The sequence below is a fragment of the Bubalus kerabau genome, chromosome 1 (genome assembly GCF_029407905.1).
Source record: "Bubalus kerabau isolate K-KA32 ecotype Philippines breed swamp buffalo chromosome 1, PCC_UOA_SB_1v2, whole genome shotgun sequence".
Lineage (NCBI taxonomy): Eukaryota > Metazoa > Chordata > Mammalia > Artiodactyla > Bovidae > Bubalus > Bubalus kerabau.
The window spans coordinates 19,080,352-19,311,315 of record NC_073624.1 but is presented as its reverse complement, the minus strand read 5'-3'; the positions used below and the strand labels follow the sequence as shown (position 1 = coordinate 19,311,315).

At 41.6% G+C, this 230,964-nt stretch overlaps 2 protein-coding genes and 1 pseudogene across 2 annotated transcripts; all 3 read left to right on the top strand.

Moving 5' to 3' along the window:
• Positions 1-19,065: 19,065 nt before the first annotated feature.
• LOC129644109 (antigen WC1.1-like) lies at positions 19,066-73,736 on the top strand. Its single transcript, XM_055569525.1, has 21 exons — positions 19,066-19,138; positions 27,327-27,656; positions 38,789-39,097; positions 39,188-39,505; positions 47,235-47,327; positions 47,424-47,738; positions 48,800-49,114; positions 56,476-56,790; positions 60,151-60,459; positions 60,545-60,862; positions 65,239-65,331; positions 65,409-65,723; positions 66,940-67,254; positions 67,601-67,642; positions 67,730-68,044; positions 68,297-68,329; positions 68,876-69,013; positions 69,401-69,494; positions 69,807-69,853; positions 70,359-70,496; positions 73,449-73,736. The coding sequence occupies exons 1-21, from the start codon at positions 19,066-19,068 to the stop codon at positions 73,592-73,594; spliced, it is 4,371 nt and encodes a 1,456-aa protein (XP_055425500.1). The 3' UTR covers positions 73,595-73,736.
• Positions 73,737-93,277: 19,541 nt separating this feature from the next.
• LOC129644229 (antigen WC1.1-like) lies at positions 93,278-147,783 on the top strand. Its single transcript, XM_055569750.1, has 20 exons — positions 93,278-93,350; positions 97,232-97,552; positions 106,536-106,844; positions 106,938-107,255; positions 111,984-112,076; positions 112,154-112,468; positions 113,585-113,899; positions 118,840-119,154; positions 122,941-123,249; positions 123,343-123,651; positions 130,639-130,734; positions 130,811-131,125; positions 132,245-132,559; positions 141,818-141,859; positions 141,947-142,261; positions 142,512-142,544; positions 143,092-143,229; positions 143,616-143,705; positions 144,562-144,696; positions 147,650-147,783. The coding sequence occupies exons 1-20, from the start codon at positions 93,278-93,280 to the stop codon at positions 147,781-147,783; spliced, it is 4,290 nt and encodes a 1,429-aa protein (XP_055425725.1).
• A 13,261-nt stretch (positions 147,784-161,044) lies between these two features.
• On the top strand, positions 161,045-230,492 carry LOC129621255 (antigen WC1.1-like; annotated as a pseudogene).
• Positions 230,493-230,964: the final 472 nt, after the last annotated feature.

Here is a 230,964-nt window from a genome sequence, read left to right as displayed (position 1 = left end):
ATGGACTGCAGCTTACCAGGCTCTTCTGTCCATGGAATTTTCCAGGCAAGAGTACTGGAGTGGGGTGCCATTGCCTTCTCCGAGGTTGTTTCTAGTTATTGTAATTTACTGCATTCATTGCAGAAAGGTGTTGAAGTGAACCATATATAGCTCATACCATTTAACAGTAAAACAAATGATGCAGCTTGCATTGTGCTGTTACATCCTCACAAGTTAAATTATTTCTCAAAAGATTTCTTTTTGATTGAAATGATTTGTGTAAAATATCAGGCTGACATTCATTCATTCAGGTACACAAAAGACATCATTTAGGATTTTTAATTAGCCAGGCATTGGGGATATGAAGGGGAATTAGATGCAAAATGTTTTGCCAAGTACATTCGAGTTTATAAAGTAAAATGATTAAGTAAACGACTTAATTCACAAAAGCTCTCCAATGGTAAGATTGAGGTTCTTGACCAGTTGCATTGGACAAAGAGAGAAGGGGTGATGTGTAGAAGACTCACAACTCTGATTGTCACCAATCACCATCACAGCCTATATTTCCTGAGAGAATTCCAAGAGTCACAGCCAAGGCTCCAGGTAACAGAATTGAATTCCTGTTCTAGAGTCCTGGGATTCCTGCGATGAGATGGTGGGAGATGCCCTAACTCTGCTTCTTTACTACTACTGTGTGTGTGTGTGTGTGTGTGTGTGTGTGTGTGTGTTAGTCATTCAGTAATGACTAACTCTTTGCGACTCCATGGATGGTAGCCCTTCCAGGCTCCTCTGCCCATGGGTTTTCCCAGGCAAGAATATTGAAGTGGGTTGCCATTTCCTTCTCCAGAGGATCTTCCTGACCCAGGGATTGAACTCAGATCTTCTGCATTGCAGGCAGATTCTTTACCATCTTTGTCATCAGGAAGGCAAGATAACAGTAGTACATAATACTACTACTATGTACTACTGTTATTGTCTGGAAAATTCCATGGACAGAGGAACCTGGTGGGCTACAGTCCATGGGGTCGCAGAGTCGGCCATGACTGAGCACATCAGCATCAGCGCATGTACTGTTGTGAACTAGTGTTGTAATATCACGTGCTCATGCCAACTCGCTTAATTCTCACCAAAACAGTAATCTAGGCATGATCACAACCCTCCTTTAACTAATCAGAGAGTGTAAGAACCCTGTTCAAGGTCCACACATGGCATGCAGCTAAACTGTGAGTCAAGACCAGGCAGTCTGGCTCCCGAGTTGGTTCTCCTGACCCCTGCCTTCCACTCTCTCAAGTTCACTGTGGACACAGCTGGGTTAGTGTCCTCTCTAAAATTTTCCTTCTCAAATCTTGAATGAGATTGGACACTGAGATTTTCTTATGTGTCAGAGAAGAAGTAACTTCTTCCAAGGGTGAGTTGGTCCATGTTGACCCTGCACCCCCAGCTCTGGGGTAGAGGGTGCTGCCTGGGGACAGCCTGCCAGCCCTGAGTTAGCCTCTCCTTTCCAGCCCCTCCTTCCCTACAACAGAGTCTGGAACCCTCAACATTGTCTTACCTGTGAGATCTAAATCCCAAGGTGAGTGAGACCGTGTGTACCCTTTCATTAAATGCATCCGTGTGTCATCCCGTGGGAGGGATACTGGACCCCCGAAAGCACATCCTGTGTTCTAGGTGTCTGTCCTGTGGTTTCTGGTGATGCTGTGGAGTCCATAACTGGGTAAGGAATGATGACTTTGGGCCCAGAGGGAGTAGAGCATCAATTCTAAGTAACTGAGCAGATCTTGGTCCTTCTCCAGCCCCTGACTTTAAATTTTGGTCTTGATATTTATAATCAGTTTTTATCATTAATGTGTTAAAGGTCCAGATATAGGAGATGGGGCTCAGGTACAGTCACTGGGCTTGAGAGTGAGAGGACCAGATGACAAGGAAGTGAATCTTGTATAAATAATGGGTAAATATTAACATATTTAGAGCGAGGAAAGCTTGTGTTTAATTATCTTTTCTCCTGAGTCTCAAGAAGGAAGGATGGGTATTACAGGACAGAGAAGCTGTGTCTGTGGACCAGGATGAGGGTCCTTCTGGTGTGGGATGTGGCAGGGCTGTTAAATGGCCAGCAGCTGCCCTGGGTGTTGGCCAGGCTGAGACATTAAGGTGGGCATGTGTGTGTGGCTCACGAAGCTGTCTCTGAGCTCTGGTGGGGACCCTGGGGCCTGTGTGTCACAGATGCTTCCTTCCAAGTCTGTGCTGAAAAGAAAGAGTCAGGATGAGGGGGCCTCAGTCTGGGCTTGTTTGGACCACAGGGCTGCATCATGGGAATCTTGAACCTAAGGGGACATGAGGAATGGGGGCAGCACATTAGTGACCTTCAGTCTTGATGGGGGACCTCTCTCTTGCATCCCTTATGGTCCTTCTCTGTTCTCTACTCATCCCAGGATTACTTTCTGGGAAGCATCTGAGAGCTTTTCTGATCAGTGGAAACCGAACAAGGCATCAGTGGCTATACTGGACATCAGTCCTTTCTGCTTGTATCTGTCCCATCAACCCACCTGGGATTCCATTCTTGCCACCTTTATTGTTAAATGCAAAACTGAGGAGGTGGGCTCAACTGATGGTTCCAGGAAGCATGAACCCCTTCTATTCTCTGCTTCACTTGCCCCTTCTTTCCCCATCACATGCAGTTATCATGTAGAAGAAGACTTTCTATTTCCCCTTCTGTCTGGAGCTGTGGCCTTAAATTACATTTTGCATCGTCTTTAGTTATGGTTTATAATACAAATGTATTCTGAATCTTATCAAACCATACTCTCAGCTTATGAGGAGGATAAATGTGAAGTTTAGAAAACTTTAGTCTTTCTAAACTATAATTTTCTTGTTGTTTAGTTCCTTAGTTGTGTCTGACTCTTTTCAAAGCGATGGACTGTGTTGGACATGAAAGGACCACCAGGCCCTTCTGTCCACAGAATTCTCCAGGCAAGAACACTGGAGTGGGTTGCCATTTCCTTATCCAGGGGATCTTCCTGAGCCAGGGATCAAACCCACATCTCCTGCTTTGGGGGCGGATTCTTTACTGCTGAGCCATCAGGGAAGCTCCGTGCTTTCTTCTAGAGATCCCTGCTACAATTTTGGAAGACTAGAGTTCAATGATGATTCCTCCTCTCTTTGTTTCCTTTAATAGCAATCTCTTTCTCTCCATAAACATTTTTTGGTGAATAGCTGAAAGAGATACTTCACATAAAATGAAATGCAATAAAGGGACAGGGATTTAACATGTCTGAATGTCCCTATAGGGAACCCGCCTGCCAATGCAGGAGACACAGGTGACATGGTTTTGATCTTTGAGTCAGAAAGATCCCTTTAGAAGGAAATAGCCACCAACTCCAGTACTCTTGCCTGGGAAATCCGTTGGACAGAGGAGGCTGGCGAGCTACAGTGCAGGGGTTGCAAAGAGTCAGACACGACTGAGCACGCAGGCACGTGCTACAGGACCCAATCTCCAGATCATTCTGAGAAGGGGGAAAAGACCTGCAATCTCATCCCCCCAACTTGATGGGTCTCACTTCATGCCTCCACAGTCACCTGTGAATTCATATACTCCTGGCCCTCATTTTCTGCTGACCTGATAAATATTATTGTATTTCAAGACTTCTTGTAGGTCTCTGCTTCCACCCTGAGCTCAGTGCTGGGGAAAATCATTACTTGATTGTACAAAAGATATTCTCCACGGGTCAACAGATCCCACACCCAGACCCTGTGAGATCTCACAGTCTGCAGATGTTGACCAGCGTGATTAGGAAAGAGAAAGGCACTCATGGTTTTTGATGTACCTTTTCTATCCCAGTACTGGTCATGGGACCCGGCTCTCAGGACCACGGAAGCAGGAGGTCAAAGGACCGTGTTGCTCATATAAAGAGATGTTGAAGATTCAGAAGCTCATTGGTGTTCAGAAAGGGGCAGATGCAGCCGCCGATAGCACCTGAAATGGTGAAAGCTGTTTCTATTGGCTCTCAGGAGGGAGGGTGTAAGGGGTGGTCTATATAGACCCAGTCGGCACCCTGATGCTCCTCACAGGCTGATCCTGCAGCTGGGACTGTGACCTTGAGGACGTGGGGTCAGGATGGCTCTGGGCACACACCTCTCCCTGCAGGGACTCTGTGTCCTCCTCCTCGGCACCGTGGTGGGTGGTCAAGGTAAGGGCTTCCCCTTTGTCCTGGGTCCACAGCAGGGAGTGGACACTGTGGTGAAAGGAAAGGTGTCTGGACCTGTGGAGCCACGGTCTTAGTATTTTTGACCAAAAAGGAGCCACGCTGACTGTGAACACTGGTCCGTCTCCTGTGGGGGGGGTCCACTGGTCGTAGCGGCAGATTTTACAGAGCTGTGAGGTTTGGTCTAGACTGAGCTGGGTCAGCCTGAGTCCCTCCACTGTCTCCCTTGTTCTCAGGGAGCTTCAAGGAGTCCCAGTGGCTCCTGGTGTGTGGAAGGTCCAGTGACTGAGCTCAGCTGGGACTCTGGGCTGTTCCCACACACTCCATGTGCCTGGTGTGTGAGCATTGCCGCTGGGTCCCCGTGTTTCCTATGTCTGTGCTCCTGTAGGCTCTGTACCTTTGTGTGTGTGTGTGAAGGTAAGGAGCATTGTGAGGGTGTGTGTTTGAAAGGGTATGAGGAGTATGTCTGTGAGTATGTGAGGAATGTGTGAGGGTGTGTGTATGTGAAGCTGTGTGTGTGTGTGTGAATAGAATGTGTGAGTGAGGGTGTGAAGAGTGTGTGTGTTTGTGGAGTATGGGAGGAGTGTTTGACGGTGTGTGATGTGTGTGTGTGCATGTGTGTGTAAGGGGCGGTATAGCCTGTCTGTGTGACAGGAATGGGGCTGATTAGCAGGGACTGAGTCCGTTGGTCTGTGAAGCACACAGGGTGTCCACAGGGCTGGGTGTCATGCCGCTGCATGTGACCAGATCAGAGATAATCGTGCACCTGCTTGCCTTTCTGGCTCCTCTCCCCCATCCCCTGGGCTCCCCTCTGCTTGTTGCCCTGTCTGCCCAGCACTGGGCTCTGTGAGACGCTCTGCTTGCTGGCCTCACCTGTTCCCACCAGGTGTTCATTGTGGAGCAGAGGAGCCTGCAGCCAGGAGAGGGGACCTTTTGTCTGTAGAGATCAGATGAAGCACAGCCTCAGGTGTATAAGTTCCCAAGTCCCTGCCCCAGTGCCTGTGATGTTTCCTGATGTTCCGGGGGCCTGGGATGGTCCTTTCCCCTCCCAGGATCTGCTGTGACTCTATAGGGAGCACTTTCTTTCGTGCCCTCTCCTGTCCCTCCCTGGAGCTGCTTTCCACTGAGTGAGGGTGGAGTGTGTTAATCTTTCTTCATGGTCTGCAGGGTATCCTTGGACAAATCCGCTGATCTCCTTATGGGAGTCCTCTTGGGTGACAGAATTTTTTCTTCTCTTTAGACCTTTAGAATTCTTTGTCTTTGCATTTGGACAGTTAACTCTGTGAGTCTTAGAAAAGGTTGCTTTGGATTGAAATTTTGGGGTGACTTATTAGCTTCTTGAACTTAGGTGTCCAGATCTTTCCCTAGGTTTGGGAAATTCTCAGCCTGTGTTTTCTCTTTTCTGTTTTAATTATTTATTGTTGGCTGTGCTAGGTCTCCTTCCTTGCACACAGGATTTCTCTAGCTGTGGTAAGCAGGGGCTACTCTTCGCTGCAGTGCACAGACTTCTCATTGCAGTGGCTTCTCTTGCTGGAGACCACAGGCTCTAGGTGCACAGGTTTCAGTAGCTGTGGCACACTGGCTTAGTTGCTCTGCGGCATGTGGAATCTTCCTGGACCAGGGATTGAACTGATGTCCCCTGCACTGGCAGGTGGACTCTTATCCACTGCACCACCAGGAAGTCCTCAGCCCTTAATTCTTTTCTCCCTCACTTCTTCTGCCCTGACTCCATTGCATACGTTGCTCCTCTTTATGGTGTCCATAATTCCCACTGGCTTTCTATATTCCTTTCATTCTCTTTTTGCTTCTTTATGTGCATACTTTCAACTGATCTTTCTTCTAACTCATTGATTCTTTTTTCTTTTCCTTGGTCAAGTCTGTTGTTGAATCTCTGTATTGAACTTTTCAGATTAATCATTATGTGTGGATGCTAAGTCGCCTCAGTCATGTCTGACTCTTTGTGACCCTATGGACTGTAGACTCTTCTGTCCATGGGATTCTTCAGGCAAGAACACTGGAGTGGGTTGCCATGCCCTCCTCCAGGGGATCTTCTGGACCCAGGGATTGAACCCGAGTCTCTTACATCTCTTGCATTTTCAGGCGGCTTCTTTACCACTAGTGCCAACTGGGACGCCCATTCATTTATTATTCAGTTTCAAAATATCTGGTTAGTTCTTTTAAAAAAAATATTTTATATATCTTTATTGTTCTTCTTATTTTATTTGCATTGTTTTATTGGTATCATTAAATATTTGAGTTATCTTGTAACACTCTGATCATCTTTTGAAGTATTATTTTCAATTCTTCATCAGGCAATTCCTGGATCTCCATTACTTTGAGCAGGTTATGGGAGGTTTTTTTTTGTTTTGTTTTGTTTAATAGTTCTGTTATTTTTTTTCTTTTTATTTTATTTTTTAACTTTACAATATTGTATTGGTTTTGCCATATATCAACATGAATCCACCACAGGTATACACGTGTTCCCCATCCTGAACCCTCCTCCCTCCTCCCTCCCTGTACCATCCCTCTGAGTCGTCCCAGTGCACCAGCCTCAAGCATCCAGTATCGTTCATCGAACCTGGACTGGCAACTGGTTTCATATATGATATTATTCATGTTTCAATGCCATTCTCCCAAATCATCCCATCCTCTCCCTCTCCCTCTCCCACAGAGTCCACAAGACTGTTCTATACATCAGTGTCTCTTTTGCTGTCTCGTATACAAGGTTATTGTTACCATCTTTCTAAATTCCATATATATGCGTTAGTATACTGTATTGGTGTTTTTCTTTCTGGCTTACTTCACTCTGTATAATAGGCTCCAGTTTCATCCACCTCATTAGAACTGATTCAAATGTATTCTTTTTAATGGCTGAGTAATACTCCATTGTGTATATGTACCACAGCTTTCTTATCCATTCATCTGCTGATGGACATCTAGGTTGCTTCCATGTCCTGGCTATTATAAACAGTGCTGTGATGAACACTGGAGTACATGTGTCTCTTTCAATTCTGGTTTCCTCAGTGTGTATGCCCAGCAGTGGGATTGCTGGATCATAAGGCAGTTCTATTTTCAGTTTTTTAAGGAATCTCCACACTGTTATCCTCTTCACTTTCTGCCATAAGGGTGGTGTCATCTGCGTATCTGAGGTTATTGATATTTCTCCCGGCAATCTTGATTCCAGCTTGTGTTTCTTCCAGTCCAGCGTTTCTCATGATGTACTCTGCATATAAGTTAAATAAACAGGGTGACAATATACAGCCTTGACAAACTCCTTTTCCTATTTGGAACCGGTGTGTTGTTCCATGTCCAGTTCTAACTGTTGCTTCCTGACCTGCATACAAATTTCTCAAGAGGCAGATCAGGTGGTCTGGTATTCCCATTTCTTGAAGAATTTTCCACAGTTTTTTTGTGATCCACACAGTCAAAGGCTTTGGCATAGTCAATAAAGCAGAACAGATGTTTTTCTGGAACTCTCTTGCTTTTTCTATGATCCAGCGGATCTGATCTGATCTGACACTGTTCTCCATAGTGGCTGTGCTAGTTTGCATTCCCACCAACAGTAAGAGGGTTCCCTTTTCTCCACACCCTCTCCAGCATTTATTGCTTGTAGTCTTTTGGATTGCAGCCATTCTGACTGGCGTGAAATGGTACCTCATAGTGGTTTTGATTTGCATTTCTCTGATAATGAGTGATGTTGAGCATCTTTTCATGCGTTTCTTAGCCATCTGTATGTCTTCTTTGGAGAAATGTCTATATAGTTCTTTGGCCAATTTTTTTGATTGGGTCATTTATTTTCCTGAAATTGAGCTGTAGGAGTTGCTTGTATATTTTGGAGATTAGTTGTTTGTCAGTTGCTTCATTTGCTATTATTTTCTCCCATTCTGAAGGCTGTCTTTTCACCTTGCTTATAGTTTCCTTTGTTGTGCAGAAGCCTTTAAGTTTAATTAGGTCCCATTTGTTTATTTTTGCTTTTATTTCCAATATTCTGGGAGGTGGGTCATAGAGAATCCTGCTGTGATGTATGTCAGAGAGAGTTTTGCCTATGTTCTCCTCTAGGAGTTTTATAGTTTCTGGTCTTACGTTTAGATCTTTAATCCATTTTGAGTTTATTTTTGTGTATGGTGTTAGAAAGTGTTCTAGTTTCATTCTTTTACAAGTGGTTGACCAGTTTTCCCAGCACCACTTGTTAAAGAGATTGTCTTTAATCCATTGTATATTCTTGCCGCCTTTGTCAAAGATAAGGTGTCCATAGGTGCATGGATTTATCTCTGGGCTTTCTATTTTGTTCCATTGACCTATATTTCTGTCTTTGTGCCAGTACCATAGTGTCTTGATGACTGTGGCTTTGTAGTAGTGCCTGAAGTCAGGCAGATTGATTCCTCCAGTTCCATTCTTATTTCTCAAGATAGCTTTGGCTATTCGAGGTTTTTTGTATTTCCATACAAATTGTGAAATTATTTGTACTAATTCTGTGAAGAATTCCGTTGGTAACTTGATAGGGATTGCATTGAATCTATAGATTGCTTTGGGTAGTATACTCATTTTCACTGTATTGATTCTTCCAATCCATGAACATGGTATATTTCTCCATCTATTAGCGTCCTCTTTGATTTCTTTCACCAGTGTTTTATAGTTTTCTATATATAGGTCTTTAGTTTCTTTAGGTAGGTATATTCCTAAGTATTTTATTCTTTTCGTTGCAATGGTGAATGGAATTGTTTCCTTAATTTCTCTTTCTTTTTTTTTTAATTTCTCTTTCTATTTTGTCATTATTAGTGTATAGGAATGCAAGGGATTTCTGTGTGTTGATTTTATATCCTGCAACTTCACTATATTCATTGATTAGTTCTAGTAATTTTCTGGTGGAGTCCTTAGGATTTTCTATGTAGAGGATCATGTCATTTGCAAACAGTGAGAGTTTTACTTCTTCTTTTCCAATTTGGATTCCTTTTATTTCTTTTTCTGCTCTGATTGCTTTGGCCAAAACTTCCAAAACTATGTTGAATAGTAGTGGTGAGAGTGGGCACCCTTGTCTTGTTCCTGGCTTTAGGGGAAATGCTTTCAATTTTTCACCATTGAGGATGTTTGCTGTGGGTTTGTCATATATAGCTTTTATTATGTTGAGGTATGTTCCTTCTATTCCTGCTTTCTGGAGAGTTTTTATCATAAATGGATGTTGAATTTTGTCAAAGGCTTTCTCTGCATCTATTGAGTTAATCATATGTTTTTTATTTGTCAATTTGTTAATGTGGTGTATTACATTGATTGATTTGTGGATATTGAAGAATCCTTGCATCCCTGGGATAAAGCCCACTTGGTCATGGTGTATGATCTTTTTATGTGTTGTTGGATTCTGATTGCTAGAATTTTGTTAAGGATTTTTGCATCTATGTTCATCAGTGATATTGGCCTGTAGTTTTCTTTTTTTGTGGCATCTTTGTCAGATTTTGGGATTAGGGTGATGGTGGCCTCATAGAATGAGTTTGGAAGTTTACCATCCTCTGCAATTTTCTGAAAGAGTTTGAGTAGGATAGGTGTTAGCTCTTCTCTAAATTTTTGGTAGAATTAAGCTGTGAAGCCGTCTGGACCTGGGCTTTTATTTGCTGTAAGATTTCTGATCACAGTTTCAATTTCCGTGCTTGTGATGGGTCTGTTAAGATTTTCTATTTCTTCCTGGTCCAGTTTTGGAAAGTTGTACTTTTCTAAAAATTTGTCCATTTCTTCCACGTTGTCCATCTTATTGGCATATAATTGCTGATAGTAGTCTCTTATGATCCTTTATATTTCTGTGTTGTCTGTTGTGATCTCTCCATTTTCCTTTCTAATTTTATTAATTTGATTTTTCTCCCTTTGTTTCTTGATGAGTCTGGCTAATGGTTTGTCAATTTTATTTATCCTTTCAAAGAACCAGCTTTTGGCTTTGTTGATTTTTGCTATGGTCTCTTTTGTTTCTTTTGCATTTATTTCTGCCCTAATTTTTAAGATTTCTTTCTTTCTACTAACCCTGGGGTTCTTCATTTCTTCCTTTTCTAGTTGCTTTAGGTGTAGAGTTAGGTTATTTACTTGACTTTTTTCTTGTTTCTTGATGTATGCCTGTATTGCTATGAACTTTCCCCTTAGGACTGCTTTTACAGTGTCCCACAGGTTTTGGGTTGTTGTGTTTTCATTTTCATTCGTTTCTATGCAAATTTTGATTTCTTTTTTTATTTCTTCTGCGATTTGTTGGTTATTCAGCAGCGTGTTGTTCAGCCTCCATATGTTGGAATTTTTAATAGTTTTTCTCCTGTAATTGAGATCTAATCTTACTGCATTGTGGTCAGAAAAGATGCTTGGAATGATTTCAATTTTTTTTGAATTTACCAAGGCTAGATTTATGGCCCAGGATGTGATCTACCCTGGAGAAGGTTCCATGTGCTCTTGAGAAAAAAGTGAAATTCATTGTTTTGGGGTGAAATGTCCTATAGATATCAATTAGGTCTAACTGATCTATTGTATCATTTAAAGTTTGTGTTTCCTTGTTAATTTTATGTTTAGTTGATCTATCCATAGGTGTGAGTGGGGTATTAAAGTCTCCCACTATTATTATGTTATTGTTAATTTCCCCTTTCACACTTGTTAGTATTTGTCTTACATATTGCAGTGCTCCTATGTTGGGCACGTATATATTTATAATTGTTATATCTTCTTCTGGGATTGATCCTTTGATCATTATGTAGTGACCTTCTTTGTCTCTTTTCACAGCCTTTGTTTTAAAGTCTATTTTATCTGATATGAGTATTGCTACTCCTGCTTTCTTTTGGTCTCTATTTGCATGGAAAATCTTTTTCCAGCCCTTCACTTTCAGTCTGTATGTGTTCCCTTTTTTGAGGTGGGTCTCTTGTAGACAACAAATATAGGGGTCTTGTTTTTGTATCCATTCAACCAGTCTTTGTCTTTTGGTTGGGCATTCAACCCATTTACATTTAAGGTAATTATTGATAAGTATGATCCTGTTGCCATTTACTTTATTGTTTTGGGTTCGAGTTTACCCACCGTTTTTGTGTTTCCTGTCTAGAGAATATCCTTTAGTATTTGTTGGAGAGCTGGTTTGGTGGTGCTGAATTCTCTCAGCTTTTGCTTGTCTGTAAAGCTGTTGATTTCTCCTTCATATTTGAATGAGATCCTTGCTGGGTACAGTAATCTGGGCTGTAGGTTATTTTCTTTCATCTCTTTAAGTATGTCTTGCCATTCCCTCCTGGCTTGAAGAGTTTCTATTGAAAGATCAGCTGTTATCCTTATGGGAATTCCCTTGTGTGTTATTTGTTGTTTTTCCCTTGCTGCTTTTCATATTTGATCTTTGTGTTTGATCTTTGTTAACTTGATTCATATGTGTATTGGGGTGTTTCGCCTTGGGTTTATCCTGTTTGGGACTCTCTGGGTTTCTTGGACTTGGGTGATAATTTCCTTCCCCATTTTAGGGAAGTTTTCAACTATTATCTCCTCAAGTATTTTCTCATGGTCTTTCTTTTTGTCTTCTTCCTCTGGGACCCCTATGATTCGAATGTTGTAGCATTTAATATTGTCCTGGAGGTCTCTGAGATTGTCCTCATTTCTTTTAATTCGTTTTTCTTTTTTCCTCTCTGATTCATTTATTTCTACCATTCCATCTTCTAAGTCACTAATTCTATCTTCTGCCTCTGTTATTCTACTATTTGTTTCCTCTAGAGTGTTTTTGATCTAATTTATTGCATTATTCATTATATATTGACTCTTTTTTTTTTTTTTTATTTCTTCTAGGTCCTTGTTAAACCTTTCTTGCATCTTCTCAATCCTTGTCTCCAGGCTATTTATCTGTGATTCCATTTTGCTTTTGAGATTTTGCAGCATTTTCACTATCATTATTTGGAATTCTTTATCAGGTAGATTCCCTATCTCTTCCTCTTTTGTTTGGTTTAGTGGGCATTTATCCTGTTCTTTTACCTGCTGGGTATTCCTCTGTCTCTTCATCTTGTTTATATTGCTGAGTTTGGGGTGTCCTTTCTGTATTCGGTCAGTTTGTGGAGTTCTGTTTATTGTGGAGTTTCCTCGCTGTGTGTGGGTTTGTGCAGGTGGCTTGTCAAGGTTTCTTGGTTAGGGAAGCTTGTGTCGGTGTTCTGGTGGATGGAGCTGGATTTCTTCTCTCTGGAGTGCAATCAAGTGTCTAGTAATGAGTTATGAGATGTCTATGGATTTGTAGTAACTTTGGGCAGCCTGTATATTGGAGCTCAGTGCTGTGTTTTTGTGTTGCTGGAGAATTTGCGTGGTATGTCTTGCTCTGGAGCTTGTTGGCCCTTTGTGTGGTGCTTGGTTTCAGTGTAGGTATGGAGGCGTTTGATGAGCTCCCTTCAATTAATGTTCCCTGGAGTCAGGGTTTGGACTTAAGCTTCCTGCTTCCGGTTTTCAGTCTTTTTTCCAGTAGTCTCAAAACTTCTCCTTGTATACAACGCCATTGATAAAACATCTAGGTTAAAGATGAAAAGTTTCTCCACATTGAGGGACACCCAGAGAGGTTCACAGAGTTACATGGAGAAGAGAAGAGGGAGGAGGGAGTTAGAGGTGACCCAAATGAGATGAGGTGGAATCAATAGAGGAGAGAGCAGGCTAGCCAGTAATCACTTCCTTATGTGCACTCCACAACTGGACCACTCAGAGATGTTCACGGAGTTATACAGAGAAGAGAAGAGGGAGAAAGGAGACAGAGGTGTCCAGGAGGATAAAAGGGGGGAATGAAAAGGAGAGAGACAGATCCAGCCAGTAATCAGTTCCCTAAGTGTTCTCCATCTTCTGGAACACACAGAAATTCACAGAGTTGGGTAGAGCAGAGAGGGGTTGGGGAAGAAACACAGGCGACCTGGTGGAGAAAAAGGAGAGTCCAAAGGGGAGAGAGCAGTCAAGCCAGTAATCTTGCTCCCAAGTAAAAATGGGTACTGAAGATTGGGTTCTTAAAAGTACAAAATTGATAAAAAATACCAAAAAGCAAAATTTAAAAATCTAGAGTAGAGTTTGGAATTTCAAAAATACAATGTTAAAGAAAAGAAGAAGAAAAAGAAAGAGAAAAAAAACCAAAGTCACAAAAATTATTAAAAAAAATATAGGTACAAAATTGATAACAAATACCAAAAAGCAAAAATTCAAAATCTCCTTTCGAAGACAATGGGCTGCTTTTCTGGATATCTGATGTCCTCTGCCAGCATTCAGAAGTTGTTTTGTGGAATCTACTTGGTGTTTAAATGTTCTTTTGATGAATTTGTGGGGGAGAAAATGGTCTCCCCGTCCTATTCCTCCGCATCCCAGAACAAGTTTCCCAGGAGGTTTACTGTATTCCTTTGGTGGGATTTTGCTTCTCCAATTCTTCTTGATGTCTTATGCTCTTGTAGATGTCTGCACATTTAAAAAAGCAGTCGTCTGTACCAGAATCTATATTTTGATTTCAGTAGGGGAAGCCTTTCGCCTCTGGGTAGGGGAACACTGGAATGTTCAGCAGGGTGCCATAAGCAGAAGCATAAGGTAGCATTGGGCCTGGGAGGACATGGGATCCATTTGGCTCAGACTGCTGATGTCGACAGCATTGACAACGGTGTGGTGTTTTGCAAGTGTTGCAGGGGGCTTGCCGTCACTGGAATGGTTGTTGGTATCCTCAACAGTGCCTCTGGCTCCAAAGCCTAGAAATCATGACCAGCAGTGGTGGTGGCCAGAGCCAATGGTGTGCACACATTAGGCTTTAGGGGCCTGTTGCAGGTGCCTCTGTGGGGGGAGATGATGGTTGCAGGTGCTCAGGTTGTGGGAAGGCCTAGGAAGGCAGCAAAGACTGAGACCAACAATGGTTCATTGCTCAAACTCATGTCCATTGAGTTGGTGATGCTATCTGACCATCTGATCCTGTGCTGCTCTTCTTGTCCTTCAGTCTTTCCCAGCATCATGGTCTTTTCCAATGAGTCAGCTCTTTGCACCAGGTGGCTGAAGAATTGGACCTTCAGCCTCAGCATCCGTCTTTCAATCAATATTCAGGGTTGATACCCTTTAGGATTGACTGGTTTGATCTCCTTGCTGTCCAAAGAACTCTCAAGAGTCTTCTCTAGCACCACAGTTCGAAAGCATCCATTCTTCAGTGCTCAGCCTTATTTATGGTCCAACTCTCATATCCATACATGACTGACTACTCGAAACAATCATCTGTGCTGTTATTAATTTTTTCAGGGGTAAAATCTGCTGCATCTGTCTGCAGAGAAGGTCACTGTGAACTGTGATTTCTCCTGCCATGTGGTTTCTATTGGTCCTTTGCTCTTCTTTCTTATGCCTAGCCATCTCTATAAGACTGGCTCAGCTTTGCAGGTCTGCGTGAAGTGAACCTGAAGCAGGACTTTCATATGGTGCCCCCCAAAGCCTAGGGACATTGGTTACTTAGCCTGCTCTTACTCTCCTGGTGAGAGAAACTCTGAGTGATGCTGGATGAAGGATGGAATGATGCCACCAAAATGAGTGTGTCTTGGCATAGTCAAGCTTCTTAGAGTACTCCAGATATTTCTGGAGCTGTTTTTATTACTGATCACTTTCTACCTTTTGGTCTTTTTTTTAAGAGGATGGAGGCTGCTGTCTCCTACATCAGCATTTTGTTAATGGCACGTTTGAATCTTTATTCCTTGAGAGACTGGTTTTGAGTGAAGAATTTTAGATTGACAATTTTTTTTTCCTTTCAATAAATTAAAAGTTTCAATCTACTCTACCGTGGCATCTCTTTTTGTTCTTGGGGATTTAGATGTTAGTATAGGTGTTTCTCAATTTTATATACCGAACGCAGTGGCACCCCACTCCAGTACTCTTGCCTGGAAAATCCCATGGATGGAGGAGCCTGGTAGGCTGCAGTCCATGGGGTCGCTAAGAGTCGGACACAACTGAGGGAGTTCACTTTCACTCTTAACTTGCATGCATTGGAGAAGGAAATGGCAACCCACTCCAGTGTTCTTGCCTGGAGAATCCCAGGGATGGGGGAGCCTGGTGGGCTGCGGTCTATGGGGTCGCACAGAGTCGGACACGACTGAAGCGACTTAGCAGCAGCAGCAGCAAAGAGATTACTGAACCTCTGAAACCTCCATATTTTCATGGTGATTTGGGAATAATAATGCTACATATTGTATTGCTTTACAGTCCATAAGACTGAATAAACAGTCTAAGTTAAAGAACAGGATTCTTCCTGCTCTTTACTTCTGCACTTCTAATTCAATACAGAAGCTGTTAAACTAAAAATTTTTATAACAAAATTTCTTCCTGCTACAGTTATGTGTGGTTTGAACTGAAAATATGCCAAATGATAAATATATAAACATCCGGACCACATGGCCATATCTGATTAAGACCAGAACAGGAGGCTTCATTGTGTTCACCTGTCAGTGTGCTGAGGTTTGTCTTCTTTATCTTCAGATACACAAAGACACAGTGTTTATACATGTTTAGAACTGGCTCTCTCAGCACTGCTCTTGGAATGGGGCTAGCCTTGTTTCTGGTATTTCAATTTATTGCATTCATTGCAGAAAAGTGTAGAAGTTAACCAATACATAGCTTATACCATTTAATCATATTGAAATATCATTACAACAAGTGACACAACTTGCATTGTGCTGTTAAGTCCTCACATCAAGTTAAATTATATCTCAAAAGATTTCTTTTGATTGAAATGATTTGTGTAAAATACCTGGCTGACATTCATTCATTCAGGTATACAATAGACATCATTTAGGATTTTTAATTAACAGGCATCGGGGATAAGGAGGTGAATTAGACCCAGAACTTTACCAAGTCCATTTATAAAGTAAAATTAGCAAGTAAACAACTTAATTCATGAGGTTCACAGTTGATAAGGTCGAGGTTCGTGAGCAGTAGAACCTCTCTCTGGGGTACAGAGAGAAGGGGTGATGTGTGGAAGACTCACAACTCTGGCCCCAATCACGATCACAGCATGTGGTTCCTGGGAGAGTTCTGACAGCTCCAGTCAAGGCTCCAGGTAACAGAATTGTATTCCTGTTCTGGAGTCCTGGGGTTCCTGGGATGGGATGGACAGAGGGGCCCTAATATTGCTTCTCCACCAAGATGATGTACTATTGTTGAATAGTTATATCTCTTACTAATGCCAACTCATTTAATTCTAACCAAAACTCTGTCATCTATACACAAGTATAACTCTTCTTTTACAGACAAAGCCACTATACAGAGAGTGTAAGGATCCTGTTCAAGGTCACACACATGATATGTGGCTGAGCTCTGAGTCAGGCCAGGCAGACTAGTTCCTGAGCCTGTTCTCCTGACCCCTGAAGTTCACATGGATGCAGCTAGGTTAGTGTCCTCCCTAAAGCTTCCCTCCTTGAAATCTTGGATGAGATGGGACACTGAAATTTCCTTATGTGTCAGAGAAGATAAACCTTCATCAGAGGGTGAGTTGGTCCATGTTGACCTGCATCCCCAGCTCTGGGGTACAGGGTGCTGCCTAGACACAGCCTGCCAGCCCTGGGTTAACCCCTCCTTCCAGCCCACTCCATCCTTATAACAGGGTATGGAGTCCATAACAGTATTTCTCTTGTGAGATCTCAATCCCGAGGTGAGACCATGTGTACCTGGTTCACTAAACACATCCCTGTGTCATCCTGTGGGAGGAATGACTGGACTCTAGGAAGCACGTCCTGTGTTCTAGGTGTTTGTCTGGTGGTTTCTGGTGATGGTGCAGAGACCGTAACTGGGTAAGGAATTGTGACTCTGGGACCCAGGGGGAGTACAGCATCGACTCTAGTGACTGAGCAGATCCTGTTCCTACTCCAGTCCCTGAGTTTGTATTCTGGTTTTGATATTTATAATCAGTTATTATCACTACTGTTTTAAGCATCCAGAGGAGATGGGGTTCATGTACAGATGGAGGCTTGGAAGTCAGAGGAACACAGGGCAAATAAGTGACTATTGTAAAATAATGGATTAATATTAGCATATTTAAAGGGAGAAAAGCATATGTTCAATTGACCTTTCTCCCTTTTCATTTACCTGAGTCTCAAGGACAGAGAAGCTGTGTCTGCTGACCAGGATGAGGTGTTCTCCCAGTGGGGATGTGACAGGGCTGTGGACTGGTCCACAGCTGCCCTCAGGTGTGGGAGGGGGAGGGTGTGAAGCCGTTTCTGAGCTCTGGTGGGGACTCTGGGGCATGTGTGTCACAGGTGGATCCTTCTCACATTTGTGCTGAAATGATGAGAGTCAGGGTGACGGGTCCTCAGGGTGGGTTTGTGTGGACCACAGAGGGGCATCATGGGGATCTTGAGCCTGAGGGAGTATGAGGAATGAAGGCAGTATGTTAGTGACCTTGAATTTCAATGGGGGAGCTCTATCTTGCATCACTTATGGCCCTACTCTGTCTCTATATTCATCCCTGGGCTACTTTCTGGAGAGCATCTGGGAGCTTCTCTGATCAGTGGAAACAGAACAAGGCAGCAATGGCCACACTGGACATCAGACCCTTCTGCTTGGCTCTGTGCACCCAATCTACCTGGGCTTCCAATCTTGCTGCCACCTTTCCTCTTAGACTAGAATGAATGAACCCTCTTCTGTTTTCTGCTTCACTTGCCTCTTCTTTGCCCCTTGCATGCAGCCACTGTGCAGCAGAATACTTTCTATTTATCCTTCTGTCTGGGGGCAGTTGTTTTAAACTATATTTTACATCTTCTTTAGTTATGGCTTATAATACAAGGGTGTTCTGAATCCTATAAAACCAAACTCTCAATATGCAAAGAGGGACAATGTGAAGTTTTTGTCTTTCTAAGTTATCTTTCTAAGTTATATATTTTCTTCTCTTAGATCCCCAAATCCTATTTTGGCAGGCTAGAGTTGAATGATAACTCCTACTTTCTCTTTGTTTCCTGTAACAGCAATCTCTTTCTCTCTTGAAGCATCATTTGTTGACTAGCTGAGAGGGATATTTCACATAAAATTAATGCAATAAAGGGAAAGGGACTTAGCATGTCTGAAAATCCCTTATAGGGCTTCCCAGGTGGCTCAGCAATAAAGAACCTGCCTGCTAATGCAGGAGACGCAGGAGACGTGGGTTCGATGCCTGGGTTGAGACAATCTGCTCAAGAAGGAAATGGCAACCCACTCCAATATTCTTGCCTAGGAAATCCTGTGGACAGAGGAGCCTTGCGGGTTACAGTCCAGGGGTCGCAAAAAGTAGGACACAACTGAGCATATATGCACCTTCTTTGGGACACAGTCTCCAGATCATTCTGCGAGGAGAAGACCTGCAATCTCATGCACTCAACTTAATGGTTCCCTCCCCACCTTCTCCACGGTCACCTGTGAATTCCTGAAATCCTTGTCCTCATTGTCTGCTGGCCTGAGAAATGTTCTTGTGCTTGAAGCTTTCTTGTAGTACTCTGCTTGATCCTGAGCTCAGTGCTGGGGAAGATCAATGCTTGATACCACCAGTTATTCTCCGTGTTCCAGTGAATTCCACAACCCAACCCTGCAAGATCTTACAGTTCTTGGGGATTGGCCAAGGTAATCAGAGGAAAGAATGGTGCACATAGTTTTTGATGTGACTTTTCTACTCCAGCCCTGGTGAGGGGGCCCTGCTCTCAGGACCACGGAAGCAGGAGGTCAAAGGACCGTGTTGCTCATATAAGGAGATGTTGAAGATTCAGAAGCTCATTGGTGTCTGAGCTGCAGAAAGTGGCAGATGCAGCCTCCAATAGTGCCTGAAATGGTGAGAGGTGTCGCTATTGGCTCCCAGGAGGGAGGGTGTAAGGGGTGGTCTATATATACCCCGGTCGGCACCCTGACGCCTCCTCACAGGCTGATCCTGAAGCTGGGACTGTGACCTTGAGGACGTGGGGTCAGGATGGCTCTGGGCAGACACGTCGCCCTGCAGGGACTCTGTGTCCTCCTCCTCGGCACCGTGGTGGGTGGTCAAGGTAAGAGCTGCCCCTCTGCCCTGTGTCCATACCAGGCAGTGCACGCCTTGGTGAAGGGAAAGGTGTCTGTAGCTGTGGAGCTGAGCCTCAGTGTTTTTGACCAAAAAGGAGCCACGCTGACTGTGAATACTTGTCCGTCTCCTGTGGGGGGTCCACTGCTAGTTGTGGCAGATTTTAGAGAGCAGTGAGGTTTGCTGTGGACCGAGCTGGGTCAGCCTGAGTCCCCTCCACTCCCTCAGGGAGCTTCTAGGGCCCAGTGGATCCCAGTGTGTGGAAGCTCCAGCGACTGACCTCAGCTGGAACTCTGAGCTGTTCCCACACTCTCCACGTGCCTGGTGTGTGAGCACTGCCCCTGGGTCCCCATGTTTCCTGTGTGTATGCTCCTGTAGGCTCTGTGTTTGTGTTTGTGTGTGTGTGTGTGATGGTGAGGAGTGTGTGTGTGAGTGGGTGAGTGAGGAGTGTGTGAGGTTGTGTGTGTGTGGAGTGTGTGTGTGTGTGATTGTGAGGCATGTGTGAGGGTGTGTGAGGAGTGTGTGAGGGTATGTGTGTGTGGAGTGTGTGTGAGAGTATGTGTGTGTGAGGAGTGAGTGAGGAATTTGTGTGTGTGTGGAGTCGGAGTGTATGAGGAGTTTGTGTGTATGTGTGTGTGTGTGAGGAGTGTGTGGATCCTGTCTCTGTGAAAGGAACGGAGCTGATGAGCAGGGACTGAGTCCATTGGTCTGTGAAGCACACAGGGTCCCACAGGGCTGGGTGTCCTGGCCACTGCATGTAACCAGATCAGAGATAATGGTGCACCTGCCTGCCTCTCTCTGGCTCCTCTCTCCCCATCCCCCAGGCTCCCCTCTGCTTGTTGCCCTGTCTGCCCAGCACTGGGCTCTGTGAGAGGCTCTGCCTGCTTACCTCACCTGTCCCCACCAGGTGTCCATTACAGAGCAGAAGCCCACAGCCAGGAGAGGGGACCTCTTGTCTGTAGAGATCAGTTGATGTGCAGCCGCAGGTGTCTAAGTTCCCTAGTCTCTGCCCCGGTCCCTGTGACATTTCCTGATGTGCTGGGGCCCTGGGATGGTCCTTTCCCCTCCCAGGATCTGCTGTGACTCTGTAGGGAGCACTTTCTGCCTTGAGCCCTCTCCTGTTCCTCCCTGGAGCTGGTTTCCCCTGAGTGAGAGGACAGTAGGCGCCAGGGCTGGGGCTGTGGAGAATCTGGTCTCCAGCCTGGAGAAGGCAGCTTTCTCAAAACATTTTATGTTTTGATCTGGCTGAGACTCCATGCAGCCCTATCTCGTCTCAGAGCTCACTGTCATCCCCTAGACCTCAGCCTTGAGTCCACAGCTCTCCTTGGGAAGTCCCCTCCCTCCCCATCTCTGCTCCTTGAGTGCTGGGCAGGTGCTGGTGAAACGTCTCCTTCTGAGGGCTCTGGAGGTCAGAGGTGGGTTTTGGTCGCACAAGGGGGAGATGATGGATGTTTTGATGCATGGCCCCCTCCTCTTACAAGAAAAATTGTAGGAAATTTCATCAGTTGTTTTTTAAGAAGCAAGAATAGTTCACCAAAGCAAGCACTATTTTCATTTTCTTTGAAACAACACCATTCAGAGTTGTCCTATAACATTTTATTCTCCTACTTCATAGTTACAGTAGACTTGCTCCTTGTAGAATAATAGTCTTGGCCTTTCAGAGCACCTGATGATTTCTCACATGTTACAGGAATCTCCACCTTGAAATTCATGATGGGCATTGGCATAAATCTCTCAAATGCAATTGATGCCATTAGACACAAAAACGTGGATCCTCAGGATTAGATAATCTGGCATATATTGTTTTGTATACTGTTTTTACAATCCAGAATATATTTTGGGCATTTTTCTATATCATTAACTATTCTTTTACACACTAAAGCATTTTATTGTAGAATTAAAAAATACAGGCTATCACAGGGATAGTACTGAATTTTTTAACTGCCTCCAGCTATTTCACTATATGTAGAAATGCAATATGCTCACCTGACCGTCTGTATTGAACATTTAGTTGTTTTCAACATTTTTTTGATATTATGAAAATGTTACTCTGAACTTCCCTGTGTTTAAATGTAGGGCCATCCATGACTGCTTCTCTTAATCATAACTAAGACTCCATGCTCCTAGTGCAGGGTCCCAGATTTGATCCCTGGTCAGGGAACTAGATTCCACATGTGGCAACTGAGAGTTCGCATGCTGCAGCTAAATATCCTGCATATGGCAACTAAGACCTAGGTGGTCAAATAAATAGATAAATAAACAAATATTTAAATGTTGGGAAAAAAAGTGGAGTTGCTGCTTTATAGGCTGAGTACCTCTAGGGTTTTAAGGCTTTGTACCTATACCTTTACGGTTTTTGGTACATAGAGATTAATGCTTGCCAGAAATAGCTGCACTAAACTTTAGTTCTACAAATGGTGAATGAGAATGTTAGTTTCCACATAGCTTCACCAACTTTGTCTTCTTACGAGGTTCTAAAATCTTAGCCAGTTTGGTAGGCAAATACTGGCATATATTAGCTAATTTAATCCTTCCTTTGTGAATTACTTTGCTGATTGCATTTGTCCTTTTTACCTGGTGATGGCTATCATTTTTGTCATGATTTGTATTGAAGCTCTTTATACTACTACTATCATCTACTGCAACAACCTACAGTGCACTTACTTATATGAACTCGTTTGAGCACACAAGAGTCCAATAAGCAGAATATATTTTTTATCCACCGAACGGATCACTGAGGCAAAGCAAAGTCACTTGCCCAAGATGAGTCAGTTGTAAGAAACAGAGGTAAGACTTGAAACCAAGCAGTTGGGGTGCAAGTCCCTGTCCTTTGAATTACATTATGTATAGACTGAAGACGCTTCCTTCAGTTTACTGTTTGATTTTTTTGGCTGTACCAAACCAGACCAGGAATCAAGCCTGTGTTACCTTCACTGGAAGTGCAGAGTCCTAATTGTTGGACCATCAGGGAAGTCCCTCACAGAAGTTTCTAATAACATTAATTTCCTGTTAAAATTTCCAGTTTTTGTTTCCACTTTCAGAGCCTTGTCAAGCATGTTCTTCCCCACTTCAAATTTAAATAAATTATTTTTATCTGTAATAATTTTATGAATATATTTAAATGTGTAAATACTAAATAATTGTGTAAGTTATTTTATATATGATATGATATTCTACCTAATTTTATTTTTCCCAATGTCATTCCTGAATTATTTCTTTTTCTTTTCTTACTGATTTGAATGCCATAAATGTGCTAAGTTATATCACTTCCATACCTTCTTTTCAGAATTTATTTAGACTTTCATTCCACAAATGTTTATTGATTTAAAGATCGGTTTGTGGGGCATTCAATCCATACCCTTTGCAATTCACCAGATGCTGAGGCCCTAATGATGGTGAATAAAGCTCCCTAGTCCATATTAACTGATAGTCTAGTGAAGCTGGACACTAAAACTAGAAATTATAATAAACTCAGATAAGTGTCATCAGCGGGGACACCAGCAGGGTGTTTTTTTTTTTTTTTCCCAATGAGTTGGCTCTTCTCATCAAGTGGCCAAAGTACTGGAGCTTCAACTTCAGTATCAGTCCTTCCAATGAATATTTAGGGTTCATTTCTTTTAGGATTGACTGGTTCGATTTCCTGACAGTCCAAGGCACTCTCAAAACAAATGGGACCTAATTAACCTTAAAAGCTTCTGCACATCAAAGGAAACTATTAGCAAGGTGAAAAGACAGCCTTCAGAATGGGAGAAGATAATAGCAAATGAAGCAACTGACAAAAAACTAATCTCCAAAATATACAAGCAACTCCTACAGCTCAACTCCAGAAAAATAAATGACCCAATCAAAAAATGGGCCAAAGAACTAAATAGACATTTCTCCAAAGAAGACATACAGATGGCTAACAAACACATGAAAAGATGCTCAACATCACTCATTATCAGAGAAATGCCAATCAAAACCACTATGAGGTACCATTTCACACCAGTCAGAATGGCTGCGATCCAAAAGTCTACAAGTAATAAATGCTGGAGAGGGTGTGGAGAAAAGGGAACCCTCTTACACTGTTGGTGGGAATGCAAACTAGTACAGCCACTATGGAGAACAGTGTGGAGATTCCTTAAAAAACTGGAAATAGAACTGCCTTATGATCCAGCAATCCCACTGCTGGGCATACACACTGAGGAAACCAGAAGGGAAAGAGACATGTGTACCCCAATGTTCATCGCAGCACTGTTTATAATAGCCAGGACATGGAAGCAACCTAGATGTCCATCAGCAGATGAATGGATAAGAAAGCAGTGGTACATATACACAATGGAGTATTACTCAGCCATTAAAAAGAATACATTTGTATCAGTTCTAATGAGGTGGATGAAACTGGAGCCTATTATACAGAGTGAAGTAAGCCAGAAAGAAAAACACCAATACAGTATACTAATGCATATATATGGAATTTAGAAAGATGGTAGCAATAACCCTGTGTACAAGACAGCAAAAGAGACACTGATGTATAGAACAGTCTTATGGACTCTGAGAGAGAGGGAGAGGGTGGGAAGATTTGGGAGAATGGCATTGAAACATGTAAAATATCATGTATGAAATGAGTTGCCAGTCCAGGTTCGATGAACGATCCTGGATGCTTGGGGCTGGTGCACTGGGACGACCCAGAGGGATGGAATGGGGAGGGAGGAGGGAGGAGGGTTCAGGATGGGGAACACATGTATACCTGTGGCGGATTCATTTGGATATTTGGCAAAACTAATACAATTATGTAAAGTTTAAAAATAAAATAAAATTAAAAAAAAAAAAAGAATCTTCTCCAACACCACAGTTCAAAAGCATCAATTCTTCGGTGCTGCTTCCCGGGTGGTGCTAGTGGTAAAGGACCCGCCTGCCAATGCAGGAGACATAAGAGATGCAGTTTCGATCCCTGGCTTGGGAAGATCCCCTGAAGATGGAAATGACAATCCACTCCAGTATTCTTGCCTGGGGAATCCCATGGATAGAGAAACCTGGCAGGCTGTGGTCCAAAGGGTCACAAAGAGTTGGACACTACTGAAACGACTTAGCATGCATGCACGCAGCTTTCTTTATAGTTCAACTCTCACATCCATACTTGACCACAGGAAAAAACACAGCTTTGACTATATGGACTTTTGTTGGCAAAGTGATGTCTCTGTTTTTTAATATGCTGACTAGGTTTGTTATGACTTTTCTTCCAAAGAGCAAGTGTCTTTTAATTTCGTGGCTGCAGTCATTGTCCACAGGGATTTTGGAACCCAAGAAAATAAAATCTGTCACTACTTCCAATTTTTCCCCATTGGATTTAGTTCAGATGACCATTTCAAGTATTAAAAGCTGAGAAATATATTTCAAGCTCCCATTATTATTATTCCTATCTTTTTTTCCCTTGCATTGGCAAAAGTTTTTTTTTCTCTATATATAGTTTTCTTATCTATTGTTTCCAGCTTTATTGGAAGGTGATCACCAAATAATAGGATATAAGTGAAAGGTGTACAGTATGATGACTTGAAAAATACATATGTATATATTCTCCAATGAAGACATACAGGTGTCCAAAAAACACATGAAAAGATGCTGAACATCACTAATTAACAGAGAAATGCAAATCAAAAGTACAATGAGGCATCACCTCACAACAGTCAGAATTGGCTATCATCAAAAATTCTACAAACGATAAATGCTGGGGATGGTGTGGAAAAAAAGGGACTCAACCAAGAGCAGACTCATTGGAGATGCTGGGAAACATTGAAGACAAGAGGAGAAGGAGGTGGCAGAGGAGGAGATGGTTAGATAGCATCACCAACTCGATAAACATGAATTTGAGCAAGCTTCAGGACATAGTAGAGGACAGGTGAGCCTGGAGTGTGTCAGTCCATGAATTCACAAAGAGTTAGACATGACTTAGCAACTGAACAACAACAAATAACTGATTCACTTTGCCGTACAGAGGAAATACGACATTGTAAGGCAACTATACTCCAATAAAAATTAATTTTAAAAGGATACAAATGAACTTATTTACAAAACAGAAGCAGACTTACAGATATCCAAAACAACTTATGGTTACACAAGAGGAAATGTTGGGAGTTGGGGAGAGGGATGAATCAGGAATTTGAAATTAACACCTTACTATATATATGATAAATAATCAACGTGGACCTACTGTATAGCACAGGGAAGTCTAATCAGTATTCTGTGATAAACTATAAGAGAAAAGAATCTAAAAAAGAAAGTTTACATGTATTAAAATATATAACCAAGTCACTTTACTGTACACCTGAAACTAACACAACATTGTAAATCAACTATACTCCAAAAATTAAAGTATTAAAAAAGAAATACATATATATTTTGAAACTATTAGCATAATTAAGTTAGTTAATACATTTATCACATCACATAGTTGCTGTGTGTATGTTATGAGACCTTTTAAGATTGACTTTATTCAGTTCAGTTCAGTTCAGTTCAGTCCAGTCACTCAGTCATGTCCGACTCTTTGCAACCCCATGAATCGCAGCACGCCAGGCCTCCCTGTCCATCACCAACTCCCAGAGTTCACCCAGACTCACGTCCATCGAGTCAGTGATGCCATCCAGCCATCTCGTCCTGTCGTCCCCTTCCTCTCATGCCCCAAATCCTTCCCAGTGTTAGGGTCTTTTCCGATGAGTCAACTCTTTGCATGAGGTGGTCAAAGTATTGGAGTTTCAGCTTCAACATTAGTCCTTCCAATGAACACCCAGGACTGATCTCCTTTAGGATGGACTGGTTGGATCTTCTTGCAGTCCAAGGGACTCTCAAGAGTCTTCTCCAGCACAACAGTTCAAAAGCATCAGGTCTATAGATTACTTTGAGCAGTATAGACATTTTAGCACTATTAATTCTAAATTAATTAGACCTTTGTAGGCAAAGTAATGTCTCTGCTTTTAAATATACTATCTAGGTTGGTCATAACTTTCTTTCCAAGGAGTAGGTGTCTTTTAATTTCATGGCTTCAATCACCATCTGCAGTGGTTTTAGAGCCCCCCAAAATAAAGTCTGACACTCTTTCCACTGTTTCCCCATCTATTTGCCATGAAGTGATGGGACCAGATGCCATGACCTTAGTTTTGTGAATGTTCTGAATGTTGAGCTTTAAGTCAACTTTTTCACTGTCCTCTTTCACTTTCATCAAGAGGCTTTTTAGTTCCTCTTCACTTTCTGCCATAAGGGTGGTATTGTCTGCTATTGATACTTCTCCCGGCAAATTTGATTCCACCTCGTGCTTCTTCCAGCCCAGTGTTTCTCATGATGTACTCTGCATATAAGTTAAATAAGCAGGGTGACAATATACAGCCTTGACATACTCCTTTTCCTATTTGGAACCAGTCTGTTGTTCCATGTCCAGTTCTAACTGTTGCTTCCTGACCTGCATATATGTTTCTCAAGAGACAGGTCAGATGGTCTGGTGTTCCCATCTCTTTAAGAATTTTCCACAGTTTATTGTGAGCCACACGGTCAAAGGCTTTGGCATAGTCAATAAAGCAGAAATAAAACAGAGAGAGATAGGTCACCAAAGGGAAACCAGAGTCATCTTGAAACCTAATCACTTAAGTGACATCTTATCACTTTTGCCAAATTCCATTTGTTATGTGCATGTTACTAGATACATTCAAGTGTGGGGATTACACAAGGATGTGAACACCAGGTGACAGGAACGATCAGGACACTGTAGAGCCTGTTGCCTGAGCCCTCTGTTCCTGAGCTGGAAGAGATGCTCCCTATGGACAGGGAAGGAGAGGGAGGATTCCTCCCTGGATCCTGGGCCATGAGCTGTAACTGAGACAGGGAAGCTGGGCCCTAGGCACCTTGGGCACATCTACAGGGAGGGCAGCATCCAGAGTCTCTGGAGGCCTGTCCTCGGTGGTGTCCCTGGAGCTGGTTCTACAGGCTCCTGAGAAACACCTGGTGCCTGCCTTCCTGCTCCAGGTTCAGTGATGGAACATTGGGGGCTTAGAGTTGACCATGTGGGAATATTTATACCATAAAAGTCATCAAATGCAGGGATGTTTTTTTCCCCTCAGAGAGATTTTTTTTTTTTTTAATACTTACCAGCACGCCACTGCAATTTCTCTTAAAATCTCTCCTCTGGTCTGTGTCTGTCTCTCTTGCAGTTTTGGAGCTGAGGCTGAAGGACGGAGCCCACCGCTGTGAAGGGAGAGTGGAAATGAAGTACAAAGGAGAATGGGGCACAGTGTATATTGAGTACTGGCTCATAGAAACTGTAGAAGAGGTGTGCAGACAACTGGAATGTGGAGTTGCCATTGATGCTCCCAGAGGGTCTTATTTTGGACCAAGACTTGGCCCCATTTGGTTTTTATATGTTTCTTGTGAGAGTAGAGAGGTTGAATCAACTTTGAGTCTCTCTGAGTGTGTTCATATTGATTTTAAAAACTATAATGACACCTTCTCTCATGACCAGGATATTGGAGCAGTCTGCTCAGGTAAGGCCTGTCTGATCTGGGAGGGGTTCCCAGTAGGAAACACCTCTGTCTCATTCACAGAATGATCATGGGGAAACCAGATCACATGCTTTAGAGCACCCTTCGGGGAAGACTCTGGTCACACTTGATTCTTAGAGCATTAGGTTCTCAAAGGGATTAAGGGTTTGCTTGGCCCTGGACAGTAAAAACTTCAGACTTGTGGACAGCTGGACTCTTCAGATCTCTGTGATGTGTCATAAGAGGCGGGGAGGTGAGGTCAAATGTTACAAACAGGTACAACTGCTGGGTTATACTTTTATAAAATGATGTGACAGATTAGTTTCATCATGATTGTTTTTTATTCTATTGAGATGGCCAGTCAGGTTTGGCCACTAGAGAAGGCATAAGAGAGGGCAAGCATAGTTTATTACACTCTCTGGTCTTAAAGAAACAGAGTCACCAGAGGTATGAAGGGATCATATCAGGGAGGCTGCAAGGAGGTTGACTCAACAAAGCATGAGAAGCCAAAAGAGAGAGTGAAGACACATGGAGAAGTGACAACACCTGGAGTCAGGGTCAACACAAGGAAAAGGCATGAGAGGATTTCAGTGGTGCATTTGAAGGTCCCAGGTCACAGTCAGGGCAAGAAGGAGTTTTTGTGGCAGGAGCTAGTCTCATCACCTGGCCACCTCGGTGGGGAGCTCACATTCTGTTTGTGGGGTTGTTGAAGGAGAACCAAAATATGAAGCTTGGAAATTAACAGCACAGTAGCTGACGCACATCAAGTGTAACAGTCAGTGAGGCTAATAGGACCTGAAGTGACTCATGAGAAGTGCTCAGTGCTAAGCACATTGGATTGTGCCAAGGTGGAGACAGTAAAGATAGCAGTGAGACTAGGGTATGAGTAGGTGGTCAGTTTCCAGTGGTTATTTCAATGGTGGAAGATCTAGATGCTTTACACATTAATCCCATCAGACCAGGTGGACTAGAGGAAAAGTCAGATATCATAGTGAGTTCCTAATGTAGGTAGTTGAGTCTTTAAAAATGGTCAGCCATCTGGTGGGTGAGACAGGGGGAGCCCTGAGAATATTTGCAGTACATTTCTAGCAGCTCATGGCTAATCAGCTCTTTTGGGGAAGATCACCGGAAAAGTGACTTTTCCAGTCTCACCCTCAGAAGATCTTTGATGATACTAGTTGAGATCCCTAAGAAAAGAATTACTTTCATTTTAAGCTACTTTATTGAGGTATGACTGACATACAAAAAGCTGTATATATTTAATGAATACAACTTAGAACTTTGGGAGGTAAGTATACATCTGTGAAATCATTACCATGATTGATGCAAAAACATATTTATCACTGCAAATGTTTTCTTCTGTTATTATTATTAAAAATAATTAGTTTCAAGGGGCATTTGAGTTTCAGATAGGAATTTTTTGTTTTAAGAAAATTTGTTTTCTGGCATTTCAAGTAACATTTCTATTGTCATGATGCCCGAATCATGGTTTCAACTGCAGATAAACTTGTGGAAACACTACATGGGTTTCCACCTTATTCTGATAAATCAGCATCTGAGTAAAAATGCAGTGTGTGGTGCTGTAAGTTTATGTGATGTTGGAGCTCCTAATGTTACTGTTTTGAGAAAATCAATTTTTCAATATTAATTTCAGTTAGGATACACTTAAAAATTAACAGGGTGATATGGCATTTTAAACTTGATTATGGTTTTTACTCCCTAACGCTGCTCTAATTTAGACTTTCACATGTTTATGAACTGTTCCAGTTTTTTTGTGCTAATCTCTTTGTCAGTTTCTTCCCTCTGGTCAATCCCTTCTATATTTTCAGAAACATGTTTTAGTGAAGGCAGGTCAAAGTGGTGACACAGGAGAAGTAAGAAGAGAATAGCATGTCTATTCCAATTCTCTAATTGAAACTGAAGTCTTGGAGTTTTTTCTCAGTTTTAGGAAAGTGGTGTGAAAGAGAATTTCACCCTCTTTATCAGATTGTTGAAAGTGAAGTACTGTTTTTAGGATAAATCCAGAGTAGAAATCATTTCTGAGCTCTGTGGAAGAGCTGACATTGGAGGACTGCAATTTTCTTAATGGGAAGTTTTTAAGAAACTTCAGTTTTTTTCAGATTTTCCATTTTTTGTGCTTTCAGATATTGGTAGTTGTATTTTCAAGGAAAGACATGGCAAGGACCTAACAGACATGCTGCTGCTGCTGCTGCTAAGTTGCTTCAGTCGTGTCCAATTCTGTGCGACCCCATAGATGGCAGCCCCCCAGGCTCCCCCATCCCTGGGATTCTCCAGGCAAGAACACTGGAGTGGGTTGCCATTTCCTTCTCCAATGCATGAAAGTGAAAAGTGAAAGTGAAGTCGCTCAGTCGTGTCTGACTCTTAGCGACCCCATGGACTGCAGCCTACTAGGCTCCTCCGTCCATGGGATTTGCCAGGCAAGAATATTGGAGTGGGGTGCCATTGCTTTCTCCGAAGTGGGCCTTAGGAAGCATTAAGATGAAAAAAGCTAGTGAAGGTGATGGAATTCCAGCTGAGCTAGTTCAAATCCTAAAAGATGACGCTGTTAGAGTGCTGCACTCAATATGCCAGCAAATTTGGAAAACTCAGCAATGGAGTTTCACAGGACTGGAAAAGATCAGGTTGTTTTCATTTCATTCCCAAAGATGGACAATTCCAAGAAAGTTTAAAGTTCCATACAACTGCACTCATTTCATATGCTAGCAAGGTAATACTCAAAATCCTTCAAGCTAGGCTTCAACTGTACACGAACTGAGAACTTCCAGATGTACATGCTGGATTTAGAAAAGGAAGAGGAACCAGAGATCAGATTTCCAACATCTGTTGGATCATAGAAAAAGCAATTTAATTCCAGAAAAAAAATCTACTTCTGCTTTATTGACTATGATAAATCTTTTGATGTTGTGTGCATCACAACAAACTGTAGAAAATTCTTAAAAAGGTGGGAATATCAGACTACCTTACCTGTCAAGAAGTAGCAGTTAGAACCAAACATGGAACAATGGACTGGTTCAACACAGGAAAAGGAGTATGACAAGGCTGTATGTTGTCACCCGCTTATTTAATTTATATGCAGAGTACATCATGTGAGATGCTGGACTGGATGAAGCACAAGCTGGAATCAAGATATTCAGGAGAAATATCAACAACCTCAGATATGCAGATGTTATTGCTCTAGTGATAGAAAGTGAAGAGGAACTAAAGAACCCCTTGATGAAGGTGAAAGGAGGGTGAGAAAGCTGACTTAAAACACAACATTCAAAAACTAAGATCAGTTTATGGTCACATCACCCTGAACATGCCCGATATTGTTAAAAAACTAAGATCATGGCATCCAGTCCCATCACTTCATGGCAAATGTGCAGTGCTAAGTCGCTTCAGTTGTGTCCAACTCTGTGCAAACGTATGGACTGTAGCCTGCCAGGCTCCTCTGTTCATGGGATTTTCCAGGCAAGAATACTGAAGTGGGTTTCCATTTCCTCCTCCAGGGAATCTTCCCAGGATGGAAGGTAATCAAACCCACATCTCTTATGTCTACCTGCATTGGTAGGAAGGTTCTTTACCACTGGCATCACTTGGAAAGCAAATATATGGGGGAGAAATGGAAACAGTGGCAGATTTTATTTTCTTGGGCTCCAAAAGCACTGCAGACGGTGACTTCAACCATGAAATTAAAAGATGCTTGCTCCTTGGAAGAAAAGCTATGATAAACCTAGACAGCATATTAAAAAGCAGAAACATCACTTTGCTGACAAAGGTCAAAGCTATGTTTTTTTTCCAGTAGTCCAGTATGGATGTGAGAGTTGGACCATAAAGAAGACTGAGCACCAAAGAATTAATGTTTTTGAACTGTGGTGCTGGAGAAGACTTTTGAGAATCCCTTGGACAACAAGGAGATCAAACCAGTCAATCCTAAAGGAAATCAACCTTGAATATTCATTGAAAGGACTGATGCTGAAGCTGAAGTTGCAATACTTTGACCACCTGATGTGAAGAGCCAACTCATTGGACTAGACCCTGATGCTTGGAAAGACTGAGAGCAGGAGGAGAAGGGGGGCTACAGAGGATGAGATGGTTGGATGGCATCACTGACTCAATGGATATAAATCTGAGCAAACTCCAGAAGATAGTGAACGACAGGGAAGCCATGGGTGCTGCAGTCCACAGGGTCGCAGGTCCCAGAATGGATATGACTTAGCGACTGAACAACAATGTATCTTTTAAATATTGGTAAGATCTAAAGTGATAACCTCCCTTTCATTCTTTGCCGGGGTCCAGCCCCGGTGGATCCAGGGAATTCGAAGGGGAGACGGCATCGGCGAGGATCAGGAAACAATTGCTTAATTAAAAGTTAATTAAGGATATAAAGAGTGGTTAAATAAGGATAGCTCAGTGAGGAAATTCAGTGGAAAAAAGAGGCTGAAATAAGGATAGCTCAGTGAGGAAATTCAGTGGAGAAAAGAGGCTGAAATAAGGATAGCTCAGTGAGGAAATTCAGTGGAGAAAAGAGGCTGAAATAAGGATAGCTCAGTGAGGAAATTCAGTGGAGAAAAGAGGCTGAATAATTCAGCCAGAAGGTGAGAGAAAGAACAACATGGGGAGACCAAGCTTCAGTGAACAAGGCCCGCACTTTATTTTCCAAAGTAGTTTTTATACCTTAAGTTATGGATAGAGGATAATGGGGGAAGGGGTAGAGTCATGCAGTAAGCCAGGCTTTCTTCCTGCAAACTTATCATATGCAAAAGTTTAGGTGATTTGCATCATCTTCTGGCCCCGAGGCCTGTTAACATTTTAAGACCCTTTCTTCAGAAAACTTATTTTTCTCTAAAGGTGATTAGTCAGGCGCCACCCTCCAAAAGCATTAAAGTTGCATTCCTATAGGGCAAAGGTGTGGTGGACTATAACAAGAAAAAGAATTAACTCAAGGGCCCAAGGTTACAAACATTAAAGCTACTACTTACACCAATTATATTAATCAATACACTGCCAGGAACACGGCAGGTAAGGGACATGGAGACGTAGCAGCAAACATTGGCCCAAGAAGTGAAAAACCCTTCACCAATACAATTTCTAATCAATCTTTTACCTGCTCAAAGGACTCTGTATTTAGACAGTTTAGAACATCTCATGCCTCTCACAGTTGGGAGGCTCTGAGCAATCACATGTGGCCGGAAAAACCTTTTCAGGCAGGCTAGAGGACTTCCAAAGGAGTTTGTAGGTTGAAACACTATCACACCCAGGAACTTTATTAACTGGAGCTGTAAGTTAACTCTTTTTTTCAGAGAAAGGTAGTGGGGGACAGCCCCCAGTAAAGTCAGAGGTGTAGGTGAGAGCACAAAGCAGAAAGTAGGCAGACTCTGGTTTTGGCGGTAGATGCTCAAGAATTTCCAGGGGGACTTCTGAGGCTCGATCCCGCCTTTGCGTATGCCAAGCCTCCTTCCTCATGACCTTTGCCACGGGTGGAGCTCCTGCTCCCAGCAATTCTTGGTGTCGTTAAATTTGTGTTCTCTTAGTTTTTCTTGATTGAATTTTCTGCTAGAGGACTATCAGTTTCATTAGCCTTTCAAAAAGAATTACCAGGTGAATTTGTTGATTTTCTTTATTGTGTATGTTTCCTATTTCATTGATTTCTATTAGTTTTTGTTCTTCTCGTTTGGTTTTGATTTGCTGTATTTTTATAGATTCTTGAGGTGGAATCTTAGATCATTTGCTCTCAGTTTTCTTTTCTTTTCTAATGTGAGCCTCAAGGAAGCATTAGTGCTGTAAATTTTCCTCTAAACACCATTTCAGTTGCTTCTCACTGATTTTGAAACTACATAATTTCTTTTGTATTTTATCATCACGAAATGTTCTTTTCTCTCTGAATATATTCTTTATCCTATAGGCTTACTTTGTATAATATTAATATATATAATACAGCTTTCTCTAATCAGTGTTTGCATGGTATATCTTTGTGACCCTATGTTTCTGTGTTTATGCAGTGTTTGATTTTGTCTTACTTAACAATTATTTATATACTTGTGTTTAAGTTTACTAGCTTGCTGTTTGTTTTATGCTTTTTTGTTCCTATTTTAATCTTTAATTGAGCATTTTAATACTCTATTTTATGTACTCTGTTGGTTTATTGGTTACATCTCTTTTTGCAGAGCTTATCATAATGTTGAAAATATTACTCTTTAATCATGTTTTTATTTAGATATCATGTTACTTAATAGATAATGTAAGACCTTATTATAGTATACTTCTATTTCCCTATTCTTGTTATTTATGTTACTATTGTCATATATTCTACTAATAAATATATTATGAATTTTGTAATACAAAATTGTTATTTTTGTCTTAAATATTGTAGTATTTTTAAAATGAGAATAAGTTTTTAAAATATTTACTTGCAGAATTATCATTTAACACAGTTCTTATAGCTTTGGGTAGATCCAAGCTTTCGTTTATTATCACTTTCCTTTAACTTTTAGACCTTTAGATAACATTTTTGTGTAGTGTATGTCTGATAGCCTCACATTCTATCATCTGTTAGTCATCTGAAAACACTTTAATTTTCTTTCAGGTTTGAATGTTATTTTCGAAAGTGTCTGAATTCTATGTTAATATTTGCCCCCCACCGAGTACTCTAAAGATGTTTTTTGCATTATTATCTGGCTTGCCTTACTTCAAACAAGAAGTCAGTAATACTTAGCATTGTTCCCCTATATATAGTGTATCAAAATTTCCTGGATGCTCTTAAGAGTTATTTTTGTTTATGAATGGATTTCAGCAATATATTATCAAGTGCCCTAGGTGGTTTTATTTAGTTTATCTTGTTTGAGGTTTGTTTAGCCTCTTGGATCAGTGGGTTTATAGCTTCATTAAATTTGGAAAAATTCCATCTATCATTTTAAAATATTTTTTTCTACTCATCCCTTATTCTGAATCTCCAAATAACATATTTTACATGGTTTGATATTATCCTTAATGATACTAATTTCCACTCATATTTTTCTCTACTTCTATTTGGATAGTCAATTGCTATGTGTTGAATTTCCAATTGTTTTATTCTGCAATGTCTACTCTCTTGTTAAGTTAATCCAGACAATTTTTCATTCAAGATATTGTATTTTAGTTTTAGAAGCTCCATTTGCTTATTTTTTCTCTACTTTGTTTGTATGCCTCAGTAGGTACATTTACATTAGAGGTTTAAAGACCTTATCAGCCAATTAAATCACCTCTGTAATTTCTGAATTTGCTTTTAATGATTGCTTATTTAAAAAAATTTTTATGGGTTATATTTTTCTTCTTTGGAAGTCTAGTTTTTTGACTGGATTCAGGCATTACTAGGTAGTCTTTTACCAGGAAGAACTCTAGTGATAAATAATCAGAATATACTCAGAAACAAGGGAATTTTAAAAATTAAGCAATTGATTCCCATTTATTCTTTTCAAAATATGTTCCTTGGATGACCAATGATACATTGTTATTTTGGTTTCCCTCCTTAGCTTCAAAACTTTTTATAATCTCACCTTACTTGCCACAAACCCCACCTGTATACCTACCCTTCACTTCTATAGCAGTTGCTTCCCTTTTCAACAAACCCATCTTTAAATCAATAAACATTTGTATGTTTAAGATCATGTTTACTTGTGTGAAGTGGGAGAAATGACAAAATCCAGGGTTAGGTGATAGATAGGAGGAGCAGAGGGTGATGAAATATGCTAAAAACTGATTCAACTAATATTTTCCCCCAATACTTATGTGCCTTATCAGTATTGAGGCTTATGCAACTTCAGTTCAGTCTCTCAGTAATGTCTGACTTGGCAACCCCATGGACTGTAGCATGCCAGACTTTCCTGTCCATCATCTACTCCCAGAGCTTACTCAAACTCATAGCCACTGAGTCAGTGATGACATCCAACCATCTCATCCTATGTCATCCCCTTCTCCTCTAACCTTCAATTTTTCCCAGCATCATGGTCTTTTCCAATGAGTCAGTTCTTTACAACATGTGGCCAAAGTATTGGAGTTTCAGCTTCAGCATCAGTCCTTCCAATAAATATTCAAGACTGATTTCCTATAGGATGGACTGGTTGGATCTCCTTGTGGTCCAAGGGACTCTCAAGAGTCTTCTCCAGCACCACAGTTCAAAAGCATCAATTCTTCGATGCTCAGCTTTCTTTTTAGTCCAACTCTCACATCCATACATGACTATTGGATAAACCATAGCTTTGACTAGATGGAACTTTGTTAGCAAAGTAATGTTTCTGCTTTTTAATATGCTGTCTAGATTGGTCATAGCTTTTCTCCCAAGGAGCAAACATCTTTTAGTTTCATGGCTGCAGTCATCATCTGTAGTGATTTTGGATCCCCCCCAAAATAAGGTCTGTCACTGTTTCCATTGTTTTCCCATTTATTTGCCATGAAGTGATGGGAACGGATGCCATGATCTTAGTTTTCTCCAACTGGGAGCTCTCCAAATAATGGGTTGATTGCTTTCTATTTTCATCTTCTACCTTTTTAAAAAAATGTCAATTTCTTTTAAAATTATAAAATGTTTAATACATTAAACCTGCATGAAGGAAAATTAAAAAAATACTAATAACTGGAAAATCATTCTTTTAATAGATTGAAAGAATTGATATTGCTAAAATGTCTATACTGCTCAAATCTATAATATTTTTTTTTTACATAAAAATTTACATTTTACATTTACATTTACATTTTACATAAAAAATGTAATCTATAGACTTGATGCAATCCCTATCAAAATCTCAATAGCATTCTTTATATAAATAGAGAAAAGCCTCAAAATATGCATGTGTCATTTCATTTTCATGTATTTATGAATTTTTCCTGTTTTCTTTCATTCTTGATTTCTAGCTACCATTGTGGTCAGCAAAGAGACTTGGATGTGTGTTTTGATAATTTGATATTCTTAAATTTTCTGAGACTTGTTTGTGATCTAGAATGTCCTGGAGAATATTTCATGTGTGACTGAGAATAATGTGTATTTTTCTGTACATTGGGTAAAAATGTGCTCTATGGGTCAGTGTATTGGGTGAATGGGCACTATGTGTCTGGTAATGCCATTTAGCCTATAGTGTTGCTCAGTTCTGTTGTTTTCTTATCGATTTTCTGTCTGAATGGTCCATCCATTATAAACAGTGGGATATTTTTGTATTGCTTCTGTTTCTCCTTAAGATCTGTCAATGTTGGCTTTGTTTATTTACATTTTTTGATGTTGGGGGCATATATTGAATATATATGTAATTACATGGTTTATCGATTCTTATTGAACTGACTTATCATTATGTCTCCTCTGATGGTTTTGGCTTAACTTCTCTTTTGCCTGACTTTGCTTTCTTTTGATTACTGTTTGCATGGAATCTCTGTCTCTATCTCTTCACTTTCATCCTATATGTGTCATGAAATCTAGAGTATGTAGCTGGGTCTTGTTTTTTAATCTACTCAGGCAACTCACCATTTTTCAACTGGAAGGTTTAATATGTTTACATTTAAAGTCATTATTGAAAGGTCAGGACTTACTGTTATTACTTTGTTCATTGTTTTCTGTCTGTTTTGTAGTTCTCTTGTTCTTCTCTTCCGTTGCTTTCTTTGTGAAGTGATTTTTCATAGTGGTATACTCTGCCTCTTTTCTCCTTATCTTGTTATCCACTATACTTTTAAGGTTACCTGGGAACTTGCATCAAGCAATTGATAGCTATAATAGTCTATAACTGAAGTTAAGTACAATTAAGGTAACGAATTAAATTTACTAGCAAATTGAAACTCTATATTTTACTATCTCTGCAATACTTTATATCATTGATGTCAGATTTTATTTCTTTACATATTCTTTTTCCACCAGCAAATTTCTGTGGTTGTAGTTATTCTTGCTGTGTTTGACTTTTGATTTACAAAACATGGTTAAAATCACGTGCTGAAATTACAATATATTAGTATTCTGTACTTCTCTTCATATTTATCTTTACTAATGAGAGGCAAGACAACATTAGTGGTGATGAAACCCCTCAGTTTTTGCTTTTTAAAATTAAAAAAATCTCTCTTCATTTTTAAAGGACAGTTTGCTAGATGAAGAGTTGATTGTTGGCAGATTTTTTTCACTAAGTGCTTTGTATACGTTACCCTGCTCTCTCTGGTCAGAAAGGTTTCTGCTGAGAAATCTGCTTTATAACAGAAACTCCCTTATATGTAACAAGTCACTTTTCTTTTAATGCTTTCAAAATTATCTTTGTGTTTGAATTTTGATAATTTAATTATAGAAAGTCTTGCTTCTACCTACCTATGAACTTTTGGGCTTTATAAATCAAGTTGTCCTTTTTCTCTCTGAGCTTACTTAACAGAACAGACTCATCTTTTTCCCCATTTAGGTCATCTAAGAAATTCTTGGAATATTGTGTCATAAAAAATTATCAGAAAAATAAAATTTGTTACTTTAAAAGTGCATTAGTTATTATGTAAGTATTTCTTCTCTTGAGCCATTATCTGTCTACAGGTTGGCATGCACTAATGGATCCAGCCTATACAATTTTCTGAATGCCAAGCCACTTGAGGAGTGGCTCATGGGGGAAAAAATCTGATCAGACTAGTAGCAGAAAGTCTCAGAAAAGCTTTCTAACTTTGTCTAAAGGAGAGATCTCTACACTCTCATAGCCATTTTGCTCTGGTTTGGTTCTGCTCTTCATGTCTCTATACTCAACGTTTGAGTGCCACATATTACGCATTATTTTCTTGGGCTCTGTAGATCCCAGGCTCCTAAATGAGAAACTTCTCCAACCAAAATAAAATATATGTTCCTGGTATTCAGCCATTACAGATTATCTGTCTTGGTCCCTGTAGTTTCCTTGACCTTAGATAAGGAATTCACATTTCTAACCAACCTCAAAGTATACCTTGCTGGGATCCAGTCATTCCAAATTGACCCTGCTTCTGGGTTTCTCTTTAGAAACTTGATCATGAAAATGCAACTCTGACACTAGCTGTTAAATTCTCAGTTTGTGCTCAACTCCTGGAAAGTTTTCACACCATTGCCTGTGGCATAGTGTTTTCAATTTGCAAGCAAGGAAAATGAATGCTCACTGTATTTGTCATTATTTTTATCTTAGGATCTGTGCGTCTGTTTGGAGGGGATAGACCCTGCTCAGGGCGTGTAGAAGTACATTCTGGAAAAGCCTGGATCCCAGTGTCTGATGGGAATTTCACACTCCCCACTGCCCAGGTCATCTGTGCAGAGCTGGGATGCGGCAAGGCCGTGTCTGTCCTGAAACACATGCCCTTCAGAGAGTCTGATGGCCAGGTCTGGGCTGAGGAGTTCAGGTGTGAGGGGGAGGAGCCTGAGCTCCGGGTCTGCCCCAGAGTGCCCTGTCCAGGGGGCACGTGTCACCACAGTGGAGCTGCTCAGGTTGCCTGTTCAGGTGAGATGTGGATCAGGACTAACCTCCCTGCACTCTTGTTGGGGTAAGAAAATCATGAGATTTTGCTGAAATCCTGTCTTCTTCTACCAGCTTACTCGGAAGTCCGGCTCATGACAAATGGCTCCTCTCAGTGTGAGGGGCAGGTGGAGATGAACATTTCTGGACGATGGAGAGCGCTCTGTGCCTCCCACTGGAGTCTGGCCAATGCCAATGTTGTCTGTCGTCAGCTCGGCTGTGGAGTCGCCATCTCCACCCCTGGAGGACCACACTTGGTGGGCAGAGATGACCAGATCTCAACAGTCCGATTTCACTGTTTGGGGGCTGAGTCTTTCCTGTGGAGTTGCCCTGTGACTGCCCTGGGTGGTTCCGACTGTTCTCATGGCAACACGGCCTCTGTGATCTGCTCAGGTAAGAGAGATGGAAGGGCTATTGATACTCAGGAGGCTCTTGGAGTGATATGTCTCCAAGAGCAGAGAGGGAGGGAAAATTGACTTCAAAAGTTAGATATTTCATGATAAAATATGGGTTTTGTTATTATTCATTCATGTTTCAGATCAGGGCAAGAAGCATAAAGGAGAATACATATTTTAAGTAAACATAGCTATTTAAGTATAATCATAGTGAACAATGTATAAGCAAAAATGGTATACCTCAGTCAGGGATTTTCCCCCACTGAACCATGTGAGAATTTCTATACCCATCAGATTCCTTTACCTGATAACCTCAGTATGTATTTCTTAAGACATTCATTCAAATTCAGGAAATTTCAATTTCACACAACATTATTAACTATTTTGAAATACACCTGAACTTGAAATTGTTTTGTTTTGAAGTTATAGTAGAAAGGTTTAACTAAAAATTCAGTATTTTTAATAAATCAGAATTATTCAGATTTTCTATTCATCCTTGTGTTATTTCAAATGGAACTATTCAAAGAATTTCTCTACTCAGCTAATTGTGTAAAAGTTTTGGCAAAGAGGGAGTGATGTCAGCATCATGGTGGTTTGCTTCCTTCCTATTTGCTTCTCTTCTTAACAACTAATTAACCATACGTCCATGATTAAAAGTGCCTCTGTGAAAGTTGTTGGATCCCATAACTTATATCAAAGAACCAGGAAGATGGTCACTCACCTGGGCATCCAGTAATAGGCAGGTAGACATTGGTACAGACTGGAGCCAGCAGTAGTGAAGCTGTCCCAGCCCCCTGGGCCATGGTCAGGGAAAACATGGAGAAATGTGGTGAGTGCTCATTTGGTCAAATACTTATAGAAATTGTTAGAAGTCCAGGATTCCTGAAGGGAGATTTCATTACTCTGTTGGAGGCAAAAAAAAGTAAGTTTGAATTATTGGGGAGGATTAAAGGATTTTGCCAGTGCTGCTCCTTACCCCAAGGTGACACAGCATAAATTTGAACTAGCCAGTGGGCCCTCTCTTATGGGTGAAAAGGAAAGCAGTGAGCTAGTGCCCACTTGATATTGCTGGGGAAACCAATTTCTCTCCAGCAGCACCCAGAGTTCTGGGGCTGAACCTCCATGACTGAGGCGAGAGAGGAAAAATGAAAGATCATTAAGAAGGTCAAAAAGTGCAAAAGGGATGCAATTCCTGTGACTACACTCAGGGCTTCAGCAGGAAGCCCATCCATAAGCCTCTGGGAGAATGTCACCCGAAGATCTCTCTCCCTGGGCCTGTAGGTACTCCAAGTCCCTGAGGGTACTAAATCTTTAGTAAATCATCTTTACTGCCACCTTTCTGACAGCTGCTTTTATGTGTTTCCAAGTATGGAGATGAAAGCAAACTCGAGTAAATGGAGTGATCTCCAAAAACAGACTAGGGTCTGTGGGCAGGGAGGTAACCACAGGCTTCAGCTGTAGTACACCATTCTGCAAAACAGAAGAGAGGTTTTCAGCAACCTGCTGAGTTTTAAGGACCAAAGAAGACATAAAAACTTAAGGTATTTTCTATAAGAGGAAGCAAGAAATGTAGAGCAAGAAATGTAGAGTGGCTCTATACAAGGTCAGAGAACAGTATATACCACCTGAAGGTAATCAGTAAAGATTTAATGTGGTGTCTGCTACATCTAAAGCAAAAGCAGCAATGCAAAATTTCAAGAAACTTGAAGAATTAAAGAAAGTAGTCATCACCAAAGAGTAACAGTACCTTTTCAAAACTGACAAAGACACATGTCAATGACATGGATCTTTGTAATCTAGCTTATAAAGAACCCAACACAGCTGTTTTGAGGAAACTGAATGAACTGTAAGAAAAGACAGAAAGGCAATTCAATGAAATCAGGGAAACAATAGATGAAAAAATGAGAAGTTTAACAAAGAGAAGTCCTAAAAAGAACCAAACAGAAATTCTGGTGCTGAAGAGTTTAATAAATGAAATGGGGAAAATTGCAACTGAGAGCATCTACAACAGAGTAGATCAAATTAAAGATAGAATCAGTGGTTAAAAATGAGTAAAAAAGGAAGAATATATCCTATGTGATTTATGCATCTACACTAACATAAAAATATCTAGGAGAAGAGAGGGAGAGGGTGGGAAAAGGTGTATTTAAATGAATAATTTCTAACTTGGGGAGGGGCTTGAAAATTCAAGCTGATAAAACTAATAGGTCACCTTATAACCCTAATGTAAAAGACCTTTTCTCAGAAACATTATAGTTAAACTGTAAAAAATCAATAAAAGTAGGAGAAAAAATATTGAATAAAGTGGAATAACTAAATGATTATTTAGTGTGCTGTTTAAAATTTGAAACTGCTGGTCAGATGCAGGACCAGCATTTTCACATTGCTTAGGGTTGCAGATTGATGACTTACATATAGTTCATCCATGTGGACAGACTGTCTTCACTAGTGACCAGTGAAGCATAAATATAAGTGGTACTTCTTTATACTAGAAAAATATAGGGGAAAATCCCATTTATTATAGTATGAAAACTATTAAATATGTAGGAAGAAACTTAAAATATCTAAAGGGCTTGCATTGAAAGTCACAGAGCATCTAAAAAAATAAAGACATATACTATGTTCATGGATTAGAAAACTTAATAGGCTGTCAACTCTCTTCCCTTAACATACAAACTAAATCTAATCCTAATAAAAAGCCAAGCAATATTTTTGTAGAAATTTACAAGCAAATTCTAAACATTTATTTAAATGTGAAAGAAGTGGAATGGACAAAACAATTTTGAAAAAGAAGGCCCCAAGAGAAGTAAGCTAACTTCAAGTTTCCTACTACATATCCACAGCAACATGGCCATTGAATAAGAATAGCTAAACAGATCAACAGAGCACAATAAAGTTTAGTAACAGACCCAAACCCATGTATGTGTTGAAATTCTACAAAAGCATAGAGATATTTCAAAGGGGAAAACACATTCTCTTCAAAAAATGATCTGCTAATTGAATATCTGCATGGGGGGCAAAATAAACTGTTATCCTTATTTCACATCATAAGCGCCATTACCCCATCCTCACCCTGAAGGAAAACCCCAGTTCATCAGGGTAGCTCAAATAAATGGTTATTCCCATATAAAATTTAATTATAAAACTGGTAGAAGAAAATGTAAGAAAAATTATTGATTGGTGGACTGGGCAAACATTTCCTAAGATATGTCTTATCTAACTTAGGAAATGTTTGCCCAGTCCACAATCATAATAATTTTTCTTACATTTTCTTCTACCAGTTTTATAATTAAATTTTATATGGGAATAACCATTTATTTGAGCTACCCCAATGGACTGGCCCCACCTCAGCAACCATGACCTGAAACCTCAGTGTGAATTTGGGGGATTTTTCAGTGGATTCCCCCTTGCCCAGTGGCCACCAGCCCCGGCCAGTTTTCTGCCAATTTGATTATTTTTAAAAAAGGAAAAAAAAAAAAATAGAAAGTCAGGGGTGGTGGGGATAAAGCAGGGAAAATTAAAGTCCTGGAAACCTCAGGAAGTGCTGTCCATTAATATCTGTGAGTTCTGAGGATGCTGGTGATGAGGACAGCCAGGGAGGGCCCTGTGTTCCTCCAAAAGGAGCCTTTTCCTCTCCCAGGAGGGGCGACTGCCTCCCTGAAGACACAGGGCACTAACAGAAGAAACTGGTGCCAACCTGTTTTTGTTGTTGTCTGTGATACTCACAAATACAAGGATAAAAATTAAGGAGCACTTAGGTTCCAGTGGCTGTTGGGGGGTTCCAATATTAAAAAACCTGTTTTCATCTCAAAAAAAATAATGAGATGTGATTTTCATTAAAATTAATACTTTTTTCTTTTTGGAAAAAAAATAAGAAAATGAAAAGGCATTCAACTGATAGGGGGAAATTAATTGCAATACATATATCTAATAAAGGATTTGTAACAAGAATAAGTGAAAAATTTATAACAGAAAAATAAGAAAAGAACTATCCAGTTTAAGCATGGGCAAAATATTAAGAAAGACACTTTCCCAAAGATGATATACAAATGGCCAATAAGTAAATGAAAAGATACCAAATATCATTAGTTATTAAAGAAATTCAAATTAAAATATGAGATATAAATTCACAAATTAGACTGGCTACAATTAAGGAGACTGACAATTCCAAGTTTGGGGAAGGTTATTGATCCACAAGAACCTTTATACATTGCTGATGATAACATAATAGAAAACAATTCTTAGCAACTCTATGTCACCCAAAATTTCTGTTACCCAAGAGGGATGAAAAGATATCCACAAAAAATTTAGGCAGAAAAATCAGACATGTTTATTTAAAAGAGTAAAAAAGTATAAGCCACTCTAATTTTCTTTAATGAAAGAAAGGAAAACTTTCTTTGGCATATTCATACAATGTAAGACTTTAACAATAGAAAGAAAAAGCTACTCATAAATCCAACTACACAGAAAATCTCAAAGTATGCTAAGTGAAAGAAACCATCTAAAAGGGATTACATACTCTGTGATTTTATTAAATTCTTAAAAAACACAACTAATCTATTTATGATAAAAGACAGATCAGTATTTGCCTGGTTCTGGCAGGCAAGAGCCCCTGGTTGTGGGGCTTTTATTGGTTGCAAGAGGCATATAGGAACTTTGTGAATAATGCTATATATTCTGAATTTTAACTGTGGTAACGGTTATGCTGGCACATGCAACTGTCAAAACTTACGAAAACATACTCAAAATATGTGTATTTTAATGCATGAAAATTATACCTCACTACAGAAGGTTTTTGGAGACGGAAATGGCAACCCACTCCAGTATTCTTGCCTGGGAAATCCCATGGATAGAGGAGACTGATGAGCTACAGCCCTGGAGGCTGTAAAAGAGTCAGACATGACTTAGCTACTAAACAAACAACGGAAGATTTTACTATTTGTCTTTTGTTTTTAGCTTAAGTCTACTTTAATAAAAAAACATATTTTTAATTATTTTACCCTTTGAAAATTTTTTGGATCTCACTTTTTGTATAATATATGATCAGCCTTGGAAAATGACCTGTAAGTGCTTGGAATAAGGTGTATTCTCTAGTTTTGAGAGGTATGTTTGTTAAATCACCCCACTCAAATGTTCTAAATATTTAGTGACTGGCTTTGCTTGTTTTGGTCTATAGTTACTGAGACTGAAGAAAGGTGTTTCTGGTTACTGTTGCCTGGTAACAAAGTACTTCAAAATCTAGTCACTTATGGCAACCATTTTATTTTGCATAAATATCACCATATATTTTTCCTTCAGCCCCAATTGTATTTCTTCACTTCCTTTCAATCCTCATTGACAGCATTGCCCAAGCCCATCAGGCTTCTGCTAATAACCTCCTCCACTCCTTCTAGCTTCTGCCTGTTACTTTGTTCTAAAAGCAATGTCACATGTTTTAGGTGGTATCCCAAATTTGGGCCATTATGGATAAAGATGCTATGCATATGCATATACAAATTTATATGATTTGTATAGTGGCCTCATTTGTATGTGGCCATTTGTATTTGTATGTGGCCTCATTCCTTGGTATATATGCATATACAAATTTGCATATACAAATATATGCATATAAAATGCATATACTTTTCTTCTGAAAACAAATACTTCATTTGTCTTCAGTAAATAGTTAGTAGTATGGTAATTATAAGTGTTTGGTTACTATGGCTGCATAACCAAATTTCCCACAAAACTTAGCATCTTAAAACCCCTTTTTACTTTTGCTCATGATTTCCTGGAGTTTGGGAAGGAATTTGGAAAGTGTTCTGATTTGTATTGTCTTGGAGTCTTATCAGGTTGCAGCCCAGTATCAGCTGGGGCTGACATCATCTGAGGACACAACTGGGCTGGGGATCCAGGATGGTTCATGAGGACAAGCCTGGCAACTGGAAGGTCAGCTGGGTTGAACTGAGTGACCAGAGACCTGCATATGACAGTCTCCGCAGGACAAGAGTCTCAACAGGACAGACTTACCCTAAAGCAAAAGTCCTCAGTGATTTCATAGGAGGTTGCAAAAGTTTTCAGACCTAGTGCTGAGAGTCAAGCAAATTTACGTTCAGTTCCGTTCAGTTCAGTCGCTCAGTCATGTCTGACTCTTTGCGACCTCATGAATCACAGCACGCCAGGCCTCCCTGTCCATCACCAACACCTGGAGTTCACTCAGACTCATGTCCATCGAGTCAGTGATGCCATCCAGCCATCTCATCCTCTGTCGTCCCCTTCTCATCCTGCCCCCAATCCTTCCCAGCATCAGAGTCTTTTCCAATGAGTCAACTCCTCACATGAGGTGGCCAAAGTACTGGAGTTTCAGCTTTAGCATTATTCCTTCCAAAGAAATCCCAGGGCTGATCTCCTTCAGAATGGACTGGTTGGGTCTCCTTGCAGTCCAAGGGACTCTCAAGAGTTTTCTCCAACACCACAGTTCAAAAGTATCAATTCTTTGGCACTCAGCTTTCTTCACAGTCCAACTCCACATCCATACATGACCACTGGAAAAACCATAGCCTTGACTAGATGGACCTTTGTTGGCAAAGTAATGTCTCTGCTTTTCAATATGCTGTCTAGGTTGGTCATAACTTTCCTTCCAAGGAGTAAGCGTCTTTTAATTTCATGGCTGAAATCACCATCTGCAGTGATTTTGGAGCCCCCCAAAATAAAGTCTGACACTGTTTCCAGTATTTCCCCATCTATTTCCCATGAAGTGATGGGACCGGATGCCATGATATTTGTTTTCTGAATGTTGAGCTTTAAGCCAACTTTTTCACTCTCGTCTTTCACTTTCATCAAGAGGCTTTTTAGTTCCTTTTCACTCTCTGCCATAAGGGTGGTGTCATCTGCATATCTGAGGTTATTGATATTTCTCCCAGCAATCTTGATTTCAACTTGTGCTTCTTCCAGCCCAGCGTTTCTTGTGATGTACTCTGAATACAAGTTAAATAAGCAGGGTGACAATATACAACCTTGACGTACTCCTTTTCCTATTTGGAACCCGTCTGTTGTTCCATGTCCAGTTCTAACTGTTGCTTCCTGACCTGCATATTGGTTTCTCAAGAGGCAGGTCAGGTGGTCTGGTATTCCCATCTCTTTCAGAATTTTCCACAGTTTATTGTGATCCACACAGTCAAAGGCTTTGGCATAGTCAATAAAACAGAAATAGATGTTTTTTTGGAACTCTCTTGCTTTTTCGATGACCCAGAGGATGTTGGCAATTTGATCTGTGGTTCCTCTGCCTTTTCTAAAAGCAGCTTGAACATCAGGAACTTCACGGTTCACGTATTGCTGAAGCCTAGCTTGGAGAACTCCTTTCTATTACTACAGAGTCAGACACGACTGAAGCGACTTAGCAGCAGCAGCATTACTTACTAGAAATTCACGAAGGTCAGCAGAACTTTAAGGGAAGGAGGCACAGACCTCACTTCTCAGTGACATGTAACAGCAAAGATTATGTGCTGCTGTTCAGTCGCTCTGCTGCTGCTGCTGCTAAGTCGCTTCAGTCGTGTCTGACTCTGTGTGAACCCATAGACGGCAGCCCACCAGGCTCCCCCGTCCCTGGGATTCTCCAGGCAAGAACACTCAGTCGTGTCTAATTCTTTTCGATCCCCTGGAGTGCAGCACGCCAGGCTTCTCTATCCTTCACTATCTCCCGGAGTTTGCTTTAACTCATGTCCCTTTGATCATTGCTATTTCTGCAGGAAACCAGACCCAGGTGCTACCCCAGTGCAGCGACTCCCTCTCTGAACCAACAGGCTCTGCAGCCTCAGAGAACAGCGCCCCCTACTGCTCAGGTGAGGGTCCTACACGACAGAAGGCGCTTGTCTGCCGCCCGCCACCCTGTCCACCCGCCGGGTCACCACCCCATTGTCCCATTTCTCTCTCCTCAGACAGCAGACAGCTCCGCCTGGTAGACGGGGGCGGTCACTGTGCCGGGAGAGTGGAGATCCTTGACCAGGGCTCCTGGGGCACCATCTGTGATGATGGCTGGGACCTGGATGATGCTCACGTGGTGTGCAGGCAGCTGGGCTGTGGAGAAGCCCTCAATGCCACGAGGTCTGCTCACTTCGGGGCAGGATCAGGACCCATCTGGCTGGATGACCTGAACTGCAGAGGAAAGGAGTCCCATGTGTGGAGGTGCCCTTCCCGGGGCTGGGGGCAGCACGACTGCAGACACAAGCAGGATGCGGGGGTCATCTGCTCAGGTCTGGGCTGCACACTGTCCACAGTTTGGGGGAGGGGTGGGGCACTGGAAGATGGGGGTCTGAGCCCTGAGAGAGAGATGCGGAAAGGACCAGAGAAGAAGGCTTCCTCCCATGGAGCCTGTGTTTCCAGCAGACGTGAGGACTAAGTGCTTTCACTTCCTTCTGCAGCAGCTGAGAGTCTGGTCCTTTGTTCTCAGCAATGTTTCCTGGTAGAGCCATTTCTTACAGTTTCCACATGAAAGCAGGGCTCTCCTTCAGTTCCCTGTGGTAGTACAGTCTGGTGATCCTGTTGACGTTGGAATGAAAGCACAGATTTACTCTGTTCAGTTCTGTACACTAGGAGTCTGACAAGGGATCTGACCAGACCAACACCCCAGTGTCCACAGGGCTGCGTTCTTCCTGGAGGCCCTGGGGAGAACTCCTTTGCCAGTCTTTTCTGCTTCCTATGTGGCCTCATTCCTTGGATTGGAGCCCATCTTCTTCTTCAGACAACATTCCCTCCCCTGGCCATTCTTCAGTGTCTCATCTTCCTCTAACCACACCCAGGAAGAGTATTCCAATTTTAGGGATAATTAGATTGGGTTTATATGGTTAATTCATAATGTTGCAGGTTAGTTTCACCATCCCAAGCTCTTAAGTTTCTTGTCTTAATAATGTCTGTAAAATCCCTTTTGAAATATAAGGCAACATTCACAGGATTGAAAGACTGGAACATAGACATTTGTGGGTTCACTGTTCTGCCTGTTTCTCCACTACCCACATCCTTTTCACATGGTCTTTTACAGGTGTTATCAGGAAACAAGGCTCAGGGCCCTTCCCTGCAGGTGCCTATGTTGGTCTTTCTTTCTGTTCGTATTCACTACATCATTGTGGTAGAAATAGAAAGACAGACATTAATGGACAAAGTCAAGTAAAAGGGAGACAGATTTCAGTCTTGTCACCTAGTGGGTATCTCCTCAGCTGGGTCAGGGGTGAGTGTTCACGATTTCTGGGAAAGAGCAAACCCCAGAGCACTGAGAGGAATGCTCACTGTGTCCTGTCTCCTCCCCTTTCAATCTTAGAGTTCCTGGCCCTCAGGATGGTGAGCGAGGACCAGCAGTGTGCTGGGTGGCTGGAAGTTTTCTACAATGGGACCTGGGGCAGTGTCTGCCGCAGCCCCATGGAAGACATCACTGTGTCCGTGATCTGCAGACAGCTTGGCTGTGGGGAGAGTGGAACCCTCAACTCTTCTGTTGGTCTCAGGGAAGGTTCTAGACCCCAGTGGGTGGATGGAATCCGGTGTCAGAAAACTGACACCTCTCTCTGGCAGTGTCCTTCTGACCCTTGGAATTACACTTCCTGCTCTCCCAAGGAGGAAGCCTATATCTCATGTGCAGGTGACTTGATGTATGTTTCTGTGTGTCTTTCCCAATCCTGTAGGATGTCAGTAGTGAGATTTTATATTTTAAAATGTCTAAGTGATGAGTTTAAGTTGGGTCCACAAAATGATGTTAGGATGGAGCTAATTTAATCCACATTTCAACCTTGTTATTTAGACTTTTAATTTGGCTATAATTCACATAATACTGTATTAGTTTCAGGTGTTAAATGTAAAGCTTATATATTTCTGTATGTTGGTAAATGATCACCACAGTAAGTCTAGTAATATCCATCACCATGTATCATTACAATTTTTTGATTGTGAGGAGAATTTTTCTTACCAACTTTCAAGTATATAATACAGATTCATTGTAGTCACCATGCTGGACATTACATCTTCATGGAATTCACTTTAGAACGGCAAGTTTGTACCTTTTGACTACCTCCACTTGTTTTGCCCACATCAATCCACCTTTTGCCACCACCGAACTGTTCTCTGCATCTCTGAACCCCCTCTTTTTTTGGTATTTGATTTAATATTCCACATATAAATTAGATGATATGGTATTTATTTCACTTAGCATAATGCCCTCAAGGTTCATCCATGTTGCTACACATGGCAGGATTTTCTTCTTTTTGTTGGCTGGACATACGTACATATCACCATTTATCCATCAGAGAAGACTTACGTTGTTTGGCTATTGTAAATAATGCTGCAATGAACATTTGGTTGCACAGTTTTTTCAAGTTGGTATTTTGTTTCCTTCAGATAAATACCCAGAAGTGAAATTGATGAGCCATATGACGGTTTTATTTTTAATTTTTGGAGAACCTCAATACTGTTCTCCATAGGGGTTGCATCAACTCACATTCCCCCCTCCCCGCCCCGCCCAGCTGGGCATAAGGTTTGCCTTCTCTCCGCGTTTTCACCAGCTCCTGTTATTTCTTGTCTTTTGGATAAAAGCCATTCTAACAGATGTGAGATGTTACCCCATTATAGTTTGATTTGCATTTTTCTGATGACATAACCTTGTGCGCCTTTTCATGTACCTGTTGGCCCTCTTTATGTCTTCTTTGAAAAAAAAAATGTCTATTCAGGTCTTCTGCCCGTTTTTTAATGATTGTTTGTTGGTTTGCTTTTGCTATTGAGATGTATGAATTCGTTAAGTATTTTGGATATTAACCCTTGTCAGAAATGTAATTTGCAAATATTTTCTCCAACTCCATAAATTACCTTTTAATTTTGTTGACCTTTTTCCTTTGTTGTGCAGAAGTTTTTTAGTTTTCTGTAGTTTCAATGCTTATTTTTGCTCTTGTTGCTTTTGCTTTTGGCATCAAACCCAAAATATCCTCATGATGATTGATGTCAGGACCTTTTCATCCTAATTTTTATTCTAGGATTTTTAAAATAATTTTTAAAATTTATTTATTTTTGGCTGTGCTGGGTCTTTGTTGCTGCATGGGCTTTTCTCTAATTGCAGTGAGCAGGGGCTACTCTTCATTGCATTGCACAGTCTTCTTATTGCAGGGGCTTGTTTTGTTGAGGAGAACAGGCTGGAGGGCACCGAGCTTCAGTAGTTGTGGCACGTGGGCTCGACAGTTGCCATTCCTGGGCTCTAAAGCACAGGCTCAACAGTTCTGGCGAATGGGCTGAGTTGCTCCGTGGCATCTGGGATCTTCCTGGATCAAGGATCACACTTGAATCTCTTGCATTGGTGGGTGGATTCTTTACCACAGCCACAAGGGAAGCCCCTCTTCTAGGATTTTTATGGCTTCAGGACTTATGATCAAGTCTTTAATCCATTTTGAGTTAATTTTTGTGAATGGTGTAAGAGTTTTTCAGTTTCATTCTTTTGCATGTAACCATCCAGCTTTCACAACACCATTTTTGAAGAGACAGTCCTTTCCTGATGCTATAATCTCTACTTTTTTGTCATAAATTAATTGACCACATATATTTGGGTTTATTTCTGGGATCTCTATTCTTCTCCAGTGATTTTTGTGTCCATTTTTATCGCAATACCATACTGCTGATTAATACAGCTTTGTAATATAGTTTGAAATCAAGAAGCACGATCCTTCTGTCATTCTTTCTCAAGATTTCTTTGGCTATTCACTCTCTTTTGTGGTTCCACACAAATTTCAGAACTCTTTGTTCCATATTTGTGAAAATTTTCATTGAAAAATTTGGATAAGGATTGTAGTGAATCTGTAGGTTGCTTTATGTAGTGTGATCATTTTAACAATATTAGGTCTTCCAATCCATGAGCACAGAATATCTTTCAATTTATTTGTGCCTTCTTTAATATCTTTCACAATGTCTTAAAGTTTTCAATAGTGTCTCAGTTTTGACTCTTCCTTTCAGATTTGGGTGTTCTTATTTCCTTTTCCTTGCTTGATGATTCTGACTAGAACTACCAAAACTATGTTGAATAAAAGTGATGAGAGTAGGCATTTTTGCCTTGTGTTTGATCTCAGAAGAAAAGCTTTCAGCTTTTTACAGTTGAGTAGGATGTTTGCTGAGGGTTTGTCATGATATTTATTTTGTTGAGGTATAATCCCTTTATATCTACTTTGTAAAGATCTTTTGTATCATAAACGGCTGTTGAACTTTGTCACATATCTGTTCTTCATCTGTTGAAAGGGTATGATTTTTGCCTTTATCTTATTTGGTGTATCACATTGATTAACTTGTGAATATTGAACCATCCTTGAATCCTTGGAACAAATCTCTGTTGATCTTGGTGTTGTTATTATTGTTGTTGGTTAGTCACTAAGTTATGCCTGATACTTTGTGGTCCAATGGACTATAGCTCTCTAGGCTCCTCTGTCTTAGATTTCCCAGGCAAGAATACTGGAGTGGGTTGTCCAGTATTCTCTTCATGCATTGTTGAATTTGGTTTTCTAATATTTTGTTGAAGATTTTGCATCTATATTTATTTGGGATATTAGCCAGTATTTTCTTTTCTTGTGGTGTCCTTGTCTGGTTTTGGTATCAGGATAATCTCAGCCTCATAAAATGGCTTTGGAAGTGTTCCTTTCATCCTTTTTGGAGGAGTTTGAGAAGGCTCCACCGCTTCATACCATTACACTGGAAATTGGAATTAAAAAAAATGTTGGTGGGGTGACAAATAGTCAAACCGTAGCACCTTACTTCCTTCAACATTTCTCTCTCTCTTATCCCCCACCTTCCACACACACCCCATTCAGGTGTTGGGCATTGCCTGAAATCTACAAATGAGAGAATAAGATAGATTAAAGTAAATGAGATAGATATTTCAAAAGCAGAGATTTGTCCCTTTCCTTGCCTCTGTTTCTTAATTTCTTTGTCTTTTCATTCAAAGGCCAAAGTAGTGTTAAACTATTGGACTTTTATTTATTATACTTTTTTGACAATAAAGCACCATAAAATGGGTTGTGGTGATGTCTCTGACCCTGAAAGTGAGCAATCACACACAGAGGCCCTGCCATCATTTTTTCAGAGGTTCTCTGCTTGAAGTGGGTAGAAAGTTTGGTAGGATGATGTGGAGAGAGTACACAAGTTCTCATATTTTATGACAAGAACCATTTACACTTCCATTTTCTTGTGTTTTTTGAACTTATGTGTATTTCTTTCACTTACAATTCTTTTGTATCTTTTTTTGGTTAATTTTGCTTCCTTTAAATACAAATCTTTCTTAGAAAATTTATTTGCGTCTACTGCACACATTTCTGCCTTACTAGGTAGCTATTTGTGTTTTTTTTTCTGACTTTTTCTATATATTCCCTTTTTAAAGAGTTTTCTCTCTTTACAGCAATCTTTGCTTGACCAATGTCATACTGAATAACACATAACAGTAGCTTAGAATTCATTTAATAATTGTCCATTGAAAATTGCATAAGTGGGCCTTCCCTGGTGGTCCAGTGGTTAAAAATCCACCTGTCAATGCAGAGGACATGAATCTGATCTCCCATCTAAGAAGTAGTAAAGAACCTGCCTGCCAGTGCAGAAGATATAAGAGATGCAGGTTTGATCCCTGGGTCTGGAAGATTCTCTGGAGGAGGGCATGGGAACTCACTCCAGTATTCATGCCTGGAGAATCCCATGAACAGGTGAGCCTGGCAGGCTACAGTCCACTGGGTCACAAGAGTTGGACATGACTGAAGAAACAGCACACACATGCGCACACACCAGGAAGATTTCATATGCCATGGGAAAACTAAGCCTGTGCACCACAACTAGAGAAAGCCCATGTGCAGCACCAAGACCCAGTACAGCCAAAAATAAATTTAAGAAAAACTTAAAAAAAATCACATAAGTGGAAATTTGAATATCAATTAATTCTGTGCTTATGCACTAATCATTTTTTATATGCACCATTTATTAGCAGAAAACTTTACCATTCATTTATATTTGCTTTACTATTTTGCTGATTACCACGAATTTAAAGAAATTCTATTTCACTGAATTTTATTCATCTACATATTCATTCAATAAATATTTATCAAGCCCCATCATGGTATTTAGAAAAGCTTCTCCATGCATTCTTGTTGAACGGTGAATGTGCAATCACCATCCTAATAGCAGAAACACAGGGTTAATAAGATATGCAAGTTCCTTCCTCTAGTGGAACCTTCATTCAGGGGTATATATGTGTGTGTATTTGTCGTGGAATGTGGACATGATAAACAAGTAAATACTCAAAGATATTTCAGATATCTTTACGATATCTTCCATCATCGTTTATATTTTTTCTCTATAATGTTTAAAATTTCATTTATTTATAGGAACTCTCTACAAATTAACACCACTTACTGCTTTTCTTAAATACTACTGAAAGTATTTACCCCATTTTTTGCATATGTCTTTAGGGTTGTGTATGTGGTGTGGTTATATGATCAAATATACTATGTTTTACTTTTATGAATTCCGCCTTTAATGCAGTGTTTCAGATGCCATTCTTCATCTCAAAATAGCTTTTAATCATTTCATTTTCTTCAAATAACTTTATAATTTGAGTAAAGAATATTTATAACCTTACTGAATCTGAATTTATTTTACTGTGTGTGATATTGTAATATCATCAACGGATACAAATTACATTTTAGATACCTAATAATTTATTTCCTCACCAAATAAATATACATTATTTCATGATTTCATGGATATGACACCAAAAGAACAGGCAAAAATAGACAATTTGCAAAATATATAAGGAAATCCTACAACTCAAGGGCAAAACAAGAAAAAAACCATAATAACCCAATTAAAAAATTAACAGAGACTTGAATGGACATTTCTCCAAAGAAGATATAGAAATAGCCGATAGGTACAGGAAAATATGCTCAATATTATTAGTCATCAGAGAAATGTAAATCAAAACCATAAAAGATATCATCTCACACCTCTCAAAATGGCTATGATTAAAAAAAAAAATAAGTGTTGGCAAGGTTGTGGAGAAATTGAAAATCTTCTGAGTATTCATCCACATTAGATATGTAAATTTAATCTCAATAAAACTATGACCAAAAAATTTGTATGATTTATAGTGATGTTTCTTCATTCTTGGTATTGTTAAGTTCATTTTCTCTTTGTTCTTGTTTAGTATTGCTCAGTGGTTATCAATTTTCAAGTAGCCATGTTTGAAAGGTTTTCCTCTGTTTTCTCTATCATGCTTACCTTGGGCTTCCCTGGTGGCTCAGCAGTAAAGAATCCACTTGCAATGCAGGAGACCACCTACAGTGCAGGAGAAGCAGGTTGAATCTCTGGGTTAAGAAGATCCCGTGGAGAAGGAAACAGCAACCCACTCCAATATTCTTGCCTAAAATCCCATGGACAGAGGAGCCTGGTGGCCACAGTCCATGGAGTCGCAGGAGCAGGACTTGACTTAGGGGCTAAACCACCGTCACTACCACCATGCTTACCTTCTTTTTTAAAATTAATTTTTGTTCTTTTCTTTGTTAATCCCAATTTCCATATCCTTTAGGCTTTATTTTCTCTTCTCCTGGTTTCTTAAATAGAAGCTTACACGTTTTTTCATTTTCAGCCTTTCTTCTTTTCTAAATCTAAGGTATAAATTTCCCTTAAGCACTACTTTAGTTGCATTAGAAGAATTTAGTTATATTATATCTTTGCTATCACTATTTCACAATATTTTCTAAGGTTTAAATTTATTCCCAGGCCCGGGTACTGTTTCGGAAGGATGTTGCTTAATTTCTCCAAATAAGGATGGCTAACTGTATTTTCTTATTAATTCTTAATTTAATTACACTGTGGTCAGAGTAAATACTCTGTATAAATTCAATTATCTGAAGGTTTTTGTCCTACCATACGGTCATTTTAGATAAATGTTCCTAGTGCATTTACAATAATGTGAATTCTTTCATTATTGGGTGCATTGCTCTTTATATGTTATTTAGCTAAATGTGTTGATTGTGGTGTTTTACATCTACTATAGTCTTCCTTCTTTTTTGTATGCCTGGTCTGCATGGTATTGAAAAAGGTTTGTTAAAGTTCCCCCAGGTTGATTGTTATTTTGTCTATTTCTTCTTTTCATTCTGTCAAGTATTATTCTGTATTTCAAAGCCATGTTTTGATATCTTCTCTGGATTCTGATATCTGTAATATCTTTATTAAGGGCGTACCACTGTATAATCATGAAAATATCCTCTTTAAATTAGCACATCTTCCCTTAAAATCTCCTTTCTGTGACCTTGCTATAGCTACTGCAGCTTTCTTATAGTTAGTATTCACATGTGTGTGGGCTTGCTAAGTCAAAACTCTTTGCTAAGGACTGTAGCCAGCCAGTCTCCTCTGTCCATGGGATTCTCCAGGCAAGAATACTGGAGTCCATTTTGTTTTTCAATTCTGCATGACTGTACCAAGGAGAATGATTCTAACGATAGAGGATTCATGGCTGCTACCTGAGGCTTCTGATGAGGCCGGTTCCTGACTCCATTTCCTTTCATCTAATCCCTTTAACTCTAAGGTCAAGGGCACCAACACGTGTGTGGTTTATAAGGAATCCATCCAGCAGCCAGCCCATTCCTGTGACTCTAAACTCATTCAACTGCTCCGGGTAGAGAGACTAACATTTCTGGTAAATCTTTCTCAGATGCTGTGCAGAACTCTACCAATCAGAGGTTAACACTTCTGTCTCACCCTACTCAGTAGTGTAATATTTCCTGTTTTTGCCCATTTTCAATGTTATTATTCTCTTATCACTGCTGTAAGAAACCAGACTCAGGTGCTGCCCCAGTGCAACGACTCCCTGTCAGAACCAGGGGACTCTGAAGCCTCAGAGGAGAGCGCCGTCTACTGCTCAGGTGAAGGTCCCACAGGACAGAAGACCCTTATCCCCCTTGTCAATGCCCGGTTGTCCCATTTCTCTCTCCTCAGACAGCAGACAGCTCCGCCTGGTGGACGGAAGAGGTCCCTGCGCCGGGAGAGTGGAGATCCTTGACCAGGGCTCCTGGGGCACCATCTGTGATAACGGCTGGGACTTGGACGATGCCCGCGTGGTGTGCAGGCAGCTGGGCTGTGGAGATGCCCTCAATGCCATGGGGTCTGCTCATTTTGGGGCAGGATCAGGGCGCATCTTGCTGAACACATTGGACTGCAGAGGAAAGGAATCCCACGTGTGGAAGTGCCCTTCCCAGGGCTGGGGAGTGCACAACTGCAGTCATGAGAACGATGCAGGAGTCGTCTGCTCAGGTATGGTCAATGTATTGCCCTGTGATGGCAGAATGAAAAGTGCCATGGAAGCTGGTGTCTGATCACTGGGGCAATAGGATATAGATGGGCTAGAAAGGACTGAGACAGACACATCCTCCCTGAATGCACAAAGCTTCTGTGGGTGATGTGCTCCATATACTTTTCTGCTGTAAGTCTCTGCTATTTCTTCTCCAGTGATCTTACCTGACATAGTAGATTAAACTATTCCAATGAATATTGATCTTCATAATGAAGATGAAGATCAATCACATGAGACATTTTCAAATCACCACACAAATCCCTTTGCACAGTTAGCCTATGGGAAGGGAGGGCTAGAATGAGGACACAGCTTCGTGGATGGAGTTGTTTCTGTATGTACAGGGTGAGACATTATTTTACACTAGGTTAGTAGGAGTGGAGGCACAGAGGATGTCACGAAACAGATCAGACAGGAATTGATGGATTTGTGCCAAATTGCAAGTCTATTTTGAAATTTTAGATGTAAATATTCATAGGCCTTTGCAGGTAAGACCAGAGGACTTTGGATGAAGTGCTCTGAGTCATAGGTTCTCCTTTGATTGTTACTATCAGAGATTGTCTGCCCATTTTTTCTTTTAAGACATCTGTATAGGACAAAACTTTGGAAGAACACTTAGCCATACACTGACAAGTCAAAAGTGGAAGCAATACAATTTCTGTGTTTTATGGTAAGAAATTATATAGTTTATACCTGATGACTTCAATGATTTAAGAAAATAGAATTTGGGGGTTTATTTGATATGAATAGGAGTAATGGGACAGATGTAATTTTTGAAGAAGGTAGAAGAGAGTTATGGCAGCTGGGAGGGAGAGGGACTGTAATAGGAACTGAAAAAGGCACATGTGGGGTGTTCTGAGCAGCACTGATGGTCCAGGAGTGGTGGGAGGATGCTGTGTGTGCCTAAGGATGCAGGACGTCTGTACAGCAAGAGACCAGAGAAGGATATATTTTTATTATATTTAGTATCCTTATCCACTGACATCAGCCTTCTATCCCACAAACTTTCTCACAGTTTTCACACACATAGTCTTCCACATAAATTTTAAAATCAAATAAAAACAAAAAAGAAGTCATAATTTGTCTCAGAAGAGTCTATCCTTATGTGTATAAGACTTTATTGATTATTCGGTGTATATTCGAGCATTTAACATGTATCAGGGTACATAAAACAGCATATAACAAATATTTCTTTCGTGTTCTGCCTAATCTGTAATCTTATGGGGTTAATATAGCAACTAAAAAGTGTTGACTGAAAATGCTTTAATTAGAATGTGTTGCCTATGAGTGAACTCCCAACCAGACCAGAGTAGGAGTTCTAACCTGTGTCTCTCTGGGGAAATGAAAGTGATAAATAAATAAAAGGCAAGCAGACCATCTTCTCTCTCACCATTCACTCTTGTATAAGTGGTCAAGCTGATCCTTCAAGTCTTTAATTTCTTTTAGGTCTTTTCTGTTTTCTGCAGTAGATTTTTATTTTGTTAGAATATTCTTTCTGAACCATCAAAGTTCACATATTTATATAATCAGAATCCTTTACCGGATAGAATTTCACCATGTACATAAATTATCATGAGCATACTTCAAAACCAGACAAGTGTGTTAAATAAAGTGTTTTATGTTGTGGGTTTCTTTATTATTTGGATTACCTTCCTCTGCCCAAAATATGGTCCCTGAAGCTCAAACCATGATCATGAGTTTTTTCCTTTGGCCTCTCCCTCAGTTTCATACCCCATCCACTCCCCATTTAACCTACCACACACCCTACCTCACTCCGCTCCTACAGAAGTTCTTCCCATTCAGAATTTCCTTTCTACCCATTTGTGGTTCTTAAGATAGTTTTCTCTTGTCTGCAGTGGGAGAAATGGGAAAGGTGGCAGGGTGAAGTGGTTGATGGGAGGAGCACAGGGGATAAAATGTGTCAAAAACTTGTTGGACAAATATTTACCCCATATATTCTATCTTTCATCCATATTGAGACTTTTGCAATTTGAAAATTTCTAAATTATGTATGGCGTATTCACTCTCTGAGCTTCCCTCATAGCTCAGTTGGCAAAAAATCCACCTCCAGGGCAGGAGACCCTAATTAGACCCCTGGATTGGGAAGATCCACTGGAGAAGGGATAGGCTATCCATTCCAGTATTCTTGGGCTTCCCTTGTAGCTCAGCTGGTAAAGAATCTGCCTGCAATGTGGAAGACCTGGGTTCGATCCCTGGATTGGGAAGATCCCCTGGAAAAGGGAAAGGCTACCCACTCCAGTATTCTGGCCTGGAGAATTCCATGGACTGTATAGTCCATGGGGTCGCAGAGAGTCAGACATGACTGTGTGACTTTCACTTCATTTCACTATTTGCCCTCTGCTCTCTTCCTCTTACTCTCTTTCTTTACAGCACAGTAGCTATTTCGCAAGAACCCAAATAGGAAAGGAACAAAGAGCATATAGACAGGGTTAAAATACTTTAACTCATCTTCACTCTTTAGCATTTCCTAAAGTTCACATGTCTAGTATGAAGTAATTAAAAACCTCAGCTGTTTTGCATGCTCCCACTGAGAACTCACTCTCTCCCAGGTTCTTTGATAAATTCTAAGCTTTCAAGAAAGATGGCTATGACCAGCCCCTTCTCCTATGACTCTGAGCTTTCTTCCTATCCAAACTGATCTCTGGACGACTTTCCAAAATCAGGTCACCTAAGAAATTCTTGGAATTTTTCACCGTGAAGAATTGTAAGAAGCATGTGTGAAATCTTGTTATGATGTCTAGCTTTCCTCCTGTTAAGCCAGAAGTCTGTCTACTGTCAGCGAGCACTCACAGATCCAGCCTGCATGATTTTCCTTATCTTCAGAGACTTAAGTGTTGGTTCCTGAGAGAAAACTGGCCAGTATTCTGGCCCCAGAAATCTCAGGATGGCCCTCTAACCTTGTGTGGCTCTTAGTCTTCTAACCTCTTGAGGCCCATGGAGCTACTTCACTCTGGGTTAGTACAGCTCTGAACCTGAGCCTGGTGCCCACTACAGAGCAGTATCCTTGAGCTCTGTAGTTTCCAGGCCTCTAGATGAGGAATTCACATTCCTAATTAACCTCAAAATCCATGTTTTTGGAAATCAGCCATTTGAAACTGACCCTGAAAATCCTTCAGGGTTTCTTTTCAGAAACTTGGTCTTGAAAATACTTGCTCATGAAATTCTGAGAATAACTGTCCAATTCTCTTTCCAGGCACCACTCCTGGAAAAGAAAAAATTTCACATTATTGCCTGTGACATTGTTTCCAATTGCAAACCAGGACTATGGGCACTCACTTGATTTCTTGTTGTTGTTTTCTTAGGATTTGTGCGTCTGGTTGGAGACGACGGACCCTGCTCAGGACGAGTAGAAGTACGTCCTGGAGAAGACTGGACCCCAGTGTCTGATGGAAACTTCACACTCCCCACTGCCCAGGTCATCTGTGCAGAGCTGGGGTGCGGCGAGGCTGTGTCTGTTCTGGGACACGAGCTCTTCAGAGAGTCTGATGGCCAGGTCTGGGCTGAAGAGTTCAGGTGTGAGGGGGAGGAACGTAAGCTCTGGTGGTGCCCCAGAGTGCCTTGTCCAGGGGGCACTTGTCACCACAGTGGAGCTGCTCATGTTGTTTGTTCAGGTGAGATGCAGGTCAGGACTAACCTCCCTGCACACTCTGTTCAGGTGAGAAATCATGAGATTTTTCCGAATTTCTCTTCTACCAGCATACTCAAAAGTCCGACTCATGACAAATGGCTCCTCTCAATGTGAGGGGCAGGTGGAGATGAAGATTTCTGGACGATGGAGAGCGCTCTGTGCCTCCCACTGGAGTCTGGCCAATGCCAATGTTGTCTGTCGTCAGCTCGGCTGTGGAATCGCCATCTCCACTCCCAGAGGACCACACTTGGTGGAGAGAGGTGACCAGATCTCAACAGTCCGATTTCACTGCTCGGGGGCAGAGTCCTTCCTGTGGAGTTGCCCTGTGACTGCCTTGGGTGGTTCTGACTGTTCCCATGGCAACATGGCCTCTGTGACCTGCTCAGGTAAGAGACAGGGAAGGGCTATTGGTACTTAGGATGCTCCTGGAGTGAAATGTCCCCAAGAGCAGAGAGTGAGGGAAAACTGGCTTTGGAAGATATTTCATGATGAAATATGGTGCTCCTCATTGTTCACTCATTTTTCAGGTTAGGGCAAGAAGTGTGAAGGGGAATAATATAATTTAAAGCAACATTGTTATTGACATATGATCATAGAAGACAGTGTATAAGCAATACATGTAGACTTCAGTCATGTACCCAGGGCAGCAAAGAGAACATTCCCAGCCCCAAGAGTCACTGTTGCCTCCAATAACTGGCCTCCCTTCTCTCCAGGGAAAACTGCTTATCTAACTTCTACTACCATAGAGGGTTTTATCAGTTTTTGAACTTTATATAAAATCATGCAGTGTGTTTTCTTTTGTGTGTGACTTCTTCGACTCAGCATTATGTTTAGGATTCACTCATGATGTTGTTTATAGCAGTACTTTATTCATTTTTATTTCTGTAGAATATTGCTTTCATTGATAACATGGCCATTGATCCATTCAACTGATGTTAGAGATTTGAGTTGTTTCCTGCTCTTGACTATTATAAATATGATGCTAGAATGTAGCATGACAATGACTTGGGGTGCAAATATATGTTACTTATTTTGTGTGTTTAACATTTGGTCTTTTCTTTTTCTAAATGGTACAGGATCCTTTGATAAAGCAAGTTTTTAATTTGAAGGAAATATTAATATAACTTGCCAACTTTTCCCTGTATATTTAATACTTCTTATATCCCTTTAAAAAGAACTTTCCCTTCTCCAAGATCATGAAAATATTCTCTTAGAGTATCTCACAAAAGTTTCTTTTTCTTTTGCATATAATTGTACATTCCTTCTGGGATTGATATCTGTGTAAGATGAGTCATGTTTCACATGGACATCCAATTCACTCAGAATCTTTTTCTGGAGAGACTTTTTTCCCCACTGCAGTGCTACCTTTATCTTAAGCAGAAGAGCACATATGTCTGAGTCCTTTTAAAGACTCTGTATTCTGTTCCACTGTATCATTTGTCTATCTTTGCACCAATACTGCATTTTCTTAATTACTATAACTTTATAATAAGTCTGGATAATTTTAATTTACAGGGGTTACTTTATATTAATTCCTTTAACTTTGTTCCTTTTCTTACTGACTGTGTTGGTCATTCTTGGTATTTTGTATTTTGTCTAAATTTTGGGATCTGCTTGTTATTTTTCACACTCCCTAAAAAATTAGCATAAGGGTATTTTGATTAAAATTAGATTTAATCTACACAAAAATTTGAGAATGACTGACTTTGACAATTTTGGATCTCTCAATTCATTGACATAATTTTTATTGTTGTTTAGTCACAAAGTTGCATCCAACTGTTTTGTGACCCATGGACTGCAGTCTGCCCAGGCTCCATTGTTCATGGGATCCCCAGGCAAGAATACTGGAGTGGGTTGCCATGCTCTCCTCCAGGGCTTCTTCCTGACCCAGATATTGAACCCACTTCTGCAGTGGCAGGCAGATTCTTTACTACTGAGCCATCTGGGAAGCCATTGACATAATATATCCCTCCATTCAGCTAGGTCTTGAATTTCTCTCAGAAGTTTTGTCCACCTTCTTCTACATTTTTCCTAAGCATTTTATTTATTTTTTATGTTATTAGTATTTCTTTTATGGACGATGTCCTAGGAATGAATTATCTCTGACTTGTTTTCACCTTTTAACATTTTTTTTTTAAATTTTGATGTAATTTGAGACTTACTGCAAAGTTAGAAGAATAATATAAACATTTCCAGATGACCTTTAACTGGAATCCCTCAATGCTAGTTTTTGGTTCATTCTGTCTCATTTCTCTCTGAACATATAAAATCTTTCTGCATTAGGTTGCTGTCATGATGTCCCTTTACCACTAAAATATTATGAGGAATTTCCTTATGTAACCACAGGCTCAGTCCAGTTCTCAGCTGATTGCAGCCCCAGATGATACCTAAGTGCAAGCACTGAAAGACCCCAAGACAGAACTGTTGAGTCTTTCCCAAATTGCTGACTCAGGAAGTCTTAAGCAAAATGAAGTATATATTTTTTCCTCCAGTGGCTAAATTTTGGGGGGAAATTTGTTACATAGCAATATAACCAGAACACTTACCATGTGACCTGTAGTTAGGTTGGTGCAAAAGTAATTGCCGTTTTGCATTATTGAAATTTGCCATTTGATATTGGAATGTATTCTTAAATAAATGTGGTTATGTTACACATCATTTAATGTGTATTTCTTGCTTTTTATTTTGCTATGGTTTATTACTTGCTGCTTATTTCATATGTATTTTAGATTATAGACATGATGTTAGACACAAAGCAATTTCAAGTGATTTTCTTATTCGAGTTCAAAATGGGTCGTAAAGCAGCAGAGACAACTTGCAACATCAACAATGCATTTGGTCCAGGAACTGCTAATGAACATATAGTGCAGTGGTTGTTCAGGAAGATTTGCAGGGCTTCCCTGGTGGCTCTGTGGTAAAGAATCCGCCTGCCAATGCGGGAGACATGGGTTAAATCCCTAGTCCAGGAAGACGCCACATGCTGCAGAGCAGTTAAGCCTGTGCACCACAACTATTGAGCCTGTGCTCTAGAGCCTGGGAACCACAACTACTGAAGCCCAGAAGCCCTAGAGCTTGTTCTCCGTAACATGAGAACCACCACAGTGAGAAGCCTGCGCACTGTAACAAAGACTAGTCCCCACTCGCCACAACTAGAGAAAAGCCTGAGGAGCAGCAAAGACCCTGCAAAGCCAAAAATAAATAAATAATAAATAATTTTTTTTAAAAATGAAGTTTTGCAAAGGAGATGAGAACCTTGAAGATGAGGAGTGCAATGGCCTGCCATTGAAAGTTGACAACAACCAATTAGAGCAATCATCAAAGCTGATCCTCTTGCAATTACATGAGAAGTTGCCTAAGAACTGAATGTTGACCTTTCTACAGTCGTTTGGCATTTGAAGCAAATGCCGAAAGGTGAAAAAACTTGATAAGTGGGTGCCTCATGAGCTGACCACAAATCAAAAAACTGGTCATTTTGAAACATCTTCTCTTATTTTACACAACAACAATGAACCATTTCTCAATTGAATTGTGACCTGTGATGAAAAGTGGATTTTATATGACAACTGGCGATGACCAGCTCAGTGGTGGGACTGAGAAGAAGCTGCAAAGCACTTCCCAAGGCCAAACTTGCTGCCAGTCTGATCCACTACAGCTTTCTGAATCCCAACAAAACCATTACATCTGGGAAGTTTGCTCAGCAAATCACTGAGATGCACTAAAAACTGCAACACGTGCAGTCGGCATTGGCCAACAGAAAGGTGCCAATTCTTCTCCATGGCAATGCCTGGCCACACATCACACAACCAAAGCTTCAGAAGTTTAACGAGTTGGGCTACGAAGTTTTGCCTCATCTGCCATATTCACCTGACCTCCCGTCAACTGAATATCACTTCTTCAAGCATCTCGACAACTTTTTGCAGAGAAAATGCTTCCACAACCAACAGGAGGCAGAAAATGCTTTCCAAGAGTTCATCAAATCCCAAAGCACAGCTTTACACTACAGGAAAAAACAAACTAGTTTCTCATTGGCAAAAATGTGTTGATTGTAATGGTTCCTATTTTGATTAATAAAGATATGTCTGAGCCTAATTATAATGATTTAAAATTCATGGTCTGAAACCGCAGTGATGTTTGCACCAACCTAATAGAATATTTGTCCTCTGATCTTCTGTATTAGTAACTGCTTTATGCTGATCTAAAGTGCTTATATATTCATTCTTTAGTTCTTAAATTCAAATATTCTTAGCTCTAGAACTTTTATTTCTTTTTTGTTAAAATTTCTCTGCCAAGAAAAACATCTTGTCAATTAATCTTAAGAGCACTTTAATCAGGGCTATTTAAATTCTCTGTCAGATAACTCTAATAGTTGAGTATTTGGGTAATTTTTGGCAATGTCTTCTTTTTCCTTTTGGTTTTCCATTTGATGTCTTTTATATGAGTTTTTTCCCTTCTGTTAGCGACAGACAAGGAAGACAAAAACTTTTAGAAATCTTTCAGAAAAGATTTTGTTTTGTTTCTTCTATTTAGATATAGATTTAGGTATAGAACCCACTATTTAACTCGTTCTCAGTGTAAAGCTTGGCTTAAACAAAAATTGTGGCAGTGTCAGAAGCAGACCTCTGCTTGGAGAAACTGAGCTCTATACTAACTTCACTGCTGTTACAGCTTTCATCTCAAACTCCATCACTAGGTTATTATTTAGTTTAATTCAGTTTCCTGTTCTTCAACCCAACCAGACCCCTGATCATTGCTGTTTCTGCAGGAAACCAGACCTGGGTGCTGCCCCAGTGCAACGACTCCGTGTCTGAACCAGCAGGCTCTGCGGCCTCAGAGGAGAGCGCCCCCTACTGCTTAGGTGAGAGTCCCACAGGACAGAAGATGCTACTCAACCCCTGAGGTCACCACCCCATCGTCCCATTTCTTTCTCCTCAGACAGCAGGCAGCTCCGCCTGGTGGACGGGGGTGGTCCCTGCGCTGGGAGAGTGGAGATCCTTGACCAGGGCTCCTGGGGCACCATCTGTGATGACGGCTGGGACCTGGACGATGCCCGCGTGGTGTGCAGGCAGCTGGGCTGTGGAGAAGCCCTCAATGCCACGAGGTCAGCTCACTTTGGGGAAGGGCCGGGGCCCATCTGGCTGGACGACCTGAACTGCACAGGAAAGGAGTCCCACGTGTGGAGGTGCCCTTCCCGGGGCTGGGGGCGGCACGACTGCAGACACAAGGAGGATGCAGGGGTCATCTGCTCAGGTCTGTGCTGCACGCTGTCCACAGGCAGGGGGAGGAGTGGGGCCCTGGAGGACAGGGGTCTGAGCCCTGATGGAGAGATGCTGAAAGGACCAGAGAAGGAGGCTTCCTCCCATGGAGCCTGTCTTTCCAACAGACGTGAAGACGGGGTGCTTTCACTTCCTCCTGAGGCAGCTGAGATTCTGGTCCTTTATTCTCAGTAATGTTTCCTGACAGAGCTGTTTCTTACAGTTAACATTTGAAAGCAGGGCTCACTCTGCAGTTATCTGTGGAAGTAACACCTGGAAATCCTAGGCTTCCCAGGTTGTGCTAGTGGTCAAGAACCTGCCTGCCATTGCAGGAGATGTAAAAGATGTGGGTTCAGTCCTTGGGTTAGGAAGATCCCCTGGAGGAGGGCATGGCAACCATTCCAGTATTCTTGCCTGAGAATCCCATGGACAGCGGAGCCTGACATAGTGAAAACTCATACTTTTCCTTACAGTTCTGTTTGCTAGGAGTCTGAAGAGAGTCTCCATGGGCCAACATCCCAGTGTCCACAGGGCTGTGTTCTTCTGGAGTCTCTGGGCAGAACTCTTCTCCCAGCTTTTTCTGGTTTCCCATGTGGCCTCATTTCTTGGCTCAGAGCCCTCTTTATTCTTCTTCTTCAGAAAACAGTGCCTTTCCAAGCGTTCTCCCTCACTCACATTTCCCTCTGACTGGAGCTGGGAAAGATGATACATTTCTCAGAATAGCGGGTTTAAAGATGTGTAAGGCTGGGCTCACATGGTTAATCCACAATATTTGAGTTTTATGTCTCCATCCCAAGGTCCTTATTAATCACGTCTGTAAAATCTCTTTTGAAATGTAAGGTAACTGTCACATGTTCGGGGATTAGGCTGTGGACATCTCTGGGGGTCCATTATTTGTCAACCACCTCTCTGTCCACATCATTTTCTGTTCTTTTAGAAGTTTTGTCAGGAATCAGGATTCAGCTCCCATCACTGCAGCTGCCCAGTTTGGTCTTCCCTTCTGTTCATATCTACATTGTTGTGGTAGAAATAGGCATACAGACATTAATGGACAAAATCAGGTGAAAGGGAGGTAAAAGTCAGTCTTGTCACCCAGTGGGCATCTCCTCCCCTGGGTCAGGGGTGTATGGTCACTATTTCTGGGGGAGAGGAAAACCCAGAGCTCTGAGGGGGGTGCTCATTGTGTCCTGTCTCCTCCCTTTTGATCTTAGAGTTCCTGGCCCTCAGGATGGTCAGTGGGGACCAGCAGTGTGCTGGGTGGCTGGAAATTTTCTACAACGGGACCTGGGGCAGTGTCTGCCGCAGCCCCATGGATGATGTCACCGTGTCCATCATCTGCAGTCAGCTTGGCTGTGGGGACAGCGGAAGTCTCAACACCTCTGTTGGTCTCAGGGAAGGTTCTAGACCCCACTGGGTAGATGGAATCCAGTGCCAGAGAACTGACCCCTCTCTCTGGCAGTGTCCTTCTGACCCTTGGAATTACAACTCATGCTCTCCAAAGGAGGAAGCCTACATCTCGTGTGCAGGTGACTTACTGTCTGTTTCTGTGTCACTCCCAACCATGTAGGATGTCATCAGTATGATTTCATATTTCCAAATCTAACTGATTTGGTTGAGTCTACAAAATGTAGGTGTATGTTTGTATTTGTCTCTGTGTCTGTTTGTTTGCTGTTGTTATGGTAAACAACTAATTAGATAAAGTAAATTCAGCTGCTGATAACATGCAGTGAACCTCTCAGCCAAGTAGATGATGAAGCTTCTGTGGTCTCTTGTCATTTGACTGTGACAAAAAAAACCTTAGATACTCATGTTTGGGGACAAGACCTCCCCCAGCTGTCCCTGAACTATAGCTTCCCATTGTTGCTTCTGCAGGAAAAAGACCCAAGAGCTGTCCAACTGCTGCCCCCTGCACAGGTACGTCAGCCTGCCCCCTCCCCTTTGGCTCCCAGGGCTTCCTTCCTCCCACCAGGGCAGTCACAGGAGGGGCTGCTGCCTTTTCAGACAGGGAGAAGCTCCGGCTCAGAGGAGGAGACAACGAGTGCTCAGGGCGGGTGGAGGTCTGGCACAGCGGCTCCTGGGGCACCGTGTGTGATGACTCCTGGAGCCTGGCAGAGGCCGAGGTGGTGTGTCAGCAGCTGGGCTGTGGCCAGGCCCTGGAAGCCGTGCGGGCCGCGACATTCGGCCCTGGAAATGGGAGCATCTGGCTGGACGATGTGCGGTGTGGGGGCCGGGAGTCCTCCCTGTGGGACTGTGCTGCGGAGCCCTGGGGGCAGAGCAACTGCAAGCACGAGGAGGATGCTGGTGTGAGGTGCTCTGGTGAGTGAGGGGCTCAGGGTCCACCATGGGTGAGCTGGGGCAGCACAGGGGCACTGTGCTGGACTGGGCGTGGTGGGGAGTTTGTATTCAGACAGTGTCCATGTCCTGGGGATCTGATCTAAGATGAGGGAGCTGGGAGGATTGAACACTGATGTTGTGGAAACTGAGGGGTGATTTCAGGCTCAGGAGGGAAAAGATTTGCCCTGTGTTCTGGCCAATTCTTCTTCCCCACACTACTGTTTTTCTCTTTAGGTGTAAGGACAACATTGCCCACGACTACAGCAGGTACTGTGATCCATCCACGGGCAAGGGAGAATACTGAGTACTGGGGACCTGTTCTGTGGGCTCTCTGACAGCTCCGAATAAGAAAGAGTTGGAGGAGCTGTGGCTGTTGGGGAGCAGCCAGGGCATTACACTGGGGAAATCCCCTGCCTTGATGTCCAGGGTCAAATATTCTCACGCCTGGGGTCCAAGGAAGTTTGGTTTCCATGTTGTAGAATCTAAGGATCTCCCACCTGACCTTGAGTGTTGCTCCTCATCAGAGAGGTGCAAGTCCCTGCACTGTTTGATTCCTGTTTCCTGAAGCCCAAGGAGAAGGGATGACCTGGGTCCTCAGAGGCTGTCTCAGCAGGGCAGCTCCCTGACAATCCCCACCTCTGCCTCGAGGCCACACTGGCCAGGGTGGAGTTGACTTGTCTCAGGACGAGACCCAGGTGAGCCCTGACACTGTCTGAGGCTGAGACGCCATTGTCCGGAGCTCCTGAAAATGCTGACACAGGAGATTTCTCTGTGCCCAAGACTATCTCCAGCCCTTTTTCCTGTTCTCCTTAGGGACCAGAACAACCTCAAATCCTCTCCCTGGCATCTTCTCCCTGCCTGGGATCCTCTGCCTCATCCTGGGGGCCCTTCTCTTCCTGGTCCTCATCATCTTGGTGACTCAGCTACTCAGAAGGAGAGCAGAGCGCAGAGGTGGGCTGCAGGGGGAACTGGGGACGAGGGAGAGTGTGTGGAGGCGGGAGATGGGGCAGGTGTGAGGAGGAGAACCTGGGCCAGCTACTGTTCTGAGTTGCAGACTCCATGTGCTCCGTGCTGAGCTCTAAGGGCTGAGTAGACAGAGGTTCTTAGGACTGGGGTGTGAACTCTCATAAGTCATGGCCTCTCCTGTGAGACCAGACAGAGTTGGCGCTGAGCTGTAATCAGGGTCAGACGAGGGGAGAAGGTGCTGACATGGTGCATGGGGTAGGAGATGATGCTGAGGTCCTGGCAGCCCCCATGTGAGCACCAGGGAGATGAAGGTGGGCTGGCTGGATCGGGGTATCTGGGGAAGCTTCTCTGACCTGCTGGGGGATCTCTCAGCCTTATCTAGCTATGGAGATACTCTTGCTGAAGCTGTGTATGAGGAGCTCGATTACCTTCTGACCCAGAAGGAAGGTCTGGGCAGCCCAGGTGAGTGTCTCTGTCTGCCCTCCTGGGATCTCTGGTTGTCACCACCCACTGGCTGTGCACATCTTCTCAGCATCTGCAGACCCCATGTGTGCCAAGGCTCACAGAGACGGCTCCTCCAAAAAGGCAGGATGGCCTCTCAGAGCCCCGTGACCTCCCAGCCTCTGACTACACTGCAGAAGCCAGGCTTGTCACTTCTCAGCCTTAACACAGGTCCCGTGGGTGTGGGGAGGAAAAATTCTGAGTGTTGTGTGATGTTTGTCTCCATATGAGGCTTCCCGTCAGAGTTCTCACTGACTAAACTGCCGTATTACACCAGGGATGGTGAGGACAACAGTGACTACAGATCCGCTCCAGGAAATAGAGGTGGACCTGCCTCGGCTGGGCTCTGGGGAGGAGAGTTTCCCTCATAGAGAGGAGATTTAAGGGGAATGGTTTTCCTTTGATGGACGAGAGGCATCCCTTGTGTCCAGATGGGGTTCGTCCTTCTTCTCTGGCTGTTCTGTGATGTCTCATGTCAGGGCTGGTCTCTCTGTGTCCAGAATCACCACAGGCACACAATGTTTTAAAAAATAACATCTGTAAAGCACAATTTGTCAAAATACTTTAGCAATGCTCAATGGTGAAAGAGTTGCTTTGAGATATGTAGTTTCCACCAGAAAATATTAAGATATGTAAAATTGTGTTTTGGCTTATGGACACATCAAAATGAAACATGGTCTTAGAGAAAAAAGTTTTTGAAACAAAGAGTGATTGGTGCCTCTATTCAGAAACTCAGAAACTCTGGGTCAGAAGGTATCTTAGGTATTCCCCAGTCCAACCCACTTACTGTGGTTTCCTCCACTCCCTTGTCTGCTCTTGGAACCCCCAGATCAGAGGACTGATGTCCTTGATGAAAATTATGATGATGCTGAAGAAGTACCAGTGCCTGGAACTCCTTCTGCGTCTCAGGGGAGCGAGGAGGAAGTGCCCCCAGAGAAGGAGAATGGGGTGAGGTCCTCTCAGACAGGTGAGTGGGGTCAGTTGATCTCCTGCAATCTTTCTATCTGAAAAGAGTGAATTTGTGCTCCTCAATGCCCAGCCTCCCTAGAGAGTCAAAATATAGGTAATCTCATATATTTGGTAGCATCATCTTGACCATATGCCATATTTAATGCTGTCAGACTCCTCTCAAGGAGTGAGGAATCACTCTGCTTTTGGCATTTATGTCTCCATAATGTGACATAAACTTATCACTTTATATGTGATATACTTGCATGAACATTTATAGATTATGGAATTTCCTGGTGGTCCAGAGGTTAGGATTCTGCATTTTCACTGCTAGGGCCTAGGTTCAACCCTGGTCAAGGAACTAAGATCCCACAAACATTGTGTCATGGCCAAAAGAGAAACTTACCAATTCAACATGTTTAAAAGAAAGCTAAGCACTGAAGAATTGATGCTTTTGAACTGTAGTGTTGGAGAAGATTCTTCACAGACCCTTGGATGGCAAGGAGATCAACCCAGTCAATTTATAGGAAATCAATCTCGAATATTAATTGGTAGGACTGAGCTGAAGTAGAAGCATCGATACCTTGGCCACCTTATGCGAAGAACTGACTCCTTAGAAAAGACCCTGATGCTGGGAAAGATTGAAGGCAGGAGGAGAAGGAGATGACACAGGATGAGATGATTTGATGGCATCACCAACTCGATGGATATGAGTTTGAGCAAGCTCTGGGAGTTGGTGATAGACAGGGAAGCCTGGTGTGCTGCAGTCCATGGGGTCACAGAGTCAGGCATGACTGACTGACTGAACTGAACTGAACCAAATTCAAAGGTAGAACAAATATTTTAATAATATCTTTGCACTGTCACATACATGAAGGCAAACCATTCAATATCACAGTAATCCAGGTCTATGCCGAATCAGTAATGCTGAAGAAGCTGAAGTTGCTGTTCTGTGAAGACCTACATGAGCTCTTAGAACAATCACCTAAAAACGATGTCCTTTTGATTATAAGGGACTGGAATGCAAAAGTAGGAAGGAAGTCAAGAGATGCCTGGAGTAACAGGCAAATTTGGCCTGGAGTACAAAAATGAGGCAAGGCAAAGGCTAATAGAGTTTTGCCAAGAGAACACACTGGTCATAACAAACACCCTTTTCCAACAACACAAGAGAGGACTCTACACATGGACATCATCAGATGGTCAGTACCGCAATCAGATTAATTATATTCTTTGCAACCAAAGATGGAGACACTCTATACTGTCAGCAAATACAAGACCAGGACCTGACTGTGGCTCAGATCAAGAACTCCTTATTGCCAAATTCAGACTTAAATTGAAGAAAGTAGAGAAACCCACTAGACCATTCAGGTATGACCTAAATCAAATTCCTTATGATTATACAGTAGAAGTGACAAATAGATTCAGGGGATTACGTCTGATAGGCAGAATGCCTGATGAATTATGGACGGAGGTTCATGACATTGTACAGGAGGCAGGGATCAAGACCATCCCCAAGAAAAAGAAATGTAAAAAGGCAAAATGGTTGTCTGAGGAGGCCTTACAAATAGCTGAGAAAATACAAGAAGTGAAAGCAAAGGAGAAAAGGAAAGAGATATCCATTTGAATACAGAGTTCCAAAGAATAGCACGGAGAGATAAGAAAGCCTTCCTCACTGATCAATGCAAAGAAACAGAGGAAAACAATGGAATGGGAAAGAGTAGAGATCTGGTTAAGACAATTACAGATACCAAGGCAATATTTCATGCAAAGATGGGTACAATAAAGGACAGAAATGTTATGGACCTAACAGAAACAGAAGATATTAAGAAGAGGTGGCAAGAACACACAGAAGAACTATACAAGAAAATCTTCATGACCGAGATAATCACGATGGTGTGATCACTCACCTAGAGCCGGATATCCTGGAATGTGAAGTCAAGTGGGCCTTAGGAAGCATCACTCTGAACAAAGCTAGTGGAGGTGATGGAATACCAGTTGAGTTCTTTCAAATCCTAAAAGATAATGTGAAAGTGCTGCACTCAATATGCCAGCAAATTTGGAAAACTTAGCAGTGGCCACAGGACTGGAAAAGGTCAGTTTTCATTTCAATTCCAAAGAAAGGCAATGCCAAAGAGTGTTCAAACCACCACACAATTGCACTCATCTCACATGGTAGCAAAGTAATGCTCAAAATTCTCCAAGCCAGGCTTCAGCAGGACATGAACCATGAAATTCTAGATGTTCAAGCTGCACTTAGAAAAGGCAGAGGAACCAGAGATTAAATTGCCAAAATTCGCTGGATCATCGAAAAAGCAAGAGAGTTCCAGAGAAACATCTATTTCTGCTTTATTAAGTATGCCAAAGCCTTTGACTGTGTGGATCACAATAAACTGATATTTCAGTAGCTGCAAGAAGACACTCATTCTCTAGAAAAGAGTATTTCTCCATCTGAGGGCCTGTGTAGTTTCTGGGGAGGAGATATCTGTGGGTGCACCTGTGATACTATTTGTGGACATTTGGGAACAGGAGTCAAGTCAACTAAGAGCAGACTTGGGTTGTGAGTGAGGAATTCTGATTTTTCCTGTTTCCAGTCTCCCTCTTATTGTAAATTTGCATCTATCACCTGTGAAAGGAGAACATTTAAATTCCTTTTTATGATTCTTACCGTTGCTGGGCATCTCCTTGGTATTGTGTTGCCTGGAAGCAGGTCTCCCAGAGCTCCTGAGCACAGGTCTCCTGTGATGTAGGATTTCTCCATGCACTGAGGCCCAGGAGACCACATGAACTGGATCTGAGAGGAGAGCTGGGATCCATCCTCACTGGAACTCATGTGAAATAGCCTGAGCCTCCCTCCCCACACCTGGGTCCCAGGGATGTTTTGTCATAAGCACTTGCCTGACTCCCTTCCACCAGAGGGTTCTGTCCCATCCTCGTGTCTCAGTTCTAATCAAACTTCTCTTTTCTACTTCAGGCTCTTGTCTGAACTTCTCCAGAGAGGCAGCTGATCCTGGGGAAGGAGAAGAGAGCTTCTGGCTTCTCCAGGGGAAGAAAGAGGATGCTGGGTACGATGATGTTGAACTCAGTGCCCTGGGAACATCCCCAGTGACTTTCTCGTGATGCTGTATTAACTAGGAGGTGAAGCCTCAGATATTCTAATTGCCTGTATTTCAATAGAGTAGTGCTGACCTGTAATTGTGGCATATGAAAATTGCCCAAAATGAAATATTCTGAATAAATTAACTTTTTGCTGTGCTGTTAATTTAGCAAGCTCCATGTCAAATGCTTTTAGAGGATTAGTCCTCAAATGCCATCTTTCTCAAAGGAAATGCAAGATTAGTTGGCTGACCTGCTTTCTCACTTGTCTTAGAAGCTAATGAGGGCATTCTCACAAGTGCTCCAGGTCACTCTTATTTCGAAAAGGATATAAACTTGGTCTACATTCTCACACTTCTTCCTAACAAGATGAACTCATGAAAAAACAAAACAAAACAGTTCTAAACACCTCTGAGATGTCACATCACCAGTTTGTAACTTGTTCTTGGACACCAGCCTGGTATGAGTTTCAAAGTGGAAGGTTGGCTCGTGGGAGAGAATGGATACAGCTTTCCTTATCCTGCCTCAATATTCACAGGGCAATTAATAATCTAACTGCACAGAACTACCTCTTCCTTTTTCATCTCTCTTTTATTTCTTTAGTGGATACAGACACCTCTTTGCTCATCTCCCATGTCTATTTGATTATCCAATTTTTATAAATCCATTCTTTCTTCTCTATATCTTCCTACTATTTCTTTAGGATGCTGCTATTTCTTGTCTCTCCAAGGATCTCTCCTTCTAAGTGAATTATATCAGTTCATATATATCTTCAAGTTGATGGAAGGCAAATTGGTGCTCACCCACACCCTATATTCAGATGGGACAAGAAGGCAAGAAAGTGGAGACTTAGGCAGGGGGGATCCAAAAGAATGAATGTAGATAGAAAGATCAGGAACATTTGGCTATTTATGTTTCAGCGATATGGATGGAGGCATCTGACATGACTGATCTCTTAGAGGAAGAATTTCAGACCAAGAGGCTTCTTTGAAAACATCTATTTTTCAGATGTTTCAAGATTGTTTCAAGATTGCTTAAACAGTGTCATTCTTTATTTTTTTTGGCTCCAAAATCACTGCAGATGGTGACTGCAGCCATGAAATTAAAAGACGCTTACTCCTTGGAAGGAAAGTTATGACCAACCTAGATAGCATATTCAAAAGCAGAGATATTACTTTGCCAACAAGGGTCCATCCAGTCAAGGCTATGGTTTTTACAGTGGTTGTGTATGGATGTGAGAGTTGGACTGTGAAGAAAGCAGAGTGCTGAAGAATTGATGCTTTTGAACTGTAGTGTTGGAAAAGACTCTTGAGAGTCCCTTGGACTTCAAGGAGATCCAACCAGTCCATCCTAAAGGAGATCAGTCCAGTGTTCATTGGAGAGACTGATGCTGAAGCTGAAACTCCAATATTTTGGCCACCTCATGCAAAGAGTTTACTCATTGGAAAAGACCCTGATGCTGGGAGGGATTGGGGGCCGGAGGAGAAGGGGACGACAGAGGATGAGATGGCTGGATGACATCACTGACTCAATGGACATGAGTTTGGGTGAACTCTGGGAGTTGGTGATGGACAGGGAGGCCTGGCGTGCTGTGATTCATGGGGTCACAAAGAGTGGGACAGGATTCAGTGACTGAACTGAACTGAAAAAGTAATTGTGATCGTGCTGTGACTCCTCAGTGCAGAGAGAGCTGTCATGAAGAAGTGACAAAGTAAAGATTGCGTTTACACAGCACTACCCCAGCAACTCCCCCTGCCCCCCACCCCTATCCCCACCCCTGGCCAATTCCATTGTGGACATGTGGAGAAGCTGCTGAACTAATATAAAACCTGAGAGTGCTGGCCTGGTTGTGAGCTGGACCCACCCATAACTGGATGGTTTCTAGAGCTCCAACCTACACTCACGCTTGCAGTCTTCATAGTTCTAGGCTGTGCTGGGGATGGGAAGATGCCCAGGGCTTCTTCCAGGTCAGCTCACATGGCTATTCACTTGGGACATGATGAAATAGATGACATATGATGAAATAAGGCACACACACGAAGAAGTTCAGTGAACTCCAAGAAAACACAGATAAACAATTAAATTCAGGAAGACAATATATGAAGAAAATAAGATTTTAAAAAATTTCTCATCATCATTATTATTGTTTTTAATTTTTGGTTGCATGAGTCTTTGTTGCTGCACATGGGCTTTCTCTAAATGCAGCAAGCGGGCACTACTCTTCTTTGTGGGCAGCAGGTTTCTCTATGCGCGGGCTTCTCTTATTGTGAACAGGTTCTAGGCACCCAGGCTTCAGGGGTTGCAACATTGCCTCCTATTTGTGATTTGTGGGTCCTAGAGCTCAGGCTCAGTAATTATTGAGCTAGGGCTCAGTAATTTTTGAGCTAGGGTGTTACTTCACAGAATAAATTCAGAGTTTTTTTAAAAACGGAGATAGAAAGCATAAAAAAGGAAATAAACAGGGAGTTTGCTGATGGTTTAGTGGTTAGGATTTGATGCATTTGCTGCTGTTGTTTGCATTTAATCCCAGTAGGGGAACTGAGATCCCTTAAGCTTTGCAGTGAGGCAAAGAGAATAACAGGAGAAACAAAACAGAAAAATGAACCAAACAGAGATTCCGTTGCTTAAGATTCAGTTCAATTCAGTGGTTCAGTCGTGTCCGACTCTTTGCAACCCCATGGACTGCAGCACACCAGGCTTCCCTGTCCATCACCGACTCTTAGAGCTTGCCCAAACTCATGTCCATTCAGTCACTGATGCCATCATCCAACCGTTTCATCCCCTGTCGTTCCCTTCTCCTCCTGCCCTCAATCTTTTGCAGCATTAGGGTCTTTCCTAATGCATTAGATCTTCACATCAGGTTGTCAAAATATTGGAGTTTCAGCTTCAGCATAAGTCCTTCCAATGAAAATTCAGGACTGAATTCCTTTAGGATGGACTAGTTAGATCAGTTGCTTAAGACTACAATGAATGAAATGCAACAAAATGAAAAATGCTACCCAAAGCATCAACAACAGCAGAAGACTCTGTAACTTAGAAGGCAGGACCATTGAGATTACGCAGCCAGGGGACAAAGAAAAAGAGGAATGAAAAAGAGTGAAAGAACCTGTGTGAACTCTGGGGTAACATTCACAGAAACAACCTGTACATTATTGGAGTCCCGGAAGGACAAGAGAGGGGGAAAGGGACACAGATTGTACTTAAAGAAATAATGCCAGATAAGTCCCAAATCTGATGAGATTTAGACATCCAAGTTCATGTAGCTAATAGGTCACTCCTCAGAGTTCATTCAAAATGATCATCCCTAAGACACATTGCTTGTAATCAAGAAAAAGAATTTTACAAGCAGCAAGAGAAAAGTGCTGCTGCTGCTAAGTCGCTTCAGTCGTGTCCGACTCTGTGCGACCCCATAGATGGCAGCCCACCAGGCTCCCCCATCCCTGGGATTTTCCAGGCAAGAACACTGGAGTGGGTTGCCATTTCCTTCTCCAAGAGAAAAGTAAATGCTCAAAAAAAGAAATTCCCTTAAAAATATCAGTGGACTTTTTAGTAGAAACCTGACTGTCCAGGAGAGAAAGGATGATATATTCAAACTTATGGGGAAAAAAAAAAAAAACAAAACCCTACTACCCAAGAATACTTTTCTCAGGAAGGTTGTTTTTCATAAATGAAGATGATATAAAGACTTTCCCAAACAAACAACAGTTGAGGGAATTCACCACACTAGGCTTGTCTTACAAGATTGCTGAGGGGAGTTCCTCAAACTAAATGAAGGATGCTAATTTTTATATGAAAGAAGTGAAAATGTGCAACAGACTTGTAAATATAAATACTGAATCCAATTCAGCATCCTCTGACACTGTAATATGGTAGTGTGCTAATCAGGTAGCTGTAGTCTTAAGAAAGTATTAAAATGGCTAAAGAGAGAAAATATTTTGTTAGTAGATATACAATATAGAGAGAGGTAAATTGTGACATCTAAAACAAAATGCGTAGAAGGGGATAAAAAGGTAGAGCTTTTGCATGTCATTGGAATTCATTTGTTATCAGTGTAGTATTTACTGTTGTCCCTCTAAGATGTTTTATGTGAGCCATGTGGCAACAAAAATGTAAAAACCTACAGTAGATTCACAAAAAGTAACAAGAAGGGACTCAAAGAGCAACAGTATCCAAATTTATCAGTTCACAGTTCTAACTGTTGTGCAGAACAGTTGAGTTGTCCTGGTCTCCACATCATCTTTCAAGATCAGCCGAAGAGGACTCTCCTTCGAAAAGTGAAACACCAATTAAGCTGTGTGTTATTTTAAGCCAAAGAAATCTTTGGGCACCTCATCTGCTTCCTTATGTCATATCAATGGTGCAGCTGTACTTTTTTAATCACAAATTTTCTTCATGTGATATTGCTGTGTGGTTTTAATGAAAAAACTGCCAATGATAAATCATATGAATATCCTGTCTCCTCAGTTGTGTTGGATTAAGACTTATTAAGAAGCCACATGTAGGTACTTTGTGGTTTGTCTTGTGTATCCTTAGAGATAGAGATTTGCAGTGTTCGTTGTGGCATATTTGTTGGTGATAGCTGCTTGTTTTTGAAAATCAAATTTTGCCTTGCTAATTGCCAGAAACATTTGCCTTTAACACAAAAATATTAGCTAAATGATGTTCTCAGAAAGATTTCTTTATATTTAAGACAATTTATCTTCAATATTTAGTACAGTGCCATTCAGCCATTCAATAAATATTAGCTGAGCATCTGTGAAGTTACAGAGAGGGGAAATATAGAGCTTATAAACAGGCACAGGCCTCACTCCAATCCTGGGCCCTGGTAAGGCCTCAGACAATGCCTGCAGACTGCAGGTGCCTTGGTTAGCATGCCCAGATTGGGAAGCATTCGATGACAAGGAAAAGAGATCTGTTCACAGAGTCTTTGATGTTAAAGGAGGAACACATTGTTGTATTTTCCAGTGTTCTGAGGCTGGTCAGTGGGCAGGACTCAGCTGCACCAAAGCTCCATGTGCAATAGAGCCTCTGTTTATAGACTTTGAATCTGAGCAATCACTCAGGCTTTGAACTCTGAGTGCTACCCCAGAGGTACTAACCTTAGGTTGCAGTGGTTTAAGAATCACCACCCACAAGAACTCAATAGCTCTGCAGTTAGTAATTACATCAGCTCTGAGCAGAGGTGGGTTAATCATGAAGTTAATGAAGCGTGTTCTTCAGAGCCTCTCCTTGCACCAGCCCATTCCAAGTCCCGAGGGGGGCCCTAGCGCTGTGGTTGAAGAAGAGAGGACTCTATGATCCTTGCCCCCTCACCGTGTCTTCTGCCTGCCTTTTGCCTGTGGAAAACTTTAGTCAAAGAATATGTTGAATTGGAGAAGCGAGAAATGTGGAAACAAAGGAAAACAGTCAGAGGAGACTAAATAATAATAATGTAGTCATTAAGCACAGTCAAGGACCTTTAGTTCTTTCTCAAGGGTTATAGATGATATTCTGAGCCGTGTCCTGTGAGCTGTCATATAGACACAAAACACCAGGCGGAGCAGTGAACTACATGGTGACCACACTGTACCCAGGACTTGAGCGTCCACAATTCTGAGAACTGACCACAAAGACATGGGAACAAGTACACCCAGGCATTAAAGATCAACTGTACCTAAAACAACCACTGGATGCTTTGGATGGCATCACCAACTTGATGGACTTGAGTATGAGCGAGCTCTGGGAGTTGGTGATGGACAGGAAAGCCTGGTGTGCGGCTGCCCATGGGGTCGCAAAGAGTTGGACTCGACTGAGTGACTGAAATGAACTGAAGACAACCAAGATGAAGCTAATCAGACCACTGATGACCAATTTGAAGATGACTGTTAGAGATGACTGTGCTGTTTCTGCATATAACCTCCCCCAACCCCAGCTCTGCTATAGAAGCTCTCACCCTCTCACGGGGTGGGCGGAGTTGGCCCTTGTACAGATGTCCACCACCCTCCCCACCAGTTGCTGGCATCTGAAATAAAACAAACTTTCCTTTCCACCAACCTGGCCTGTATACTGGCTTTTGAGCGGTTAGCAGCCGGACCCCTCACACATAACTTTCGGTTACATGGTCTCAAGGAGATAGGTTTTGAATGTGCCATTTGCTTCAGTTGAGGAAAGAAAAAATTCAGCAAAATTATTTCTTACCCAAAGGTGAAGAATTTAATGAACTACATGGAGAACTAAATCCAGGAATCAGATTTGTTCCAGAAATCAAGAAGAAACAGAAGAGGTTTGGAAAGTACATGCTGTTTTTTCATTAGTACAGGATTGGTGGAATGTAAAAATAAGATCTAAGATGATGAACTGACTAACTCAGAGCAAAGGAGAGCTGTTTAAGGATGAAGGTCAAGATGCTTAGAGACAAAAATGGGGAAATGGAAGCACAACAGTCAGCGCAGACTGATGTAAAGGGAGGAGGAGCTGCACCAGGTGTGGATGCTCTTACGCAGAAGTTTGGATCTAGTTGTTGGTCAATCAGTGATGGTGACTAGGAATCAACAAAGCCCCAGAGAGGAATCAAGTTGAGACCTGAGGGAGCAGCTTGGGATGAAGACACAGAAGGAAGAGGAGATCCAGAAAAGTACCTGCTTCATGTGACAGATTTTGTCTTCCTTTCAAGTCTTCAGAATAGGCTCTGTTCTGATGCTGGAACAACTGACTCCCAAATCTCAGAAGGCACACACACATGCATACACACATTCATTACCAACCTGAAAACGTACTGTGGTCAGTGAGGCTCCATTAGCTTACACGTGTACCATGTGGAACACGCAGCTTCTGGGGCAGGAAAGAGAGAAACCAGATTCACATGGGGTTTTCTTTTTTTTTTTTTTTTAATTATGTTTTTAAATTTTATTTTATTTTTAAACTTTACAATATTGTATTAGCAAGACAGTATGGTACTGGCACAAAGACAGAAATATAGATCAATGGAACAAAATAGAAAGCCCAGAGATAAATCCACGCACATATGGACACCTTATCTTTGACAAAGGAGGCAAGAATATACAATGGATTAAAGACAATCTCTTTAACAAGTGGTGCTGGGAAATCTGGTCAACCACTTGTAAAAGAATGAAACTAGAACACTTTCTAACACCATACACAAAAATAAACTCAAAATGGATTAAAGATCTAAATGTAAGACCAGAAACTATAAAACTCCTAGAGGAGAACATAGGCAAAACACTCTCTGACATACATCACAGCAGGATCCTCTATGACCCACCTCCCAGAATATTGGAAATAAAAGCAAAAATAAACAAATGGGACCTAATTAAACTTAAAAGCTTCTGCACATCAAAGGAAACTATTGGCAAGGTGAAAAGACAGCCTTCAGAATGGGAGAAGATAATAGCAAATGAAGCAACTGACAAACAACTAATCTCGAGAATATACAAGCAACTCCCACAGGTCAACTCCAGAAAAATAAATGACCCAATCAAAAAATGGGCCAAAGAACTAAATAGATATTTCTCCAAAGAAGACATACAGATGGCTAACAAACACATGAAAAGATGCTCAACATCACTCATTATCAGAGAAATGCCAATCAAAACCCCTATGAGGTACCATTTCACACCAGTCAGAATGGCTGCGATCCAAAAGTCTACAAGTAATAAATGCTGGAGAGGGTGTGGAGAAAAGGGAACCCTCTTACACTGTTGGGCTGCGATCCAAAAGTCTACAAGTAATAAATGCTGGAGAGGGTGTGGAGAAAAGGGAACCCTCTTACACTGTTGGTGGGAATGCAAACTAGTACAGCCACTATAGAGAACAGTGTGAAGATTCCTTAAAAAACTGGAAATAGAACTGCCTTATGATCCAGCAATCCCACTGCTGGCCATACACACTGAGGAAACCAGAAGGGAAAGAGACACGTGTACCCCAATGTTCATCGCAGCACTGTTTATAATAGCCAGGACATGGAAGCAACCTAGATGTCCATCAGCAGATGAATGGATAAGAAAGCAGTGGTACATATACACAATGGAGTATTACTCAGCCATTAAAAAGAATACATTTGAATCAGTTCTAATGAGGTGGATGAAACTGGAGCTTATTATACAGAGTGAAGTAAGCCAGAAAGAAAAACACCAATACAGTATACTAACGCATATATATGGAATTTAGAAAGATGGTAACAATAACCCTGTGTACGAGACAGCAAAAGAGACACTGATGTATAGAACAGTCTTATGGACTCTTGTGGGAGAGGGAGAGGGTGGGAAGATTTGGGAGAATGGCATTGAAACATGTAAAATATCATGTATGAAATGAGTTGCTGGTCCAGGTTCGATGCACGATACTGGATACTTGGGGCTGGTGCACTGGGACGACCCAGAGGGATGGTATGGGGAGGGAGTGGGGAGGAGGGTTCAGGATGGGGAACACATGTATGCCTGTGGCAGATTCATTTTGATGTTTGGCAAAACTAATACAATTATGTAAAATTTAAAAATAAAATAAAAAAAAAAATAAAGTGTCCCATAGGTTTTGGGTTTTTGTGTTTTCATTTTCATTAGTTTCTATGCAAGTTTTGATTTCTTTTTTGATTTCTTCTGTGATTTGTTGGTTATTCAGCAGCGTGTTGTTCAGCCTCCATATGTTGGAATTTTTAATAGTTTTTCTCCTGTAATTGAGATCTAATCTTACTGCATTGTGGTCAGAAAAGATGCTTGGAATGATTTCTATGTTATTGAATTTACCAAGGCTAGATTTATGGCCCAGGATGTGATCTATCCTGGAGAAGGTTACATGTGCACTTGAGAAAAAGGTGCAATTCATTGTTTTGGGATGAAATGTCCTAAAAATATCAATTAGGCCTAAATGGTCTACTGTATCATTTAAAGTTTGTGTTTCCTTGTTAATTTTCTGTTTAGTTGATCTATCCATAGGTGTGAGTGGGGTATTAAAGTCTCCCACTATTATTGTGTTATTGTTAATTTCTCCTTTCATACTTGTTAGCATTTGTCTTACATATTGTGGTGCTCCCGTGTTGGGTGCATATATATTTATAATTGTTATATCTTCTTCTTGGATTGATCCTTTGATCATTATGTAGTGACCTTCTTTGTCTCTTTTCACAGCCTTTGTTTTAAAGTCTATTTTATCTGATATGAGTATTGCTACTCCTGCTTTCTTTTGGTCCCTATTTGCATGGAAAATCTTTTTCCAGCCCTTCATTTTCAGTCTGTATGAATCCCCTGTTTTGAGGTGGATCTCTTGTAGACAACATATGTAGGGGTCTTGTTTTTGTATCCATTCAGCCAGTCTTTGTCTTTTGGTTGGGGCATTCAACCCATTTACGTTTAAGGTAATTAATGATAAGTATGATCCTGTTGCCATTTACTTAATTGTTTTGGGTTAGATTTTATACACAGTTTTTGTGTTTCCTGTCTAGAGAATATCCTTTAGTATTTGTTGGAGAGCTGGTTTGGTGGTGCTGAATTCTCTCAGCTTTTGCTTGTCTGAAAAGCTTTTGATTTCTCCTTCATATTTGAATGAGATCCTTGCTGGGTACAATAATCTGGGCTGTAGGTTATTTTCTTTCATCATTTTAAGTATGTCTTGCCATTCCCTCCTGGCTTGAAGACGTTCTATTGAAAGATCAGCTGTTATCCTTATGGGAATTCCCTTGTGTGTTATTTGTTGTTTTTCCCTTGCTGCTTTTAATATTTGTTCTTTGTGTTTGATCTTTGTTAATTTGATTAATATGTGTCTTGGGGTGTTTCACCTTGGGTTTATCCTGTTTGGGACTCTCTGGGTTTCTTGGACTTGGGTGATAATTTCCTTCCCCATTTTAGGGAAGTTTTCAACTATTATCTCCTCAAGTATTTTCTCGTGGTCTTTCTTTTTGTCTTCTTCTTCTGGGACCCCTGTGATTCGAATGTTGTAGCGTTTAATATTGTCCTGGAGGTCTCTGAGATTGTCCTCATTTCTTTTAATTCGTTTTTCTTTTATCCTCTCTGATTCATTTATTTCTACCATTCTATCTTCTAATTCACTAATCCTATCTTCTGCCTCTGTTATTCTACTATTTGTTGCCTCCAGAGTGTTTTTAATTTCATTTATTGCATTATTCATTATATATTGACTCTTTTTTATTTCTTCTAGGTCCTTGTTAAACCTTTCTTGCATCTTCTCAATCCTTGTCTCCAGGCTATTTATCTGTGATTCCATTTTAATTTCAAGATTTTGGATCAATTTCAATATCATTATTCGGAATTGTTTATCAGGTAGATTCCCTATCTCTTCCTCTTTTGTTTGGTTTGGTGGGGTTTTATCCTGTTCCTTTATCTGCTGGGTATTCCTCTGTCTCTTCATCTTGTTTAAATTGCTGAGTTTGGGGTGTTCTTTCTGTATTCTGGCAGTTTGTGGAGTTGTCTTTATTGTGGCATTTCCTCGCTCTGTGTGGGTTTGTACAGGTGGCTTGTCAAGGTTTCTTGGTTAGGGAAGCTTGTGTCAGTGTTCTGGTGGGTGGAGCTGTATTTCTTCTCTCTGGAGTGCAATGAAATGTCCAGTAATGAGTTATGGGATGTCTATAGTTTTGGGGTGACTTTGGGCTGCCTGTATCTTGGAGCTCAGGGCTGTGTTCCTTGTTGCTGGAGAATTTGCTTGGTATGTCTTGCCCTGAAACTTGTTGGTCCTTGTGTGGTGCTTGGTTTCAGTGCAGGTATGGAGGCATTTGATGAGCTCCTGTCAATTAATGTTCCTTGGAGTCAGGAGCTCCCTGGAGTCATGGTTTGGACTTAAGCCCCCTGCTTCCAGTTATCAGTCTTATTTTTACAGTAGTTTCAAAGCTTCTCCTTCTATACAGCACCATTGATAAAACATCTATGTTAAAGATGAAAAGTTTCTCTACCATGAGGGTCACCCAAAGAGGCTCACAGTGTTACATGGAGAAGAGAAGAGTGAGGACGGAATTAGAGGTGACCCGAATGAGATGAGGTGGGGTCAATAGAGGAGAGAGTGGGCTATTCAGTAATCTCTTCCTTATGTGCACTCCACAACTGGACCGCTCAGAGTTGTTCACAGAGTTATACAGAGAAGAGAAGAAGGAGGAAGGTGGCAGAGGTGGCCAGGAGGATAAATGGGGGGAATGAAAAGGAGGGAGACAGATCCAGCCAGTAATCAGTTCCCCAAGTGTTCTCCACTGTCTGGAACACACAGAAATTCACAGAGTTGGGTAGAGTAGAGAGGGGTTAGGGAGGCAACACAGGCGACCTGGTGGAGAAAAAGGAGAGTCCACAGGGAGAGAGAGCAGTCAAGCCAGTAATCTTGCTCCCTATTGAAAAATGGGTACTGAAGATTGGGTTCTTAAAGGTACAAAATTGGTAACAAATACATAAAAGCAAAAATTAAAAATCTAGAGTAGAGTTTTGAATTTCAAAAATACGATGTTAAAGAAAAGAAGAAGGAAAAGAAAGAGAGAAAAAACGAACAAACAAAAACAAACAAGGTCGTGAAAATTATAAAGAAAATATAGGTACAAAATTGATAACTAATACCAAAAAGCAAAAGTTAAAAATCTAGAGTAGAGCTTGGAATTTCAAAAATACAATGTTAAAAAAAGAAGAAGAAAAAGAAAGAGAGAGAAACAAACTAACAAACAAGAACAAACAAAGTCATATAAATTATAAAGAAAATACAGGTACAAAATTGATAACAAATACCAAAAAGCATAAATTAAAAATCTACAGTAGAGTTTGGAATTTCAGATATACAATGTTATTTAAAAGAAGAAGAGAAAGAAACAGAGAAAAAGAAAAATTAAAAAAGGGTCACAGAAATTATAAAAAAAACTATAGGTACAAAATTGATAACAAATACCAAAAAGCTAAAATTAAAAATCTAGAGTAGAGTTTGGAATTTCAAAAATACAATGTTAAACAAAAGAAGGGGAAAAAAAAGAAAAAAAAAACCAAGGTCAAAAAAATTATAAAAAATATATATATGAAGTTTGCTTTAAACAAGAATAGGGTCTTCTCTTTTTTTTTTTTTTTCCAAAGTAATCGGTTATAAAAGTGAAAATTAAAGGAATAAAAGAGGACTTAAAATTTTTTTTTGAAATTAAAAAAAATAAAAATGAAAAAAAGAAAGAAAGAATGATCATAAAAATAGGAAAAATGTATCTAGGACTTTCTCCGGTTTTGTTGTGAGTATTGTGGGTTCAGTTCATTTTTGGCTAGTTCCTTGGTCCGACTTATATTTCTCAAGATTCATAGGCCCCTTCCTTCGTAGTTGGCAGTAACCACAGGGTTTTAATCTATTGCCTGTAGCTTCCAAGGCGGTTCCCTCTGTTATAGCTTCTTCTGTTTGCTGGTCTCTTCAGTGTCTGGTTTCCTCCCTGACACAAAGGGCACGGTGGAGGACACTTTTTTTTTTTTTTTTTTTTTTTTTTAGGCTCACTTGTTCAGTCGCGCTGTGGGGAGGTAGGGAGGGATGCTGCAAACTAATAATACTGGTGTATGCTCGCAGTGCCTCAGCCACACTGGGTCTGCCCTCCGTTCACAGCGCGTGTAGCCTCCCTGCCCACGCTGCTCAGGCTCTAGGTTGCTCCGCCGGGAACCATCCGAGGCCGGCCCTGGGCTTCCTGCACTTCCCAGGTCCAAGCCGCTCAGGTTCAGGCACTCGGGTAGTCCTCAGAGGCGCAGACTCTCGGTTGGGCCTGCGTTTTGTGCCCTTCCCAGATCCGAGCAGCTCAGGTGATGAGGTGTTTGGCACACGTGATTGCTGCGACTTATCGCCTCCCCGCCGCTCGGTTATCTAGGTATGCAACCGGCGCACCTTCTCAGGCAGATGTTGACCATCCAGACCCCCAAGAAGTTTTAGTTAGCAAAGAAGCCTGCTTACAGTTTTACAGATAATGCCTCTCTGGGGCTGCGATTGTCCTCTTCCAGCTCTGGCTGCCTGTCACCGGAGGGGGATGGTCTGCCGCCGGCTATCTCTGTTCAGTCCTTTGTTCCATGCGCGGGCCTGGTGGTGTCTTAGGTTAGGGCTGGCTTTTCGTGTGGTAGATATCCCACAGTCTGGTTTGCTAGCCCAAATTATTTCCCTCAGATAGCGCTTGGGGTATTCAGGCCAAATCCTTGCAATGCAGCCCGCGCCGCGCCTCCCTGCCCAACCCCTGCTTGCTAATGGCGGATGCAGGCGTCTGCGCTGCTTCTCCGCTGGGTGAGTTACTGTAGGGATCGCAATGTGCGGGTTTTAATTGTTTATTTATTTTTCCTCCCTGTTATGTTGCCCTCTGTGCTTCCAAGGCTCGGCACAGATTCGGCAGTGAGAAGGTTTCCTGGTGTTTGGAAACTTCTCTCTTTTTAAGACTCCCTTCCCGGGACAGAACTCCGTCCCTCCCTCTTTTGTCCCTTTTTTTGTCTTTTATATTTTTTTCCTACCTCCTTTCGAAGACTTGGGTTGCTTTTCTGGGTGCCTGATGTCCTCTGCCGGCATTCAGAAGTTGTTTTCTGGAATTTACTCTGCATTTAAATGTTCTTTTGATGAATTTGTGGGGGAGAAAGTGTTCCCCGCGTCCTACTCCTCCACCATTTAGCTCCTCCCCTCTCGCATGGGGTTTTCATGCCTCTACTCAGAAGTGACACAGGTGACAACACCCACGTTTCATTGGCCAGAATGAGTCACTGGGAGATAGAAAAACAGCTATTTGATGAATATTACTATTGATGCCACATCCTTGGTAGCAATGCTGTCAGTTGTTTTTTTTCTTTTTTTTCTTGCCTTGGTGAAGTTTCTGAGGTACAATTTTGTGCAGAAATTAAATGTCATTAGACCGTCCCCAGAATGGGATTTGAAGAAGGCCTTCTGTATCTGGTTCCTTCGTCTGGTGTGTCTCTGGCTCCTTACTGCACTTCTGTCTGTGCTGAGTGGGAGTAGTCAGATTCGTGTCTCCCCTGCCCCCACCACCCTCCCCACTCAGTATCACTAACTGAAGGGTGGTTTTCAGCATTTGTTTATGCATTCATTTCTTTATTTATCCACTATTTGTTAAGCTTTCTCTATGTGTCTTTACTTGACTTTAAAGAGATATAGAAGAGTAAGACACAATACTTCCTCTCAAGAAGCCCCCACTTTAGAGACAGTGGGAAAGGTTTTACAGATTAAATAAACACAGCAGTAATTTTGAGCTGGAGGAATTAGAAAGAGTTCATAGATGTGACAACCCTGTGCTTTTAAAAACAAGAGAAGATTTATGAATTTTCTTTCTGTAATGGGCTTAAAAATGTGTCCCTAGGCAATGGCACCCCACTCCAGTACTCTTGCCTGGAAAATCCATGGACAGAGGAGCCTGGTGGGCTGCAGTCCATGGGGTCGCTAAGAGTCGGACACGACTGAGCGACTGCACTTTCACTTTTTACTTTCATGCATTGGAGAAGGAAATGGCAACCCCCTCCAGTGTTCTTGCCTGAAGAATCCCAGGGACGGGGGAGCCTGGTGGGCTGCCATCTATGGGGTCGCACAGAGTCGGACACGACTGAAGTGACTTAGCCTTAGCCTAGCCTAGAATTGAAATATACATAAATGTAATATTCTTTATTTTTATCACGGATTTCATCTTGTGCACTAGCAAGGGATGTTTGTGTGGATTGAAAGTTCCATAAAGTTAACACAGACTTTCCCATTTAAAATTTATCCCTCAACTTAGCTTGGGTTCATGGTAATAACTGTCTTGTCATTTCTAGTTCAAGCTCCCTGCTGAGACTGGTTCTCCTCTATTTCAGGAGGCATCTTCTTGTCTCTCCTCCCACAGGTGGTGCCTGGGGTGGGAGGGCTTCTTCCTTTCCAACAGCAGTAGGGAAGGACCCTTTGTCTGCTTGCTCTCCACTTAGAATCTGCTTTGATTTCTTAGCTTTGATCTGCTCTTGTCTCTGGGTATTTGATGTTGCACTATGGAGGAGTGAATGAGGCCAATTCAGTGCCACACTCTGTTCGATGTTTCTGGTTATAGACTGTAGAGGGCTGAACAGAGATGATGGGCTGGACCTAAGCCAGCTCATGACTTTGCTCTTTCCTTCATTCTCTTGTGATGAAGTGGTCTTTGGTAAAGGAGTCTTTACTAACCTTGGTCCCATCCATGCAAGGAACACAGATGGTGAAGGGGGTCTCCAACGCTTTGGTGTAACAACTCAGTTAATCATTTTCCTTTAGAGTTATACACCTCTTTTTTAATTTAAAAATATTTTGTATTTTAGTCTGTCTGATTGGTCCTGAGGAAATTTTCCTCAAGCAAGCAGGTTTAATTATTAACTTGCCTGGCAAAGAGATTACTGAACCTCTGACCACCATTTTCTCATGGTGATTTGGGAATAATAATGCTACATGTTGTATTGCTTCACAATCCATAAGGACAAATATTTACCCTAAGTAAAAGAACAAGATTCTGCTCTTTACTTCTGTACTTCTAATTCAACGTGGAAGATGTTTAAATTTTTTTATAACTAAATGTCTTCCTGTTACAGTTGTGTGTGGTTTGAATTGAAAATATGCCAAATGACAAATACATAAACATCCTGAGCTCTTGGCCATATCTGATTAAGACCAGAACAGGAGGCTTCATGGTCTTCACCTGTCAGTGTTCTGTGGTTTGTCTTCTTTATCTTCAGATATGCAAAGAAATTTGCAGCGTTTATACATGTTTAGAACTGGCTGTCTCAGCACTGCTCTTGTACTGGGGCTAGGTTGTTTCTAGTTATTGAAATTTACTGCATTCATTGCAGAAAGGCATTGAAGTGAACCATATATAGCTCATACCATTTAACAGTATTGAAATATCATTAAAACAAATGATGCAGCTTGCATTGTGCTGTTACATCCTCACAACACGCTAAATTATTTCTCAAAAGATTTCTTTTTGATTGAAATGATTTGTGCAAAATACCAGGCTGACATTCATTCATTCAGGTATACAAGAGACATCATTACGATTTTTAGTTAGCCAAGCACTGGGGATATGGAGGTGAATTAGACACAAAATGTTTTACCAAGTACATTCGAGTTTATAAAGTAAAATGATTAAGTAAACAACTTAATTCACAAAAGCTCACCAGTGGTAAGGTCAAGGTTCTTGAGCAGTTACATGGGGCACAGAGAGACGGAGTGATGTGTGGAAGACTCACAACTCTGATTGGCACCAACGACCATCACAATATTTGGTGTCCTGGGAGAGTTCTGACAGCCTCAGTCAAGGCTCCAGGTCACAGAATTGAATTCCTGCTCTAGAGTCCTGGGATTCCTGGGATGAGATGGTGGGAGATGCCCTAACACTGCTTCTCTACTACTACTACGTGTGTAAGTATGTGTGTGTGTTAGTCACTCAGCTGTGACCAACTCATTGTGACTCCATGGACTGTAGCCCCTCCAGGCTCCTCTGTCCATGGGATTTCCCAGGAAAGAATACTGAAGTGGGTTGTCATTTCCTTCTCCAGAGAATCTTCCTGTGTATCGAACTCAGATCTCCTGCATTGCAGGCAGATTCTTTATCATCTGAGCCATCAGGAAAGCAAGTTAACAGTAGTACATAATACTACGAATATGTACTACTGCTGTTGCCTGGAAAGTTCCATGGACAGAGGAACCTGGCATGGGTTCACAAGGCGTTGGCCACGACTGAGCACATCAGCATCAGCACGTGTACTACTGTTAACTAGTGTTGTAATATCACATGCTAATGCCAACTCACCTAATCCTCACCAAAATCAGTCATCTTGGTGGGATCATCACCCTCCTTTTACTAATCAGAGACTGTAAGAACCCTGTTCAAGGCCCACACTTGGCGTGTGGCTAAACTGTGAGTCAAGACCAGACAGTCTGGCTCCCGAGCCTGTTTTCCTGACCCTGTACTGCATATTCTCATGTTCATTGTGGACACAGCTGGGTTAGTGTCCTCCTTAAAACTTTCCTCCTTCAAATCTTTGATGAGATTGGATACTGAGATTTCTTTATGTGTCAGAAAGATGTAGCTTCTTCCAAGGGTGAGTTGGTCCATGTTGACCCTGCACCCCCAGCTCTGGGGTAGAGGGTGCTGTGGGGACAGGCTGCCAGCCCTGAGTTTGCCGCTCCTTATAGCCCATCCCTTTCTATAAAGGGTCTGGAGCTGCTAACAGCATCTTACCTGTGAGATCTCCATCCCAAGTTGAGACCATGTGTACCTGGTTCACTAAACGCATCCCTGTGTCACCCTGTGGGAGGGATGACTGGACCTCAGGAAGCATGTCCTGTGTTCTTTGTGTCTGGCTGGTGGTTTCTGGTGATGGTGTGGACTCCACAACTGGGTAAGGAATGATGACTCTGGGCCCAGAGGGAGTAGAGCATCAATTCTAAGTGACTGAGCAAATCCTGGTCTTCCTTCAGCAACTGAGTGTAAATTTTGGTTTTGATATTTATAATAAGTTTTTATCATTAATGTGTTAAAGTCCAGATATAGAAGGAGACGGGGTCAGGTACAGTCACGGGGCTTGAGAGTGAGAGGACCAGATGACAAGGAAGTGATTCTTGCATAAATAATGGATAAATATTAGCATATTTAGAGGAAGAGAAGCATGTGTTCAACTGTCTTTTCTCCCGTCTCAAGTATGAAGGACAGGCATGGCGGGACAGAGAAGCTGTGTCTGCTGACTGGGATGAGGGGTTCCTCTGGTGGGGGATGTGGCAGGGCTGTGGACTAACCTGCAGCTGCCCTCAGTGTTGGCCCTACTGAGACCTTAATGTGGGCCGTGGGTGGCTCTTGAAGCTGTCTCTGAGCTCCGGTGGGGACCCTGGGGCTTGTGTGTCACAGATGCTTCCTTCCACATCTGTGCTGAAAAGACGGAATCAGGGTGAGGGGGCCTCGGGGTGGGCTTGTGTGGACCACAGGGCTTCATCATGGAAATCTTGAGCCTGAGGGGGCATGAGGGGGCAGCACATTAGTGACCTTGGATTTCGATGGGGGAGCTCTATCTTGCATCACTTATGGCCCTTCTCAGTCTCTCTATTCATCCCTGGGGTACCTTCTGGGGGAGCATCTGGGAGCTTCTCTGATGAGTGGAAACAGAACAAGGCAGCAATGGCTACATTGGACATCATCCCTTCTGCTTGGATCTGTCCCCTCAACCCACCTGGGATTCCATTCTTGCCATCACATTTCCTCTTAAATGCAGAACAGAGGAGGTGGGTTCATTGGTGGTTTCAGGCAGCATGAACCCCTTTCTCTTCTCTGCTTCACTCACCCCTTCTTTGCCCCCTGCCTGCAGCTATCATGTAGCAGACTTTCTATTTCCCCATCTCTCTGGAGCTGTTCCCTTACATTATATTTTGCATCTTCTTTAGTTATGGTTTTATAATACAAATGTATTCTGAATCTTATCAAACCATACTCTCAGCATATAAAGGGAGTACATGTGAAGTTTAGAAAACTTTAGTCTTTCTAAAGTATAATTTTCTTCTTGTTTTCATTGTTTAGTCACTTAGTCGTGTCCAACTCATTTTGACACGGTGGACTTAGCTGCCCAGGCCATTCTGTCCACGGAATTCTCCAGGCAAGAATACTGGAGTGGGTTGCCATTTCCTTCTCCAGGGGATCTTCCTGACCCAAGAATCGAATCCACGTCTCTTGCTTTGTGGGTGGATTCTTTACTGCTGAGCCATCAGTGAAGCCCCATGTTTTCTTCTAGAGATCCCTGCTCCTAAGTTGGTGCGCTAGAAATGAATGACGATTCCTACTTTCTCTTTGTTTCCTGTAATAGCAATCTCTTTCTCTCTGTCAGCATCATTTAGTGACTAGCTGAAAGAGATACTTCACATAAAATGAAATGCAATAAAGGGAAAGGGATTTAACACGTCTGAATGTCCCTATAGGGAACCCGCCTGCCAATGCAGGAGAAGCAGATTTGATCCTTGAGTCAGAAAGATCCCTTTAGAGGGAAATGGGAACCCCCTCCAGTATTCTTGCCTGGGAAATCCACTGAACAGAGGAGGCTGGCGAGCTACAGTCCATGGGTTGCAAAGAGTTAGACACGACTGAGCATCTAGGCATGTGCTCCAGGACCCAGTCTCCAGATCATTCTGAGAAGGGGGAAAACCCTGCAATCTCATCCGCCCAACTTGATGGTCTCACTTCATGCCTTAACAGTCACCTGTGAATTCCTGTACTCCTGGTCCTCATTTTCTGCTGACCTGATAAATACTCTTGTATTTCAAGACTTCTTGTAGTTCTCTGCTTCCACCCTGAGCTCAGTGCCGGGGAAGATCAATACTTGATTCTACAAAAGTTATTCTCCACGGGTCAACAGATCCCACACCCAGATCCTGTGAGATCTCACAGTCTGAAGATATTGACCAGGGCAATCAGGGGAGAGAAAGGCACTCATGATTTTTGATGAACCGTTTCTACCCCAGTCCCAGTGGTGGGACCCGGCTGTCAGGACTACGGAAGCAGGAGCTCAAAGGACCATGTTGCTCATATAAGGAGATGTTGAAGATTCAGAAGCTCATTGGTGTCTGAGCTGCAGAAAGTGGCAGATGCTGCCTCTGATAGTGCCTGAAATGGTGAAAGGTGTCGCTATTGGCTCTCAGGAGGGAGGGTGTAATGGGTGGTCTATATAGACCCCAGTCGGCACCCTGATGCCTCCTCACAGGCTGATCCTGCAGCTGGGACTGTGACCTTGAGGACGCGGGGTCAGGATGGCTCTGGGCAGACACCTCTCCCTGTGGGGCCTCTGTGTCCTCCTCCTCGGCACCGTGGTGGGTGGTCAAGGTAAGAGCTGCCCCTCTCTCCTGGTTCACAGCAGGGGAGTGGATGCCTTGATGAAGGGAAAGGTGTCTGGACTTGTGGAACCTGGCCTCAGTGTTTCTGACCAAAAAAGAACCATATTGATGTGAATACTGGTTCCTTTCCTATGGGGGGGGGGGGATCCATTGGTCACAGAGGCAGATTTTACAGAGCCGTGAGGTTTTGTCTGGACTGAGCTGAGTCAGCCTAAGTCCCCTCCACAGTCTCCCTTGTTTTCAGGGAGCTTCTAGGAGTCCCAGTGGCTCCCAGTGTGAGGAAGGTCCAGTGACTGAGCTCAGCTGGGACTCTGGGCTGTTCCCACATGCTCCACGTGTCTGGTGCATGAGCACTGCCCCTGGGTCCCTGTGTTTCCTATGTCTTCGCTCCTGTAGGCTTTGTGATTGTGTGTGTATGTGTGTGTATGTGTGCAAGTGAGGAATGCGTGAGGGTGTGTGTGTGTGAGGGTATGAAAAATGTGTGTGTGTGAGTGTGTGAGGGTGTGTATGTGTGAGGGTGTATGTGGGTGTGAAGAGTGTATGTGTTTGTGGAGTGTGTGAGGAGTGTGCAAGTATTAAGGTGTGTGAGGAGTATGTGTGGGTGAGTGTGGGTGAGTGAGGGTGAGTGAGGAGTGTGTGAGTTGTGTGTGAGGCTGTGTGAGGCTGTGTGTGTGTGGGGAGTGTGTGAGCCTGTGTGTATATCTGTGTGTGTGTGTGTGTGTGTGTGTGTGTATGAGGGGAGGTGGAGCCTGTCTGTGTGAGAGGAACAGAGTTGCTGAGCAGGGAGTGAGTCCGTTGCTCTGTGAAGCACACGGGGTGTCCACAGGGCTGGGTGTCATGGCTGCTGCATGTAACTGGATCAGAGATAATCATACACCTGCCTCCCTCTCTCTGGCTCCTCTCCCTCATCTCTCGGGATCCCCTCTGCTTGTTGCCATGTCTGCCTAGCACTGGGCTCTGTGAGAGGCTCTGCCTGCTGGCCTCACCTGTTCCCACCAGGGTCCATTAGGGAGCAGAGAAGCCTGCATCCAGGAGAGGGGACCTCTTGTCTGTTCAGTTCAGTTCAGTTCAGTTCTGTTGCTCACTGGTGTTTGACTCTGTGATCCCATGGACCGCAGCACGCCAGGCCTTCCTGTCCATCACCAACTCCCAGAGTCTACCCAAACTCATGTCCATTGAGTCGGTGATGCCATGCAACCATCTCATCCTCTGTCATCCCCTTCTCCTCCCACCTTCTCTCTTTCCCAGCTTCAGGGTCTTTACAGATATGTCAGCTCTTCCAATCAGGTGGCCAAAGTATTGGAGTTTCAGCTTCCACATCAGTCCTTCCAATGAATGACTTGTCCCTCTGTTTGTAAAGATCAGTTGATGTGCAGCCTCACATGTATAAGTTCCCAAGTCCCTGCCCCGGTCCCTGTGACTCATTTCCTGATGTGCTGGGGGCCTGGGATGGTCTTTCCCCTCCCAGGATCTGCTGTGACTCTGTAGGGAGCACTTTCTCTCGTGCCCTCTCTTGTCCCTCCCTGGGGACTGCTTTCCCCTGAGTGAGGGTGGAGTATGTTACCAATCCTTCTGTCGTGGTCTGCAAGGTTTCTTTGGACAAATCCGCTGATCTCCTTATGGGAGTTCTCTTGGGTGACAGCATTTTTTTCTTCTCTTTAGACTTTCAGAATTCTCTCTATCTCTTTGCATTTGGACAGTTTACTCTGTGAGTCTTGGAGAAGGTTGTTTGGATTGAAATTTTAGCTGATTCATGTTGATGTATTGCAAAAACCAATACAACATTGTAAAGCAATTATCCTTCAATTAAAAATAACTTTTTAAAATAAAAAAAAAAAGAAAATTTGGGGTGACTTATTAGCTTCTTGAACTTAGGTGCCCAGATCTTTCCCCAGGTTTGGAAATTCGCAGCCTGTCTTTCTTTCTTTTTTATAATTATTTATTTTTGGCTGTGCTAGGTCTCCTTGCTGCATGTGGGCTTTCTCTAGCTGTGGCAAGCAGGGGCTACTCTTCGCTGCAGTGCACAGGCTTCTCACTGCAGTGGCCTCTCTTGCTGGAGACCCCAGGCTCTAGGTGCACACGTTCCAGCAGCTGTGGCACACTGGCTTAGTTGCTCTGTGGCATGTGGAATCTTCCTGGACCAGGGATTGAACCCATGTCCCCTACACTGGCAGGTGGATTCTTAACCACTACACCACCAGGAAGTCCTCAGACCTTAATTTTTTTCTCCTTCACTTCTGTTATGACTCCAGTCCATACATTGTTTCTCTTTATGGTGTCCACTGGCTTTCTATATTCCTTTCATTCTCTTTTGGCTCCTCTATTTGGATGCTTTCAATTAATCTTTCTTCTAAAACATTGATTCTTGTTTCTTTTTCTTTCCCTTGGTCAAGTCTGTTGTTGAATCTCTGTGTTGAATTCTTCAGTTTATGCATTGTATTGTGCATATTAAGTCACCTCAGTCATGTTTGACTCTTTGTGACCCTATGGACTGTAGCCCACCAGGATGCTCTGTCCATAGGATTCTCCAGGCAAGAATACTGAAGTGGGTTGCCATGCACTCCTCCAGGGGATCTTCCAGACCCAGGGATCAAACCCGAGTCTTACATTTCTTGCACTTGCAGACAGGTTCTTTACCACTAGCATCACCTGGGAAGACCATTCATTTGTTATTCAGCTTCAAAATATCTGGTTGAAGAATTGAAGAAGTGAAAGTCACTCAGTCATGTTTGACTCTTTGTACACAGTCCATGGAATTCTCCAGGCCTTAGTGGAGTGGGTAGTCTTTCCCTTCTCCAGGGGGTGTTCCCAACCCAAGGATCAAACCCAGGTCTCCTCCATTGCAGTCTGATTCTTTACCAGCTGAGCCACAAGAGAAGACTGGAGTGGGTAGCCTATTCCTTCTCCAGCAGATATTCCTGATGCAGGATTTGAACCGGGATCTCCTGCATTGCAGGTGGATTCTTTACCAACTGAGCTATCAGAGAATCACAACATATCTGGTTAGTTCTTTTTTTTTTAAATAGAGTCTTCTGATGCTGAGAAAGATTGAAGGTGGGAGGAGAAGGGGATGACAGAGGATGAGATGCTTGCATGGCATCACTGACTGAATGGATATGAATCTGAGTAAACTCCATGAGTTGGTGATGGACAGGGAGGCCTGGCGTACTGTACTCCATGAGGTCTCAAAGAATCAGACACGACTGAGTGACTGAACTGAACTGAACTGAACCCTGGGAATGTCTCCATCTATGATGTTCCTACTAATGAACTCCTTTTTATATGCAGAAACCAGAGTCATCTTATGACTTAATCACTAAAGTGACATCTGATCACTTTCCTCAAATTCCATTTGTTAGACGCATGTTAAGAGGTACATTGGAGTGTGGAATTACCCAAAGACATGAACACCAGATGGCAGGAATAACCAGGACATTTTAGAGCCTGTTACCCCAGCCCTCTGTTCCTGAGCTGGATGAGATGCTTCCTATGGACAGGAAAGGAGAGGGAGGATTCCTCCCTGGATCCCGGGCCATGAGCTGCAACTGAGATGGAGAAGCTGGGCCCTAGTAGCCTTGGGAACATCTACAGGGAGGGCAGCATCCAGAGTCTCTGAAGGCCTGTCCTCAGTGGTGTCCCTGGAGCTGGTTCTACAGGCTCCTGAGAAATACTTGGTGGCTCCCTTCCTGCTCTGTGTTCAGTGATGGCACACTGGGGGCTTAGAGTTGGCCACGCTGGGAATGTTTATACCACAGAGGTCAGGAAATACTATATCCCATGCACTGTTTTGTTCCTCAGAGAGCTAATGTTTTAAATATTATGCCACTCTAAGTCTCCTAAAATCTTTCCTGTTGCGGGTCTCTCTTGCAGCTCTGGAGCTGAGGCTGAAGGATGGAGTGCACCGCTGTGAGGGGAGAGTGGAAGTGAAGCACCAAGGAGAATGGGGCACAGTGGATGATATGGAATGGACCTTGAAGGATGCATCTGTAGTGTGCAGACAGCTGGGGTGTGGAGCTGCCATTGGTTTTCCTGGAGGGGCTTATTTTGGACCAGGACTTGGCCCCATTTGGCTTTTGTATGTTTCATGTGAAGGGGTGGAGTCAACTGTCAGTGACTGTAGGCATTCTGATATTAAAGACTATCGTAATGATAGCCTTTCACATGATTGCGATGCTGGAGTAGTCTGCTCAGGTAAGTCCTGTCTGGTCTGTGTAGGGATCTCTAGCAGGAAAAGCCTCTGCCTTATTACCAGAATGACTTGAGATTACGGATACAGCCTTTAGGACATACTTGGGTGAAGGGTCTTTGTGACGTGTCACAGGAGGCAGAGGTGAGGTCAAAAGTTTCATACAGATTAGCTTCTGGATTCGACCTCTGTGGCACAGTCTCAGCATGGTAATTGTTCTGTATTCTTTGACATAATGGTCAGTAGGGTGTGGCTACATTGATGGTGGGGGGGGGTGGTGTCATAGGAGAGTTGTAGGCAACAAGGTGTATTATCCTCATTGGTCCTAAAAGTCAGGGTCACCACACTCCATCAGGTTGGTATGTGGGTGATGTGCCAATAGAACAGGCTCAACCAAGCAATGGTGACCCCACAAGGGCATGTGAAGACCCATGGACAGGTGACCATACCCGAAGTCATGGTGCAGTTACTCAAGGAAAAGGTGTGAGAGAAATTCAGTGGTGCATTTAAATGTCCCTAGGTCACAGTCAGAGGAGTCCAGAAGCGGGACTTGTGGCGGGGAAAATCTCATCACACTGGTGTACCTGATGAATCAAGTGGGGAGCTCACACCACATTTGCAGGGATGTTGAGGGAGCAGGGAAATGAAGTCTTGAAGTTTACAACACAGTAGCTGAAGCGCATCACATATAAGAGGCAGTGAAGCTAAGAGTTCATGGGGTTCTCAAGGCAAGAATACTGAAGTGGTTTGCCTTTCCTTCTCCAGTGGACCATGTCTTGTCAGAACTGTCCACTAAGACCTGTCTGTCTTGGGTGGCCCTACATGGCATGGCTCATTGTTTCATTGAGTTAGACAAGGCTGTGGTCCATGAACTGTGAACTTCCAGATGTTCAAGCTGGATTTAGAAAAGACAGAGGAACCAAAGGTCAAATTGCCAACATCTGTTTGATCACTGAAAATGCAAGAGAGTTCCAGAAAAACATCTACTTCTACTTTATTGACTATGCCAAAGCCTTTAACTGTGTGGATCACAACAAACTGGAAAATTCTTCAAGAGATGGGAATACCAGACCATCTGACCTGCATCCTGAGAAATCTGTATGTAGGTCAAGAAGCAACAGTTAGAACTGGACATGGGACAAAAGACTGGTTCCAAATCGGGGAAGGAGTACGTTAAGGCTGTATATTGTCACCCTGCTTATTTAACTTATATGCAGAGTACATCATGAGAAATGTTGGACTGGATGAAGCACAAGTTGGAATCAAGATTGTCAGGAGAAATATCAATAACCTTAGATGCAGATTACATCACACTTATGGCTAAAAGCAAAGAACTAAAGAACCTCTTGATGATAATGAAAGAGGAGGTGAAAAAGTTGGCTTAAAACTCAACATTCAGAAACTAAGATCATAGCATCTGGTCCCATCACTTCCTGGCAAATAGATGGGGAAACAGTGGAAACAGTGACAGACTTTTTTTTTTTGGCTCCAAAATTACTGCAGGTGGTGACTGCAGCCATGAAATTAAAAGACACTTGCTCCTTGGAAGAAAAGCTATGACCAACCTAGACAGCATATTAAAAAGCAGAGACATTTCTTTGCCAAAAAAGACCGGTCTAGTCAAAGCTATGGTTTTTCCAGTAGTCCTGTATGGATGTGAGAGTTGGACTATAAAGAAAGCTGAGCACCGAAGAATTGATGCTTTTGAACTGTGGTGTTGGAGAAGACTCTTGAGAGTCCCTTGGACTGCAAGGAGATCCAACCAGTCACTCCTAAAGGAAATCAGTCCTGGGTGTTCACTGGAAGGACTGATGCTGAAGCTGAACCTCCAGTACTTTGGCTACCTCATGTGAAGAACCAACTCACTGGAAAAGGCCCTGATTCTGGGAAAGACTGAAGGTGGGAGGAGAAAGGGATGGCAGAGGATGAGGTGGTTGGATGGCATCACCAACTGAATGGACATGAGATAGAGTAAATCCCAGGAGTTGGTGATGGACAGGGAGGCCTGGCATGCTGCAGTCCTTGGTGTTGCAAAGAATCAGACATGGCTGAGGAACTGAACTGAACTGAATTGAAGCTAAGAGGACCTGATATGACTCTTAAGAAGTACTCAGTGTTATCTAAGTGTGTTTGACTTATGCCAAGGTGGATGCAGGAAAGAAGTGAAACCAGGGTGTGAATGGGTGCTCACAGTATTTGGCAGAGATGCTTCTAGTTGTTATCACAATTTCAGATTGGATGTCCAGGTTATTAATCACATCAGAACAACTGGACTGGAGGAAGATATTGTCAGTTATCACAGTGAATTCCCTAAGGTAGAAGCCTGTTCTTAGGATAGTACCACCCCATCTAATGGGATGGTGGGACACGGGAGCCCTGAAGACATCTGCAGTAGGTCCTTAACAGCCACAGCCAATCAGCTCTTGGGTGTTTATGTACAGGAAGATCATTGAAAAAGTGATCTTTTCTAATCTCACCTTCAGCAGATCTTTCATTATTCTAGTTGATGCCCTTAAGGAAAGAATTCTTTTCCTTTTTAAAAAGTACTTTATTGAGGTATGTCTGATATACAAAACTGCTTGATAAGTATGCATTTGTGAAACCACTACAGCACTTATGTCATAAATCTATTCATCTCTTCAAAATGTTTCCTTCCATTCTCTTTATCATTCTTATTAAAAATAATTATTTTCAAGGTGAATTTGAATTTTAGTTAGAAACTTTTGTTTTAAACAAACCTGTTTTCTGGCATCTCAAGTAACCTCCCTCATTGTCACAATGTCATAATCATGGTTCCAACTGAAGATAAATTTGTGGAAATACTACAGGTGTCTCAACCATATTTTGATAAATCAGCATCTGAGTTTGTGATGTTTAAACTTTATGTGAAATTAGAACTCCCAATGTTATCCTAAGAATACTGATGTCTTGTTATTAATTCCAGTTAAGATATACTTAGAAGTATAGAATTGGAAGTGCTCTGATATTTAACAAAGGTCTGTCTAGTCAAGGCTGTGGTTTTCCAGTGGTCATGTATGGATGTGAGAGTTAGACTGTGAAGAAAGCAGAGGGCTGAAGAATTGATGCTTTTTAACTGTGGTGTTGGAGAAGACTCTTGAGAGTCGCTTGGACTGCAAGGAGATCCAACCAGTCCATTCTAAAGGAGATCAGTCCTGGGTGTTTATTGGAAAGACTGATGCTAAAGCTGAAACTCCAATACTTTGGCCACCTCATGCAAAGAGTTGACTCATTGGAAAAGACTCTGATGCTGAGAAGGATTGGGGGCAGGAGGAGAAGGGGACGACAGAGGATGAGATGGCTGGATGGCATCACTGACTCGATGGCCATGAGTTTGAGTGAGCTCCGGGAGTTTGTGATGGACAGGGAGGCCTGGCATGCTGCGATTCATGGGGTCACAAAGAGTCGGACATGACTGAGTGACTGAACTGAACTGAACTAATATTTAAACCCTGGTTGTGGTTTGTACACCCTGACTACCATTGCTCTAACTTAGACTCTCACATTTTTATGAACGGTTCCAGGTTCCTTCTATTTCTCTTTTTGTCACTAGTTTCCTCCTCCTGGTCTGTTTTTTCTGTATTTTCAGGCATATTTTAATGATGTGAGGATAAGTCAAAGTGGTGGTGATATACCAGAAATAAGATTAGAATACCATGTATTTTCATTACTTTAATCAAAACTCTTGGGTTTTCTTCTGCTCAACCTTAGGAGTCAGGTAAGGAAGAGAAATTTCAGCCTCAGTAGTGGATTGCTGAAAGTGAAGTACCTTGTTTAGGATAAATCTAGAGTGGAAACAATGACCAGAGGAGAACGTAGAGAAGCTTGTTTGAAATAATGAGGAGATTTCATGGAGTTCAAGTGGAAGATCTGGGAGGGAACACACAAATTGTGAAGGACTGTGGTGCAAGCATTCCAAGTTCCTTCAGTCCTGTCCTACTCTTTGTGACCCCATGGACCATAGGATTCTCCAGGCATGAATACTGGAGTGGGTTGCCATTTCTTTCTCTAGGGGATCTTCCTCACCCAGGGATCAAACCTGGGTCTCCCGCATTGCAGGCAGAGTCTTGATTATCTTCTGAGCCACCAGGGACTACAGTACTGAAGTGCAAAATGGTGACAGGATAAAGATGCAAGGATTGCAGGAGGGGAGGGTTGGAAAGATGCAGGTCAACTCGTACATTCACCACAGCCTCTGTGTTACACTTCCTTCCTGCCCTCATTCCTTCCCTCCCTCTCTTCCTTTATCCTGTTGTGGGAGTCATTTCTCAGCTCTGTGGAAGTGCTAGCATTTGTAGCTGGCAGTTTTCTAGTGGAAAATTTTTATAATATGGATTCTGTTTATTTAACAAATAAGTTTACTCATATTTTTCTCTTTTTTTGTATCAGATTTTGGTGAATTGTGTTTCACAAGTAATGTGTTTTTAAGGACTTGGCCCATTTTACAAAAAATTTTCAAAGTAGTAACACTGGTTCATATCTCATATCTTTACATGTTGCGAAGATCTACAATGATATTCCTCCTTTTGTTACTGGTGCTGTCAATGTGTTCCCTCTTTTTTCTTAATTGGTTTGCTAGAAGATTATCAGTGTTAATGTTCTTTTTAAGAGAATCACTAATGGACTGTATTGATTTTCTTGTGTATTTGCTTTCTTCTTAATTGATTTCTATGTTCAGTTTTCGTTCCTCTTTTTCAGTTATGATTGTGATTGCTGTTGTAGATTCTTGAGGTGGAGTCTTGCATCATTTCCTTGTGTTTCTATTTTTATTCTAATGTAATCATCAAGGAAGCCTCAAGGTTCTAAATTTTCTTCTAAGCATCACTTTATTTTTAACCCACCAGTTTCAATACTATATAATTTCTTTTGTATTTTATTATCATAAAATGTTTCTTTTTCTCTGAATGAATTCTTTGTCTTATAGTCTGACTTTGTATGATATTAATTTAGATATTATATAGAGTTTTCTCTGATTTGTGTTTGCATGGTATGTAATTTTTACCTCTTTAATATGTTTCTGTGTTTATATTTAAACACATATAAGTTTGTAGACAGTATAGTGTTTTGTCTTATTTTATCTGCTCTGATTATCTTGTTTTTTATTTGGAGTACTTAAATTATTTACAGTTAATGTTATTATTGATATAACTGGGTTTAAGTGTACTTGCCTGCTATTTGTCCGAGAAGGCAATGGCACCCCACTCCAGTACTCTTGCCTGGAAAGTCCCATGGACGGAGGAGCCTGGTAGGCTGCAGTCCATGGGGTCGCTAAGAATTGGACACGACTGAGCAAATTCACTTTCACTTTTCACTTTTATACATTGGAGAAAGAAATGGCAACCCACTCCAGTGTTCTTGCCTTGAGAAATCCAGGGACCGGGGAGCCTGGTGGGCTGCCATCTATGGAGTCGCACAGAGTCGGACACGACTGAACTGACTTAGCAGCAGTAGCAGCAGCAGCTGCTATATGTTATATCTTTGTTCTTATTTTAATCTTCGAGTATATTTTATTATTTTAATTTAAATACTGTATTGATTTATTAATTGTATCAGATTTTTAGGTGATTATAATGTTTAATTAAAAAATTTTAAGTAATTTTTATTTTTTGCTGGCTGGGTCTTCATTGCTGCATGGGCCTTTCTCTAGTTGTGGAGATCAGAGGCTGCTCTCTGGTTGCAGGCATGAGTTTCTCACTGCGGTGGCCTCTCTTGCTGTAGTGCACAGGCTCTATGGTGCACAAGCTTCAGTAGTCGTGGCCCCTGGGCTCTAGAGTGCAGGCTCACTAGTTTTGGTGCACAGGCTTAGTGGCTCTGTGGTATGTGGGCTTTTCCTAGACCACGGATTGAACCCACGTCTCCTGCATTGTCAGGTGGAGTCTTCACCACTGAACCACCGGGAAAGCCCAATGTTGAATTATTAATCCTCAATTACATTTTACCTTGAAATGATATAATGTCACAACACGCAATGTCAGTCACTATACTTTTCTTCCACTTTCCTGTCCCTGTCATTGGTGCTATCATTGTCATACATTCTATTTATAAATTTATTATGAATCTTATAGTTTGTTGCCCATATTTTTGCTTAAATCTTCTAATAGAGGATCAACATTTAGCACAGTCTCTATAGTTTTGAGAGGATCCATGTTTTCATCTGCTGTCATCTCCCTTTAGCTTGAAGAACTTTCTGAGGCAGTTTTGTGTAGTGTGTGTCTGGTGGCCTCCAATTCTATCATCTCTCATTTACCTGAAATCATTTTAATTTTCATTCAGTTTTGAAAAGTATTTTCTTGGGTGATTCCATTCTAGGTTAACAAATGTCTAATCTCAATACTTGACATATGTTTTTACATTGTCATCTGACTTTCATTGCCTCCAACAAAAAGTCAGCAAGTAATATTTATTCTTTTGTTCCCTGTATATAATGTGTCAAACTTCCCTGGCTGCTCTTAACGTATTTTTGTTTGTTTATTTACCAATGAACATCAGTAATTACATTGTCAAGTTTTCTGAGAATGGTTTCACTATCTTGTCTGGGGTTTGTTTAGCTTTTTGGATAAGTGGGTTTACAGTTTTCAAAAACTTTGGGAAAATGTCATTTATCTTTTCTTAATATTTTTCTGCACATCCCTTATTCTGAATCTCCAAATACACATATTTTATATTATCCTACATGCCATTGAATTTCCGTTCATATTTTCTGCCTTTTTACTCTCTTTGGTTCAATTTAGATAGTTTCTACTGCTGTGTTTTACTTCCCAGTTCTTTTATTCTGCAATGTCTAGTCTCTTGTGTAATTAATCCAAATGTTCATTCCAATAATATATTTTTCAGTTTCAGAAGTCTCATTTGTTTATTTTTCCTAGTTTTTCTCCCTGTTTATTTTTATGCTTCATTAAGCATATTGATATTAGGGGTTTAAGGAGCTCTTCAGCCAATTCAATCATTTCTGTAATTTCTGAACCTGCTTTAAATGATTGTTTTTTAAAAAATGTGCTATGTGTTACATTTCTCTCTTTTTGAAATTCTAATAATTTTTTGGTTGGATGTTGGGCATCACTAAGCAGTCCTTCACCAGGAAGAACTTCAGAAGCAAATAATCAGAACATACCCAGAAATCAGGGAATTGTACTTGATGAATTAAATAAAGTTTTTTCATTGGGTTATCTTCATTCAGTTCCAAATGTGTTCCTTTGATGACCAAATGATGAACTTTTATTTTGGTTTTCCTCCTTTAGTTTCAAAACTTCCTTGATCCCACCTTGCATGCCATATACCCCAGCTACATCCTACTTCTTCAGCAGTAGCTACCTTTTCTGATTTTCTTTTCCATCCATCTGTATCTTTTAAAATGGTGTTTGCTTGTCTGAAGTGGGTGAAATGAGAAAGGATAACAGTTTAGGTGGTAGATGGGAGGAGCAGGGGGTGATGTAGTATGCTAACAACCTATTCAACAAATGTTTCCCACAAATATTTGCATATTTATCCATATTGAGGCTTTTTCAACTTGGAACTCTCCAAATTATGGCTTGTTTGCTCATTTCCTCCTCCTTCTCCTTCTTCCTCCCTCTTTTTGGCAAAATGCCATCTTCTTTTAGAATTGTAAAACATTCATGAAAGAAATTAAAGACAATATGATCAATGGAAAGTCATTCTGTGTTTCTGGCCTGAAAGAATTAGTATTGTTAAAATGCCTGTGGTTCTTAAAGTGATCTATAGATTTAATGCAATTCCTATCTAAATAGCATTCTTTATAGAAATAGGAAAACAATGTTAAAATATAAGTGTGTGGTTTAATTTTTATAGATTCATGAATTCCTGTTTTCTGATCATTATTGAATTTTAGTTCCATTCCATTATGGTCATGTAAGATACTTGGAATTATTTTAATATTTTTGAATGTGTTAAGGCTTATTTATAACCTAGCCTGGAGACTATTCCATGTGTGCTTGAGAAGAATGCATATTTTTCTGTGGTTAGAGTTAGTACAATGATAGTATTAAAATCAATTATTATCAGCCCTTAGCATTTTCTATGAGTCCTGTTTGAGAAGAAAAACCTTTAATAGGAGATGATGTGGAAACTCAGCTATCTGGTAAACTCCCACTGAGACCACACTCTCCCCCAGATTCTTTGACAAATCCTAGGATTTCAAGAGAGATGGCTGGGACTGTCTCTCTATGACTCTCTGAGTTTTCTTAACTCATTTTCCTTCCCACTGAGGTCATTGAAGGAATTCATGGAATTTTTTGGCATCAAAAAGTATCAGAAAGACAAGATATGATGCCATAAACTTGAATTAGTGATAGTGTCCATATTTCTTCTCTGGAGCCGTCACCCATCTACAGGTTGGCATGCCTTCATCGATTCAGCCTCAGGACTTTCCTTAACCTAAGTCACTTGAGGACTAGCTTCTGGGAGAGAAAACTGGTCAGAATATTAGCCCCACAAGTCCCATGAAAGCTTCTAAGCTTGTCTGGATGCTAGGTCTCTAATCTTATAGCCCACATTCCCCTCAGTGGCTTCTGGTCTGCATATCTCTATGTTCAAGTTTAAGTGCCTGAATATTATACAGTGTCCTTGGATCTGTATATAGGTCCTAGGCTGCTAAATGAGAAATCAACTTCTCCAACCAATGCTAAAAGATGTGTTTCCAGTATTCAGCCATTCCAATGATCTGAATTGGGCTCTGTAGTTTCCAGGCTCCTAGACCAAGGAATTCACATTTCTAACCAGTTTCAAAGTGTATGTTCTTGGGATTCAACCATTCCAAACTGACCTTGTAATCCTCCTGGATTTCTCTTTAGAAACCTGCTCATGAAAATTCAATGATGACACTAACTGTCAAAGACTCTCTACATGCTCCACTCCTAAAACGAAAACTTTCACTCCACTGCCTGTGATGTGTGGTTTCTAGTTGCCAAGTCAGTACCATGAACACTCACTGGTTTTGTTGTTGTTTCCTCTTAGGATTTGTGCGTCTGGCTGGAGGGGATGGACCCTGCTCAGGGCGAGTAGAAGTGTATCCTGGAGAAGCCTGGATCCCAGTGTCTGATGGGAACTTCACACTCCCCACTGCCCAGGTCATCTGTGCAGAGCTGGGTTGTGGCAAGGCTGTGTCTGTCCAGGGACATGAGCTCTTCAGAGAGTCCAGTGCCCAGGTCTGGGCTGAAGAGTTCAGGTGTGAGGGGGAGGAGCCTGCGCTCTCAGTCTGCCCTAGAGTGCCCTGTCCAGGGGGCACTTGTCACCACAGTGGAGCTGTTCAGCTTGTCTGTTCAGGTGAGATGCAGGTCAGGCCTTTCATCTCTGTGAACACCCTGCTCAGGTGAGAAACTCATGTTACTTTGCTGAAACTCTGTCTTCTTCTACCAGCATACTCAGAAGTCCGGCTCATGACAAACAGCTCCTCTCAGTGTGAGGGGCAGGTGGAGATGAAGATTTCTGGACGATGGAGAGCGCTCTGTGCCTCCCACTGGAGTCTGGCCAATGCCAATGTTGTCTGTCGTCAGCTTGGCTGTGGAGTTGCCATCTCCACCCCTGGAGGACCACACTTGGTGGAAGGAGGAGATCAGATCCTAACAGCCCGATTTCACTGCTCAGGGGCTGAGTCCTTCCTGTGGAGTTGTCCTGTGACTGCCCTGGGAGGTCCTGACTGTTCCCATGGCAACATGGCCTCTGTGATCTGCTCAGGTAAGAGAGAGGGAAGGGCTACTGGTACTCAGGATGCTCCTGGAGCGAAATGTCTCCAAGAGTAGAGAGTGAGGTTAAACAGGCTTCAAAGCCAGAGATTTTGTGGTGAAATATGGATCTTCTCATTGTTCATTCATTTTTCAGGTCAGGGCAAGAAGTGTGAAGGGGAATAATATATTTTTAAGCAACACTGTTGCTTACATAAAATCATAGAAAACAATGTAGGAGCAGTAAGTATAGGCCTCAGTATGAACCCCAACCCAGAGCAACACAGAGAATGTCCCAGCCCCACAGTCACTGCCATCCCCTCTCGACGGGGAAAAGCGCTTACCCAACTTCTACTAACATAGGGAGTTTTATCAGTGTTTGAACTTTATATAAAATGATGCCATATGTTTCATCTTTTGTATCTAATTTCATAGACTCAAAATTATGTTTGGGATTCACACATGATGTTGTATATTGTAGCACTTTATTTTTTTTACTAGTGTAGAGTATGCTTTGAATGATCACATGGCCATGTACTCATCCATTCTACTGACAGTATATATCTGAGTTATTTCCAGTTCTTGACTATTACAAATATGATATTATAACTTACCATGACAATGTCTTTGGATGCAAATATGTGTTACTTATTTTCCATGTTTAACCCTTGGTCTTTTATTTTTATTTTCTTAATCAAATGGTGTCCTTCGATGAACTCATTTCTTAATCTTATGTAAATATAACTTACCAACATTTTTCTGTACATTTAATGTTTCTTATATCCTTTAAAAATTTTTTTGCCTACTGGAAGATCTTAAAAACATTCTCTAAGAGTATCTTATGGAAATTTTCTATATTTCTCTTGCATATTATTGTGCATTCCTAGGATGGTATCTGTGTAAGATAAGGGTCAGGTTCCATATGGACATCCAGTTGACTCAGAATCTTCTTCTGGAAAGACTCTTCCCCACTGCAGTGCTGCCTTCGTCATAAGCAGAAGGGCAATTATGTCTGTCTTATTTGAGACTCTCTATTCTGTTCCATGTTATCATTTGTCTATCCTTGCACCAATACTGCATTTTCTTATTTATCATAACTTCGGAGTTGTTGTTGTTCAATCGCTAAGTCATGTCTGACTCTTTGTGACCCCATGGACTACAGCACACCAGGCTTCCCTGTCCTTCACTATCTCCCTGAATTTCAAACTTTGTGGTTAGTCTGAATAATTATAATTTACAAGAGTTACTTTATATTAACTCCTCTAATATCGTTGCTTTTCTTACCAACTGTGCTGTTCATTCTTGGTTGCTTGTATTTTGTATGAATTTAGAAGTCAGCTTGTCATTTTAACCAAAAGAAAAGCTTAAGGGTATCATTGAGATTAGATTTAAAAATTTGAGAGTAGACATAGAAATTTGAGGATGATTGACATTGACAATGTTGAGTTTTCCAAATCATTGACATAATACATCCCTCCATTCAGTTAGATCCTGAATGTCAGAGGTTTTGCCCATCTTCTTGGAGAAGGCAATGGCACCCCACTCCAGTACTCTTGCCTGGAAAATCCCATGGACGGAGGAGCCCGGTAGGCTGCAGTCCATGGGGTCACTCAGAGTCGAACAGGACTGAGCGACTTCACTTTCACTTTTCAACTTCATGCATTGGAAAAGGAAATGGCAACCCACTCCGGTATTCTTGCTTGGAGAATCCCAGAGATGGGGGAGCCTAGTGGGCTGCCATCTATGGGGTCGCACAGAGTTGGACATGACTGAAGTGACTTAGCAGCAGCAGCAGCCCATCTTCTACTAAGATTTCTCCTAGGAATTTTATTTTTGATGTTATGAGTATTTTTGTGAAAGTGTCCTGGCAATGAATTATCTTTGACTTGTTTTCATCTTTTAATTCTTTCAATTTTGATGTATGTTGAGACATAAAAATGTTGGGAAAACAATATAAAAATTCCTTTATGAACTTTATGTGGGTTTCTAAATGTTAATATCAATATTTTGCTTTAATCTGTGTGTGTCCTTCCTTCTCTGTTCCCCTTCTGCCCCATTTCTTCCTGAATATGTAAATTCTTTCTGAATTCAGTTGAAGACATGATGCTCCTTTATCCTTAGAACATTTCTGGGAATTTCATTACAGAACCAGAGTTCAGGCAAGTCTTTAAATGACTTCAGCTCCAGGTGACATCTAATTGCAGCACTGAAAGACCCCACTGAAAGACTGCCAAACTGAGTTTTTTCTGATTAATGACCCAAAGTCATAAGCAAAATTAAGTACATATTTTTTTTTCTTCAGCTACTAAGTTTTACCTTTTCATATTGATGAAATTGCCAACATCCGTTGGATCACAGAAAAAGCAAAAGAGTTCCAGAAAAACCTCTACTTCTGCTTTATTGACTATGCCAAAGCCTTTGACTTTGTGGATCACAACAATATGTGGAGAATTCTTAAAGAAATGGGAATACTAGACCACCTATCTGCCTCCTGATAAATCTGTGTGCAGGTCAAGAAGCAACAGTTAGAATTGGACATGGAACAACAGACTGTTTCCAAAGTGGGAAAGGAGTACGTCAAGACTGTGTATAGTCACCCTGATTATTTAACTTATATGCAGAGTACATCAAGTGAAATGCTGGACTGGATGAAGCACAATCTGAAATCAAGATTGTCAGGAGAAATATCAATAGCCCTAGCCCTAGCCCTAGCCCTAGTCACAATAGTCTCAGATATGCTTATGACACCACCTTTATGGCAGAAAGCAAACAGGAACTGAAGAGCCTCTTGATGAAAGTGAAAGAGGAGAGTGAAAATGCTGGCTTAAAACTCAACATTCAAAAAACAAAGATCATGGTATCTGGTCCTATCATTTCATGGCAAATAGATGGGGAAACAATGGAAACAGTGACAGACTATTTTCTTGGGCTCCAAAATCACTGCAGATGGTGACTGCAGCCATGAAATTAAATGATGCTTGCTCCTTGGAAGAAAAGCTATGACCAACCTAGACAGCGTATTAAAAAGCAGAGACATTACTTTGCTGACAAAGGTCCATCTATTCAAATCTGTGATTTTTCCAGTAGTTATGTACGGATGTGAGATTTGGACCATAAAGAAAGTTGAGCACCGAAGAACTGATGCTTTTGAACTGTGGTGTTGGAGAAGACTCTTGAGAGTCCCCTGGACTGCAAAGAGATCAAACCGGTGGATCCTAATGGAAATTAGTCCTGAATATTCATTGGAAGGACTGATACTGAAGCTGAATCTTCAATACTTTGGCCACCTGATGAGAAGAGCTGACTCTTTGGAAAACACCCGGATGCTGGGAAAGATTGAGGGCAGGAGGAAAAGGGGATGACAGAGGATGAGATGGTTGGGTGGCATCACCGACTTGATGGACATGAGTTTGAGCAAGCTCCAGAAGTTGGAGATGAACAGGGAAGCCTGGCAAGCTGCAGTTAATTGGGTCACAAAGTGTTGGACATGACTGAAGGACTGAACTGAAGTGAACCAAGTTTTTTGGAAAAACTGCCATACAACAATATGACCAGAACTCTTGCTACGTGACCTGAATTAATTGAAGTATATCCTCTGATTTTGCATTTTGATGTTTCTAGTTTACGTTGAGCTAATGTGTGGCTACACTTATTCTTTAGTTCTTAATTTCAGCTAACAAGTTTTTCAGAAGTATTTGGTTTTTGTTATCATTTCTCTGCAAAGATACACATTTTGTCAATTAATTCCATAAGCACTTTAACCGTGGCTATATATATTCTCATCAGGTAACTCTAGCAGCTGAAAACCCTGGGAAATTCTTTCTAATGTCTCCTTTTTCCTTTCCATTTTTCATGAGATCTATTTTATATAAGTGTTTGTTTTAAAGATACACATTAAAGGTTAGGTTCGATGCACGATACTGGATGCTTGGGGCTGGTGCACTGGGACGACCCAGAGGGATGGTATGGGGAGGGAGGAGGGAGGAGGGTTCAGGATGGGGAACACATGTATACCTGTGGTGGATTCATTTTGATATTTGGCAAAACTAATACAATTATGTAAAGTTTAAAAATAAAATAAAATTTAAGGAGGGAGGAGGGTTCAGGATGGGGAACACATGTATACCTGTGGTGGATTCATTTTGATATTTGGCAAAACTAATACAATTATGTAAAATTTAAAAATAAAATAAAATTTAAAAAAATAAAAATAAATAAAATTAAAAAAAATTAAGATACACATTAAAGAACTTGTAGAAATCCTTCAGAAAGAATTTTGTTTTGCTTTTACTTAGGGATAGATTTGGGCTTCCCTGGTGGCTCAGATGGTAAAAAAATCCGCCTGCAGTGCGGGAGACCTGGCTTTGATCCCTGGGTTGGGAAGATCCCATGGAGGAGGGCTTGGAAACCCACTCGAATATTCTTGCCTGAAAAATCTGGCGGGCTACAGTCCAAGGGGTTACAAAGAGTCGGCCATGACTGAGCAACTAAGCCCAGCACAGGGATAAATTTAGGGATACAATTTACTTAACTCATTCTTACAGCAACACTGGGTTAAAACAGAAATTGTGGTACTGTCTGAAGCAGAACTCTCCAGGGAGAAGGTGAACACTAAGAGTATGATAATTTACTGCAGGGTCACAGCCTTCATCTTAGGCTCCATCAGTAGGTCATTATTTTCCTTAATTCAGTTTCTTGTTCTTCAACCCTTCCAGACTTCTGATCATTGTTGTTTCTTCAGGAAACCAGACCCAGGTGCTGCCCCAGTGCAACGACTCTATGGCAGAACCAGCAGGCTCTGCAGCCTCAGTGGAGGGCGCCCCCTACTGCTCAGGTAAGGGTCCCACAGGACAGAAGACCCTTCTCAACCCTTGGGGTCACTGCCGCATTGTTCCCTTTCTCTCTCCTCAGACAGCAGACAGCTCCGCCTGGTGGGCGGAGCCAGTCCCTGCGCCGGGAGAGTGGAGATCCTTGACCAGGGCTCCTGGGGCACCATCTGTGATGACGGCTGGGACCTGGACGATGCCCACGTGGTGTGCAGGCAGCTGGGCTGTGGAGAAGCCCTCAATGCCACGGGGTCTGCTCACTTCGGGGCAGGATCAGGGCCCATCTGGCTGGACGACCTGAACTGCACAGGAAAGGAGTCCCACGTGTGGAGGTGCCCTTCCCGGGGCTGGGGGCGGCACGACTGCAGACACAAGCAGGACGCGGGGGTCATCTGCTCAGGTCTGCGCTGCACACTGTCCACAGGCTGGGGGAGGGGTGGGGCCCTGGAGGACGGGGGTCTCAGCGCTGAGGGAGAGATGCTGAAAGGACCAGAGAAGGTGGCTTCCTCCCATGAAGCCTGTCTTTGCAGCAGATGTGAAGACGAGGTGCTTTCACTTCCTTCTGCATCAGCTGAGGTTCTGGTCCTTTCTTCTCAGCAGTGTTTCCTGGCAGAGGCGTTTCTTACAGTTTTTCTTGAAAGCAGGGCTCTCTCTCCAGTTACATACAAAAAATTTGAACCCATGGTACTAGTTTCTGTTTGCTTCCCTAATAATTTACCAATTAGTGGTATAAAACAGCATATATTTATTTCATTACTCTTCTCTAGCTTAGATGCCCAGCAGGGATCTCACTGGACTGGGATCAAGGCTTCAGCATGGCCACATCATTTTTGTGGCTCTAGGGGAGAATCTGTTTCTTGCCTTTTCAAACTTCTTGAAACCACCTACATTCCTTCCTTCACAGCACCCTTCATCCATTAACAGACCAGCAATGCTGCAGGCCCTCAACCATTATCCAGAATCCCATCTCTCTTTCTAGCCGGAGCTAAGAAAAGTATTCCATGTTTAAGGATAGTGGGTCTAAGGATGTGATTAGACTGGGCTCAAATTGTTAATACATCATCTCACCAACCCATGGTCCTTATCTTAATCACATCTGTAAATCCCTCTTGTCAGGTATGGTAACATATTCACAGGTTGCAAAGATTGGGATGTGGACATTTACATTTTTGGGTTAATTATTATCCCTATCTCCCTAATATCCACATCACATCCCTTTGACGTATTCTTTAAATATATCGTCAGGAAGCAGGATTCAGCTGCCCCTCTCTGACTAGCATCCATGAAGTTTGGTCTTCCTCTCAGTTCATATCCACTACACCATTGTGGTAGAAATAGAAAGAGAGACACAAATGGACAAAGGCAGTTAAAAGGGAGGAGATGTCAGTCTTGTCATCTAGTCAGTATCGCTTGAACAAGATCAGAGATGAATGTTCACCATTTCTAGAAGAAAGGAAAACCTAGAACATCCAGCAAAATTTTCACTCTGTCCTGTCTCCTCCCCTTTCAACCTTAGAGTTCCTGGCCCTCAGGATGGTGAATGAGGACCAGCAGTGTGCTGGGTGGCTGGAAGTTTTCTACAATGGGACCTGGGGCAGTGTCTGCCGCAGCCCCATGGAAGACATCACTGTGTCCGTGATCTGCAGACAGCTTGGCTGTGGGGACAGTGGAACCCTCAACTCTTCTGTTGGTCTCAGGGAAGGTTCTAGACCCCAGTGGGTGGATGGAATCCGCTGTCAGAAAACTGACACCTCTCTCTGGCAGTGTCCTTCTGACCCTTGGAATTACACTTCATGCTCTCCAAAGGAGGAAGCCTATATCTCGTGTGCAGGTGACTTACTATTTCTGTGTGTCTTTCCCAACCCTATAGAATGCAGTGAGATTTGATATTTTAAAATCTAAGTGATGAGTTTAATTTGGGTCCACAAAATGATATAAAGTGAAAATGTTAGTTGCTCAGTTGTGTTCTTTGCGACCACGTGGACTGTAGTCCGCCAGGCTCCTCTGTCCATGGGATTCTCCAGGCAAGAATGCTGGAATGGGTTACCATTCCCTTCTTCAGGGGATCATCCTGACCCAGGTATGAAAATCGGGTCACCTACACTGCAGTCAGATTCTTTACTGTCTGAGCCATCAGAGAAGCTGAAATGAGGAAAGAATGAAACTAATTTAATGCACATATTCCAACCTTGTTTGTTAAAATTTTTAATTGAGACGTAATTCTCATAACATTATATTAGTTCTAAGTGTAAAACATAGTGTTTATATATTTGTACATATTGGTAAATCACCACACATACAGTAATATCCATCACCACATGCAGTTACAATTTTTTTCTCATATGATCCCACAAGTAAGAATTTGCATGCTGCAACTAAGACCCAGCACAACCTAATAAATACTTAATTTTAAAAGAGAGTATTGTTTTCTTCATAGCATCATGGTTTTTTATCCACATAAGGGCTTCCCTGGTAGGTCAACTGGTAAAGAATCTGCCTGCTATGCAGGAGACCCTGGTTTGATTCCTGAGTCTGGAAAATCTGCTGGAGAAGGATAGGCTACTCACTACAGTATTCTTGGGCTTCCCTTGTGACTCAGCTGGTAAAGAATCTGCCTGCAATGTGGCAGACCTGGGTTTGATCCCTGGGTTGGGAAGACCCCCTGGAGAAGGGAATGGGTACCCACTCCAGTATTCTCGCCTAGAGAATTCCATGGACTGTATACTTCATGGGGTCTCAAAGAGTTGGACATGACTAAGTGACTTTCACGAACACTATATACAAAAATATTTTCTTCTTTGCTATATTACTGTCTTAAGATATCTTTCATGACAATATTTTTTCTCTAGAATGTTTTAAAATTTCTTATTTATTCATAGGAAATCTTTATAAACAAACATCACTTACTGTTTCTCTTAAATATTTTTGTAAGATTTTCCCCATATTTTACATATATTTTTAAGATTGTATATGTGTATGGGTGGGTTATGTGATCACATCTGTAATGTTTTACTTTTTTGACTTCTGCCTTTAGTGCAATGTTTCAAATGCCATTCTTCATCTCAAAATAACATTGAATCAAGTTTTATTTTCTGCAAACAATTTAATAGTTCCACTATTAAAAACCTAATTTAAAATTTATGTATTTATCTGAATTTATTTTACTATGTGTGATGGTGAAACATCATCACCAGATAGAAATTACATTTTAGATATGTGATATCTTAGCTCCATCACAAAATAAAAGCACATGTCTCATGAGTTCATGGAAAGGACATCAAAAGTACAGGCAACAAAGCAAAAATAGACAAGTGCAGATACAGCAAACTAAAAAGCTTCTGCAAACCAAATGAAAGATCAACAGAGTGAAAAAGCAAGCTAGCACAAATTATATAAGGTATTACTTTCCAAAAATAATAAGGAAGTCCTATAACTTAAGAGAAAAAAAACCCAACAAACTTAAAACCTAATAACTAAATTAAAAAATTGGCCATGGGCTTGAATAGACATTTCTCTGAAGAAGACATACAAATGGAAATAGGTATATAAAAAAATGCTTGACATTGTCAATCATCAGGGAAATGTAAATTAAAACCACAAAGAGATATCATCTCACACATGTCAGAATGACTGTTGTTTTTTTTTTTTAAAGACACTTAGTGTTGGCAAGGCTGTGGAGAAATTGACACTTTATGTGTACTTATCCACATTAAATGTATAAATTGTACTAATAAAGCTATGTAATCCAGGGGTTAAATCTCTGGGCTTTCACTGTCATGGGTCCAGGTTCAATCCCTAACCTGGAAACTATGATCCCATGAGCAACAGCACAGCCAAAACACAAACAAACACCAGCACAAAAACTATGACCAAAATATCTGTATGATTTATACTGATGTCCCTTTTCATTCTTGGTATTGTCAACTTCCTTTTCTCTCTGCTCTGCATTAGTATTGCTCAGTGTTCATCAATTTTCAATGAGCCACATTTAAAGGGTTTTCTTCTATATTTTATACCTTATGCTTACCTTCTTTTCCATTAATTTTTGTTCCTTTTTAAATTAACCCCAACATTCTACATTGTTGACTTTCTCATCTAGTTTCTTAATTGGAAGCTTACTTTTTTTTCACTTTCAGTCTTTCCTCTTCTCTAAATCTAGGGAATAAATTTCCCTTAGGCACTACTTGAGTTTCATTAGAAGAATTTATCATACCATTATTTTGTGTTTATTATCATTATTTCACAGTATTTTGTAAGTTTTAAATTTATTCCCAGACTCATGTGGCTTTTGGAAGGATCTTGCTGAATTTCCCCAAATAGAAATATATAAATATTTTCTTATTAGTTCTTAATTTTATTCCACTGTGTCCAGAGTAAATATTCTGTATGAATTCAAAGAGTGAAAGATTTTGTCCTATTATATGGTCATTTTGATAAAAGTTCCTAGTGCATTTACAGTAATGTGAACTCTTGCATTGTTGGGTGCATTGCTCTCTGTGTTACTTAGTTAGATGTACTGATTATGTTGTTGTACATCTACTGTATTCTTTGTTTTTTGTATGTTTGGTGTGCATGCTACTGGAAAAGATATGGTAATAATCCCCCATTTTGATTGTGATTTTGTCTATTTCTTCTTTTCACTCTGTCAAGTATGTTTCAAAGTTATGTTCTGTTACCATTCTTGAATTTTCTTGTCTAAAATATCTTTATTAAAGGTGCATCTCATTATAATCATGAAAATTCCCTCTTTAATTCAATTAGTGCATCTTGGCTTAAAATCTGCTTTCTGGGACACTGATAAAGCTACTCCAGTTTTGTTACAGTTAGTACATTTTTTCCATCATTTCACTTTCAACCATTCTTTGCTTTCATAATATAAGGTGGGCATTTTGCAAGTAACATTTGTATCAATTTTGTTTTATCTTAATCCATTTACTATAAATGCAATTACTGATATTGATATGTTGGTATCTGCCATTTGTTTTTAATTGATCCACCTGCTTTATGTCCCCCTTTGTCTCCTTATTTTTCCTCCTTTTGTATTAAATAGATCTGTTATTATTCCAGATTTTCCTTTTTCCGTTTGATTTTAAGCAGCTTTACTAAGAGTGGGGGTTTTCATACTCCTTCATTTATTTTTTTAAAAAGTTCTCTATTGTTATATCATCAGATATTACTTCTGCAGTTCTGTCTCTCTGTCTGTGTATCTCTTCTACCTCTCCTCCTCCTCTTTCTTCTCTTTCTCATCTCTCATCTTTAGAACTCCTCTAAATCACTATATTCTAAGTTCTATATAAAATTCTTTTAACTTATTCATTCACTTTTTAAACCTAGATATTTTATTTTAGGTTGGCAATAGTTCCTTAGATATTTTTATTTATTTATGATTATTTGTTATTTTTTCATCTTTTTACCTGTTTATTCTCTTGTTCTCTCTTTTCCCCTAAATACACTGATTGTAGTTAAAATCCTTATCTGCTAAGTCCAGCATTTCTATCATAGGTGTCTCTGCATTCTCTTATCTTTTTTTCACTTTGGTCATTTGTCATGTTATCCTAGCTTGTCAAATGTCATGTCACTTTTTATTGAATGCTATAAATTATATATGAAAAAGTAAGATACTCCTGATACATTTTCTAATACCTGAAAGGATTTACCCTTTGTTTTCCTAGGCAGGTAGGGGGAGGGGGTGTGTCTCACTCAAACATCTAAATATAACCTAAAACTGAACTGCAACAGTATGGGTTGCAGTTTTGGTAGCATTCAGTCCACCTCTGATTCCTCTGTCCCTATGACATAAGCCTTCAGAGATTTCAGTTCAGAGCCTATATTCTTTGGTAGCTAAGTACCCAAAATAATGAAAAAGACTCTGCTTTCCAAGTCTTTTTATATAGTTCTCTAGCTTCCTGCCCTTCACAGCTTATATACTGGGCAAATATTGGAGGAGAAAAGCTGCTGTGTGAGAGAGGCTCTCAAGACTCTAGTTTTGTCTCCAGCACCAGGTAGCCCCCAGATTATGCTGCTTCCTGTCACAACAGTAGTCCTCTGCTTGTCCGAGCCCAGATTCTGAATCATTAAATTATGCAATGAATTGGCAAATTCCCACAGAGAAAAAGAAGCTATAGATCCTGGACTAACATTGAAATAATCTCCACTCTTTAGAATTTTAGCATATTTAGTCCATGTTGTGTTAACAAATGTCGAATACATTTACTGTTTCTTAAAAAATAGTTTCCAGCTTTTAAAGTTGTATCCAGAAAGACCCAGCAAGACACATTGGCCTGCTGTGAACTCCATTCTCCCTGGAAGTGGAAAATTTTAGGTTTAATTCTCTATTTCTTTATTTACTTAAAGTGCAGCACTGATAGACATTATTTAACCTTTCTTTACCTACTTTTTTTTTTTTAACCTTTCCTCCTACTTTTCAACCTTATTAATTCTCTTGCCACTGCTATAAGAAACCAGACCCAGCTGCTGCCCCAGTGCAATGCTGCTGTTGCTGCTGCCAAGTCGCTTCAGTCGTGTCCGACTCTTAGCGACCCCATGGACTGCAGCCTACCAGGCTCCTCTGTCCATGGGATTGTCCAGGCAAGAGTACTGGAGTGGGTTGCCATTGCCTTCTGCACGAGTGCAAAGACTCTATAGCAGAACCAGCAGGGTCTGCAGCCTCAGAGGAGAGCGCCTCCTACTGCTCAGGTGAGGGTCCCACAGGACAGAAGACCCTTCTCATTCTCCAGGTCAACGCCCCATGTCCTATTTCTCTCTCCTCAGACAGCAGACAGCTCCGCCTGGTGGACGGGGGCGGTCACTGCGCCGGGAGAGTGGAGATCCTTAACCAGGGCTCCTGGGGCACCATCTGTGATTACAGCTGGGACCTGGACGATGCCCGCGTGGTGTGCAGACAGATGGGCTGTGGAAAAGCCCTCGATGCCACTGTCTCTTCTTCGTTTGGGGCGGGATCAGGGCCCATTTGGCTGGACAACGTGAGGTGCACAGGAAAGGAGTCCCACGTGTGGAGGTGCCCTTCCCGGGGCTGGGGGAAGCACCACTGCGATCATAGCCGGGATGCAGGAGTCATCTGCTCAGGTATGGTCAGTTCATTGCCCACCAGCTGAGAGAATGGAAAGTTCCAATAAAGCTGATGTCTGATCAGAGGGACAATAGGGGATGGGTGGGCTAGAGAGGGCTGAGACAACTACCCATCCTCCGTGAGTGCCCTGTAGCTGTGAGCAATGAGCTTCATATACTTTCTTCTTACAAGTCTCTGCTATTCTTTCCTTCTCCAGTGGTCTTACCTGACACTAAAATAGCTTTATTTACTCTCCCAGTTAAAATAAATCCTCATATTTTTTTCATAATTCACTTTTTGTAAAAGTGAAACATTTGCTAACAGCCACATACACACTCCCTTTGCACTGGAAGGCTATGAGAGGGAGGGACAAAAAATGAGGATGTACTTTCCTGGGTGGAGTTGTTTCTATACAAACAGTGTGAGACATTATTTTGCACTAGGTTAGTATGAGTGGAGGCTACTCCTACTATAGGAGGATATCATTTACATGTATAGAGGGTATCCCTACAAGGGTTATCATTTAACAGATCAGAGATTCTTATGGATTTGTGCCAGATTTCAAGTTTCCTTTGCAAATTTAGGCATAAATGTTTATAGTTCTTTGATGGTAGAGAATTGTTGATGAAATGCTCTGAGTCATATATTCTTCCATTGTTACTAGAAAAGTCTCTCTCTCCAATTTTTCCTGTAAAACATCTGTATAAAGGCAAACTTTGGAGGAACACTTAGCCATGCACTGACAAGTCAAAGGCGGAGGTAATAAAACTTGAATTTCTGTGTTTTATGTTAAGAGATTATAAAGTTTATATCTGATGGCTTCAAAAATATAAGAGAATTGCATTTGGGGGCTTATTTGGGGTAAGTGGACAAATTTAATTTTTGAAAAAGGTGGAAAAGGTTTTATAGTAGCTGGGAGGAAGGCGAATGGCAATGGGAGCTGATGAAGGTAACTGTGAGGTTCTCTGAGCAGCACTGAGGGGCCAGGTGTGGTGTGAAAGATGCTACGTGTGTCTAAGGACACAGGATGTGTACACAGCAAGAGGCCAGACAAGGATATGTCTTTACTATTACTCACATTGGCCTTCTATTTAATAATTTTTTTGGAATTATCACGCACTTATTCTTCCATGTAAATTTTAAAATCAAATAGAAAATAAAAAAGATATACTATATCTCAGACGTCTCTATCCTGATATGTATAAGACTTTATTGAGTATTCAGCATATATTTGAATATTTCCCATGTATCAGGGTATATAAAACAGAATACAAGAAATACTTTTTTCTTGTTCTTTCTAAATTTTTAATCTCATAGAATTAATATAACAATATCAATAACCTCATATATGCAGATGACACCACCCTAATAGCAGAAAGTAAAGAGGAATAGAGGAGAGCCGCTTGATGAAAGTGGAAGAGAAGAGTGAAAAAGCTGGCTTGAAACTCCGCATTCAAAAAACTAATATCATGGCATCCAGTCCCAGCACTTCATGGCCAAGAGATGAGGAAAAAATGGAAACAGCAACAGACTTATTTTCTTGGGCTCCAAAATCACTGCAGAGTGTGACTGCAGCCATGAAATTAAAAGACGCTTGCTCCTTGGAAGAAAAGCTATGACAAACCTGGACAGCAGATTAAAAAGCAGAGACATTACTTTGTGACAAATGTCCATATAGTCAAAGCTATGTTTTTTTTTTTTTTTTTTTTTTTTTTTTTTCTGGTAGTTATATATGGATGTGAGAGTAGGATCATAAAGAAGGCTGAGCGGTGAAGAATTGATGCTTTTGAACTGTGGTGCTGGAGAAGACTCTGGAGAGTCCCTTGGACAGCAAGGAGATCAAATCAGTCAATCCTAAAGGAAATCAACCCTGAATAATTCATTGAAAGGATGTAAGCTGAAGCTGAAGCTCCAATACTTTGGCCACATGATAAGAAGAAATGACTCATTGGAAAAGACCCTGAGGCTGGGAAAGACTGAAGACCAGAGAAGAAGGGGACAACAGAGAATGAGATGATTGGATGGCATCACTGACTCAATGAACATGAGTTTGAGTAAACTCAGGGAGATAGTGAAGACAGGGAAGACTGGAGTGCTGCAGTCCATGGGGTCACAAAGAGTTGGACATGACTGAGTGACTAAGCAACAAAACAACCAGTTAAATAAAAATGCTTTAATTAGAATGTGTAGCCTGTGACCCAAACTCCCAGCCAGAGGAGCCTAGGGGTCCTCACCTGGGCCTCTCTGGGGAGATGGAAGTGGGTAAATAATAAAAAGCAAGCAGACCATCCTCTCCCTCATCATTCATTCTTATATCAGTGGTCAAGCTAATCCTTCAATTCTTTAATTTCTGTGGTGTCTTTTCTGTCCTCTCCTGCTCTCTATAGTAGATTTTTATTCTGTTACATCATTCTTTTTGAGACTTCAAAGTTCACATACTTATGCAATCAGAGTCCTTTACCAGGACAAATTCCACCATTACGTACATAACCATGAGCACACTCAGAAATCAGGAAAATTATTTTAAAAATTGTTCTTTATGATTTGCAGGTTTTTTTCCCATTGGACTACCTTTTCTCTGTCCAAATATGGTCCCTGAAGGATGAAATCATGATCATGTGTCTTTTCTTTGGTCTCTCTCTCATACTCCATCCACTCCCCATTTAACCTACCACTCACCCCACCTCACTCCCTACAGAAGTTCTTCCCTTTTGGAGTATCCTTTCCATCTATTTGTAGCTCTTAAGATCATTTCTTCTTTTCTGCATTGGGGAAATTTGGAAAGGGTAGGAGTGTTAAGTGGCAAATGGGAGCAGCCCAGGGGATAAAAGGTGTTAAAATCTTGTTGAACAAATATTTGGTTTCCAAATCTATGTTTCATCACTACTGAGGCTTTTGCAATTTAGAAATCTCTAAAATATATATGGCTCGCTTACTCTCTGCTATCTTCCTCTCACTCTCCTTTTTCGTAGCTTGCTGGCTTCTTATCTCAGAAATCCAAACAGGAAAGGAATATGCAGTAGGCATATAGATAGGGTTAGAATACATTAAATTCTCATCACTCCTTCACATTTGCTAAGAATCTCATGTCTAGGATGAAGTAATCAACTAACTCAGTTGTCTTGCATAATCCCACTGAGACTTCACTTTCTCTCAGGTGTGTTCATAAATCCTAGGTTTTTAAGAAAGATGGATAGCATCATTCCCTTCCTCTCCTATGACTCTCTGAGCTTTCATCACTTCCAAACTTATCTGTGAACAACTTCTTTCACAATTAGGTTACCTAATTGTGACCTAATGCCTGCACTCAGATCCAGCCCGCATGATGTTCCCATCCCCAGTGACTTGAATACTGGCTCAGAGAAAACTGCCCAAAATTCTAGCCCCAGAAATTTCAGGATGACCTAAACTTCTCTGACTCTTAGGCCTCTAACCTCTTGAATCCCATGATCTTCTTTCACTCTCAGTTAGATCAGCTATGCACTCAAGTTTGAATGTCTACCACTGTGCAGTTTCTTTGGGCCTTTGTAGTTTCTAGCCCCCCACATAAGAATTAACATTCCTAACCAATATATATTCTCAGGATTCAGCCATTCCAAACTGACCCTGCAATCCTACTGGATATCTCTTCAAAAACTTGCTCATGAAAATGCAATTTGACAACGACAGTCAAATTCTCTCTTCTTATCCCCTCTTATTCCACTGCTGGAAAAAGCTTTCCCACCATTGCCTGTGAGGTGTTGTTTCCAATTGTCAAGCCAGTTTCATGAACAGTCACTGGGTTTGTTCTTTGTTTCTCTTAGGATTTTTGCGTCTGGCTGGAGGGGATGGACCCTGCTCAGGGCGAGTTGAAGTGCATTCTGGAGAAGCCTGGACCCCAGTGTCTGATGGAAACTTCACACTCCCCACTGCCCAGGTCATCTGTGCAGAGCTGGGGTGTGGCAAGGCTGTGTCTATCCTGGGACATGTGCCCTTCAGAGAGTCCAATGCCCGGGTCTGGGCTGAAGAGTTCAGGTGTGAGGGGGAGGAGCCTGAGCTCCAGTTCTGTCCCAGAGTGCCCTGTCCAGGGGGCACTTGCCACCACAGTGGAGCTGTTCAGGTTGTCTGTTCAGGTGAGATGCACATCAGGATTTAGCCTCTGTGTACACTCACTTCAAGCTAAAAAAGAAATATGATTTTTCTGAAATCCTGTCTGTTTCTATCAGTGTACACAGATGTCCGGCTCATGACAAACGGCTCCTCTCAGTGTGAGGGTCAGGTGGAGATGAACGTTTTTGGACAATGGAGAGCGCTCTGTGCCTCCCACTGGAGTCTGGCCAATGCCAATGTTGTCTGTCATCAGCTCGGCTGTGGAGTCGCCATCTCCACCCCAAATGGAGCAGAAGGAAGTGATCAACTCTGGAAAGCCCGATTTCACTGCTCAGGGACTGAGTCCTTCCTGTGGAAATGCCCTGTGACTGCCCTGGGTGTTCCTGACTGTTCCCATGGTGACACGGCCTCTGTGATCTGCTCAGGTAAGACAGGGAAGGGCTACTATACTTAGGATGTTCCTGGAGTGAAATGTCCCCAGAGCAGAAAGTAAGGGAAAACAGGCTTAAAAAGAAAGATATTCTGTAGTGAAATGTTTAATCTTGTTACTGAACTCGAGTTTCAACTGCTCATTACTCAAGAATCCAACAGTGAGAGACAAGTGTGGGGTAAAATTAAAGACAGCTTTATTGAGGAAACCAGCAGTTCTGGGGAGATAGAGGACTAATGCACCAAAGAACCAGCTCCTTGCTAATCAGGAGTACACAGGTGAAAGTAGGGGACAGGTTACCTGCAGAGTAGCACAGCTAGCTCCGACAATCATCTTGAAATAGATCTGGTCAGTGTCACCTTTATTGTTTGAATTACAGTTAATCATCAGTTCTAGTGCTGGTTTGTTCCCATTTCCTTGAGGCCAATCTTGGAATTGTGTAAGATGAAGATTATGAACTTCCCTGTTGGCTCAGATGGTAAAGAACCTGCCTGCAATGCAAGAGTCTTGGGTTTGATCCCTGGGTTGGGACGATCCCCTGGAGAAGGAACTGGCTCCCCACTAGTCTGGTCATCATGTAATTTATTGCTACCACCTGTTTGGGATTTCAGTATCTGCAAAATAGCTCAAAAGATATGGCTCAGAATGTTATCTATAGCCCATAAGAAGGAACTAAAGGTCCTTGACTTTGTTTAGGGCTAAACTATTATTATTTTGTACTATTTGACTGTTTTCCTTTGTTTCTGATTGTTTTTCATTTCTGTGATCAAATTTATTCTTTAGCTAGGTTTTTCTACAAACAGAGGCAGGTGAGGACATGAGGGTGGTCTGTCCTGAGAAGGCTCTGTAAGGTCCTGCTCCATAGCATTCTCATTGTTCACTCTTTTTTTTTTTTTCAGGGGAAAGAAGTGCTAAGAAATGCTAAGAAGTGCTATGTCAGGGAAAGAAACACCTAGATGAATATTTTTTATGAAACAATATTATTTAAGGATAATAATAGAGAACAAAGTACAAACAATAAGTGTATACCTAGGTCATGTTCTCCAACCCAGATCTACAAAGAGAACATGCACAGCACCACAGAATCACTATCGCCTCCCAATAGCTGTGTCCTCCTCCTCTCCAGGGAAGACTGCTTACCTAAGACTTGTACTGCTGTAGAATATTTTCTCAGTTTTTGAACTTTATGTAAATTCATACACTATGTTTTCTTTTGTGTCTAATTTCTTTGAGTCCAAACTGTGTTTGAGATTCACTCATGATGTTGTTTATGGCAACATTTCATTCACTTTTATTATTATAGAGTATTCCTTTGAATGATCACATGACCCTGCGTTGAACCATTCAACTAATGGCAGAGATTTGAGTTTATTTCCAGTTCTTGACTATTACAAATACAATGGTGCAAATTACCATGATGATGACTTTTGGCAAAAGTATTTATTATGATTTTTGTGTGTTTAATTCTTGGTCTTATATTTTTGTTTTCTTAATGGTATGCTGTACTTCAATGAGCCAAGTTACTCATCTTAGGTTTAATTTATCAACTTTTTTTCTGTACAAGTAGTGCTCTTTCAGTCAGTCAGTTCAGTTCAATCACTCAGTCATGTCTGACTCTTTGCAACCCCATGGACTGCAGCATGCCAAGCTTTCCTGTCCTTCATCATCTCCTGGAGCTTGCTCAAGCTCGTATCCATTGAGTCGGTGAAACCATCCAGTCATCTGATTCTCTGTCGTCCCCTTCTCTTCCTGTCTTCAATCTTTCTCAGCTTCAGGGTCTTTTCCAATGAGTCAGTTCTTCCCATCATGTGGCCAAAGTATTGGAGCTTCAGCTTCAGTGTCAGTTTTTCCAATGAATATTCAGGACTGATTTCCTTTAGGATAGACTGATTGGACCTCCTTGCCATCCAACGGACTGTCAAGAGTCTTCTCCAACACCACAGTTCAAAAGCATCAATTATTCAGCATTCAGCTTTCTTTATGGTCCAACTCTCACAGCCATACATGATTACTGGAAAAATCATAGCTTTAACTAGATGGGCCTTTGTCAGTAATGTCTCTGCTTTTTAATATGTTGACTAGGTTGGTCATAGCTTTTCTTCCAAGCAGCAAGCATCTTTTAATTTCATGGCTGTAGACATAATCTGCAGTGATTTTGGAGCCCAAGGAAATAAAGTCTGTCCCTGTTTCCCCATCTTTTTGCCATAAAATGATGGGACCAGATGCCATGATATTAGTTTCTTGAATGTTGAGTTTTAAGCCAACATTTTCACTCTCCTCTTTCAGTTTCATGATGTATGGCAAAACCAATATAATATTTTAAAGTAAAAAAAAAAGAAAAAATTAAAAAATAAATTTAAAAAAGAGTCTCTTTAATTTCTCCTCACCTTCTGCCATAAAGGTGGTGTCATCTGCATATCTGAGGTTATTGATATTTCCACCAGAAATCTTGACTCCAGTTTGTGCTTAATCCCACCCAGCATTTTGCATGATGTACTCTGCATATAAATTAAATAAGCAGAGTGACTATATACAGCCTTGACGTACTTCTGTCTCAGTTTTGAGCTAGTCCATTGATCCAGTCCCTAGAACTCCTTATATTCTTCTTAAATGAACTTTGTCTACTCCAAAATTACAAAAAATGTTCTCTGAGAGTATCTCACAGAACTGTAATTACTTTTTTTTTTTTTGAATATAATTGTACATTGCTTCTAGGATTGACATCTGTGTAGGATAAGGGTCAAGTATTCTATTTTCATATGGGTATCCAGTTGACTCAAAATCTTTTTCTGAAAAGACTATTCCCCACTGCAGTGACACCTTTGTGATAAGTGAAAGGGCACATATGTCTGAATACATTTTTTATACTCTCTATTCTGTTCCACTGTATCCTTTGTCTCTCCTTGCACCTGTACCACATTTTCTTAATTATTGTAATTTTATAGTAAGTCTTGAACCTTCCCTGGTGTCTCAGAGAGTAAAGAATCTGCCTGCAAGGCAGGAGACCTGGATTTGATCGCTGGGTTGGGAAGATCTCCTGGAGAAGGGCATGAGAATCCACTCCATTATTCTTGCCTGGAGAATCCCTGTGGACAGAGGAGCCTGGCGGGCTATAGTCTATTGGGTCACAAAGAGTTGGACATGATTGATTGACTAAGCACACATAGTAAGTCTGGGTAACTTAAATTTAAAGAAGTTATGTTGTTGCTTTTCTTGCCAACTGCTTTGGTCAGTCTTGGTTTTTGTATTTTGTATACATTTTGAGCTCCAATACTTTGGCCACCTGATGCGAAGAGCTGACTCACTAGAAAAGACCCTGATGCTAGGAAAGACTGAAGGCAAGAGGAGAAGGGGATGACAGAGGATGAGATGGTTGGATGGCATCACTGACTCAGAGGCCATGAGTTTGAGCAAGCTCCAGGAGTTGGTGATGGACAGGGAGGACTGGTGTGCTGCAGTCCTTGGGGTCACAAAGAGTCAGACATGACTAAGTGACTGAACAACAGCAACATAAATTTGGAATCAACTTGTCATGTTTCAGGCAAACAAAAGCACAAGGGAATTTGATTGAGGTTAGATTTAATCTGTATATAAATTTGAGAATGACTGACTTTGACAACACTGAGTTTCCCAATTCACTGACAAAATATATCCTTTCATTCAGTTAGGTCTTGAATTTCTCTCCGATGTTTTGCACATCTTTAACTAGGTTTTCTCCTAGGCATTTTATGGGTTTGATGTTATTAGTATTTCTTTTAGTGAAGGTTTTCTAGGAATGAATTCTCTCTGAACTTTACCTAGATTCCCCAAATGTTAGATTAGTATTTTGCTTTAATCCTTCTTTCTTTCTTTTCTCTCTCTCCCTTGCTCTAGCTTTCCCTTTCTCTCCTTATTTGTTCCCCTCCTGCCCTGTTTTTCCCGGAGTATGTAAAATCTTTCTGGATTAGGTTGCAGACACGATGCTCCTTTATCCCTCCCTCCCAACAACAACAAAAATACTTCTGGGAATTTCCTTACATAACCACAGTTCAGTCAAACCTTTAGAGATGTCAGTCCCAGATGACATCTAAATGCAACCACATGAGAAACCCCAAAGATAGAACTGCCAAGTTGAGTCTTTCCCAAATTACTGACCTGGGAAATCATGAGCAAAATTAAAAAAAAAACATATTCCTTCAACGACTAAGTTTGTGGGGAAATTTTGTTATATAGCATTATTAACCCAGCACTTACCATAGGACCAGCATTTCTGAATAGAGGAATATTTATCCTCTGATTTTCCATTTTACTCTTTCTACTTTATGTTGATCTAATGTGCTGATACACTCATTCTCTAGTTCTTAATTTCAGTTGTTAACTTTTTCAGCTGTAGAATTTTCATTTGTTTTTGTTATCGTTTCTCTGCCAAGATACACATCGTGTTAATTAATTCTTTGTGCACTTTAATCATGGCTATTTAAATTCTCTGTCAGACTATAAAACTCTTAGAGGAAAACATAGGCAGAACATTCTTTGACATAAGTTGCAACAAGATCTTTTTTGATCAACCTCCTAAAGAAAATAAAAACAAAAATAAAAAAACTAGGACCTAAGTAAACTTAAAAGCTTTTACATATCAAAGGAAACCATAAACAGAACAAAAAGACAACTCTCAGAATGGGAGAAAATATTTGCAAATGAAGTAATTAACAAGGGATTAATCTTCAAAATACACAAACAACTCAATATCAACAAACCAAACAATCCAATGAAAAGATGGGAAAAAGGCCTACATAGACATTTTTTCCAGACATACAGATGGCTAACAAATACAACATCACTATTAGAGAGATGCAAGTCAAAACTACAGGCAGGTAATACTTCACTCCAGTTAGAATGTCTATCATTAAAAAAATCCACAAATAAATGCTGGAGAGGATGTGCAGAAAAGGGAATTCTCTTACATATGGGTATGTAAATTGGTACAACTACTGTGGGTTGCCATGCCCTCCTGCAGGGGACATTCCAAACCAAGGATCAAAGCCAGGTCTCCCACATTGCAGGCGGATTCTTTACTGTCTGAGCCACCAGACTCAGAAGCCCTACACTATTGATACTAAGTACAAAATAGATATTGCTTGGAGAATCCCATAGACATGGAGCCTGATGGGCTACAATCCAGAGTCAGACACTACTGACAGAGTCAGACACTACCGAAGTGTCTTAGCATGCATGCACATATACATAGATAAATAATAACTTTTTTATAGTACAGGGGACTCTACTCAGTGTTCTGTGGTGACCTAAATAGGAAGTAAATCCGAGAAAGAGGGGATATGTGTGTATATATATATATATGTGCATATAAATAGATAGATAGATAGATATAAATAGATAGATAGATATAAATAGATAGATAGATAGAGTTGTTGTTGTTTAGTCACTGAGTTGTGTCTGACTCTTTTGTGACCTCATGGACTGCCATGCTCCTTTGCCCATAGGATTTCTCAGGCAAGAATACTGGAGTGGATTGCCATTTTTTTCTCCAAAGGCTCTTCCCAACCCAGGGATGGAACCCCAGTCTCCTGTTCAGCAGGCAGATTCTTTACCACTGAGTCACCTGGGAGGCCCATATGTATATGTATAACTTACTAAATTTTCTGTACAGCAGAAGCTACCACAACATTGTAAAGCAATTATACTCAAAAATTAATAAATTAAATAAAATAAATTCTTTGTCAGGTAACTTTAAGAGCCAAATACCCTGGGAAATTTTTTAATGTTTCTTTTTGCTCTGGTTTTCCATGAGATCTCTTTTATATAAGTATTTTTAAAATCACAAACATTGTAGATAAATAATTGTACAACTCCTTCAGAAAGGTTTTTGTTTTGCTTCTTCTATTTAGGGGTAGATTAAGCTCAACATTCAGAAAACGAAGATCATGGCATCTGGTCCCATCACTTCATGGGAAATAGATGTGGAAACAGTGGAAACAGTGTCAGAGTTTATTTTTGGGGGCTCCAAAAAATAAATCACCAAGGCAGATGGTGATTGCAGCCATGAAATTAAAAGACACTTACTCCTTGGAAGGAGGGTTATGACCAACCTAGATAGCATATTCAAAAGCAGAGACATTACTTTGCCAACAAAGGTTCATCTAGTCAAGGCTATGGTTTTTCCAGTAGTCATGTATGGGTGTGAGAGTTGAACTGTGAAGAAAGCTGAGCACCAAAGAATTGATGCTTTTGAACTGTGGTGTTGGAGAAGACTCTTGAGAGTCCCTTGGACTGCAAGGAGATCCAACCAGTCCATTCTACAGGAGATCAGTTCTGGGTGTTCTTTGGAAGGAATGATGCTAAAGCTGAAACTCCAGTACTTTGGCCACCTCATGGGAAGAGTTGACTCATTGGAAAAGACTCTGATGCTGGGATGGATTGGGGGCAGGAGGAGAAGGGGATGACAGAGGATGAGATCGCTGGATGGCATTACAGACTCGATGGACGTGAGTTTGAGTGAACTCCGGGAGTTTGTGCTGGACAGGGAGGCCTGGCTGCAATTCATGGGGTCGCAAAGAGTCGGACACGACTGAGCGACTGAACTGAACTGAACTGGACTGAACTGAAGGACAGAACAACTTGTTTAACTCATTCTTAGGGCAAAGCTTGGCTTAAAACAGGAATCGTGCCATTGTCAGGACCAGGGCTCTTCATGGAGAAAGGGAACATGAAGATTATGGTAACTTTACCAGTATGTTCCAGCTTTCATCTCAGCTCCATCACTAGGTCATTATTGTTTTTTTTCTTTTGAATTTTTTACTTTGTATTGGTGTATAGCCGATTAACAAAGTTGTTATAGTTTCAGGTGAACAGCCAGGGACTCGGCCATACACATACATGTATCCATTTTCCCCCAAACTTCCCTCCCCTCCTAAAAATTATTTAGTTTAATTGACTTTCCTGTTCTTTAACCCTCCCAACCCTCTAATCATTGCTGTTTCTTCAGGAAACCAGACCCAGGTGCTGCTGCCCCACTGCGACCACTTTGTGTCTGAACCAGCAGGATCTGCGGCCTCAGAGGAGAGCGCCCCCTACTGCTCAGGTGAGTGTCCCACAGGACAGAAGACCCTTCTCATTCCCCAGGTCAACGCTGCATTGTTCCATTTCTCTCTCCTCAGACAGCAGACAGCTCCGCCTGGTGGATGGGGGCGGTCCCTGCGCCGGGAGAGTGGAGATCCTTGACCAGGGCTCCTGGGGCACCATCTGTGATGATGGCTGGGACCTGGATGATGCTCACGTGGTGTGCAGGCAGCTGGGCTGTGGAGAAGCCCTTAATGCCACGGGTTCTGCCCACTTTGGGGCGGGATCAGGGCCCATCTGGCTGGACGACCTGAACTGCGCTGGAAATGAGTCCCAGGTGTGGAGGTGCCCTTCCCGGGGCTGGGGGCGGCACGACTGCAGACACAAGGAGGACGCCGGGGTCATCTGCTCAGGTCTGTGCTGCACACTGTCCACAGTTTGGGGCAGGGGTGGGGCCCAGGAGGACGGGGGTCTTAGCCCTGAGGGAGAGATGCTGAAAGGACCAGAGAAGGAGGCTTCCTCCCATGAAGCCCGTGTTTCCAACAGAGGTGAAGATGAGGTGCTTTCACTGCTTCCTGCAGCAGCTGAGATTCTGGTCCTTTCTTCTCAGTAGTGTTTCCCGGCAGAGCCTTTTCTTACAGTTTTTCTTGAAATCAGGGCTCACCCTCCTGGTACATATAGTAGAGAAGTCTTAAAGCCACTGTGCTAGTTTTTGTTTGTTCTATAACAAACTGCTACATTGTTGATAGTTTAAAACAACATGTTTATTTCCTTGCACTTCTGTAGCTTAGTTGTCCAGCAGGGATCTCACTGGATTGTGATAAAAGTTTCAGCAGGGCCACATCACTTCTGAGCCTCTGGGAAAGAATCTGTTTCCTGTCTTTTCAAGCTTCTAGAAACCGCCTGCCCTCCTTCACTCATAATCCCATTCTGTTCATCATCAGACTATCAACGCTCTGCCTCTCTAACTATTATCCACATTCACATCTCCCTCTAACCAGAACGAGGAAAAGGATTCCACTTTAAAGCATAGTGAGTCTAAGAATGTGATTAGACCATGCTCAGGTGGTTAATCTGCCATATTTCAGGTTACTCTTAGCATCCCAAGGACCATACCGTAATCACATATGTAAAGTCCTTTTTGCCAGATAAGGAAACATAGACACGGGTTCCATGTAGACATCTGTGGGTCCATTATTCCATCTGCCTCCACACTGTCCACATCACATCCCTTTCATACACTCTTTTAAATGTTTTGTCAGGAAGCAGGAGTCAGCTCCCTCTCCCTGCAGGTGTCCAGGTTGGTCTTTTCTCAGTTCATATCCACTACATCATTGTGGTAGAAATATTTAGAAAGACAGACACAAATGGACAAAGTCAGGTGAAAAGGAGACAAGTTTCACTCCGGTCATCTAATGGATTTGCTTCCCCAGCTGGGTCACAGATGAATGTTCAGAATTTTGGGGAGAGAGGAAAACCCAGAACACTGAGTGGGGTGTCACTGTGTCCTGTCTCCTCTCTTTTGATCTTAGAGTTCCTGGCCCTCAGGATGGTCAGCGAGGACCAGCAGTGTGCTGGGTGGCTGGAAGTTTTCTACAACGGGACCTGGGGCAGTGTCTGCCGCAGCCCCATGGATGATGTCACCGTGTCCATCATCTGCAGACAGCTTGGCTGTGGGGACAGTGGAAGTCTCAACACCTCTATTGGTCTCAGGGAAGGTTCTAGACCCCGGTGGGTAAATTTAATTCGGTGTCGGAAAATGGATACCTCTCTCTGGCAGTGTCCTTCTGGCCCATGGAAATACAGTTCATGCTCTCCAAAGGAGGAAGCCTACATCTCATGTGAAGGTGACTTATGTCTGTTTCTGTGTCTTTCCCAACCCTGTAGGATGTTGTTAGTGAGATTTGATATATTAAAATCTAAGTGATGGGTTTAAATTGAGTTTATAAAATGAAGTTTGCATGGAGCTAATTTAATCTATATGTTCTAAACTTGCTTTATTAAAATTTTTTAATTGATATAATTGATACAACATTATATTTTTGCTGTGTACAACACAATGTTTATATATTTGTGTGTATTGATAAATGATCACTACATTAAGTCTAGTTATATCTCTATATATATAGCTCCATATATATAGATCCATGCAGATACTGCTAAGTCACTTCAGTCGTGTCCGACTCTGTGCGACCCCATAGACGGCAGCCCACCAGGCTCCCCCGTCCCTGGGGTTCTCCAGGCAAGAACACTGGAGTGGGTTGCCATTTCCTTCTCCAATGCGTGAAAGTGAAAAGTGAAAGTGAAGTTGCTCAGTCATGTCTGACCCTCAGGGACCCCATGGACTGCAGCTTAGCAGGCTCCTCCATCCATGGGATTTTCCAGGCAAGAGTACTGGAGTGGGTTGCCATTGCCTTTTCCATATAGATCCATATATATAGTTAAAATTTTTTCTTACATGATGAGAATGTTTAAGATGTATTTTCTTGCCCTCTTTCAAATAGACAATACAGTATTCACCATGCTGTATGTTATATCTCTTCACCTATTAATTTTATAATTCAAATTTATACCTTTTGATTACCTTTGCCCACACCAAATCCCCCACCTCTGGCAACCACCAAATACTCAGCATCTCTTAACTTGCTTTTTTTTTAATATGACACATATAAATGAGATTATATGGTATTTTTCTTTCTCTGTCTGATTTGTTTCACTTAACATAATGCCCTCGAGGTCCATCCATGTTGTTGAAACTGGCAAGATTTTCTTCTTTTTTATGGGTGGGTATAAGTCTATACTACATTTTCTTTATCCATTCATCAGTGAAGTCTTACATTGTTTGACTAATATATATTGTTATAAAATACTAAAAGGTAATACTGTTAAAGTGCTGGAGTCAATACGTCAGCAAATTTGGAAAATTCATCAGTGGGCACAAGACTGGAGAAGGTCAGTTTTCATTTCAATCTCAAAGAAGGCCAATGCCAATGAATGGTCAACTACCTCACAATTGTGCTCATTTCACATGCTAGTAAGGTTATGCTCAAAGTCTTTCAAGCTAGGCTTCAGCAGTAAGTGAACTGAGAACTTCCGAGATGTACAAGCTGGGTTTAGAAAAGGCAGAGAAACCAGAGATCAAATTGCCAACATTTGTTGGATCATGGAGTAAGCCAGAGAATTCCAGAAAAACATCTGCTTCATTGACTATATAAAGCCTTTGACCATGTGGATCACAATGAACTGTGGAAAATTCTTAAAGAGATGAGAATACCAGGGCACCTTACCTGCCTCCTGAGAAACCTGTATGCAGATCAAAAAGCAGCAGTTGGAACCAGACATGAAACAATCGACTGGTTCCAAATTGGGAAAAGAGTTCATCAAGGCTGTATATTGTCACCCTGTTTATTTAACTTATATGCAGAGAACATCATAGGAAATGCCAGGCTGGATGAATCACAAGCTGGAATCAAGATTGCTGTGAGAAATATCAACAACCTCAGATACACAGATGATACCACTCTAATGGCAGAAAGCAAAGAGGAATTAAAGAGCCTCTCATTGAGAGTGAAAGAAGAGAGTGAAAAAGCTGGCTTACAGCTCAACATTCTAAAACCTAAGATCATCAGCACTTCATGGCAATTAAAAGGGGAGAAAGTGGAAACAGTGACAGACTCCCAAATCACTGCTGATGGTGACTGCAGCCATGAGATTAAAAGAGGCTTGCTCCTCTGTGACAAACCTAGACAGAGTATTAAAAAGCAGAGACATCGCTTTGCTGACAAAGGTCCATATTGTCAAAGCTATATTTTTTTCCAGTAGTCAAGTCTGGACATGAGAGCCGGGCTATAGAAGAAGCTAAAAAGAGTTGATTCTTTTGAATTGTGGTACTTGGATGCCGCAATTGAATTGAGAGTCCTTTGGGCAGCAAGGAGATAAAACCAATCAATCCTAAAGGAAATCAACCCTGAATAGTCATTGGAAGGACTGATGCTGAAGCTGAAGCTCCAATACTTTGGTCACGTGATGAGAAGAGCTGACTCGTTGGAAAAGACCCTGATGCTGGGAAAGACTGAAGGCAAAAGAAGAAGGGGGCCACAGAGGATGAGGTAGTTAGATAGCATCACCAGTTCAGTGGACATGAATTTAAGCAAACTTTGGGAGTTAGTGAAGGACAGAGGAGCCTGGCATGCTGCAGTCCATGGGGTTGCAAAGAGTCAGACACAACCTAGCAACTGAACATATGTTGCTGCAATGAACATTGGGTTTTCAAGTTAGTGTTTTTGTTTCCTTCAGATAAATACCCCAAAGTGAAATTCCTAAATCATATGGCAGTTCTATTTTTAATTTTTGATGCACCTCAATACTGTTTCCATAGGGGCTGCATCAACTTACATTCCCTCTAACTGTGCAAAAGCTTTCCTGTCTCTTCACATTCTCCTCAACTCCTGTTATTTCTTCTTTTTGATAAAAGCCTTTCTAGAGGATATGAGGTCATACCTCATTGTGGTTTTGATTTGTATTTTCTGATGATTAATAGTGTTGAGCACGTTTTCATGTACCTATTGGCAAGTTGTATGTATTCTTTAAAAAATATCTATTCAGGTTCTCTGCCCATTAAAAAAAATCAGACTGTTTGTTTTTTGCTACTGAGTTGTATGAGTTCCTTGTGTATTTTGGATAATAATCCTTACCTGAAATATAATATGCAAATATTTTCTCCAATTCCATAGGTTGCTTTTTCACTTTGTTGATGGTTTCCTTAATTTGGAAGAAGCTTTTTAGCCTTATGTCATCACAACTGCTTGTTTTTACTCTTGTTCCCTTTGCTTTTGGTGTCAGATCCAAAAAATCGTCACAAAAACTGGAGTTGAGGATTTTATTTTCTGTTTTTTCTTGTAGGAATTTTATGGCTTCAGGACTTGTGATCAAGTCTTTAATCTATTTTGAGATAATTTTTGTGAATGGTGTAAGATAGTGGTCCAGTTTCATTTTTTTCATGTGGCTGTCCAGTGTTCCCAATGCCATTTCCTGAAAAAACTGTCCTTTTCCCACTGTATATTCTTGGCTTCTTTGTAAAAAATTAATTGATCATAGAAATGTGGGTTTATTTATGGACTCTCTGTTCTGTTCCATTGATCTCTGTGTTCATTTTTATACCAACGACATACTGTTTTGATTAATATAGCTTTGTAATATAGTTTGAAATCAGGAAGCAGGACACCTCTAGCTTTGTTATTCTTTCTCAGGATTGCTTTGGTATTGAGTGACTTTTGTGGTTCCATGCAAATTTTAGGATTGTTTCTTCTGTATCTGTGAAAATTTCCATTGGAATTTTGATAAGGATTGTGGTGAATCTGTAGATGCTTTCGGTAGTATGGCCATATTAATAGTATTAGATCTTCCAATCCATGAGCACAGAATATCTTTCCATTTATTTGAGTCATCTTCAGTATCTTTCATCAATGTGTTTATAGTTTTCAGTGTACAGGTCTTTCACCTCCTTGGTTAAATTTATTCCTAGATATTTTATTCATTTTCATGCAAATAAGTAGAATTATTTTCTCAGTTTCTCTTATAGCAATTTGTTGTTAGTGTAAAGAAATGCATATGATTTTTGTATACAGATTTTTCTTCTACAACTTTACTGAGTATATTAATTCTCATATTTTTGCTGAAGTCTTTAGTGTTTTCTACATATAATATCATGTAAGGGGGGTTCTTGCCTCATGACTCTGATGGTAAAGAATCTGTCTGCAATGCAAGAGACCCGAGTTCACTCCCTGGGTCAGGAAGACCCCCTGGAGGAGGGAATGGCAACCCACTCCAGTATTCTTGCCTGGAGAATCCCAATGGACAGAGGAGCCTGGCAGGCTGCAGTCCTTGGGGTTGTGAAGAGTCAGACACGACTGAGTGACTAACACTTTCACTTTTCCATCTTCAAATAGTGTCAGTTTTGCCTCTTCCTTCCAGATTTGGATGTCTTGATTTTCTTTTTATTGCCTGATGGATCTGGATAGGACTACCAAAACTAAGTTGAATAAAAGTGGTGAGAGTAGACATTTTTGTCTTGTGTCTGATTTCAGAGGAAAAGCTTTTGGTTTTTTACAGTCAAGTATGATGTTAGCTGTGTACTTTTCATATGGCCTTAATTATGTTGAGATGCAATCCTTTTCTATATATACTTTGTAAAAGAGTTTTTACTGTAAGTGGATGTTGAATTTGTCAAACACTTTTCCTGCATCCTTTGAGGATATGATTTTTACCTTCATTTTGTTTATTTGGTGTATCACATTTATTAATTTGTGAATGTTGAACTATCCTTGTATCCTTGGAACAAATATCACTTGATCATGGTGTATGATTCTTGTAGTGTATTGTCAAATTCTGTTTTCTAATATTTTGTTGACGATTTATTCACCTGTACTTATCAGAGTATTAGCCCATAATTTTCTTTTCTCATGGTGTCCTTATCTGGCTTTAGTATCAGACTGATGTTGGCTTCATAACATGAATTTGGAAGTGATCTTTTCTTCTGTTTTTGGAAGAGTTGGAGAAGGCTCCACCACTAAATACTGTTACACTGGGAACTGAGATTTCAACAGTAAATTTTGAATGAAATAAATAAATGTTTGTGAAGGTGACAAATAGTTAAACCATAGCAACTTATTCCCTCAACATTTCTCTCTCTGTTTCTCTTTCTCCTTCCCTCCTCCTTCACATACACAAACACACACACCCCATTCAGGTACACCTTGAATGGTATGCTGGATGTTGCCTGAAACCCATAGCTAAGAGAATGTGGGATCAGATATTTCAAAATCAGAGGCTCACTCCATTCCTTGCCTCTCTTTGCTCATCTCTTTGTCTTTTTCATTTGAAGGCCAGATCAGATAAGATGAGATCAGTTGCTCAGTCGTGTCTGACTCTTTGCGACCCCATGAATTGCAGCACGCCAGGCCTCCCTGTCCATCACCAACTCCCGGAGTTCACTGAGACTCACGTCCATCGAGTCAGTGATGTCATCCAGCCATCTCATCCTCTGTCATCCCCTTCTCATCCTGCCCCCAATCCCTCCCAGCATCAGAGTCTTCTCCAATGAGTCAACTCTTTGCATGAGGTGGCCAAAGTACTGGAGTTTCAGCTTCAATATCATTCCCTCCAAAGAAATCCCAGGGCTGATCTTCAGAATGGACTGGTTGGATCTCTTTGCAGTCCTAGGGACTCTCAAGAGTCTTCTCCAACACCACAGTTCAAAAGCATCAATTCTTCGGCGCTCAGCCTTCTTCACAATCCAACTCTCACATCCATACATGACCACAGGAAAAACCATAGCCTTGACTAGATGAACCTTTGTTGGCAAAGTAATGTCTTGGCTTTTGAATATGCTATCTAGGTTGGTCATAACTTTCCTTCCAAGGAGTAAGCGTCTTTTAATTTCATGGCTGCAGTCACCATCTGTAGTGATTTTGGAGCCCAGAAAAATAAAGTCTGACACTGTTTCCACTGTTTCCCCATCTATTTCCCATGAAGTAGTGGGACCAGATGCCATGATCTTTGTTTTCTGAATGTTGAACTTTAAGCCAACTTTTTCACTCTCCACTTTCACTTCCATCAAGAGGCTTTTTAGTTCCTCTTCACTTTGTGCCATAAGGGTGGTGTCATCTGCATATCTGAGGTTATTGATATTTTTCCCGGCAATCCTGATTCCAGCTTGTGTTTCTTCCAGTCCAGCGTTTCTCATGATGTACTCTGCATATAAGTTAAATAAACAGGGTGACAATATACAGCCTTGATGAATTCCTTTTCCTATTTGGAACTAGTCTGTTGTTCCATGTCCAGTTCTAACTGTTGCTTCCTGACCTGCATAGAGGTTTCTCAAGAGGCAGATCAGGTGGTCTGGTATTCCCATCTCTCAGAGTTTCCCACAGTTTATTGTGATCCACACAGTTAAAGGCTTTGGCATAGTCAATAAAGAGGAAATAGATGTTTTTCTGGAACTCTCTTGTTTTTTCCATGATCCAGCGGATGTTGGCAATTTGATCTCTGGTTCCTCTGCCTTTTCTAAAACCAGCTTGAACATCTGGAAGTTCACATTCACATATTGCTGAAGCCTGGCTTGGAGAATTTTGAGCATTACTTTACTAGCGTGTGAGATGAGTGCAGTTGTGCGGTAGTTTGAGCATTCTTTGGTATGGCCTTTCTTTGGGATTGGAATGAAAACTGACCTTTTCCAGTCCTGTGGCCACTGCTGAGTTTTCCAAATTTGCTGGCATATTAAGTTCAGCACTTTCACAGCATCATCTTTCAGGATTTGAAATAGCTCAACTGGAATTCCATCACCTCCACTAGCTTTGTTCGTAGTGATGCTTTCTAAGGCCCACTTGACTTCACATTCCAGAATGTCTGGCTCTAGGTCAGTGATCACACCATCATGATTATCTGGATCATGAAGATCTTTTTTGTACAGTTCTTCTGTGTGTTCTTGCCATCTCTTCTTAATATCTTCTGCTTCTGTTAGGTCCATAGCATTTCTGTCCTTTATCGAGCTCATCTTTGCATGAAATGTTCCTTTGATATCTCTGATTTTCTTGAAGAGATCTCTAGTCTTTCCCATTCTGTTGTTTTCCTTTATTTCTTTGCATTGATCGCTGAAGAAGGCTTTCTTATCTCTACTTGCTATTCTTTGGAACTCTGCATTCAGATGTTTATATCTTTCCTTTTCTCCTTTGCTTTTTTCTTCTCTTCTTTTCACAGCTATTTGTAAGGCCTCCCCAGACAGCCATTTTGCTTTTTTGCATTTCTTTTTCTTGGGGATGGTCTTGATCCCTGTCTCCTGTACAATGTCATGAACCTCATTCCATAGCTCATCAGGCACTCTATGTATCAGATCTAGGCCCTTAAATCTATTTCTCACTTCCACTGTATAATCATAAGGGATTTGATTTAGGTCATACCTGAATGGTCTAGTGGTTTTCCCTACTTTCTTCAATTTAAGTCTGAAGTTCGCAATAAGGAGTTCATGGTCTGAGCCACAGTCAGCTCCTGGTCTTGTTTTTCCTGACTGTATAGAGCTTCTCCATCTTTAGCTGCAAAGAATATAATCAATCTGATTTCGGTGTTGACCATCTGGTCATGTCCATGTATAGAGTCTTCTCTTGTGTTGTTGGAAGAGGGTGTTTGCTATGACCAGTGCATTTTCTTGGCAAAACTCTATTAGTCTTTGCCCTGCTTCATTCCGTATTCCAAGGCCAAATTTGCCTGTTACTCCAGGTGTTTCTTGACTTTCTACTTTTGCATTCCAGTCCCCTATTATGAAAAGGACATCTTTTTTGGGTGTTGGTTCTAAAAGGTCTTGTAGGTCTTCATAGCACCTTTCAACTTCAGCTTCTTCAGCGTTACTGGTTGGGGCATAGACTTGGATTACTGTGATATTGAATGGTTTGCCTTGGAAACGAACAGAGATCATTCTGTCATTTTTGAGATTGCATCCAAGTACTGTATTTCAGACTCTTTTGTTGACCATGATGGCCACTCCATTTCTTCTGAGGGATTCCTGCCTGCAGTAGTAGATATAATGGTCATCTGAGTTAAATTCACCCATTCCAGTTCATTTCAGTTCGCTGATTCCTAGAATGTTGACATTCACTCTTGCCATCTCTTGTTTGACCACTTCCAATTTGCCTTGCCAAAGAGGCATTAAACTGTGAGACCTTTTATTGATGGTATTTTTCCTATAATTAAACCCTGTGAATTGAGAGGTGGTAAAGTCTTTGACCATGAAAATGAGCAACCCGCTCATAGAGGTCCTGCCATTGTTTTCTCAGAGGTTCTCTGCATAGAGTGGGTAGTAGTTTTGATAGGAAGATCTGGAAAGAATATATAAATATTGATACTTTATGACAGGTACTATTTACCCTTCTGGTTTTTTTGAATTTATATTTCTCTCAGCTTCAATTCTTTTATATATATTTTCAGTCTTTTGTTTATTATTTCTGCATCTTCTCAATACAAATTGTTCTCAGTAGGCATTTTTTAACTATTGCAAAAATTTCTGGCTTACTCAGTGTGTACATATATGTGTCCATATATCTTCTCAGAATTCTACTAAGTCTTTCCTGTATACTTTCTTTTTAAGACATTCCTAAACACTACGAGCTTTTCTGGTGGCTCAGACAGCAAAGAAACTGCCTGCAGTGTGGGAGACCTGGGTTTGATCCCTGGGTAGGGAGGATCCAGTGGAGAAGTGAATAGCAATCCACTCCAGTATGTTTGGAAAATCCTATGGACAGAGGAGCCTGGTAGGCTGCAGTCCAAAAGGTCACAAAGAGTTGGACATGACTGAGTGACTAACACACACACACACACATAACCAACACTACATTGTGGAGCAATTATCTTCCAATTCAAAATAAATTTAGAAAAGAGTTTCCTTTTACAACAGTAGTCTTCACTTGCCCACTTGTCACACTGAATAATAGGTAAGAGTAGTTTATAATCTATCTAATAATTTTCCATTAAAATTATGTACATTAGATTTTGAATATAAATTGACTCTGTGCTTCTGCACTGATTATTTTTAATATGAACTATTATCATAGACTGTTACCATTCATTTATATTTGGTTTACTATTTCACTGATTAGTATGAATTTTAAAAAAGAAATTTTATTTCACTGAATTTTGTCTATTCATTCATTTAATAAATATTTATCAAGCCCCTATCTAGGTATTTCAAAATGGTTTTCCATAGATATTTGTTGAATGAGTGCATACAATGTGCAGGCATTCTCATAATAGCAGAAACATGGCACATATAAGATATACAAGGTCCTTCTTCTAATGGAACTTTCATTCAGAGGAGTGTGTGTACATTCGTAGATGTCTGTGTTTATATTTGCTGTGGGGTGTGAAGACTGATAAACAAGTAAATATTTAAAGTAATTTCAGCTGGTGATCAGATGCAGTGAATGTTTCAGCCCAGGAGATAATGAGCCTGTGTTTTCACATGTCATTTGCACTGAGCCATGGACCTTAGATAATCTTATGTGGGGTCAGGAACACCCTCAGCTATTCCTGACCCACTGTTTCCCCGTTGTGTGCAGGAAGAAGACCCAAGAGCTGCCCAACTGCTGCCCCCTGCACAGGTACATCAGCACGCCCCCTCCCCTGTGGCTCCCAGGGGCTCCTTCCTCCCACCAGGGCAGTCACAGGAGGGGCTGCTGCCTTTTCAGACAGAGAGAAGCTGAGACTCAGGGGAGGAGACACCGAGTGCTCAGGGCGGGTGGAGGTCTGGCACAGTGGAACCTGGGGCACCGTGTGCGATGACTCCTGGAGCCTGGCAGAGGCCGAGGTGGTGTGTCAGCAGCTGGACTGTGGCCAGGCCCTAGAAGCTGTGCGGTCTGCAGCATTTGGCCCTGGAAATGGGAGCATCTGGCTGGATGAGGTGCGGTGTGGGGGCCAGGAGTCCTCCCTGTGGGACTGTGTTGCGGAGCCCTGGGGGCAGAGCGACTGCAAGCACGAGGAGGATGCTGGTGTGAGGTGCTCTGGTGAGTGAGGGGCTTGGGGTCCACCCTGGGTGAGTCGGGGCAGCACAGGGGCACTGGGGTGGGCCGGGCATAGTGAGGAGTTTGTGTTCAGACATCCCGGGTGCTGGGGCTCTGATCTAGGATGAGGGAGCTGGGAGGACTGGACACTGATGTTGTGCAGACTGAGGTCTGATTTCAGGCTCAGGACAGAAAAGGTTTGCCCTGTGTTCTGACCAATTCTTCTTCCCCACACTACTGTTTTTCTCTTTAGGTGTAAGGACAACATTGCCCACAACTACAGCAGGTACTGTGATCCATCCACGGGCAGGAGAGGATACTCAAATACTGGGGACCTGTTCTGTGGGCTCTCTGACAACTCAGAAGAGGAAAGAGTCTGAGGAGCTGTGGATGTTGGGGAGGAGCCAGGGCATTATACTGGGGAAATCCCCTGCCTTGATGTCCAGGGTCAAATGTTCTCATGCCCGGGGTCCAAGAAAGTCTGGTTTCCATGTTGTAGAATCTAAGGATCTCCCACCTGCCCTTGAGTGTTGCTCCTCATCAGAGAGGTGCAAGTCCCTGCACTGTTTGATGCTCTGTCTCCTGAAGCCCAAGGAGAAGGGATGCGCTGGGTCCTCAGAGGCTGTCTCGGCAGGGCAGCTCCCTGACAATCCCCATGTCTGCCTCAGGGCCACACTGGCCAGGGTGGAGTTGACTTGTCTCAGGAGGAGACCCAGATGAGCCCTGACACTGTCTGAGGCTGAGACACCATTGTCCGGAACTCCTGAAAATGCTGACACAGAGATTTCTCTGTGCCAAAGACTATCTCCAGCCCTTTTCCCTGTTCTCCTTAGGGACCAGAACAACCTCAAATTCTCTCCCTGGCATCTTCTCCCTGCCGGGGATCCTCTGCCTCATCCTGGGGGCCCTTCTCTTCCTGGTCCTCGTCATCCTGGTGACTCAGCTGCTCAGATGGAGAGCAGAGAACAGAGGTGGGCTTCAGGGGGAACTGGGAACCAGGGAGAGTGTGTGGAGGCAGGAGATGGGGCAGGTGTGAGGAGGGGAACCTGGGCCAGGTACTGTTCTGAGTTGCAGACTCCATGTGCTCCGTGCTGAGCTCTAAGGGCTGAGTAGACAGAGGTTCTTAGGACTGGGGTGTGAATTCTCATAAGCCATGGCCTCTCCTGTGAGACCAGACACAGTTGGCACTAAGCTGTAATCAGGGTCAGATGAGGGAGAAGGTGATGACATGGTTCATGGGGTAGGAGACGATGCTGAGGTCCTGGCAGCCCCCATATGAGCACCAGGGAGATGAAGGTGGGCTGGCTGGATTGGGGTATCTGTGGAAGCTTCTCTGACCTGCTGGAGGATCTCTCAGCCTTATCCAGCTATGAAGATGCTCTTGCTGAAGCTGTGTATGAGGAGCTCGATTACCTTCTGACCCAGAAGGAAGGTCTGGGCAGCCCAGGTGAGTGTCTCTGTCTGCCCTCCTGGGATCTCTGGTTGTCACTACCCACTGGCTATGCACATCTCAGCATCTGCAAACCCCCTGTGTGCCCCGGCTCCTCCAAAGAGGCAGGTTGACGTCTCAGAGCCCTGTGACCTCTCAGCCTCTGTCTACACTGCAGAAGCCAGGCCTGTCCCTTCTCAGCCTTAACACAGGTCCCGTGGGTGTGGGGAGGGTCATGCTGTGTGTTGTGTGATGTTTGTCTCCACATGAGGCTTTCCGTCAGATTTCTCACTGACTAAACTGCTGTATTACACCAGGGATGGTGAGGACAACAGTGACTACAGATCCGCTCCAGGAAATAGAGGTGGACCTGCCTCGGCTGGGCTCTGGGGAGGAGAGTTTCCCTCATTGAGAGGAGATTTAAGGGGAATGGTTTTCCTTTGATGGACCAGAGGCATCCCTTGTGTCCAGATGGGGTTCGTCCTTCTCCTTCTCTGGCTGTTCTGTGATGTGTCACGTTGGGACTGGTCTCTCTGTGTCCAGAATCACAACAGGCACACAATGATTTAAAAAAATAACATCTGTAAAGCACAATTTATCAAAATACTTTAGCAATGCTCAATGGTGGAAGAGTTGCTTTGAGATATGTACTTTTCACCAGAAAATATTGAGATAAGTAAAATTGTGTTTTGGCTTATGGACACGTCAAAATGAAATATGGTCTTAGAGAAAAAAGTCTTTTGAAACAAGGAGTGACTGGTGCCTCTATTCAGAAACTCAGAAACCCTGGGTCAGAAGGTATCTTAGGTATTCCCCAGACCAACCCACTTACTGCAGTTTCATCCACTCCCTTGTCTGCTCTTAGAACCCCCAGATCAGAGGACTGATGTCCCTGCTGAAAATTACGATGATGCTGAAGAAGTACCAGTGCCTGGAACTCCTTCTGCCTCTCAGGGGAGCGAGGAGGAAGTGTCCCCAGAGGAGAATAGGGTGAGGTCCTCTCAGACAGGTGAGTGGGGTCAGTTGATCTCCTGCAATCTTTCTATCTGAAAAGAGTGAATTTGTGCTCCTCAATGCCCAGCCTCCCTAGAGAGTCAAAATACAGGTAATCTCATATATTTGGTAGCATCATCTTGACCATATGCCATATTTAATGCTGTCAGACCCTTTGCAAGGAGTGAGGAATCACTCTGCTTTTGGCATTTATGTCTCCATAATGTGACATAAACTTATCACTCTGTATGTGATATACTTGCATGAAGATTTATAGATTATGGAATTTCCTGGTGGTCCAGAGGTTAGGATTCTGCACTTTCACTGCTAGGGCCTAGGTTCAACCCTGGTCAAGGAACTAAGATCCTGCAAGCATTGTGTCATGGCCGAAAGAGAAACGTATCAATTAATCGAGCATATGTAAAAGAAAGCTAAGTGCTGAAGAATTGATGCTTTTGAACTGTAGCATTGGAGAAGACTCTACAGAGACCCTTGGATGGCCAGGAGATCAACCCAGTCAATTTAAAGGAAATCAGTCTTGAATATTCATTGGTAAGACTGAGCCGAAGTAGAAGCTCCAATACCTTGGCCACCTGATGCGAAGAACTGACTCCTTAGAAAAGACCCTGATGCTGTAAAGATTGAAGGCAGGAGGAGAAGGAGATGACAGAGGATGCAATGGTTGGATGGCATCACCGACTCAATGGATATGAGTTTGAGCAAGCTCCGGGTGTTGGCGATAGACAAGGAAGCCTGGTGTGCTGCAGTCCATGGGGTCACAGAGAGTCAGGCATGACTGAGTGACTGAACTGAACTAAAGCAAATTCAAAAATGGAACAAGTGTTTTAATAATATCTTTGCATTGTTGCATACATGAAGGCAAACCATTCAATATCACAGTAATCCAGGTCTATGCCGAATCAGTAATGCTGAAGAAGCTGAAGTTGCCATTCTGTGAAGACCTACATGACCTTTTAGAGCTATCACCTAAAAAAGATGTCCTTTTGATTATAAAGGACTGGAATGCAAAAGTAGGAAGTCAAGAGATACCTGGAGTAACAGCCAAATTTGGCCTTGGAGTACAAAATGAGGCAAGGCAAAGGCTAATAGAGTTTTGCCAAGAGAACGCACTGGTCATAACAAACAGCCTCTTTCAACAACACAAGAGAGGACTCTACACGTGAACATCATCAGATGGTCAGTATCAAAATCAGATTAATTATATTCTTTGCAGCCAAAGATGGAGACGCTCTATACTCTCAGCAAAAACAAGACCAGGGGCTGACTGTGGCTCAGATCATGAACTCCTTATTGCCAAATTCAGACTTAAACTGAAGAAAGTAGAGAAACCCACTAGACCATTCAGGTATGACCTAAATCAAATTCCTTATGATTATACAGTAGAAGTGACAAATGGATTCAGGGGATTACGTCTGATAAGCAGAGTGCCTGATGAGTTATGGACGGAGGTTCGTGACATTGTACAGGAGGCAGGGATCAAGACCATCCCCAAAAAAAAGAAATGCCAAAAGGCAAAATGGTTGTCTGAGGAGGCCTTACAAATAGCTGAGAAAATACAAGAAGTGAAACCAAAGGAGAAAAGGAAAGAGATATCCATTTGAATATAGAGTTCCAAAGAATAGCAAGGAGAGATAAGAAAGCCTTCCTCACTGATCAATGCAAAGAAACAGAGGAAAACAATGGAATGGGAAAGACTAGAGATCTGGTCAAGAAAATTACAGATACCAAGGCAATATTTCATGCAAAGAAGGGTACAATAAAGGACAGAAATGTTATGGACCTAACAGAAGCAGAAGGTATTAAGAAGAGGTGGTAAGAACACACAGAAGAACTATACAAAAAAATCTTCATGACCCAGATAATCACGATGGTGTGATCACTCACCTAGAGCTAGATATCCTGGAATGTGAAGTCAAGTGGGCCTTAGGAAACATCTCTATGAACAAAGCTAGTGGAGGTGATGGAATACCAGTTGAGTTCTTTCAAATCCTAAAAGATGATGCTGTGAGAGTGCTGCACTCAATATGCCAGCAAATTTGGAAAACTTAGCAGTGGCCACAGGACTGGAAAAGGTCAGTTTTCATTCCAATCCCAAAGAAAGGCAATGCCAAAGAGTGTTCAAACCACCACACAATTGCACTCATCTCACACACTAGCAAAGTAATGCTCAAAATTCTCCAAGCCAGGCTTCAGCAGGACATGAACTGTGAGATTCTAGATGTTCAAGCTGGTTTTAGAAAAGGCAGAGGAACCAGAGATCAAATTGCCAAAATTCGCTGGATCATCAAAAAAGCAAGAGAGTTCCAGAGAAATATCTATTTCTGCTTTATTAACTATGCCAAAGCCTTTGACTGTGTGTATCACAATAAACTGATATTTCAGTAGCTGTGAGAAGACACTCATTCTCTAGAAAAGAGTATTCTCCATCTGAGGGCCTGTGTAGTTTCTGGGGAGGAGATATCTGTGGGTGCCCCTGTGATACTATTTGTGGACATTTGGGAACAGGAGTCAAGTCAACTAAGAGCAGACTTGGGTTGTGAGTGAGGAATTCTGATTTTTCCTGTTTCCAGTCTCACTCTTATTATGAATTTGCATCTGTCACCTGTGAAAGGAGAATATTTAAATTCCTTTTCATAATTCTTACTGTTGCTGGGCATCTCCTTGGTATTGTGTTGCCTGGAAGCAGGTCTCCCAGAGCTCCTGAGCACAGGTCTCCTGTGATGCAGGATTTCCCCATGCACTGAGGCCCAGGAGACCACATGAACTGGATCTGAGAGGAGAGCTGGGATCCATCCTCACTGGAACTCATGTGAAATAGCCTGAGCCTCCCTCCCCACACCTGGGTCCCAGGGATGCTTTGTCATAAGCACTTGCTTGACTCCCTTCCACCAGAGGGTTCTGTTCCATCCTTGTGTCTCAGTTCTAATCACTTCTCTTTTCTACTTCAGGCTCTTATCTGAACTTCTCCAGAGAGGCAGTTGATCCTGGGCAAGGAGAAGAGAGCCTCTGGCTGCTCCAGGGGAAGAAAGAGGTGCTGGGTACGATGATGTTGAACTCAGTGCCCTGGGAACATCCCCAGTGACTTTCTCGTGATGCTGTATTAAATATGAGATGAAGCCTCAGATAGTCTAATTGCCTGTATTTCAATAGAGTAGTGCTGACCTGTAATTGTGTCATATGAAAATTGCTCAAAATGAAATATTCTGAATAAATTAACTTTTTGCTGTGCTGTTAACTTAGCAAGCTCCATGTCAAATGCTTTTAGAGGATTGGTCCTCAAATGCCATCTTTCTCAAAGGAAGTGCAAGATGAGTGAGCTGACCTGCTTTCTCACCTGTCTTAGAGGCTAATGAGGGCATGCTCAAAAATGTTCCAGGTCACTCTTATTTAGAAAAGGATGTAAACTTGGTCTACATTCACACACTCCTTTCTAACAAGATGAGCTCATGGGGGAAAAAAAAATAAACAGTTCTAAACACCTCTGAGATGTCACATCACCAGTTTGTAACTTGTTCTTGGACACCAGACTGTGTGTGAGTTTCAAAGTGGAAGGTTGGCTGGTGGAAGAGAATGAATACAGCTTTCCTTATCCTGCCTCAATATTCACAGGCCAATTAAAAATCTAACTAAACATAACTACCTCTTCCTTTTTCATCTTTCATTTATTCCTTTAGTGGTACAGACACCTCTTTGCTCGTATCCCATGTCTGTTTGATTAGCCAATCCTTATAAATCCATTCTTTCTTCTCCATCTCTTCTTACTATTTCTTTAGGATGCTGCTATTTCTTGTCTCTCCAAGGATCTCTCCTTCTAAGTGAATTATATCAGTTCATATATGTCTTCAAGTTGATGGAAGGCAAATTGGTGCTCATCCACACCCTGTATTCAGATGGGACAAGAAGGCAAGAAAGTGGAGACCTAGGCAGAGGGGATTCAGAAGAATGGATGTAGATATAAAGATCAGGAACATTTGGCTATTTATGTTTCAGAGATATGAATGGAGGCATCTGACATGACTGATCTCTTAGAGGAAGAATTTCAGACCAAGGGGATTCTTTGAAAACATCTATTTTTCAGATGTTTCAAGATTGCTTAAACAGTGTCAGACTTTATTTTTCTGGGCTCCAAAATCACTGCAGATGGTGATTGCAGCCATGAAATTAAAAGACGTTTACTCCTTGGAAGGAAGCTTATGACCAACCTAGATAGCATATTAAAAGCATAGACATTACTTTGCCAACAAAGGTCCATCTAGTCAAGGCTATGGTTTTTCTAGTGGTCGTGTATGGATGTGACAGTTGGACTCTGAAGAAAGCTGAGGGCTGAAGAATTGATGCTTTTGAACTGTGGAGTTGGAGAAGACTCTTGAGAGTCCCTTGGACTGAAGGAGATCCAACCAGTCCATCCTAAAGGAGATCAGTCCTGGGTGTTCATTGGAGGGACTGATGCTGAAGCTGAAACTCCAATATTTTGGCCACCTCATGCGAAGAGTTGACTCACTGGAAAAGTCCCTGATGCTGGGAATGATTGGGGGCAGGGGGAGAAGGGGACAAAAGAGGGTGAGATGGTTGATGACATCACTGACTCGATGGACATGAGTTTGGTGAACTTCAGGAACTGGTGATGGACAGGGCGGCCTGGCGTGCTGTGATTCATGGGGTCACAAAGAGTGGGACACAACTGAGTGACTGAACTGAACTGAACTGAAAATGTAATTGTGATCCTGCTGTGACTCCTCAGTGTAGAGAGAGCTGTCATGAAGAAGTGTCAAAGTAAACATTATGTTTACACAGCACTACCCCAGCAACCCTCCCTACCCCCCAATCCCACCCCCACCCCCAGCCAATTCCATTGTGGACATGTGGAGAAGCTGCTGCACTAATATAAAACCTGAAAGTGTTGGCCTGGTTGTGAGCTGGACCGACCCAGTTATTTGGTTGACGACTCTGGATGGTTTCTAGGGCTCCAACCTACACTCACGCTTGCAGTCTTCATAGTTCTAGACTGTGCTTGGGGATGGGAAGATGCCCAGGGCTTCTTCCAGGGCAGCTCACATGGCTATTCACTTGGGAAGTGATGAAATAGATGACATATGATGAAATAAGGCACACACACGAAGAAGCTCAGTGAACTCCAAGAAAACACAGATAAACAATGAAATTCAGGAAGACAATATAAGAAGAAAATAAGATTAAAAAAAATTTCTCATCATCATTATTATTGTTTTCAATTTTTGTTGCATGAGTCTTTGTTGCTGCACATGGGCTTTCTTCAAATGAAACAAGCAGGCACTACTCTTCTTAGTGGGCAGCAGGTTTCTCTATGCCCGGGCTTCTCTTATTGTGAACATGGTCTAGGCACCCAGGCTTCAGGGGTTGCAGCATCGCCTCCTATTTGTGATTTGTGGGTCCTAGAGCTCAGGCTCAGTAATTATTGAGCTAGGGCTCAGTAATTGTTGAGCTAGGGTGTTACTTCACAGAATAAACTCAGATTTTTTTAAACAGAGATAGAAATCATAAAAAAGAAGTAAACAGGGAGTTTGCTGATGGTTTAGTGGTTAGGATTTGATGCATTTGCTGCTGTTGTCTGGATTCAGTCCCAGTAGGGGAACTGAGACCCCTCAAGCTTTGCAGTGAGGCAAAGAGAATAACAGAAGGAACAAAACAGAAAAATGAACCAAACAGAGATTCAGTTGCTTAAGATTTAGTTCAGTTCAGTGGTTCAGTCGTGTCCGACTCTTTGTGACCCCATGGACCACAGCACTCCAGGCTTCCCTGTCCATCACCAACTCCTAGATCTTGCCCAAACTCATGTCCATTGCGTCAGTGATGCCATCATCCAACTGTTTCATCCCCTGTCATTCCCTTCTCCTCCTGCCCTCAATCTTTCATAGCATTAGGGTCTTTCCTGTGAGTCAGTTCTTCACATCAGGTTGTCAAAATATTGGAGTTTCAGCTTCAGCATCTGTCCTTCCAATGAATATTCAGGACTGATTTCCTTTAGGATGGACTGGTTGGATTAGTTGCTTAAAACTACAATGAATGGAATGCAACAAAATGAAAAATGCTACCTAGGGCATCAACAACAGCAGAAGACTCTGTAACTTAGAAGGCAGGGCCATTGAGATTACCCAGCCAGGGAACAAAGAAAAAGAGGAATGAAAAAGTGTGAAAGAACCTGTGTGAACTATGGGGTAACATTCACAGAAACAACCTGCACATTATTGGAGTCCCAGAGGGAGAAGAGAGGGAGAAAGGGACACAGATTGTACTTAAAGAAATAATACCGGATAAGTCACAAATCTGATGAGATTTAGACATCCAAGTTCATGTAGCTAATAGGTCACTCCTCAGAGTTCATTCAAAATGATCATCCCCAAGACACATTGCTTGTAATCAAGAAAAAGAGGGAATTTTATAAGCATCAAGAGAAATGTAAGTGCTCACAAAAAAGAAATTCCCTTAAAAATATCAGTGGACGTTTTAGTAGAAACCTGACTGTCCAGGAGAGAAAGGATGATATATTGAAACTTTAGAAAGAAAAAAAAGCCTACCAACCAAGAATATTTTTCTCAAGAAGGCTGTTTTTCATAAATGAAGATGATATAAAGACTTTCCCAAACAAACAACAGTTGAGGACATTCACCAATATTAGGCTTGTCTTACAAGATTGCTGAGGGGAGTTCCTCAAACTAAATGAAGGATGCTAATTTTTATATGAAAGAAGTGAAAATATGCAACAGACTTGTAAATGTAAATACTGAATCCAATTCAGCATACTTTGACACTGTAATATGGTAGTGTGCTAGTCAGGTAGCTTTAGTCTAAAGAAAGTATTAAAATAGCTATAGAGAAAAATATTTTGTTAGTGGATATACAATATAGAGAGAGGTAAATTGTGACATCTAAAACAAAATGTGTAGAAGGGGATAAAAAGGTAGAGCTTTTGAATGTCATTGGAATTAATTTGTTATCAGTATAGTATTTACTGTTGTCCCTCTAAGATGTTTTATGTGAGCCATGTGGCAACAAAAATGTAAAAACCTACAGTAGATTCACAAAAAGTAACAAGAAGGGACTCAAAGAACAACATTATCCAAAATTATCAATTCACAGTTCTAACTGTTGTGCAGAACACTTGAGTTTTCCTGGTCTCCACATCATCTTTCAAGATCAGCCAAAGAGGACTCTCCTTCTAAAAGGGAAACTCTAATTAAGCTGTCTGTTATTTTAAGCCAAAGAAGTCTTTGGGCACCTCATCTGCTTCCTTATGTCATATCGATGGTGCAGCTGTACTTTTTTAATCACAAGTTTTCTTCATGTGATATTGCTGTGTGGTTTTAATGAAAAAACTGCCAATGATAAATCATATGAATATCCTGTCTCCTCAGTTGTGTTGGATTAAGACTTATTAAGAAGCCACATGTAGGTACTTTGTGGTTTGTCTTGTGTATCCTTAGAGATAGAGATTTGCAGTGTTCGTTGTGGCATATTTGTTGATGATAGCTGCTTGTTTTTGAAAATCAAATTTTGCCTTGCTAATTGCCAGAAACATTTGCCTTTAACACAAAAATATTAGCTAAATGATGTTCTCAGAAATATTTCTTTCTATTTAAGACAATTTATCTTCAATATTTAGTACAGTGCCATTCAGCCATTCAATAAATATTAGCTGAGCATCTGTGAAGTTATAGAGAGGGGAAATATAGAGCTTATACACAGGCACAGGCCTCACTCCAATCCTGGGCCCTGGCAAGGCCTCAGACAATGCCTGCAGACTGCAGGTGGCTTGGTTAGCATGCCCAGATTGGGAAGCATTCGATGACAAGGAAAAGAGATCTGTTCACAGAGTCTTTGATGTTAAAGGAGGAACACATTTTGCTGTATTTCCAGTGTTCTTAGGCTGGTCTGCGGGCAGGACTCAGCTGCACCAAAGCTCCATGTGCAATAGAGCCTCAGTTCATAGACTTTGAGTCTGAGCAATCACTCAGGCTTTGAACTCTGAGTGCCACCCCAGAGGCACTAACCTTAGGTTGCAGTGGTTTAAGAATCACCACCCACAAGAACTCAATAGTTCTGCAGTTGGTAATTACATCAGCTCTGAGCAGAGGTGGGTTAATCATGAAGTTAATGAAGTGTGTTTTTCAGAGCCTCTCCTTGCACCAGCCCCTTCCAAGTCCAAAAGGGGCCCTAGGGCTGTGGTTGCAACAGAGAGGACTCTATGATCCTTGCCCCCTCACCGTGTCTTCTGCCTGCCTTTTGCCTGTGGAAAACTTTAGTCAAAGAAAATGTTTAATTGGAGAAGCGAGAAATGTGGAATCAAAGGAAAACAGTCAGAGGAGACTAAATAATAACAATGTAGTCATTAAGCACAGTCAAGGACCTTTAATTCTTTCTCAAGGGTTATAGATGATATTCTGAGCCATGTCCTGTGAGCTGCCTTATAGACACAAAACACCAGGCGGAGCAGTGGACTACACGATGACCACACTGTACCCAGTACTTGAGCGTCCACAATTCTGAGAACTGACCACAAAGACATGGGAACAAGTACACACAGGCACTAAAGACCAACTGTACCTAAAACAACCAGTGGTTGTTTTGGATGGCATCACTGACTCAATGGACATGAGTTTGAGCAAGTTCCAGGAGTTGGTGATGGACAGGGAAGCCTGGTGTGCTGTAGTCCACTGGGTAGCAAAGAGTTGGACACGACTGAACGACTGAACTGAATTGAAAGTAACCAAGATGACACTAGTCAGACCACTCATGACCAATTTGAAGATGACTGTACTATTTCTGCATGTAATCCCCCTCCCACTTTGTCTATAAAACTCACCACCTGCTTGTCATGGGGGTGAACTTTGGCCTTTGAACAGATGGCTGCCGCTGCTCCTGCCAGTTGCTGGCATATGAAATAAAGCAAACTTTCTTTTCCACCAACCTGCCCTGTATACTGGCTTTTAAGCAGTGAGCAGCCAGACCCCACACACATACCTTTCAGTAACATGGTCACAAAGAGATAGGCTTTGAATGTGCCATTTTCTTCAGTTGAGGGGGAAAAATTCAGCAAAATTATTTCTTACCCAAAGGTGAAGAAATTAATTAACTACATAGAGCACTACATCCAGGAATCAGATTTGTTCAGGAAATCAAGAAGAAACTAAAGAGGTTTAGAAAGTACATGCTGCCTTTTCATTAGTACAGGATTGGTGGAAAGTAAAAATATGATGAACTGACTAACTCAGAGCAGAGGAGAGCTGTTTAAGGATGAAGGTCGAGATGCTAAGAGACAAATTTGGGAAACTGAGCCTGACTGTCAGCACAGAGTGATGTAAAGGGAACAGGAGATGCACCAGGGGTGGGTGCTCTTAAACAGGACTTAGATCTAGTTGTTGGTCAATCAGAAATGGTGACTGAGAACCAACCAGGCCCAACAGAGGATGCAAGCTGACCACCGGAGGGAGTAGCTTGGAATGAAGACCCAGAAGGAAGAGGAGATCCAGGTAAGTACCTGATTCACATGACAGATTCTTTTTTTCAAGTCTTCCTTCCCCTTTGGATCTGTCAGAATAGACTCTGTTCTGCTACTGGAACAACTGACCCCCAAATCTCAGAGGCACCACATACATGCATACACACATTCATTACCAGCCTACACATGTACCGTGGTCAGTGAAGCACAATCAGCTCGCATGTGCACCATTTGGAGCACACAACTTCTGGGGCAGAAAAGAGAGAGACTAGAGAGTCACATGGGGTTTTCATGTCTCCACTTGGAAGAGACACATGTGACACCACCCACGCTTCATTGGCCAGAATGAGTCACTGGGAGCTAGAAAAACAGCTATTTGATGAGTATTATTGTCGATGCCACATCCTTGATAGCAATGCTGTCAGTTTTTTTCTTCCCTTGGTAAGGTTTCTGAGCTACAGCTTTGTGCAGAAATTAAATGTGATTGGACCCTCCCCAGAGTGAGATTTGAAGAAGGCATTTTCTATCTAGTTCCTTTGTCTGGTGTGTCTCTGACTCCTTACTCCACTTCAGTCTGTGCCGAGTGGGATTAGTCAGATTTGTGTCTCCCCTGTCCCTTTCCCGCTCAGTATCATTAACTCAGGGTGATTTTCAGCATTTGTTCATGCATTCATTTCTTTATTTATCCACTATTTGTTAAGCTTTTTCTATGTGTCTTTACTTGACTTTAAAGAGATATTGAAGAATAAGACACAATACTTGCTCTCAAGAAGCCCCCACTTTAAAGACACTGGGCAAGATTTTATAGATTAAACAGACACAGTAGTAATTTTGAGCTGGAGAAATTAAAAAGAGTTCACAGAGGCGACAACTCTGTGCATTTAAAAACGAGAAGATTTATGAGTTTTCTTTCTGTAGTGGGCTTAAAAATGTGTCCTCTAGAATTCAAATATACAAAAATGTAATATACTCTATTTTTATCACTGATTTCATCTTGTGCACTAGCAAGGGATGTTTGTGTGGATTGAAAATTCCATAACATTAACACAGACTCTCCTATTTAAAATTTGTCTCTCAACTTAGCTCGGGTTCATTGTATAATTGTTTTGTCATTTCTAGTTCAAGCTCCCTGCTCAGACTGATTTTTCTATATTTAAGGAGGCACCTTCTTGTCTCTCCTCCCACAGATGGTGTCTGGGGTGGGAGGGCTTCTTTGTTTCCAACAGCAGTAGGGAAGGACCCTTTGTGTGCATGCTCTCCACTTAGAATCTGCTTGTTTTTGATTTCTTAGCTTTGATCTGCTCTTGTCTCTGGGTATCTGATGTTGCACTATGGAGGAATGAATGAAGCCAGTTCAGTGCCACGCTCTTTGTTTGATGGGTACAGACTGTAAAGGGCTGAACAGAGGTGATGGGCTGGACATCACCAGCTCATAACCTCGCTTTTCTTCATGCCCTGGTGATGAAGTGGTCTTTGGTAAATGAGTCTTTACGAACCTTGGTCCCATCCATGCAAAGAACACAGATGGTGAGGCAGGTCTCCAACGCTTTGGTATAACAACTCAGTTAATAATATTCCCTTAGAGTTGTATGCCTCTTTATATTTTGTATTTTAGTCACTCTGATTGGTCCTGAGGAAATTTTCCTCAAGAAAGAATGTTTAATTATTAACTTTCCTAGCAAAGAGATCATTGAACCTCTGAAACCGCCATATTCTCATGGTGATTTGGGAATAATAATGCTACACATTGTATTTCTTTACAATCCATAAGGACAAATAGTTAGCCTAAGTCAAAGAACAAGATTTTTTCTGCTCTTTGCTTCTGCACTTCTAATTCAACAAGGAAGCTGTTCACATTTTTTATAACAAAATTGCTTCCTGTTACAGTTGTGTGTGGTTTGAATTGAAAAAGTGCCAAATGATAAATACGTAAACATCCTGACCACTTGGCCATATCTGATTAAGACCAGAACAGGAGGCTTCATGGTCTTCACCTGTCAGTGCACCGTGGTTTGTCTTCTTTAATCTTCAGATATTCAAAGAAATTTGCAGCATTTACACGTTTAGAACTGGCTGTCTCAGCACTGCTCTTGTACTGGAGCTAGGTTGTTTCTGCTGCTGCTGCTGCTAAGTCGCTTCAGTCGTATCCAACTCTGTGCGACCCCATAGATGGAAGCCCACCAGATTCCCCCGTCCCTGGGATTCTCCAGGCAAGAACACTGGAGTGGGTTGCCATTTCCTTCTCCAATGCATGAAAGTGAAAAGGACGACCCACAGGCATGGTATGGGGAGGGAGGAGGGAGGAGTGTTCAGGATAGGGAACACATGTATACCTGTGGCAGATTCATTTTGATATATGGCAAAACCAATACAATATTGTAAAGTTAAAAAAAAAAAAACAGATACAGACTCACAGACATAGAAAACACTCTTATGGTTACCAATGTGGGAAAGAGGAGCAGGGAGGGATAAATTAGGAGTTGGGAATTAGCAGATACACACTAACATCTATACAACAAAGTCCTACTGTACAACACAGGGAACTATATTCAATATCTTATAGTAAATCATAATGAAAAAGAATATTAAAAAGGATATATGTATATATATATGTATAACTGAATCACTTTGCTCGGTACTAGAAGCTAACACATTGTAAATCAACTATACTTCAATTAAAAAGCAATATCAGTTCAGTCAAAAAAAAAAAAAGTGAAAGGGAAGTCGCTCAGTCGTGTCCAACTCTTTGAGCCCCCATGGACTGCAGCTTACCAGACTCCTCCGTCCATGGAATTTTCCAGGCAAGAGTACTGGAGTGGGGTGCCATTGCCTTCTCCAAGGTTGTTTCTAGTTATTGTAATTTACTGCATTCATTGCAGAAATGTGTTGAAGTGAACCATATATAGCTCATACCATTTAACAGTATTGAAATGTCATTAAAACAAATGATGCAGCTTGCATTGTGCTGGTACATCCTCACAAGTTAAATTATTTCTCAAAAGATTTCTTTTTGATTGAAATGATTTGTGTAAAATATCAGGCTGACATTCATTCATTCAGGTACACAAAAGACATCATTTAGGATTTTTAATTAGCCAGGCATTGGGGATATGAAAGGGAATTAGATGCAAAATGCTTTGCCAAGTACATTCGAGTTTATAAAGTAAAATGATTAAGTAAACCACTTAATTCACAAAAGCTCTCCAATGGTAAGTTTGAGGTTCTTGACCATTTGCATGGGACAAAGAGAGAAGGGGTGATGTGTAGAAGACTCACAACTCTGATTGTCACCAATCACCATCACAGCCTATAGTTCCTGAGAGAATTCCAAGAGCCACAGCCAAGGCTCCAGGTAACAGAATTGAATTCCTGTTCTAGAGTCCTGGGATTCCTGCGATGAGATGGTGGGAGATGCCCTAACTCTGCTTCTTTACTACTACTGTGTGTGTGTGTGTGTGTGTGTGTGTGTGTGTGTGTGTGTTAGTCACTCAGTAATGACTAACTCTTTGCGACTCCATGGACGGTAGCCCTTCCAGGCTCCTCTGCCCATGGGATTTCTCAGGCAAGAATATTGAAGTGGGTTCCCATTTCCTTCTCCGGAGGATCTTCCTGACCCAGGGATCGAACCAAGATCTGCATTGCAGGCAGATTCTTTACCATCTGAGTCATCAGGAAGGCAAGATAACAGTAGTACATAATACTGCTACTATGTACTACTGTTATTGTCTGGAAAATTCCATGGACAGGGGAAGCTGGTGGGCTACAGTCCATGGGGTCGCAGAGTCGGCCATGACTGAGCACATCAGCGTCAGCGCATGTACTGCTGTGAACTAGTGTTGTAATATCACGTGCTCATGCCAACTCACTTAATCCTCAGCAAAACTCAGTAATCTAGGCACGATCACAACACTCCTTTTACTAATCAGAGTGTAAGAACCCTGTTCAAGGTCCACACATGGCATGCAGCTAAACTGTGAGTCAAGACCAGGCAGTCTGGCTCCCGAGTCGGTTCTCCTGACCCCTGCCCTCCACTCTCTCAAGTTCACTGTGGACACAGCTGGGTTAGTGTCCTCTCTAAAACTTTCCTTCTCAAATCTTGAATGAGATTGGACACTGAGATTTTCTTATGTGTCAGAGAAGAAGTAACTTCTTCCAAGGGTGAGTTGGTCCATGTTGACCCTGCACCCCCAGCTCTGGGGTAGAGGGTGCTGCCTGGGGACAGCCTGCCAGCCCTGAGTTAGCCCCTCCTTTCCAGCCCCTCCTTCCCTACAACAGAGTCTGGGACCCTCAACAGTGTCTTACCTGTGAGATCTCAATCCCAAGGTGAGTGAGACCGTGTGTACCTTGTTCACTAAATGCATCTGTGTGTCATCCCGTGGGAGGGATACTGGACCCCAGAAAGCACGTCCTGTGTTCTAGGTGTCTGTCTGGTGGCTTCTGGTGATGGTGTGGAGTCTATAACTGGGTAAGGAATGATGACTTTGGGCCCAGAGGGAGCAGAGCATCAATTCTAAGTAACTGAGCAGATCTTGGTCCTTCTCCAGCCCCTGACTTTAAATTTTGGTTTTGATATTTATAATCAGTTTTTATCATTAATGTGTTAAAGGTCCAGATATAGGAGATGGGGCTCAGGTACAGTCACTGGGCTTGAGAGTGAGAGGATCAGATGACAAGGAAGTGAATCTTGTATAAATAATGGGTAAATATTAACATACTTGGAGGGAGGAAAGCTTGTGTTTAATTATCTTTTCTCCTGAGTCTCAAGAAGAAAGGATGGGTATTACAGGACAGAGAAGCTGTGTCTGTGGACCAGGATGAGGGTCCTTCTGGTGTGGGATATGGCAGGGCTGTTAAATGGCCAGCAGCTGCCCTGGGTGTTGGCCAGGCTGAGACATTAAGGTGGGCATGTGTGTGTGGCTCATGAAGCTGTCTCTGAGCTCTGGTGGGGACCCTGGGGCCTGTGTGTCACAGATGCTTCCTTCCACGTCTGTGCTGAAAAGAAAGAGTCAGGACGAGGGGGCCTCAGTCTGGGGTTGTTTGGACCGCAGGGCTGCATCATGGGAATCTTGAGCCTGAGGGGGCATGAGGAAAGGGGGCAGCACATTAGTGACCTTGAATTTTGATGGGGGAGCTCTCTCTTGCATCTCTTATGGTCCTTCTCTGTTCTATACTCATCCCAGGATTACTTTCTGGGAAGCATCTGAGAGCTTCTCTGATCGGTGGAAACAAAACAAGGCATCAGTGGCTATACTGGACATCAGTCCCTTCTGCTTGTATCTGTCCCATCAACCCACCTGGGATTCCATTCTTGCCGCCACCTTTCTTCTTAAATGCAAAACTGAGAAGGTGGGGTCAACTGATGGTTCCAGGAAGCATGAACCCCTTCTATTCTCTGCTTCACTCACCCCTTCTTTCCCCATCACATGCAGCTATCATGTAGAAGAAGAATTTCTATTTCCCCTTCTGTCTGGAGCTGTGGCCTTAAATTACATTTTGCATCATCTTTAGTTATGATTTATAATACAAATGTATTCTGAATCTTATCAAACCATACTCTCAGCTTATGAGGGGGATAAATGTGAAGTTTAGAAAACTTTAGTCTTTCTAAACTATAATTTTCTTGTTGTTGTTTAGTTCCTTAGTTGTGTCTGACTCTCTTCAATTCGATGGACTGCATTGGACATGAAAGGACCATCAGTCCCTTCTGTCCACAGAATTCTCCAGGCCAGAACACTGGAGTGGGTTGCTATTTCCTTATCCAGGGGATCTTCCTGACCCAGGGATCAAACCCACATCTCCTGCTTTGGGGGCGGATTCTTTACTGCTGAGCCATCAGGGAAGCTCCGTGCTTTCTTCTAGAGATCCCTGCTACAATTTTGGAAGACTAGAGTTCAATGATGATTCCTCCTCTCTTTGTTTCCTTTAATAGCAATCTCTTTCTCTCCATAAACATTTTTTGGTGAATAGCTGAAAGAGATACTTCACATAAAATGAAATGCAATAAAGGGACAGAGATTTAACATGTCTGAGCGTCCCTATAGGGAACCTGCCTGCCAATGCAGGAGACACAGGTGACATGGTTTTGATCCTTGAGTCAGAAAGATCCCTTTAGAAGGAAATAGCCACCGACTCCAGTACTCTTGCCTGGGAAATCTGTTGGACAGAGGGGGTTGGCAAGCTACAGTGCAGGGGTTGCAAAGAGTCAGACACGACTGAGCACGCAGGCACGTGCTCCAGGACCCAATCTCCAGATCATTCTGAGAAGGGGGAAAAGACCTGAAATCTCATCCCCCCAACTTGATGGGTCTCACTTCATGCCTCCACAGTCACCTGTGAATTCATGTACTCCTGGCCCTCATTTTCTGCTGACCTGATAAATATTATTGTATTTCAAGACTTCTTGTAGGTCTCTGCTTCCACCCTGAGCTCAGTGCTGGGGAAAATCATTACTTGATTGTACAAAAGATATTCTCCGCAGGTCAACAGATCCCACACCCAGGCCCTGTGAGATCTCACAGTCTGCAGACGTCGACCAGGGTGATTAGGAGAGAGAAAGGCACTCATGGTTTTTGATGCACCTTTTCTATCCCAGTCCCGGTCATGGGACCCCGCTCTCAGGACCACGGAAGCAGGAGGTCAAAGGACCATGCTGCTCATTTAAGGAGATGTGGAAGATTCAAAAGCTCACTGGTGTTCAGAAAGGGGCAGATGCAGCCTCCGATAGTGGCTGAAATGGTGAAAGCTGTTTCTATTGGCTCTCAGGAGGGAGGGTGTAAGGGGTGGTCTATATAGACCCAGTCAGCACCCTGACGCTCCTCACAGGCTGATCCTGAAGCTGGGACTGTGATCTTGAGGACGTGGGGTCAGGATGGCTCTGGGCACACATCTCTCCCTGCGGGGACTCTGTGTCCTCCTCCTTGGTACCATGGTGGGTGGTCAAGGTAAGGGCTGCCCCTCTGTCCTGGGTCCACAGCAGGGAGTGGACATTGTGGTGAAAGGAAAGGTGTCTGGATCTGTGGAGCCATGGTCTCAGTAATTTTGACCAAAAAGGAGCCACGCTGACTGTGAACACTGGTCCGTCTCCTGTGGGGGGTCCACTGGTCATAGAGGCAGATTTTACAGAGCAGTGAGGTTTGGTCTGAACCTAGCTGGGTCAGCCTGAGTCCCTCCACTGTCTCCCTTGTTCTCAGGGAGCTTCTAGAAGTCCCAGTGGCTCCCAGTGTGTGGAAGGTCCAGCGACTGACCTCAGCTGGGACTCTGGGCTGTTCCCACACACTCCATGTGCCTGGTGTTTGACCACTCCCGCTGGGTCCCCATGTTTCCTGTGTCTGTGCTCCTGTAGGCTCTGTATGTGTGTGTGTGTGAAGGTAAGGAGTATGTGAGGGTGTGTGTTTGTAAGGGTATGAGGAGTATGTCTGTGAGTATGTGAGGAATGTGTGAGGGTGTGTGTATGTGAAGCTGTGAGTGTGTGTGAATAGAATGTGTGAGTGAGGGTGTGAAGAGTGTGTGTGTTTGTGGAGTGTGTGAGGAGTGTGTGAGGGTGTGTGATGTGTGTGTGTGTGTGCATGTGTGTGTAAGGGGTGGTATAGCCTGTCTGTGTGACAGGAACGGGGCTACTGAGCAGGGAGTGAGTCCATTGGTCTGTGAAGCACACAGGATGTCCACAGGGCTGGGTGTCATGCCGCTGCATGTGACCAGATCAGAGATAATGGCGCACCTGCCTGCCTCTCTCTGGCTCCTCTCCCCCATCCCCTGGGCTCTCCTCTGCTTGTTGCCCTGTCTGCCCAGCACTGGGCTCTGTGAGACGCTCTGCTTGCTGGCCTCACCTGTTCCCACCAGGTGTTCATTGTGGAACAGAGGAGCCTGCAGCCAGGAGAGGGGACCTTTTGTCTGTAGAGATCAGTTGAAGCACAGCCTCAGGTGTATAAGTTCCCAAGTCCCTGCCCCAGTCCCTGTGATGTTTCCTGATGTGCTGGGGGCCTGGGACGGTCCCTTCCCCTCCCAGGATCTGCTGTGACTCTGTAGGGAGCACTTTCTCTCGTGCCCTCTCCTGTCCCTCCCTGGAGCTGCTTTCCACTGAGTGAGGGTGGAGTGTATTAATCTTTCTTCATGGTCTGCAGGGTTTCCTTGGACAAATCCGCTGATCTCCTTATGGGAGTCCTCTTGGGTCACAGAATTTTTTCTTCTCTTTAGACCTTTAGAATTCTTTGTCTTTGCATTTGGACAGTTAACTCTGTGAGTCTTAGAAAAAGTTGCTTTGGATTGAAATTTTGGGGTGACTTATTAGCTTCTTGAACTTAGATGTCCAGATCTTTCCCTAGGTTTGGGAAATTCTCAGCCTGTGTTTTCTCTTTTCTGTTTTAATTATTTATTTTTGGCTGTGCTAGGTCTCCTTCCTTGTATACAGGATTTCTCTAGTTGTGGTAAGCAGGGGCTACTCTTCGCTGCAGTGCACAGGCTTCTCACTGCAGTGGCTTCTCTTGCTGGGGACCACAGGCTCTAGGTGCACAGGTTTCAGTAGCTGTGGCACACTGGCTTAGTTGCCCTGTGGCATGTGGGATTTTCCTGGACCAGGGATTGAACTGATGTCCCCTGCACTGGCAGGTGGACTCTTATCCACTGCACCACCAGGGAAGTCCTCAGCCCTTAATTCTTTTCTCCCTCACTTCTCCTGTCCTGACTCCATTGCATACATTGTTCCTCTTTATGGTGTCCATAGTTCCCACTGGCTTTCTATATTCCTTTCATTCTTTTTTTGCTTCTTTATGTGGATACTTTCAACTGATCTTTCTTCTAACTCATTGATTCTTTTTTCTTTTTCTTTCCTTTGGTCGTCTGTTGTTAAATCTCTGTATTGAGCTTTTCAGATTACTCATTATGTGTGGATGCTAAGTCGCCTCAGTCATGTCTGACTCTTTGTGACCCTATGAACTGTAGACTCTTCTGTCCATGGGATTCTTCAGGCAAGAACACTGGAGTGGGTTGCCATGCCCTCCTCCAGGGGATCTTCTGGACCCAGGGATTGAACCCGAGTCTCTTACATCTCTTGCATTTGCAGGTGGCTTCTTTACCACTATTGCCAACTGGGAAGCCCATTCATTTATTATTCAGCTTCAAAATATCTGGTTAGTTCTTTTAAAAAATACTGGAGCCTATTATACAGAGTGAAGTAAGCCAGAAAGAAAAACACCAATACAGTATACTAACACATATATATGGAATTTAGAAAGATGGTAACAATAACCCTGTGTACGAGACAGCAAAAAAGACACTGATGTATAGAACAGTCTTATGGACTCTGTGAGAGAGGGAGAGGGTGGGAAGATTTGGGAGAATGGCATTGAAACATGTAAAATATCATGTATGAAACGAGTTGACAGCCTAGGTTCGATGCACGATACTGGATGCTTGGGGCTGGTGCACTGGGACGACCCAGAGGGATGGAATGGGGAGGGAGGAGGGAGGAGGGTTCAGGATGGGGAACACATGTATACCTGTGGTGGATTCATTTTGATATTTGGCAAAACTAATACAATTATGTAAAGTTTAAAAATAAAATAAAATAAAAAAATAAAAAATATTTTATATATCTTTATTGTTCTTATTATATTTGCATTGTTTTATTGGTATCATTAAATATTTGAGTTATCTTGTAACACTCTGATCATCTTTTGAAGTATTATTTTGAATTCTTCATCAGGCAATTCCTGGATCTCCATTACTTTGAGCTGGTTACAGGAGGGTTTTTTTTTTTTTAATAGTTCTGTTATTTTTTTTCTTTTCTTTTCTTTTTTAACTTTACAATATTGTATTGGTTTTGCCATATATCAACATGAATCCGCCACAGGTATACATGTGTTCCCCATCCTGAACCCTCCTCCCTCCTCCCTCCCTGTACCATCCCTCTGAGTTGTCCCAGTGCACCAGCCTCAAGCATCCAGTATCGTTCATTGAACCTGGACTGGGAACTCGTTTCATATATGATATTACTCATGTTTCAATGCCATTCTCCCAAATCATCCCACCCTTTCCCTCTCCCACAGAGTCCACAATACTGTTCTATACTTCAGTGTCTCTTTTGCTGTCTTGTATACAAGGTTATTGTTACCATCTTTCTAAATTCCACATATATGCGTTAGTATACTGTATTGGTGTTTTTCTTTCTGGCTTACTTCACTCTGTATAATAGGCTCCAGTTTCATCCACCTCATTAGAACTGATTTAAATGTATTCTTTTTAATGGCTGAGTAATACTCCATTGTGTATATGTAACACTGCTTTCTTATCCATTCATCTGCTGATGGACATCTAGGTTGCTTCCATGTTCTGGCTATTATAAACAGTGCTGTGATGAACATTGGGGTACACGTATCTCTTTCAATTCTGGTTTCCTCGGTGTGTATGGCCAGCAGTGGGATTTCTGGATCATAAGGCAGTTCTTTTCCAGTTTTTTAAGGAATCTCCACATTGTTCTCCTCTTCACTATCTGCCATAAGGGTGCTTTCATCTGCATATCTGAGGTGATTGATATTTCTCCTGGAAATCTTGATTCCAGCTTGTGTTTCTTCCAGTCCAGCGTTTCTCATGATGTACTCTGCATATAATTTAAATAAACAGAGTGACAATATACAGCCTTGACAAACTCCTTTTCCTATTTGGAACCAGTCTGTTGTTCCATGTGCAGTTCTAACTGTTGCTTCCTCACCTGCATACAAATTTCTCAAGAGGCAGGTCAGGTGGTCTGGTATTCCCATCTCTTGAAGAATTTTCCGCAGTTGATTGTGATCCACACAGTCAAAGGCTTTGGCATAGTCAATAAAGCAGAAATAGATGTTTTTCTGGAACTCTCTTGCTTTTTCTATGATTCAGCAGATCTGATCTGATCTGACACTGTTATCCATAGTGGCTGTGCTAGTTTGCATTCCCACCAACAGTGTAAGAGGGTTCCCTTTTCTCCACACCCTCTCCAGCATTTATTGCTTGTAGTCTTTCGGATTGCAGCCATTCTGACTGGTGTGAAATGGTACCTCATAGTGATTTTGATTTGCATTTCTCTGATAATGAGTGATGTTGAGCATCTTTCCATGCATTTGTTAGCCATCTGTATGTCTTCTTTGGAGAAATGCCTATTTAATTCTTTGGCCCATTTTTTGATTGGGTCATTTATTTTTCTGAAATTGAGCTGTAGGAGTTGCTTGTATATTTTTGAGATTAGTTGTTTGTCAGTTGCTTCATTTGCTATTATTTTCTCCCATTCTGAAGGCTGTCTTTTCACCTTGCTAATAGTTTCCTTTGTTGTGCAGAAGATTTTAAGTTTAATTAGGTCCCATTTGTTTATTTTTGCTTTTATTTCCAATATTCTGGGAGGTGGGTCATAGAGAATCCTGCTGTGATGTATGTCAGAGAGTGTTTTGCCTATGTTCTCCTCTAGGAGTTTTATAGTTTCTGGTCTTACGTTTAGATCTTTAATCCATTTTGAGTTTATTTTTGTGTATGGTGTTAGAAAGTGTTCTAGTTTCATTCTTTTACAAATGGTTGACCAGTTTTCCCAGCACCACTTGTTAAAGAGATTGTCTTTAATCCATTGTATATTCTTGCCTCCTTTGTCAAAGATAAGGTGTCCATAGGTGCGTGGATTTATCTCTGGGTTTTCTATTTTGTTTCATTGATCTATATTTCTGTCTTTGTGCCAGTACCATACTGTCTTGATAACTGTGGCTTTGTAGTAGAGCCTGAAGTCAGGAAGGTTGATTCCTCCAGTTCCATTCTTCTTTCTCAAGATTGCTTTGGCTATTTGAGGTTTTTTGTATTTCCATACAAATTGTGAAATTATTTGTTCTAATTCTGTGAAGAATTCCGTTGGTAACTTGATAGGGATTGCATTGAATCTATAGATTGCTTTGGGTAGTATACTCATTTTCACTATATTGATTCTTCCAACCCATGAACATGGTATATTTCTCCATCTACTAGTGTCCTCTTTGATTTCTTTCACCAGTGTTTTATAGTTTTCTATATATAGGTCTTTAGTTTCTTTAGGTCGATATATTCCTAAGTATTTTATTCTTTTCATTGCAATGGTGAATGGAATTGTTTCCTTAATTTCTCTTTCTATTTTGTCATTATTAGTGTATAGGAATGTAAGGGATTTCTGTGTATTGATTTTATATCCTGCAACTTTACTATATCCATTGATTAGTTCTAGTAATTTTCTGGTGGAGTCTTTAGGGTTTTCTATGTAGAGGATCATGTCATCTGCAGACAGTGAGCGTTTTACTTCTTCTTTTCCAATTTGGATTCCTTTTATTTCTTTTTCTGCTCTGATTGCTGTGGCCAAAACTTCCAAAACTATGTCAAATAGTAGTGCTGAGAGTGGGCACCCTTGTCTTGTTCCTGACTTTAGGGGAAATGCTTTCAATTTTTCACCATTGAGGATAATGCTTGCTGTGGGTTTTTCATACATAGCTTTTATTATGTTGAGGTATGTTCCTTCTATTTCTGCTTTCTGGAGAGTTTTTATCATAAATGGATGTTGAATTTTGTCAAAGGCTTTCTCTGCATCTATGGAGATAATCATATGGTTTTTATTTTTCAGTTTGTTACTGTGGTGCATTACATTGATTGATTTGCAGATATTGAAGAATCCTTACATCCCTGGGATAAAGCCCACTTGGTCATGGTGTATGATCTTTTTAATGTGTTGTTGGATTCTGATTGCTAGAATTTTGTTAAGGACTTTTGCATCTATGTTCATCAGTGATATTGGCCTGTAGTTTTCTTTTTTTGTGGCATCTTTGTCAGGTTTTGGGATCAGGGTGATGGTGGCCTCATAGAATGAGTCTGGAAGTTTACCTTCCTCTGCAATTTTCTGGAAGAGTTTGAGCAGGATAGGTGTTAGCTCTTCTCTAAATTTTTGGTAGACTTCAGCTGTGAAGCCATCTGGACCTGGGCTTTTATTTGCTGGAAGATTTCTGATCACAGTTTCAATTTCCGTGCTTGTGATGGGTCTGTTAAGATTTTCTATTTCTTCCTGGTCCAGTTTTGGAAAGTTGTACTTTTCTAAGAATTTGTCCATTTCTTCCACGTTGTCCATTTTATTGGCATATAATTGCTGATAGTAGTCTCTTATGATCCTTTGTATTTCTGTGTTGTCTGTTGTGATCTCTCTATTTTCATTTCTAATTTTATTGATTTGATTTTTCTCCCTTTGTTTCTTATGAGTCTGGCTAATGGTTTGTCAATTTTATTTATCCTTTCAAAGAACCAGCTTTTGGCTTTGTTGATTTTTGCTATGGTCTCTTTTGTTTCTTTTGCATTTATTTCTGCCCTAATTTTTAAGATTTCTTTCCTTCTACTAACCCTGGGGTTCTTCATTTCTTCCTTTTCTAGTTGCTTTAGGTGTAGAGTTAGGTTATTTATTTGAGTGTTTTCTTGCTTCTTGAGGTGTGCCTGTATTGCTATGAACTTTCCCCTTAGGACTGCTTTTACAGTGTCCCACAGGTTTTGTGTTGTTGTGTTTTCATTTTCATTCATTTCTATGCAAATTTTGATTTCTTTTTTGATTTCTTCTGCGATTTGTTGGTTATTCAGCAGCGTGTTGTTCAGCCTCCATATGTTGGAATTTTTAATAGTTTTTCTCCTGTAATTGACATCTAATCTTACTGCATTGTGGTCAGAAAAGATGCTTCGAATGCTTTCAATTTTTTTTGAATTTACCAAGGCTAGATTTATGGCCCAGGATGTGATCTATCCTGGAGAAGGTTCCATGTGCGCTTGAGAAAAAAATGAAACTCATTGTTTTGGGGTGAAATGTCCTATAGACATCAATTAGGTCTAACTGGTCTATTGTATCATTTAAAGTTTGTGTTTCCTTGTTAATTTTCTGTTTAGTTGATCTATCCATAGGTGTGAGTGGGGTATTAAAGTCTCCCACTATTATTGTGTTATTGTTAATTTCCCCTTTCATACTTGTTAGTATTTGTCTTACATATTGCGGTGCTCCTATGTTGGGTGCATATATATTTATAATTGTTATATCTTCTTCTTGGATTGATCCTTTGATCATTATGTAGTAACCTTCTTTGTCTCTTTTCACAGCCTTTGTTTTAAAGTCTATTTTATCTGATATGAGTATTGCTACTCCTGCTTTCTTTTGGTCCCTATTTGCATGGAAAATCTTTTTCCAGCCCTTCACTTTCAGTCTGTATGTGTCCCCTGTTTTGAGGTGGGTCTCTTGTAGACAACATATGTAGGGGTCTTGTTTTTGTATCCATTCAACCAGTCTTTGTCTTTTGTTTGGGGCATTCAACCCATTTACATTTAAGGTAATTATTGATAAGTATGATCCCATTGCCATTTACTTTATTGTTTTGGGTTCGAATTTATACACCCTTTTTGTGTTTCCTGTTTAGAGAATATCCTTTAGTATTTGTTGGAGAGCTGGTTGGTGGTGCTGAATTCTCTCAGCTTTTGCTGATCTGTAAAGCTTTTGATTTCTCCTTCATATTTGAATGAGATCCTTGCTGGGTACAGTAATCTGGGCTGTAGGTTATCTTCTTTCATCATTTTAAGTATGTCTTGCCATTCCCTCCTGGCTTGAAGAGTTTCTGTTGAAAGATCAGCTGTTATCCTTATGGGAATTCACTTGTGTGTTATTTGTTGTTTTTCCCTTGCTGCTTTTAATATTTGTTCTTTGTGTTTGATCTTTGTTAACTTGATTCATATGTGTCTTGAGGTGTTTAGCCTTGGGTTTATCCTGTTTGGGACTCTCTGGGTTTCTTGGACTTGGGTGATAATTTCCTTCCCCATTTTAGGGAAGTTTTCAACTATTATCTCCTCAAGTATTTTCTCATGGTCTTTCTTGTTGTCTTCTTCTTCTGGGACCCATATGATTCGAATGTTGTAGCATTTAATATTGTCCTGGAGGTCTCTGAGATTGTCCTCATTTCTTTTAATTCATTTTTCTTCTCTGATTCATTTATTTCTACCATTCTATCTTCTAATTCACTAATTCTATCTTCTGTCTCTGTTATTCTACTATTTGTTGCCTCCAGAGTGTTTTTGATCTCATTTATTGCATTATTCATAATATATTGACTCTTTTTTAATTCTTCTAGGTCCTTGTTAAACCTTTCTTGCATCTTCTCAATCCTTGTCTCCAGGCTATTTATCTGTGATTCCATTTTGCTTTCGAGATTTTGGATCATTTTCACTATCATTATTCAGAATTCTTTATCAGGTAGATTCCCTATCTCTTCCTCTTTTGTTTGGTTTGTTGGGCATTTATCCTGTTCCTTTATCTGCTGGGTATTCCTCTGTCTCTTCATCTTGTTTAAATTGCTGAGTTTGGGGTGTCCTTTCTGTATTCGGTCAGTTTGTGGAGTTCTCTTTATTGTGGCGTTTCCTCACTGTGTGTGGGTTTGTACAGGTGGCTTGTCAAGGTTTCTTGGTTAGGGAGGCTTGTGTCGGTGTTCTGGTGGATGGAGCTGTATTTCTTCTCTCTGGAGTGCACTGAAGTGTCCAGTAATGAGTTATGAGATGTCTACGGTTTTGTAGCAACTTTAGGCAGCCTGTATATTGGAGCTCAGTGCTGTGTTTTTGTGTTGCTGGAGAATTTGCGTGGTATGTCTTGCTCTGGAGCTTGTTGGCCCTTGTGTGGTGCTTGGTTTCAGTGTAGGTATGGAGGCGTTTGATGAGCTCATGTCAATTAATGTTCCCTGGAGTCAAGAGTTCCCTGGAGTCAGGATTTGGACTTAAGCCTCCTGCTTCTGGTTTTCAGTCTTTTTTTTAGTAGTCTCAAAACTTCTCCTTCTATACAACACCATTGATAAAACATCTAGGTTAAAGATGAAAAGTTTCTCCACAGTGAGTGACACCCAGAGAGTTACACGGAGAAGAGAAGAGGGAGGAGGGAGTTAGAGGTGACCCAAATGAGATGAGGTGGAATCAACAGAGGAGATAGCAGGCTAGCCAGTAATCACTTCCTTATGTGCACTCCACAACTGGACCACTCAGAGATGTTCACGGAGTTATACAGAGAAGAGAAGAAGGAGGAAGGAGATAGAGGTGTCCAGGAGGATAAAAGGGGGGAATGAAAAGGAGAGAGACAGATCCAGCCAGTAATCAGCTCCCTAAGTGTTCTCCACCTTCTGGAACACACAGAAATTCACAAAGTTGGGTACAGCAGAGAGGGGTTAAAGAAGAGACACAGGCAACCTGGAGGAGAAAAAGGAGAGGCCAAAGGGAGAGAGCAGTCAAGCCAGTAATCTTGCTCCCAAGTAAAAATGGGTACTGAAGATTGGGTTATTAAAAGTACAAAATTGATAAAAAATAATAAAAAGCAAAATTTAAAAATCTAGAGTAGAGTTTGGAATTTCAAAAATACAATGTTAAAGAAAAGAAGAAGAAAAAGGAAGAGAAAAAAAAGTCACAAAAATTATTAAAAAAAAATAGGTACAAAATTGATAAAAGCCCAGAGATAAATCCACGCACCTATGGACACCTTATCTTTGACAAAGGAGGCAAGAATATACAATGGATTAAGGACAATCTCTTTAACAAGTGGTGCTGGGAAATCTGGTCAACTACTTGTTAAAGAATGAAACTAGAACACTTTCTAACACCATACACAAAAATTAACTCAAAATGGATTAAAGATCTCAATGTAAGACCAGAAACTATAAAACTCCTAGAGGAGAACATAGGCAAAACACTCTCTGACATCATCACAGCAGGATCCTCTATGACCCACCTCCCAGAATATTGGAAATAAAAATAAAAATAAACAAATCGGACCTAATTAACCTTAAAAGCTTCTGCACATCAAAGGAAACTATTAGCAAGGTGAAAAGACAGCCTTCAGAATGGGAGAAGATAATAGCAAATGAAGCAACTGACAAACAACTAATCTCGAGAATATACAAGCAACTCCTACAGCTCAACTCCAGAAAAATAAATGACCCAATCAAAAAATGGGCCAAAGAACTAAATAGACAAATATCTATGAGGTACCATTTCACACCAGTCAGAATGGCTGCGATCCAAAAGTCTACAAGTAATAAATGCTGGAGAGGGTGTGGAGAAAAGGGAACCCTCTTACACTGTTGGTGGGAATGCAAACTACTACAGCCACTATGGAGAACAGTGTGGAGATTCCTTAAAAAACTGGAAATAGAACTGCCTTATGATCCAGCAATCCCACTGCTGGCCATACACACTGAGGAAACCAGAAGGGAAAGAAACACGTGTACCCCAATGTTCATCGCAGCACTGTTTATAATAGCCAGAACATGGAAGCAACCTAGATGTCCATCAGCAGATGAATGGATAAGAAAGCAGTGGTACGTATACACAATGGAGTATTACTCAGCCATTAAAAAGAATACATTTGAATCCGTTCTAATGAGGTGGATGAAACTGGAGCCTATTAAACAGAGTGAAGTAAGCCAGAAAGAAAAACACCAATACAGTCTACTAACGCATATATATGGAATTTAGAAAGATGGTAACAATAACCCTGTGTACGAGACAGCAAGAGACACTGATGTATAGAACAGTCTTATGGACTCTGTGGGAGAGGTAGAGGGTGGGAAGATTTGGGAGACTGGCATTGAAACATGTAAAATATCATGTATGAAACGAGTTGCCAGTCCGGGTTTAATGCATGATACTGGATTCTTGGGGCTAGTGCACTGGGACGACCCAGAGGGATGGTATGGGGAGGGAGGAGAGAGGAGGGTTCAGGACGGGGAACACATGTATACCTGTGGTGGATTCATTTTGATATTTGGCAAAACTAATACAATTTTGTAAAGTTTAAAAATAAAATAAAATAAAAAAAACAATAAAAACAATAAAATTGTCACTTCTGAGGAAAAAAAAAATGATAACAAATACCAAAAAGCAAAAATTCAAAATCTCCTTTCGAAGACCATGGGCTGCTTTTCTGGATGCCTGATGTCCCCTGTCAGCATTCAGAAGTTGTTTTGTGTAATTTACTCGGTGTTTAAATGTTCTTTTGATGAATTTGTGGCGGAGAAAGTGGTCTCCCTGTCCTATTCCTCCACCATCCCAGAACAAGTTTCCCAGGAGGCTTACTGTATTCCTTTGGTGGGATTTTGCTTCTCTGATTCTTTTTGATATCTTATTCTCTTGTAGATGTCTGCACATTTAAAAAAGCAGTCATCTGTACCAGAATCTATATTATGATTTCAGTAGGGAAAGCCTTTCACCTCTGGGTAGGGGAACACTGGAATGTTCAGCAGGGTGCCAAAAGCAGAGGCATAAGTTGGCACTGGGTCTGGGAGGACATGAGATCCGTTTGGCTCAGGCTGCTAATGTCCATAGCATTGACAAATGTGTGGTGTCTTGCAAGTGTTGCAGGGGGCTTGCTGTCACTGGAATGGTTGTTGGTATCCTCAACAGTGCCTCTGGCTCCAAAGCCTAGAAATCATGACCAGCAGTGGTGGTGGCCAGAGGCAATGGGGTGCACACATTAGGCTTTAGGGGCCTGTTGCAGGTGCCTCTGTGTGGGGAGATGATGGTTGCAGGTGCTCAGGTTGTGGGAAGGCCTAGGAAGGCAGCAAAGACTGAGACCAACAATGGTTCATTGCTCAAACTCATGTCTATTGAGTTTGTGGTTCTATATGACCATCTGATCCTGTGCTGCTCTTCTCCTTGTCCTTCAGTCTTCCCCAGCATCAGGGTCTTTTCCAACGAGTCAGCTCTTTGCACCAGGTGGCCAAAGTATTGGACCTTCAGCCTCAGCATCCATCCTTTCAATCAATATTCAGGATTGATTCCCTTTAGGATTGAGTGGTTTGATATCCTTGCTGTCCAAAGACCTCTCAAGAGTCTTCTCTAGCACCACAGTTTGAAAGCATCCATTCTTCAGCACTCAGCCTTATTTATGGTCCAACTCTCACATCCATACATGACTGACTACTGGAAACCATCATCTGTGCTGTTATTTATTCTTTCAGGGGTAAAATCTGCTGCATCTGTCTGCAGAGAAGGTCACTGTGAACTGTGATTTATCCTGTCATGTGGTTGCTATTGGTCCTTTGCTCTTCTTCCTTATGCCTAGCCATCTCTATAAGACTGGCTCAGCTTTTCAGGTCTGCGTGAAGCGAACCTGAAGCAGGACTTTCATATGGTGCCCCCAAAGGCTAGGGACACTGATTACTCAGCCTGCTCTTACTCTCCTGGTGAGAGAAATTCTGAGTGATGCTGGTTTGAAGGATGGAATGATGCCACCAAAATGAGAGTGTCTTGGCATAGTCAAGCTTCTTAGAGTACTCCAGATCTTTCTGGAGCTGTTTTTATTACTGATCACTGTCTACCTTTCGGTCTTTTTTTTAAGAGGATGGAGGCTGCTGTCTCCTACATCAGCATTTTGGTAATGGCACGTTTGAGGTCTTTATTCCTTGAGAGACTGGTTTTGAGTGTAGAATTTTAGGTTGGCAATTTTTTTTTTCCTTTCGATAAATTAAAAGTTTCAATCTACTCTACCCTGGCATCTCTTTTTGTTCTTGGGGATTTAGATGTTAGTATAGGTGTTTCTCAATTTTATATACCTAATCTTTATCTCAGTGTTTTTCTTTTTGTCAATGTTCTGCTGTTATTGTCCATTTTAGTAAAAGTAAGTTAGGTTCAGGTCAGTTCAGTTCAGTCGCTCAGTTGTGTCCAACTCTTTGTGACCCCATGAATCGCAGTACGCCAGGCCTTCCTGTCCATCACCAACTCCCGGAGTTCACTCAAACTCACGTCCATCGAGTGGGTGATGCCATCAGCCATCTCATCCTCTGTCCTCCCCTTTTCTTCCTGCCCCCAATCCTTCCCAGGATCAGACTCTTTTCCAATGAGTCAACTCTTCGCATGAGGTGGCCAAAGTACTGGAGTTTCAGCTTTAGCATCATTCCTTCCAAAGAAATCCCAGGGCTGATCTCCTTCAGAATGGACTGGTTGGATCTCCTTGCAGTCCAAGGGACTCTCAAGAGTCTTCTCCAACACCACAGTTCAAAAGTATCAATTCTTCGGCACTCAGCTTTCTTCATGGTCCAACTCTCCCATCCATACATGACCACTGGAAAAACCATAGCCTTGACTAGACAGACCTTTGTTGGCAAAGTAATGTCTCTGCTTTTCAATATGCTTTCTAGGTTGGTCATAACTTTCCTTCCAAGGAGTAAGTGTCTTTTAATTTCATGGCTGCAATCACCATCTGCAGTGATTTTGGAGCCCCCAAAAATAAAGTCTGGCACTGTTTCCACTGTTTCCCCATCTATTTCCCATGAAGTGATGGGACCAGATGCCATGATCTTAGTTTCTGAATGTTGATCTTTAAGCCAACTTTTTCACTCTCCTCTTTCACTCTCATCAAGAGGCTTTTTAGTTCCTCTTCACTTTCTGCCATAAGGGTGGTGTCATCTGCATATCTGAAGTGATTGATATTTCTCCTCGCAATCTTGATTCCAGCTTGTGCTTCTTCCAGCCCAGCGTTTCTCATGATGTACTCTGCATATAAGTTAAGCTAGGTATGTTGTAGTAAAAAATAAAAAAAACCCAAATTTATCCTTGTATGACAAGTTCTGTTCACTTTGGCAGGACTTCTGCTATCATAATTCTTCAAGCACTCAGGCTGTTGAATGCTCCACAATTTCATTATGCTACCACTGTAACACAAGGTTTCAGTATTTGCTGTGGTAGAAAAATATACTGGCTGTTTCTGTGTGGAACTGACATCATTTGTTCTTGACTTCATTGAATGATCCAGATCACAGGGTTATGCTTAACTTCAAACAGTGGAAGGAAGTATTACTATTTCCACATGTTCATAAAGTGTTGCTGAACACTAGTAATGTCTCCATCTATGATGTTCTTACAAATGAACTCCTTTTTATATGCAGAAACCAGAGTTGTCTAACTTAATTGCTAAAGTGACATCTGATCACTTTTGTCAAATTCCATTTGTTAGATGCATGTTACTAGGTACATTTGAGTGTGGATTACACAAGGACATGAACACCAGATGGCAGGAATAGCCAGGACATTTTAGAGCCTGTTTCCACAGCCCTCTGTTTCTAAGCTTGATGAGATGCTCCCTATGGACAGGGAAGTAGAGGGAGGATTCCTCCCTGGATCCCAGGCCATGAGCTGTAACTGAGTCAAAGAAGCTGGGCCCTAGTAGACTTGGGCACATCTACAGGGAGGGCAGCATCCAGAGTCTCTGAAGGCCTGTCCTTGGTGGTGTCCCTGGAGCGGCTTCTACAGGCTCATGAGAAACACCTGGTGCCTCCCTTCTTGCTCCAGGTTCAGTGATGGCACAGTGGGAGCCTAGAGTTGGCCACAGTGGGAATATTTATACCACCGAAGTCAACAAATACTATATACCATGCACTTTTTTGCTCCTCAGAGAACTAATATTTTAAATACTTATATCACTGCAAATCTCCTAAAATCTTTCCTGTGTCCTGTGTCTGTGTCTCTTTTGCAGCTCTGGAGCTGAGGTTGAAGGATGGAGCCAACCGTTGTGAGGGGAGAGTGGAAGTGAAGCACCAAGGAGAATGGGGCACAGTGGATTGTTACGCGTGGAGACTGAAGGATGCATCTGTAGTGTGCAGACAGCTGGGGTGTGGAGCTGCCATTGGTTTTCCTGGAGGGGCTTATTTTGGACCAGGACTTGGCCCCATTTGGCTTTTGTATACTTCATGTGAAGGGGTGGAGTCAACTGTCAGTGACTGTAAGCATTCTAATATTAAAGACCGTCGTAATGATAGCTATACCCATGATTGGGATGCTGGAGTAGTCTGCTCAGGTAAGTCCTGTCTGGTCTGTGTGGGGATCTCTAGCAGGAAAAGCCTCCGTCTTATTACCAGAATGACTAGAGATTATGGATACAGCCTTTAGAGCATACTTGGGTGAAGGATCATTGTGATGTGTCACAAGAGGCAGAAAGGTGAGGTCAAAAGTTTCATACACATACAGCTTCAGGGTTCGACTTCTGTGACGTAGTCTCATCATGGTAATTGTTCCGTTTTCTTTGATGTAATGATCATTAGGGTGTGGCTACATGGTGGGGGGAGGGGTCATAGAAGAGTTGTGGGCAACAAGGTTTATCATACTCACAGGGTCTAAATGTCAGAGTCACACACTCCATCAGGTTGGTATGTGGAGGATGTGACAATAGAATAGGCTCAACCAAGCAATGGTGACCCTAAATGGCATGTGAAGACTCGTGGACAAATGACCATACTGGGGGTCAAGATGCAGTTACACAAGGAAAAGGTGTGAAGGGATTTCACTGGTGCATTTAAATGTCCCTAGGTCACAGTCAGAGGAAGCCAGAAGTGGGACTCATGGCAGGGAACAGTCTCATCACACTGGTGCACCTGATCAAGAGAGTGGGGAGCTCACATCACATTTGTAGGGATATTGAGGGAGTAGGAAAATGAAGTCTTGAAGTTTACAACACAATACCTGAAGCACATCACGTATATGAGTTAGTGAAAGTAAGAGGACCTGAAGTGACTCCTAAGAAGTGTTCAGTGCTGTCTAAATGTGTCAGGTATGACCTAAATAAATCAAATCCCTTTGGCAAAACTAATACAGTTATGTAAAGTTTAAAAATAAAATAAAATAAAAAAAAATCAAATCCCTTATGATTATACAGTGGAAGTGAGAAATAGATTTAAGGGACTAGATCTGATAGATAGAGTGCCTGATGAACTATGGACGGAGGTTTGTGACATTGTACAGTAGGAGACAGGGATCAAGACCATCCTCATGGAAAAGAAATGCAAAAAAAAAAAAAAAAAAAAAAGCAAAATGGCTGTCTTGTGAGGCCTTACAAATAGCTGTGAAAAGAAGAGAACTGAAAAGCAAAGGAGAAAGGGAGAGATATAAGCATCTGAATGTAGAGTTCCAAAGAATACCAAGAAGAGATAAGAAAGCCTTCCTCAGAGATCAATGCAAAGAAATAGAGGAATGGGAAAGACTAGAGATCTCTTCAAGAAAATTAGAGATACCAAGGGAACATTTCATGCAAAGATGGGCTCGATAAAGGACAGAAATGGTATGGACCTAACAGAAGCAGAAGATATTAAGAAGAGATGGCAAGAATACAGAGAACTCTACAAAAAAGATCTTCATGACCAAGATAATCACGATGGTGTGATCACTCACCTAGAGCCAGACATCCTGGAATGTGAAGTCAAGTGGGCCTTAGAAAGCATCACTATGAACAAAGCTAGTGGAAGTAATGGAATTCCAGTTGAGCTATTTCAAATCCTGAAAGATGATGCTGTGAAAGTGCTGCACTCAATATGCCAGAAAATTTGGAAAACTCAGCAGTGGCCACAGGACTGGAAATGGTCAGTTTTCTTTCCAATCCCAAAGAAAGGCAATGCCAGAGAATGCTCAAACTACCGCACAATTGCACTCATCTCACACGTTAGTAAAGTAATGCTCAAAATTCTCCAAGCCAGGCTTCAGCAGTATGTGAACCATGAAATTCCAGATTTTCAAGCTGGTTTTAGAAAAGGCAGAGGAACCAGAGATCAAATTGCCAACATCTGCTGGATCATTGAAAAGCAAGAGAGTTCCAGAAAAACATCTATTTCTGCTTTATTGACTGTGCCAAAGCCTTTGACTGTGTGGATCACAATAAACTGTGGAAAATTCTGAAAGAGGTGGAAATACCAGACCACCTGACCTGCCTCTTGAGAAACCTATATGCAGGTCAGGAAGCAACAGTTAAAACTGGACATGGAACAACAGACTGGTTCCAAATAGGGAAAGGAGTATGTCAAGGCTGTATATTGTCATCCTGCTTATGTAACTTCTATGCAGAGTACATCATGAGAAATGCTGGGCTGGAAGAAGCACATGCTAGAATCAAGATTGCTGGGAGAAATATCAATAGTCTCAGATATACAGATGACACCACCCTTATGGCAGAAAGTGAAGAGGAACTAAAAAGCCTCTTGATGAAAGTGAAAGAGGAGAGTGAAAAAGTTGGCTTAAAGCTCAACATTCAGAAAACGAAGATCATGGCATCTGGTCCCATCACTTCATGGGAAATAGATGGGGAAACATTGGAAACAGTGTCAGACTTTATTTTGGGGGGCTCCAAAATCACTGCAGATGGTGATTGCAGCCATGAAATTAAAAGACACTTACTCCTTGGAAGGAAAGTTATGACCAACCTAGATAGCATATTGAAAAGCAGAGACATTACTTTGCCAACTAAGGTCTGTCTAGTCAAGGCTATGGTTTTTCCAGTGGTCATGTATGGATGTGAGCAAAGGACTATGAAGAAAGCTGAGTGCCGAAGAATTGATACTTTTGAACTGTGGTGTTGGAGAAGACTCTTGAGAGTCCCTTGGACTGCAAGGAGATCCAACCAGTCCATTCTGAAGGAGATCAGCCCTGGGATTTCTTTGGAAGGAATGATGCTAAAGCTGAAACTCCAGTACTTTGGCCACCTCATGCGAAGAGTTGACTCATTGGAAAAGAGTCTGATCCTGGGAAGGATTGGGGGCAGGAGGAAAAGGGGACGACAGGGGATGATAAGGCTGAATGGCATCACCCACTAGATGGACGTGAGTTTGAGTGAACTCTGGGAGATGGTGATGGACAGGGAGGCCTGGCGTGCTGCAATTCATGGGGTCAAAAGTGTCAGACACGACTGAACGACTGAACTGAACTGAAGTGTGTTGACATGTGCAAAGTTGGATACAGTAAAGACAGCAATGAAACTATGGTGTGAGTGGGTAATCACAGTATTTGTCAGGGGCTTCTAGTTGTTATCACAATTGCAGATTGGATGTCCAGGGTATTAATCCCATCAGAGCAGCTGGGCTGGGGGAAGATATTTTCAGTTATCACAGTGAATTCCCTAAGGTGAGAGGCTGGGCTTAGGGGAGTATCATCGCATCTGATGAGACAGGGCAGCCCTGAGGTCATCTGCAGTAGGCCCTTAACACCACAGCCAGTCAGCTATTGGGTGTTATATCTAGGAAGATCTTTGGAAAAGTGATCTTTCTAATCTCACCTTCAGCATATTTGATGATTCTAGTTGAGGCCCTTAAGGAAACAATTCTTTTCCTTTTTAAAAAGTACTTTATTGTTGCAGACTATAAAATCAACACACAGAAATCCCTTGCATTCCTATACACTAATAATGAGAAAACAGAAAGAGAAATTAAGGAAACAATTCCTTTCACCATTGCAATGGAAAGAATAAAATACTTAGGAATATATCTACCTAAAGAAACTAAAGACCTATATATAGAAAACTACAAAACACTGGTGAAAAAAATCAAAGAGGACACTAACAGATGGAGAAATATACCATGTTCATGGGTTGGAAGAATCAATATAGTGAAAATGAGTATACTACCCAAAGCAATTTATAGATTCAACGCAATCCCTATCAAGCTACCATCAGTATTCTTCACAAAGCTAGAACAAATAATTTCACAATTTGTATGGAAATACAAAAAACCTCGAATAGCCAAAGCAATCTTGAGAAAGAAGAATGGAAGTGGAGGAATCAACCTTCCTGACTTCAGGCTCTACTACAAAGCCACAGTTATCAAGACAGTATGGTACTGGCACAAAGACAGAAATATAGATCAATGAAACAAAATAGAAAGCCCAGAGATAAATCCACGCACCTATGGACACCTTATCTTTGACAAAGGAGGCAAGAATATACAATGGATTAAGGACAATCTCTTTAACAAGTGGTGCTGGGAAATCTGGTCAACTACTTGTAAAAGAATGAAACTAGAACACTTTCTAACACCATACACAAAAATAAACTCAAAATGGATTAAAGATCTCAACGTAAGACCAGAAACTATAAAACTCCTAGAGGAGAACATAGGCAAAACACTCTCTGACATCCATCACAGCAGGATCCTCTATGACCCACCTCCCAGAATATTGGAAATAAAAGCAAAAATAAACAAATGGGACCTAATTAACCTTAAAAGCTTCTGCACATCAAAGGAAACTATTAGCAAGGTGAAAAGACAGCCATCAGAATGGGAGAAGATAATAGCAAATGAAGCAACTGACAAACAACTAATCTCGAGAATATACAAGCAACTCCTACAGCTCAACTCCAGAAAAATAAATGACCCAATCAAAAAATGGGCCAAAGAACTAAATAGACATTTCTCCAAAGAAGACATACCGATGGCTAACAAACACATGAAAAGATGCTCAACATCACTCATTATCAGAGAAATGCAAATCAAAACCACTATGAGGTACCATTTCACACCAGTCAGAATGGCTGCGATCCAAAAGTCTACAAGTAATAAATGCTGGAGAGGGTGTGGAGAAAAGGGAACCCTCTTACACTGTTGGTGGGAATGCAAACTACTACAGCCACTATGGAGAACAGTGTGGAGATTCCTTAAAAAACTGGAAATAGAACTGCCTTATGATCCAGCAATCCCACTGCTGGCCATACACACTGAGGAAACCAGAAGGGAAAGAAACACGTGTACCCCAATGTTCATCGCAGCACTGTTTATAATAGACAGGACATGGAAGCAACCTAGATGTCCATCAGCAGATGAATGGATAAGAAAGCAGTGGTACATATACACAATGGAGTATTACTCAGCCATTAAAAAGAATACATTTGAATCAGTTCTAATGAGGTGGATGAAACTGGAGCCTATTATACAGAGTGAAGTAAGCCAGAAAGAAAAACACCAATACAGTCTACTAACGCATATATATGGAATTTAGAAAGATGGTAACAATAACCCTGTGTACGAGACAGCAAAAGAGACACTGATGTATAGAACAGTCTTATGGACGCTGTGGGAGAGGGAGAGGGTGGGAATATTTGGGAGATTGGCATTGAAACATGTAAAATATCATGTATGAAACGAGTTGCCAGTCCAGGTTCGATGCACGATACTGGATGCTTGGGGCTGGTGCACTGGGATGACCCAGAGGGATGGTATGGGGAGGGAGGAGAGAGGAGGGTTCAGGATGGGGAACACATGTATACCTGTGGCAGATTCATTTTGATATTTGGCAAAACTAATACAATTATGTAAAGTTTAAAAATAAAATAAAATTTAAAAAATAAACAGAGGCATGAATAAACAATACTAGGAATGAAAAAAAAATAAAAAGTACTTTATTGAGGTATGACTGACATACAAGACTGCTTGATAAGTATACATACATTTGTGAAACTGTTACAACACTTATGTCATAAATCTATTCATCTCTTCAAAACATTTCCTTCCATTCTCTTTTTCATTCTTATTAAAAATAATTATTTTCAAGGTGCATTTGAATTTTAGTTAGATTTTGTTTTAAACAAGCCTGTTTTCTGGCATCTCAAGTAAACTTCCTCATTGTCACAAAGTCCTAATGATGGTTCCAACTGCAGATAAATTTATGGAAACACTACAGGTGTCTCTACCATATTTTGATAAATCAGCATCTGAATGAAAATGGAGTGTGTGATGTTGGAACTTTGTGTGAAATTAGAAGTCCCAATGTTACCATCCTAAGAATACTGATGTCTTGATATTATTTCAGTTAAGATACACTTAAAAGTAGAGAATTGAAGAGTGCTCTGATATTTAAGCACTGATTGTGTTTTGTATTCCCTGACTACCATTGCTCTAACTTAGGCTCTCACATTTTTATGAATGGCGCCAGGTTTCTTCTATTTCTCTTTCTGTCACTAGTTTCCTCCCCCTGTTCTGTCTTTTCTGTATTTTCAGACATGTTTTAATGATGTGAAGAGAAGTCAAAGTGGTGGTGATGTAGCAAGATAATATTAGAATAGCATGTCTTTTCATTATCTTAATCAGAATTGAACACTTAGGAGTCAGGTACGGAAGAGAAATTTCAGCCTCAGTAGTGGATTGTTGGAAGTGAAGTACCATGTTTAGGAGAAATCTAGAGTAGAAACAATGACCCAAGAAGAATCTAGAGAAGCTTGTTTGAAATAAGGAGATTTCGTGGGGTTCAGGAAAAGGATTTGGGAGGGGCTATACAAATTGAGAAGGACTGTGGTGCAAGTGTGCTAATCTGCTTCAGTCCTGTCCTACTTTTTGCAACCCCATGGACTGTAACCCACCAGGGTCCTCTGTCCATTGAATTTTCCAGGCAAGAATAGTGGAGTGGGTTGCCGTTTCTTTCTGCAGGGATCTTCCTCACCCAGGGATCAAACCTGGGACCCATACATTGCAGACAGAGTCTTGATTATTGTCCTAACCACCAGGGACTACAGTACTGAAGTGCAAAATGGTGAGGGGATGAAAATACAAGGATTGCAGGAGGGGAGTTCAAGGAGATCAAGATCCAGGTCAACTCACACATTCACAGTGTAGCCTCTGTGTTACCCTTCCTTCCTGCCCTCCTTCCTTCCCTCCCTCTCGTGGGAGTCATTCCTGAGCTCTGTGGTAGTGCTAGCATTTGGAGGTTGATGTTTTCTTAGTGGATTCTGTTTATTTAACAAATATAAGATTACTCATATTTCTCTCTTTTTTGTATCAGATTTTGGTGAGTCGTACTTCACAAGTAATTTGTCTTCAAGGACTTGGTCCATTTTATAAAAATTTTTTCAAATTAGAATAACACTGTTTCATATCTTATCTCTTTAGATGTTGGCAAGATCTAAGTAGCACTGGTTCATATCTCGTATCTTTAGATGTTGGGAAGATCCATAATGATATTCCTCCTTTTGTTACTGGTTTTGTTAATGTGTATTCCCTCTTTTTTTCTTAATTGGTTTTGCTAAAAGATTATCGGTGTTAATGTTCTTTTAAAGAGAATCACTAATGGACTCTGTTGATTTTCTTGATCGTGTATTTGCTTTCTACTTAATTGATTTCTATACTCAGTTTTCATTCCTTTTTCAGTTATGGTTTTCCCTGATACCTCAGTTGGTAAACAGTCTGCCTGCAATGCAGGAGATCCTGGTTTGATTCCTGGCTTGGGAAGATCCCCTGGGTGGGAAGAAGGGATAGTTTACCCACTCCAGTATTTTTGGGCTTCCTTTGGGGTTCAGTTGGTAAAGAATCCACCTGCAATGTGGGAGACCTGTGTTCGATCCCTGGGTTGGGAAGATCTCCTGGAGAAGGGAAAAGCTACCCACTCCAGTATTCTTGCCTGGAGAATCCAAGGACTGTATAGACCATGGGGTCACAAAGAGTCAGACGTGACTGAGCAACTTTCACTTTCACTTTCACTTTTCAGTTATGATTGTTGTTGCTTTTGTAGATTCTTAAGGCTTGGATCATTTCCTTCTGTTTCTATTTTTATTCTAATGTAGGCATCATGGAAACTTCAAGGTAATAAATTTTCTTCTAAGCAACTTTCTTTTTAACCCACCAGTTTTGATAGTATATAATTTCTTTTGTATTTTATTACCATAAAATATTTCTATTTCTTTGAATGTATTCTTTGTCTTACACTCTGATTTTGTATGATATTAATATAGATACTATACACAGCCTACTCTGATTTGTGTTTGCATGGTATATAATTTTTTACCTCTTTAATATGTTTCTGTGTTTATATTTACACATATATATATTTATAGACAGTACATTGTTTTGTCTTATTTTATCTGGTCTGATCATCTTGTTTTTTTATTTGGAGTACTTAAATTATTTACATTTAATGTAGTTGTTGATATAATTGAAATTAAGTGTACTTGCCTGCTATTTGTTATATCTTTTTTTGTTCCTATTTTAATCTTCAAGTTTATTTTATTATTTTATTTTAAATACTCTATTGGTTTATTAATCATATAAGATTTTTAGGAGATTATAATGCTGAATTATTTTTTCATTTTTAAAATAATTTTTATTTATTTTTGGTTGTGCTGGGTCTTCACTGCTGCATGGGCTTTTCTCTAGTTGCGGAGATCAGAGGCTACTCTCCAGTTTCAGTGCACGAGGTTCTCATTGCAGTGGCCTCTCTTGCTGTGGTGCACAGGCTCTATGGTGCACAAGCTTCAGTAGTCATGATCCCTGGGCTCTAGAGTACAGGCTCACTAGTTATGGTGCACATGGGCTTAGTTGTTCCATGGTATGTGGGATTTTCCTAGACTAGGAGTCGATTTTCCTAGACCACTGTGTCTTCTGCATTGTCAGGTGGGGTCTTCAGCACTGAACCACCTGGGAAGCCCAATGTTGAATTATTAATCTTTAATTACATGTTACTTTGAGATGATATAATGTCACAACATGCAATGTCAGTCACTATAGTTTTCTTCCACTTCCCTGTTCTTGTGTTTGGTGCTATCATTGTCATACATTCTACTCATAAACTTATTATGAATCTTATAGTTTGCTGCTAATATTTTTGCCTTAACTCTTCTAATAGAGAACCAACGTTTAGCACAGTCTCTATAGCTTTGATAGGATCCATGTTTTCACCTGCTGTCATCTCCCTTTAGCTTGAAGAACTTTCTGAGGCAGTTTTGTGTAGTGTGTGTCTGGTGGCCTCCAATTCTATCATCTCTCATTTACCTGAAATCATTTTAATTTTCTTTCAGTTTTGAAAAGTATTTTCTTGGGTGATTCAATTCTAGGTTAACAAATGCCCAACCCCAATACTTGACATATGTTTTTACATTGTCATCCGACTTTCATTGCCTCCAACAAAAAGTCAGCAAGTAATATTTATCCTTTTGTTCCCTGTATATAATGTGTCAAACTTCCCTGGCTGCTCTTAACATATTTTTGTTTTGTTTATTGAATTTCAGTAATTACATTGTCAAATTTTCTGAGAATGGTTTCACTATCTTGTCTGGAGTTTGTTTAGCTTTTTGGATCAATGGGTTTACAGTTTTCAGTAAATTTGGGAAAATTTCATTTATCTTTTCTTAATATTTTTCTACACATCCCTTATTCTGAATCTCCAAATACACATATTTTTATATTATCCCACATGCCATTGAGTTTCCATTCATATTTTCTGCCTTTTTACTCTCTTTGGTTCAGTTTAGATAGTCTCTACTGCTGTGTTTTACTTCCCAGTTCTTTTATTCTGCAATGTCTAGTCTCTTGTGTAATTAATCCAAATGTTCATTCCAATACTATATTTTTCAGTTTCAGAAGTCTCATTTGTTTATTTTTCCTAGTTTTTCTCCCTGTTTATTTTTATGCTTCATTAAGCATATTGATATTAGGGGTTTAAGGACCTCTTCAGTCAATTCAATCATTTCTGTAACTTCTGAAGCTGCTTTAAATGATTGTTTTAAAAAAATGTGTTATGTGTTACATTTCCCTCTTTTGGAAATTCTAATAATATTTTGGTTGGATTTTGGGCATCACTAAGCAGTCCTTTCCCAGGAAGAACTTCAGAAGTAAATAATCAAAACACACCCAGAAATCAGGGAATTGTACTTGGTGAATTAAATAAAGTTTTTTTTCATTGGATTATCTTCATTCAGTTCAAAATGTGTTCCGTTGATGACCAAATGATGAACTTTTATTTTGGTTTTCCTCCTTTAGTTTCAAAACTTCCTTGATCTCACCTTGCCTGCCATATGCCCCAGCTACATCCTACTTCTTCAGCAGTAGCTATTCTTTCTGATTTTCTTTTCCATCCATCTGTATCTTTTAAAATGGTGCTTGCTTGTCTGAAGTGGGAGAAATGAGAAAGAATAGCAGCTTAGGTAGTAGATGGGAGCAGAGGGTGATGTAGTATGCTAACAACTTATTCAACGAGTCTTTCCCACAAATATTTGCATATTTATCCATATTGAGGCTTTTTCAACTTGAAACTCTCCAAATTACGGCTTGTTTGCTCACTTCCTCTTCCTCTTCCTTCTTCTTCCTCCTTCTTCTAGAATTGTAAAACATTCAACATGCCATCTTCTTTTAGAATTGTAAAACATTCATGAAATAAATAAAAGACAATATGATCAATAGAAAGTCATTCTGTGCTTCTGGCCTGGAAGAATTAATATTGTTAATATGCTTATACTTGTAAAGTGATCTACAGATTTAAAGAAAGTCCTATCTAAATCCTAAAGACATTCTTTATAGAAATAGAGCAAACAATCTTAGAATATGAGCATGTGGTTTAATTTTTATATATTCATGAATTTCCTATTTTCTTATCATTATTGAATTTTAGTTCCATTCCATTATGTTCATGCAAGATACTTGGAATTATTTTAATATTTTTGAGTTTGTTAAGACTTATTTGTAACCTAGCTTGGAGATTATTCCATGTGCGCTTGAGAAGAATGTATATTTTTCTGTGGTTAGAATTAGTACAATGATAGCATTAAAATCAATTATTATCAGCCCTTAGCATTTTCTATGAGTCCTATTTGAGAAGAAAAACCTTTAATAGGAGACGATCTGGAAACTGAGCTATGTGGTAAACTTCAACTGAGAACACACTCTCTCCCAGGTTCTTTGACAAATTCTAGGATTTCTTTTTTTTTTTTGACTCAAGAAAAATATTTATTATTCTTATTTTTTGATTTTTTTGGTAGATTCTTTTGGATTTTTTCTCTTTTTTCCCCCTCCCCCCTGCCTCATTGTAGTTATCAATTTTATTGGCACTAAGAAATCCAATTAAGCTTTTGATTTTTTTGTCCTCAGTCACATTTTTATTGTCATCATTAACCTCTGCCTCTACATTGGGCTTTTGCAGTTCTGTGGAGTTTTCCTCTCTTTTTTTCTCTTTTCTTCTTCTTTTAAATTGTAGGATTTCAAGAGAGATGGCTGGGACTCTCTAGGACTCTCTGAGTTTTCTTAATTCATTTTCTTTCCCACTGAGGTCACTGAAGAAATTCATGGAATATTTTGGCATCAAAAAGTATCAGAAAGACAAGATGTGATGACATGAATGTGAATTAGTGATAGTGTCCATATTTCTTCTCTGGAACTGTCACTTGCCTACAAGTTGGCATGCCCTCATGGGTCCAGCCTCAGGACTTTCCCTAACTTAAGTCACTTGAGGACTAGCTCCTGAGAGATAAAACTGGTCAGAATATCAGCCCCACAAGTCCCATGAAAGCTTTCTAAACTTGTCTGGGTGCTAGGTCTCTCATCTCATAGCCCACATCCCTCTGGGTGGCTTCTGTTCTACTTATCTCTATGTTCAATGCCTTCATATTATATATTATCCTTGGATCTGTAGGTCCTAGGCTGCTAAATGAGAAATTCACTTCTCCAACCAATGCTAAAAGATGTGTTTCCAGTATTCAGCCATTCCAATGATCTGAATTGGGCTCTGTAGTTTCTAGGCTCCTAGACCTAGGAATTCATATTTCTAACCAGTCTCAAAGTGTCTGTTCTTGGGATTCAGCCATTGCAAACTGACCTTGTAATCCTCCTGGATTTCTCTTCAGAAATCTGCTGATGAAAATTCAATTAGGACACCAACTGTCAAAGACTCTCTACATGCTCCACTGCTAAAAAGAAAAACTTTCACACCACGGCCTGTAATGTGTGGTTTCAAGTCAGTACCATCAATGCTCACTGGTTTTGTTGTTTCCTCTTAGGATTTGTGCATCTGGCTGGAGGGGATGGACCCTGCTCAGGGCGAGTAGAAGTGTATTCTGGAGAAGTCTGGACCCCGGTGTCTGATGGGAACTTCACACTCCCCACTGCCCAGGTCATCTGTGCAGAGCTGGGGTGTGGCAAGGCTGTGTCTGTTCTAGGACATGAGCTCTTCAGAGAGTCCAGTGCCCAGGTCTGGGCTGAAGAGTTCAGGTGTGAGGGGGAGGAGCCTGAGCTCTCGGTCTGGCCTAGAGTGCCTTGTCCAGGGGGCACTTGTCACCACAGTGGAGCTGTTCAGCTTGTCTGTTCAGGTGAGATGCAGGTCAGGCCTTTCACCTCTGTGAACACCCTGCTCAGGTGAGAAACTAATGTGATTTTGCTGAAACTCTGTCTTCTTCTACCAGCATACTCAGAAGTCCGGCTCATGACAAACGGCTCCTCTCAGTGTGAGGGGCAGGTGGAGATGAACATTTCTGGACGATGGAGAGCGCTCTGTGCCTCCCACTGGAGTCTGGCCAATGCCAATGTTGTCTGTCATCATCTCGGCTGTAGAGTCGCCATCTCCACCCCCGGAGGACCACACTTGGTGGAAGGAGGTGATCAGATCCTAACAGCCCGATTTCACTGCTCAGGGGATGAGTCCTTCCTGTGCAGTTGTCCTGTGACTGCCCTGGGTTGTCCTGACTGTTCCCATGGCAACATGGCCTCTGTGATCTCCTCAGGTAAGAGAGAGGAAAGGGCTAGCTGTACTCAGGATGCTCCTGGAGTGAAATGTCCCCAGTAGCAGAGAGGGAGGGAAAATGGACTTCGAAAGTTAGATATTTCGTGGTGAAATGTCGATCTTCTCATTGTTCATTCATTTTTCAGATCAGGGCAAGAAATGTGAAGGGGAATAATATATTTTTAAGCAACATTGTTGCTTACATATAATCATAGAAAACAATGTAGGGGCAGAAAGTATAGACCTCAGTATGAGCCCCAACCCAGAGCAACACAGAGAATGCCCCAGCACCACAGTCACTGCCGTCCCCAGTAACTGTGTCCTCCCTCCTCTAAAGGGAAAATCACTTAGCTAACTTCTGCTAACATAGTGTTTTATCAATGTTTGAACTTTCTATAAAAGGATGCTGTATGTGGCATCTTTTGTATCTAATTTCTAAGCCTCAAAATTATGTTTGGGATTCACACATGATGTTGTTTATTGTAGCACCTATTTTTTATTACTTTAGAGTATCAGTACAGAACCATGTACTGATCCATTAGACTGACAGTAGATATCTGAGCTATTTCCAGTTCTTGACTATTGCAAATATGTTGTGATGACTTACCATGACAGTGTCTTTGGACGCAAATATGTGTTACTTATTTTCCATGTTTAACCCTTGGTCTTTTGTTTTCATATTCTTAATCAGATGGTGTCCTTTGATGAACTTATTTCTTAATCTTATGTAAACATAACTTACCAACTTTTTTCTGTACATTTAATGCTTCTTATATACTTTAAAAAAGAATTTTGCCTACTCAAAGATCTTAAAATCATTCTCTAAGAGTATCTTATGGAAATTTTTATCATTTTCCTCTTGCATATTATTGTGCATTCCTTCTGGGATTGACATCTGTGTAAGATAAGGGTCAGCTTTCATATGGACATCCAACTGACTCAGAATCTTCTTCTGGAAAGACTCTTCCCCACTGCAGTGCTGCCTTCGTCATAAGCAGAAGGGCAAGTATGTCTGTCTTATTTGAGACTCTCTATTCTGTTCCATGTTATCATTTGCCTATCCTTGCTCTAATACTGTATTTTCTTAATTATGATAACGTCATAGTTGTTGTTCAATTGCTAAGTCATGTCTGACTCCTGGTGACCCCATGTGACTACAGCACACCAGGCTTCCGTGCCCTTCAGTATTTCCCCGAGTTTCAAACTTTGTAGTAAGTCTGAATAATTTTAATTTACAAGAGTTACTTTATATTAACTCCTCTAACATCATTGCTTTTCTTACCAACTGTGCTGGTCGCTCTTGGTTGCTTGTGTTTTGTATGAATTTAGAAATCAGTTTGTCATTTTTCACCAAAAGAAAAGCTTAAGGGTATTTACATTGAGAATAGGCTTAGAAATTTGAGAGGAGACATAGAAATTTGAGGATGATTGACATTGACAATGTTGAGCTCCCCAAATCATTGACATAATACATCCCTCCATTCAGTTAGATCTTGATTTTCTCTCAGAGATTTTGCCCGTTTTCTACTAGGTTTTCCCTGAGTCAGTCAGTCAGTTCAGTTGCTCAGTCATGTCCGACTCTTTGTGACCCCATGAATCGCATCACGCCAGGCCTCCCTGTTCATCACCGACTCCCGGAGTTCACTCAGACTCACGTCCATCAAGTCAGTGATGCCATCCAGCCATCTCATCCTCTGTTGTCCCCTTCTCCTCCTGCCCCCAATCCCTCCCAGCATCAGAGACTTTTCCAATGAGTCAGTCTTTGCATGAGGTGGCCAAAGTACTGGAGTTTCAGCTTTAGCACCATTCCTTCCAAAGAAATCCCAGGGCTGATCTCCTTCAGAATGGACTGGTTGGATCTCTTTGCAGTCCAAGGGACTCTCAAGAGTCTTCTCCAACACCACAGTTCAAAAGCATCAATTCTTTGGCACTCAGCTTTCTTCACAGTCCAACTCTCACATCCATACATGACCACTGACTAGATGGACCTTTGTTGGCAAAGTAATGTCTCTGCTTTTCAATATGTTATCTAGGTTGGTCACAACTTTTCTTCCAAGGAGTAAGCATCTTTTAATTTCATGGCTGCAGTCACCATCTGCAGTGATTTTGGAGCCCCCCAAAATTAAGTCTGACACTGTTTCCACTGTTTCCCCATCTATTTCCCATGAAGTGATGGGACCAGATGCCATGATCTTTGTCTTCTGAATGTTGAACTTTAAGCCAACTTTTTCACTCTCCACTTTCACTTTCATCAAGAGGCTTTTTAGTTCCTCTTCACTTTCTGCCATAAGGGTGGTGTCATCTGCATATCTGAGGCTATTGATATTTCTCCCGGCAATCTTAATTCCAGCTTGTGCTTCTTCCAGCCCAGGGTTTCTCATGATGTACTCTGCATAGAAGTTAAATAAGCAGGGTGACAATATACAGCCTTGACATACTCCTTTTCCTATTTGGAACCAGTCTGTTGTTCCATGTCCAGCTCTAACTGTTGCTTCCTGACCTGCATATAGGTTTCTCAAGAGGCAGGTCAGGTGGTCTGGTATTCCCATCTCTTTCAGAATTTTCCACAGTTTATTGTGATCCACATAGTTAAAGGCTTTGGCACGGTCAATAAAGCAGAAATAGATGTTTTTCTGGAACTCTCTTGCTTTTTCAATGGTCCAGCGGATGTTGGCAATTTGATCTCTGGTTCCTCTGCCTTTTCTAAAACCAGCTTGAACATCAGGAAGTTCACGGTTCACATATTGCTGAAGCCTGGCTTGGAGAATTTTGAGCATTACTTTACCAGTGTGTGAGATGAGTGTAATTGTGCAGTAGTTTGAGCATTCTTTGGCATTGCCCTTCTTTGGGATTGGAATAAAAACTGACTTTTTCAGTCCTGTGGCCACTGCTGCATTTTCCAAATTTGCTGACATATTGAGTGCAGCACTTTCACAGCATCATCTTTCAGGATTTGAAATAGCTCAACTGGAATTCCATCACCTTCACTAGCTTTGTTCGTAGTGATGCTTTCTAAGGCCCACTTGACTTCACATTCCAGGATGTCTGGCTCTAGGTGAGTGATCACACCATTTGATTATCTTGGTCATGAAGATCTTTTTTGTTCAGTTTTTCTGTGTATTCCTGTCACCTCTTCTTAATATCTTCTGCTTCTGTTAGGTCTATAACATTTCTGTCCTTTATCGAGCCCATCTTTGCATGAAACCTTCCCTTGGTATCTCTAATTTTCTTGAAGAGACCTCTAGTCTTTCCCATTCTATTATTTTCCTCTATTTCTTTGCATTGATCACTGAGGAAGGCTTTCTTATCTCTTCTTGCTATTCTTTGGAACTCTGCATTCAGATGCTTATATCTTTTTGAGCTCCCCAAATCATTGACATAATACATCCCTCCATTCAGTTAGATCTTGAATTTCTCTCAGAGATTTTGCCCGTTTTCTACTACGTTTTCCCTAGGTATTTTATTTTTGATGTTACGAGTGTTTTTGTGAAAGTGTCCTGGCAATGAATTATCTTTGACTGTTTTCATCTTTTAATTTTTTTAATTTTGATGTAATTGGGACTTATAAAAGTATTGGGAAAGTAATATAAAAATATCCTGATGATCTTTACCTGGATTTCTCAATGTTAGTATAAACATTTTCTTTAATCTCTCTCTCTGTCCTTCTTTCTCTGTTCCCCTTCTGCCCCGTTTTTTCCTGAGTATGCAAAATCTTTCTGATTTAAGTTGAAGACATGAGGTTCCTTTACCTTTAGGACACTTCTGGGAATTTCCTTACAGAACCAGGGTTCAGTCAAATCTTTAAATGACTTCAGCTCCAGGTAACATCTAATTGCAGCACTGAAAGGCCTGACTGAAAGACTGCCAAACTGAGTCTTTTTCTGATTAATGACCCAAAGTCATAAGCAAAATGAAGTATATATATATATATATTTTCCTTCAGCTACTAAATTTTGCCTTTTCATAATGATCAAATTGCTAACATCCGTTGGATCACAGAAAAAGCAAGAGAGTTCCAGAAAAACATCTACTTCTGCTTATTAACTACACCAAACTTTTGACTATGTGGATCATAACAAACTGTGGAAAATTCTTCAAGAGATGGGAATACCAGACCATCTTACCTACCTTCTGGGAAATCTGTATGCAGGTCAAGAAGCTACAGTTAGAACTGGACATGGAACAACAGACTGTTTCCAAATTGGGAAAGGTGAATGTCAAGGCTGTATATTGTCACCCTGCTTATTTAACTTATATGCAGAGTACATCATGAGAAATGACAGGGTGGATGAATCACAAGTTGGAATCAAGATTGCAAAGAGAAATATCACAAACCTCAGATATGCTAATGACACTACCCTTAAGGCAGAAAGTGAACAGGAACTGAAGAGCCTCTTGATGAAAGTGAAAGGGGAGAGTGAAATAGTTGGCTTAAAACTCAACATTCAAAAAACAAAGATCATGACATCTGGTCCCATCACGTCATGGCAAATAGATGGGGAAACAGTGGAAACAGTGACAGACTTTATTTTTGGGGGCTCCAAAATCACTGCAGATGATGATTGTAGCCATGAAATTAAAAGATGCTTACTCCTTAGAAGAAAAGCTATGACCACCCTAGACAGCATGTTAAAAAGCAGAGACATTGGTTTGCCAACAAAGACCCGTCTAGTCAAAGCTATAGTTTTTCCAGTAGTCATGTATGAATGTGAGAGGTGGACCATAAAGACGGCTGAGTGCTAAAGAACTGATGTGTTTGAACTGTGGTGTTGAAGAAGACTCTTGAGAGTCCCTTGGACTGCAGGGAAATCAAACCAGTCAGTCCTAAAGGAAATCAGTCCTGAATATTCATTGGAAGGACTGTTGCTGAAGCTGAAGTTCCAATACTTTGGCCACCTGATGTGAAGAACTGACTCATCTGAAAAGACTCTGATGCTGGGAATGATTGAAGGCACGAGGAGAAGGGGACAACAGAGGATGAGATGGTTGGATGGCATCAGTGACTCGATGAATATGAGTTTGAGCAAGCTCCGGGAGTTGGTGATGGACAGCGAAGCCTGGTATTCTGCAGTCCATGGGTCACAAAGAGTCGGACATGACTGAGTGACTGAACTAATTTTGGGGGAAAAATCTGCTATACAACAATATAACCAGAACCTGAATTTCTAATCTGAAGAATATCCTCTGATCTTGCATTTTGATGTTTGTGCCTTATGCTGAGCTAATGTGTGGCTACACTTATTCTTTAGTTCTTAGTTTCTGGTAACAAGTTTTTGTGCTCTAGAAGGATTTGGTTTTTGTTATCATTTCTCTACAAAGATACACATTTTGTCAGTGCTTAATTCCACAAGCACTTTAATCATGGCTATTTAAATTCTCTGTCAGGTAACTCTAGCAGCTGAAAACTCTGGGAAATTCTTTCTAGCGTCTCCTTTTTCCTTTCTGTTTTTCATGAGATCTATTTTATATGTGTTTGTTTTAAAGATAGATATTGAAGAAATTGTAGAACTCCTTCAGAAAGAATTTTGTTTTGCTTCTACTTAGGTGTAGATTTGGGCTTCCCTGGTGGCTTAGACGGTAAAGCATCAAAGCTGGAGACGTGGGTTACATCCCTGGGTTGGGAAGATCCCCTAGAGGAGGGTGTGGCAACCCACTCCAGTATTCTTGCCTGGAGAATCAGCATGGACAGAGGGGCCTGGAGGGCTACAGTCCATAGGGTTGCAAAGAGTCAGACAAGACTGAGTGACTAAGCACAGCTCAGGGATAGATTTAGTGATAAAACATCTTACTTAACTCATTCTTACAGCAACACTTGGGTTAAAACAGAAATTGTGGTACTGTCAGAAGCAGAACTCTCCTTGGAGAAGGTGAACACTAAGATTATGATAACTTTACTACTGGGTCACAACTTTCATCTTAGGCTCCATCACTAGGTCATTATTTCCTTTAACAGTTTCTTATTATTCAACCCTTCCAGACTTCTGATCATTGCTGTTTCTGCAGGAAATCACACCCAGGTGCTGCCGCAGTGCAACGACTCCATATCTGAACCAGCAGGCTCTACGGCCTCAGAGGAGAGCGTCCCCTACTGCTCAGGTAAGGGTCCCACAGGACAGAAGACCCTTCTCAACCCTTGGGGTCACCGCCGCATTGTCCCATTTCTCTCTCCTCAGACAGCAGACAGCTCCGCCTGGTGGACGGAGGAGGTCTCTGTGCCGGGAGAGTGGAGATCCTTGACCAGGGCTCCTGGGGCACCATCTGTGATGACGGCTGGGACCTGGACGATGCCCACGTGGTGTGCAGGCAGCTGGGCTGTGGAGAAGCCCTCAATGCCACGGGGTCTACTCACTTTGGGGCAGGATCAGGGCCCATCTGGCTGGACGACCTGAACTGCATAGGAAAGGAGTCCCACGTGTGGAGGTGCCCTTCCCGGGAGTGGGGGCAGCACGACTGCAGACACAAGCAGGACGCGGGGGTCATCTGCTCAGGTCTGTGCTGCACACTGTCCACAGGCTGGGAGAGGGGTGGGGCCCTGGAGGACGGGGGTCTGAGCCCTGAGGGAGAGATGCTGAAAGGATCAGAGAAGGAGGCTTCCTTCCATGGAGCCTGTCTTTCCAGAAGATATGAAGATGAGGTGCTTTCACTTCCTCCTGCAGCAGCTGAGGTTCTGGCCCTTTCGTTTCAGCAGTGTTTCCTGGCAGAGCCTTTTCTCACAGGTTTTCTTGAAAGCAGGGCTCTCTCTTCAGTTACATACAAAAAATTTAAACCCACAGTACTAGTTTTCATTTGCTTAGTTAACAACATACCAACTAGTGGTTTAAAACAATATGTGTTTATTGCCTTACTTCTGTAGCTTAGATGTCCAGCAGGAATCTCACTGGGCTGGGATCAAGGCTTTAGCAGTGCTGCATCACTTTTGCAGCTTTAGGGGCGAATCTGTTTCTTGTCTTTTCAAGCTTCTAGAAACTGCCTACATTCTTTGGTTCATAGCCCCCTTCATCCATTTTCAGATCAGCAATGCTGCCTGTCTTCAACCATTATCCGGAGTCACATCTCTCTCTCTAACCAGAGCTAAGAAAAGTATTCTACTTTTAAAGACAGTGGGTCTAAGGATGTGGTTAGACTCGGCTCACATTGTTAATACAATATTCTAGCTTAAACTCACCATCCCACGGTCCTTATCTTAATCACATTTGTAAATCCCTCTTGTCAGATATGGTAACAGATTCACAAGTTGCAGAGATTGGGATGTGGACATTCTGGGGTTAATTATTCTACCTATCTCCTCAGTATCCACATCACATCACTTTGACATACTCTAAAGATTTTGTCAGGGAGCAGGATTCAGCTTCCCTCCCTCACTAGCACCTGCGAAGTTTGGTCTTCCTCTCAGTTCATTTCCACTACACCATTGTGGTAGAAATAGAAAGACAGACACAAATGGACAAAGTCAGTTAAAAGGGAGGCGATGTCAGTCTTGTAATCTAGTGGGTATCTCTTGAACAAGGTCAGAGATGAATGTTCACTATTTCTAGAAGAAAGGAAAACCTAGAACATCCAGGAAAGATTTTACTGTGTCCTGTCTCCTCCCCTTTCAACCTTAGAGTTCCTGGCCCTCAGGATGGTGAGCAAGGACCAGCAGTGTGCTGGGTGGCTGGAAGTTTTCTACAATGGGACCTGGGGCAGTGTCTGCCACAGCCCCATGGAAGACATCACTGTGTCCGTGATCTGCAGACAGCTTGGCTGTGGGGACAGTGGAACATTCAACTCCTCTGTTGGTCTCAGAGAAGGTTCTAGACCCCGGTGGGTGGATGGAATCTGCTGTCAGAAAACTGACACCTCTCTCTGGCAGTGTCCTTCTGACCCTTGGAATTACACTTCATGCTCTCCAAAGGAGGAAGCCTATATTTCGTGTGCAGGTAACTCACTGTCTGCTTCTGTGTGTCTGTCCCAATCCCTGTAGGATGCAGTGAGATTCGATATTTTAAAATCTAAGTGATATTTTAGTAATCTAAGTTTAATTTGGGTCCACAAAAATGACATTAAGTAAAAATGTTAGTCACTCAGTCATGTCTGACCCTTTGCGACTCCATGGACTGTATAGCCTGCCAAGTTCGTCTGTCCATGGAATTCTCCAGGCAAGAATACTGTTATGGGTTGCCATTCCCTTCTCCAGGGGATCATCCTGACCCCAGGTATCAAAATTGGTCTTCCACATTGCAGTCAGATTCTTTACTGTTTGAGCCACCAGAGAAACCTAAATGAGGTAAGGATGGAACTAATTTAATTCATATATTCCAACCTTGATTGTTAAAATTTTTGAGATGTAATTCTTGTAACATTGTACTAGTCCTAAGTGTACAACATAGTATTTACGTATTTGTACATATTGGTAAATAATCAACACATGTATAGTAATATTCATCACAACATGTAGTTACAATTTTTTTCTTATGATGAAAGCTTTAAGATGTATTTTCCTACCTACTCTCAAGTATAAAGTACAGGGTTAACTGTAGTCACCATGCTGTACATTACATCCTCATGACATTAATTTTAGACCTGGAAGTTTGTATTTTTTGGCTACCTTCACCCATCCCATTTTGACCACATTGACCCTCTGGAGACCACCAAACTGTTCTTTGCACCTCTGAACTCATTTTTCTGTTTTTTTTTTTTTTTTTTTTAAATAATGCACATGTAAATAAGACTAAATGGTATTTTTCTTTCTCTATCTGATTTAGTTCATTTAGCATAAGGCCCTCAAGTTCCATCCATGTTGCAAATGGCAAGATTTTCTTCTTTTTTTATGGCTGGATATATGTACATAGCAAATTTTATTTATCCATTCATCCATCAAAAAAGGCTTAATGTTGTTTGGCTATTTTAAATAATTCTGCAATGAACATTGGGTTGCACATATCTTTTTAAGTTAGTGTTTTTATTTTCTTCAGATAAATACCCCGAAGTGAAATTACTACCTCACATGGCAGTTTTATTTTTAGGTCTGAGTTTCTATTGAGGAACCTTAATACTGTTTTCCATGGTGGCTGCACCAACTTATCTTTCCCCCAACTGTGCACAAGCTTTCTCTTCTCACCACAGTCTCAAAAATTCTTGTTATTTCTTGTCTTTTTGATAAAAACAACTCTATGAGGTGATATCTCACTGTGGTTTTGATTTGCATTTTCCTGATGATTAGTAATGTTGCATATCTTTTCATGTACCTTTTCATGAACAACTGTATGTTTTCTTTGAAAAAATGTCTATTCAGGTCCTCTGCCCATTTGTAAATAAGACTGTATTCTTTTGCTATTGAGTTGTATGAGTTCTTTATGTATTCCACATATTAACCCACATCAGAAATGTATTTTGCAAATATTTTCTCTGATACTAAAGATTGTCTTTCCATTTTTTAAAAAATATTTTTCACCACGATATCTTCGCCCTTTATTTATATATTTACCAACCTGCATGCCCTACTGGATCTTAGTTCCCCAAACAGAGAATTAATCTGGGCCATGGCAGTGACAGCACTGAGTCCTGACCACTGGACTGCCCGGCGAGTTCCTCGTGTTGCTGATGGTGTCCTTTGTTGTGCAGAAGCTTTTTAGTTTTATGTCATCCCACTTAGTTAGTTTTGCTCTTGTTGCCTAATGCAAAAAGCCACCACCAAAACTGATGTCTATAACTTTTTCTTCCAGGATTTTTACGGCTTCAGGACTTATGATTAAGTCTTTGATCCATTTTGAATTAATTTCTGTGAATGCTACGAGAGAGTGGTCCAGTTTTATTTTTTGCATGTAGCTGTCCAGCTTTCCCAACACCATTTATTGAAGAGAATGTCCTTTCGGCATTGCATATTCCTAGTTCCTCTGTCAAAAATTAATTAACTATATGTATTTGGGTTTATTTCTGGGCTCTCTATTCTATTCTGTTGATCTCTGCACCCATTTTTATACCAACACTATACTGTTTTGCTTAATACAGCTTTGAAATATAGTTTTAAATCCGGAAACATGGCACCTCCAATATTGTTCTTTCTCAAGATTGCTTTGGCTATTCAGGGTCCTTTGTGGTTCCATACAAATTTTAGGATTGTTTGTTCCATGTCTGTGAAAATTTCCTTTGGAATTTTGATAACAAAATCCACTATCTTTCATCAATGTCTTAGAGTTTCAGTGTACAGGACTATCACCTCTTTGGTTAAATTTGTTCCTAATAATTTATCAGTTTTTTGTTCAACTGTAAATAGAATTGTTTTCTTAATTTTTCCTTATGGCAATTTGTTATTAGTGTATCGAAATGCAACTGATTTTTGTATATGAATTTTATATCTTATGACTTCACTGAGTGTATTAGTTCTAACAAATTTTTGGGGGGGCTTTAGGGTTTTCTATATATAATATTATGAAATCTCCAAATAGCATCAGTTTTGCCTTTTCCTTTCAGATTTGTGTGTCCTTATTTTTTTTCCTTGCCGGATTGTTTTGGCTAGGAATACCAAACCTATGTTGAATAAAAGTGGTGATTAGGCATCTTTGTCTTGCATCTGATCTCAGAGAAAAAATATTCAGCTGTTTACTGTTGAGTATGAGGTTAGCTGTGAGTTTGACATATGGTCTTTATTATACTGAGATATAATCCCTCTGTATCTACTTTATAGAGGTTTTTAAAATCAGAAATGGATGTTAATATTTCCAACTGTTTTTTCTACATCTACTGAGAGGATATGATTTTCATTTTCATTTTGTTTACTTGGTGTATCACATTGATTAATCTGTGAATATTGAACCATCCTTGCATCCTTTGGAACAAATCTCACTTGATCATTGTGCATGATCCTTTGGATGCATTATTGAATTATGTTTTTTAATATTTTGTTGAGGATTTTTGTCCCTCTGTTTATCAGAGATATTTCTTGTCTGGTTTTGATATCAGAACCTTGTTGGTCTCATAAAATGAGTTTGGCAGTGTTCTTTTCTTCTGCTTTTTGAAGAGTCTGAGAAGGTTCCACCACTTAATACCATTACACTGGGAGTTGGGATTTCAACAGCAAGTGCTGAATGAAGTAACTAAATATTGGGGGGTGACAGATATTCAAACCAAAGTGCTTATTCCCTGCAACATTTCTCTATCTCTCTCTTTCCTACATACACAAACACACACACCCCATTCAGATATATCTTGAATGATACGCTGGGTGTTGCCTGAGAGAATGTGGTGATAGATATTTCAAAAACATATATATATATATATATATATATATATATATATATATATATATATACCACTCCTTGACTCTCTTGCCTCATCTATTTGTCTTCTCCACTTGAAGGCTAAAGAAGCATTAAACTATTAAATCTTTTATTGATGACATTTTTCCTACAGTAAAGCACGAGAAAGTGGGAGGTGGTTAAGTGTCTGACTCTGAAAGTGTCAGAAAGCAGAGATCCTGCTGTCACTTTCTCCAGGATCTCTGTATAGATTGGGTAGGAGGTTTGATAGGATGATGTGGAAAGAATACATTAATTCTGATATTTTTTAACAGGTACATTTTACACTTATGTATATTTCTTTCAGTTTCAGGCTTTTGTGCCCTTTTCTTGGTGTTTTGTTTGTAATTTCTATTTCCTCTGATTACTTAGCTTTCTCAGTATACCTATTTGAGTCTATTGCAGACAGTTTTACTTTCAGTTCAGTTTAGTCGCTCAGTCGTGTCCAACTCCTTGTAACCCCATGGACTGCAGCACACCAGGACTCCCTGTCCATCACCAACTCCCAGGGTTTGCTCAAACTCATGTCCACTGAATCAGTGATGTCATTCAATCATCTCATCCTCTGTTGTCCCCTTATCCTCCCCCTTTCAATTTTTCCCAACATCAGGGTTTTCACCAATGAGTCAGTTCTTCACATCAGGTGATCAAAGTATTGGAGTTTCAGCTTCAGCATCAGTCCTTCCAATGAATATTCAGGACTGATTTCCTTTAGGATGGACTGGTTTGAACTCCTTGCAGTCCAACGGACTCTCAAGAGCCTTCTCCAACACTACAGTTCAAAAGCATCAATTCTTTGGTGCTCAGCTTTCTTTATAGTCCAACTCTCACATCCATACATGACTACTGGAAAAACTATACTCTTGATTAGACGGACCTTTGTTGACAAAGTAATGTCTCTGCTTTGTAATATGCTGTATAGGTTGGTCATAACTTTTCTTCCAAGGAGTAAGCATCTTATAATTTCATGGCTGCAGTCACCATCTGCAGTGATTTTGGAGCCCTCCAAAATAAAGTCTGTCACTGTTTCCATTGTTTCCCCATTTATTTGCCATGAAGTGATGGGACCAGATGCCATGATCTTAGTTTTCTGAATGTTGAGCTTTAAGCCAACTTTTTCACTCTCCACTTTCACTTTCATCAAGAGGCTCTTCAGTTCTTTTTCACTTTCTGCCATAAGGGTGGTGTCATCTGCATATCTGAGGTGATTGATATTTCTCCCGGCAATCTTGATTCCAGCTTGTGCTTCATCCAGCCCAGCATTTCTCATGATGTACTCTGCATATAAGTTAAATAAGCAGGGTGACAATATACAGCCTTGATGTATTTCTTTCCCTATTAGGAACCAGTCTGTTGTTCCATGTCCAGTTCTAACTGTTTCTTCCTGACCTGCATACAAATTTCTCAAGAGGCAGGTCAGGTGGTCTGGTATTCCCATCTCTTGAAGAATTTTCCACAGTTTGTTGTGATCCACGCAGTCAAAGGCTTTGGCATAGTCAATAAAACAGAGACAGATGTTTTTCTGGAACTCTTTTGCTTTTTCGATGATCCAACAGATGTTGGCAATTTGATCTCTGGTTTCTCTGCTTTTTATAAAACCGGCTTGAACATCTGGAAGTTCATGGTTCATGTACTGTCGAAGCTTAGCTTGGAGAATTTTCAGCATTACTTTGCTAGTGTGTGATATGAGTGCAATTGTGTGGTAGTTTAAACATTTGTAGACATTGCCTTTCTTTGGGATTGGAATGAAAACTGACCCTTTCCAGTCCTGTGGCCACTGCTGAGTTTTCAAATTTGCTGGCATATTGAGTGTAGCACTTTCACAGCATCATCTTTTAGGATTTGAAATAGCTCAACTGGAATTCCATCACCTCTACTAGCTTTGTTCGTAGTGATGCTTCCTAAGGCCCACTTGACTTTGCATTCCAGGATGTCTGGCTCTAGGTGAGTGATCATACTATCATGATTATCTGGGTCATGAAGATCTTTTTTGTACAGTTCTTCTGTGTATTCTTGCCACCTCTTCTTAATATCTTCTGCTTCTGTTAGGTCCATACCATTTCTGTCCTTTATTGAGCCCATCTTTGCATTAAATATTCCCTTGGTATCTCTAATTTTCTTGAAGAGATCTCTAGTCTTTTGCATTCTATCGGTTTCCTCTATTTCTTTGCACTGGTCACTGAGGAAGGCTTCTTATCTTTCCTTGTTATTCTCTCCCTTCAGGGAACTTCCATAAGCCTCTTATCCTCCTCCATCAGAGGGCAGACAAACTGAAAACCACAATTACAGAAAACTGACCAATCTGATCATATGGACCACGCCTTGCCTAACTCAGTGAAACTATGAGCCATGCCAATTTGGCCACCCAAGATGGACGAGTCATGGTGGAGAGTCCTGACAAAATGTGGTCCACTGGAGAAGGGAATGGCAAACCACTTCAGTATTCCTGCCTTGAGAAGCCCATGAACAGTATGAAAAGACAAAAAGATAGGACACTGAAAGATGAACTCCCCAGTTTGGTAGGTGCCCAAATTGCTACCGGAGATCAGTGGAGCAATAACTCCAGAAAGAATGAAGAGCTGGAGTCAAGGCAAAGACAACACTCAGCTGTGGATGTGACTGGGGATAGAAGCAAAGTCCAATGCTGTGAAGAGCAATAGTGCATAGGAACCTGGAATGTTAGGTCCATGAATCAAGGCAAATTGCAAGTGGTCAAACAGGAGATGGCAAAAGTGAACATAGACATTTTAGGAATCAGCGAACTAAAATGGACTGGAATGGGTGAATTTAACTCAAATGACCATTATATCTGCTACTGTGGGCAAGAATCCCTTAGAAAAAATGAAGTAGCCATCATAGCAAACAAATGAGTCCAAAATGCAGTACTTGGATGCAATCTCAAAAATGACAGAATGATCTCTGTTCATTTCCAAGGCAAACCATTCAATATCACAGTATTCCAAGTTTATGCAATGGCAACCCACTCCAGTACACTTGTCTGGAAAATCCCATGGATGGAGGAGCCTGGTAGGCTGCAGTCCATGGGGTCTCTGGGAGTTGGAGATGACTGAGTGACTTCACTTTCAGTTTTCACTTTCATGAATTGGAGAAGGAAATGGCAACCCACTCCAGTATTCTTGCCTGGAGAATCCCAGGGACAGGGGAGCCTGGTGGGCTGCCATCTATGGGGTCACACAGAGTTGGACACGACTGAAGCAACTTAGCAGAAGTAGTAGCATGCCCGAACCAGTAATGCTGAAGAAGCTGAAGTTGAAGCTATGAAGCTTCTATGAAAGCTTCTATGAAGACCTACAAGACCTTATAGAACTAACACCCCCAAAAGAAGTCCCTTTCATTATAGGGCACTGGAGGGCAAAAGTAGGAAGTCAAGAAACACCTGGAGTAACAGGCAAATTTGGCCTTGGAGTAAGGAATGAAGGCAGGGCAAAGGCTAACAGAGTTTTGCCAAGAGAATGCACTGGTCATAGCAAATACCCTCTTCTAGCAACACAAGAGAGGACTCTACACATGGACATCACCAGATGGTCAACACCAAAATCAGATTGATTATATATTCTTTGCAGCCAAAGATGGAGAAGCTCTATATGGTCAGCAAAAAGAAGACCAGGAGCTGATTGTGGCTCAGATCATGAACTCTTTATTGCCAAATTCAGACTTAAATTGAAGAAAGTAGGGAAAACCACTAGACCATTCAGGTATGACCTAAATAAAATCCCTTACGATTATACAGTGGAAGTGACAAATCGATTTAAGGCACTAGATCTGATAGACAGAGTGCCTGATGAACTATGGATGGAGGTTCATGACATTGTACAGGAGACATGGAGCAAGACCATCCCCAAGAAAAACAAATGCAAAAAAGCAAAATGACTGTCAAGGAGGCCTTACAAATAGTTGTGAAAAGAAGAGAAGCAAAAAGCAAAGGAGAAAAGGAAAGGTATACCCATTTGAATGCAGAGTTCCAATGAATAGCAAGGAGGGTTTTGCTTTACTCAGTAGCCATTTATCTATCTTTTTCTGAAGTCTACTTGGTAAATCTGTATATTCCCCTTAAGAGTTTCTTCTTACTACAGAAATATTCTCTTGTGCATGTGTCATGTTGAATAATAGATGAGAGTAGTTTAGAATCTATTTAACAATTTTCCACTGAAACCCATGGAGGATTCATGTTGATGTATGGCAAAACCAAAACAATATTGTAAAGTAATTAGCCTCCAATTAAAAGAAATACGTTAATATTAAAAAGTATGTAAGTGAAATTTTAAATATAAATTTATTCTGTGTTTATGGACTAATTTTCTTTAATACACTTTATTTTCATAAACCATTATCATTAATTTATATTTGCTTCACTATTTTGTTGATCAGCATTGATTTAAAGAAAATATATTTCACTGAACTTTATTCATCTGCTTATTTATTTAATAAACATTTAACAAGCACTTATCATGGTATTTAGAATATGTTCTCCGTCCATACTTGTTGAATGAGTGCATACAATGTGCAAGCACTGTCTTAATAGAAGAAACACAGGGTAATTAAAGTATGCAAGGTCTTTCCTTCATTCAGGGGTGTGTTAGTGTGTGTGTGTGCCTTTATAGACACCTGTGTTTATATTTGTTATTGAATGTGGAGAGTGATTAATAAGTAAATTTTTATAGGTGTTTCAGATATCTTTCTCTGTCTTTAATTTTTTTCTCTAGAATATTTTACAAATTTTCTTATTTATTTTTAGGAACTCTATAAACTAACATCATTTACCATTTTTCTAACATTATTTGGAAATATTTCCCCATCTTTTGTGTATGCTTTTAGGTTTGTATATGTGTATGGGAGGTTATGTGATCAAATTTATAACGTTTTAGTTTTTTGACTATGCCTTTAATGCAATGTTTCAAATGCCATTCTTCATCTCAAAATAACTTTTAATCAAGTTTATTTTCTACAAGTGATTTTATAATTCCACTAAGTAATATTTAAAACCTTACTGCATATAAATTTATTTTATTGTGTATGATGGTGTAATATTGTCACCAGTTAGGAATTATATCTTAGATATGTGGTATTTTTACTTAAAATTTCAAAATAAAAGTATATTATTTCATGACCTCATGGGTATGACACCAAAAGAATAGGTAAAAATAGACACGTGAGAATATCTCAGATGGCTCAGTGGTAAAGAGTTCACCTGCCAGTGGAGGAGACACACAAGACATGGATTCAACGCCTGGGTCAGGAAGATACACTGGAGAAGGAAATGCAACTCACGCCAGTATTCTTGCCTGGGGAATCTCATGGACAGAGGAGCCTGGCAGGCTATACTCCATGGGGTTGCAATGAGTTGGACACGACTGAATGACTAAACACCAGCAGGACAGTAAAAGAAACAACAGTAGAGTGAAAAGGCACCTTACAGCAAATCATATAAGGGATTAATTTGCAAAATATATAAGAATCCTACAGCTCAAGAGCAAAACAAAAGCAACAACAGCAAAACCTCTAATAAACTGATTAAAAAAATTAGTCAGGAACTAGCCATTTCTCCAAATAAGACATATGGATAGCTAACAGGTATATGAAAATACACTGACATCTTTAATCATCAGAGAAATGTAAATGAAAACCACAATGAGATGTCATCTTACACCTGTCAAAATGGCTATAATTTAAAAAAAGACAAATGTTGACAAGGTTGTGGAGAAACTGGAACTCTTCTGGATATTTATCCACATTAAATGTGTATATTGCATCTCAAAACTATGACCAAAAAACCTGTATAATTTATAGTGATTTGCCTTTTCGTTCTGGTATTGTTTTTTCTCTCTGCTCTTGATTAGTATTGCTCAGTGTTGATCAGTTTTCAGTGAGCCATGTTTGAACAGCTTTCCTCTGTTGTCTTTGTCTTATGCTTACTTTCTTTTTTAGATTAACTTTATTTCTTTCTTTATTAATTCCAATCTTGTACATCCTTTAGGCTTTATGTCTCATATCCTAGCTTCTTAAATGAAAGCTTACATTTTTTCATTTTCTGTCTCTCCTCTTTTCTAAATCTAGGGTATAAATTTCCCTTAGACACTACTTTAGTTGCATTGGAAGAATTTAGTTACAGCATACCTTTGTTACCATTATTTCACAATATTTTCAAGTTTGAAAGTTATTTCCAGACCCAGGAATTCTTTGGAAGAATATTTCTTAATTTTCTCAGTAGGGATGGCTAAGTATATCTTCTTATTAATACTTAATTTCACTCTGTTCAAAGTAAATATTCTGTATAAATTCAATTCTCTGAAGGTTTTTGTTCTATCACATGATCATCAAAACATCTACTTCTGCTCTGTTGACTATGCCAAAGTCTTTGACTATGTGGATCACAACAAACTGTGGAAAATTCTTCAAGATATGGGAATACCAGGCCACCTGACCTACCTCTTGAGAAATCTGTATGCAGGTCAGGAAGCAGTAGTTAGAACTGGACATGGAACAACAGACTAGTTCCAAATAGGGAAAGGAGTAAGTCAAGGCTGTATATTGTCACCCTGCTTATTTAACTAATATGCAGAGTACATCATGAGAAATTCTGGGCTGGATGAAGCACAAGCTGCAATCAAGATTGCTGGGAGAAATATCAATAACCTCAGATATGCAGATGACACCACCTTATGGCAGAAAGTGAAGAACTAAAGAGCCTCTTGATGAAAGTGAAGGAGGAAAGTGAAAAAAGCTCAACATTCAGAAAACTAAGATCATGGCATCCGGTCCCATCACTTCATGGCAAATAGATGGGGAAACAGTGGAATCAGTGACAGACTTTATTTTGGGGGGCTCCAAAATCACTGCAGATGGTGACTGTAGCCATGAAATTAAAAGACACTTACTCCTTGGAAGAAAAGCTATGAACAACCTAGACAGCATATTAAAAAGCAGAGACATTACTTTGTGAACAAAGGTCCATCTAGTCAAGGCTATGGTTTTGCCAGTAGTCATGTATGGATGTGAGAGTTGGACTGTGAAGAAGGCTGAGCACTGAAGAGTTGATGCTTTTGAACTGTGGTGTTGGAGAAGACACTTGAGAGTCCCTTAGACTGCAAGGAGATCCACCCAGTCCATTCTGAAGGAAATCAGTCCTGAATATTCATTGGAAGGACTGATGCTGAAGCTGAAATTCCAATACTTTGGACACCTGATGGGAAGAAATGACTCATTTGAAAAGACTCTGATGCTGGGAAAGGTTGAAGGTGGGAGGAGAAGGGGACAACAGAGGATGAAATGGTTGGATGGCATCGCTGACTCGATGGACATGAGTTTGAGTAAACTCTGGGAGTTGGTGATGGACAGGGAGGCCTGGCGTGCTGCAGCCCATGGAGTTGCAGTCAGACACGACTGAGAGACTGAACTGAACTGAACTGATGATCATTTAAAAATGAAAGTTTCCAGTGAATTTACAATAAAGTAAATAACAAGTTGTGTCATTGTTGGGTGTATTGCTCTATATATGTTATTTAGCTAACTGTTGTTTACATCTGCTATATTCCTCATTCTTTTTTGTATACTTGGTCTGCATGCTATTGCAAAATGCATGTTAAAGTTCCCGCATTTTGATTATGATTTTGTCTATTTCTGTTCTTCATTCTGTCAAGTATTATTCTATATTTCAAAGCAATGTTTTGACATTTTCTTGGATTTTAATATCTATAATATCTTCATTAAGGGTGTATCCTGTTATAATCATGAAAATGCCCTCTTTAACTCAATTAGCACATCTTGCTTTGAAGTCTACTTTCTGTGACATTTATATAGCTATTCCAGTTTTCTTACAGTTAGGATTCACACAGTATGTACATTTTCCCCATCATTTTACTGTCAACCTTTCTTTACCCTCATATATAAGCTGAATATCTTCATGGTAGTATTTACATGGATTTTGTGGTTTTATCAAGATGGGCATTAATTTGAAGTGTCTAATCAATTTACTCTAAGTGCAGTTATTGGTATTGTTGGGCTAGTATCTATCATTTACTTTTAATTGACCCACGTGCTTTATGTTCCTTTTTCCTCTCTTTCCCCCCTTCTTTTGTATTAAACAGATCTGTTATTATTCCAAATTTTCCTTTTTCCTTGATTTTCAGCAGCTTTACTAGGTGTGGGAGTTTTCATGCCCATCCATCCATTTTTAAAAAACTCTCAGTTATTATATCTTCAAGTATTACTTCTGCTGCTCTGTCTCTCTGTCTTAGCTTCTCTTCTCCTCCTATCCCACTCCTCCTTCTTCTCATCTCTCATCTCTAGGGCTCCTCTAAGTCAGTAATTTTGAGTTGAGTTCTATCTAAAATTCTTCTAAACTTATTAATTCAACTCTCTAGACATTTTATTTTCAGTTGGTAACTGTTCCTTGATTTTTATAGTTATAATTAGTTGTTAATGTTTTTCATCTTTTCACCCATTTATTCTCTCATTTCCTCTTTTTTCCTCAATATATTGATCATAGTTAAAATCTATATCTGCTAACTCCAGCACCTCTATCATGTGAGTCTCTGCCTTCTCTTATTTTCTTTTATTTCACTTTGTTAATATGTCATGTCATCCCATGTCTTCAGCATTGAAAAAAGGATCCTCCAGATACATTTTCTAACCCTTGAGAGGATTCATATTCTGTTTAGTTAAGCAAGTAGGAGAAGGGTTGAAGATCACTCAAATATATAAATACAACTGAGAACTGAGCTGTAACAAGTCTAGGTTGCGGTTTTGGTAGCACTCCATCCATCTCTTATCTCTCTGTCCATGTGGCATGGGCCTTCAAAGATTTTGGTTGATAACCTGGGTATTTTGGTAGCTCAGCACCCAAGAGAGTAAGGGAATAGCCACTCTGCTCTCCAAGACTTTTGACATAAATCTTTGGCTTTCTGCCAGCTTCATGGCTTGTATAATGAGCACATATTCGAGGAAAAAAATCTGTTGTGTGAGAAAGGATTTCAGGTCTCCCAATTCTGTCTCACCACCAGGTAACCCCAAATTATGCTGGCTTCTCTGTCCAAATAGGAGTCCTCTGTTTCTCTGAGCCCAGATTCTGAGCCTTAACCTAGGCACCAAATTGGGAAATTCCTCCAGAGAAAAAGAAACTGTAGATCCTTGGCTAACATTGAAACATATTACATGATCTCCACTCTCTAGAATTTTAACATATTTAGTCCATGTTGTGTCCACACATGTCTGATACCTTTCAGTTCAGTTCAGTAGCTCAGTCATGTCCGACTCTTTGCCACCGCATGAATTGCAGCACGCCAGGCCTCCCTGTCCATCACCAACTCCCAGAGTTCATTCAAACTCATGTCCATCGAGTTGGTGATGCCATCCGGCCGTATCATCCTCTGTCGTCCTCTTCTCCTCCTGCCCTCAATCCCTCCCAGCATCGGAGTCTTTTCCAATGATACCTTTACTTAAAGAAAATTTCCAGCATTTAAAGTTGTGTCTAACAAGACCATTGGTCTGCTTTCTCTTCCATTCTTCATGGAAGTACAGAATTTGAGGTTTTATTCTCTACTTTTCACTTACTTAAACTACAACAGTGATAGACATCATTTAACCTTTCTTTCCATGACTGGTTATGTATCAAAAGAGAGAACAATGCAGTGTGTCTGTCAATATTGTTTGTTCAAAGGCTTTCAAGGCAGGAATATAACATATTTTTGCTCTGAAAGTTAGAAATACATATTTTCCCCTAGAGAACAAATAACTCCAAATTTTAGATAATAGCAATTCCTGACACAAAGTCCAAGGAGAGATTATATTCATTTGGGAGAAGAAGCTACATTCTGTGATTCCCAGTGGAATCTGGCCAATGTCAATCAATATCTTCTGACATCATCTCTCATGCAGGGTTGTTTAATCTACTCAAAGAGATTATACTTTTTGAAACTAAGTATCCAGATCTGGAGTTTGAAGCTTAGAATCATAAGTGAACTATTCTAGGGTAAACCATGGTGTCTCACAGACCATTTGTTTTTCAGTTCTCATGATTATACCAAGGAGAACGATTTTAATGATAGAGGATTCATGGCTGCTCCCCGAGGCTTCTGATGAGGCCACTGCCTGACTCTAAAGTCAAGGACCAAGAGTGTGTAGCTTATAAAGAATACATCCAGCTACCAGCCTAATCCTGTGACTCTGAACTCATTTAACCCCTCAGGGTAGAGAGACCAACATTTCCTGTAAATCTTTTTCAGATTCTGTGCAGAGCTCTACAAATCAGAATGTTAACTCTGATAGGACCTTGTAACACCATCTGTCTCAGACTATCTAGTAGTAATATTTCCTGTTTTTGTCCATTTTCATCCTTGTTATGCTCTTATCACTTCTATAAGAATCCAGATCCAAATGTTCCACAGGGCAATGACTCCGCAGCATCAGCTTCTGAAGAGAGCGCCCCCAACTACTCGGGTGAGGGTCCCACAGGACAGAAGATCTTTCTCATCTCCTGGTCAGCGCCCCATTGCCCCATTTCTGTCTCCTCAGACAGCAGACAGCTCCGCCTGGTGGACGGGGGCAGACCCTGCGCCGGGAGAGTGGAGATCCTTCACCAGGGTTCCTGGGGCACCATCTGTGATGACAGCTGGGACCTGGACGATGCCCGTGTGGTGTGCAGGCAGCTGGGCTGTGGAGAAGCCCTCAGTGCCGTGGAGTCTGCTCCCTTTGGGGCGGGATCAGGACCCATCTGGCTGGATCATATGTATTGTGGAAGAATGGAGTCCCACGTGTGGCAGTGGGCTTCCTGGGGCTGGGGGTGGCAAAACTGCGGTCATGACGAGGATGCAGGAGTTATCTGCTCAGGTATGATCAGTGAATTGCCCACTGACTGAAAGAACAGAAAGCTCCAGGGAAGCTGGTGTCTGATCACCAGGGCAATAGATGTGTAAGCTAGAGACGTCTGAGATATCCTCCTTGAATGCATAAAGTATCTGTGAGTGATCAGTTCAGTTCAGTCGCTCAGTGGTGTCCGACTCTGCTACCCCATGGACCACAGCATGCCAGGCTTCCCTGTCCATCACCAACTGCTGAAGCTTACTCAAACTCATGTCTATTGAGTCAGTGATGCCATCCAACCATCTCATCCTCTGTCTTCCCCTTCTTCTCCCATCTTCAATCTTGTCTAGAATCAGGGTCTTTTCAAAGGAGTCAGTTCTTCCCATCAGGTGTCCAAAGTATTGGAGTTTCAGCTTCAGCATCAGTCCTTCCAATGAATATTCAGGATTGATTTCCTGATGGGCTTCATTTGTTTCTACTTTTCCTCTTACAAGTCTCTGCTATTTCTTCTCCAGTGATCTTACCTGATATAGCTTAATCTATATCCCAATAAAAATTGATACTCATTTTTATATAATTTACTTTTGGAAGAGTGAAACATTTGCAAATCACCACATGCACCTGCTTTGCACAGTGAGCCCATGGGAGGAAAGGGGTAGAATGAGGATGTACCTTCCAGGATGGAGTCCTTTCTGTATATATAGTGCGAGACACATTTTTGTGCTAGGTTAGTTGTGGAGGCACAGGGGACATCACCAAACAAATCAGAGAGGAACTTATGGATTTGTGCCAAATTGCAAGTCCCCTTTGAAAATTTAGATTTGAATATTCATAGCTCTTTGACTGGTAGGACAATAGAGTTGTGGATGAAATGTTCTGAGTCTGGGTTCTCCTTTCATTGTTACTAGAAAGGATTGTCTGTTCTTTTTTTTCTTTAAAACCTCTGTATAAACCAAAATTTTGGAGGAACACTTAGCCACACACTGACAAGTCAAAGATATAGTCAATAAAATGTGAATTTCTATGTTTTGTGGTAATAAATTATATTTTATACCTGATGTCTTCAATGATATAAGAGAATTGTGTTTGGGGGCTTGTTTGATAGGAACAGGAGTAAGAGGACACCTGTAATTTTTGAAGAAGGTGGAGGAGACTTATAGTAGCTAAGAGGAAAAAGAAGAGCAATGGGAGATGTCAAAGGCCATATGGGGTTCTCTGAGCATCACTGCGGGTCCAGGTGTGGTGTGGAGGATGCTATGTGTGCCTAAGGATACAGGAGGTCTGTACAGCAAGAGACCAGACAAGGATGTATTTTTGTTATATTTAATACCTTTATCCACTCACACCAGCCTCCTATTGCACAAATTTTCTTACAATTTTCACACACATATCCTTTCATATAAAATTTAAAATCAAGTAGAAAATAAAAAAGAAATAATAATATGTCTCAGAAGTATCTATCCTGATGTGTACAAGACTTTATGGATTATTCAGCATATATTTGAGTGTTTAGCATGTATCTTGGTATATGAAACAGCATACAAGAAATATTTCTTTCTTGTTCTTTTTAAATTTGTAATCTCATGGGATTGATATAGAAACTAACAACCTGTTAAGTAAAAATGTTTTAATTAGAATGTGTATCCTATGACCAAACTCCCAGCCAGACCACACCAGATGTTCTAACCTGGACTGGGGAGTTGAAAGTGGGTAAGTAACAAAAGGCTAGCAGATCATCCTGGCTCTTACCATTCCCTCTTGGATAAGTGGTCAAGATGGTCCTTTGATTCATTAATTTCTATAGTGTCTTTTCTATTCTCTCCTGTTCTCTATAGTAGATTTTTATTCTGTTGACATATTCTTTCTGAACCTTCAATGTTCTCATACTTATGAAATCAGAGTCCTTTACCAGAAAGAATTCCACCGTGTACATAAATAATTATAAGCACAGTCAGGAATCAGGCAAATGTATTTAAAAGTTGTTCTTTATGATGAGAAGTTTTATTTTTTTCATTAGGTTACCTTTCCTCTCTCCAAAATGTGGTCCCTGAAGGTCAAATCATGTTGTGAGTCTTTCCCTTAGTCTCCCTCTTTCAGTTTCATACTCCATCCACTCCCAGTTTAACCTACCCCTCACCCCACCCACACTCCACTCCTACAGAAGTTCTTCCCTTTCAGAGTCTCTTTTCCATCCATTTGTAGCTTTTAGGATTGTTTTCTCTTGTCTGCAGTGGGAGAAATGGGAAAGGGAAACAGGGTTAGGTCGCAGATGGAAGGAGCACATGGGTAAAATGTGTTAAAAACTTGCTGGACAAATATTTTCCCCAAATCTTTGTTCATCCATATTGAGGCTTTTGTAATGTAGAAATCTGTAAATTATACATGGCTGTTTGCTCTGTCTTCTCTTCTTCTCCCTCTCCTTTTTTTTTTTTTTTTTTTTTACAGCATGATGACTTTTTCTCAAGAAATAGGAAAGTAGTTTGTAGTTAGCATATGAGTGCGTGTTAGGTCTCTTCAGTCATGTCTGACTCTTTGTGACTCTATGAACTGTAGCCCATCAGGCTCCCTCATCCATGGGATTCTCCACGACAGAATACTGGAGTGGTTGCTATGCTCTCCTCCCAGGGATTTAACTTGTGCATTGGCAGGGGGCTTCTTTACCACTAGTGCCACCTGGGAAGTTCCATTTAGCATATAGATAGAATTTAAAAACATTAAATTACCTTCACTCCATAGCATTTGCTAAGATTCTCATGTGTTGGAAGAAAACCAGTAATATGAACTAATCAACACAGTTAGTCATCTTGTATAGTCCCACTGAGAACTCATTCTCTCCTGGGTTCATTGGTAAATCCTAGGCTTTCTTGAAAGATGGCTAGGACCAACCCTTTCTCCTATGACTCTGACCTTTCTTCATATTCAAACTCATCTTTGGACAATTTCTTTTCACAATTCAAGTTGGATAAGAAATTCTTGGAATTTTTCACTATCAGAGATTATGAGAAATATATGGGAAACATAAGAAGTAGACTTGTTATAATATCTAGCTTTCCTTCCATTAGCCATAAGTCTGTTTATAGACTGACCTGCACTCAGATCTCTCAATTGATTTCCCTTGTATCAGTGACTTGAGTATTGACTCCTGAGAAAAATCTGGCTGGACTTCTAGCCCCAGAAATGTCAGATGGCCTTCTAACCTTGTCTGGATCTTAGTTCTCTAAACTCTTGAATCCCAAGGACCTATTTCACTCTGGGTTAGTTCAGTTCTGCACCCAAGTCTGATGCCCATTGCAGTGCAGTTTCCTTGGGCCCTATAGTTTCCAGACCCTTAAATGAGGAATTCACATCATAACCAACATCAAATTTGGTTTTTGGAATTCAGCCATTCTAAACTGACTCTGCAAATCCTTCTGGATTTCTCTTCTGACACTCACCCATGAAAATGCAATTCTGACACTGTCAAATTTTCTGTTCATGCCTCAGTCCTGGAAAAAAAAGCTTTCACACCATTGCCTGTGACATGTTTCCAGTTGCCAAGCCAGGATCATGAACGTGCAGTGGGTTTATTTATTTGTTTCTCTCAGGATTTGTGCATCTGGTTGGAGAGGATGGACCCTGCTCAGGGCGAGTAGAAGTTTATTCTGGAGAAGACTGGATCCCAGTGTCTGATAGAAACTTCACATTCCCCACTGCCTAAGTCTTCTGTGCAGAGCTGGGGTGTGGCAAAGCTGTGTCAGTCGTGGGACATGAGCTCTTCAGAGACTCAGATGGCCGAGTCTGGGCTGAAGAGTTCAGTTGTGAGGGGGAGGAGCCTAAGCTCTGGTCCTGCCTCAGAGTGCCCTGTCCAGGGGGCACTTGTCACCACAGTGGAGCTGTTCAGCTTGTCTGTTCAGGTGAGATGTAGGTCAGGACTAACCTCCCTGCACACTCTGTTCAGGTCAGAAATCATGAGATATTTCTGAAATTCTATTATCTCGTATCCAGCATACTCAGAAGTCCGGCTCATGACAAACGGCTCCTCTTAGTGTGAGGGGCAGTTGGAGATGAACATTTCTGGACAATGGAGAGTGCTCTGTGCCTCCCACTGGAGTCTGGCCAATGCCAATGTTGTCTGTCCTCAGCTTGGCTGTGGAGTCGCCATCTCCACCCCCGGAGGACCACACTTTATGGAAGGAGGTGATCGGATATCAACAGCCCGATTACACTGCTCAGGGGCTGAGTCCTTCCTGTGGAGTTGCCCTGTGACTGCTCTGGGTGGTCCTGACTGTTCCCGTGGTAACACAGCCTCTGTGATTTGCTCAGGTAAGAGAGAGGGAAAGGCTACTGGTACTTAGGATGCTTCTGGTGTGAAATGTCCCCAAGAACAGAGGGTGAGGGAAAACTGGCTTTAAAAGGTAATTTCTCTTTTTAATAACTACTTTATATTATTGTGATTTTTTTTCACCATACATCAGTATGGATTGACAGTAGGCATCCATTTGTCCCCTCCATCCTGTCCGCTCCTCCCATCTTCCTCCCTACCCCATCCCTCCAGATTGTCACAGATCACCAGATTTGGGAGCCCTGCATTATACATCAAACTCTTGTCTATCTATTTTGCATATGGTAATGTATATATTTCAATGGTATTCTCTCAAATCATCCCCCCCGTCAACAAATAGATTCAAGAGATTAGATCTGATAGAGTGTCTGAAGGACTACGGACAGAGGTTCATGACGTTGTACAGGAGGTGGTGATCAAAGCCATCCCCAAGAAAAAGAAATGCAAAAAGGCAAAATGGCTGTCCGAGGAGGCCTTACAAATAGCTGAGAAAAGAATAGAAATGAAAAGCAAAGGAGAAAAGGAAAGATATACCCATCTGAATGCAGAGGTCCAAGGTATATCCAGGAGAGATAAGAAAGCCATCCTAAGTGAAGAATGCAAAGAAATAGAGGAAAACAATAGAATGGGGAACACTAGAGATCTCTTCTAGAAAATTAGAGATACCAAGGGAACATTTCATGCAAAGATGGGCACAATATAGGACAGAAACAGTATGGACCTAACAGACCAGAGGATATTAAGAAGAGGTGGCAAGAATACACAGAAGAGCTACACAAAAAATCTTAATGACCCAGATAATCTTAATAACTCAGATAATCACTCACCTTGAGCCAGACATCTTGGAGTCCAAAGTCAAATGGGCTTTAGAAAGCATCACTACCAACAAAGCTAGATGGAATTCTAGCTGAGCTATTTCAAATGATGCTGTGAAAATGCTGCACTCAATATGCCAGAAAATATGGAAAACTCAGCAGTGACCACAGGATATGGAACAATGGACTGGTTCCAAATTGGGAAAGGAGTGCGCCAAGGCCATATATTGTCACCCTGCTTATTTAACTTATATGCAGAGTACATCATGAGAAATGACAGGCTGGGTGGAGCACAAGCTGGAATCAGATTTCCAGGAGAAATATCAATAACCTGAGATGTGCAGATGACACCACATTTATGGCAGAATGTGAAGAGGAACTAAAGAGCCTCCTGATGAAGGTGACAGAGGAGAGTGAAAAAGCTGGCTTAAAACTCAACATTCAAAAAAATGAAGATTATGGCATCTGGTCCCATCACTTCGTGGCAAATAGATGGGGGAAACAATGGAACCAGTGGCAGACTTTATTTTCTTGGGCTCCAAAACCACTGCAGATGATGACTGCAGCCACAAAATTAAAAGACGCTTGCTCCTTGAAGGAAAAGCTATGACCAACCTAGACAGCATATTAAAAAGCAGAGACATTACTTTGTCAACGAAGGTCCATATAGTCAAAGCCATGGTTTTTCCAGTAGTCATGTATGGATGTGAGAGTTGGACCATAAAGAAGGCTGAATGCTGAAGAATTGATGCTTTTGAGTTCTGGTATTGGAGAAATCTCTTGAGAGTCCCCTGGACTGCAAGGAGATCAAACCCATCAATCCTAAAGGAAATCAGTCCTGAATATTCATTAGAAGGACGGATGCTAAAGCTAAAGCTCCTATACTTTGGCCACCTGATTCGAAAAGCTGGCTCATTAGAAAAGATCTTTATGCTGGGAAAGATTGAAAGCAGGAGGAGAAGGGGATGACAGAGGTTTAGATGGTTGGATAGCATCCCTGATTCAGTGGACATGAGTTTGAGTAAGCTCTGGGAGATGGTGAACTACAGGAAAGACTGGTGTGCTGCAGTCCGTGAAGTTGCAAAGAATCAGACATGACTGAGCGACTGAACAACAACAACTCCTCCCAGTGAGTCCAAATGTCTGTTCTTGCATCTGTGTCTCAAAAGGTAGGTATTTCATGGTGAAATATTATAGCAATTTAATTATTTTCTCTTGCATATAATTGTACATTTCTTCTGGGATTGATATCTGTGTAAGATAAGGGTCAGGTTGCCATTTCCTTCTCCAGGATTCATATGGACGTCCAACTGACCCAGAATCTTTTACTAAACAGGCTGTTTTCCCCATTGCAGTGTAACCTTTGTCATAAGCAGAAGGGCATATGTGTCTGTCCTTTATGACAGTCTACTCTGTTCCGTTGTATTACTTGTCTGTCCTGGCACCAACACTGTATTTCTTAAGTATTGTATCTTTACACTGTCTGAATGATTTTAATTTATGAGTGTTACTTTTTATTAACTCCTCTAACACTGTTTCTTTTCTTGCCAACTGTGTTGGTATTTCTAGGCATTTTGGATTTTGTATAAGTTTTGGAATCAGCTTGTCACTTTTCACCCCCCCCCCCCAAAAAAAAGCCTAAATGTATTTTGATTGTGACTAGATTGAATCTATGTATAAATTTGAGGATGATTAACAATTTTGAGTCTCCCAATTCATTGACATTGTATATCCCTCCATTCAGTTAGGTCTTGAATTTCCCTCAGAGGTTTTGCCCATCTTCTACTAGGTTTTCTCCTAGGCATTTTGTTTTTGATGCTATTCATATTTTTTGTGTGTAAAAGTGTCCTAAGGATGAATTTTTTGGACTTGTTTCACCTTTTAATATTTTTTTTTGAGACTTACAGAAAAGTTGTAAGAATAATATAAAAATTCCCAGATGACCTTTACCTGGATTTCCCAATATTAGTATTTTGCTTTAATCTTTTTAAAAAATACATATATTTTAAATACATATTTTTTATTGAAGTGTAGTTGATTTATACTTACAATGTTTCAGGTGCACATCAAAGTGATTCAGTTACACAAATACACATCATTATTTTTGAAATTATTTTCCATCATAGCTTATTACAAGATATTGACTATAGTTCCCTATGCTGTACAGTAAACCACTGTTACTTGTTGCATATATATTTTTAAATTCACAGTCTAGAGGGGTTGGTTGACAGAGAAGAGTAATGGTTACTGAGTGAAAAATGAAAAAATTCCCTTTGTTTTTTTTCAAGGCTGAGCTCTAACCCCTTAAACTCCTTAGACAAAACCTTCTTCACATATGCAAACTATATCAACTAGAGAGGAGGGGCCCTGGCTGCCAAGAAAGAGGGGAGTGAGGTCCTCTGAGTGAGGCAAGACCATCCCTTCCTTTGCCCTGGGAGACAAAGGAGGTTTCCAAAAGCAGCGAATAAAGTGAAAGTGTTAGTTGCTGAGTTCTGTCCAACTCTTTGTCAGCCTACTAGGCTTCCTTTGTCCATGGGATTCTCTGGGCCAGAATACTGGGGTGGGTTGCCATTCCCTTCTCCAGGGCATCTTCTCAACCCAGGGATCGAACCCAGGTCTTCCTGCATTGCAGGCAGATTCTTTACTGTCTGAGCCACCAGGGAAGTCCTTCCAAAAGGAGAAAGTAGATGATTCCCTTTGCTCTGATGGAGAGGGAAGGTGGAAGAGATATAGAAGTAGACTAATAAAAACTACTATTTGTGTAAATCCCTAGAATTAGCTGCTGCTGCTGCTGCTAAGTCGCTTCAGTCGTGTCTGACTCTGTGAGATCCCATAGACTGCAGTCCACCAGGCTCCCCCGTCCCTGGGATTCTCCAGGCAAGAATACTGGAGTGGGTTGCCATTTCCTTCTCCAATGCATGAAAGTGAAAAGTGAAAGTAAAGTCGCTCAGTCGTGTCCGACTCTTGGGGACCCCATGGACTGCAGCCTGCCAGGCTCTTCCATCCATGGGAGTTTCCAGGCAAGAGTACTGGAGTGGGATGCCATTGCCTTCTCCGCCAGAATTAGCAACATTTCTTTATTAAATTCTACCAAAAGACACCTTTATTTTAGGTCCTAACCCTGAGATGCAAAGATTGCAGTATTCAAAAAAAGGTTTTTTTTTGACCTTCTAAGTACCAAATCCGTTGATATCATCAAGTCATCAGTCTTCATCTGACTTGACCATTTGACATGCAAATTATCCTACTCAGCTTTCATTCCTTCTTTGGCTTCCCTGCTTATGGGCAAATCAGAAAAGAAGGGAGATTAGGCAGTAGTCAGAGAAAAAGGAATATAAATCACTTGTATATACTATTAATCTGGCCTTCCACAATGCTTTGTTTATTTCTCAATGAAAGCACACTTATCAAATTGTGCTATAATTTATTGTTCTTGACTATGAAACCTCACTAGACAGTGCCTTATTCAACACAATATACACAGTGCCTGGTGTATCATAAATGTTTTATAAATGCTTGTTGAATGGATATTTGAGTCAATGTACAATAAGCCTAACAGAAAATCAGTAATTTATAAGGAAAAAAAAAAAAAAAAAGAAATCTAGCATTCTATTCATACTAAGTCAAACAAGTGGAATCAAAATGTCATAAACTTTTTAGTTAGGCAAAAATGTATGTTTTCTAAAATATACATATTATACATAATTATATATGTGTACAAAAGCTTTTCTACTACACTTGATAAAGGCTTGAGTAAGAACATCAAAAAAAAATAAGAGATGGAGAAATTAGAGAACATAAACTAAATGAAATGGGAGCACTGAATATGAAATAGAAAAAGTGAAACATGATCTTTTACTTTTATCTAGTATGTTTCACTTCTTCTGTTTCATATTCACTCTTTCTACTCTGCCATCTTGAATTGGAAGTCCTATTTTGCTTTAATCTTTATCTCTTTGTTTGTCTCCCTCTCTTTTTCTGTCCGTCCCCCTCCTGTTCCATTTATCCCTAAATATGTAAACTCTTTCTGAATTAGGTTGCAGAAATGATGTCCCTTTATCCCTAAAATACTTCAGGGAATTTCCACAGTTATTAACCACAGTTCAGTCAAGTCTCAGCAAACTTCAGCCCCAGATGACATCTAAGTGCAACCACATGAAAAACCCCAAGACAGAACTGCCAAGTTGAGTCTTTCTCAGATTACACCCAGGAAATCATAAGCAAACTGAAGTATATATGTTTTGCTTTAGTTGCTAAGTTTTGGGGGGAATTTGTTTTACAGCACGATAACTGGGGCACTTACCATGTGACCAGCATTTCTAAATAGAGGAATATTTGTCCTCTGATCTTTCATTGTACTCTTTCTACCTTATGCTGATCTAACACTGAGATACACTCATTCTCTAGTTCTTAATTCCAGCTATTAAGTTTTTTATCTCTAGAATCTTTGTTTTTGTAATCATTTCCTTGCCAAGATACATATCTTGTGAATTAATTTTATGAGCATTTTAATCATGGCTGTTTAAATTCTCTGTCAATGGAATCTAGAAAAAGGGTACAGGTGAACCTATTTTCAGGGCAGAAATAGAGATGAAGACATTGAGAACAGATGGGAACACACTGCAGTGGTTAGGAGAGGGTAGGATGAATTGAGACAGTAGCACTGACATGTATTCACTGTCACATGTGAAACAGATGGTAGCAGGAAGCTGCTATATAGCACAGGGAGCTCAGCTAGATGCTCTGTGATGACCTAAAAGGGTGGGATGGTGGAGGGGTGGGAGGGAGGCTTGAGAGGGAGGGTATATATGTATAATTTTGGCTGATTCACGTTGTTGTACAGCAGAAACTAACACAACGTTGTAAAGCAATTATCTTCCAGTAATAAGAATAATAAATTAACAAAATAAAATAAATTCTCTCTCTGGTAACTCTAATAGCTGGATACCCTGGGATATTCTTTCCAATGTTTCCTTTTGCCTCTTGAGTTTCCAAGAAATCTCTTTTGTATAAGTATTTGTTTAAATGATAGACACCGAAGATGAAAAATTGTAGAAATTCTTCAGAAAGGATTTTGTTTTGCATCTTCTACTTAGGGATAGATTTAGGAGTAACACACCTTATTCAACTCATTCTTAGTGCAACACTTGGCTTAGACCCAAATTATGGCACTGTCAGAAGCAGAATTCTCCATAGAGAAAGTGGATACTAAAGTTATGATAACTTTACTGATATGCCACAGGTTTCATTTCAGGCTCCACTGCTAGGTAATTTTTTAACCTTAATTTAGTTTTCTTTACGTCAACCCTCCCAGCCCTCTGATCATTGGTGTTTCTGCAGGAAACCAGACCCAGGTGCTTCCCCAGTGCAATGACTCCGTGTCCGAACCAGCAGGCTCTGAAGCCTCAGAGGAGAGCGCCCCCTACTGCTCAGGTGAGGGTCCCACAGGACAGAAGACCCTTCTTACCCACTGTCCCCTAGCCCCCGTCACCACCCGTCACCACCCCATTGTCCCATTTCTCTCTCCTCAGACAGCAGACACCTCCTCCTGGTTGATGGGGGGGGGGGTCACTGTGCCGGGAGAGTGGAGATCCTTGACCAGGGCTCCTGGGGCACCATCTGTGATGACGGCTGGATCCTGGATGATGCCCACGTGGTGTGTAGGCAGCTGGGCTGTGGACAAGCCCTCAATGCCACGAGGTCTGCTCCCTTTAGGGAGGGATCAGGGCCCATCTGGCTGGACGACCTGAACTGAACAGGAAAGGAGTCCCACGTGTGGAGGTGCCCTTCCCGGGGCTGGGGGCGGCATGACTGCAGACACAAGGAGGACGCGGGGGTCATCTGCTCAGGTCAGCACTCCACACTGTCCACAGTATGGGGGAGGGGTGGGGCTCTGCAGGATGGAGATCTGAGCCCTGAGGGAGAGATGCTGAAAGGACTAGAGAAGGAGGCTTCCTCCCATGGGGCCTGTGTTTCCAGCAGACGAGAAGATGAGGTGCTTTCACTTCCTCCTGCAGCAGCTGAGATTGTGGTCCTTTTTTCTCAGTACTGTTTCCTGGCAGAGCCGTTTCTGACAGTTTCCACATGAAAGCAGGGCTCTCTCTCCAGTTCCCTGTGGTAGTACAGTCTGGAGATCCTGTGGATGATGTAATGAAAGCACAGACTTACTCTGTTCAGTTCTGTGTGCTAGGAGTCTGATGAGGGTCTCTGTGGGCCAACACCCCAGTGTCCACAGGGCTGCATTCTTCCTGGAGGACCCCTTTCCCAGCCTTTCCTGGTTTCTGTGTGGTCTCATTCCTTGGCTTGGGTCTTTCTTCTTCAACAACAGCACCTCTTCTGACCATTCTTCCTCACTTACATTTCCCTCTGACTGGAACTGGAAAGGTTGTCCATTTCTAAGGATAGTGCAGCTGAGGTGTTTAAACTGGGGTCTAAACATCCCAAGGTCCTTAAGTTTGTTACATCTGTAAAGTTCCTTTTGCCAGGTCAGGAACATAGTCACAGGTACTAAGGATTGGTATGTGGACATTTGTGGCTCCGTTATTTTGCTTCCCTCCCCAAATAGCCACATCACATTCCATCAACAATCCGTTTTAGAGTTTTTTCTCAGGAGGCAGGAGGCAGTTCTCCATCCCGCAGGTGCCCTGGTAGGTCTTTCTCTGTTTGTATCCACTACATCATCGTGGTAGAAATAGAAAGACAGACACAAATGGACAAAGTCAGGTAGAAGTGAGGCAATGATAGTGAAAGGTTGTTGTTGAATCGCGCAAAGACGCCGAGATTCTTGAGCCCCGGAGGAGAAGCATTCAATCCGGGGCCAGAGACGAGGCTTGATTGCTCAGAGCTTTTGTGTAATAAAGTTTTATTAAAGTATAAAGGAGATAGAGAAAGCTTCTGACATAGGCATCAGAAGGGGGCAGAAAGAGTACCACCCTGCTAGTCTTCAACTGGATGTTCTATAGTCACTAGCAGTCTGTTATTGAAAGAAAGGAATGTCTTAAAATTCAGAATGGCACCAGGCCCCTCACCCATAAGACGCATTTTGGGATAATCTTGGCACCAAGTGGTTTATCCTGGGCCATAAAATGATTAACTTGAATCTTGAAGAAGGGCAGACCACCATACAAATATTTTCATTTACATAGATTAGGGGAACAATATCTGAGTATAACATACTGGTTTGTCAAGTAGGTTCTGAGCCAAGAGGCGGAACCAACTTGAAGACGGAGCTTGGGGTAAATGCATAGTATATTAGCATCAGTTCAGTTCAGTCACTCAGTCATGTCCGACTCTTTGCCACCCCATGAATTGCAGCATGCCAGGGCTCTCTGTCCATCAACCAACTCCTGGAGTTCACTCAGACTCACGTCCATCGAGTCAGTGATGCCATCCAGCCATCTCATCCTCTGTTGTCCCCTTCTCCTCCTGCCCCCAATCCCTCCCAGCATCAGAGACTTTTCCAATGAGTCAACTCTTCGCATGAGGTGGCCGAAGTACTGGAGTTTCAGCTTTAGCATCATTCCTTCCAAAGAATACCCAGGGCTGATCTCCTTCAAAATGGACTGGTTGGATCTCCTTGCAGTCCAAGGGATGCTCAAGAGTGTTCTCCAACACCACGGTTCAAAAGCATCAATTCTTCGCGCTCAGCCTTCTTCACAGTCCAACTCTCAGATCCATACATGACCACAGGAAAAACCATAGCCTTGACTAGACGGACCTTTGTTGGCAAAGTAATGTCTCTGCTTTTGAATATGCTATCTAGGTTGGTCATAACTTTCCATCCAAAGAGTAAGCGTCTTTTAATTTCATGGCTGTAGTCACCATCTGCAGTGATTCTGGAGCCCCCCAAAAATAAAGTCTGACACTGTTTCCACTGTTTCCACATCTATTTCCCATGAAGTGATGGGACCGGATGCCATGATCTTCATTTTCTGAATGTTGAGCTTTAAGCCAACTTTTTCACTCTCCTCTTTCACTTTCATCAAGAGGCTTTTGAGTTCCTCTTCACATTCTGCCATAAGGGTGGTGTCTTCTGCAAGCTTAAGACAAACATTTCCATAAGAAAAAGGCATTTGTTATCTCTAGGTTTGAGAATAGTTAACTTCAGGTGAAACCAGGTGTCATTATGGCAACACAGTATTTTAAGAAAAATCTCCTTTTAAATTTGTATAGAGAAGGAAAAAATATCACTAGTTTGTTTCCTCCTGCTGCTTAAGAGAGATAAAAATGTCTGACACTTGCAGGCTATTTCCTCCGTTTGGAGACCCATGGCCTTCCTTCCTGTTACCCTCTCAATAGTCTTGTCAACTAGTGGGCATCTCTGCAGTTGGTTCAGGGATGTATGGTCACAGTTTCTGGGAGAGAGGATGACCCAGAGCCCTGAGTGGAGTGCTCACTGTGTCCTGTCTCCTCTCTTTCAATCTTAGAGTGCCTGTCCCTCAGGATGGTGAGCGAGGACCAGCAGTGTGCTGGGTGGCTGGAAGTTTTCTACAATGGGACCTGGGGCAGTATCTGCCATAACCCCATAGATGACATCACTGTGTCCGTGATCTGCAGACAGCTTGGCTGTGGGGACAGTGGAACCCTCGACACTTTTGTTGCTCTTAGAGAAGGTTCTAGACCCTGGTGGGTAGATGGAATTCAGTATCAGAAAACTGACACCTCTCTCTGGCAGTGTCCTTCTGACCCTTGGAAATACAGTTCCTGCTCTCCAAAGGAGGAAGCCTATATCTCGTGTGCAGGTGACTTACTGTCTGTTTCTGTGTCTGTCTCAACCCTGAAGGATGTTCTTAGAGTGATTTATGCTTTCCAATCTAAGTGATGATTTTGAGCTGAGTCTACAAAATATCTATGTGCCTGTGTCTGTGTGTGTTTGTATTTGTTGTGGGATGTGGAGACCAATAAATGATGAACAGTTACAGTTATTCCAGCTGATGATCACATGCACTGAATGTCTCAGACCAGGAGATAATGAGCCTGTGTTTTCACATGTCATTTGCACTGAGTCAGACCTTAGATAATCTTATGTGGGGACAGGACTACCCCCAGCTGTCCCTGACCCACTGTTTCCCCGTTGTGTGCAGGAAGAAGACCCAAGAGCTGTCCAACTGCTGCCCCCTGCACAGGTACGTCAGCCTGCCCCCTCCCCTGTGGCTCCCAGGGGCTCCTTCCTCTCACCAGGGCAGTCACAGGAGGGGCTGCTGCCTTTTCAGACAGAGAGAAGCTCCGGCTCAGGGGAGGAGACAGCAAGTGCTCAGGGCGGGTGGAGGTCTGGCACAGAGGCTCCTGGGGCACCGTGTGCGATGACTCCTGGAGCCTGGCAGAGGTCGAGGTGGTGTATCAGCAGCTGGGCTGTGACCAGGCCCTGGAAGCCATGCAGTCTGCAGCATTTGGCCCTGGAAATGGGAGCATCTGGCTGGATGAGGTGCAGTGCGGGGGTCGGGAGTCTTCCCTGTGGGACTGTGCTGTGGAGCCCTGGGGGCAGAGAGATTGCAAGCACAAGGAGGATGCTGGTGTGAGGTGCTCTGGTGAGTGAGGGGCTCGGGGTCCACCCTGGGTGAGCTGGGGCAGCATGGGGACAGTGGGCTGGACCGGGGGTGGTGGGGAGTTTGTGTTCAGAGAGTGTCTGGGTGCTGGGGCTCTGATCTAGCACAGTGAAGCTGGGAGGACTGGACACTGATGTCATGGAGACTGAGGTGGTGATTTCAGGGCTCAGGAGGGGAATATGGGTTACCCTGTGATCTGGCCAATTCCGTTTACCCAATCTCCTGTTTTTCTCTTTAGGTGCAAGGACAACATTGCCTCTGACTACAGCAGGTACTGTGGTCCATCCATGGGCAGGGGAGAATACTCAGATTCTGGTAACCTGTTCTGTAGGCTCTCTGACAACTCAGGAGTTGAAAGAGCCTGAGGAGTCCTGGCTGTTGGGAAGGAGCCGGGGCATTATGTTGGGGAATGCCCCTGCCTTAGTTCCCAGGGCCACATGTTTCTCAGGCCCAGGATCCAAAAGAGTCTAGTTCCGGTGGTGCAGATTCTAAAGTTCTCCCATTCTCCTACCTGCCCCTGAGTGTTGCTCCTCATCAGTGAGGTGCGGGTCTCAGGACTGTTTGATGCCCAAGGAGAAGGGATGAGCTGGGTCCTCAGAGGCTGTCCCGGCAGGGCAGCTCCCTGACAATCCCCAGCTTTGCCTCGGGGCCACTCTGGCCGGAGTGGAGTTGACTTGTCTCAGGATGAGACCTGGAGGAGCCCAGTCACTATTAATATATTTGTGTCTGAGGCTAGGACACCATCATCCAGAGACCCCAGAAATGCTGGTACAGGGGGTTTCTCTGTGCCCAGGACCTTCTTCGCACCCTGTTGCCTTGCTTTCCTTAGGGGCCAGACCAGCCTCAAATCCTCTCCCTGGCATCTTCTCCCTGCCTGGGGTCCTCTGCCTCATTCTGGGGTCTCTTCTCTTCCTGGTCCTCATCATCCTGGTGACTCAGCTGCTCAGATGGAGAGCAGAGCTCAGAGATGGGCCGCAGGGGGAACTGGGGACCAGGGAGAGTATGTGCAGGCAGGAGATGGGGCAGGTGTGAGGAGGGGAACCTGGGCCAGGTCTTTGTTCTGAGTCTGTAGAGCTCCACATGCTCCATGCTGAGCTCTAAGGGCTGAACATACAGAGGTTTTTAGGACTGGGGTGTGAACTCTCATATGTCATGGCCTCTTCTGTGAGACCAGAAAGAGTCAGGGCTGAGCTGTGGATTCAGGTCAGATGAGGAGAGAAGGTGCCAACACGGTGCACGGGGTAAGAGATGATGCTGAGGTCCAGGCAGCCTCTGTGTGAGCATAGGGGAGATGAAGGTGGGTCTGCTGGATCTGGGTGTCTGGGGAAGAATCTCTGACCTGCTAGGGGATCTCTCAGCCTTATCCAGCTATGAAGATGCTCTTGCTGAAGCTGTGTATGAGGAGCTCGGTTACCTTGTGACTCAGAAGGAGGGTCTTCTGGGCAGCCCAGGTGGGTGTCCCTGCCTGCCTTCCTGGGACCTCTGGTTGTCACCTCCCACTGGCTGTGAACATCTTCTCAGCATCCACAGACCCCACGTGTGCCCCAGGCTTACAGAGGCAGCTCTCCAAAGTGGCAGGATGGCCTCTCAGAGCCCCGTGAGCCCCCAGCCCCCATCTACACTGCAGGATCCAGGTCTGCCCCTTCCCAGCCTTAACACAGGTCCCGTGCGTGTGGGGAGAGTCATTCTGTGTGTTGTGTGATGTTTGTCTCCACTTTAGGCCTCCTGTCAGATGGTGAGGACAACAATGACTCCACATCTGCTCCAGGTAATAGAGGTAGACCTGACTCATCTGGGCTTTGGGGAGAAGAGTTTCCCTCATAGAGACAAGATGCAAGGGGAACAGTCTTCATTTGATGGACCAGAGGCATCCCTTGTGTCCAGATGGGGTCTGTCCTTCCCTTTCTCTGACTGTTCTGTGATGTCTCACATTGAGGCAGGGCTCTCTGTGTCCAGAATCACAACAGACACACACTGGTTTTAAAAATAATTTCTGTAAAGCACAATTTGTCAAAATACTTGAGTAACGCTCAATGGTAGGAGAGTTACTTTGGAATATATATTTTCAAACAGGAAATATTAAGATGTAAAATCATGTTTTGGTTTATGGACACATCAAAATGAAACATGGTCTTAGAGAAAAAGATCTTTTAAAACAAGGAGTGACTGGTGCCTCTAGCAGCTCAGAAACTCTGGGTCAGAAGGATCCTAGGTATTTCTCAGACCAACCCCCTTATTGTGGTTTCATCTGACCCCTGCTCTGCCCTCAGAAGCGCCAGATCAGAGGACTGTTGCCCTTGGTGAGGATTACGATGATGGTGAAGAGGTACCAGTGACTGGGGCTCCTCCTGACTCTCAGGGGAGTGAGGAGGAAGTGCTCCCAGAGAAGGAAGATGGGATGAGGTCTCAGACAGGTGAGTGGGGAGATTAACTGATCCCCTGTAATCTTCGATCTTTGTCCTGGAAAAGGTGAATTGAGCTCCTCAATGCCCAGCCTCTGCAGTTTCAAAATATGGGTAATCTCATGCATTTGATGAGCCACCCTAATGGCTCAGATGGTAAGGAATCTAACTGCAATGCAGGAGACCTGGGTTTGATCACTGGATCAGGAAGAGCCCCTGAAGAAGGGAATGTCTACTCACTCCAGTATTCTTGCCTGGAGAATCCAAGGGACAGAGGAGCCTGGTGGGCTACAGTTCATAGCGTTGCAAAGAGTCAGGCACAACTGAGTAACTAACACTTCACTTCTCAACCATATGCCATCTTTAATGCTGTCAGACTCCTTGGGGGGGTGAGGAATCACTCTACTTTTGGCATTTATGTCCCCATAATGCAACATACATTTTCATTTTATTTGTGATATTTAAAATTTATAGGTTAGGGACTTTTCTGGTAATCCAGTGGTTAGGATTCTACACATTCACTGCTAGGGCCTGGGTTCAATCCCTGGTCAAGGAACTAAGATCCCACAAGCATTGCATAATAGTCAAGAGAAATAGATAGCTTATAGATTAATTGAGCATATTTACCAAATCCAAAAGTAGACAAGTGTTTTGATAACATCTCTGTGCTGCCCTGAACGTGAAAGACAGAGATTTTAAAAATGTATTGCAGTATTGAAATTTGTGAATCATCTGATAATTTAAGATGAGCTCTGTGCATAAGGTTGCAATGGCATGTACAAAGTCTATGGTATATGGTGGCCTTAACATTAAGCCATGTTGGTGGATCATTGACTTGGAGCTGATGGTCAGCTAAGGTCTAATTTCCTCCAGATATTTCAGTTGTCAAGAGAAAACACTCTTTCTCTGGAAGAGAGTATTTATCCATCTGAGGGCCTGTGTGGTCCCTGGGAGGGGCCATCTGTGAATGCACCTGTGATACTCTTTGTGGACATTTGGGAACATGTGTCAAGATAACTAAGAGCAGAGTTGGTTTACGAGTGAGGAACTCAGACTTTCCCTGTGTCCACTCTCCCTCTCATTGTGATTTCACATCTGTCAGCTGTGAGAGGAGAACATTTAAATTTGTTGTTATGCTCTTACTGTTCCTGGGCATCTCTTTGCTAGTGTGTAGCCTGGAAGCAGATCTTCCCAGAGCTCCTGTGTGAGCACAGGTCTCCTGTGATGCAGAATTTCCATATGAACTGAGGCCCCAGAGACCACATGGTGCTGGGAGCCGGCATATTGCATATTGAGTGCATATTGCATATTGAGTGCAGCACTTTCCACAGCATCATCTTTCAGGATCTGGAATAGCTCAACTGGAATTCTATCACTGCTAGGAGCAGGAGCTCCGCCCATGGCAAAGGTCATGAGGAAGGAGGCTCGGCACACGCAAAGACGGGATCGAGCCTCAGGAGTCCCGCTGGAAATTCTTGAGCATCTACCCCCAAACCAGAGTCTGCCTACTTTCGGCTTTGTGCTCTCACCTACACCTCTGACTTTACGGGGGCTGTCCCCCACTACCTCTCTCTGAAAAAAGAGTTAGCTTACAGCTCCAGTTAATAATTCCTGGGTGTGACAGTGTTTCAACCTACAAACTCCTTTGGAAATCCTCTAGCCTGCCTGAACAGGTTTTTCCGGCCACATGTGATTGTCCAGAGCCTCCCAACTGTGAGAGGCAGGAGATGTTCTAAACTGTCTAAACACAGATTCCTTTGAGTAGTTAAAAGATTGATTAGAAATTGTATTGGTGAAGGGTTTTTCACTTGTTGGGCCAATGTTTGCTGCTAAGTCCCCATACTCCTTACCTACTGTGTCCTTGGCAGTGTATTGATTGATATAATGAGTGTATAGAAATGTAAAATTCAGCTTTGTCCAATGCTTTTTTGGAGGCTGGTGCCTGACTTTGGAATAATCACCTTCAGAGAAAGATAAGTTTCTTAAAATGTTAACAGGCCTCCTGGCCAGAAGATGATGTAATTTACCTGAACTTTTGCATATGGTAAGTTTGAAAGCCTGGCTTCGATTAGGACCAGGAACTGCTGTCCTTGCATGACTCCACCCCTTCCCCCATTATCCTCTATGCACAACTTTAGGTATAAAAACTACTTCGGAAAATAAAGTGCGGGCCTTGTTCACTGAAACTTGGTCTCCCCATGTCGCTCTCTCTCAAATTCTGGCTGAGTCTCCATCTGGAGCGCAGAACCCACCATGCTTGCTAATTATGCTTGGGCTTCTAAGATCTGACCGGGGAGGCCTCAGTGTCTCCTCTCCTTTGGGAGAACGGAAGGACGCCTGCGGCCTACACAAGTGGTGCAAACTTCTTGTCTTGAAGTTTTATTGGTCTCCCGCGTAAACCAAGCTACTCAGCCTCTTTTCTCCACTGAATTTTCCTACTGAGCTATCCTCATTCTATTACTCTTTATATCTTTAATTAATATCTAATTGAAGCTATTGTATCCTTACCCTCGCTGACGCCGTCCCTGCTTCGAACTCCCTGGATCAGCCGGGGCTGGACCCCGGCAACATGGACCAGATCTGAGAGGACGGCCTGGACCCATCCTCACTGTAGCTGGTGTGAAATAGTCTGAGCCTCCCGCCCACACCTGGGTCCCAGGGATGCTCTGTCATCATCACTTGTTTAACAGGCTTCCAACACACTGTCCAGTTCCTTTCTCTCAGTTCTAATTATGCTTCTCTTTGCTCTTTCAGGCTCTTCTCTAAACGTCTCTAGAAAGGAAGCTGATCCTGGGGAAGGAGAACAGAGCCCCTGCCTACTCCAGGGGGAGAAAGGGGACCCTGGGTATGATGATGTTGAACTCAGTGTCCCGGGAACATCCACAGGGGCTTTCCTGTGATGTTGTATTAAATACAAGATGATGCCTCAGATATTCTGCTGCTGCTGCTAAGTCACTTCAGTGGTTTCTGATTCTGTGTGACCCCAAGATGGCAGCCCACCAGGCTCCCCCATCCCTGGGATTCTCCAGGCAAGAACACTGGAGTGGGTTGCCATTTCCTTCTCCAATGCATGAAAGTGAAAAGTGAAAGGGAAGTCACTCAGTCATGTTAGGCTCTTCGTGACCCCATGGACTGCAGCCTACCAGGCTCCTCCGTCCATGAGATTTTGCAAGTAAGAGTACTGGAGTGGGGTGCCATTGCCTTCTCCTCAGATATTCTTTGCCTGTATTTCAATAGAGGCTGACCTGTGATGGTGTTATATGGAAATTGCTCAAAATGAAATATTCTGATTAAAGTAACTTTTTCTTTTGCTTTGTTAATAATTACCAAGTTCCATGTCAAATGCTTTTAGATGGTTGGTCCGCAAACACC

Bases quoted from the DNA above. Each gene is read 5' to 3' on its own strand.
- LOC129644229 (XM_055569750.1), top strand. From the start codon at position 93,278: ATGGCTCTGGGCAGACACCTCTCCCTGTGGGGCCTCTGTGTCCTCCTC. The intron at 112,077-112,153 runs GTAAGGGTCCCA...CTCTCTCCTCAG, and splicing joins GGGCGCCCCCTACTGCTCAG to ACAGCAGACAGCTCCGCCTG. The intron at 131,126-132,244 runs GTCTGTGCTGCA...TTTTGATCTTAG, and splicing joins CGCCGGGGTCATCTGCTCAG to AGTTCCTGGCCCTCAGGATG.
- LOC129644109 (XM_055569525.1), top strand. From the start codon at position 19,066: ATGGCTCTGGGCAGACACGTCGCCCTGCAGGGACTCTGTGTCCTCCTC. The intron at 68,330-68,875 runs GTACTGTGATCC...TGTTCTCCTTAG, and splicing joins ATTGCCCACGACTACAGCAG to GGACCAGAACAACCTCAAAT. The intron at 69,014-69,400 runs GTGGGCTGCAGG...GGGATCTCTCAG, and splicing joins AAGGAGAGCAGAGCGCAGAG to CCTTATCTAGCTATGGAGAT.